Source organism: Dryobates pubescens, chromosome 12 (assembly GCF_014839835.1).
Source record: "Dryobates pubescens isolate bDryPub1 chromosome 12, bDryPub1.pri, whole genome shotgun sequence".
NCBI classification, from domain to species: Eukaryota; Metazoa; Chordata; class Aves; order Piciformes; family Picidae; genus Dryobates; species Dryobates pubescens.
This window is the reverse complement of record NC_071623.1, coordinates 4,412,819-4,685,358: the sequence shown is the minus strand read 5'-3', so window position 1 is coordinate 4,685,358 and position 272,540 is coordinate 4,412,819. Positions and strand designations below refer to the sequence as shown.

The 272,540-nt window shown below is 59.5% G+C and overlaps 5 protein-coding genes across 7 annotated transcripts; 4 read left to right on the top strand and 1 right to left on the bottom strand.

Annotated features, from left to right (window-relative positions):
* The first annotated feature begins 42,264 nt into the window (after nt 1–42,264).
* On the top strand, nt 42,265–75,270 carry AP1S2 (adaptor related protein complex 1 subunit sigma 2). 3 transcript variants are annotated; one of them, XM_054165799.1, is made up of 5 exons: nt 42,265–42,386; nt 43,871–44,049; nt 54,740–54,848; nt 56,414–56,551; nt 75,136–75,270. In XM_054165799.1, exons 2-5 carry the CDS (start codon nt 43,871–43,873, stop codon nt 75,181–75,183), a joined length of 474 nt encoding a protein of 157 aa, XP_054021774.1. In that variant the 5' UTR covers nt 42,265–42,386; the 3' UTR covers nt 75,184–75,270. The 3 variants fall into 3 exon arrangements, with proteins under 3 accessions (XP_054021774.1, XP_054021776.1, XP_054021775.1); XM_054165801.1 differs by lacking the exon at nt 75,136–75,270 and adding an exon at nt 71,382–71,635; XM_054165800.1 differs by lacking the exon at nt 75,136–75,270 and adding an exon at nt 64,721–64,819.
* Nucleotides 75,271–85,591: 10,321 nt separating this feature from the next.
* On the bottom strand, nt 85,592–105,916 carry ZRSR2 (zinc finger CCCH-type, RNA binding motif and serine/arginine rich 2). The gene is made up of 11 exons (XM_054165803.1): nt 105,852–105,916; nt 102,776–102,855; nt 100,898–100,994; nt 100,529–100,637; nt 98,825–98,911; nt 97,652–97,690; nt 96,184–96,299; nt 92,807–93,020; nt 87,989–88,044; nt 87,761–87,870; nt 85,592–86,596 (listed from the first exon to the last, which is right to left on the bottom strand). The coding sequence occupies exons 1-11, from the start codon at nt 105,896–105,898 to the stop codon at nt 86,127–86,129; spliced, it is 1,425 nt and encodes a 474-aa protein (XP_054021778.1). The 5' UTR covers nt 105,899–105,916; the 3' UTR covers nt 85,592–86,126.
* Nucleotides 105,917–115,069: 9,153 nt separating this feature from the next.
* Nucleotides 115,070–145,158, top strand: CLTRN (collectrin, amino acid transport regulator). Its single transcript, XM_054166147.1, has 6 exons — nt 115,070–115,136; nt 115,464–115,522; nt 119,541–119,626; nt 133,595–133,711; nt 139,409–139,603; nt 144,987–145,158. Exons 1-6 carry the CDS (start codon nt 115,070–115,072, stop codon nt 145,135–145,137), a joined length of 675 nt encoding a protein of 224 aa, XP_054022122.1. The 3' UTR covers nt 145,138–145,158.
* Nucleotides 145,159–159,373: 14,215 nt separating this feature from the next.
* ACE2 (angiotensin converting enzyme 2) lies at nt 159,374–199,247 on the top strand. The gene is made up of 18 exons (XM_054165934.1): nt 159,374–159,556; nt 164,216–164,374; nt 165,997–166,090; nt 168,277–168,420; nt 169,328–169,440; nt 170,598–170,706; nt 171,399–171,496; nt 174,391–174,560; nt 179,847–180,073; nt 181,530–181,674; nt 184,383–184,481; nt 185,835–185,957; nt 186,309–186,481; nt 188,528–188,586; nt 191,791–191,891; nt 193,686–193,802; nt 195,588–195,782; nt 199,127–199,247. Exons 1-18 carry the CDS (start codon nt 159,374–159,376, stop codon nt 199,245–199,247), a joined length of 2,430 nt encoding a protein of 809 aa, XP_054021909.1.
* Nucleotides 199,248–236,420: 37,173 nt separating this feature from the next.
* On the top strand, nt 236,421–270,217 carry VEGFD (vascular endothelial growth factor D). The gene is made up of 7 exons (XM_054165904.1): nt 236,421–236,901; nt 254,718–254,928; nt 260,814–261,004; nt 263,131–263,279; nt 265,433–265,530; nt 269,122–269,317; nt 269,588–270,217. Exons 1-7 carry the CDS (start codon nt 236,812–236,814, stop codon nt 269,712–269,714), a joined length of 1,062 nt encoding a protein of 353 aa, XP_054021879.1. The 5' UTR covers nt 236,421–236,811; the 3' UTR covers nt 269,715–270,217.
* The last annotated feature ends 2,323 nt before the right edge of the window (nt 270,218–272,540 follow it).

Genomic DNA, 272,540 nt, shown 5'->3' with positions numbered 1-272,540 from the left:
GCTCAGCCAGCCCCAAGCCCCCTGCCATGGCCAGGGACACCTCACACTGCAGCAGGTTGCTCACAGCCACAGCCAGCCTGGCTGCAAACACCTCCAGGCAGGAGGCTTCCACCACCTCCCTGGGCAACCTCTGCCAGGCTCTCACCACCCTCCTGGGCAACAACTTCTTCCTCACATCCAATCTCAATCTCCTCACTTCTAGTTCTGCTCCATCCCCCCCCAGTCCTATCACTCTCTGACCCCCTCAAAAGTCCCTCCCCAGCTTTCTTGCAGCCCCCTTCAGACCCTGGAAGGCCACCAGAAGGTCTCCTGGGAGCCTTCTCCTCTCCAGCCTGCACAACCCCAACTCCCTCAGTCTGTCCTCACAGCAGAGCAGCTCCAGCTCTTGGAGCATCTTTGTGACCCTGCTTGGGAGCAGCCACGGTGTGCTGGAGGGGTGCTCTAGAGCCACTTGGCAAATGCAGTCAGCAGTGTGAGGGCTGTGCAAGGCCAAGCCAGGCTCTGAGGCTCAGTTTGATTTATTGCTGGCAGCACACACATATCCTGTGCCTGTTCTGTGTTGTGAGGAATTCCTGTCACAAGTTGTTTTGCAACAAACAGGGAGAAATCATCAGCCTGCACAGACTCATGGCAGAGCCTTCATCCTGCAGCACTCTGTCCAGGTCTGGAGCTCCTATTGCAGGCAGGATCTGGAGGTGCTGGAAGGTGTCCAGAGAAGGGCCACGAGGATGAGCAGAGGGCTGGAGCTGCTCTGCTGTGAGGACAGACTGAGGGAGTTGGGGTTGTGCAGGCTGGAGAGGAGAAGGCTCCCAGGAGACCTTCTGGTGGCCTTCCAGGATCTGCAGGGGGCTCCAAGAAATCTGGGGAGGGACTTTTGAGGGGGTCAGGGAGGGATAGGACTGGGGGGGATGGAGCACAACTAGAAGTGGGGAGATTGAGGTTGGATGTGAGGAAGAAGTTGTTGCCCATGAGGGTGGTGAGAGGCTGGCAGAGGTTGCCCAGGGAGGTGGTGGAAGCCTCCTGCCTGGAGGTGTTTGCAGCCAGGCTGGCTGTGGCTGTGGACAACCTGCTGCAGTGTGAGGTGTCCCTGGCCATGGCAGGGGGGTTGGGACTGGCTGAGCCTTGAGGTCCCTCCCAACCCTGACAGTTCTGTGACTCTATGATCCCTCTCTTTCTGTTGGTCAATACAATTAAGCCCAGATACAGACCTTGCCCACAAAGCCCTCAACCTGCAAACAGGGAGGTAAGACACAAATAAGTCAGTGGAAGGTTAGGTGATCTCTACAAGGACAGTGGCCCAGGGCACAGGAAGGGAAACTAGGAGCATCCCTTCACCTCCTTTGCTCAGCACACCTCCCCAGGGCCAGCCCATGCCAAAACTCTGTGCCTTTGCCAAACCAGCAGGGCTGAGCAGCAGCAGGTTGCCCCTTGCTGCCTTTGCCTTCCAATAACTGCAGTGCTGAGAGTGCTCTGGGTAGCACCACTTCATAGAATCATAGAATCAACAAGGCTGGAAGAGACCTCAGAGATCATCCAGTCCAACCTGTCACCACAGACCTCATGACTAAACCATGGCACCAAGTGCCACATCCAATCCCCTATTGAACACCTCCAGGGATGGGGACTCCACCACCTCCCTGGGCAGCACATTCTCATGTCCAATCTCTCTTGCTGGGAAGAACTTCTTCACCTCCAAGCTAAACCTCCCCTGGCACAGCTTGAGGCTGTGTCCTCTTGTTCTGGTGCTGGTTGCCTGGGAGATGAGACCAATGTTGTTTTCCAAGTAGTAGCAGTGCTGTGAGCAACCTGCTGCAGTGTGAGGTGTCCCTGTCCATGGCAGGGGGGTTGGGACTGGCTGCTCCTTGAGGTCCCTCCCAGCCCTGACAATTCTGTGATGCTATGATCTCAGTGCCAGGCTCTGCTCAGAATGAGACCTTTGGATAGCAACACCCTGCAAAGGCAGCAGTGCTTCTGATGCTCCCAGCCACCACCACCACCAGCAGCAGCAGTCCTCCTGACAGTGTCTCCCCCAGCATCTGAACCATCTTGAGTAAACCAGGCACCAGGCCATGGCCAGGCAGGGAACAGCACCAGTGGGCTCCCATGCTGCCTGTTTCTCTCCCTCCCTAGTGCCTTCAGCATCCCCTTCAGCTCCAAGTGTGCAGCTTAACCTCCCCCTCTCCTGATGGGATGATCTGCAGCAATTTCTCTGAAGGTTATGCAGGTAACTGCTTAACAGAGAGGGGAAAATGCAAGCAGCATCTGAGCCTGGAACCTGCTCTTCTTTCCACAGCCCTCAATCAATTGCTTCTGCTCTTTCAACACCTTAGAGAGCCCTTTGTTGCCTTAGAAAGAAAGAGAAGATCTCCACTGGAGCTTGGTGAGCTGCTGAGGCTGCTGCTGCTCTCCCCCCACCCTGTGTGCAGGGCTGGAAGGTGTTCATTTGCAGCAAAGGCTGTCACAGGCTTTAACAGCTGTGGGTAAATCATTGCAGGCAAGACACTCACAAGCCTCTAATCAGATTGAACTGCTTGGGAGGAAGGGGATTGGATTCAGCAGATGATGCAGCAGAAGCCTGGGGTCAGGATTCAAGGGTTTAAATAACACAGCAGAGGTGTCTTGAAGAGGGGCTTGCCAGCTTCCAGCATGCTGGAGAGCCAGAGGATGGCTTGGGTTGCAAAGGATCCTAAAGCTCATCCAGTTCCAACCCCCCTGGGTGGGCAGGGACACCTCCCACCAGCACAGGGTGCTCAAGGTCTCAGCCTGGCCTTCAACACCCCCAGGCAGGAGGCAGCCACAGCCTCCCTGGGCAGCCTGTGCCAGAGTCTCACCACCCTCACTCTGAAGAACTTCCTAGGAGGCCTTCCAACCCAAACCATGCTAGGATTCTGTGCCTGCCAAGCCTGTCACATCCAGCACTGATTTAACACAGGATCACAGAGTGCCAGGGGCTGGAAGGGAGCTCCAGAGAGCAGCCAGCCCCAGCCCCCTGCCAGAGCAGGAGCCCCCAGGGCAGCTCCCACAGCAACACATCCAGCTGGCTTTGCAATGCCTCCACACAAGGAGACTCCACAGCCTCTCTGGCCAGCCTGCTCCAGCCCTCTGCCACCCTCCCAGCCAAAAAGCTTTCCCTCCTCTTCCCCTGCCACCTCCTCTGCTCCAGCTGCCACCCAGTGCCCCTTGGGCTGCCCTTGCACAGCCCTGAGCAGAGCCTGGCTGCCTCCTCCCCACACTGCCCTGCACATCTTCAGCCCCAGCACTGAGGGCAGCCCTCAGGCTCCTCTGCTCCAAGCTCCAAGCCCCAGCTCCCTCAAGCCTGGGAAGTGCCAGGCTGGCTCCTGCAGCTCAGCCCAGCAGCTCAGCTGGCTGTCAGCAGCCAGCTCCGTGCCAGGGCTGCCCGAGTGCCACTGCTCCACATTTCAGGGCTGCCTCCTTTGGCATTCAAGGAACTATTTGCAAGTTCTTTTGTCTTCTGCTGCTCTGATGCTGTGTGTCACATAAAAACCCATTCCAGAGCAGATCCCAAGGCCTGGAATGCTGGCCAGGGGCACTTTGAAGCACACACTCCCTGTAATACTCTCTGGTGGTTGTTTCAGTCCTGCTCTTTTCCCAGGCCCTTCACACTTGGGCACAACAAGGTCATTCTGCTGGCAGGCTGTGCTCCCAGCTGTGCTGCAAAGCAGGACCAGGACCTTTACAAAGGGTAAACAGCAGCAGAGCAAGAGCTGCCAGCAGCCCAGCAGTGCTCTCCCTGCAGCACGACCTGCAGTGCTCCTTCAGGGTGCTGGAGATGGAGAGCTGTCTCCATGCTTGGGCTGCTCAAGAACAGCAATTACTTTCACATCTTCCAAGGGAGCTGTCCCCGAAGCCAAGCTGCTCCCTGCCTTCCCTGGCTGGGAGGAAGCCTGCTTGGGGCCAGCTGGGGTTGTCCTGTGGCAAAGGAGGGCTTGGAGCAAGCAAAGGGTGAGTGCAGAGCATAGAATCAATAAGGTTGGAAGAGACCTCAGGGATCATCAAGTCCAAGCTGTCACCAACACCTCATGACTAGACCATGGCTCCAAGTGCCACATCCAATCCCCTCTTGAACACCTCCAGGGATGGGGACTCCATCACCTCCCTGGGCAGCACATTCCCATGGCCAATCTCTCTTGCTGGGAAGAGCCTTCTCCTCACCTCCAGCCTGAACCTCCCCTGGCACAGCTTGAGACTGTGTCCTCTTGTTCTGGGGCTGGCTGCCTGGGAGAAGAGACCAACCCCCACCTGGCTCCAACCTCCCTTCAGGGAGTTGCAGAGAGCAAGAAGGTCTCCCCTGAGCCTCCTCTTCTGCAGGCTAAGCAACCCCAGCTCCCTCAGCCTCTTCTCCCAGGGCTGTGCTCCAGACCCCTCCCCAGCTTTGTTGCCCTTCTCTGGACACCTTCCAGCAGCTCAACATCTTTCCTAACCTGAGGGGCCCAGAACTGGACACAGGACTCAAGGGGTGGCCTAAGCAGTGCTGAGCACAGGGCACAAGGACTTCCCTGCTCCTGCTGGCCACACTCTTCCTGATGCAGGCCAGGATGCCCTTGGCCTTCTTGGCCCCCTGGGCACACTGCTGGCTCATGTTCAGCCTACTCTCACCCAGTCCCCCCAGGTCCCTCTCTGCCTGGCTGCTCTCAGCCACTCTGACCCCAGCCTGCAGCACTGCCTGGGGTTGCTGTGGCCAATGTGCAGCACCTGGCACTTGGATGTGTTCAATCTCCTGCCCTTGGCCTCTGCCCATCTGCCCAGCCTGGCAAGGTCCCTCTGCAGAGCTCTCCTGCCCTCTAACAGATCAACTCCTGCCCCCAGCTTGCTGTCAGCTGCAAACTTACTGCTGATGGACTCCATCCCCTCCTCCAGCTCATCAATCAAGATAGTGACCAGGCTGGGGCCCAGCACTGATCCCAAGGAAGGGTTAGGGCAGCAAGCTTTGTGCTGTTGATTTGCAGAGCTGGCATCTGTGTGGCCTGAGGGGAAAGGGACAGCTGCTTTAATCCTTGAAATGGGCCAGGCATTCAAGGGGACAAGTTGCTGGCACTTGACAGATGTGCCAGGTCTGCCACCACCATCAGGGGAGTGCAGAAGGAATTAATCCAGCCCCACACAGGACACCAGGTTTAGTGCCAGCTGATACATATCATCTCTCCACTAATCAATCACCATCTGAGCTAAGGCAGGCTGAGGATGAAGACTGTGGCCAAGAAGCTCTTCTGTTTCTAGAATGCTTCCTCAAGATGATATCATCTGGGGGTGGGGGGTGGAGAAGCTGCCCTGGTTTGGGAAGGCTGTCCTGGGCTTTAGCTCTAAGGGTGGTTATAGAACCATAGGGTGGGTTGGGTTGGAAGGGAGCTCCAAAACTCATCCATTCCAAGCCCCTGCACTCAGCAGGGACATCCTCCACCAGAGCAGGCTGCCCAGAGCCCTGTCCAGCCTCCCCTTGAACATCTGCAGGGAAGGAGCCACAACCACCTCCTTGGGCAACCTGTTGCAGTGTCTCATCATAGAATGGTTTGGGTTGGAATGGAGCTCCAAAGCTCATCCATTCCACACCCCCTGCACTCAGCAGGGACATCCTCCACCAGAGCAGGCTGCCCAGAGCCCTGCTGAGCCTCCCCTTGAACATCTCCAGGGATGAGGCCATAACCACCTCCTTGGGCAACCTGTTGCAGTGTCTCATCATAGAATGGTTTGGGTTGGAAGGGAGCTCCAAAACTCATCCTTTCCACACCCCCTGCACCCAGCAGGGACATCCTCCACCAGAGCAGGTTGCTCACAGCCTTCTCCAGCCTCACCTTCAATATCTCCAGGGATGAGGCCACAACCACCTCCCTGGGCAACCTGTTGCAGTGTCTCATCATAGAATCACAGAATGGTTTGGGTTGGAAGGGAGCTCCAGAGGGCATCCAGACCAAGCCCCTGCACTCAGCAGGGACATCCTCCACCAGAGCAGGCTGCCCAGAGCCCTGCTGAGCCTCACCTTGAATATCTGCAGGGCTGAGGCCTCAACCCCTTCCCTGGGCAACCTGTTGCAGTGTTCCACTCCCCTCTGGTTAAAGAAATAAATCATAGGCTCATAGAATCAAGGAGGTTGGAACAGACCTCAGGGATCATCAAGTCCAAGCTGTCACCCAACACCTCAGGACTGACTAAGCCATGGCTCCAAGTGCCACATCCAGTCCCCTCTTGAACACCTCCAGTCAGAAAGTTGGCAAACAAGAGGCTCAGTGCAGGAAAAGCCTGGAGGAGGTGAAGCAAAGGCAGGAGAAAGGCAAGCACCATTTCCACCCCACTCCTAGGGTTTGCTGTCTTGAGGAGGAAGCAGCAAGGGGAGGGTTTGTGTCCCTGGAAGAAAGAAGCAATGCCTCAGATGGAAGAAGTCTGGCTCCCTGCTCAGCAGATTGAGTCCTCCTTGGACTGAGGGAGGTGCCTACATCTCCCCCAGGCTGGCTGTGGCTGTGAGCAACCTGCTGTAGTGTGAGGTGCCCCTGGCCATGGCAGGGGGTTGGGACTGGCTGCTCCTTGAGGTCCCTCCCAGCCCTGTCAGTGCTGTGATGCTATGATCTCAGTGCCAGGCTCTGCTCAGAACGAGACCTTTGGCTAGCAACACCCTGCAAAGGCAGCAGTGCTTCTGATGCTCCCAGCACCCACCACCACCAGCAGCAGCAGCAGCAGTCCTCCTGACAGCATCTGAGCCATCTCAAACAGGCATGGAGCTGTGCAAGGGTTCAAGGTGCAGAGCCTGAGCCCCAGAGAGGCTTTTCCTGCACAGAAGACTCTAGCTCAGCTTGCATGAGCCCACCACAGCTAACTCTGCCACATGCAAGCCTTCAGCTGAGGGGATTTGGCAGCAGGGGAAGTACCCAAGGAAGATATTGGCTGAGCCAGATGTTGGTGGGCCCCCAATAGGTCACTTCTCTGTGTCTTGCCCACCCTCAGCATTGCCCTGCTATTGCTGGTGGGGGAAATGGATCCTGGATGGAAAAGGGAAAGCATGGAAGCTCCAGCCCAGGCTGCCCTGCCTCTGATCAGCTGCTGCTCCACAGCTGGAAAAGCAGCACAGCAGTGGGAGAAGCTCTGCCCATGAGACAAGAGAGAAGGGCACACACTGTGCTGGCTCTCCTGGCTCTGGGTAGAGCTGGCTTGACCCATGTGGAATCAGACTGCACAGAGTCACAGACCCACGGAGTGGCAGGGGCTGGAAGGGAGCTCCAGAGAGCAGGCAGCCCCAGCCCCCTGCCAGAGCAGCAGCCCCCAGGGCAGCTCCCACAGCAACACATCCAGCTGGCTTTGCAATGCCTCCACACAAGGAGACTCCACAGCCTCTCTGGCCAGCCTGCTCCAGCCCTCTGCCACCCTCCCAGCCAAAAAGCTTTCCCTCCTCTTCCCCTGCCACCTCCTCTGCTCCAGCTGCCACCCAGTGCCCCTTGGGCTGGCCTTGCACAGCCCTCAGCAGAGCCTGGCTGCCTCCTCCCCACACTGCCCTGCACATCTTCAGCCCCAGCACTGAGGGCAGCCCTCAGGCTCCTCTGCTCCAAGCTCCAAGCCCCAGCTCTCTCTGGGCAGTACCTGTGGCAGGGTTACCAGCTGCTCACAGGGCAAGAGCCCAGGATCCCACTCCATCAGCAGGACACCTGGAGCTGTGCATTGACCTTGTAGTGTGTTGGGCATGTCCCACCCAGAGGCTGCCAGGAGGAGAGGCAAGGAAGGGCTCTTGGTGCTTTCCACGACACTCTCCATCTCCCTTTCAACACCCCATCCCCTGAACCCCAGCTCTTGCAGCAGGTCTGGAGGCAGGGCTTTGCTCTGCAAGCGTCGCAGCTGCCCCTGAAGCTTCCCAGCTGCCAGGGCTTCGCAGGGAGGCGCAGGAGCCCAGCGGCAGTGGCACTGCCAGGGCTCGGTGGCCCTCTCCTGGCCACACTTGTGCCGCGCAGCCGCGCTGGGACACAGCCGGCAGCCGGCAGCTCAGCTCCTGCCCAACTGCGCCGCTCTGCTGAGCCCACAGCTGCAGCTCTGGGGCCAGCTCTGGAGCCTCTGTGCCAGGAAGGCTCTGGAGGGGCTGGAAGGCGTCCAGAGAAGGGCCCCGAGGATGAGCAGAGGGCTGGAGCTGCTCTGCTGTGAGGACAGACTGAGGGAGTTGGGGTTGTGCAGGCTGGAGAGGAGAAGGCTCCCAGGAGACCTTCTGGTGGCCTTCCAGGGTCTGAAGGGGGCTCCAAGAAAGCTGGGGAGGGACTTTTGAGGGGGTCAGGGAGGGATAGGACTGAGGGGGATGGAACAAAGCTAGAAGTGGGGAGATTGAGCTTGGCTGTGAGGAAGAAGTTGTTGCCCATGAGGGTGGTGAGAGCCTGGCAGAGGTTGCCCAGGGAGGTGGTGGAAGCCTCCTGCCTGGAGGTGTTTGCAGCCAGGCTGGCTGTGGCTGTGAGCAACCTGCTGCAGTGTGAGGTGTCCCTGGAGGTGTCCAAGAGGGGATTGGATGTGGCACTTGGTGCCATTGTTTAGTTAGTCCTGAGGTGTTGGGTGGCAGGTTGGACTTGATGATCTTTGAGGTCTTTTCCAACCTTATTGATTCTGTGACTCTATGTCCCTGCCCATGGCAGGGGGGTTGGAACTGGCTGAGCCTTGAGGTCCCTTCCAGCCCTGACAACTCCACGGTTCTGTGTTGCTTGCTTTGTTATTCCTGAGATGCTGCTGCTGCTGCTGAGGGGCTGCAGCCATGGGTAGGCTCAGTGCTGTAGGAGCTGCCTGGGGTGCAGTGCAGACTTTTGAGGGGGTCAGGGAGTGATAGGACTGGGGAAGGGATGGAGCAAAACTAGAAGTGGAGAGATTGAGCTTGGATGTGAGGAAGAAGTTGTTGCCCATGAGGGTGGTGAGAGCCTGGCAGAGGTTGCCCAGGGAGGTGGTGGAAGCCTCCTGCCTGGAGGTGTTTGCAGCCAGGCTGGCTGTGGCTGTGAGCAACCTGCTGTAGTGTGAGGTGTCCCTGGCCATGGCAGGGGGGTTGGGACTGGCTGAGCCTTGAGGTCCCTTCCAGCCCTGATTCCATAATGAGATGCAAAAGGAAGCAGGAAGCTGAGCAGATCTCTCCTTGGGGCTCAAGGGGATGCCTTGGAGCTTCCCATCCTGCCATTCCCCCAGGGCCATGCTAAGGAACACCAATACAAGGCACTCATAAGTATTTAGAGGCATGGTGAGCATAACAGACAGGGTCTGCCTCACCCAGCTTTGGTCCCTCAGCTCTTCTGACACCCAACCTCTGTTAGCCTCCCTCACAGTTATCAGTTTGGCCTCTTTTGGGTGGCAATGAAAGGCTGTCTCAGGGTGCCCATTCCTCTCCACCTCTGGGGCAGGCTGATCACTGCCCCCCAGCACAATACAGCCACTTAGCTTCCTCCCCTCCTGGCTGTCCTCTCATCTTCTTTAGGGTGGAAAACAACTGATCCCCTGCAGTCCATCCCATTGCCTGTGGAACATGGTGGAGATAAAAGCTGAACTGAGCCCCAGAGCTCTTAAAGAATGAAGGGCATCTTTGCCACTGCTCTCTCCTTTCTTCTCTCTCCTCTCTTCTCTCTCCTTTCTTCTCCTTTATCTTCATGTCCCTCCTCTGGAGCCTCTCCATCAGGTCCAGGTCCTTCCTGTGCTGAGGGCTCCAGAGCCCTGCAGCTGAGGTCTCCCCAGAGCAGAGCAGAGGGGCAGGATCCTCTCTCTCCAGCTCTGGCCACCCTGCTTTGGATGCAGCCCAGGCTGCCCTTGGCCTCCTGTGCTGCCAGTGCCCCTTGCTGCCTCCTGCCCAGCTTCTCCCCCCACCAGCACCCCCAAGCACATCCTCAGCCCAGCTCATAAAAGAGGAGGAGGAAGAGGAAGCAGAAGAGGCCAGGAGCTGTGGGAGACACACAAGGTGTGAGGGCACAGAGCCAGCTGTGCCCTCCAGCACCTGCTGCACTGAGGTGCTGGGGCTGGGCTGGGAGGGATGCAGCAGCTGCCTGCCAGCAGTGTGCAGGGCTGCAGGGCTGCACTCCCACAGGCAGCCTGCATGGACTCACAGGCTGCAGACAGGAGCCAGGCAGTGCTCTGTGCTCTTACTCAGGGCAAACACAAAGCTAGGAAGGTTCTGCCCAGCCAGTAAAGGCAGCAGGGTGAGCCTCAGGAGGGCCAAGGCACCAGGGGGAATGTGAAGCTGGCCTCACAGCAGAGGCTCTCCAGCCCCTGATCATCTTTGTGTCCCTCCTCTGGAGCCTCTCCATCAGGTCCATGTCCTTGCTGTGCTGAGGGCTCCAGAGCTGGCCCCAGCCCTGCAGCTGAGGTCTCCCCAGAGCAGAGCAGAGCAGAGGGGCAGGATCCTCTCTCTCCAGCTCTGGCCACACTGCTGTGGATGCAGCCCAGGCTGCCCTTGGCCTCCTGGGCCAATGTAATGATCTGCCAGGAGTGGGGGGAGAAATCAACAACATTTTTACTGAAATCAGAAGATAAATGACATGCCTGGGGCAGGGGAGGGGGGGAAAGGAGCTATAAAGGCATAGAGGAACATCCTTCAGTGGAACTGTTGCAAGCTTGGAGGCATCCAAGAGCTCCAAGCAGCCTTTCTGGAGCATCTCAGGAGTGTGTGCTGCCAGCCCCTCAGTAACCTGCCTCTGAAAATCTCACCCTTGCAGTCAGCTGTGAATACATACCAGGAAAAGTGGGCAGCTGATGTAAAGCTTTGGTAGCAGAGCAATCACTCAGGCAGCCTGGCACAGGAGAGGGCTCGGTGCCCCTTAACCAGCTGGATCCATCGCTGGCAGGGAGGCACAGCAAGGGGATGGCTGAAGGGAGCAGACCTGCACCTGAGCCACGGCAAAGCCCCCAGGCCAGGCTTCAAACAGGCAGCTCTGTGCAACCTGTCAGCCCCTGGCTTGGGCAGCAGCTCTCTGAGCTGGGTTAGGAACTGGCTGGAGGCTGAGCCCAGAGAGTGGTGGTGAATGGTGCCACAGCCAGCTGGCAGCCAGGCACCAGTGGTGTGCCCCAGGGAGCAGTGCTGGGCCCCAGCCTGGTCAATATCTTGATTGATGATCTGGAGGAGGGGATGGAGTCCATCAGCAGTGAGTTTGCAGCTGACAGCAAGCTGGGGGCAGGAGTTGATCTGTTAGAGGGCAGGAGAGCTCTGCAGAGGGACCTTGCCAGGCTGGGCAGATGGGCAGAGGCCAAGGGCAGGAGATTGAACACATCCAAGTGCCAGGTTCTGCACATTGGCCACAGCAACCCCAAGCAGTGCTGCAGGCTGGGGTCAGAGTGGCTGAGAGCAGCCAGGCAGAGAGGGACCTGAGGGGAGTGGTTGAGAGTAGGCTGAACATGAGCCTGCAGTGTGCCCAGGGGGCCAAGAAGGCCAAGGGCATCCTGGCCTGCATCAGGAAGAGTGTGGCCAGCGGGAGCAGGGAAGTCCTTGTGCCCTGTGCTCAGCACTGCTGAGGCCACCCCTTGAGTCCTGTGTCCAGTTCTGGGCCCCTCAGGGCAGGAAAGATGTTGAGCTGCTGGAAGGTGTCCAGAGAAGGGCAACAAAGCTGGGGAGGGGTCTGGAGCACAGCCCTGGGAGGAGAGGCTGAGGGAGCTGGGGTTGCTTAGCCTGCAGAAGAGGAGGCTCAGGGGAGACCTTCTTGCTCTCTGCAACTCCCTGAAGGGAGGTTGGAGCCAGGTGGGGGTTGGTCTCTTCTGCCAGGCACCCAGCAGCAGAACAAGAGGACACAGTCTCAAGCTGTGCCAGGGGAGGTTTAGGCTGGAGGTGAGGAAGAAGTTCTTCATAGAAAGAGAGATTGGCCATGGGAATGTGCTGCCCAGGGAGGTGGTGGAGTCCCCATCCCTGGAGGTGTTTAGGAAGAGCCTGGCTGAGGCACTTGGTGCCATGGTTGAGTTGATGAGATGGTGCTGGGTGATAGGTTGGACTTGATGATCTCTGAGGTCTTTTCCAACCTGATTGATTCTATGATTCTATGACAGGCAGCTCAGGACTCCCCCCCTGCAGGCAGCACTGCTCAGCTGCTGGGCTGTCCCAGGCTGAGCATAACAGCAGGGATTCACAGGCTCACAGACTGCATTGGGTTGGAAGGGAGCCTCCAAGGGCATCCTGTCCAACCCCCTGCAGGCAGCAGGGACAGCTCCAGCCAGAGCAGGCTGCCCAGGGACACAGCCAGGCTGAGCTTGAATGGCTCCAGGGATGGAGCCTCAAGCACTCCCTGGGCAGCCTGCTCCAGTGTCTCCCCAGCCTCCCTGTGCAGAGCTTCCTCCTGATGTCCAACCTCACTCTGCCCTGCTCCAGTTCCAATCCATTGCCTCTGGTCCTATCCCCACAGCCCCTCCTGGACAGTCCCTCCCCAGCCTGCCTGCAGGTCCCCTGCAGACACTGAAATGCAGCTCTAAGCCCTCCCTGGAGCCTCCAGGCTGGTCAGCCCCATCTCTCCCAGCCTGTCCCATGCCTGCTACAGCTCTTGGCTGCAGCAGGGCAGCACAGTGAAGTCACAGCAGCTCTCAGCACACTGAAATGACTCAGCAGCATTCTGCAGCCCTGCAGTAACAGCAGCAGGCTGCCTGCTGATGGCTGGAGCCTGGAGGAAGCTGCTTTGGTGTCCAGTTTGGAGCACTCTGTTGTCAACATTTACTAGTGCCCTGCTGAGGCCACAGCTGGAATCTTGTGTCCAGGTCTGGGTCCCTCAGGTCAGAAGGAGCTGAGGGAAGTGCTGGAGAGAGTCGATGGCAGAGCCCCCAGGCTGCTGCAGGCAGTGGAAGATGTCCCTGTGAGGCCAGGCTGAGGCAGCTGGGGCTTGGAGCTTGGAGCAGAGGAGCCTGAGGGCTGCCCCCAGTGCTGGGGCAGAAGATGTGCAGGGCAGTGTGGGGAGGAGGCAGCCAGGCTCTGCTGAGGGCTGTGCAAGGCCAGCCCAAGGGGCACTGGGTGGCAGCTGGAGCAGAGGAGGTGGCAGGGGAAGAGGAGGGAAAGCTTTTTGGCTGGGAGGGTGGCAGAGGGCTGGAGCAGGCTGGCCAGAGAGGCTGTGGAGTCTCCTTGTGTGGAGGCATTGCAAAGCCAGCTGGATGTGTTGCTGTGGGAGCTGCCCTGGGGGCTGCTGCTCTGGCAGGGGGCTGGGGCTGCCTGCTCTCTGAGCTCCCTTCCAGCCCCTGGCACTCTCTTTTCCCATGGTCCTGCATCTGTTCACAGTGCTGGGGGAGGTGTCTGTGTTTCCTGTCTCACTCTGTCCAGGTTTCCCTTTCCTCAGCTCCCCACACTCAGGCTGTGAGGCTGGGGGGCAGCTCTGTGTCCTGCTGGAGAGGTTGGGACCTGAGTGCCCTGACACCTGGGGCCATGCCCATTCCTCTTGAGCTATGAAGTCACCTCACCTCTGGAGCTTTGGTTCTAACCTTGATGCCAGGCTCCAAAATAGAAGCCCTTGGCCTTCTTGGTCCCCTGGGCACACTGCTGGCTCCTATTCAGCCTCCTCTCACCCAGTCCCCCCCAGGTCCCTCTCTGCCTGGCTGCTCTCAGCCTCTCTGAGCCCAGCCTGTAGTTATGAGCCATTTGCTGGCAGTGCCAATGGTGCCTGAGGGGAAAGCCAGGCTTGAGGCTCATCCCTGGCAGGGCTGTGTTTGGTTGGTGAGAGATGAGGCTGCCCACAGAGGAAGCTCTGGCAGGCTGCAGCTCTGGGGCTGTCCCTCTGAGGGGATGCTCTGCACAGACAGACTCCAGAGCTGGTGGGGGATGGGGCTGGGGGGGAAGCCAAAGAAACTTCTGCCTGTTTTCTCTCAGTGGGCTGCTCCCAGCAGCAGAGCTGGAGTCAAGGGTATCTCCTCCAGTATTCATTGCTCCACTACATCATCAAATGAATGGTTTAGATAAGAAAGGAGAGCAATCCAGCAGAGAGGCAGCAAATGTAGCATTGCATTTATCAGCTCTGCAGATAATGTCTCTGTTCATCTTTCCCCACCCCCTATGACATTACAAGTGATTAAACCCTTCCAGCAGGACCTGTCTCCTTCCCCTGGAGCCACAAACACACTCAGGACAGGGGTAGGTTCCCACAGCTCTGGGGCCACTCAGCCTGTGGGGGATAGCAGTTCCTACACCAAGCAGCAGCAGCTCCAACAGTGATGGGTTCTGGGAGGGCAGGTTTGGACTGGGGATGAGGGAGGAATTCTTTCCAGTGAGGCTGGGGAGACTCTGGAACAGGTTGCCCAGGGAGGCTGTGGCTGCCTTGAGCCACTGCAGGCAGCTGTTTCTAGCCCCCAGACAAGAGCTTTTGTTCCCCCTGAATTGTGCTCTGCTCTGCTCAGCCCCCACCTGCAGCACTGCCTCCAGCTCTGGGGCCCCCAGCACAGGGAGGGGATTCTGCCCCTCTGCTCTGCTCTGCTCAGCCCCCACCTGCAGCACTGCCTCCAGCTCTGGGGCCCCCAGTACAGGGAGGGGATTCTGCCCCTCTGCTCTGCTCTGCTCAGCCCCCACCTGCAGCACTGCCTCCAGCTCTGGGGCCCCCAGCACAGGGAGGGGATTCTGCCCCTCTGCTCTGCTCTGCTCAGCCCCCACCTGCAGCACTGCCTCCAGCTCTGGGGCCCCCAGCACAGGGAGGGGATTCTGCCCCTCTGCTCTGCTCTGCTCAGCCCCCACCTGCAGCACTGCCTCCAGGAGAGGCTCCAGAGGAGGCCACCAAGGTGCTCAGAGGGCATCAGTGATTCAGTTCACTCCATCAGACTCTGCCAGTAAGACATGATCCCTTCTGGAGGGATCCATCCTGGGAGGAGGCAAAGGAGCACACACTGGCAAGGTGAAGAAGTGCAGCAGAGATCCTTCAGGAAGCAGCTTTGGTGCCTGTGTTCCTAGAGCACAGCTCCAGCAGTGTGCTGCAGTGGAGCTGACTCAGACAACTGCTCAGCCCCCACCTGCAGCACTGCCTCCAGCTCTGGGGCCCCCAGCACAAGAGGGACCTGGAGCTGCTGGAGAGGCTCCAGTGGAGGCCACCAAGATGCTCAGAGGGCTGCAGAACATCCCCTATGAGGACAGGCTGAGAGAGTTGGGGCTGTGCAGCCTGGAGAGACAAGGCTCCAGGGAGACCTCAGAGCAGCCTCCCAGTACCTGAAGGGGGCTACAAGAAAGCCAGGAAGGGACTTTTGCCAAGGGCTGGGAGTGATAGGATGAGAGGGAATGGATTGGAGCTTGAGGAGGGCAGATGGAGACTGGAGAGGAGGAAGAAATTCTTCCCAGTGAGGCTGGGGAGACTCTGGCACAGGTTGCCCAGGGAGGCTGTGGCTGCCTCCTGCCTGGGGGTGTTCAGCACCAGGCTGGATGAGGCCTTGAGCAAGCTGGGCTGGTGGGAGGTGTCCCTGCCCATGGCAGGGGGTTGGAACTGGATGATCTTCAAGGTCCCTTCCAACCCAAAGCATTCCATGGGTGAATCTAGGCAATCCCTCTGCTGATTGCCACACACTTCCAGAGCACCTTGCAGAGGGGGGATGAAAATGCATCACAATCATCTCTCCAGATGGCTCTTACAAGACCTTTATCCACCAATGGGTGCTGCACAGCCCAGAAGGAGTGTGTGCAAAGGGGGGTTGGATGTGGTGCTTGGGGCTGTGGTTTAGGGGTGAAGCTTGTGGAGCAGGGTTAATGGTTGGGCTTGGGGACCCTGAGGGTCTGCTCCAAGCTGAATGGTTCTGTGAATAAGAAACTGCAGAGCACACTGGAAATACAGGAGCCAGCAGTGTGCCCAGGGGGCCAAGAAGGCCAAGGGCATCCTGGCCTGCAGCAGGAAGAGTGTGGCCAGCAGGAGCAGGGAAGTCCTTGTGCCCTGTGCTCAGCACTGCTCAGGCCACACCTTGAGTCCTGTGTCCAGTTCTGGGCCCCTCAGGTCAGGAAAGATGTTGAGCTGCTGGAAGGTGTCCAGAGAAGGGCAACAAAGCTGGGGAGGGGTCTGGAGCACAGCCCTGTGAGGAGAGGCTGAGGGAGCTGGGGTTGCTTAGCCTGGAGAGGAGGAGGCTCAGGGGAGACCTTCTTGCTCTCTGCAACTCCCTGAAGGGAGGTTGGAGCCAGGTGGGGGTTGGTCTCTTCTGCCAGGCAACCAACAGCAGAACAAGAGGACACAGTCTCAAGCTGTGCCAGGGGAGGTTTAGGCTGGAGGTGAGGAGAAAGTTCTTCCCAGAGATAGTTGTTAGCCATGGGAATGTGCTGCCCAGGGAGGTGGTGGAGTCCCCATCCCTGGAGGTGTTTAGGAAGAGCCTGGCTGAGGCACTTGGTGCCATGGTTGAGTTGATCAGATGGTGCTGGGTGATAGGTTGGACTTGGTGATCTCTGAGGTCTCTTCCAACCTGGTTAATTCTATTCTATTCCTATTCTATTCTATTCTATTCTATTCTATTCTATTCTATTCTATTCTATTCTATTCTATTCCATTCCATTCCATTCCACTCCATTCCACTCCATTCCACTCCATTCCACTCCATTCCACTCCACTCCATTCCACTCCACTCCACGTGGCTTCCTTTGCCACCCTTCTGCTTTGCCATGGGAGTGAGCTCCTGAGATCAGCAGGCATCTGGTTCACTACCCCCAGAGGAGCAGAGGAGTGCTGAGGAGCAGGGCAGGAGCTGGGCTGTGCTGCAGAGGGGAGGGAGCTGAGCCATGTGGAATTGATGGGCAAAGCTTTTAGCAGCACCACCTGCTCCAGGGAGCTCTGCTGCTCTCACAAGCTGCCCAGAGCAAAACCCTGCAGCTGAATTATTCACCGAGGGCAGAGCCAATTCTTTCCCTCCCTGGAGAGCTGATTTGCTGACTCCTCCCAAGGATGTGCACTCTCTGCTCACAGCACTCTGCTCTGTGCCAGATGAGATTGGGTTGATGCTCTGCAGCCACTGCCTTCCCTGCTGAATCTTACCAGCACCAGGCTGTCAGTCTGAGGGCAACTCATTTAACAGCTGCTATCATTCATGGGTTCATAGAATGGTTTAGGGGCTGGAAGGGAGCTCCAGAGAGCAGCCAGGCCCCAGCCCCCTGCCAGAGCAGGAGCCCCCAGGGCAGCTCCCACAGCAACACATCCAGCTGGCTTTGCAATGCCTCCACACAAGGAGACTCCACAGCCTCTCTGGCCAGCCTGCTCCAGCCCTCTGCCACCCTCCCAGCCAAAAAGCTTTCCCTCCTCTTCCCCTGGCACCTCCTCTGCTCCAGCTGCCACCCAGTGCCCCTTGGGCTGGCTTTGCACAGCCCTGAGCAGAGCCTGGCTGCCTCCTCCCCACACTGCCCTGCACATCTTCAGCCCCAGCACTGAGGGCAGCCCTCAGGCTCCTCTGCTCCCAGCTCCAAGCCCCAGCTGCCTCAGCCTGGCCTCACAGGGACATCTTCCACTGCCTGCAGCAGCCTGGGGGCTCTGGGATCCACTCTCCCAAGCAGTTCCCTGAACACAGGACTGATCTAAAACACCAGGACAGAGCAGCACACAGCAGAAAAGATCCAGCAGCAACTGCAGAGTTGTCAGGGGCTGGAAGGGAGCTGCAGAGAGCAGCCAGGCCAAGCCCCCTGCCAGAGCAGCAGCCCCCAGGGCAGCTCCCACAGCAACACATCCAGCTGGCTTTGCAATGCCTCCACACAAGGAGACTCCACAGCCTCTCTGGCCAGCCTGCTCCAGGGCTCCAGCAGCCTCACCATGCACAAGTGTCTCCTCCTCTCGAGGTGGCACCTCCTGGGCTCCAGCTTCTCCCTGCTGCTCCTTGGCCTGGCACTGGGCACCACCAACCCATCCCTGGAGGTGTTTAGGAAGAGCCTGGCTGAGGCACTTGGTGCCATGGTTGAGTTGATCAGATGGTGCTGGGTGATAGGTTGGACTGGATGATCTCTGAGGTCTCTTCCAACCTGGTCCATTCCATTCCATTCCATTCCATTCCATTCCATTCCATTCCATTCCATTCCATTCCATTCCATTCCATTCCATTCCATCCTGACCCCCAGCCCTCAGCTATTGATAGACATTGATGAGATCCCTCTCATCCTTCTCCTTTACAGACTAAACAGCCCCAGGGCTCTCAGTCTCTCTTCACAGCATCATCTCCTTCCTTCACAGGAGCTCATCTCCTCCAAGCTCCCCACCATGCCCAGGGACACCTCTCAGCTAGACTCAGCTGCTCAAGGCCTCATCCAGCCTGCACTTGAGCACCCCCAGGCAGGAGGACTGAGAAGGAGGAGGGCTGAGCAGTGGCTGGATCAGTAGAACAGCCCAGGTAAAGGAGGAGGAGGAGGAGGAGGGTTCTGTATTGCCTGGAGCTGAGCTGGCACAAGCAGGAGCAGGGCAGGCTGCTGTGGGGCACAGCAGAGTGCAGCCCAGCACTGGGGAAAGCTGAACAGCACCTGGGTGAACTGCTGGGAGTCTGTGGGCATAGGATTCTCCTGCCAGCCTGGCAAGGAGCTCTGACCTACTTGCAGACCACCTTTACCACATCACCCTCCCCTCCCTTATGTACCCAGTCAGGCTTTGAGGCCAAGCCAGGTGAAGCCAATGTGCATCAGGCACCACACCCAGAGCAGTGCCAGCTGACTGCCAGCTGTGCAGAGGGTGCCCAGTCAGGGCAGGTGGCATTGCTCATTAGCCCTCTCTGGCCCCAGCATCCATCCATAGAATCACAGAGCTGTCAGGGCTGGAAGGGAGCTCAAGGCTCAGCCAGCCCCAACCCCCCTGCCATGGCCAGGGACACCTCACACTGCAGCAGGTTGCTCACAGCCACATCCAGCCTGGCTGCAAACACCTCCAGGCAGGAGGCTTCCACCACCTCCCTGGGCAACCTCTGCCAGGCTCTCACCACCCTCCTGGGCAACAACTTCTTCCTCACATCCAAGCTCAATCTCCCCACTTCTGGTTTTGCTCCATCCCCCCCAGTCCTATCCCTCCCTGACCCCCTCAAAAGTCCCTCCCGACCTTTCTTGGAGCCCCCTGCAGATCCTGGAAGGCCACCAGAAGGTCTCCTGGGAGCCTTCTCCTCTCCAGCCTGCACAACCCCAACTCCCTCAGTCTGTCCTCACAGCAGAGCAGCTCCAGCCCTCTGCTCCTCCTCATGGCCCTTCTCTGGACACCTTCCAGCACCTCCAGCTCCTTCCTGGCACAGAGGCTCCAGAGCTGGCCCCAGAGCTGCAGCTGTGGTCTCAGCAGAGTGGCCATTGGGATGTGCTGCCCAGGGAGGTGGTGGAGTCCCCATCCCTGGAGGTGTTTAGGAACAGCCTGGCTGAGGCCCTTGGTGCCATGGTTGAATTGATCAGATGGTGCTGGGTGATAGCTTGGACTGGATGACCTCAGAGTTCTTTTCCAACCTGGTTAATTCTACCCTAGCCTATCCTACCCTATCCTATCCTATCCTATCCTATCCTATCCTATCCTATCCTATCCTATCCTATCCTATTCTATTCTATTCTATTCTATTCTATTCTATTCTATTCTATTCTATTCTATTCTATTCTATTCTATTCTATTCTATTCTATCCTATCCCATCCTACCCTACCCTACCCTACCCTACCCTACCCTACCCTACCCTACCCTACCCTACCCTATCCTGTTCCAAGGCAGAAGGTCCTTTCCCCTCCAGACACACTCTGTGAGGGCCACACCTGGCCTTCATAGATCCTTTGGCTCCTGCTGACTCTGCAGCACTCTGTGCTCCTGCTCTGCCCCCAGGCAGATGTGGTGCTGCTCTGGTTGCCACTTGGCAGAGCTGGCAGGCCCAGGCAGGAGGGCAGTGGATCTTCAGTCAGTGCAGAAGAGAGCAGGGAGGAAAGGAAGCAACACCCAGCAGGGAGATTCACAGCTGTCTGCTGGGCTTTCCACAGCACTCCTGTGGCTGGGGAGAAATTCTGCCTGGGCAGGCAGAAGGAGCCTGCAGGAACAGCTCACTCAGACCCCCCTCACCACCCCCAGCAGTCTGCATTGCATAGGCCACAGAATCCCTCAGGCTGGAAGGGAGCTCAGAGCTCAGCTCCCCCAAGCTCCCCCACCATGCCCAGGGACACCTCTCAGGTCCACTCAGCTGCTCAAGGCCTCAGCCAGCCTGGCCTTCAACACCCCCAGGCAGGAGGCAGCCACAGCCTCCCTGGGCAGCCTGTGCCACACTCTCACCAGCCTCACCCTCAACAACTTCTGCCTCAGCTCCACTCTGCCCCTGCTCTGCCTCAGCTCCAAACCATTCCCCCTGGGCCTGGCTCCAGCCCCCCTCAGCCAAAGTCTCTCTGCAGCCTTCCTGCAGGATGCCTTCAGCTCCTGGCAGGCAGCTCTGAGGTGCCCCTGGAGCCTTCTCTCCTGCAGGCTGCACAGCCCCAGCTCCCTCAGCCTGTGCTCACAGCAGAGCTGCTCCAGCCCTGGCAGCATCTTGGTGGCCTCCTCTGGCCTCCCTCCAGCAGCTCTGTGTCCTTCTCCTGCTGGGGACCCCAGAGCTGGAGGCAGGATTGGAGGTGAGGTCTGAGCAGAGCAGAGCCCAGGGGCAGGATCCCCTCTGCTGCCCTGCTGCCCACACTCCTCTGGCTGCAGCTTGGCACACAGCTGCCTGCTGGGCTGCAGGAGGGCACTGCTGGCTCCTGGGGAGCTGCTCAGCACCCAGCACCCCCAAGGCTCTCCCTTCAGGGCTCTCAACCCACTCTGCACCCAGGCTGGGTCTGTGCCTGGGACTGGCCCAGCCCAGCTGCAGGACCTTGCTCTGTGGACCTGCTGCCCCTCCTGCAGCTGGCACTGGCTCATTCCTCAAGCCCTCCTGTTTCCAGCCAGTGCTGGGGGCACAAGCCCAGGGCTGCCCCAGCAGCAGCAGAAGGTAGTCAGCCACTCACACTGCCAAAGTACTTGTCCAGGAGCTCCCCTGCCCTGCTGCCCACACTCCTCTGGCTGCAGCCCAGCACACAGCCCTTGGATCATCCCTGTGGCCTCCCCTGGCCTGGCTCCACAGCTCTGTGTCCTTCTCCTGCTGGGCACAGCAGCCCTGCTCTCAAATCTCCAGGCTCTGCCTGTTGGCATGTTGATCCAGTCAGCTTTGTGCTTGAAGTCGAGGAGCAGAGAGAGATGTGGCCAGAGGTGAGGCAGCCCTCAGAGCTGTTTCCATCAGCCTAAATTATGGAAGATCAGCTTGCTCCTGATGAGTGCTTGCAGGACCTTTCTTCCAGGCAGCTGCACACATCCAGCACACTTTGCAACCTTAATGTTTGCTTGACTTAGTGGGGGGAGGAGAGGGGGGGATAAAAAAATCCACTGCACAGCTCAGCACTTCGGGAGGAGAACTGGAAACAAACCCAAACACCCAAGAGAGGGTTAGCTGCAGATGCCAGCTCCTAGGCTGTGATCAGCAGCAGACAATTCTACCTTGAAACTGGCCACTTCTCACTGGAGAAGCCTCCAGGTGAAGGACTTGAGTGGAAAAGGACATCTGAAAGTGCTGGTGGAGGGATTCAGCATCCCCTCTGCTCTGCCCTGGGGAGGCCACAGCTGGAGTCTTGGGTCCAGGTCTGGGCCCCTCAGGTCAAGAAGGAGCTGAGGGAAGGGCTGGAGAGAGTCGATGGCAGAGCCCCCAGGCTGCTGCAGGCAGTGGAAGATGTCCCTGTGAGGCCAGGCTGAGGCAGCTGGGGCTTGGAGCTGGGAGCAGAGGAGCCTGAGGGCTGCCCTCAGTGCTGGGGCTGAAGATGTGCAGGGCAGTGTGGGGAGGAGGCAGCCAGGCTCTGCTGAGGGCTGTGCAAGGCCAGCCCAAGGGGCAATGGGTGGCAGCTGGAGCAGAGGAGGTGGCAGGGGAAGAGGAGGGAAAGCTTTTTGGCTGGGAGGGTGGCAGAGGGCTGGAGCAGGCTGGCCAGAGAGGCTGTGGAGTCTCCTTGTGTGGAGGCATTGCAAAGCCAGCTGGATGTGTTGCTGTGGGAGCTGCCCTGGGGGCTGCTGCTCTGGCAGGGGGATTCCCAAGGCAGGACACCTACCCTAGGGCATCCTTTCAGCCCCCCTGCAGCTGCACATCCCCACATCAGGCCAGCAGGATGCTCTGCCCCCCCAGGCACCTCACATTTCCCCTGCCAGGGGGCTTGGCCTGGCTGCTCTCTGGAGCTCCCCTCCAGCCCCTGGCACTCTGCGACTCTGTGATTCTGTGAAGCTGGGGGGGGGATAACTCAGCTGGTTTCTGGGCAAAGCAAGCTGAGGGCTTGTGAGGTGAAAATCCAACCACGAGATGGCATCTGGCTCTCACAGGAACCTTCAGGGACGAGCAGGAAGGTTTCTGCCAAGACAATGAAGCCGGGATGGGGATTTCGGTAACCCTTGTTTGAGGCAGGGCTCTCACCCGCAGCGCTGCCTGGCATGGAGCAGCCAAGCAGGGAGCAAGCAGCAGCTCTCCCTCTCAGCCTGCCCAGGCTGGGCTCTCCTCCACCCGGGGCTCACAAGGAAAACATTGATCTGACGGCTGGTAATTGCTGTCATTGCAAACAAAGACATCAGGAGAAGTTCTGACTCCACCACGAGCAGAATGCAGGCACCTGGAGGGTCCTAGGGGGAAGAGTGATCGTTGGGGAACCTTCTGCTTGGGATTGCTCCAGTGGGCAATCTGCAGCTGACTGTGATGCAGCAAAATACTTTGGCATTGTCAACAGAGGCTGAGGGGTGAGGAGATTGAGAGCAGCCCTGCAGAGAAGGACCTGGGGGTGCTGGCTCCTGGCAGATCATTACATTGGCCCAGGAGGCCAAGGGCAGCCTGGGCTGCATCCAAAGCAGTGTGGCCAGAGCTGGAGAGAGAGGATCCTGCCCTTCTGCTCTGCTCTGGGGAGACCTCAGCTGCAGGGCTGGGGCCAGCTCTGGAGCCCTCAGCACAGCAAGGACATGGACCTGATGGAGAGGCTCCAGAGGAGGGACACAAAGATGATCAGGGGCTGGAGAGCCTCTGCTGTGAGGCCAGCCTCACATTCCCCCTGGTGCCTTGGCCCTCCTGAGGCTCACCCTGCTGCCTTTACTGGCTGGGCAGAACCTTCCTAGCTTTGTGTTTGCCCTGAGTAAGAGCACAGAGCACTGCCTGGCTCCTGTCTGCAGCCTGTGAGTCCATGCAGGCTGCCTGTGGGAGTGCAGCCCTGCAGCCCTGCACACTGCTGGCAGGCAGCTGCTGCATCCCTCCCAGCCCAGCCCCAGCACCTCAGTGCAGCAGGTGCTGGAGGGCACAGCTGGCTCTGTGCCCTCACACCTTGTGTGTCTCCCACAGCTCCTGGCCTCTTCTGCTTCCTCTTCCTCCTCCTCTTTTATGAGCTGGGCTGAGGATGTGCTTGGGGGTGCTGGTGGGGGGAGAAGCTGGGCAGGAGGCAGCAAGGGGCACTGGCAGCACAGGAGGCCAAGGGCAGCCTGGGCTGCATCCAAAGCAGTGTGGCCAGAGCTGGAGAGAGAGGATCCTGCCCCTCTGCTCTGCTCTGGGGAGACCTCAGCTGCAGGGCTGGGGCCAGCTCTGGAGCCCTCAGCACAGCAAGGACATGGACCTGATGGAGAGGCTCCAGAGGAGGGACATGAAGATAAAGGAGAAGAAAGGAGAGAGAAGAGAGAAGAGAGAAGAAAGGAGAGAGCAGTGGCAAAGATCCCCTGGGCTCATCAGGGAGACAAGAGCCATGGTCCCCAGGAAAATACTGAGCAGGGGGAGGAACTGAGCTGCTGAGCCCTGCATGTTGACACTTCTGCTGTCCCCAGCAGGAGAAGGACACAGAGCTGCTGGAGGGAGCCCAGAGGAGGCCCCCAAGATGCTCCCAGGGCTGGAGCAGCTCTGCTGTGAGCACAGGCTGAGGGAGCTGGGGCTGTGCAGCCTGCAGAAGAGAAGGCTCCAGGGGCAGCTCAGAGCTGCCTGCCAGGAGCTGAAGGCATCCTGCAGGAAGGCTGCAGAGAGACTTTGGCTGAGGGGGGCTGGAGCCAGGCCCAGGGGGAATGGTTTGGAGCTGAGGCAGAGCAGGGGCAGAGTGGAGCTGAGGCAGAAGTTGTTGAGGGTGAGGGTGGTGAGAGTGTGGCACAGGCTGCCCAGGGAGGCTGTGGCTGCCTCCTGCCTGGGGGTGCTGAAGGCCAGGCTGGATGAGGCCCTGAGCAGCTGAGTGGAGCTGAGAGGTGTCCCTGGGCATGGTGGGGGAGCTTGGGGGAGCTGAGCTCTGAGCTCCCTTCCAGCCTGAGCCATTCGGTGGCTCCTGCAGCACGTTGAAGGCTTTCACTCCTGCCTTGCACCGCGTCCTGGGGCAATTAGCATCTGAAATCTAAGCCACAAAAGCAGAGCTCTCTCCAGCTGTGGCTTGGACAAAGGCCATATCAAAGTCATCCTAAGCTCTGCCTGTTTCTCGTTTGAGCTGTGTGAGAGCCTCCTTGTTCCACAACACTCAGCGACTGCCTCGGTGCTACTCCCATCTTTATTAGTGGGGGGCAACACCCCCCAGAGCCTTCCCTGCCCTTCAGCTGCAAGAACCGTGCACTGAAAAGCCCAACAGGAAGCCACAGGGTTATGAGAAGCGTTCAGAAAACATCAGGGAAGGTGTAATTGAAATTGTCCCTTCCTGTCACACGCTGACTCCTGTGGCAGCTTTATCCAGAGCCTGTTTGGAGATGGCTCTGCTCTGTTTGCAGTGGGAAAACAACGGTGGAGGGGATTCATCCAGAGCAGGCACTGCTCTGTACACAGAGGGCTGCAGCACAGCCTCTGCCTGCCCTTGGCAATGAGCTCTGCACCGTGCTGGAGCACTGCAGTGGGACTGTGCCCCAAGGCCTGCAGGGACAGCAGCAGGGGCAAGGGTTTGAAAGGAGAGCAGAGCAGATGGAGATTGGCTGTGAGGAACAAGTTCTGCCCCAGGAGGCTGCTGCCACACTGCCACAGGCTGCCCAGGGAGGGAGCTGAGGCTCCATGGCTGGAGCTGTTGAAGGTGAGGCTGGAGAAGGCTGTGAGCAGCCTGCTCTGGTGGAGGATGTCCCTGCTGGGGGCAGGGGGTTGGATGGAGGCCCTTTGGGGGTCCCTTCCAACCCAACCCATTGCATGATTCTATGCTTGGCCTTGTCTCACCTTTCAGGGAGTCTCCTTTCAGCCCCATCCAGTATGCCAAGGGCTAACAGCCACTCAGGCTGGAGCTCCAGGCTGCTCTTGCCCTGCCAAGGTGTTCTCAGCACAGCCTGTCCTGGGCTCTTGCAGAGGTGCTGCAGCTGCAGCCCTGCCTTGTGGTCACTCTGCAGGGCAGCCTCCTGTCACAGCATGAGTGTGCAAGGTGTGAGGGCTCAGGGGTGACAGGACCTGAGGGGCCTGGGCCAGCCTGAGGGAGTGAGAGCCCTTGCAGCAGTGCCTTGAGGCAGCAGGCACAGCACTGCACTGTGCTCCACTGTGGCACTGCAGCAGGGACCTGAAGGGGCTGCAGGAAGGCTGCAGAGGGACTGTGCCCAAAGGCCTGCAGGGACAGCAGCAGGGGCAAGGGTTTGAAAGGAGAGCAGAGCAGATGGAGATTGGCTGTGAGGAACAAGTTCTGCCCCAGGAGGCTGCTGCCACACTGCCACAGGCTGCCCAGGGAGGGAGCTGAGGCTCCATGGCTGGAGCTGTTGAAGGTGAGGCTGGAGAAGGCTGTGAGCAAGCTGCTCTGCTGGAGGATGTCCCTGCTGGGGGCAGGGGGCTGGATGGAGGCTCTCTGGAGCTGCCTCCCAACCCAACCCCTTCTATGGCTCCATGTCCAAAGGCAAAGGTTCATTGTGCTGCTGCTCAAACACAAAGAGCAAAGCTCCATCCCTGGCAGCTCTGGGCCAAGGCCTTGCCTACAGCTCCCTGTGCAGCAAGGGCCAACAGAGAGAACTCCTCCAGGCTGCTGCAGTCTGGAGCCTGCAGCACTCAGCCAGGGGCTGGGGCAGCAACAGGCACCAAGGCAGAGCTCCTCAGCACAAGTGAGCGCAGGGGGTTGGACTGGGTGAGCTTGGAGGTCCCTTCCAAGCCAACCCATTGCATGGCTCCATGACCATGGGAGCTCAAGGATGCTGTCACACAGCAGCACACACCTCGTGCCACACTCCTGACACTCCAGTCCCCCCTCACCACCTGCAGAAAACCCCTCAGGACACAGCTCAGGGCCGAGAGCCTCTCGCAAGGGCTTCCCCAAGTTAAAGCCCAGACTCCAGAGGCCTTTTTTTTCGTTGAATCCAAGCCATTTGTCCTCAGGATTATGAAGACTGTGTTTGTACTCCTGTGGCTCAGTGCCAGCTTTCCTCCTCAGCAGCTGCTGCAGATCACTTCCCCTGGACCCTTCTCTTTTCCCTGTGGAAGAGGGAAAGTGAGCAGCAGGCTGCCAGTAACAGAGCTTACAGCGCAGGGCTGCAATTTCTCTGTCATGTCTACAGCAGGCCATTAAGGAGATGAAAGGATGCCAACACACCCCTGCAGATGGAAATGGAGGGGATTTGCATTACACTTCCAGCTGCCCCTGCCAGGGCTCAGTTTCTGTGTTACAGAGTGCAGGTCTAAGCTGGAGGTGCAGATGCAGCTCCGGAGCGCTGCTGAGGATGCCACGGGTGAGGCTCAAGGGCTCATGGACTCAGGGAAGGGCTTAGGTTGGGAATGTGAAGCTCATCCAGTTCCAACCTCTGCCATGGGCAGGGACACCTCCAGCATAGGTTGCTCAAGGCCTCATCCAGCCTGGTGTTGAACACCCCCAGGCAGGAGGCAGCCACAGCCTCCCTGGGCAACCTGTGCCAGAGTCTCCCCAGCCTCACTGGGGAGAATTTCTTCCTCCTCTCCAGTCTCAATCTGCCCTCCTCAAGCTCCAATCCATTCCCTCTCATCCTGTCACTCCCAGCCCTTGGCAAAAGTCCCTTCCTGGCTTTCTTGCAGCCTCCTTCAGGTATTGGGAGGCTGCTCTGAGGTCTCCCTGCAGCCTTCTCTTCTCCAGGCTGAACAGCCCCAACTCTCTCAGCCTGTCCCCACAGGGGAGGTTCTGCAGCCCTCTGATCACCTTGGTGGCCTCCTCTGGAGCCTCTCCAGCAGCTCCAGGTCCCTCTTGTGCCCCAGACCTGGATGGGAGCACTGAGAGCAACTTGTGTGCAGAGCTCTGCCCTCAGCCCCCTGAGCCATTCCCTGGCTCTAGGACAGCTCCATTTCAGTGCTGGGAAGCTTCCCTGGGTCTGAAGCAAAATGACCTAATGCAAACCTCCAGAGAGGTTTTTGGCCCTGTGGCTCAGCAGAGGTTTGTCACAGAGAAGCATGGAATCAATAAGGGTGGAAAAGACCTCAGAGATCATCAGGTCCAAGCTGTCACCCAGCACCTCAGGACTGCTAAACCATGGCTCCAAGTGCCACATCCAATCCCCTCTTGAACACCTCCAGGGGTGGGGACTCCACCACCTCCCTGGGCAGCACATTCCCATGGCCAATCTCTCTTGCTGGGAAGAACTTTCTCCTCACCTCCAGCCTAAACCTCCCCTGGCACAGCTTGAGACTGTGTCCTCTTGTTCTGGGGCTGGGTGCCTGGCAGAAAAGCCCAACCCCCACCTGGCTCCAACCTCCCTTCAGGGAGCTGCAGAGAGCAAGAAGGTCTCCCCTGAGCCTCCTCTTCCCCAGGCTAAGCAACCCCAGCTTCCTCAGCCTCTCCTCCCAGGGCTTGTGCTCAAGGCCTGCCCTGCTATTGGTGCATTTCTGAGGCAGAATTGAGGAAACAGAGTGAGAGAAAGGATCCCAGGTGGGATAAATGATATCCCTGAGCCAGGAGGGCTGCTTGGAGCTGTGGCAGTGCTGCTGGCTAGGCTGCAGCCAGCTCTGACCCAAAGGCTCTGGCTGCAGCAGCTGCTGTTCCACTGAGCACATGCCAGAGGGAGGCAGCTGTCAGGGCCTCAAAAAGTCATTTCCTCAGGCAGCAAAAGGCTCAAACCAATCATTTGATAACCACAATCCTTTGCCCCAGGCAGATTTCCATAACCCTAATGGAGAAATGTGAAGTGAAGGCGCTTTGGTGGCAGGATCTGTCAGGAAGTCTCAGCTTGGAAGGAGCAGATGGTGCCAAAACCCCAAAGCCTGACCCAGGCTAAGAGCACTCTCAGGCTCCCCACTCCCAAGCCCCTTCTGCCTGCACACATTTGTGAGGGAAGCAGTGCACCCCACAGCCCTTTGACCCTGGCCCAGCCAGCTGGCATCGACAGGAGACTGTCCCCAGTGCCAAGGCTCACAGGTTGCAGGCAGCTTCCTCCTGCTTTGTGACAAAGGCTTTGAATCACAAATTAAAGGCTCAGACAGACCTGCCAGGGCTGCCCATTTGTACCTCCCTGCAGTGTGCCCAGGGGGCCAAGGAGGCCAAGGGCATCCTGCCCTGCAGCAGGAAGAGTGTGGCCAGCAGGAGCAGGGAAGTCCTTGTGCCCTGTGCTCAGCACTGCTCAGGCCACCCCTTGAGTCCTGTGTCCAGTTCTGGGCCCCTCAGGTTAGGAAAGAGGTTGAGCTGCTGGAAGGTGTCCAGAGAAGGGCAACAAAGCTGGGGAGGGGTCTGGAGCACAGCCCTGGGAGGAGAGGCTGAGGGAGCTGGGGTTGCTTAGCCTGGAGAGGAGGAGGCTCAGGGGAGACCTCATTGCTCTCTACAGCTCCCTGAAGGGAGGTTGTAGCCAGGTGGGGGTTGGTCTCTTCTGCCAGGCACCCAGCCCCAGAACAAGAGGACACAGTCTCAAGCTGTGCCAGGGGAGGTTCAGGCTGGATGGTAGGAAGAAATTCTTCCCAGAGAGAGAGATTGGCCATGGGAATGTGCTGCCCAGGGAGGTGGTGGAGTCACCATCCCTGGAACTGTTCAGGAAGAGCCTGGCTGAGGCACTTGGTGCCATGGTTTAGTTGCTCAGATGGTGCTGGGTGATAGGTTGGACTGGATGATCTCAAAGGTCTCTTCCAACCTGGTTTATTCCATTCCATTCCATTCCATTCCATTCCATTCCATTCCATTCCATTCCATTCCATTCCACTCCACTCCATTCTATTCCATTCCATTCCCTTCCATTCCATTCCATTCCCTTCCCTTCCCTTCCTTTCCATTCCACTCCATTCCATTCCCTGCTGGAAGGGAGGATGCAGGGATTTGCACAGCACAAGGATCCAAGGGCACACCTCCAGGGGGCTGTGCTGGGGCCACTGCTGCTCAACACCATTGTCAGTGCCATGGGCAGTGGCACTGTGGCAGCCCCAGCAGGTCTGCTGGTGACTCCAAGCTGTGTGTGCCACAGACTCACCTGAAGGCAGAGATCCATCCAAAAGGATCTTGACAGGCTTCAAAAGTGAGCCAGTGCCAGCTGCAGGAGGTGCAGCAAGGCACAGTGCAGGACCTGCAGCTGAGCCAGGCCCACCCCAGGCATCAATCCAGGCTGGGTGCAGAGTGGGTTGAGAGCAGCCCTCAAGAGAGAGCCTTGGGGGTGCTGGGTGCTGAGCAGCTCCCCAGGAGCCAGCAGTGCCCTCCTGCAGCCCAGCAGGCAGCTGTGTGCCAAGCTGCAGCCAGAGGAGTGTGGGCAGCAGGGCAGCAGAGGGGATTCTGCCCCTGGGCTCTGCTCTGCTCAGACCTCACCTCCAATCCTGCCTCCAGCTCTGGGGTCCCCAGCAGGAGAAAGCTTTTTCCCTGTGAGGGTGGCAGAGCCCTGAAGGGGGGTTGTGGAGCCTCCTTGTGTGGAGGCATTGCAAAGCCAGCTGGATGTGTTGCTGTGGGAGCTGCCCTGGGGGCTGCTGCTCTGGCAGGGGGCTTGGCCTGGCTGCTCCCTGGAGCTCCCTTCCAGCCCCTCACATTCTGTGACCCTGTGGCAGGTATCTCCTCTGTCCAGCCCCTTTGACCTGCCAGTCATCACTGCACCTGAGCCAGCCTGGGGGCTGCAGGAACAAGAGGAAGAAAAATAACCCTAAGAAAAGCCACTGAGTGGAAGCAGCAGAGCAGCTGTGTGCTAAATATGTTGTGTCAGAAGAGAGCAGCGAGATGAGTGGTGCCAATCTAGCAGCTAAGGTGGCATCTGAAGCCTCTGCAGGCTTTAATAACCAAGGTACACTCTGTACTCAGCAGAGGAAAAAGCCTTCTGCAGATGCTGCTCTGTGCACAGCAGCATCCCCCGAGGCTGGCAGCCCTGCTGGGGAAGCACTGCTCAGGGGCTGTGGGCAGCCAGGCTGCTCCCTGCCTCTGCACTTCAGCTCTTCCCTGCATTGGGGTCCTGAGCTGCCTGGGGAATTGCAATGGGGGCTGCTGAGGGGAACCCAGGAGGAGAGGGGTAAGGGGGAGGCTGTGATCTCCACGTGGATTGTGCTGATTGTTAAAGCTGCTAGGTTGTGAGGAGAGGGATGGCAGGTTGGTGACCATCTCCAGCACACAGCCAGAGGGTGAGATGTTGGTGACCCTCTCCAGCACACAGCCAGAGGGTGAGATGTTGGTGACCATCTCCAGCACACAGCCAGAGGGTGAGATGCTGGTGACCATCTCCAGCACACAGCCAGAGGGTGAGATGTTGGTGACCATCTCCACCATACAGCCAGAGGCATGGGATGCTGGTGACCATCTCCAGCACACAGCCAGAGGGTGAGATGCTGGTGACCATCTCCAGCACACAGCCAGAGGGTGAGATGTTGGTGACCATCTCCAGCACACAGCCAGAGGGTGAGATGTTGGTGACCATCTCCAGCACACAGCCAGAGGGTGAGATGCTGGTGACCATCTCCAGCACACAGCCAGAGGGTGAGATGCTGGTGACCATCTCCAGCACACAGCCAGAGGCATGGGATGTTGGTGCCCATCTCCAGCACACAGCCAGAGGGTGAGATGCTGGTGACCATCACCACCACACAGCCAGAGGGTGAGATGCTGGTGACCATCTCCACCACACAGCCAGAGGGTGAGATGCTGGTGACCATCTCCAGCACACAGCCAGAGGGTGAGATGCTGGTGACCATCTCCACCACACAGCCAGAGGGTGAGATGCTGGTGACCATCACCACCACACAGCCAGAGGGTGAGATGCTGGTGACCATCTCCAGCACACAGCCAGAGGGTGAGATGTTGGTGACCATCTCCAGCACACAGCCAGAGGGTGAGATGCTGGTGACCATCTCCAGCACACAGCCAGAGGGATGGGATGCTGGTGACCATCTCCAGCACACAGCCAGAGGCATGGGATGCTGGTGACCATCTCCAGCACACAGCCAGAGGGTGAGATGTTGGTGACCATCTCCAGCACACAGCCAGAGGGATGGCAGGTTGGTGACCATCTCCAGCACACAGCCAGAGGGATGGGATGCTGATGCCCATCTCCAGCACACAGCCAGAGGGTGAGATGCTGGTGACCATCTCCAGCACACAGCCAGAGGGTGAGATGCTGGTGACCATCTCCAGCACACAGCCAGAGGCATGGGATGCTGGTGACCATCTCCAGCACACAGCCAGAGGGATGGCAGGTTGGTGACCATCTCCAGCACACAGCCAGAGGGATGGCAGATTGGTGACCATCTCTCTTTTGCTTCCCCCAGCAGCTGCTTAGTGGTAACATGTCAGGGAGATGGTAGCAGACATCAGCTGTTGGGTCCTTCTTCAAGCAGCTCCCAGAATCAGTACCACAGTATCACAGAATCACAGAATCACCAAGGTTGGAAGAGACCTCAAAGATCATTGAATCCAACCTGTCACCACAGACCTCATGACTAAACCATGGCACCAAGTGCCACATCCAATCCCCTCTTGAACATCTCCAGCATTGGGGACTCCACCACCTCCCTGGGCAGCACATTCCAATGATGAACGACTCTCTCCATGAAGAACTTTCTCCTCACCTCCAGCCTAAACCTCCCCTGGCACAGCTTGAGACTGTGTCCCCTTGTTCTGGTGCTGGTTGCTAGAGAGAAGAGACCAACTCCCTCCTGGCTACAACCACCTTTCAGGTAGATGTAGAGAGCAAGAAGGTCTCCCCTGAGCCTCCTCTTCTCCAGGCTAAACAACCCCAGCTCCCTCAGCCTCTCCTCCCAGGGCTGTGCTCAAGGCCTCTCCCCAGCCTTGTTGCCCTTCTCTGGACACATTCAAGTCTCTCAATGTCCTTCCTAACCTGAGGGGCCCAGAACTGGACACAGGACTCAAGGTGTGGCCTAAGCAGTGCTGAGCACAGGGCACAAGGACTTCCCTGCTCCTGCTGGCCACACTCTGCCTGATGCAGGCCAGGATGCCCTTGGCCTTCTTGGCCACCTGGGCACACTGCTGGCTCATGTTCAGCCTACTCTCAACCAGTACTCCCAGGGCCCTTTCTGCCTGGCTGCTCTCAGCCACTCTGACCCCAGCCTGTAGCTCTGCATGGGGTTGCTGTGGCCAAAGTGCAGCCCCTGGCACTTGGATGTGTTGAATGCCATCCCATTGGACTCTGCCCATCTGTCCAGTCGGTCAAGGTCCCTCTGCAGAGCCCTTCTGCCTTCTAACTGACCAACATCTGCTCCTAACTTGGTGTCATCTGCAAACTCACTGATGAATGACTCAATCCCCTCCTCCAGATCATCAATCAAGATATTGATCAGGCTGGGGCCCAGCACTGATCCCTGGGGCACACCACTGGTGCCTGGCTGCCAGCTGGCTGTGGCACCATTCACCACCACTCTCTGGGCTCAGCCTCCAGCCAGTTCCTAACCCAGCTCAGAGAGCTGCTGCCCAAGCCAGGGGCTGACAGCTTGGCCAGGAATTTGCTGTGGGGGATGGTGGCAAAGGCCTTGCTGAGGCCCAGGCAGACCACATCCACAGCCTGCCCCACATCCACCAGGCAGTCACCTGGGCATAGAAGGAGATCAGGTTGGAGAGGCAGGACCTGCCCTTCCTAAATCCATGCTGGCTGGGCCTGAGCCCTTGGCCACCCTTCAGGTGCAGTTATTGCCCCCAGGATAATCTGCTCCATCACTCTCCCTGGCACTGAGGTCAGGCTGCCAGCCCTGGAGCTTCCAGGCTCCTCCATCCGACCCTTCCTGTGGATGGGCACCACACTGGCAGTGCTGCCAGCTGAGGGTTGCTCTCGTATTGCACCACAGCACGCCAGGGCAGCACAAGCTGCCCACCCTCAGGCCTGAGTCCTTCTCTGGCAGCAACAGCCAGTGCCTCTAAGTCGAAGGTGCTGGGAGAGCAGCTCACCTTCGAGGGCCAGCGCTCAAAACCCAGCAAGGAGCTGCCAGGAGGGGTCTGGGGGGCCAGGCTGCGCTGCCGCAGCGCTGCCTGCCGGCGGCTCGGCTCCACCAGATGACTTTGTAGCTCCACCAACACGGCGAGGGCTGCACACTGGAGACATCATTCTCCCCTCCCTCCCCCTCCTTTTGTGGCTGCTCTGCATTGAGTTGTTACCTCTTATTGAACATGACTCCTGAACAGATTGGGGAGCTGCAATCCAGCAGGAACAGCTCCTGATTATTGGTTTTGTTTAAGGTCCAAGTGCTCCTCTCCCACTGGAGAGCTAAACCCAACAGGAGCATGGCTGCTGGTGTTCTGCACAAACCAATGACCTCTCTCTCTCTCTCTTTTTTGCTTCCAGATGACTGCAGTGCTTATGAAAGCTGTCAGGATGCATTACAATCATCCATGAGTTGGCAGTCAGGGTCGTAGGTTCCACAGGGCAGGCACTGTGCAGCAGAATGGACTCCCTGCCAAAGGATTCCTCCCTGCTAACAGCACACTCTGCACCCCTGAAGCCTTGGCCTTCTGACTGCAGCAAGCAGCTCAGTCTTCTGCTGGCCTTCTGCCACTAATGACCCACTGGAATAGGGTAGAACCCTGAAGCCAAGGAGCAAATGAGGTCTGCTTGCCACTGATGATGCACAGGAATAGGGTAGAACCCTAAAGCCAAAGAGCAAATGAGGTCTGCTTGCCACTATTGATCCACTGGAACAGGGTAGAACCCTAAAGCCAAGGAGCAAATGAGGTCTGCTTGCCACTGATGATCCACTGGAACAGGGTAGAACCCTAAAGCCAAGGAGCAAATGAGGTCTGCTTGCCACTGATGATCCACTGGAATAGGGTAGAACCCTAAAGCCAAGGAGCAAATGAGGTCTGCTTGCCACTGATGATGCACTGGAATAGGGTAGAACCCTAAAGCCAAGGAGCAAATGAGGTCTGCTTGCCACTGATGATGCACTGGAATAGGGTAGAACCCTAAAGCCAAGGAGCAAATGAGGTCTGCTTGCCACTGATGATCCACTGGAATAGGGTAGAACCCTGAAGCCAATGAAATTGCAGCAGGGGAGGTTTAGGTTGGATATTAGGAGAATTTCCTTTCTCACAGGCATTGGACCAGGCTGGGCTGGTGGGAGGTGTCCCTGCCTGGGGCAGGGGGGTTGGTACTGGATGACCTTCAGAAGGTCCCTTCCAGCCCAAGCCATTCTCTGAAGTGTTCAGAGAGATTTTGCTCATAACAGCACACTCCTCACCCATCACATCTCCTGGGGTGCTTTCCCACACTCCTTCCCTGTGCTCCTTAGCTCTTCAGAAACCCCTCAAACCCTAGAGACCCCAGGCACAGGCTCCATCAGCTGAGGCTCACATCCCCCTGGCAAATGTTTGCTGCAATTGCTGTGTAGCAGCTCCAGGCTAGGATGAGGCTGGCTCTGCAACGATTTGCTTTACAGAGTGATGGCCAGAGAGGGAGTGTAGGCAGGCCACAAGGGAAACCTCTTCTCACATGTGGATACAGCCAGCATGAAACCTCTGCATCATTTCAGCTCTCCTCTAGCCCTTCAAATCAGGGGGGACATGGTTACAGGCCTTTGGCTGCCCCAGTTTCATCTTCTTCTGGACAGGATGGAGAGCTGGGAGAAGAAGAATCACAGCATCACAGAGTGCCAGGGGCTGGAAGGGAGCTCCAGAGAGCAGCCAGGCCAAGCCCCCTGCCAGAGCAGGAGCCCCCAGGGCAGCTCCCACAGGAACTCCATGAGATTCAGTAAGTGTAGACTCCTGCACCTGGGCAGGAACAGCCCCAGGCACCAGGACAGACTGGAGGTCATCCTGCTGGAAAGCAGCTCCCTGGAGAAAGACCTTGGAGTGCTGGTGGGCAGCAAGTTCTGCATGGGACAGCAATGTGTCCTAGGGGCCAAGAAGGCTAAGGGCATCCTGGGCTGCAGCAAGCAAAGTGTGGCCAGCAGGGCTGGGGAGGTTCTGCTGCCCCTCTGCTCTGCCCTGCTGAGACCACTCCTGCAAGGCTGTGTCCAGTTTGGGGCTCCCCAGGTCAAGAGAGACAGAGACCTGCTGGAGAGAGGCCAACAGAGGCTATGAGGATGATGAAGGGATTGGAACATCTCTGCTGTGGAGAGAGGCTGAGAGCCCTGGGGCTGTGTAGAGAGGAGAAGGCTGAGAGGGGATCTGATCAATGTCTGTCAATAGCTGAGGGCTGGGGGTCAGGAGGCAGGGGCCAGGCTCTGCTTGGTGGTGCCCAGTGCCAGGCCAAGGAGCAGCAGGGAGAAGCTGGAGCCCAGGAGGTGCCACCTCAAGAGGAGGAGACACTTGTGCCTGGTGAGGGTGCCTGAGCCCTGGAGCAGAGAGGCTGTGGAGTCTCCTTGTGTGGAGGCATTGCAAAGCCAGCTGGATGTGTTGCTGTGGGAGCTGCCCTGGGGGCTCCTGCTCTGGCAGGGGGCTTGGCCTGGCTGCTCTCTGGAGCTCCCTTCCAGCCCCTGGCACTGTGTGGTTCAGCCAAACAGAGAGTGACCTGACAGACCATGGTGTCCTTAGCTGGCAGTGGCAAGACCTGGGCAGATCTGGTAAGGTATTTTCTTTCAAATAACAGAGGAAGCTTTGTTGAGTTTTCCAGAGGCATTTGAAAGGAAAGCTTAGTGTAATACTGAGGGATTAGTGTGGAAGCTTGGGAGATTTAGGAGTCTGATTATAACATGGAACATTGCAGTTGCAGGTCAGCATCTCTGCCTCCACCCAGCTGCCATGAACTTTCTGGCTGCTGGGAATGAGGAGACATGCTTTGGCAGGTCCTGGTGACACAAACAGCACAGCAGGCCTGGCAAGTCAGCAGCTGGAAGCTGCATTATCTCCATGGTGCAAGAGGCAGCACCTCCTGAGCTATGGTAGGGCAGGCTTCATAGATTCATAGGAGGGGGGTGGCTGGAAGGGAATTTAAAGATCCTGTACCTGGGCCAGAGCAATCTTCATGAGCAATCCAGGCTGGGGGATGAGGAGATGGAGAGCAGCCCTGCAGAGCAGGACCTGGGGGTGCTGGTGGGGGAGAAGCTGGGCAGGAGGCAGCAATGGGCACTGGCAGCACAGAAGGCCAAGGGCAGCCTGGGCTGCATCCAAAGCAGGGTGGCCAGAGCTGGAGAGAGAGGATCCTGCCCCTCTGCTCTGCTCTGGGGAGACCTCAGCTGCAGGGCTGGGGCCAGCTCTGGAGCCCTCAGCACAGGAAGGATATGGACCTGATGGAGAGGCTCCAGAGGAGGAACACAAAAGTGATCCAAGGGCTGCAGCAGCTCTGCTGTGAGCACAGGCTGAGGGAGCTGGGGGTGTGCAGCCTGCGGAAGAGGAGGCTCCAGGCAGACCTCACAGCAGCCTGCCAGGACCTGAAGGGGCTCCAAGAAGGCTGCAGAGGGACTGTGCCCAAAGGCCTGCAGGGACAGCAGCAGGGGCAAGGGTTTGAAAGGAGAGCAGAGCAGATGGAGATTGGCTGTGAGGAACAAGTTCTGCCCCAGGAGGCTGCTGCCACACTGCCACAGGTTGCCCAGGGAGGGAGCTGAGGCTCCATGGCTGGAGCTGTTGAAGGTGAGGCTGGAGAAGGCTGTGAGCAAGCTGCTCTGGTGGAGGATGTCCCTGCTGGGGGCAGGGGATTGGATGGAGGCCCTTTGGAGCTCCCTCCCAACCCAAAGCATTCCATGGTTCTATGGAACCAGGCCTCCATACTGCACTACAAAGTGGCTCATCAAGAGACCAAGCTCCACATAAAAGACAGGAGCACAGCAATGAAAACTTCCTTTTATGGCCTGCTGTGGACTTCCTTGGGCTCCACTGAGATCAGTTGTGGTGCCTGAATCATAATGGAGCACTGAGAGCTTGGCCAACACTCAGACAGTCCATCAGGGCAGGGAATTGCCTGTAATAGCACAGCATCCTGTTTGGGGACTTAAGAGGCAGGAATGCAGCAGTAATCACTTCCAAGGCTACTAACTCAGTTCTTATTGCCTTCCTAATGACTCCACAGTTATTCAGTCAATGGAAATGGACTCTGATATTGAGCATCAAGAAGATAAATTAGCAATACATCCCCTGCCTGCTTTCGTGGAGGTCTGCAAAGAAACAGCATCCAGAGACTCAGAGAATGGGTTGGGATGGAAGGGACCCCAATGATCAGCCAGTTCCAACCCCCCTGCCATGGGCAGGGACACCTCCCACCAGCCCAGCTTGCTCAAGGCCTCATCCAGCCTGGTGCTGAACACCTCCAGGCAGGAGGCAGCCACAGCCTCCCTGGGCAACCTGTGCCAGAGTCTCGCCAGCCTCACTGGGAAGAATTTCTTCCTCCTCTCCAGTCTCAATCTGCCCTCCTCAAGCTTCAATCCATTGCCCCTGACCCTGTGCACTTTGGAAGGATGCTGCCCTCCTCTTTCAGGTGCTGAGATGGATGAAAGGCAGGCAGGAACAAAGCCTCTCTTTACTAACTACTGGGCTGCTTTCCTGAACAAAAAAGAGCTCAAAAAAAGCTGCTTAAAAGTAGTCAGATTTGCTTTCCATTGGAATTAACCAGTAGCTCATGTTGTAAAGGCCTTTTGGCTCACCCAGCAGCTTGCCTAAGAGTGAAAACACCACAACATGTTTGTTAGGGGCTTCAGATTTGCATGCCAGGATGTTTGCCTTCTTACTTCTAGGATAAGCCCCTACCTAGCTACATACTCGAGGTGGCAGATCTCCCTGTGAGGCCAGGCTGAGGCAGCTGGGGCTTGGAGCTGGGAGCAGAGGAGCCTGAGGGCTGCCCTCAGTGCTGGGGCTGAAGATGTGCAGGGCAGTGTGGGGAGGAGGCAGCCAGGCTCTGCTCAGGGCTGTGCAAGGCCAGCCCAAGGGGCACTGGGTGGCAGCTGGAGCAGAGGAGGTGGCAGGGGAAGAGGAGGGAAAGCTTTTTGGCTGGGAGGGTGGCAGAGGGCTGGAGCAGGCTGGCCAGAGAGGCTGTGGAGTCTCCTTGTCTGCAGGTGCTGTGTGATTGCACTCAGGATTTTCCCCTCAGTGTCTGGGAAATTTCCTCTCCTTCAAAGGAACTTGGCATCAATGTGCTCTGAAGTCTCTCCTGCCTGCCTGCCTGCCTGAGGCACTGCAGTTATTATTTCCTTCCTTGCAGTGCCTTACAGCACTGTACACCACCATGAACTCCCCAGCACCCTGCTGCCTTCCTTGGGCCATCAGAGCAGCATCTGGCCACTGTGGTTTGAAGTGCCAGCAATCAGCTCCTCCCTTGAGCAACAAAACATCTTCTGTGCCACTTCCATGCATTGAAAACCCCAACCCAAACCCTAATTAGCAACAAATGATACTTCAGATGGTGAAGATACAACAGCAAAGGGCTACAGAGATGGTGAGGGGCCTGGAACATTGTGGCCAAGAGGGCAAACAGCATCTTGGAGTGTGGCCAGCAGGGCTAGGGAGGTTCTGCTGCCCCTCTGCTCTGCCCTGCTGAGACCACTCCTGCAATGCTGTGTCCAGATTTGGGCTCCCCAAATCAAGAGAGACAGAGACCTGAGGGAGAGAGGCCAACAGAGAGCCATGAGGATGATGAAGGGATTGGAACATCTCTGCTGTGCAGAAAGGCTGAGAGCCCTGGGGCTGTGTAGAGAGGAGAAGGCTGAGAGGGGATCTGATCAATGTCTATCAATAGCTGAGGGCTGGGGGTCAGGAGGCAGGGGCCAGGCTCTGCTTGGTGGTGCCCAGTGCCAGGCCAAGGAGCAGCAGGGAGAAGCTGGAGCCCAGGAGGTGTCACCTCAAGAGGAGGAGACACTTGTGTGTGGTGAGGCTGCTGGAGCCCTGGAGCAGAGAGGCTGTGGAGTCTCCTTCCAAAGCCAGCTGGATGTGTTGCTGTGGGAGCTGCCCTGGGGGCTGCTGCTCTGGCAGGGGGCTTGGCCTGGCTGCTCTCTGGAGCTCCCTTCCAGCCCCTCACAGGGTCTGTGATGCTGTGTGATTCTGCACTGCCAAAAAGCAAGCAAGCAACCAGACACAGCAGCCAATCAAACAAAGTCCCTTGAGAAATGACAGAAGTCACAGCAGGTAAATCCATGCAAATTTAATCTCAGTTGATGCAGGCTTCATCCCTCCCACCCTGCCTCTCTGCTCAGCTCCAGGCAGCAACCTTGCACACCTCAAGTCCTGCTGGATATAACCTAGGGTGCAAACTCTTGCCTGGGGGTGCCAAGTGCCTTATGCTCACTGGATATACCTTGATTTACACCCAAAAAGGAGTTGGCAAACATCGGATTGAAACCAATCCCTCCCTAACCAACTAAGCAGTCGTCATTCGTGGCTGAGAAGCCCAAACACTGAGCCCATTCCTAGAAGTCCATCCTGTGAGAGCTGAAAGACAATAAACAAAGGCTTCTGGTGAACAGAAGACTCTCTGTGTGGTGCCTAAAATTAGGCTGGATGCCATCTGCATTGTCAGGGCAGGGTGGAATGCTCAGAGGCCAGCATTCTATTGTTTTCAGCCTGGTATTTATCTTATCAGTGTGATGACTAAAGCCAGTTCAGTGTATTGCTGGTTCTGGGTGGGGGGGAGAAGTGGCTAATTTCTTTACAGGCACAAACCAGGCCAGAGCCAAGACAAAGAAGGGCAATTAGCACACATTGCAGAGGGGACAAAGCCAAACGGCAGCGAGGCTGCTGAAGGGCAAGCAGAAAGGGCTTCCCCTGCCCTCCTGACCGAGGTACTCAGGCCTGAAACCCACCCAGCTGCTCATTGGGATAGGATAGGATAGGATAGGATAGGATAGGATAGGATAGGATAGGATAGGATAGGATAGGATAGGATAGGATAGGATAGGATAGGATAGGATAGGATAGGATAGGATAGGATAGGATAAGGGTAGGATAGGGTAGGATAGAAATAGGGTAGAAGTAGGATAGGATAGGGTAGGGTAGGATAGGATGGAATGGAATGGAATGGAATGGAATTAACCAGGTTGGAAAAGACCTCAGGGATCATCCAGCCCAACCTGTCACCCAACACCATCTGATCAACTAAACCATGGCACCAAGGGCCTCATCCAAGCTCTTCTTAAACACCTCCAGGGATGGGGACTCCACCACCTCCCTGGGCAGCACATCCCCATGGCCAATCTCTCTTGCTGGGAAGAACTTTCTCCTCCCCTCCAGCCTAAACTTCCCCTGGCACAGCTTGAGACTGTGTCCTCTTGTTCTGGGGCTGGGTGCCTGGCAGAAGAGACCAACCCCCACCTGGCTCCAACCTCCCTTCAGGGAGTTGCAGAGAGCAAGAAGGTCTCCCCTGAGCCTCCTCTTCTGCAGGCTAAGCAACCCCAGCTCCCTCAGCCTCTCCTCCCAGGGCTGTGCTCCAGACCCCTCCCCAGCTTTGTTGCCCTTCTCTGGACACCTTCCAGCAGCTCAACCTCTTTCCTAACCTGAGGGGCCCAGAACTGGACACAGGACTCCAGGTGTGGCCTACCCAGTGCTGAGTACAGGGGGAGAATGACCTCCCTGCTCCTGCATTGTAGCAGCAGCATCACCTGCACAGCCTAAAGCAGCCTCCTTGGCACTGCCCTGCTTGAAGCTCAAGCGCAGCCCAGGAGAAGAGATGGGAACACAGAGCTGGGAATGGGAGGACTGGAGGAAGCTGGGGAAACTGCCATGGGCTTGCATCCTCCCCTGGTGGTCTAGGGGTCAGGGTGATAGGTTGGACTTGATGATCATGGAATCATAGGTGTGATTGCTCATCAGCCCTCCATGCCCTGGCCCCAGCATCACAGAATTGTCAGGGTTGGGAGGGACCTCAAGGCTCATCCAGTTCCAACCCCCCTGTCATGGGCAGGGACAGCTCACACTACAGCATGATGCTCAGAAACACACCCAGCCTGGCTGCAAAAACCTCCAGGGACCTCTTGGAGGTCTCTTCCAACCTGGTCGATTCTGTGATTGCTTGTAAGAAGAGAAGTGAGTTTAAAACTGAGCACATGAATGGCAATCCGGGCAGGCTGGAGAAAACTCTATCCCCTGGCTGGAACCATGAGGAGGAGGCAGGAACAGGGTGGAGAGGGCAGAAAGCTTCACCCGCCAAGGCACTGCTCCCACCATGCCTCACCCCCCGGGTGATCTCTCACGCCTTAGACCATCTAAAACCGCTTGTGGCAAGGTGGTTCCGACCCGGAGCTTTCCAGGTTAAAGCCTGAAGAAACCCAGCCAAGTAACAGAAAGCAAACCCAGCGGAACAAAGCCTCTCTTTGACTGGATGAAACCATAAAGAGATGAGCACAGAAAGCCTCTTGGCTTGCACAACACAACACCGATTGCGAGCGGCGATTAGATTCGCAGCCTAAGCCGCCAAAAGGCGGCTTAGGCTGCGAATCTAATCGCCGCTCGCAATCAAGGTGAAGCGGAAAGCAGCTTCCCGGCTCCCCGCATGCCCTACCCCAGCGCCCCGCAAGCCGCAGCCAACGGCGGCCCCGGGCGGGGCCCCCACGTGCTGGAGGGAAACACGGCGCTGCGCAGGCGCACTCCGCCCGCCCCGCCCCCTCCGGGCGCCCCTCTTTGACTGAGGTCATTTCCCCGGCTCCGTGCCGCGCCACCCCATTGGCCGCCCCGCGGACCGCTACCTGCGCCGCGCTCTCTGGTTGGTTGTTGCCGAGCCGGCTGCTGCCCTATCCTAACTCGGGCCACGCGGATTGGGGGCTTTAACCCCGCCTACCGCCCCGGCCCCTCCTTCGCCGCCTTTCCCTCCCTCTCATTGGCCAACGCCGCCGCGCTGAGCTCGCCGATTGGTTGGCTGAGATCTCCCTCCGTTTTCCCCCCTCCGACGCCTCTCCGCACTGCGCATGCGCCCATCCCAAAACCCCACCGGCAACACTATGGCGGCTGCTTCTCCCCCCCCCCCCCCCCCCCCGACTCCCCCCCGCCGCCGTGAGCTAATAAAGTTTGGTTAGGAGGGGAAGGAGGAGGGCTGGCAGGAGAAACGGCAGCGCCACCGGCTCGCACCTCCGGGCCTGCCTCCTTCTCTCTGCTTAGCGGTGTCCACGACCCCGGTGCTGCCCCGCCCTGCCCGGGCGGAGAGGGTGGGGGGAGGAAGGCTGGCGGGGGGGGGGGGGGTGGCCGCTGAGGAGCGGCCGCTGAGGAGCGCGCGCGCGCGCTCACGTCGGTGCCGAGCCGGCGGCCGCTGCCCTCCTCTCAGTCCTGCTCGGCAGCAGCAACAACAGCCTGGGTAGCGGTACTGCTGCTGCCGCTTTCTCCTCTTCCTCCTCCGCTTCGTTCTTCCCCTCCCGGGGCACGGTGAGCACAGCACCCTGGGGGACGGGGCTCGCCTCGCTCGCCGCGCCGGGACGCGGAGCCTGCCGTGAGGCGTGCCGGGACGTGGCGGGGTCTCTCCCTGCGCCGGGATTGCAGGACCCCTCCTCTCCAGCCTGCCCTGGTAGCAGCCGAGGGAGGGAGGAAAGAAGGAAGGGAGAGGGGCTGCCAGCCGGCGGCTGTCCCGCTTGCCATCACCCTCCAACGTCCGGACGGGCTGCGGAGAGCTGGGCGCAGCTCCGGAGGCAGCGCTGCCCCCCGCGCTGGGACAGGCGGCGGCCGCCCCTGGCTGGGCGAGAGGGAGCGGGCGCCGCTCTCCGCCCGGCTCGGGCTGGCGGCTCTGCGGCCGCCCTTCGGCGGTGCGGGCCGTGGCGCGGTGAGGGGAGACCGCTGCCGCCCGGGGAGGAGTCGCTCGGGGCCGCCGCTCGGCGGGGAGCCGGTGGTGTTGTGGCGGCCCTGGCTGGCTGCGGGCTCAGAGGGGGTCGGTACCGCTGGGCTGCGGAGCCGCCGCCGCTGCTCGTTGGGAGTTGACACCCAGGGCAGGGCAGGGCTGGGCTCGCTTGCCCGTTTTCACGTCGGTCATATCGCTTGGGGAAACTTCCTCGCTCAAGCCCGATGCAACTTTGAGCGAAAAAAAGGTAGAAGAACGAAGAAACGAACAAAAATAAAGGGGGGAGGAGGGGGAGGGGGCACAGAAGCCGTTTCCTTTCGCGTTAGAGCAGGCGGAGAGCGGAGCCCGCAAGTTCCTCTGAAAGCATAATTGCAGCATCACTGGCTGGGAGGAAGCGAGCCCTGGGTGAGAGGAGCGCAGGGACAGCGCTGGAGCCGCGCTCCTTTTGTGTGTGAAGGGAGGGAGCGATAGAGCAGGGCAGGCTCCGCTGCGCCGTGCGGCTCTCCGCCGGCGGGGTTGATGCCCTCGGAACTGTCCTGTGACGCTCTGCAGGGGGATCTGAAGCGCAAACTGCGCCTGCCGTGTAAGGCTGCGCTCCGCCGATCCGGGGATGAGTTTGGCTGTTGGGAGGAGGCGGCTGCTGTGCTTTAGCGGGTTGGGTTTTTTGTTGCTGTCGTTGATTCCTCCTCTTTTTTTTTTTTTGGGGGGGGGGGGTGGGGGGTCGTTTTCTATCGTAGGCGCAACCGCGAACGGAGCGGTGCTGGCCGCAGCGGTCGGGCGCCTGTGTGCCTCCAGCCTGGGGGTTGTTTCTGACAGAGGTGTCTGAAACTTGTGCGCTGCTCCCAGCTGTTTCGTTTTGCTGTGTTCTGCCAGCCCTTGTTGACCGGAATCCTTTGTGTCGCTGCTTCCATCCCTGGCGTGCCATCTACCACCACCGTGGAGTTGGGGCTTTGGGTTAGGGGTTTGCTTGGGTTTTCTTCTCACGGATTTCCCTCTCCCCTTTCTTTTAGAACTGAGAGACTGAGTTTATTTTCTGCTCGGTTTTGGGTTTGACTCCCCTTTTCTCCGAACTTAACAGATGCAGTTCATGCTGCTTTTCAGTCGCCAGGGGAAGCTGAGACTCCAGAAGTGGTATGTCCCATTATCCGACAAAGAGAAGAAGAAGATCACAAGGGAGCTCGTTCAGACCGTGCTGGCTCGCAAGCCCAAAATGTGCAGCTTCCTGGAGTGGAGAGACCTGAAGATCGTCTACAAAAGGTTGTTCTGTCTCGCTTAACTCCCTAAGTGGCCATCCATCACCCACGCCCCAACGAGCGGCGAGGAAACAACGCGGGGTGATTCGGTTGGGGCTTTGCTGTATTGTTGCTGAGGGTTCGCTGTCTTGTGGCTGGCGGGGGGTTTGTTTTATCGTGGCTGGGGGTTTGTTTGGGTGGTTTCTTGGCCTTTTTTTTTCCCCCGCCCCCCTTCCCCTCTGCTGGTGTTGCAGCGGACTAGACTGACTTTTGTTCGGTGTTTCCCTTCCCCTCCCTTGCATCTCGGTTGATAAGCAAGCAGGGCATCGGCGGTGTGTGGGGGAAATCACTCGCTGGAGAAAAGAAAGGAGGGCTTTCCCCTCGGGCTTTCCTAAGGAGTGGGAGGGAGCTCTGGGTTTACACAGCACCTAAGGGTGGACACAGATGAGGGTTCACAGTATCCACAGTATAACTAAGGTTGGAAGAGACCCCAAGGATCATCGAGTCCAACCTGTCTCGATAGACCTCATGACTTGACCATGGCTCCAAGTGCCACGTCCAATCTCCTCTTGAACACCTCCAGGGATGGTGACTCCACCACCTCCCTGGGCAGCACATTCCAACAGCTAACAACTCTCTCATTGAAGAACTTTCTCCTCACCTCAAACCTAAACCTCCCCTGGCGCAGCTTGAGGCTGTGTCCCCTTGTTCTGGTGCTGGTTGCCTGGGAGAAGAGACCAACCCCTTCCTGGCTACAAACACCCTTCAGGGAGTTGTAGAGGGCAATGAGGTCACCCCTGAGCCTCCTCTTCTCCAGGCTAAGCAACCCCAGCTCCCTCAGCCTCTCCTCACAGGGCTGTGCTCAAGGCCTCTCCCCAGCCTTGTTGCCCTTCTCTGGACACCTTCAAGTCTCTCAATGTCCTTCTTAAACTGAGGGGCCCAGAACTGGACACAGGACTCAAGGTGTGGCCTAACCAGTGCAGAGTACAGGGGCACAAGGACTTCCCTGCTCCTGCTGGCCACACTATTCCTGCTGCAGGCCAGGATGCCCTTGGCCTTCTTGGCCCCCTGGGCACACTGCTGGCTCCAGCTGTCAATCAGCACCCCCAGGTCCCTCTCTGTTTGGCAGCTCTCAGCCACTCTGACCCCAGCCTGTAGCTCTGCCTGGGGTTGCTGTGGCCAAAGTGCAGCCCCTGGCACTTGGACTTGTTAAATGCCATCCCACTAGACTCTGCCCATCTGTCCAGTCAGTCAAGGTCCCTCTGCAGAGCCCTTCTGCCCTCTTACTGACCAACATCTGCTCCCAGCTTGGTGTCATCTGCAAACTTGCTGATGACTGACTCAACCCCCTCATCCAGACCATCAGTGAAGACGTTAAAGAGGATGGGGCCCAGTACTGATCCCTGGGGCACACCACTGGTGCCTGGCTGCCAGCTGGCTGTGGCACCATTCCCCACCACTCTCTGGGCTCAGCCTCCAGCCAGTTCCTAACCCAGCTCAGAGTGCTGCTGTCCAAGCCAGGGGCTGACAGCTTAGCCAGCAGTTTGCTGTGGGGGATGGTGGCAAAGGCCTTGCTGAGGTCCAGGTAGACTACATCCACAGCCTGCCCCACATCCACCAGGCAGTCACCTGATCATAGAAGGAGATCAGGTTGGAGAGGCAGGACCTGCCCTTCCTAAATCCATGCTGGCTGGGCCTGAGCCCTTGGCCACCCTTCAGGTGCAGTTATTGCCCCCAGGATAATCTGCTCCATCAGATTTGATGGGGGAGAGGTCAAACAACTCAACGGTGCAAGCGTTGGCTCCAGAAATCAGCCTTAAAATCGAACTTGCTTTTAAAAGCTCAAAGAAGTAAGGAAGTTTTTCTTCCCCCCTCCCCCTTATTTTTGTTTCAGTGATTTTAATAATCCTTTTTTTTGGGGCTATGAATACCTGAAGGCATCTCTCCTAATGGCAGTTGGAGCTTTACCTGTTCCTGGGAGCACTTTTTCTTTATGATAGTTTAATGTCTCACTTGTCCCCTGTCCTTTATCTTTGTCTTTCTAGGAGGATAATTTGCTTTGTAATGGTTCCATTTCTCAGCATTCCCTCATTTTTCTAGGAGCATTATTGTTCTTTGCAGTGATATTCCCCCCTCACTTGCTCCTCAGTTTTCCTAGGGGTAGAACTTCCTTTCCAATCCCTCAGTTTCTCAGTTCTCCCCCAGTTCTTCCAGGAGCATCCTTTCCTCTACCACAATTTCACTTCTCACTTGCTCCTTCCTTTTCCTAGGGGTACAACTTCCTTTGCAATCCCTCAGTTCCTCAGTTCTCCCCCAGTTTTTCCTGGAGCTTCCTTTTCTTCCCTACAATTTCACTTCTCACTTGCTCCTTCCTTTTCCTAGGGGCATAACTTCCTTTGCAGCCCTTCCATGTCTCAGTTCTCCCCCAGTTCTTCCAGGAGCATCCTTTCCTCTACCACAATTTCACTTCTCACTTGCTCCTTCCTTTTCCTAGGAGCATAACTTCCTTTCCAACCCTTCCATGTCTCAGTTCTCCCCCAGTTTTTCCAGGAGCTTCCATTCCTTCCCCACAATTTCACTTCTCACTTGCTCCTTCCTTTTCCTAGGGACAGAACTTCCTTTCTAATCCCTCAATTTCTCAGTTCTCTCCCAATTCTTCCAGGAGCATTAATTTCTTCCCCACAATTTCACTTCTCACTTGCTCCTTCCTTTTCCTAGGGGCATAACTTCCTTTGCAGCCCTTCCATGTCTCAGTTCTCCCCCAGTTCTTCCAGAAGCATCCTTTTCTCTACCACAATTTCACCTCTCACTTGCTCCTTCCTTTTCCTAGGAGTAGAACTTCCTTTGCAACCCTTCCATTTCTCAGTTCTCTCCCAGCTTTTCCAGGAGCTTCCTTTCCTTTCCCACAATTTCACTTCTCTCTTGCTCCTTCATTTTCCTAGGGGTAGAACTTCCTTTGCAGTCCTTCCATTCCTCAGTTCTCCCCCAGTTCTTCCAGGAGCATTAATTTCTTCACCACAATTTCACTTCTCACTTGCTCCTTCCTTTTCCTAGGGGTAGAACATCCTTTGCAATCCCTCAGTTCCTCAGTTCTCCCCCAGTTTTTCCTGGAGCTTCCTTTCCTTCCCCACAATTTCACTTCTCACTTGCTCCTTCCTTTTCCTAGGGGCATAACTTCCTTTGCAGCCCTTCCATGTCTCAGTTCTCCCCCAGTTCTTCCAGAAGCATCCTTTTCTCTACCACAATTTCACCTCTCACTTGCTCCTTCCTTTTCCTAGGAGTAGAACTTCCTTTGCAACCCTTCCATTTCTCAGTTCTCTCCCAGCTTTTCCAGGAGCTTCCTTTCCTTTCCCACAATTTCACTTCTCTCTTGCTCCTTCATTTTCCTAGGGGTAGAACTTCCTTTGCAGTCCTTCCATTCCTCAGTGCTCCCCCAGTTCTTCCAGGAGCATTAATTTCTTCACCACAATTTCACTTCTCACTTGCTCCTTCCTTTTCCTAGGGGCATAACTTCCTTTGCAATCCCTCAGTTCCTCAGTTCTCCCCCAGTTTTTCCAGGAGCTTCCTTTCCTTCCCCACAATTTCACTTCTCTCTTGCTCCTTCATTTTCCTAGGGGCATAACTTCCTTTGCAGCCCTTCCATGTCTCAGTTCTCCCCCAGTTCTTCCAGGAGCATTAATTTCTTCACCACAATTTCACTTCTCACTTGCTCCTTCCTTTTCCTAGGGGTAGAACATCCTTTGCAATCCCTCAGTTCCTCAGTTCTCCCTCAGTTTTTCCAGGAGCTTCCTTTTCTTCCCCACAATTTCACTTCTCACTTGCTCCTTCCTTTTCCTAGGGACAGAACTTCCTTTCCAGTTCCTCAGTTCTCCCCCAGTTCTTCCAGGAGCAACCTTTTCTCTGGCACAATTTCACTTCTCACTTGCTCCTTCCTTTTCCTAGGGGCATAACTTCCTTTGCAGCCCTTCCATGTCTCAGTTCTCCCCCAGTTCTTCCAGAAGCATCCTTTTCTCTACCACAATTTCACCTCTCACTTGCTCCTTCCTTTTCCTAGGGGCATAACTTCCTTTCCAACCCTTCCATGTCTCAGTTCTCCCCCAGTTTTTCCTGGAGCTTCCTTTCCTTCCCTACAATTTCACTTCTCACTTGCTCCTTCATTTTCCTAGGGACAGAACTTCCTTTCTAATCCCTCAGTTTCTCAGTTCTCCCCCAGTTCTTCCAGGAGCATTAATTTCTTCACCACAATTTCACTTCTCACTTGCTCATTCCTTTTCCTAGGGGTAGAACATCCTTTGCAATCCCTCAGTTCCTCAGTTCTCCCCCAGTTTTTCCTGGAGCTTCCTTTTCTTCCCCACAATTTCACTTCTCACTTGCTCCTTCCTTTTCCTAGGGGCATAACTTCCTTTGCAACCCTTCCATGTCTCAGTTCTCCCCCAGTTCTTCCAGGAGCAACCTTTTCTCTGGCACAACTTCACTTCTCACTTGCTCCTTCCTTTTTGTTTTGCCTTTGTCCCAATCTAGGAGTGTGTTTTATCCTTGTGATGCTCTTCAGCATACATTGCAGGGTAGTGGGGTGAGCAGAATTTCCCACCCCCACCCCCAAAGAGCAGTGGAAATCCTCACCCTGATTTGGTAGGCTGCATCACTTCCAGGGAAAGCAACTGCTGTGGAGCTTCTGAGTTCTCCCCCTCCTTCCCTAGGGAGTTCTAAACTCCAGGTTTGAGCTTTTCTTCTGCTATGAAACTTTGAGTTCTCTTCCTTCCCTAGGGAGTTGTAAACCCCTTTTTTTTCCCCTCTTTGAGAGGGTAAATAATTTCTGCCTTACCCTAGGGGCTGTTGCAGTCTCCCTGTAGACAGGAGTGGAGATGAAATGAAGAGTTTTAACCTAGTTTTCCTCCCCCCCCCCACCCTCCCTGTACCAACTACAACCCAAAAGACTGAGATGCTTTAAGCTCTTCCTATCTTAACCAGGGTGCATGGAATGCTGCCAGCCCACCTGATGCAAGTTGTTGTTCTAGGGCAAGGAAGGGGAAGGAGGAGGAGGAGGAGGAGGAGCAGCAGTGCATAAACTCTGCTTGAAGAACATCCATTTGCCCTTCTGCTTCTCAGTCTCCTCACAAAACCTGTTGGGCATAGATGCAGGCAGGCTTGGCCCAATGCTTTGTGTGCTCCCTTCAGCAGTAATGCCTGCAAATGATTGAATGGCTTTTCAGCAGGCAGCTGTGTGCCAAGCTGCAGCCAGAGGAGTGTGGGCAGCAGGGCAGCAGAGGGGATTCTGCCCCTGGGCTCTGCTCTGCTCGGACCTCACCTCCAATCCTGCCTCCAGCTCTGGGGTCCCCAGCAGGAGGAGGACACAGAGCTGCTGGAGGGAGGCCAGAGGAGGCCACCAAGATGCTCCCAGGGCTGGAGCAGCTCTGCTGTGAGCACAGGCTGAGGGAGCTGGGGCTGTGCAGCCTGCAGAAGAGAAGGCTCCAGGGGCAGCTCAGAGCTGCCTGCCAGGAGCTGAAGGCATCCTGCAGGAAGGCTGCAGAGAGACTTTGGCTGAGGGGGGCTGGAGCCAGGCCCAGGGGGAATGGTTTGGAGCTGAGGCAGAGCAGGGGCAGAGTGGAGCTGAGGCAGAAGTTGTTGAGGGTGAGGCTGGTGAGAGTGTGGCACAGGCTGCCCAGGGAGGCTGTGGCTGCCTCCTGCCTGGGGGTGTTGAAGGCCAGGCTGGATGAGGCCTTGAGCAGCTGAGTGGAGCTGAGAGGTGTCCCTGGGCATGGTGGGGAGCTTGGGGGAGGCTGAGCTCTGAGCTCCCTTCCAGCCTGAGCCAGGAGTGTGCTCTTTTGTGCCTGGGGGACTGGTGGAGTTTGGACACAGCTGAGCTGCTGACAGCTGTGGTGGTGACCTGTGTCAGTGGTGTGATGTGGGTCCTGTGGCCAAGGAGAGTGAAGGAACTTGCTGGGAGAAGAACCTGGGACCCTTGGGGGCTGGCTGTAGGCTGCAGTCCATCTGCTTGACTGCTGTGCACAGCTGGCTGCAGGCTCTTGTCCCACTGCACACCAGCCTGGCCCAGTCAGCCTATGAAATCCTGCTGAAGATGCTCAAGAGAAGGAACATCTCAGCTCCTGGTTTGCTCTTGTGGGTTGCTTGTATTTTTCTTGGCCTGTTCTGTTAGGGTAAAACATCCCTGGAGCACTGAGTGCAAGAGGTGAGAGCTTAAATTCCTGTCCTCAGGAGCAGCTTCCAGGTTTGTGGGACTGCTTCCAGGCATCACAGGAGGAAAAAAAGTATATCTGAGGTGCCCCTGGAGCCTTCTGCAGGCTGCACACCCCCAGCTCCCTCAGCCTGTGCTCACAGCAGAGCTGCTCCAGCCCTGGGAGCATCTTTGGGGCCTCCATTGGCCTCACTCCAGCAGCTCTGTGTCCTTCTCCTGGAATGAGTCTGGAGCACAGCCCTGGGAGGAGAGGCTGAGGGAGCTGGGGTTGCTTAGCCTGCAGAAGAGGAGGCTCAGGGGAGACCTTCTTGCTCTCTGCAACTCCCTGAAGGGAGGTTGGAGCCAGGTGGGGGTTGGTCTCTTCTGCCAGGCACCCAGCCCCAGAACAAGAGGACACAGTCCGAAGCTGCGCCAGGGGAGATTTAGGCTGGATGTTGTGAGGAAGCTCTACACAGAGAGAGAGATTGGCCATGGGAATGTGCTGCCCAGGGAGGTGGTGGAGTCCCCATCCCTGGAGGTGTTTAGCAAGAGCCTGGCTGAGGCCCTTGGTGCCATGGTTGAGTTGATCAGATGGTGCTGGGTGATAGGTTGGACTGGATGATCTCTGAGGTCTTTTCCAGCCTGGTTAACTCCATTCTAATCAACAGCTTCCAGGTTTGTGGGGCTCCTTCCAGCCATCACACCACCATCAGAGGTGATGAATGCCCACTGTTGTGATCCCTTTGGAAAGGGAGCTCTGTTACAGCTCAAAAGTGGGTGAGCCCAAGGCAGGCAGCCCTCAGGGTCAGAGCCTAAGCCTTGCTGAGAGGGAGGGTGGCTGAAAGCAGCACCTGGGGGAGCTTTGTGTGGCCTGTGGAAACTGCAAAGGGTGCTTTGGTGTCAAGAGGCTTTGGAGCATCTGAGCTGGGCAGAGCTGCTCGTGGGAAGAGCCTGAGGCTGCTGCTGCAGCAGCTCCAGGAGTGTGTGCAGAGTGCTGCTGTGAGTGCTGCCAGCAGTCTGGGAGTGATGTGCTGCTCTTGTGTTGCAGAGTGCCTCTACTGTCAACATGTAAGGGAGGGCTGACCTAGATACTGCAGCTCCAGAAAGGTTGGCACTCTGAGCAGCACACTCAGGGGGCTCTGGTGTACCTTTCCTGTAAGAGCAGAGTGGACTCCAATGCAGCCCTGGCAAGCCAGTGGCTTTTGCTGCCCTCTGATGCCTCTGAGGAGAGCAGGCTGCTTGGGTCAGCCTCCTCAGCTCTTGTGGCTGGGCAGGAAAAGAGAAGAGAGTGTGTTTAAAAGCCATCACAGTGGCTGGCTTACTGCTTCTGGTAGCACTGGAAATGGTTGGGAAATAGAATCCTGGAGTGGCTCAGGCTGGAAGCTCAGAGCTCATCCCCCAAACCCACACACCTGGAAGCTGCTCCTGAGGACAGGAATTTAAGCTCTCACCTCTTGCACTCAGTGCTCCAGGGCTGTTTTACCCTAACAGAACAGGCCAAGAAAAATACAAGCAACCCACAAGAGCAAACCAGGAGCTGAGATGTTCCTTCTCTTGAGCATCTTCAGCAGGCTTTCATAGGCTGACTGGGCCAGGCTGGTGTGCAGTGGGACAAGAGCCTGCAGCCAGCTGTGCACAGCAGTCAAGCAGATGGACTGCAGCCTACAGCCAGCCCCAGAGGGTCCCAGGTTCTTCTCCCAGCAAGTTCCTTCACTCTCCTTGGCCACAGGACCCACATCACACCACTGACACAGGTCACCACCACAGCTGTCAGCAGCTCAGCTGTGTCCAAACTCCACCAGTCCCCCAGGCACAAAAGAGCACACTCCTGGCTCAGGCTGGAAGGGAGCTCAGAGCTCAGCTCCCCCAAGCTCCCCACCATGCCCAGGGACACCTCTCAGCTCCACTCAGCTGCTCAAGGCCTGAACACCCCCAGCTCATAGCTGACCCCTGAAAATCCAAGGCTAATTTGGGAGATCACATAGACAGAGTTAAGAGATTTCTACAAGGAAGATCCCAGAGCTGGGTAGTGAGCTGCTAAGTCTGACAGTTACAGCAGGACAGGGGATGACAGAGGGGCTGAGGCTGGAAGTGAGCTCAGAGCTCAGCTCCCCCAAGCTCCCCACCGTGCCCAGGGACACCTCTCAGCTCCACTCAGCTGCTCAAGGCTTCATCCAGCCTGGCCTTCAGCACCCCCAGGCAGGAGGCAGCCACAGCCTCCCTGGGCAGCCTGTGCCACACTCTCACCAGCCTCACCCTCAACAACTTCTGCCTCAGCTCCACTCTGCCCCTGCTCTGCCTCAGCTCCAAACCATTCCCCCTGGGCCTGGCTCCAGCCCCCCTCAGCCAAAGTCTCTCTGCAGCCTTCCTGCAGGATGCCTTCATCTCCTGGCAGGCAGCTCTGAGCTGCCCCTGGAGCCTTCTCTTCTGCAGGCTGCACAGCCCCAGCTCCCTCAGCCTGTGCTCACAGCAGAGCTGCTCCAGCCCTGGGAGCATCTTTGGGGCCCTCCTCTGGAGCTGCTCCATCAGGTCCAGGTCCTTCCTGTGCTGGGGGCTCCAGAGCTGGGAGCAGTGCTGCAGGTGAGGTCTGAGCAGAGCCCAGGGGCAGAATCCCCTCTCAGTGTTTGTTGATGCAGCCCAGGGTGTGATGTACCTCTTAGCTGCCAGCTGTCTGGTGGAAGGGTTCCTGTGGTGTTGATGGAGTGGCTCTGTCACAGTGGTTGAATGTGGTGCTTGCACTCAATTAGGGCCTTGGGGTGGTGGTTTTAGCTTGCTCAGCACTCTCTCTGCTGGTTTTGGCTTCCCCTGGCACCAGGAGCACCTCAGGAGCAGGAGGCAGAAGTCTTTCCTGAGCATGGCCATAGGTCATCTTGAGTGCAATCACACAGCACCTAGAGGATGGCCAAGGGCTCAGGCCCAGCCAGCATGGGTTTAGGAAGGGCAGCTCCTGCCTGACCAACCTGATCTTCTTCTGTAATCAGGTGGCTGCCTGCTGGATGTGTGGCAGGCTGTGGATGGAGTCTGCCTGCACTGCAGCAGGGCCTTTGCCACCAGCCCCCACAGCAAACTCCTGGCCAAGCTGTCAGCCCCTGGCTTGGGCAGCAGCTCTCTGAGCTGGGTTAGGAACTGGCTGGAGGCTGAGCCCAGAGAGTGGTGGTGAATGGTGCCACAGCCAGCTGGCAGCCAGGCACCAGTGGTGTGCCCCAGGGATCAGTGCTGGGCCCCAGCCTGGTAAATATCTTGATTGATGATCTGGATGAGGGGACTGAGTCAGTCATCAGCAAGTTTGCAGATGACACCAAGCTGGGGGCAGATGTTGGTCAGTTAGAGGGCAGAAGGGCTCTGCAGAGGGACCTCGACCGACTGGACAGATGGGCAAAGGCCAACAGGATGGCATTCAACAAGTCCAAGTGCCAGGGGCTGCACTTTGGCCACAGCAACCCCAGGCAGAGCTACAGGCTGGGGTCAGAGTGGCTGAGAGCAGCCAGGCAGAGAGGGACCTGGGGGTGCTGATTGACAGCTGCCTGAACATGAGCCAGCAGTGTGCCCAGGGGGCCAAGAGGGCCAATGGCATCCTGGCCTGCATTAGGAATAGTGTGGCCAGCAGGAGCAGGGAGGTCATTGTGCCCCTGGACTCTGCATTGGTTAGGCCACACCTTGAGTCCTGTGTCCAGTTCTGGGCCCCTCAGTTTAAGAAGGACATTGAGACACTTGAAGGTGTCACTTGAAGGGGACACAGTCTCAAGCTGTGCCAGGGGAGGTTTAGACTCGAGGTGAGGAAAAAGTTCTTCACTGAGCGAGTCGTTCGTCATTGGGATGTGCTGCCCAGGGAGGTGGTGGAGTCCCCATCTCTGGAGGTGTTCAAGAGGGGATTGGATGTGGCACTTGGTGCCATGGTCTAGTTGTGAGGTCTGTTGGAACAGGTTGGACTTGATGATCCTTGGGGTCTCTTCCAACCTTAGTTACTGTGATACTGTGTCCAGAGAAGGGCAACAAGGCTGGGGAGAGGCCTTGAGCACAGCCCTGTGAGGAGAGGCTGAGGGAGCTGGGGTTGCTTAGCCTGGAGAAGAGGAGGCTCAGGGGAGACCTTCTTGCTCTCTGCAACTCCCTGAAGGGAGGTTGGAGCCAGGTGGGGGTTGGTCTCTTCTCCCAGGCAACCAGCACCAGAACAAGGGGACACAGTCTCAAGCTGTGCCAGGGGAGGTTTAGACTCGAGGTGAGGAGAAAGTTCTTCACTGAGCGAGTCGTTCGTCATTGGGATGTGCTGCCCAGGGAGGTGGTGGAGTCACCGTCCCTGGCGGTGTTCAAGAGGGGATTGGATGTGGCACTTGGTGCCATGGTGTAGCCATGAGGTCTGTGGTGACAGGTTGGACTTGATGATCCTTGGGGTCTCTTCCAACCTCAGTGATACTGAGTGATACTCTGTGACTTAGCATTCGGCTTGAGCCTGAAGGACCTGGGGGTGGGACACACATCATCCTGCACCTCCAGGTGTGCTCCTGCTGCTGTGCTGACCTGGGCACTGACTTTGTTGTTGCAGATATGCAAGCCTCTACTTCTGCTGTGCCATAGAAGATCAGGACAATGAGCTGATCACGCTGGAGATCATCCATCGCTACGTGGAGCTCCTGGACAAGTACTTTGGCAGTGTGAGTGGCTGACTGCCTTCTGCTGCTGCTGGGGCAGCCCTGGGCTTGTGCCCCCAGCACTGGCTGGAAACAGGAGGGCTTGAGGAATGAGCCAGTGCCAGCTGCTGGACGGGCAGCAGGTCCACAGAGCAAGGTCCTGCAGCTGGGTAGGACCAGTCCCAGGCACAGACCCAGGCTGGGTGCAGAGTGGCTTGAGAGCAGCCCTCGAGAGAGAGCCTTGGGGGTGCTGGGTGCTGAGCAGCTCCCCAGGAGCCAGCAGTGCCCTCCTGCAGCCCAGCAGGCAGCTGTGTGCCAAGCTGCAGCCAGAGGAGTGTGGGCAGCAGGGCAGCAGAGGGGATTCTGCCCCTGGGCTCTGCTCTGCTCAGACCTCACCTCCAATCCTGCCTCCAGCTCTGGGGTCCCCAGCAGGAGAAGGACACAGAGCTGCTGGAGGGAGGCCAGAGGAGGCCACCAAGATGCTCCCAGGGCTGGAGCAGCTCTGCTGTGAGCACAGGCTGAGGGAGCTGGGGCTGTGCAGCCTGCAGGAGAGCAGCTCTGGATCTGATGGCAGTTGCCTGTGTTTACTGCATGCTGTTAACAGTTTCTCTTGAGGGCAGATCAAATATTATCCTGAGCCTTCTGTCTAGGCCCCCAGTTTCCCTGCTGCCTGGCACAGCTCATGGTGTGAGGAGCAGGTGTGAGGAGGAGGCAGTTGGCTGTGGGGAGCAGGAGCTGTGAGGAGGCAGCAGCCAGACGTCTGCTGGTGTAGGATCCACTGACACCCTCAGAGGAGCTGCTGCTCAGCTTCCTGCCTGAGTGCTGCACAGGATGAACAACAAATGTCAGGGCAGGCTTTTTACATCTCTCTCTGTCAGGTTCTGGGCTGCAGCAAGAGAAGTGTGGCCAGCAGGGCCAGGGAGGGGATTCTGCCCCTCTGCTCCACTCTGCTGAGACCACAGCTGGAGCTCTGGGGCCAGGGCTGGAGCCTCTGTGCCAGGAAGGATCTGGAGGTGCTGGAAGGTGTCCAGAGAAGGGCCACGAGGATGAGCAGAGGGCTGGAGCTGCTCTGCTGTGAGGACAGACTGAGGGAGTTGGGGTTGTGCAGGCTGGAGAGGAGAAGGCTCCCAGGAGACCTTCTGGTGGCCTTCCAGGGTCTGAAGGGGGCTCCAAGAAAGCTGGGGAGGGACTTTTGAGGGGGTCAGGGAGGGATAGGACTGGGGGGGATGGAGCAGAACTAGAAGTGGGGAGATTGAGCTTGGATGTGAGGAAGAAGTTGTTGCCCATGAGGGTGGTGAGAGCCTGGCAGAGGTTGCCCAGGGAGGTGGTGGCAGCCTCCTGCCTGGAGGTGTTTGCAGCCAGGCTGGCTGTGGCTGTGAGCAACCTGCTGCAGTGTGAGGTGTCCCTGGCCATGGCAGGGGGGTTGGGGCTGGCTGAGGTCCCTCCCAGCCCTGCTGGTTCCCTGGCTCCTGAGGCTGGCAGCTGGCTGCTGGTGGCTGCTGGTGCCGCTGCCGGCCGGTTGGGTGAGGGGCCGGCACCCTGGCTGCTGCTCTCCCAGGTGGCAGCAATGCTTTTGCTGCTCTCCCCAGGTCTGTGAGCTGGACATCATCTTCAATTTTGAGAAGGCCTACTTCATTCTGGATGAGTTCCTGCTGGGAGGGGAAGTCCAGGAGACCTCCAAGAAGAACGTCCTCAAAGCCATCGAGCAGGCGGACCTTCTGCAGGAGGTGAGCCCAGCCTGGGGGGGTGGTGGGCACAGCTCCCTGCAGGGGGGGGAGCTCCTGGAAGGTGCTTCTGCAGCATGCTGAGCAGCCTGCCAGGCCCTTGGTGAGCTGCCCTGGCTGGGGGCAGTGTGCTGGCTGTCCCTGCTCTGCTGTCTTGGTGTTGTGTCTGCCTGTGGCCTGCCCCTGGGGCTGGTGTTCGTCGCACAGCTCTGCCTTGGGGCTGGGGGGGGGGTTCCAGTCCCTGCTGCCCTCCCTCAGCTTTGCTCATGCCTCTCTTCATGCCCCCCTCTCTGCTCAGCCATGGATGGTGTTGCTCTCCTCATCTCTGATGCATGTTTCCTTTTGCTCTGTCACTGCTGCCCTCCAGAAGCTCGCCTCTCTCCTCTGAGCCTCGCCCAGGTACAGTTCCTGCCCTGCAGAGCTGCCTCTCCGCTGGGGGCTGCTCCCTCTGCAGCTGTGCTGTGTGCTGAGGTGGCAAAGCAGTGACAGTAGTGCCCTAGGAGCCTAGAGAATGAGGCATTGAACCCTTCTGTTCCTTTGCTTGGGGTGCTTCTGCTCTTGGTTGCTGGCTCTTGGGGAGAGCCCTGCAGCTCCGGCAGGGATTGGATGGAGGCTGGGCTCAGGGCCACAGAGAGCCCTCAGTGTCATGGCCTCACCTTTCTCCATCCTCTGCTGGCTTTTGGGGGGGGAGGGTTGGGGTTTTGACTGAGCTGCTGTGGCCATGGGGTCAGCCCTGAGGTCCTCAGGTGTCTGAACAAGCCTCTGGTGGTGCTGGGGTCGGGCTTGGGTGCAAGGCAGGGCAGCAGGGAGCTGCCAGGGCTGGGCAGCCTTCACCTCCCCAGGCCTGGGGCTCCCTGACAGGCAGGGGGAGCTTCTCTGCCTTGCTTGGCTTGGGTTTTTCATCTCCCCCCACCTCCTGTGAACCCTCAGGCTGTTTTCTTCACCCTGCAAGCTAATTGCTGACTCCTCCTGCCAGGATCCTGTGTCCCACTTCGTGCTGAAGCTGGCCTTAAGAGGAGAGGGAAGGCAAATGCTCTTAGCCCTCCTGCTGGTGTCAGTGATGCCTCCAGGGCACAGGCAGAGCCACAGCACATTGAAGTCCTTTGCTGGCAACAGGTAGTGCCATGCCCAAGGCCAGCTGCTAGCCACAGACTGGCTAACAGGAACACTGCTCCAGGAAGGGCATCCAGGAACATCTTCCCTGCTGCTCTTCCTTCCCTTCTGTAGCCTTAGAAGGAGTTAGCTGGGACAGAAATCCTCTTGCAGCCTACAGAGAGGGTGGGGGGGGGTGAAATCTTTATCCTGTTGGGAAGCTGTTGCTGCTTTTCATGAGGGAGGAGGGAGGGAGGGAGGGGAGCAGGTAGGGAGGGAAGGAGCAGGGAGGGAGCAGGTAGGGAAGGAGTAGGGAGGGAGCAGGGAGGGAGGGAGCAGGCAGGGAGGGAAGGAACAGGCAGAGATGGAGCAGGGAGGGAAGGAGCAGGTAGAGAGGGAGTAGTGAGGGAGCAGGGAGGGAGGGAGCAGGCAGGGAGCAGGTAGGAGCAGGGCTGGAGGGAGCAGGTAGGAGCAGGGCTGGAGGGAGCAGGTAGGAGCAGGGAGGGAGGGAGGGAGCAGGCAGGCAGGGAGGGAAGGAGCAGGCAGGGAGGGAGCAGTTGTCCATTCCAGCTTACCTGCCTCAAGTGCTCCTCCCTCAGAGGTCTCCTTCCCTCCTTCCTTATATATAGAACAGAATTAAGGTTTGTTTTCCCCTCCTTCTCTCTACTTTGGGATTCTCTTTTCACTGTTTTCCTGGGGCTCTACTGAACACCCTCCTGGCACAGGTTCTCTAGACAAAAAAGGATCATTCTCTCTATTTTCTTCCCTCCCCCCTCCCCCCATACAGTATAGTTCAGAGTGGAGAGTGTGGAGCCCAAAGAATGATCCCTTTCTCCAGGAGAGGCTTTTTTCCCTTCCCCACATGGCTTGACCCTGCTTGGCCTTTATATCCTCATCTCTGAGACCTTCCCTTCTGTCAGGGTTTATTCATAGCATCCCAGAGTGGCTCAGCCTGGGAGGGAGCTCAGAGCTCATCCCCACCATGCCCAGGGACACCTCTCAGCTCCACTCAGCTGCTCAAGGCCTCAGCCAGCCTGGCCTTCAGCACCCCCAGGCAGGAGGCAGCCACAGCCTCCCTGGGCAGCCTGTGCCACACTCTCACCAGCCTCACCCTCAACAACTTCTGCCTCAGCTCCACTCTGCCCCTGCTCTGCCTCAGCTCCAAACCATTCCCCCTGGGCCTGGCTCCAGCCCCCCTCAGCCAAAGTCTCTCTGCAGCCTTCCTGCAGGATGCCTTCAGCTCCTGGCAGGCAGCTCTGAGCTGCCCCTGGAGCCTTCTCTTCTGCAGGCTGCACAGCCCCAGCTCCCTCAGCAGAGCTGAGGTGCCCCTGGAGCCTTTCCTGATCCAGTTGGAATGTGAGCTGATCACAGCACCTCTGTGGCCTTCTCTTGGGTCTTTGCTCCTCGTTTTTGCTGTGATCCAGTGCAGAACTCCCCCCCCAACCCCCCCTCTGTCTGATTTGTAGCTTCCAACCCCTCTCAAAGCCTTGAGCTTGTGTTTAAGCCAAGCCTCCCACTGTGGAGGTTTGGGTTTTGCACCAGCTGCTCCTCAGTGCCTGCTGGGTTGGATGAAGAGGGTTGTTAAGGTAATGGTTTGCCTCAACTGGAGGCAACTTGGTGCTTCCCCTTGGATTTCTGCTCCTCACAGCACCTCAGAGGTGCTGCAGTGAGATGTGGGCTGACTCCAAACCAACCACTTGTGGGCAGGGCAGGGTCTCACTCAGTGTGGCACAAGGGACAGTTGGCCCTGGGCACTGCTGGTGCTGACTGAGGGATTGTCAGTGAGTGTGGAATGCTCCTTAGCAGTGAGGAGCACTGCATGGAGCAGCTGCAGCACTCACTGCTGCCCAGGAATCATGGCAGGTGCAGCAAGTGGCTGTGAAAGAAGGGAAGGCTCCAGGGGCAGCTCAGAGCTGCCTGCCAGGAGCTGAAGGCATCCTGCAGGGAGGCTGCAGAGAGACTTTGGCTGAGGGGGGCTGGAGCCAGGCCAAGGGGGAATGGTCACCCAGGTCACCACATGGTTTGGTGGCCATGGCAGCTGGGTTAGGCTTGGACTCAGTGATCTGCAAGGTCTTTGCCAGCCTTGGGGGCATCATAGGAGGAGCAGCTGAGGGAGCTGGGGGGGTGCAGTGTGGAGAAGGCTGAGGGCAGAGCTTATTGCTCCCTGCAGCTCCCTGAAAGGAGGCTGGAGTGAGGCTGGGGTTGGCCTCTTCTCCCACACACCCAGGGACAGGAGGAGAGGCAATGAGGTGAAGCTGTGCCAGGGGAGGGTCAGGTTGGGCATGAGGAGAAACTCCTTGAGTGAAGGATGGGGAGGGGCTGGAACAGGCTGCCCAGGGAGGAGGTGGAGTCCCCATGGTTGGAGGTGCTCAGGAAGCTGCAGCTGTGGTGCTCCAGGACATGGTCTGGTGGCCATGGCAGCTGGCTTAGGCTTGGACTCAGTGATCTGCAAGGTCTTTGCCAGCCTTGGTGAGTGTGTGCTTCTGTGGCAGTCAGTGCTCTGTCAGTGAAACATTTCCTCTGCTGCTTCAAGGCCTTTCCTCATCCTCTGTCCAGAAGGGAGCTTGAGCTGTGGCTGCCAGCTGAGTTCTGCTGGCTGCTTAGGGCTGCAGTGAGAGCTGAGAGCTCAGGAGGAGCTTTTACTGGAGAGGAGGACTGGGGGAGCTCTGTGCATGTGTCATGGAAGTCACAGAGTGCCAGGGGCTGGGAGGAAGCTGCAGAGAGCAGCCAGGCCAAGCCCCCTGCCAGAGCAGGAGCCCCCAGGGCAGCTCCCACAGCAACACATCCAGCTGGCTTTGCAATGCCTCCACACAAGGAGACTCCACAGCCTCTCTGGCCAGCCTGCTCCAGCCCTCTGCCACCCTCCCAGCCAAAAAGCTTTCCCTCCTCTTCCCCTGCCACCTCCTCTGCTCCAGCTGCCACCCAGTGCCCCTTGGGCTGGCCTTGCACAGCCCTGAGCAGAGCCTGGCTGCCTCCTCCCCACACTGCCCTGCACATCTTCAGCCCCAGCACTGAGGGCAGCCCTCAGGCTCCTCTGCTCCAAGCTCCAAGCCCCAGCTGCCTCAGCCTGGCCTCACAGGGACATCTTCCACTGCCTGCAGCAGCCTGGGGGCTCTGCCATCGACTCTCAGCTGTGCTCTGCACTCTCCCCAGACTCTCACTCTGGCAAGGGTGTCTCAGTCATCTGCACACTGAACTCATCATGTGCTCTTTCTCCAGAGCTCCTCTTCCCTTGCTCTCTCTGGGAGCTCTGCCCCAGGTGATGGGAGGAAAATGGGAGCAGCTCTGCACATGCCAGGAGCTGTTGGCAGGAGCTGAGTTGTGCACTTCTGGCCCAGGAGCAGTCCATGAAATGACCAATGGCAGAGGAGTGCTTGTCAGTGAGGAGGATCTTATCTTCCAGAGGAGCTGCTCTCTCTGAAGGAGCTTCCTCATCTGCATTTTAATAGGGCATGTTCCCTCAGCCTGGCTGCATGCTGAGGAGGGCAGCCTGAACCTTTGGACCTTGAGAGAGTGAGGAGAAAGCCAACAAACCTCCTTGGGTTTGATTTCCTCTGGTGGCTAAGAAATGTCTGAAGGGCCTGGAGCTGCTGGAGGGGGGGCCAGAGGAGGCCACCAAGGTGATCAGAGGGCTGGAGACAGGGGACAAGGCTGTGAGAGCTGGGGCTGTGCAGCCTGGAGAGGAGAAGGCTCCAGGGAGACCTCAGAGCAGCCTCCCAGTACCTGGAGCGGGCTGCAGGAAAGCCAGGAAGGGCTGGGAGTGATAGGATGAGAGGGAATGGATTGGAGCTTGAGGAGGGCAGATTAAGACTGGAGAGGAGGAAGAAATTCCTCCCAGTGAGGCTGGGGAGACTCTGGCACAGGTTGCCCAGGGAGGCTGTGGCTGCCTCCTGCCTGGAGGTGTTCAGCACCAGGCTGGATGAGGCCCTGAGCAAGCTGGGCTGGTGGGAGGTGTCACCACCCCTGGAGGTGTTCAAGAGGGGATTGGATGTGGCACTTGGAGCCATGGTTTAGCAGTCCTGAGGTGCTGGGTGGCAGCTTGGACCTGATGATCCCTGAGGTCTTTTCCACCCTTATTGATTCCATGCTTCTCTGTGACCAACCTCTGCTGAGCCACAGGGCCAAAAACCTCTCTGGAGGTTTGCATTAGGTCATTTTGCTTCAGACCCAGGGAAGCTTCCCAGCACTGAAATGGAGCTGTCCTAGAGCCAGGGAATGGCTCAGGGGGCTGAGGGCAGAGCTCTGCACACAAGTTGCTCTCAGTGCTCCCATCCAGGTCTGGGGCACAAGAGGGACCTGGAGCTGCTGGAGAGGCTCCAGAGGAAGCTACCAAGGTGATCAGAGGGCTGGAGACAGGGGACAGGCTGAGAGAGTTGGGGCTGTGCAGCCTGGAGAAGAGAAGGCTCCAGGGAGACCTCAGAGCAGCCTCCCAGTACCTGAAGGAGCCTCCAAGGAAGCCAGGAAGGGACTTTTGGCAAGGGCTGGGAGTGATAGGATGAGAGGGAATGGATTGGAGCTTGAGGAGGGCAGATTGAGACTGGAGAGGAGGAAGAAATTCCTCCCAGTGAGGCTGGGGAGACTCTGGCACAGGTTGCCCAGGGAGGCTGTGGCTGCCTCCTGCCTGGGGGTGTTCAGCACCAGGCTGGATGAGGCCTTGAGCAGCCTGGGCTGGTGGGAGGTGTCCCTGCCCATGGCAGGGGGGCTGGAACTGGCTGGCCTTCCAGGTCCTTCCCAACCCAGAGCATTCCCTGCTGCCAGGAGCTGTTGTCCCACGTTTCAGTACCTGGCCTGAGGTGCTCAGTGCCGGTGGAGAAGGTTCCACAGCAGCATGGAGCAGGGAGTGAGCAGCAGCTGCACGTCCCCAGGGGGCAGCTCCCCCTGCCTGGGCTTTGGGGTCTCATTCCCCTGTGGCTGTGTACAGATGCCAGGCCCCTTGCTGCTGTGTGTTCTGGGGCTGTCTCTTGGTGCCTTCAAAGGCAAGCTGATGTGTGTTTGGTGGCAGGCTGTGCAGCAGCAGGGGCAGTGGTGGTGCTTGGCTGCATCCCCAGTGTGTGTTTCGTATCTGAAGCTGAGATGGGGACACCCCAGGCCCTTGAGGAGGCTCTTGGCTGCCATGTGCTGGGGAAGCCCCCAGGAGGTTTGCTGCAGGGGTGGCTCACAGTGTGAAGGGTGAAAGGGCTTTGCAGCAGGGGCAGTGCTGCAGGCAAATGGCTGCCTTTGGGCCACACAGCTCAGCAGTGCTGCCTCAGTAGCAGAGCCACTTCCAGGGCTCCTGAGCTAAACTGCTGGGATTATGGCAGAGCTGGGCAGGGGCAGCAGCTGGGGGGCAACCTATTTTCCTGCCAGGGGTGTGTGTGGGGGGAAATGAATCTCATCTGGCTGTCTACAGCTCCCTGAAGGAAGAGTGTGGCCAGCAGGAGCAGGGAAGTCCTTGTGCACTGTGCTCAGCACTGCTCAGGCCACCCCTGGAGTCCTGTGTCCAGCTCTGGGCCCCTCAGGTTAGGAAAGATGTTGAGCTGCTGGAAGGTGTCCAGAGAAGGGCAACAAAGCTGGGGAGGGGTCTGGAGCACAGCCCTGTGAGGAGAGGCTGAGGGAGCTGGGGTTGCTTAGCCTGCAGAAGAGGAGGCTCAGGGGAGACCTTCTTGCTCTCTGCAACTCCCTGAAGGGAGGTTGTAGCCAGGTGGGGGTTGGTCTCTTCTCCCAGGCACCCAGCCCCAGAACAAGAGGACACAGTCTCAAGCTGTGCCAGGGGAGGTTCAGGCTGGATGTTAGTAAGAAGTTCTTCCCAGCAAGAGAGATTGGCCATGGGGATGTGCTGCTCAGGGAGGTGGTGGAGTCCCCATCCCTGGAGGTGTTCAGGAAGAGCCTGGCTGAGGCCCTTGGTGCCATGGTTGAGTTGATCAGATGGTGCTGGGTGAGAGGTTGCACTGGATGATCTCTGAGGTCCCTTCCACCCTGGCTCATGCTGTTCAGAGGGCTGCTCTGCAGCAGTCCCTGTGCTGCCTGGGCAGAGCTGCTGCAGTTGGTCCCTGCAGGGTGAGGTTCAGTGCTGTGGGGCAGAGATGTGGTTCCTGGGCCTGGCCAGCTCCTGCAAAGCTTCCAGCATCTTCCTCTTGTGCTTTTGTTGTGTCAGGGGAGGTGAGTTTGAACCTGCAGCAGCTGAAATGCCTGGAGAGGCTCAGAGGCAGCTGCTTAGAAGCCAGGGGAGGCCTGTGGGCTGTGCTGGAAGGCTGCTGTGGCTCTGGGGGTGGGGTACAGAGCCTGACCCAGGGCAGAGGGGCACTGCCACTCTGATGGGTGTTGTCCCAGCAAGAGAGATTGGCCATGGGGATGTGCTGCCCAGGGAGGTGGTGGAGTCCCCATCCCTGGAGGTGTTTAGGAAGAGCCTGGCTGAGGCCCTTGGTGCCATGGTTGAGTTGCTCAGATGGTGCTGGGTGGTAAGTTGGACTGGATGATCCCAAAGCTCTTTTCCAACCTGGTTAATTCCATTCTGTTCAGCCTCCATGTGTGACTTCAGCAGCTCTCAGGCTCAGTCCCATCCCATCCTGTTGCACCCTCAGCTGCAGCATCTGAGCTGAAATCCTCTCTCCCTGCAGCGAAACCAAGCCCCACTTTGACTTATGAATCCCCCAGGCACCAGTGAAGCTTTCCAAACTCTCTGAGGGCTTCTTCTGAGGTCATGACATCCTCTGTGCTGTCCAGAAATGGGAACTCAAGAGCTGTTCTCCTCTTGCTGCAGCTGCTTGGAGCCTTTGGGTTTGGTTTGGGTTTCCCCTCCCCCTTGCTGCTCTTCGGTTTCTGAGCAGTGGACTCACAGCAGGACCTCGTGGAAGTGGCTTAACTTAACTAATGCTAGCTGGAATGTGAGTGGGAGTGACTGCCTTGCCTTCTGCCTAGGGCTCAGGCTGGGCTTTGGGGTGGAGTTTAGGCTCTCTCCTAAGCCCTGCTGGAAGCAGAGGCGGGAGGGCGCTGGGGGCCTGGGGAGGGAGGGGAGGGGAGGTTGCTCTGCTCGCTGTGGACTTAAGGAGTGGGTCTCTTCCTTTTTGCTTGTTTTCACTGCTGCCTGGTTTTTGTTTGTAGAGCCAGACTGAAGACTGGGGAGGTTTGTCTGAGGATATCTTATGATTAAGAGCAATCTAAAGGCATTAGCCCTGGGTGAGCCCCCAGCCGAGCGATTGGTAACTACCCCAGGGCACCATCTCGGTGGCATGGATGGAGTGGGTGCTATGCACAGACTGCTGCACGTGGGGCTGAGCCCTTGCCAAGGGGCCAGAGGGGTGGGGAGGGGGGAGAAAACCTACCCAGGGTGATGGGCTTAACCTCCCTGCAACACCTGCATGATGGTCTTGGAGGAAGCGCTTGGAGTGCCTCCCTTCCTCTTTGCCTTCCCCCCCTACTAACCGCATCCACGGCGAGCCTCCGACTCCGTCTGCTGGCGGTTCAAGGGGAGGGGGCAGGGCAAGGTAGGGGCCTGGGGAGCACAGCTAACAGCTCAGCAGGTGTTTGGCTTCCTTTACTGACCACCCAGCTGGGCTGCCCCCACCCTGGGGCAGCGAGCAGTTGGCAGAGCGCTGCGCCGAGCAAGGCTGAGCGCCGCCGGGCAGCGCCGGGTGCTGCATGACGCCCCCCCCCCCCAAGCTGCCTTGCATGCCCAGTGCATTGCAACAGGTTCTGCTGCCCACAGCCTGAGTGGAATCCCTTGAGGCAGTCCTGCTGTGGAAAGGTAAGAGCTTGTTGTCCAGCAGGGCAAGCAGGCACAGCAGCGTGCGGCTGCTGGAGGGGGAAGGCAGGCGGCCGCCGAGGGGAGCGCCCGAGGCAGGAGGAGCTCAGCAGGGAGCTGGGCAGAGCTGGGACTGCAAGGGAAGGGAGAGCTGAGCTCAGCTGCAGCTCTGGCAGGGCTGGGCTTCCAGGCACAAGGAAGTCCTTCCCCCTAGGCAAAAAGTGGTTTGTGGCCTGTGGAAAAGCAAGAGCACTGCTGGTGTCTGGGGGGGGGCAGCACACAGGGGCTGCCAGGGGGCTGAGAGAGGCCAAGGGCAGCGCGGCCTGGGTCAGGAGGAGTGTGGCCAGCAGCAGCAGGGAGGTCATCCTGCCCTCTGCTCAGCACTGCTCAGGCCACCCCTGGAGTCCTGTGTCCAGCTCTGGGCCCCTCAGGTTAGGAAAGATGTTGAGCTGCTGGAAGGTGTCCAGAGAAGGGCAACAAAGCTGGGGAGGGGTCTGGAGCACAGCCCTGGGAGGAGAGGCTGAGGGAGCTGGGGTTGCTTAGCCTGGAGAAGAGGAGGCTCAGGGGAGACCTTCTTGCTCTCTGCAACTCCCTGAAGGGAAGTTGGAGCCAGGTGGGGGTTGGTCTCTTCTCCCAGGCAGCCAGCACCAGAAGAAGAGGACACAGCCTCAAGCTGTGCCAGGGGAGGTTTAGGCTGGATGCTAGGAAGAAATTCTTCCCAGCAAGAGAGATTGGCCATTGGGATGTGCTGCCCAGGGAGGTGGTGGAGTCCCCATCCCTGGAGGTGTTCAAGAGGGGATTGGATGTGGCACTTGGTGCCATGGTTTAGCAGTCATGAGCTGTTGGGTGACAGCTTGGACTTGATGATCCCTGAGGTCTTTTCCAACCTTACTGATTCTATGCTCTGTGTGAGGCAGTGGGGAGGAGCTAGCAGCTGATTGCTGAACAGAGCTGTGGGGTTGATCACAAATCATACAACCATGGAAGGGCTCAGGCTGGAAGGCAGCTCAGAGCTCAGCTCCCCCAAGCTCCCCACCATGCCCAGGGACACCTCTCAGCTCCACTCAGCTGCTCAAGGCCTCAGCCAGCCTGGCCTTCAGCACCCCCAGCAAGGAGGCAGCCACAGCCTCCCTGGGCAGCCTGTGCCACACTCTCACCAGCCTCACCCTCACCAACTTCTGCCTCAGCTCCACTCTGCCCCTGCTCTGCCTCAGCTCCAAACCATTCCCCCTGGGCCTGGCTCCAGCCCCCCTCAGCCAAAGTCTCTCTGCAGCCTTCCTGCAGGATGCCTTCAGCTCCTGGCAGGCAGCTCTGAGCTGCCCCTGGAGCCTTCTCCTTAAAGCTGTTGTGCTCCCAGGCTCCCTGGGCAGCCTGTTCCAAAGCAGCCAACCATCCCTGTGCCAAAGCAGAGCTCCTTGCCTGCCTTTGGGCATCATCTGCAGTGAGAGAGCCTCAGTGCTGCAGCTTGATCCCTGCTTTGGTTCCTGCCCCTCTGTCAGCAGGGTCACTGCTGCTGCTTGCCCTCCCCTGCATGGTCCATGAGCAGCAGCCCATGGCTGCAGGGGCAGTGCCTAGGTGCCAAGTGGCAGCCACAGCCTGTGGGCTCCCCTGAGAGGCAGCCCAGTGCTTTGCCAGGGGCTGGGAGCCAGCTTCCCCACCCCCCAGGAGCTGTGCTTCATGCAGGGGTGCTGCTGAGCTGGGGACAGCCCCCAGGCCCAGGCTGGGAGTTCTGCAGTGCTGGCTGCTGCTGGGCAGCAGCACCTCCCAGAGGGTGACCACCTCTGCTCCAGCAGAGCAAAGGAGCAGCTGAGGGGCAGGGAGCAGCCCCTGGCCCCCATCCACTTCCAGCCCAGGAGGCTGCCACTGATGCCCTTGGAGCTGCTCTGGAGGGGGAGGCAGGCAGGCAGGGCTGATCTCCTGCCAGCTCCTCTGCCTCTGCTCTCTGGAGGGCTGCTGTGGAGCCACAGGGTGTGCTTGTGCTGGGCTGTGGTGCTGAGGAGCTCTGCCTTGGTGCCTGTTGCTGCCCCAGCCCCTGGCTGAGTGCTGCAGGCTCCAGCCTGCAGCAGCCTGGAGGAGTTCTCTCTGTTGGCCCTTGCTGCACAGGGAGCTGTAGGCAAGGCCTTGGCCCAGAGCTGCCAGGGATGGAGCTTTGCTCTTTGTGTTTGAGCAGCAGCACAATGAACCTTTGCCTTTGGACATGGAGCCATAGACTGGGTTGGGTTGGGAGGCAGCTCCAGAGGGCCTCCATCCAACCCCCTGCACCCAGCAGGGACATCCTCCACCAGAGCAGGTTGCTCACAGCCTTCTCCAGCCTCACCTTCAACAGCTCCAGCCATGGAGCCTCAGCTCCCTCCCTGGGCAACCTGTGGCAGTGTGGCAGCAGCCTCCTGGGGCAGAACTTGTTCCTCACAGCCAATCTCCATCTGCTCTGCTCTCCTTTCAAACCCTTGCCCCTGCTGCTGTCCCTGCAGGCCTTTGGGCACAGTCCCTCTGCAGCCTTCTTGCAGCCCCTTCAGCTCCTGGCAGGCTGCTGTGAGGTCTGCCTGGAGCCTTCTCTCCTGCAGGCTGCACACCCCCAGCTCCCTCAGCCTGTGCTCACAGCAGAGCTGCTCCAGCCCTGGGATCATCTCTGTGGCCCTCCTGGCCTCCCTCCAGCAGCTCTGTGCCCATGCAGTTCCTTCTCCAGTCAGGGCTATGCCTCAGCACTTTGTTTTCAGTGTAGGCTGCCTTCAGGGCTAAGCAATGAGAGCAGTGTGGAGGTTCAAGTGCCCCTTTGTGCTTCTCTATTCAATCACCAAATGTTTGGAGCTGTAGCAGGAATGCCAGCAGCCCAGGTGCAGATGGCAGCAAGCTGGCTGAGCCCAGAGAGTGGTGGTGAATGGTGCCACAGCCAGCTGGCAGCCAGGCACCAGTGGTGTGCCCCAGGGAGCAGTGCTGGGCCCCAGCCTGCTCAATATCTTGATTGATGATCTGGAGGAGGGGATGGAGTCCATCAGCAGTAAGTTTGCAGCTGACAGCAAGCTGGGGGCAGGAGTTGATCTGTTAGAGGGCAGGAGAGCTCTGCAGAGGGACCTTGCCAGGCTGGGCAGATGGGCAGAGGCCAAGGGCAGGAGATTGAACACATCCAAGTGCCAGGTGCTGCACATTGGCCACAGCAACCCCAGGCAGTGCTACAGGCTGGTGTCAGAGGGGCTGAGAGCAGCCAGGCAGAGAGGCACCTGGGGGGACTGGGTGAGAGTAGGCTGAACATGAGCCTGCAGTGTGCCCAGGGGGCCAAGAAGGCCAAGGGCTGAGGGAGCTGGGGTTGTTTAGCATGGAAAAGAGAAGGTTCAGGGGTGACCTCATTGCCCTCTACAACTCCCTGAAGGGAGGTTGGAGCCAGGTAGGGGTTGGTCTCTTCTGCCAGGCACCCAGCCCCAGAACAAGAGGACACAGTCTCAAGCTGTGCCAGGGGTGGTTCAGGCTGGAGGTGAGGAAGAAATTCTTCCCAGCAAGAGAGATTGGCCATGGGAATGTGCTGCCCAGGGAGGTGGTGGAGTCCCCATCCCTGGAGGTGTTCAGGAAGAGCCTGGCTGAGGCACTTGGTGCCATGGTTGAGTTGATCAGATGGTGCTGGGTGAGAGGCTGCACTGGATGATCTCTGAGGTCCCTTCCACCCTGGCTCATGCTGTTCAGAGGGCTGCTCTGCAGCAGTCCCTGTGCTGCCTGGGCAGAGCTGCTGCAGTTGGTCCCTGCAGGGTGAGGTTCAGTGCTGTGGGGCAGAGATGTGGTTCCTGGGCCTGGCCAGCTCCTGCAAAGCTTCCAGCATCTTCCTCTTGTGCTTTTGTTGTGTCAGGGGAGGTGAGAGTTTGAACCTGCAGCAGCTGAAATGCCTGGAGAGGCTCAGAGGCAGCTGCTTAGAAGCCAGGGGAGGCCTGTGGGCTGTGCTGGAAGGCTGCTGTGGCTCTGGGGGTGGGGTACAGAGCCTGACCCAGGGCAGAGGGGCACTGCCACCCTGATGTGGCTTTTGCCCTGCCAGGAGGTGTGTGCTGGGGCTGTGTGGGGCTGGGGCCCCTCTGAAGCACTGCTGCTGCCCTGAGCATGCCCTCAGCCCTCTGCAGGCCACTGCTGCTCGGGCAAGCAGAGCTCCCTGCTGCCTTCCCAGCTCACCCCTCAGCGGCCTGGGGGCTGAGGCTCCTGCCAAGGGGGGCTGCAGGGCAGCAGCACTCAGCAGCAGGGCAGCACAGGGCTGCTGGAGAGGCCTCAGGCTCTCCCTGGGCTCCCTGCAGCCACTCTGAGCAGCTTGGCTGTTGCTGCACTGCCCCAGCATGCAGGGCACAGGGCAGAGGAGAGCTGCAGGGCAGCAGAGGGCTGCTGTGGGCCCCAGCATGCAGGGCACAGGGCAGCTGCAGGGCAGCACAGGGCTGCTGTGGGCCCCAGCATGCAGGGCAGCACAGGGCAGCTGCAGGGCAGCACAGGGCTGCTGTGGGCCCCAGCATGCAGGGCACAGGGCACAGGGGAGCTGCAGGGCAGCACAGGGCTGCTGTGGGCCCCAGCATGCAGGGCACAGGGGAGCTGCAGGGCAGCACAGGGCTGCTGTGGGCTCCAGCATGCAGGGCACAGGGCAGCTGCAGGGCAGCACAGGGCAGCTGCAGGGCAGCACAGGGCAGCTGCAGGGCAGCACAGGGCTGCTGTGGGCTCCAGCATGCAGGGCACAGGGCAGCTGCAGGGCAGCACAGGGCAGCTGTGGGCTCCAGCATGCAGGGCACAGGGCAGCTGCAGGGCAGCACAGGGCTGCTGTGGGCCCCAGCATGCAGGGCACAGGGGAGCTGCAGGGCAGCACAGGGCTGCTGTGGGCCCCAGCATGCAGGGCACAGGGCACAGGGCAGCTGCAGGGCAGCACAGGGCTGCTGTGGGCTCCAGCATGCAGGGCAGCACAGGGCAGCTGCAGGGCAGCACAGGGCAGCTGCAGGGCAGCACAGGGCAGCTGCAGGGCAGCACAGGGCAGCTGTGGGCCCCTGCATGCAGGGCACAGGGCAGCTGCAGGGCAGCACAGGGCTGCTGTGGGCCCCAGCATGCAGGGCACAGGGCAGCTGCAGGGCAGCACAGGGCAGCTGCAGGGCAGCACAGGGCTGCTGTGGGCCCCAGCATGCAGGGCCCAGGGCAGCTGCAGGGCAGCACAGGGCTGCTGTGGGCCCCAGCATGCAGGGCACAGGGCAGCTGCAGGGCAGCACAGGGCAGCTGCAGGGCAGCACAGGGCTGCTGTGGGCCCCAGCACGCAGGGCACAGGGCAGCTGCAGGGCAGCACAGGGCTGCTGTGGGCCCCAGCATGCAGGGCACAGGGGAGCTGCAGGGCAGCACAGGGCAGCTGTGGGCCCCAGCATGCAGGGCACAGGGGAGCTGCAGGGCAGCACAGGGCAGCTGCAGGGCAGCACAGGGCTGCTGTGGGCCCCAGCATGCAGGGCACAGGGGAGCTGCAGGGCAGCACAGGGCAGCTGTGGGCCCCAGCATGCAGGGCACAGGGCAGCTGCAGGGCAGCTGCAGGGCAGCACAGGGCTGCTGTGGGCCCCAGCATGCAGGGCACAGGGCAGCTGCAGGGCAGCACAGGGCAGCTGTGGGCCCCAGCATGCAGGGCACAGGGCAGCTGCAGGGCAGCTGCAGGGCAGCACAGGGCTGCTGTGGGCCCCAGCATGCAGGGCACAGGGCAGCTGCAGGGCAGCACAGGGCTGCTGTGGGCCCCAGCATGCAGGGCACAGGGCACAGGGCAGCTGCAGGGCAGCACAGGGCTGCTGTGGGCCCCAGCATGCAGGGCACAGGGCAGCTGCAGGGCAGCACAGGGCAGCTGTGGGCCCCAGCACGCAGGGCACAGGGGAGCTGCTGCTGGGCCCTGGGGTGCTGTGGTGGTGCTCTGCCCCTTGCCCTCTGCAGGCTGTGCTGCAGGCAGGCCTGGGGCAGCGTGGGGGAGGCAGGGCAGCAGCTGGGGGGGCTGTGTGCTGCCTGCCCAGTGTGTGCTGTGTGTAAGCTGTGTGCTTTCTCTCCTAGCCACGCCATGAGTACTTTAATGTGCCAGTGTACTAAATGCCTCCCTCCAGCATGCATGCAGAGCTGCAGAGGAGACAGAGCTGTGCCTGCCTCATCACCACATTGCCATCAGCTTGCTGAAGCCACTCATCTCTCCAGCCTAACAGCCTGCCACGCACCATCCCCCTGCTGCTGGGCTGCCCTCTCCCCTCCCCTGCTGGAGTCTCTGTGTCTTGCCCTGCCTCTCAGTTTCGCTCTGCTGTTGTCTGCCAGGCTCAGAGCCCCCAGCTGGGCTGCTCCAGCTGGGCCCTGCAGCCTTGCTTGAGCTGGTGTCTCGCTGTCAGGGGGGCTGTGGCATCACCCCAGGCGCTGCCGGCCCGGGCCCCCGCTGCAGGGGCAGCAGCCTGTGCCAGGCTGTGTGCCAGGGGCAGTGCTGTGGGCACTGCCTGCACCCACTCGAGGGTGCACACAGCAGAGAGGGCAGAGAGAGCAGAAGCCCCAGCAGTGCTGTGGCAGCCACCAGCTTGAGTGCTTTGGGCTGGGGCTGGGCCTTCAGACCCCTCTGAGATGTGGCTCCTCCAGCTGGGAGTGCAGCCCGCCCTGCCTGGCAGAGAGCTGTCCCCAGCAGGAGGAGGAGGAGGAGGATGATCCCCAGTGCCTTGTGGGCAGAGGCAGAGCAGTTTGTAAGCTGAAGCAGTGCTGCTCTGGCTGGCAGGGGAGGCTCTGCCTCAGCCCCTGGCCGGCTGGCAGAGCAGGGGGCAGCTAGGGGGGGGGCTCAGCCCCCAGCCTGGGCCTGCTCCTGCTGCAGCACTGAGGCTTCCCAGGGAAGCCAGCTGGCCTGCAGTGGGGCTCCAGTGCCAGCTTTGCCTCCTTTTGTGCCTGTGAGCCGTCCCCCAGGGTGCCTGTGAGCAGCTGCCCTGCCTGGGGGCTTGCCCTGCCCGGGGGCTTGCCCTGCTGTGCCCTGAGCTGGGGCTGGGGCTGCTCCCCGGGGCCAGCTGCCTGCCAAGGCCAGGAGCCAGCTCTCTGCTGCCATGTCTCCAATAAAGCACTGCATGCACTTGTGGCTCATGTGGATTCCTTTCCCTCCCCTCCCTCTCCTCCCTGTCCTGTCCCTCCTCTGCCTTCTTTGCCGTTGCTGAGTGTGAGCTGCAGGCAGGCAGGGCTGCTGCAAGGGGCTGGGTTTGACCCTTCCTGGGGCACAGCACCTCAGCCAAACACCACAGAGCTGGCTCCCAGGCCTGCCACAAGGGAGGGCTTGACTCCTCCAGCGGCCCCCAGCTGCCTCTGGGGTGCTCCTCTGGTGCTGATGGGCAGGCAGGAGGCAGGGGCTGCCCCCAGGGCGCTGCTCTGGGCAGGCAGGAGGCAGGGGCTGCCCCCAGGGCACTGCTCTGGCCAGGCAGAAGTCAGCCCTCCCTGGGTGGTGCTGGTGCTGATGTGCAGGCAGGAGGCACTGGCTGCCCCTAGGGCACTGCTCTGGGCAGGCAGGAGGCAGGGGCTGCCCCCAGGGCACTGCTCTGGGCAGGCAGGAGGCAGGGGCTGCCCCCAGGGTGCTGCTCTGGGCAGGCAGGAGGCAGGGGCTGCCCCCAGGGCGCTGCTCTGGGCAGGCAGGAGGCAGGGGCTGCCCCCAGGGCGCTGCTCTGGCCAGGCAGGAGGCAGGGGCTGCCCCCAGGGCGCTGCTCTGGGCAGGCAGGAGGCAGGGGCTGCCCCCAGGGTACTGCTCTGGGCAGGCAGGAGGCAGGGGCTGCCCCCAGGGTGCTGCTCTGGGCAGGCAGGAGGCAGGGGCTGCCCCCAGGGCGCTGCTCTGGGCAGGCAGGAGGCAGGGGCTGCCCCCAGGGTGCTGCTCTGGGCAGGCAGGAGGCAGGGGCTGCCCCCAGGGTGCTGCTCTGGGCAGGCAGGAGGCACTGGCTGCCCCTAGGGTGCTGCTCTGGGCAGGCAGGAGGCAGGGGCTGCCCCCAGGGCACTGCTCTGGCCCTGCAGAAGTCAGCCCTCCCTGGGTGGTGCTGCTGGCAAGGTGGCTCAGGGCCTGGGGCTGCTCTGCTCTGTGCTCCTCCTTAGCCAGAGGCCCTGAGGGAGCTGATCTGTGTGTGAGCATTGCCTGAGCCTCTGAGCTGCTCCAGAAGCAGCAGCAGCAGGGCCCTGCTGCTCTTCCTCAGAGCTCCTGGGCACCTTTTCCCCCCCAGGGGAGGTAGCCTGTACCTTGTTTCACCCCCTCCAGGCCCCTGCCCACTGCTGCCTCTGCCAAGCTTGGCCATGGCAGATGTTTTTGAGCCCCTGAAGTGCTGGAGAAGTGAGCTCCTGTTGGAGCCCTGGGAGCTCTCCTGCTGTAGGGAAGGGTGTAGGAGGGTTTTGGGGTGGTGGGGGGGATAGGCTTGGTGTCCTCTCAAGCTGTGCATGCAGTGTGAGGCTCTACCCCAAGGTGCTGCAGAGCCTTCCCTTCTCCCCCTGGGTGTTCAGCCAGCCAGGCCTCCCCTCCTGCCTTCACCCAGGGGCTTTGCAGTCCTGGGCAGTTAGGTTTTTACCTCAGAGGGAGCAGGTTTAGAGCAGGCTCTAAATCAGCCCAGTGCCAGGGTTCCAGTTCTCACTTGCCTCTCTCCTGCCATTCCTCATGTGCTGCTGGGAGGCCTCTGAGCTGCCTTGCTCCAAGCACTGCCCTGGCTCCCAGGTCCCTCCAGCGCTCCATCACCTCAGCCCTGAGCTGAAGGCAGCTTGTGAGCTGGCCCCAAGGGTGCCAGAGCCAACGTGCTGCTGTTAGGTGCAGGCTTTCAGGGGTCTGATGCTGGCTGTTTGGAGAAGCTCATGTAGAAAGCAACTGGAGAACAGTTTGTGTCTGCTGCCTTAACTCTTCTCTGCCTTTTTTTTTCCCCTCCCTGCTCCATGCCCTGGCTTGGTGTAGGATGCTAAAGTAAGTCTGTTCTTCATCTGGGTACCTGCAGGGGGCTAACCTCTCCCTCGGGACGCAGCATCCCTCTGGCCCTGGCGCCGTGGTGCTGCTCACCGTGGCCCAGGGCAGCCTGGTGGTGCTGGTGAGGCACCTCCCCCTGAACGGAGCTGCTGGAGGCTAGGGTGAGCCTGAGGCTGCTGGGGGCCACCACACTCGCAGCCCTCACCCTTCCTTGGCCGCTGCAGGGGGCAGTTTGTTGCAGAATCAGGGAGGTGTCTGGGGTGGGAGAGACCTCTGAGGGGTCCAACCAGCAGCACCAGGGCCACCAAGCCCTGCCCCCGGGTGCCAGGGCCAGAGGTTCCTGCAGGGATGGGGACTGCAGCACCTCCCTGGGCAGCCTGGTAGTGAAGGCCAGAGGCAAGGAAGGGGCTTGGCTGGCGGAGGAGCTGCCAAAGCAGCCTGCTCTTGGGAAGCAGGGCTTGGCCGGGCTGAGCCCACGGGAGGCTGCAGCCGCACGGCCTGGCTGTGGCAGCCGAGCCGGGGGGGCGGGGGGCAGCGTGGAGACCCCCGGGGGGGATGCTGTGTCCTGCTCCCATCGCCCATTTCCCGCAGCCGCCGCTTTGTGCTGCCCTAGCAGGCTGTTCTCAGCCCCTCCAGCAGGCCGCTCCCTGCCGGGGGCTGGTCCAGCTCCGGTGCCTCGCCGGTGCCGCCGGGGAGCCCGGCACGGAGCCGGCGGCTCTGGGGCCCTGCAGCTCAGCCCACCCCCGCTGCCAGCTGCCCCGCTGGGGTGCTTGGATGCCTTTGAGCCTCCCCCAGCCCCTGCACCGTCCCCCCCCGAGCCCTGCTCAGCAGCAGCGGGGCCGTTCACCGCTGTCTCCGCTTTTCCCTCCCCAGGAAGCAGAGACCCCTCGTAGTGTACTTGAAGAGATTGGACTGACCTAAACCTTCCGTGCAGCTGCTGCCGCCCCCCCGTGTCCCACTGCCTCCACTCTCCTCTCTAGCTAACGGTGTCAGGTGCTGGCTGGCTGTCTGTCTGTCTGTCTTGTCTGTCTGTCGTTCCTGTCCTGCTAAGCTGCTTCCTTCAGGCCTACCAGAGAGAAAACTCCTCGGAGCAACCAACCCCCCCCCCGCCAAAAGGGACCCAGAGCTGGCAGCTGAGGAGGCAGAGGGGCTGGAGAGCCTCCCCTGGCTGCCTGGCAGGGCAGCTGTGCTTGGCCGCCCCCACTGCACTGGGGGGCTTGATACAGCCAGCTGTGCCCCAGGCTGGCACAGTGCAGCTGCCCCTGGCTGGCACAGCTGCCCCAGCCTGGCACAGCTGCCCCTGGCTGGCAGGGCACAGCTGCCCCAGGCTGGCAGGGCACAGCTGCCCCCTGGCTGGCACAGCACAGCTGCCCCAGGCTGGCAGGGCACAGCTGCCCCTGGCTGGCACAGCTGCCCCAGGCTGGCCAGGCACAGCTGTCCCCTGGCTGGCACAGCGCAGCTGCCCCAGGCTGGCAGGGCACAGCTGCCCCAGGCTGGCAGAGCACAGCTGCCCCTGGCTGGCAGAGCTGCCCCAGGCTGGCACAGCTGCCCCTGGCTGGCAGGGCACAGCTGCCCCAGGCTGGCACAGCTGCCCCAGGTCGGCAGAGCTGCCCCAGCCTGGCACAGCTGCCCCAGGCTGGCAGGGCACAGCTGCCCCAGGCCGGCAGAGCTGCCCCAGCCTGGCACAGCTGCCCCTGGCCGGCAGGGCACAGCTGCCCCAGGCCGGCAGAGCTGCCCCAGGCTGGCACAGCTGCCCCTGGCTGGCAGGGCACAGCTGCCCCAGGCCGGCAGAGCTGCCCCAGGCTGGCACAGCTGCCCCTGGCTGGCAGGGCACAGCTGCCCCAGGCCGGCAGAGCTGCCCCAGGCTGGCACAGCTGCCCCTGGCTGGCAGGGCACAGCTGCCCCAGGCCGGCAGGGCACAGCTGCCCCAGGCCGGCAGAGCTGCCCCAGGCTGGCACAGCTGCCCCTGGCTGGCAGGGCACAGCTGCCCCTAGCCGGCAGAGCACAGCTGCCCCAGGCCGGCAGAGCTGCCCCAGGCTGGCACAGCTGCCCCTGGCTGGCAGGGCACAGCTGCCCCTGGCCGGCAGAGCTGCCCCAGGCTGGCACAGCTGCCCCAGGCCGGCAGAGCTGCCCCAGGCTGGCACAGCTGCCCCTGGCTGGCAGGGCACAGCTGCCCCAGGCCGGCAGAGCTGCCCCAGGCTGGCAGGGCACAGCTGCCCCAGCCTGGCACAGCTGCCCCAGCCTGGCACAGCTGCCCCAGGCTGGCAGGGCACAGCTGCCCCAGGCTGGCAGGGCACAGCTGCCCCCTGGCTGGCACAGCACAGCTGCCCCAGGCTGGCAGGGCACAGCTGCCCCTGGCTGGCACAGCTGCCCCTGTCCGGCAGGGCACAGCTTCCCCAGGCTGGCACAGCTGCCCCAGGCCGGCAGAGCTGCCCCTGGCTGGCACAGCTGCCCCTGGCCGGCAGGGCACAGCTGCCCCAGGCCGGCAGAGCTGCCCCAGCCTGGCACAGCTGCCCCTGGCTGGCAGGGCACAGCTGCCCCAGGCCGGCAGAGCTGCCCCAGGCTGGCACAGCTGCCCCTGGCTGGCAGGGCACAGCTGCCCCCTGGCTGGCACAGCACAGCTGCCCCAGGCTGGCAGGGCACAGCTGCCCCTGGCTGGCACAGCTGCCCCTGTCCGGCAGGGCACAGCTTCCCCAGGCTGGCACAGCTGCCCCAGGCCAGCAGAGCTGCCCCTGGCTGGCACAGCTGCCCCTGGCCGGCAGGGCACAGCTGCCCCAGGCCGGCAGAGCTGCCCCAGCCTGGCACAGCTGCCCCTGGCTGGCAGGGCACAGCTGCCCCAGGCCAGCAGAGCTGCTCCAGCCTGGCACAGCTGCCCCTGGCTGGCAGGGCACAGCTGCCCCAGGCCAGCAGAGCTGCCCCAGCCTGGCACAGCTGCCCCAGGCTGGCAGGGCACAGCTGCCCCAGGCCGGCAGAGCTGCCCCAGGAGGAGCTGCAGGCCCGGGCCAGCCCCCAGCCGTGATGCCGTGCACCTTGTTCCTGCAACCAAAGACTTCCCCTCGCTGTCGCCCCCCCCGGCCCGAGAGCTGTGCCGGCTGCAGCCCCTGCAGCACGCTGGACCTGGCCTTTCCTTGGGGGCTTTGTGGTTCTTGTCTGTTTTGCCACCGCATTGATCATGATACCAAAGAGTCCTGCGGGCACCCCCGGAGCCCTGGGCAGCGCTGGCAAGGAGGTGAGGCTGCGAGCGGGCGGCAGGCCGGGCAGCACGCTGGGGGCAGCTGCAGCTCCCCGGAGCGGAGCTCTGCAGCCCTGCTGGGGGGGTGCAGGCAGCTGGCAACCAAACCCAGCCAGGAAGAAAGGGAAGTCCTGCTAGATCTGGGAGTGCTGGGAGCAGAAAGGATCCCACAGCGGGGTTCTGGGGTTCCATGCTCCATGCTGCATCTCTGGCTCTGTGCTCCATGCTGCATCTCTGGGGCTGTTCTTCATGGTTCATCTCTGGCTCTGTGCTCCATGCTGCATCTCTGGGGCTGTTCTTCATGGTTCATCTCTGGCTCTGTGCTCCATGATGCATCTCTGGTTCTGTGCTCCATGCTGCATCTCTGGCTCTGTGCTCCATGCTGCATCTCTGGGGCTGTGCTCCATGCTGCATCTCTGGGGCTGTTCTTCATGGTTCATCTCTGGCTCTGTGCTCCATGCTGCATCTCTGGGGCTGTGCTCCATGCTGCATCTCTGGGGCTGTTCTTCATGGTTCATCTCTGGCTCTGTGCTCCATGATGCATCTCTGGGGCTGTGCTCCATGCTGCATCTCTGGGGCTGTTCTTCATGCTGCATCTCTGGTTCTATGCTCCATGATGCATCTCTGGTTCTGTTCTTCATGATGCACCTCTGGTTCTAAGCTCCATGCTGCATCTCTGGCTCTGTGCTCCATGCTGCATCTCTGGCTCTGTGCTCCATGCTGCATCTCTGGTTCTATGCTCCATGCTGCATCTCTGGTTCTGTGCTCCATGCTGCATCTCTGGCTCTGTGCTCCATGCTGCATCTCTGGTTCTATGCTCCATGATGCATCTCTGGTTCTGTTCTTCATGATGCACCTCTGGTTCTAAGCTCCATGCTGCATCTCTGGCTCTGTGCTCCATGCTGCATCTCTGGTTCTGTTCTTCATGCTGCATCTCTGGCTCTATGCTCCATGATGCATCTCTGGTTCTGTGCTCCATGATGCATCTCTGGCTCTGTGCTTCATGCTGCATCTCTGGCTCTGTGCTCCATGATGCATCTCTGGGTCTGTTCTTCATGATGCATCTCTGGCTCTATGCTCCATGCTGCATCTCTGGTTCTGTGCTCCATGCTGCATCTCTGGTTCTATGCTCCATGCTGCATCTCTGGTTCTATGCTCCATGCTGCATCTCTGGTTCTATGCTCCATGATGCATCTCTGGTTCTATGCTCCATGCTGCATCTCTGGTTCTATGCTCCATGCTGCATCTCTGGCTCTGTGCTCCATGATGCATCTCTGGCTCTATGCTCCATGCTGCATCTCTGGTTCTATGCTCCATGCTGCATCTCTGGCTCTATGCTCCATGATGCATCTCTGGCTCTGTGCTCCATGATGCATCTCTGGCTCTGTTCTCCATGCTGCATCTCTGGCTCTATGCTCCATGCTGCATCTCTGGCTCTGTGCTCCATGATGCATCTCTGGCTCTATGCTCCATGATGCATCTCTGGCTCTATGCTCCATGATGCATCTCTGGCTCTGTGCTCCATGATGCATCTCTGGCTCTATGCTCCATGATGCATCTCTGGCTCTGTGCTCCATGCTGCATCTCTGGCTCTATGCTCCATGCTGCATCTCTGGTTCTGTGCTCCATGCTGCATCTCTGGTTCTATGCTCCATGCTGCATCTCTGGCTCTATGCTCCATGATGCATCTCTGGCTCTGTGCTCCATGATGCATCTCTGGCTCTATGCTCCATGCTGCATCTCTGGCTCTATGCTCCATGCTGCATCTCTGGCTCTGTTCTTCATGATGCATCTCTGGTTCTATGCTCCATGCTGCATCTCTGGCTCTATGCTCCATGATGCATCTCTGGCTCTGTTCTTCATGATGCATCTCTGGTTCTGTGCTCCATGCTGCATCTCTTGCTCTGTTCTTCATGATGCATCTCTGGTTCTAAGCTTCATGATGCATCTCTGGCTCTATGCTCCATGATGCATCTCTGGTTCTGTTCTTCATGCTGCACCTCTGGTTCTAAGCTCCATGATGCCCCTTGCCTCCCACACCCCCGTGCGAGGTGCAGCCTTCCCAGGTGGCTTGCAGCGAGAGCTGTTCCCTGCCAGCTTTGTTCAGTGGAGCCACTGCCAGCCCTGTGGCGTGGAGCAGCCTTTGGGAGGCTGAGCAGAGAGGTGTTTTTTTAGCCATTCTAAGCCCAGCCAGTGGCACTCCAGGAGGTCCATCTCTACCCTTTGAAGTGCCACACTTTGTGCTGTGTGCCTGCGTGGCCCCCGAGGAGGCGAGACTGTTCCCCTCCCTCTCCCCCCCCTGCTGGCTTCACTCTAGGAGCCAAGGGCTTGGCTTGCTAGGGATCAGCAGTGCCCCCTCCCAACAGCTCCCTTGGGGGTGGTGCTAGAAGCCTTTAGCCATCTGGGGAGCTGGGCTGGGGTAGGGCCGGCTGTGAGCTTGGCTCCATGGAACCCCCCCCCCCAGGAAAGGCTCAGTGCTGCCACTTGCAGGCCTCCCCCCCGCCCCCCCCTCCATTCAGCCCCCGGTGTCCCTGTGTGTGGCAACAGCAGGGGTGGGCTGCACCCTCCCGTGGCGGTGCCCGAGAGCTCACAGGGTCGGGATCCGCCTGCCCGTGGCGCTGCTGGGATTCAAACAGGGCGCTGGGGACTGCTGCTGGCCCAGGGCTCAAGCAGCAGGGCTGGAGGAGGAGGAGGAAGGGGCAGCAGAACGCCCCCGCGGGGCAGCGCCCTCCAGCCCAGCCCAAAGCAGCCTCCTCTGCAGTCCCGCTGCCCCCACGCTGCCCCCGTCCCTCCCGTCTGCTTGGCTGGCTGGAGCCGTGTCGTGGTCGTGACAACCTCCCTGCCCCCCGTCCGTGTCCCGTCCCCCCCTCCCCCCCCCCGGTTCACTTGTAATAATAAACGTCCATTTTTACACCCCTGCCGTGTCTGGAAGCCCTCGGTCCCGCTGAGCAAAGAAGAGACCACCCAGGGCTGGCTTTAGAAAAGAAGAGGGCAGGTTTATTACAGCGCTGGGGCTGCCCCGGAGCATCGCCGCGTCCCCAAGGGCCGGGGCTGCCCCCGGAGCATCGCCGCGTCCCCAAGGGCCGGGGCTGCTCTGGAGCACCGCCGCGTCCCCAAGGGCCGGGGCTGCCCCCGGAGCATCGCCGCGTCCCCAAGGGCCGGGGCTGCCCCCGGAGCACCGCCGCGTCCCCAAGGGCCGGGGCTGCCCCCGGAGCATCGCCGCGTCCCCAAGGGCCGGGGCTGCCCCCGGAGCATCGCCGCGTCCCCAAGGGCCGGGGCTGCTCTGGAGCATCGCCGCGTCCCCAAGGGCCGGGGCTGCCCCGGAGCATCGCCGCGTCCCCAAGGGCCGGGGCTGCCCCCGGAGCACCGCCGCGTCCCCAAGGGCCGGGGCTGCCCCGGAGCATCGCCGCGTCCCCAAGGGCCGGGGCTGCCCCCGGAGCACCGCCGCGTCCCCAAGGGCCGGGGCTGCTCTGGAGCACCGCCGCGTCCCCAAGGGCCGGGGCTGCTCTGGAGCATCGCCGCGTCCCCAAGGGCCGGGGCTGCTCTGGAGCATCGCCGCGTCCCCAAGGGCCGGGGCTGCTCTGGAGCATCGCCGCGTCCCCAAGGGCCGGGGCTGCTGTGGAGCATCGCCGCGCCCAAGGGCCGGGGCTGCTGTGGAGCATCGCCGCGCCCAAGGGCCGGGGCTGCCCCGGAGCATCGCCGCGTCCCCAAGGGCCGGGGCTGCCCCCGGAGCATCGCCGCGTCCCCAAGGGCCGGGGCTGCCCCCGGAGCATCGCCGCGTCCCCAAGGGCCGGGGCTGCCCCCGGAGCACCGCCGCGTCCCCAAGGGCCGGGGCTGCCCCCGGAGCATCGCCGCGTCCCCAAGGGCCGGGGCTGCTCTGGAGCATCGCCGCGCCCAAGGGCCGGGGCTGCCCCGGAGCATCGCCGCGTCCCCAAGGGCCGGGGCTGCCGTGGAGCATCGCCGCGCCCAAGGGCCGGGGCTGCCCCGGAGCATCGCCGCGTCCCCAAGGGCCGGGGCTGCCCCCGGAGCATCGCCGCGTCCCCAAGGGCCGGGGCAGCCCCGGAGCATCGCCGCGTCCCCAAGGGCCGGGGCTGCCCCGGAGCATCGCCGCGTCCCCAAGGGCCGGGGCTGCCCCCGGAGCACCGCCGCGTCCCCAAGGGCCGGGGCTGCCCCGGAGCATCGCCGCGTCCCCAAGGGCCGGGGCTGCCCCGGAGCATCGCCGCGCCCAAGGGCCGGGGCTGCCCCCGGAGCACCGCCGCGTCCCCAAGGGCCGGGGCTGCTCTGGAGCATCGCCGCGTCCCCAAGGGCCGGGGCTGCCCTGGAGCATCCCCGCGTCCCCAAGGGCCGGGGCTGCCCCCGGAGCACCGCCGCGTCCCCAAGGGCCGGGGCTGCTCTGGAGCATCGCCGCGTCCCCAAGGGCCGGGGCTGCCCCGGAGCATCGCCGCGCCCAAGGGCCGGGGCTGCCCTGGAGCATCGCCGCGTCCCCAAGGGCCGGGGCTGCCCCCGGAGCACCGCCGCGTCCCCAAGGGCCGGGGCTGCCCCGGAGCATCGCCGCGTCCCCAAGGGCCGGGGCTGCCCCCGGAGCATCGCCGCGTCCCCAAGGGCCGGGGCTGCTCTGGAGCATCGCCGCGTCCCCAAGGGCCGGGGCTGCCCCCGGAGCACCGCCGCGTCCCCAAGGGCCGGGGCTGCCCCGGAGCATCGCCGCGTCCCCAAGGGCCGGGGCTGCCCCCGGAGCATCGCCGCGTCCCCAAGGGCCGGGGCTGCTCTGGAGCATCGCCGCGTCCCCAAGGGCCGGGGCTGCCCTGGAGCATCGCCGCGTCCCCAAGGGCCGGGGCTGCCCCCGGAGCATCGCCGCGTCCCCAAGGGCCGGGGCTGCCCCGGAGCATCGCTGCGTCCCCAAGGGCCGGGGCTGCCCCGGAGCACCGCCGCGTCCCCAAGGGCCGGGGCTGCCCCGGAGCACCGCCGCGTCCCCAAGGGCCGGGGCTGCCCCCGGAGCACCGCCGCGTCCCCAAGGGCCAGGGCGGCCGGGGCCAGCGGCAGCTGCTCACAGCCACCGGGAGGGCACAGAGAGCAATAAATTAGCAGGGCCGGGGAGGGCCTGGCACAGCCACCCGGGGGGGCTGGCAGGGGAGAGGGTGAGGGGGCAGTGCCACTGCACCTGGAGATGCACACAGAGCCTCAACGGTCAGCTCCTCCCCTGCAGCTGGCAGCCAGGCCCGGCAGGGGCTCCCCCCCGGCAGGGGCTCCGCTGGATCTGGTCTCCAGCTCTCCACCCAAGCTGAACCGGCTGCTGTTCTCCGGCAAGGCCTGGGGCTGGCTGGACCCTCCCTGCCGGGGGGAGGCTGAGCAGGCAGAGCTGGGGGCTGTGAGGCAAGGGAGCGGCGGCTGCTGGAGTGTCTGCACCTCCCTCACCTCTCCTGCTCTGCAAGAGGCACTTCCTCACCCCCTGCTGCTCCCTGGCAGGCTGCTGCTCGCTGGCCCTGTGAGGTGCCCCCGGCCCTGGGCTGTGCTGGGTGCCCTGGCTGCTGTGGGGAGCTGGCAGTGGTGCTGGGCCTCGGGGTGGCTTCACCCAGAGCCTGAGTGAGTGCAGCTGGCAGCAGAGTGCTGGAGAGCTGCGGCACGACAGGAGGGGACTGCAACCGCAGCAGACTTGAGGGAAAGCACAAAGCAGCTTCCCTCCTTGGGTGAGGTGAGGAAGACAGTGAAGCTCTGCAGTTGTCTGGCTCAGCCTTGAGGGTGCTGGGGGAAGCACTGAGCCAGGGCAGGCAGCAGCAGCAGCTGGCAGCAGGCTCTGCCTCACTTCAGAGCACAGCAGGCCCTGGTAAGCTTCAGGGCAGCTGCTGGTAGCCTGAGCACAGCCTTGCAGCACTGCAGCTGACAGCTGTAGAGGCAGCTGGGCTGCACCTCAGACCCTCTGTCCCTGAGCACAGGGCAGGGCCAGAGGGCAGCCAAGGCCTGGGCACCGGTGCTTGCTGCCCCTCTCTAACAGATTCCAGCCTGGCACTCAGCACCGGGGCTGCTGCACCTGGGGTGGTGCTTAGCTGCCCTGGGAAGTGCCAGGGAAGCAGCTGCCAGGCAGCCACGCTGCTGGGAGAGGCCAGGCCTGGTTCCCTGGCACCCAACCGCTGCTGGGCAGCGATGCTGCCTGCACCTCCAGCTGTGCCCAGCATCCTTCCCCCTTTGCTGCTGCAGACACAGCCTGGCTGCCCAGCTCAGCTGTGTTCCTCCTGCCAGGGCAGCAGGGTGGGCAGAGTGCCCCAGCCAACACCTTGCAGCTGTGGGTGAAGGACTCCTGCAGAATCCAGATGGGACAAGGAGAAGTTTAAGAGCCACTGCTCGTGGGCAGGCAGCAGAACCAGACCCTGGCCAGCAGCTCCTTGGCTGTGGCAGATGCAGAGCACCAGCAGCCACAGCAGCCTGGTCCTGGCCACTGCAGATCCCTTCTGGGGCTCCAGAAAGAAGAACTAAGCCACCTGCAGCCTCTGCAGCTCGAGGCTGCAGGCTCTGAAGCAGTACTGAGAGCTCTCAGCCTCATGCAGGCCCTGCAGAGTGTCAGCCCCACAGCACTCAGTGGCCAAGTGCCTGCTCAGGACAGCCAGCAGCCCTGCTCTGCACAGCTCCCAGGCTCCAGAGCTGAAGCCACAGCCAGGAAAAGCCTTTCAGTCTTTCCATGCACCTCTCAGCAAGGCTTTCTCTGCCTCATTAGGAGAGCTCTGTAGAGCAGCTCAGCTCCCCAGCTCCCCCCACAAAGCCCTGGGGACAAGCAGCCTAATTCCCTGGGGAATGCTCTCCTGGCTCCTGGGCAGCTCTTGGTCCCTAATCCTGCTTTGCTCACTTCACTCAGCTGCTCACAGGTCCCCACACTGCTGAGCTCCCTCACCTCCTGCTGACTGACAGCCTGGCACAGCAGCCACAGTGGCCTCAGCCAGCTCCCCCTCAGCAGGCTGCTTCCCCAGCACCAGGCAGTGCCAGGCAGCTGGGGCTGGGCTGCTGGTGGTGGCAGCAGGCTGGAAGTGCCAGCCCCAGGGTCCTCAACCAGAGCTCTGCACAAGCAACCCAACAGGCCAAGGGAGCAGCTGAGAAAGCTCAGGGCAAAGCTGGCTCTGAGGTCAGGAAAACAAAGGTGGTGAGGAAGGTGGTCACAAAGGGCTCAGCCAGAGCAGGGAATGCTGCCTGGCCCTGGAAACACAGCCTGCAAAGAGAGCTCTCAGTGCCCAGTGAGGCAGAGACCCCCAGCTCCTGCATCTGCCAACAGCCCAACAGGAACTAAGCTGCACTCTGCCCCAGGCTGCAGCTCCCTCAGCCCCTCCTGCCCGTGGGGTGCTGGCTGCAGACTGCACAAGAGCTGCTCAGGAGAGCAGGGAAGGGAAGCAGCAGCATGCTGGCTGCAGGCTGCATTCAGGAAAGCAAAGCCCATCTCTGCTCCAGCCAGAAGCACAGGACACTGGCCCTCAGCTGGCCAGGGGGACAAACCTCCTGGCTGTGAGGGATGCTGTGCACACCCAGACCTGCTGATGGACTCTGGGCAGCGGTGCTGGGCTCAAGGAACTGCCTGGGGGCACTTCAGGCCTGCTTTAGGCTTCCAGCTGGGGTGGTCTGAGTTGTGTTCTGAAGGCAAGAGCCCCAAGCTCTCTGGAGAGGGAGAGAGGTCTGCAGACCCTCCAGGGCACCTGCAGTGCCCCAGCCTGCTCCCCCCAAGCCCCTAAGGGCACCCAGGTGCCCGAGGGAATGGCTGGGGTTCAGCAGCTGAGCAGAGACCCTCTGACAGCACCAGCAGCTGCCACTCCAAAAGGCTTCTGCCCTGGTAACTTCATTTCTGTGGCCCCTGCTCTCCACCTTGACCACAGGGCAACCAGGCAGCAGGATGCCTTCAGCTGCAAAAGCAGCCTGGGAGGCCTTGCAGTCCACTCCTCCTCTGCCCAAAGCCCACAGCACTCTCTCAGGGTAGAGACCCTCTGGTTTCTTCAGCCCCCCTGCAAGCTTCTCCAGCCACATCTTCAGTGCCAGGTGCAGACCTTTCCAGAGCTCCCTCACAAGCTGGTGTGCAGCCAGGAGGCACTGCCCAGCCTCCCTGGAGGCCTACAAGTTCCTGGCCTTGGGGAGGAAGGGACTGAGCAAGGTGATTGTTCTCCTGTGGGCTTTTAGCCTACTGCAGGCCCCAAGCTCAGGGGAGGGAGGGCAACCTGCGAGCACAAAGCTCCTCCTGGGCAAGCACTGTGCAGTCCAACAGCTCCAGATGCCTTCTCTCCAGCTCAGAGCAGCAGCAGAGTTGCTTGGTGGTGGAAGAGGCTTCCCCTGGCTGCAGGCCACCCGGGGCAGCCCTCTCCTGGGCCGGGGCAGGGAGCACCGAGCACAGCCAGCACGGCAAGGAGCCTCCCCCGGGCAGGCTGCGCTTCTCCTGCTGCTCAGCCCCGGGAGGCGTCCTGCTGCAGAGAGCTGAGAGGGAGGGAGGAGCTGAGTCGTTCACACCCGGGACAGGGCTTCCACCGGCATTCTCTGAAGCTTAGCACACAACCAGCCGGGTTCCTGGGCAGGGAGCAACATCTGCTGGGCAAGGACTCTTTATTCGGGCCGGGGGTTAGCTGCTGCCCCGCCGGCAAGGCGTCGGCTCCGGCTGGGACCTCCCGGGCCCTCACTTGGCTTTGGGGGTGTCGCCGCTTCTCCCTCTGCTGCTCGACCTCTTCTTGCCCCTGCTCCGGGATCGGGAGGAGCTCCTGCTCCGGCTCCGGCTGCGGGTGGCGCTGCGGCTGCGGCCCCTCCGCCTGCGGCCGCCGCTGCGGGACCTGCGCCGCTCCCTGCTGCGGGAGCGGCCGGAGCGGTGCCGCCTGCCGCCGCGCCGCCGGCTCCTCCTGCGCTCCGCTTCGCCGTTCCTGCGCTGCGAGCGCTCGGGGCTGGGGCTGCCCCTGCGGCGGGCCCTGCCGCCCTGCTCCTCGCGGTGGCCCGCCCTGCTCCTCCTCTCAGAGTTCTTAGCCGGCTGCCCAGTCCGCTCGGGAGAGGCTCGGATGTCCCTGTTGGCCTCCCAGAACTCGTTGTTGGGGTTCTTGAACACGTGAAGAAAGTTGCAGTGCTTCCCCCTCGGGCACTTCTGCCGCTCGAACAAGCCTGCGGCGGACGAGGAGGGGGCTGCGTTAGGAGCCACACCCGGCCCAGCCCTGCCGGCACCAGCCGCGGACTGCAAAGCAGCTGAGGCAGCCCAGCTGCCCCAGGGTAGGGACAGAGCTGCTGCAGCGAGGCCAGAGGCGGCCACAGAGATGAGCCAAGGGCTGGAGCAGCTCTGCTGGGAGCACAGCCTGAGGGAGCTGGGGCTGTGCAGCCTGCAGAAGGCTCTGGGGGGGGATCTCTCTCAGCTAGGCTGAGCTGCTCAAGGCTTCATCCAGCCTGGCCTTCAACACCCCCAGCAAGGAGGCAGCCACAGCCTCCCTGGGCAGCCTGTGCCACACTCTCACCACCCTCACCCTCACCAACTTCTGCCTCAGCTCCAAACCATTCCCCCTGGGCCTGGCTCCAGCCCCCCTCAGCCAAAGTCTCTCTGCAGCCTTCCTGCAGGATGCCTTCAGCTCCTGGCAGGCAGCTCTGAGCTGCCCCTGGAGCCTTCTCTCCTGCAGGCTGCACAGCCCCAGCTCCCTCAGCCTGTGCTCACAGCAGAGCTGCTCCAGCCCTGGGAGCATCTCTGGGGCCTCCTCTGGCCTCCCTCCAGCAGCTCTGTGTCCTTCTCCTGGGGACCCCAGAGCTGGAGGCAGGATTGGAGGTGACATTTGAGCAGAGACCTCACCTCTGTGGTTCTGAGGATCCTTGGTTTGGGGGTGGAAGCTGCCAGGTGAAGAGCATTGGCAGGCAGCTCAGGGAGGGGCAGCTGCAGCTTTGTACTGAAGAAGGAGGCTGGAGCCTCATCCCTGCCCCAGGATTGGAGGTGAGGTCTGAGCAGAGCAGAGCCCAGGGGCAGAATCCCCTCTGCTGCCCTGCTGCCCACACTCCTCTGGCTGCAGCATCACAGAATCACCAAGGTTGGAAGAGACCTCAAAGATCACCAAGTCCAACCTGTCACCCAACACCTCATGACAACTAAACCATGGCCCCAAGTGCCACATCCAATCCCCTCTTGAACACCTCCAGGGATGGGGACTCCACCACCTCCCCGGGCAGCACATCCCATGGCCAACCACTCTCTCAGGGAAGAACTCTCTCCTCACCTGGAGCTGCCTGCTGGGCTGCATGAGGGCACAGCCACAGGCCCTGCCCCAGTGCCCCCCTGCAGCTCTCACTCACCACAGATGGCAGTCTTCCACCTGGTGACAGGACAGAACTCGCAGTGGAGCTGCCGGCCGGCGTACCACCGCCCGCTGAACAGAGCCAGGGCCGCCTGGCAGTCCTTCTCCCTGCACAGAGGGCACAGCATTACAGTCACACAGCCCCTGGAGGGGTCACTCACCCACTCCAGGCTCCCGTGGGGGGGGCTGGGTGGGAGCCCAGAGCCCCCTCCCCGGGGGTACTTACGACTGGTACTGCACGTAGACGTTGCCGCGCAGGTGGGGCTCGTAGTTGCAGCTGACCTGAGGGGAAGCAGACAGGGAGCGAGCTGCAGGGGGGCTCTGTGCTGAGCAGCAGCTCCTGCTCCCCCAGCTGGCAGCCGCTGGCTGCTCCCTGACAGCTGCCCAGGCCGAGCCTGCACAGCGCCGCCTGGTGTCACAGAGTCACCAAGGCTGGAAGAGACCTCGGGGATCATCAAGTCCAAGCTGTCACCAACACCTCATGGCTGCTAAACCATGGCTCCAAGTGCCACGTCCAATCCCCTCTTGAACACCTCCAGGGATGGGGACTCCACCACCTCCCTGGGCAGCACATCCCAATGGCTAACAACTCTCTCTGGGAGGAACTTTCTCCTCAACTCCAGCCTAAACCTCCCCTGGCACAGCTTGAGACTGTGTCCTCTTGTTCTGGGGCTGGCTGCCTGGCAGAAGAGACCAACCCCCACCTGGCTCCAACCTCCCTTCGGGGAGTTGCAGACAGCAAGAAGGTCTCCCATGAGCCTCCTCTTCTGCAGGCTAAGCAACCCCAGCTCCCTCAGCCTCTCCTCCCAGGGCTGTGCTCCAGACCCCTCCCCAGCTTTGTTGCCCTTCTCTGGACACCTTCCAGCAGCTCAACATCTTTCCTAACCTGAGGGGCCCAGAACTGGACACAGGACTCAAGGGGTGGCCTAAGCAGTGCTGAGCACAGGGCACAAGGACTTCCCTGCTCCTGCTGGCCACACTCTGCCTGCTGCAGGCCAGGATGCCCTTGGCCTTCTTGGCCCCCTGGGCACACTGCTGGCTCCTGTTCAGCCTACTCTCACCCAGTCCCCCCAGGTCCCTTTCTGCCTGGCTGCTCTCAGCCACTCTGCCCCCAGCCTGCAGCACTGCCTGGGGTTGCTGTGGCCAATGTGCAGCCCCTGGCACTTGGATGTGTTCAATCTCCTGCCCTTGGCCTCTGCCCATCTGCCCAGCCTGGCAAGGTCCCTCTGCAGAGCTCTCCTGCCCTCTAACAGATCAACTCCTGCCCCCAGCTTGCTGTCAGCTGCAAACTCACTGCTGATGGACTCCATCCCCTCCTCCAGATCATCAATCAAGATATTGACCAGGCTGGGGCCCAGCACTGCTCCCTGGGGCACACCACTGGTGCCTGGCTGCCAGCTGGCTGTGGCACCATTCACCACCACTCTCTGGGCTCAGCCTCCAGCCAGTTCCTACCCCAGCTCAGAGAGCTGCTGCCCAAGCCAGGGGCTGACAGCTTGGCCAGGAGTTTGCTGTGGGGGCTGGTGGCAAAGGCCCTGCTGCAGTGCAGGCAGACTCCATCCACAGCCTGCCCCACAGCCACCTGTAGCCCTGCCTGGGGTTGCTGTGCCCAGGCTTCAGGGTGGCAGGCAGCCCAGCCCAGAGCTTCTGCTCAGCTCTGAGTGTTTGCTCCACCTGGGCCACCCTGCTGTGCACCACCCAGCTCTGAAAGCACCCAGCAGTGCCCTGAGGTGGCTGCAGGGTGCTGAGAGCAGCCTGACTGAGAGCAACTTACTGTGCAGCAGCTCCCCTGGGAGGCGAGGCAGGAAAGCTGCAGGCTTTGGCTGCAGCCCTCTGGAAGGTCCTCTTCTCACCCTGATCTGGCAGCCAGGGCACACCCAGAGCTCTCCAAGAGACACGACTGAACTTGCAAGGGTCAGAGTGGGGCAGGCCCAAGCAGGCCAGCAGGCAGCTCTCCAGGGCAGCAGCCTGAGCCCAGCCCCCTCTGCCCCTGGGGCCTCTCCTGCCAGCTGCAGCAGAGGAGGCTGCCTTGGGGAGGGAGCCCTGGCTGGCCCCGAGGGCACCTCCCTGTGTGCTGCTCTAGGCAGGGCCTTCAGGTGCAGCAACGAAGCAGCTGGGCAATGGAAGGTGACAGGAGGAGCAGGCAAACCTCTTGAGGTAAGGACAAGCCAGAGAGAGCCTGCCAAGGAGGGGTTTTATGAGGGGGGAATCGGGATCCTGTGTTTCAGGACCTGCCAGATGCTGGAGCAGCCTCCCAGGGACAACAGCAGTGAACTCTTGGGCTGCTGGCAGGGGGGAGTGCAGCAGGGGCTCAGCTCACTCACAGCTCAGATCCCTGCAGCCAACAGCCAGTCTCTGACCACCCCTGGGGACCCTGTTGCAGTGGCACCACTGCTTCAGAAGCTGGGGACTGCCAGGCTCACCAGGCTGCTGCCAAGGGGTGTGCAGCTCAGCACTGCTGCATGCAGCACCACTGCAGACCCTGGGGGGATGGCAGCACAGCACTGCAAGCCATGGGAACCTGCATCCTCTCCTCCAGCATGGAACAGACTGCTAACATCCCTCCAGTCACAGGATCACAGCCTCACAGAGTGCCAGGGGTTGGAAGGGAGCTGCAGAGAGCAGCCAGCCCCAGCCCCCTGCCAGAGCAGGAGCCCCCAGGGCAGCTCCCACAGCAACACATCCAGCTGGCTTTGCAATGCCTCCACACAAGGAGACTCCACAGCCTCTCTGGCCAGCCTGCTCCAGCCCTCTGCCACCCTCCCAGCCAAAAAGCTTTCCCTCCTCTTCCCCTGGCACCTCCTCTGCTCCAGCTGCCACCCAGTGCCCCTTGGGCTGGCCTTGCACATCCCTGAGCAGAGCCTGGCTGCCTCCTCCCCACACTGCCCTGCACATCTTCAGCCCCAGCACTGAGGGCAGCCCTCAGGCTCCTCTGCTCCAAGCTCCAAGCCCCAGCTGCCTCAGCCTGGCCTCACAGGGACATCTTCCACTGCCTGCAGCAGCCTGGGGGCTCTGCCATCGACTCTCTCCAGCCCTTCCCTCAGCTCCTTCTTGACCTGAGGGGCCCAGACCTGGCCACAGGATTCCAGCTGTGGCCTCCCCAGGGCAGAGCAGAGGGGCAGCAGAACCTCTCTTGGCCTTCTACCATCAGCCCAGCACAGAGCATTTCCATGCCCCAGTGTGGAACCTCCTTGCTCCTATAGCTGCTGCTGTGTGGTGAAGCTTGGAGCCAGCAGCTCGCTGTTCCACTGCCTCCTGCAGGCTCTCCCCTCTGTAGCTCATCATCCAACCACTGCAGGTTCCCTTTCCCTCTGGCAGGAGCTGGCAGCACAGCCTCAGCTCTGTTAGCAGCTGGAGGCCCAAGCAGGGCAGGCTCTGAGTGCCTCCTGCTCAGCAGTGGAGAGCACAAAGGGATGCTGAGGGAGATTGTGCTCCAAGGAGATTTCACCACCCAAGCTGCCTGGTTTGGGGCACCATGGGACTGCTGCCACCCATCACTCACCTCCCAGCTCTGCACTCACAGGTCCCTCAGTTCCCCACCCAAGAAATCCTGCAAGGGAATGATCCAGTGGAGGGCATTCAGCACAGCAAACACAAACTGAGGCCAACCTTCACCACCCCCATAAGCTTAGCTTCCTGTAAGGACAGAGCCAGGCTCTGCTCAGGGATGTGCAAGGCCAGCCCAAGGGGCACTGGGTGGCAGCTGGAGCAGAGGAGGTGCAGGGGAAGAGGAGGGAAAGCTTTTTGGCTGGGAGGGTGGCAGAGGGCTGGAGCAGGCTGGCCAGAGAGGCTGTGGAGTCTCCTTGTGTGGAGGCATTGCAAAGCCAGCTGGATGTGTTGCTGTGGGAGCTGCCCTGGGGGCTGCTGCTCTGGCAGGGGGCTTGGCCTGGCTGCTCTCTGGAGCTCCCTTCCAGCCCCTGGCACTCTGTGACTTCCATGACACATGCACAGAGCTCCCCCAGGCCTCCTCTCCAGTAAAAGCTCCTCCTGAGCTCTCAGCTCTCACTGCAGCCCTAAGCAGCCAGCAGAACTCAGCTGGCAGCCACAGCTCAAGCTCCCTTCTGGACAGAGGATGAGGAAAGGCCTTGAAGCAGCAGAGGAAATGTTTCACTGACAGAGCACTGACTGCCACAGAAGCACACACTCACCAAGGCTGGCAAAGACCTTGCAGATCACTGAGTCCAAGCCTAAGCCAGCTGCCATGGCCACCAGACCATGTCCTGGAGCACCACAGCTGCAGCTTCCTGAGCACCTCCAGCCATGGGGACTCCACCTCCTCCCTGGGCAGCCTGTTCCAACCCCTCCCCATCCTTCACTCAAGGAGTTTCTCCTCATGCCCAACCTCACCCTCCCCTGGCACAGCTTCACCTCATTGCCTCTCCTCCTGTCCCTGGGTGCTTGGGAGAAGAGGCCAACCCCAGCCTCACTCCAGCCTCCTTTCAGGGAGCTGCAGGGAGCAATAAGCTCTGCCCTCAGCCTTCTCCACACTGCACCCGCCCAGCTCCCTCAGCTGCTCCTCCTATGATGCCTCCAGCCCCCTCCCCAGCCTGGTTGCCCTTCTCTGGCCACTCTCCAGCCCCTCAATGTCTTTCCTGTGCTGTGGTGCCCAGAACTGAACCCAGTGCTCAAGCTGTGGCCTCCCCAGGGCTGAGTCCAGAGGCAGCAGCACTGCCCTGCTCCTGCTGCCCACTGGTTTGATGCAGGCCAGGATGCCCTTGGCCTTCTTGGCCACCTGGGCACACTGCTGGCTCCTGTTCAGCCACCTGTCCACCAGCCTCACTCCAGCCTCCTTTCAGGGAGCTGTAGAAAGCAGTAAGCTCTCAGCTCCCTGAGCACCTCCAGCCATGGGGACTCCACCACCTCCCTGGGCAGCCTGTTCCAGCCCCTCACCACTCTCTCTCTGAGGAAGTCCTTCCTCCCGTCCCTCGTCTGCCGTGCACACCGGGCCCGGCTGGGGGCGCCGCCGGCCAGAGCCCTGCCCGGGGCCCCGGCAGCGCGGCTCCCCCCCCGGCCTGCCCCTGCCGGCGCCCCGGGGGCTGCCTACCTTGAACTGCACCACCTTGCCCACGTTCTGGAACTCGGGCAGCACGTCCTCGTAGAACTCCAGGAACTGCTGGTAGGTCTCCTCGTCGCTGTACTCCAGGCTGGCGTCCGTGTCGTAGTCGTCCCTGCGGCACTGCTCCATGCCGAAGGTCAGGAACATGCCGCGCACCAGCAGCGTCTTGCTGGACGTGGGGTAGTTGTGCTTGCGAGAGCACCTGGGCAGGGCAGGGACACGCACCCGGGCTGGCAGCGCGGCTCTGGGGCACCGCAGGCACTGCCAGGGGCAGCCGCGGCAGGGGAAGCCCAGCTCGGGAGCGGCGACAGCCCGCGGGGGGGCGCCACAGCCCCGCGGGGGGGCGCCACAGCCCCGCGGGGGGGCGCCACAGCCCCGCGGGGGGGCGCCACAGCCCCGCGGGGGGGCGCCACAGCCCCGCGGGGGGGCGCCACAGCCAGGCTGTCGGCAGCGGCACACGGCGCGGGGCCGGGACTGCCCCTGCTGCCTCCCGGCTGGGGCTGCCCCTGCTCCCTCCCTGCCGGGACTGCTCCCTCCTGGGACCGCTCCTGCTCCCTCCCGGCCGGGACTGCTCCCTCCTGGGACCGCTCCTGCTCCCTCCCGGCCGGGACTGCTCCCTCCTGGGACCGCTCCTGCTCCCTCCCGGCCGGGACTGCTCCCTCCTGGGACCGCTCCTGCTCCCTCCCTGCTGGGACTGCTCCCTCCTGGGACCGCTCCTGCTCCCTCCCTGCCGGGACTGCTCCCTCCTGGGACCGCTCCTGCTCCCTCCCTGCTGGGACTGCTCCCTCCTGGGACCGCTCCTGCTCCCTCCCGGCCGGGACTGCTCCCCCCTGGGACCGCTCCCTGCTCCCTCCCGGCCGGGACTGCTCCCCCCTGGGACCGCTCCTGCTCCCTCCCTGCTAGGACTGCTCCCCCCTGGGACCGCTCCTGCTCCCTCCCGGCCGGGACTGCTCCCCCCGGGACCGCTCCCTGCTCCCTCCCTGCTGGGACTGCTCCCTCCTGGGACCGCTCCTGCTCCCTCCTGGGACCGCTCCTGCTCCCTCCCTGCCGGGACTGCTCCCCCCTGGGACCGCTCCTGCTCCCTCCCTGCCGGGACTGCTCCCTCCTGGGACCGCTCCTGCTCCCTCCCTGCCGGGACTGCTCCCTCCTGGGACCGCTCCTGCTCCCTCTCGGCCGGGACTGCTCCCCCCGGGACCACTCCTGCTCCCTCCCGGCCGGGACCGCTCCCTGCTCCCTCCCTGCCGGGACTGCTCCCCCCTGGGACCGCTCCCTGCTCCCTCCCTGCCGGGACTGCTCCCTCCTGGGACCGCTCCTGCTCCCTCCCTGCCGGGACTGCTCCCTCCTGGGACCGCTCCTGCTCCCTCCCTGCCGGGACTGCTCCCTCCTGGGACCGCTCCTGCTCCCTCCCTGCCGGGACTGCTCCCCCCTGGGACCGCTCCTGCTCCCTCCCTGCCGGGACTGCTCCCCCCGGGACCGCTCCTGCTCCCTCCCTGCTGGGACTGCTCCCTCCTGGGACCGCTCCTGCTCCCTCCCTGCCGGGACTGCTCCCTCCTGGGACGGCTCCTGCTCCCTCCTGGGACGGCTCCTGCTCCCTCCTGGGACCGCTCCTGCTCCCTCCCTGCCGGGACTGCTCCCTCCCGGCCGGGACTGCTCCCTCCTGGGACCGCTCCTGCTCCCTCCCTGCCGGGACTGCTCCCCCCTGGGACCGCTCCTGCTCCCTCTCGGCCGGGACTGCTCCCCCCTGGGACCGCTCCTGCTCCCTCCCTGCCGGGACTGCTCCCCCCTGGGACCGCTCCTGCTCCCTCCCTGCCGGGACTGCTCCCCCCTGGGACCGCTCCTGCTCCCTCTCGGCCGGGACTGCTCCCCCCGGGACCACTCCTGCTCCCTCCCGGCCGGGACCGCTCCCTGCTCCCTCCAGGCCGGGACTGCTCCCTCCTGGGACCGCTCCCTGCTCCCTCCCTGCCGGGACTGCTCCCTCCTGGGACCGCTCCTGCTCCCTCCCTGCCGGGACTGCTCCCCCCGGGACCGCTCCTGCTCCCTCCCGGCCGGGACTGCTCCCTCCCGGCCGGGACTGCTCCCTCCCGGCCGGGACTGCTCCCTCTTGGGACCGCTCCTGCTCCCTCCGGGCCGGGACTGCTCCTGCTCCCTCCTGGGACTCCTCCCTCCTGGGACCGCTCCTGCTCCCTCCCGGGACCGCTCTCTGCTCCCTCTCGGCCGGGCCTGCTCCCTGCCAGGCATGAGCCCAGCCTGGCTCCCAAAGCATGCCTGCAGAAGCTGCAGGCACCAGCAACAGCCTCAGGGAGTTCTTCTAATCACTTCTTGGAAGAGATGGAAAGGACCTCAAAGCTCATCCAGTTCCAACCCCCCTGCCATGGGCAGGGACACCTCCCACCAGCCCAGCTTGCTCAAGGCCTCATCCAGCCTGGCCTTCAACCCTCCAGGGAGGAGGCAGCCACAGCCTGCCCAGGCAGCCTGTGCCAGTGTCTCACCACTGGAGCTGTTAACCCAGGGGTGGAGATGCTGTCCCTAGTGCCACTGAGCAGCAAAGAACTGCCCCAGCTGTGCTGGATGTGAGCACCCTGAATGTCTACCACATTTTCACCCAGAGGGCAAGGATTTTTTCCTCCCCTCCTTGTCTCTCATGAGAGTTTCTGGGGAGCCTGCAGCAGTGAGCAGCCAGTAAGCTGGAGCTGCCCTGCTGCACAGCCCTTGTGTCACAGTATCACCAAGGTTGGAAGAGACCCCAAGGATCATCAAGTCCAACCTGTCCCAACAGACCTCACAGCTAGACCATGGCACCAAGTGCCACTGCCTGGTAAGCAGTGCACAGACAGGAGAATCCTGCAGGCTCCACACCAGCTCTGCAGGTGGACCCCAGCTTGCTTCCAGACCACCTGAGGTTGGATTTTTTTCCTTCAGATGCTGCAGCAAATGCACATTAGAGAAGGGGGAAAAAAAACCACCCCAAGCCCACAGCATCTGAGAGCTCAGGCCTGCCCTCAGCAGAGAAATCCCATCTGCCCTGCCTGCAGCCTTCTGTGCAGGTGAGCACCAGAGCCAGGCTGAGGCATCCATAATGTGCCAGGGGAAGATCAATAGCTCCCTCCCAGCCAGGGGGCACTTCTCTGCTCTCAGCCCCTGGGTTGCACCATGAGGAACTGCAGCACATTCACCCAGCTGACAGCACCTGAGGGGGGCAACTTGTCCTCTCTTTGCTTGTGGCCCAGGGAAGCTGCCCTCCCCTCCCAGCCCCTTTCTGGGCATTCTTTCCCAAATCAATTCTTCCCTGATGAAAAAAAGAGCAATGGATTGCATCAAAGGGGAAGCAAACCCCCAACCAACAAGCTGTGGATTGGATGGATTACCTGTCTCCAAACCTGCAGGAGCCTGTTTTAATATAGAAGGGACAATTGGCTCTGTCCTTCTCGGTGCCTATGTTCTCTGGGGGCTCTGGGTTGTGCCAGCTCACACCATTCTCCAGCTGGGGAGAAGGGGAAGGGGAGAGAAAAAACAAAACAACCCCAACCCAACAGCATTAAAAGCCACAGAATGAGAGGAGGATAAATCAAGTAACAAAGCCAAGCCAAAACCCACCAGGGAGACCCAGGTGCAACGTGAGGGCTGGGGGACTGCAGGCGAGCTCAGCCCAGCCGCAGCGCTGCCTGCCAAAGCTGCCCTGGGGCTCTGCTCGCCCCAGAGGCCTTTGCTCCTGATGGTCACAGAACACCTCAGAGCTCAGCTGCCCCCAAGCTCCCCACCATGCCCAGGGACACCTCTCAGCTCCACTCAGCTGCCCAAGGCCTCAGCCAGCCTGGCCTTCCACACCCCCAAGCACAGCCTCCCTGGGCAGCCTGTGCCACACTCTCACCAGCCTCACCCTCACCAACTTCTTCCTCAGCTCCACTCTGCCCCTGCTTTGCCTCAGCTTCAAATCATTGGACACACCTGGAGTCCTGTGTCCAGTTCTGGGCCCCTCAGGTTAGGAAAGATGTTGAGCTGCTGGAAGGTGTCCAGAGAAGGGCAACAAAGCTGGGGAGGGGTCTGGAGCACAGCCCTGGGAGGAGAGGCTGAGGGAGCTGGGGTTGCTTAGCCTGCAGAAGAGGAGGCTCAGGGGAGACCTTCTTGCTCTCTGCAACTCCCTGAAGGGAGGCTGTAGCCAGGTGGGGGTTGGGCTCTTCTCCCAGGCACCCAGCCCCAGAACAAGAGGACACAGTCTCAAGCTGTGCCAGGGGAGGTTTAGGCTGGAGGTGAGGAGAAAGTTCTTCCCAGCAAGAGAGATTGGCCATGGGAATGTGCTGCCCAGGGAGGTGGTGGAGTCCCCATCCCTGGAGGTGTTTAGGAAGAGCCTGGCTGAGGCCCTTGGTGCCATGGTTGAGTTGATCAGATGGTGCTGGGTGAGAGGTTGGACTGGATGATATGAAAGTTCTTTTCCAACATGGTTAATTCCTCTCCTCTCCTATTGATTCCCCCTTGGCCTGGCTCCAGCCCCCCTCAGCCAAAGTCTCTCTGCAGCCTTCCTGCAGGATGCCTTCAGCTCCTGGCAGGCAGCTCTGAGCTGCCCCTGGAGCCTTCTCTTCTGCAGGCTGCACAGCCCCAGCTCCCTCAGCCTGTGCTCACAGCAGAGCTGCTCCAGCCCTGGGAGCATCTCTGGGGCCTCCTCTGGCCTCCCTCCAGCAGCTCTGTGTCCTTCATTATGTTCCACCCAGCAAACAATAGCTCCCAGCTCCACACACTCCACTTATTGAGGCCACTGTGCTGCAGTGTGCCAGGAGGCAAACCCAGGATGGCAACTCCCTTACTTTCATCTCTTGGTCAAAAGGCTCTGAGCATTACCTGGCTCTCAGCTTGATCCAGCATCCTCTGCACAGCTGCCTGGAAATGGAGCAAAGAGAGGAGCAGTGAAACCCCTAAGGGCCCCCAGAACATCTGCTGCCTTTAGTGAGGAGCACTCAGGGCTGCTGCCTCACAAGGGTTTGATGGGCTCTGCCCTTCTGGCTCTGGAGCTGAAGCACCAGACAGACAAAAAAGAGCCCAAACAAGCAGCTTCCATCTAATTCAGGGAACCAAAGCAGTCCCCTGAGGGCTTGAGTAGACACCAGGAGAGGGAAGGAAGGAACAGAATGCTTCTGTTGCCACAGCTAAACTCTCCTGGACTGTACCTCAGCCTCAGAGCAAGGCCATGAGCATCACTTTTGTCACTGCACTGTGCAAGGGACACTGAACACCAGAGGAAGCAAGGCAGCAAGCACAGCAGCTGCTGCTCTGTTTCATTCCCATGCAAGTGTCCCACCAGCAGGGACACCCAGCTGTGGCCCTCCTCCTGCTGTGGCCCCCAGGCAGAGCAGCAAGCTGCCTCCCACTGCACTGCCTGCAGCCTTTGGTGGAGAGGCTGCTAGGAGCAGAGCCTGAAGAGCTGCAATCAGCCTGCAGTGGCAGGAGCCTGGGTGTCTGCCCAGGGCAGCTCAGCCCCAGGGCAGGCAGCTGCCAAGGCTCCAGCAGAGGGCATGGCCAACAGAAATGCTGTCAGGCACCAGGACCTGCAAGGGGGTTTAGTCCTCCAGCCAAGGAGCTCTGACTAAAAGCTTGGTCCTGGTGGCTGAGGCAGCCCAGAAGAGCTGGAACACACCTCTGGGTTGAGCACTGTGCTTAAGGAACAGCAGCAATCCAATTCCCTGTGCCACTGGGCAGCTTCTGAGCACTGTGCTCAGCTGGGGCACTGCCCAAGGGTTACCTCCAGCTCATGGTGCAGCAGTGGCACTGCCAGCATGCCTCTGTACTTACAGGATGGCAAGAAGGGCACACTGTTAAGGACCCTGCTGGCTAGATGGACTCCATGGGTCCTCTTCCACAGTGAGTGACAGCTCCAGGGAGAGCCAGGAGGCAGGGAAGCAGTACCCAAGGCACTTAATGTGGAGAGGAACACCTCTCTGCAACAGGCAGAGACTGCTGCAGCTGAGGGTGAAGAGGAGCTGGAAGATGGGCATCCCCCCACTGCCAAGGAATCACCTCTCTCTCTCTCTTCTCCTGCTGCTTCTGCTGGGCTGCTTCTCTCTCCTTCCTTTGCTGCTCTTCCCATTCTTCTTTGATCTTCCTCTGTGTCACACAAAACAAACCCAAACAACAGTCACTGAAGGCACCAGGTGCTTTATCAGCAGGCAAAGCCAGAGCTACCCTGCTGGCCTGCAGCTCCTGCAGCACTGTCTGCAGGGAGGATCCAGGGGAGGCCACAAGGCTGCCTGGGGGAATGGGAAGCCTGCCAGCTGAGGAGAGGCTGAGAGGACTGGGCCAGTGCAGCCTTGAGATAAGAAGGCTTAGGGAAGGCCTTATCAGCACCTCCCAGGATTCAGAGGGTGGCTAGGGAGTAGATGGAGAGGCTCTGTTCACAAGGATGCCATGGGAAGAGAAGGGGAGCTGGGGCCAAGGCAGTGCTGGGGAGGTCTCAGCTGGGCACAAGAGGGAAACTTTCCCCATGACCAATTAGCTCCTGGAATGATCTCCCCAGGGAGGGGCTGGAGGCCCCTGCACTGCACACCTGGAAGCTTCAGCTGGACACTGGGGACACTGCTTTTGCCAGCAGAGCTTGGGCTGAATGACCCTTGAAGCCCCTCCCAAGCTGGCATTCTCTGCTTCCATGACTAGTGACCATCCAGGTTCAGCCAGCCACAGGCAACTGAAGCTCTGGACCCAGACTCCTTTTATTTGCCATTAGAATTCTGCTCCTCTGCAATGGAAGAGGAGTTCTTGCTCCAAACAGACCAACAGCAGAAGAGCAGGGGCCAGAACAGAACAGTGAAAGATCACAGCCTCACAGAGTGCCAGGGGCTGGGAGGGAGCTCCAGAGAGCAGCCAGCCCCAGCCCCCTGCCAGAGCAGCAGCCCCCAGGGCAGCTCCCACAGCAACACATCCAGCTGGCTTTGCAATGCCTCCACACAAGGAGACTCCACAGCCTCTCTGGCCAGCCTGCTCCAGCCCTCTGCCACCCTCCCAGCCAAAAAGCTTTCCCTCCTCTTCCCCTGCCACCTCCTCTGCTCCAGCTGCCACCCAGTGCCCCTTGGGCTGGCCTTGCACAGCCCTGAGCAGAGCCTGGCTGCCTCCTCCCCACACTGCCCTGCACATCTTCAGCCCCAGCACTGAGGGCAGCCCTCAGGCTCCTCTGCTCCCAGCTCCAAGCCCCAGCTGCCTCAGCCTGGCCTCACAGGGACATCTTCCACTGCCTGCAGCAGCCTGGGGGCTCTGCCATCGACTCTCTCCAGCCCTTCCCTCAGCTCCTTCTTGACCTGAGGGGCCCAGACCTGGACACAAGATTCCAGCTGTGGCCTCCCCAGGGCAGAGCAGAGGGGCAGGAGAACCTCTCTGACCTCCTGCCCACAGCCCTTCTGATGCAGCCCAGGCTGCCCTTGGCCTTCTTGGCCAGCAGGGCACCTTGCTGGCTCAGGGGCATCCTCCTGCCCACCAGCACCCCCAGCTCCCTTTCCCCTGTGCTGCTCTCCAGCAGCTCAGCCCCCAGCCCATCCTGCTCCATGGGGTTGCTCTTTCCCAGCTGCAAGGACTCTACCCTGGATTGGATTCCATTTCTCCCCACCCAGCTCTGCAGCCTGTCCAGGCCTGGCAGGAGGGCAGCACAGCCTGGGGGGCAGTCACCACTGCTCCAGTGCCCTCTAAGCTGCCAGCCCAAGGCTGCCTGACTGCCACACTCAGTTTGTTCATCACCTCCTCTTCTTCTTGACGCTTCCTTGCAGCCTCTTCCTTTTCCTTCTTGAGCTTGAACTCCTCTTGGGCCTTCTCCTCTCTCAGCAGCCACTGCTCATGCAGCTTTTGCCTACCCAGGAGAAGAGAAGCACTCAGAAACAACTCAGTGACTGCCCACAGCTGGGGCAGCTGCCAAGCAGACAGCTCCAGTGGATCAGTCCAGCTGCCCTCAGCTGCTTTCAAAGGGAAGATTCCTTCAGCCTCCCTGAGGTTGCTCAGCCAGGCCCAGGCCTCTCTTTTCCAGCACACATTGCACCCAGGCCCCAGCAGCCCCCTGCAGCTGCCTGCAGCCACACTCACTGCAGAGGTGCCACTTGCTGCACTCTCTACCTTTCTGCCTCCAGCTTTTTCTCTTCTTCATCTTCATCCTCTTCCTCCAGGTCCTCCTCTTCTTCCTCAGACACTGATTCATCTTTTTCTGTAGCCTCTGAGGAGAAACACAAAAGAGGACACAGAGCTGGGGGAGCAAGCTCACAGCAGGCCACAGAGATGAGCCCAGGGCTCTGCTGTGAGCACAGGCTGAGGGAGCTGGGGGTGTGCAGCCTGCAGAAGAGAAGGCTCCAGGGGCACCTCAGAGCTGCCTGCCAGGACCTGAAGGGGCTCCAAGAAGGCTGCAGAGGGACTGTGCCCAAAGGCCTGCAGGGACAGCAGCAGGGGCAAGGGTTTGAAAGGAGAGCAGAGCAGATGCAGATTGGCTGTGAGGAACAAGTTCTGCCCCAGGAGGCTGCTGCCACACTGCCACAGGTTGCCCAGGGAGGGAGCTGAGGCTCCATGGCTGGAGCTGTTGAAGGTGAGGCTGGAGAAGGCTGTGAGCAAGCTGCTCTGGTGGAGGATGTCCCTGCTGGGGGCAGGGGGCTGGATGGAGGCCCTCTGGAGCTGCCTCCCAACCCAACCCAGTCTATGGCTCCATGTCCAAAGGCAAAGGTTCATTGTGCTGCTGCTCAAACACAAAGAGCAAAGCTCCATCCCTGGCAGCTCTGGGCCAAGGCCTTGCCTACAGCTCCCTGTGCAGCAAGGGCCAACAGAGAGAACTCCTCCAGGCTGCTGCAGTCTGGAGCCTGCAGCACTCAGCCAGGGGCTGGGGCAGCAACAGGCACCAAGGCAGAGCTCCTCAGCACCACAGCCCAGCACAAGCACACCCTGTGGCTCCACAGCAGCCCTCCAGAGAGCAGAGGCAGAGGAGCTGGCAGGAGATCAGCCCTGCCTGCCTGCCTCCCCCTCCAGAGCAGCTCCAAGGGCATCAGTGGCAGCCTCCTGGGCTGGAAGTGGATGGGGGCCAGGGGCTGCTCCCTGCCCCTCAGCTGCTCCTTTGCTCTGCTGGAGCAGAGGTGGTCACCCTCTGGGAGGTGCTGCTGCCCAGCAGCAGCCAGCAGTGCAGAACTCCCAGCCTGGGCCTGGGGGCTGTCCCCAGCTCAGCAGCACCCCTGCATGAAGCAAAGCTCCTGGGGGGTGGGGAAGCTGGCTCCCAGCCCCTGGCAAAGCACTGGGCTGCCTCTCAGGGGAGCCCACAGGCTGTGGCTGCCACTTGGCACCTAGGCACTGCCCCTGCAGCCATGGGCTGCTGCTGATGGACCATGCAGGGGAGGGCAAGCAGCAGCAGTGACCCTGCTGACAGAGGGGCAGGAACCAAAGCAGGGATCAAGCTGCAGCACTGAGGCTCTCTCACTGCAGAGGATGCCCAAAGGCAGGCAAGGAGCTCTGCTTTGGCACAGGGATGGTTGGCTGCTTTGGAACAGGCTGCCCAGGGAGGCTGGGAGCACAACAGCTTTAAGGAGAAGGCTCCAGGGGCAGCTCAGAGCTGCCTGCCAGGAGCTGAAGGCATCCTGCAGGAAGGCTGCAGAGAGACTTTGGCTGAGGGGGGCTGGAGCCAGGCCCAGGGGGAATGGTTTGGAGCTGAGGCAGAGCAGGGTTAGAGTGGAGCTGAGGCAGAAGTTGTTGAGGGTGAGGGTGGTGAGAGTGTGGCACAGGCTGCCCAGGGAGGCTGTGGCTGCCTCCTGCCTGGGGGTGCTGAAGGCCAGGCTGGCTGAGGCCTTGAGCAGCTGAGTGGAGCTGAGAGGTGTCCCTGGGCACGGTGGGGAGCTTGGGGGAGCTGAGCTCTGAGCTGCCTTCCAGCCTGGCCATGGCAGGCAGCAGAGGCACACCAACTGGCAGCCTTTCCAAGGCCCACCCCCAGGGGCTGCTGGCCCCCTGCCCAAGCTCAGCACTTACCTGAGTCTCTGAGCCTGGCCAGGGCCTGCCGCTTCTTTTTCCTCTTCTCCTTCTTCAGGATGGCTCTGTACTGCTGGTGGCTGCAGGGACACAGGCACTGGGGTTGGCACAGCCAGGGGAACAGCTGCCCTCTCACCACTGCAGAGGCAACCCACAGCAGCAGCACAGACCCCTGTGCCCCCCAGCTGCAAGCCCTCAGCTCTCCACAACGCTGGGCAGAGACATCTGCCAGGGACTGCTGCAGCGACCCTGCCCGAGAGAGCCAGGGGGCAAGGGAGCCCCAGAGGGCATCCAGGCCAGGCACAGAGTGCCAGGGAGCCCCAGAGGGCATCCAGGCCAGGCACAGAGTGCCAGGGAGCCCCAGAGGGCATCCAGGCCAAGCACAGAGTGCCAGGGAGCCCCAGAGGGCATCCAGGCCAGGCACAGAGTGCCAGGGAGCCCCAGAGGGCATCCAGGCCAGGCACAGAGTGCCAGGGAGCCCCAGAGGGCATCCAGGCCAGGCACAGAGTGCCAGGGAGCCCCAGAGGGCATCCAGGCCAGGCACAGAGTGCCAGGGGGGGCAAGGGAGCCCCAGAGGGCATCCAGGCCAAGCACAGAGTGCCAGGGAGCTCCAGAGGGCATCCAGGCCAAGCACAGAGTGCCAGGGAGCCCCAGAGGGCATCCAGGCCAGGCACAGAGTGCCAGGGAGCTCCAGAGGGCATCCAGGCCAGGCACAGAGTGCCAGGGAGGTCCAGAGGGCATCCAGGCCAAGCACAGAGTGCCAGGGAGCTCCAGAGAGCATCCAGGCCAAGCACAGAGTGCCAGGGGGTGAAGGGAGCTCCAGAGAGCATCCAGGCCAAGCACAGAGTGCCAGGGGGTGAAGGGAGCTCCAGAGGGCATCCAGGCCAAGCACAGAGTGCCAGGGGGGAAGGGAGCCCCAGAGGGCATCCAGGCCAAGCACAGAGTGCCAGGGAGCTCCAGAGGGCATCCAGGCCAAGCACAGAGTGCCAGGGAGCTCCAGAGGGCATCCAGGCCAAGCACAGAGTGCCAGGGAGGAAGGTTGCTCCAGAGAGCATCCAATGCAACCACAGAATGCCAAACAGCACCAGGCTCTCCCTGTGGAGCACCTGAAAGCCTTTCCCTCTCAGCCCCTTTCCTGCCATCTTTCACCCCACCTCTCATCTTCCTAAGCAGTTGGCAATAGAACCACTGGAGGCAGTGATGATCTTCAGCTCCTGTCCTTCTGCCATGGCAAACACTGACAGGCCAGGCAGAGAGGGACCTGGGGGGAGTGGTTGAGAGTAGGCTGAACAGGAGGCAGCAGTGTGCCCAGGGAGCCAAGAAGGCCAAGGGCATCCTGGCCTGCATCAGGAAGAGTGTGGCCAGCAGGAGCAGGGAAGTCCTTGTGCCCTGTGCTCAGCACTGCTGAGGCCACCCCTTGAGTCCTGTGTCCAGTTCTGGGCCCCTCAGGTTAGGAAAGATGTTGAGCTGCTGGAAGGTGTCCAGAGAAGGGCAACAAAGCTGGGGAGGGGTCTGGAGCACAGCCCTGGGAGGGGAGGCTGAGGGAGCTGGGGTTGCTTAGCCTGCAGAAGAGGAGGCTCAGGGGAGACCTTCTTGCTCTCTGCAACTCCCTGCAGGGAGGTTGGAGCCAGGTGGGGGTTGGGCTCTTCTGCCAGGCAGCCAGCAGCAGAACAAGAGGACACAGCCTCAAGCTGTGCCAGGGGAGGTTTAGGCTGGAGGTGAGGAAGAAGTTCTTCCCAGCAAGAGAGATTGGCCATGGGAATGTGCTGCCCAGGGAGGTGGTGGAGTCCCCATCCCTGGAGGTGTTCAAGAGGAGATTGGATGTGGCACTTGGTGCCATGGTCTAGTTGATGAGATGGTGTTGGGGGATAGGTTGGACTGGATTACCTGCAAGGTCTTTTCCAACCTGGTTAATTCTATTCTATTCCATTCCATTCCATGTTCCAAGTAGGGGATTTGAAACGAGCCCACAGGCAGGCAAACCCTCACCTGCACCTCCAAGCCTTCCACTGAGGGTTCCTCACCCCCTCCCCATCTGCACCCCAATAACACCCTGCTGCTTACCCTGCCGGCAGAGTGCTTGCTCTAAAAGGCCAGGGTCTGACTGTAGGCAGTGCCCACACCTGAGCCTTCTGCCTCTGCTCACAAGCCCAGTGGCTCCTCCTGCACTGCCACCTGCCCGCAACGACTCTGCTCAGCAGGTGCCCGGGGCTGACAGCTGAGGACACCTCCCTCCCTCCCTGCCAGCTCCCTGGGCTTCCCTGGATGCTGTAGAACAACTCTCTTCGCACCGAGGCCGCAGCAGCACTAAGGCGGTGGGCACACAACTGAGGCGCAGGGAGCAGCAGCGCCTCGGCCGACTCAGCGCTGGGGCTCCCCTGCAAACACAGGGCGCCGGGCAGCACGGCTACGCCGGCAGGCGCGGAGCGCCGGTGCCCGCCAAGGCCGGGAGGCCTGGCCCGGGAACCCTCTCATCGGCGGAGAGGGCCGGCGGCCGCTCACGCCGGCAGGCACAGCCGCACACGGCAGCTGCTTCACCGAGCCTCACGCAGCCCCGCGGCCTCCGCTCCGCCCGGGCGCGGGGCGCTGAGCCCCGGCTGCAGCCCGGCAGCGCCCTGCCCCTCGGCAGCGCCGTGCCCCTGCGCAGCCAGCCCGACCGGCTGGGCCCGAGCCCGGGCTGGGCCCGAGCCCCGGCGGCGCCGCGACCCCCGGCCCGCCGCCACCAGGCTCCGCCCGCTTCCGGCGCCGCCCCTCGGAGCCCCCCGCGACCCCGCCCGCCGCTCCCCGGGGTCAGGCCGACGCTCCCCATCCCTCCCCCCCGCCCCCCCCCCCGCAACGGGCGCCGCTTCGCCGCGCTCCCGCCCCGCGCGCGGCGGCCGGTGGGCCGCGGGCACCGCCGCGGCTGGCTGCGCCACTCCCGGGCCCGGCCGCCAGGCGGCCTCAGCCGCGGCCACCGTGCGGCGGGGCGGCCTCCGCACCGGCCGGGCCGCGACCCTCCTCGGGGGGTGCCGGGGCCCTTCCCCTTCCCGCTGGAGGCGGCGGGGAGGCTCAAACCCGACGGCGGCCCGGGCCTCACCTCAACTTCCCCAGCGGGGACTCGGGCAGCAACATGGGCGCCGCCATCTTGCGTTGCCAAGGGGATGTCACGTGACGCCGCGGCGGAAGGGCGCGCGGAGCCCTTCCGGCGCCCGCGCCCAGGAGCCCCGCGCGCCCCTGCGCCTGCACCTGCGCGCGGGGGGCGGCCGCGGCGGGGCCGGGCTCACGAGATGCTCCGCGGGGGGCGGCGCTGCCCCGCCCCGCCCCGCCCCGCCCTGCCCTATCCTATCCTGCCCCGCCCTGCTCCGCCCTACCCTACCCTATCCTACCCTATCCTATCCTACCCTATCCTATCCTACCCTATCCTATCCTATCCTATCCCATCCTACCCTATCCTACCCTATCCTATCCTACCCTATCCTATCCTACCCTATCCTATCCTATCCTATCCCATCCTACCCTATCCTACCCTATCCTATCCTACCCTATCCTATCCTACCCTATCCTATCCTATCCTATCCTATCCCATCCTACCCTATCCTACCCTATCCTACCCTATCCTATCCTATCCTATCCTACCCTACCCTACCCTATCCTATCCTATCCTACCCTGCCTTGCCCTGCCCTGCCTGCCCTATCCTGCCCTGCCCTGTCCTATCCTATTCTGCCCTGCCCTGCCTGCCCTGCCCTATTCTGCCCTGCCCTGTCCTATTCTGCCCTGCCTGCCCTGCCCTATCCTGCCCTGCCCTATCCTATTCTGCCCTGCCCTGCCTGCCCTGCCCTGCCCTATCCTATTCTGCCCTGCCTGCCCTGCCTTATCCTGCCCTGCCCTATCCTATCCTGCCTTGCCCTGCCTTGCCCCGCCCTGCCCTGCCCGCCTTGCCCTGCCCTATCCTGCCCTGCCCTGCCCACCTTGTCCTGCCCTATCCTATCCTGCCCTGCCTACCTTGCCCTGCCTGCCTTGCCCTGCCCTATTCTATCCTGCCCTGCCCTGCCCCACCTTGCCTTGCCCTGCTCTATCCTATCCTGCCTTGCCCTGCCTGCCTTGCCCTGCCCTATTCTATCCTGCCCTGCCCTGCCCCACCCTGCCTTGCTCTGCCCTATTCTATCCTGCCCTGCCCTGCCCCACCCTGCCTTGCTCTGCCCTATTCTATCCTGCCCTGCCCTGCCCCACCCTGCCTTGCCCTGCCCTATCCTATCCTGCCTTGCCCTGCCTGCCTTGCTCTGCCCTATTCTATCCTGCCCTGCCCTGCCGCACCCTGCCTTGCTCTGCCTTATTCTATCCTGCCCTGCCCTGCCCCACCCTGCCTTGCTCTGCCCTATTCTATCCTGCCCTGCCCTGCCCCACCCTGCCTTGCCCTGCCCTATCCTATCCTGCCTTGCCCTGCCTGCCTTGCCCTGCCCTATCCTATCCTGCCCTGCCCTATCCTATCCTGCCTTGCCCTGCCTGCCTTGCCCTGCCCTATCCTATCCTGCCCTGCCCTATCCTATCCTGCCCTGCCGTGTCCTCAGCTGGGCTGCGGTCGCCGCTGGCTGCGGGTGGGGTCGTGGCGGAGCTGGGCGGGACCAGGCTGTGCCGGGCTGGGCTGTGGCGCCGCCTGTCCTGCCCCCTACTTGCAGAGCCTGGCCGCTGAAGAGAGGCGTGAGAGCTGCTGGGGAGCTGCTCAGCAGCCGACACCGGCAGGGCTCTGCGGAGCTGCGCTGCTCTCCACCCGCTCAGCACACAGCCTGCTCTGGTGCCCGGGGTTAGCCCAGCCCGGCTGCAGCATGGTGAGGGCATGCCACAAGGCCAAGTGCAGGGTGCTGCACTTTGGCCACAGCAACCCCAGGCAGTGCTGCAGGCTGGGGGCAGAGTGGCTGAGAGCAGCCAGGCAGAGAGGGACCTGGGGGTGCTGGTTGAGAGTAGGCTGAACATGAGCCAGCAGTGTGGCCAGGGGGCCAAGAAGGCCAAGGGCATCCTGGCCTGCATCAGGAAGAGTGTGGCCAGCAGGAGCAGGGAAGTCCTTGTGCCCTGTGCTCAGCACTGCTGAGGCCACCCCTTGAGTCCTGTGTCCAGTTCTGGGCCCCTCAGGTTAGGAAAGAGGTTGAGCTGCTGGAAGGTGTCCAGAGAAGGGCAACAAAGCTGGGGAGGGGTCTGGAGCACAGCCCTGGGAGGAGAGGCTGAGGGAGCTGGGGTTGCTTAGCCTGGAGAAGAGGAGGCTCAGGGGAGACCTTCTTGCTCTCTGCAACTCCCTGCAGGGAGGTTGTAGCCAGGTGGGGATTGGTCTCTGCTCCCAGGCACCCAGCACCAGAACAAGAGGACACAGTCTCAAGCTGTGCCAGGGGAGGTTTAGGCTGGAGGTGAGGAGAAAGTTCTTCCCAGCAAGAGAGATTGGCCATGGGAATGTGCTGCCCAGGGAGGTGGTGGAGTCCCCATCCCTGGAGGTGTTCAAGAGGGGATTGGATGTGGCATTGGAGCCATGGTTTAGTTAGTCATGAGGTGTTGGGTGGTAGGTTGGACTGGATGATCTCTCAGGTCTGTTCAACCTTACTGATTCTATGATTCTAGGACCCTGCCCTGCAGCTTTTGATGCAGCTCTGGCAGCTGGCACCAGCTCACCTCTCAAGCCTGGCAAGGTCCTTCTGGATGGATCCCTGCCCTCCATGGCCACACAGCTTGGTGTGGGCAGCAGCAGAGCAGCCCAGGTTCCTCAGTTCTGCTGCCCAGGTCCCTGCCAGAGATGCTGAACACCACTGAACCCAGCACAGAGCCCTGAGCAGCTCGACACAAGGCTGCACCTGGACACTGAGGCAGATGAGCAGATGAGATGGAGTTTTTGTTGTTCCTCCTGTCAGAAGCACTCAGGATGCAGTGAGTGCAGGGAGCAGCAGCATTTTAACTTCAGGTCACTGAAGCCTCCTCAAAGGCTGGAGCAGACCCAGCCCTGTGCCAGCTGAACCCTGTGCCATGGTTCTCCCAGCCCTGCTGGGGGAGGCAGTGCCCAGGACAGGAGGCAGCCTTGGTGTGTGGCAGTCTAACCCTGCTCTGCCTCAGCTCCAAACCATTCCCCCTTGGCCTGGCTCCAGCCCCCCTCAGCCAAAGTCTCTCTGCAGCCTTCCTGCAGGATGCCTTCAGCTCCTGGCAGGCAGCTCTGAGGTGCCCCTGGAGCCTTCTCCTCTGCAGGCTGCACAGCCCCAGCTCCCTCAGCCTGTGCTCACAGCAGAGCTGCTCCAGCCCTGGGAGCATCCTTGTGGCCCTCCCTGTTTGGAGACCCCTGGATGGGGACAGCTTTACCTCTTTTTCAGATGGTAGAGGACTTCCTCCTGAGGAACTTGGGGACTGCCTTGGAGGCAGAACTGTGAACTCCTCTGGGACTTCTCAGTTCCTTGGGGGTTGTGTAGGCAACTGAGGGACAGCTCTGCAGGGATCTGGCACCACTTAGTAGACAATAGGCCAAGGAGTTTCCTATCCAGGGATCCTTCCCAAATCTGAAAGGACCTCAGAATCGCTGGTCAGGGATGGAGAGCTGGGTGAACCTCCCAGTGCACCCCCAGCAACCTGGTAGGTGTGAGCAGGGAAGCTGGGAGAGCCTCCATGCTGTTAGACATCCTGGGCATGGTGCCCTCCTTCGTGCTGGCAGCTGGGAGGCAGCACAGGGTACAGAGGAAGGCCAGGCTGGATGAGGTCTTGAGCAGCTGAGTCGAGTTGAGAGGGGTCCCCCCCAGAGTCTGCTCCTCTCCAGGCTGCACAGCCCCAGCTCCCTCAGCCTGTGCTCACAGCAGAGCTGCTCCAGCCCTTGCAGCATCTCTGTGGCTTCCTCCGGCCTCACCCCAGCAGCTCTGTGTCCTTCTCCTGCTGGGGACAGCAGAATACATCCCAGAATATAGCCCAGGGGTAGTATTTTGCATCAGCAGCGTGGGCTGCTGCCAGTGAAGCACACCAGAGTGGGCTTTGTCAGGGTCAGGAGCAATTAACTGTGCTGTTCATTAGCAGCATTGTGAGTGTCCTCTCCTTCATTCCGAAGCTCAGTGGCTGCTGCAGAGCAAGCAGGGTGGATGCTGCAGTCAGCAGCTGCTGTGTGGAGCTGCCCACGGAGGCCATCCCCCCTCTGCTGGCACTTAGCCTCCTCTCTCCCAGCCCCTGGGTTGCCTGCTGCAATGAAGGCCGTGACATCGCTCTGGCTCTTGGAGCCCCTGGAGGGAGGGAAGCAAGGCAGCAGTGCTGCTGCTGGGGTGCAGGAGGTGGCAGTGTTGTGTGCTCTACGAGAGCTGACTCGCAGGAGAGCCCTGGCTGAGCGCAGCGCAGCTCCTGGAGCACGGCTCGCTGCGCTGAGGAGCCTCAGCCTCCCCCCAGCAGAGGCAGTGCTCTAAGCGACCTCCCTTTGAACTGCCTGCGAGGAAAAGCTGACAGCCCCAGGCGGTTCTCTCAGCTAGGCTCAGCTGCTCCTCCAGCCTGGCCTTCAGCACCCCCAGGCAGGAGGCAGCCACAGCCTCCCTGGGCAGCCTGTGCCACACTCTCACCACCCTCACACTGAACAACTTCTTCCTCAGCTCCAGTCTCAATCTGTCCTCTCCCAGCTCAAAGCCATTCCCTCTCATCCTGGCACTCCCAGCCCTTGCCAAAAATCCCTTCCCAGCTCTCCTGGAGCTCTTTCAGGTACTGGGAGGCTGCTCTGAGGTCTGCCTGGAGCCTTCTCTTCTCCAGGCTGAACAGCCCCAACTCTCTCAGCCTGTCCCCACAAGGGAGCTTCTGCAGCCCTCTGATCACCTTTGTGCCCTCCTCTGGAGCCTCTCCAGCAGCTCCAGGTCCCTCTTGTGCTGGGGGCCCCAGAGCTGGAGGCAGTGCTGCAGGTGGGGGCTGAGCAGAGCAGAGGGGCAGAATCCCCTCCCTGTGCTGCTGCTCTCCCTGCTCTGGCTGCAGCTCAGCACACAGCTGCCTGCTGGGCTGCCAGGGACCACTGCTGGCTCCTGGGGAGTTTGGCACCACCTGACACCCCCAAGGCCTTCCACCTGCAGGTCTCCAGGTACATTTTCACGAGGAGCACGTTGGCTTCTTCCTCCCAAGGGCTGGACACAACTCCTTGGGACTTAAAGATTAACTCTGGCCGTGTTTGGGGACAGTTAATTTGTCCAGGGTGAAAACTGCAGTGAAGTTTGGCCACAGCTTGTAACTAACTCCCCTGACAGCTATCAATATTTTACTTTCCTGGGATTTTCCATTTCAAAGACATGGAAGGAAGGAGCAAAGTAGCTTGCTGCTCCCCCTGGGGAGATGCAAGGGCTTGGCTGCTTGGTTTGTCCTGCCAAGTCATATGCTGGCTTCAAACTGCAGCCCTCTCCTGAGTTGTTTGGCAGGCCAAGGTCCTGGGCACCCTTAAGTACAGACAAAGCAGGAGCTTCTGGAGGTCACAGGCACTGGGGAAAGGGTGAGAGGCTCTTGCTGGCAGCCTGCAGGCAAATTCATGTGGTGCAAGGAGAGGGAAAGGTCTGCAGGAGGGCTGTACGAATTCAATACAGTCGCCAGCTGAGGGCACAGAGGGCACTGCCAGCAGGTTTGCTGCTGGCATCAAACTGGGAGCAGTGGTGACAGCCCCCAGGCTGTGCTGCCCTCCAGCCAGACCTGGCCAGGCTGCAGAGCTGGGTGGGGAGAAATGGAATCCAGTCCAGGGTAGAGTCCTTGCAGCTGGGAAATAGCAACCCCATGGAGCAGGATGGGTTGGGGGCTGAGCTGCTGGAGAGCAGCACAGGGGAAAGGGAGCTGGGGGTGCTGGGGGGCAGGAGGATGCCCCTGAGCCAGCAAGGTACCCTGCTGGCCAAGCAGGCCAAGGGCATCCTGGGCTGCATTACAAGGGCTGTGGGCAGGAGGTCAGAGAGGTTCTCCTGCCCCTCTGCTCTGCCCTGGGGAGGCCACAGCTGGAATCTTGTGGCCAGGTCTGGGCCCTTCAGGTCAAGAAGGAGCTGAGGGAAGGGCTGGAGAGAGTCGATGGCAGAGCCCCCAGGCTGCTGCAGGCAGTGGAAGATGTCCCTGTGAGGCCAGGCTGAGGCAGCTGGGGCTTGGAGCTTGGAGCAGAGGAGCCTGAGGGCTGCCCTCAGTGCTGGGGCTGAAGATGTGCAGTCTAACAAACTCATAGTTCTGGTTTCTCTGTTGTGCTCAGGTTACCACAGAGTCACAGGGTGGCTCAGGCTGGAAGGGAGCTCAGAGCTCATCCCCTCCAAGCTCCCCACCATGCCCAGGGACCCCTCTCAGCTCCACTCAGCTGCTCAAGGCCTCATTGGCCTATTCTATTTCATATTTATTTATAAAACCTACACTCATTTCATTGTCCTATTCTAATGCATCACTCACTGGGGAGAATTTCTTCCCCCTCTCCAGTCTCAGTCTGCCCTCCTCAAGCTCCAATCCATTCCCTCTCATCCTATCACTCCCAGCCCTGGGTAGAAGTCCCTTCCTGGCTTTCTTGTAGCCTCCTTCAGGTACTGGGAGGCTGCTCTGAGGTCTCCCTGCAGCCTTCTCTTCTCCAGGCTGAACAGCCCGAACTCTCTCAGCCTGTCCCCACAGGGGAGGTCCTGTAGCCCTCTGATCACCTTGGTGGCCTCCTCTGGAGCCTCTCCAGCAGCTCCAGGTCCCTCTTGTGCTGGGGGCCCCAGAGCTGGAGGCAGTGCTGCAGGTGGGGTCTCCAGTGTTTCCCCCAAAGGTGCCCAGATGCTCTTCATGGAAGCAGTGCAGGAGTTGTGCAGGAAGCAGCCATCCTTGCCCTTGTCAGATTTGTTTCTTTAAATTAGAGATCTGATCCCAAACTGGCAGTCTTTCATGCATCTGCTCACCCTCTGGTGCTCTCCTTGTGATGCAGGCACACACAGGGTCACAGGATGACAATGGCAGAATCACAGACCATTAGGGGTGGGAAGGGAGCTCCAGAGAGCAGCCAGGCCAAGCCCCCTGCCAGAGCAGCAGCCCCCATGGCAGCTCCCACAGCAGCACATCCAGCTGGCTTTGCAATGCCTCCACACAAGGAGACTCCACAGCCTCTCTGGCCAGCCTGCTCCAGCCCTCTGCCACCCTCCCAGCCAAAAAGCTTTCCCTCCTCTTCCCCTGCCACCTCCTCTGCTCCAGCTGCCACCCAGTGCCCCTTGGGCTGGCCTTGCACAGCCCTGAGCTTAAACAAATCTCACAGGATCGCAGAATCAGGTTAGGAAAGATGTTGAGCTGCTGGAAGGTGTCCAGAGAAGGGCAAGGAGGCTGGGGAGGGGTCTGGAGCACAGCCCTGGGAGGAGAGGCTGAGGGAGCTGGGGTTGCTTAGCCTGCAGAAGAGGAGGCTCAGGGGAGACCTTCTTGCTCTCTGCAACTCCCTGAAGGGAGGTTGGAGCCAGGTGGGGGTTGGTCTCTTCTGCCAGGCACCCAGCCCCAGAACAAGAGGACACAGTCTCAAGCTGTGCCAGGGGAGGTTTAGGCTGGAGATTAGGATAAATTCTTCCCAGCCAGAGAGATTGGCCATGGGAATGTGCTGCCCAGGGAGGTGGTGGAGTCCCCATCCCTGGAGGTGTTTAGGAAGTGCCTGGCTGAGGCACTTGGTGCCATGGTTTAGTTGATGAGGTGGTGTTGGGTGATAGGTTGGACTGGATGATCTCAAAGGTCTCTTCCAACCTGGTCTGGTCTATTCCATTCCATTCCATTCCATTCCATTCCATTCCATTCCATTCCATTCCATTCCATATGTCAGGGGTTTGAAGGGGACCCCAGAGAGCAGCCAGGCCAAGCCCCCTGCCAGAGCAGGACCCCCCATGCAGCTCCCACAGCAACACATCCAGCTGGCTTTGCAATGCCTCCACACAAGGAGACTCCACAGCCTCTCTGGCCAGCCTGCTCCAGGCCTCTGCAGGCTGTTCACAGAAGCTGCCATTAGGAATCAATCCATCACCTTGGTGTGTTCACAGGCACAGAGTGGACACCTCAGCAGGTAATAATGCACTCAATAGTTTTCTACTCAGAAGTGGTTGCCTAGAGGGGGTTGAGGAGGTGCCCAGGGCTCAGCTTGATGGAGTGACTTTTAAAGCTGGGCTCTCAGGTCCTGTTCCAGTGGCTTCTCTGAGCAAGGGTTAACTGAGTGAAGCAGGGAGGCTAAACTCCAGCTGGCTTAGCTGCAAAGTGCTGGTGGTTGCTCTTGCCCAGCAGTCCCACCCCACTTCTAAGCAGCATTTTCTCCCTGGCAGTCATTCCTGGGGGGATCCTTGGCTTTGCAGGCTCCAGACACACTTCCCAGTGCTGCAGCCACTTGGAAGGGATGCTCAGTGTGGGAGCTAAGCATCGATCAGAGTGGCTACAGGGGCAGCACAGCAGCAGAGTGGAATGCAGCCACCCAGGCTTGCTGCCCAGGCTGCTAAAGGCTCTTCAGGCCCTTGTGATGCATTTCACCTTCTGAATGCCTTCTCCTCTGCTTTTCTGTGCTTGTCTTGGCAGCTGATGCAGGATGCACCATCAGCACATTCCCACACCTCTACTGGGGGTGCACAGTGTGTCACATCTGGCCTTCCCCTGACAGCCAGGAGGGATTTCTCCACCTTCATAGCTGTTCCTGACATGCAAAGCAGTGCCTCAGGTGTGTGTGTGTGGGGCTGTGCAGAACAAAGCTTTTGCTCTGCTGGGGTCAGAGAAGCTCCAGAGCCAGGACACCGGAGTGGGGCTGGGGCCACCAGCCCAGCCCTGCCAAGAGGGTGAAGGCAAACGAGGGAGAAACCTAGAGGGCTGGTTTTAGGGGCCAAGGCTTCTGTGCTCCTCAGGTATTTCTTCTGGAGGGATGAAAAGGGAGCTCAGTCTTCCTTTATCTCCAAGGTCCCTCCGTGGGGGGGCAGCCAGGCAGCAGCTTCCTTTGGGATCTGGTGGCAGGTTGAGCTGCTGCAGGTGACAGCAGGGCACAGGGGCACGCTGCAGCTGCTGCCTGCTCCCTTGTGACATCCCTTGTGTGCCTGGCTGGCATCCCATCGAGGGGCACAAAAGGGCTGGCCTGGAGCACTCTGTGATGGTTTGTAGCAGGACAACTCTGAACTGGTTCCAGGTTTGGGTTTGGGTTTGGTTGAGCCCAGAGGAAGGTGGTGAATGACTAACAGGAGACAGTTGATTCTGCTGCCCCTTGTAGCTGGAGTGAGGGGGAGGTTAATCATTAAACCTTGTACTTGGCTGCTCAGTCCTGCTGCTGCTTTAATCCTGGGTCACAGAAAGCTTCAGAGCGCTTTGGGAGGGAGGCTCACTTCAGTTTGCCTCAGGCTCTCCCTGCCGCCGGCATGCTCCGGCTGCTGCTGCTGGCTGCCGCCGCGGCTGCCGCCGCTCCCGCCCAGCTCTGCAAGCCCGGTGAGTCCTGAGCTGCTCCCCATCCTTTCCCAGCTGGCTCTAGCTGTGAGTTGGTGCCTGCAGGGCCGGCAGCTTCTGCAGGGTTTTGCTGTGACCGTCTCCAGCCCCGAGCCTGTGCTTCCCCAGTGAGCCGGCAAACTGCCCAAGCTGGGCTCCTTTGGAGAGGTCCCGGTGAGCCCCCCTGGAACTGCAGCTGCTCTCCCGCTGGGAACTTCTGCCCTCCTACCCAGGCCACCTTTTAAGGCACAGTTTGGGAGATGATTAGAGAAGGGAAGGGTCTGAGGTCCTCTCTTGGCTGATGTGTTTGCTCTCCTCCCTTCGTGGCAGATGCCCAGAACGCTTTCAAAGTGCGGCTCAGCCTCAAGACGGCGCTGGGAGAGAACGCAGTAAGTAGAACACCTTTCCCCCTGCCCTTCCCGGCAGAGCAGCTGCCAGGAGAGCACAGAAAGCTGCAGGGCTCCTGGAGGCAGCACAAGCAGCTTGTGGGGAGGTGCTGACCGCAATAGCTGGCTCGGGGCTGAGCTGGGCATCCCCGCCGCGGCGTGTGGCTAGGCTGCATCCCTCAGCTGCCCTCCTGGGAGAGGATTCCAGGGCTTGCCTGGGCAGAAAGGGAATTTCCCCTCCAGGAGTTTGTTTGGGGTTTCCCCCACCCCCTGCTTCATGCACGAGAAGTGCTGCAGGAATCTGGGTTTCTGGTTTGAGAGCAGGACTTCTGCTGGAGGGTGCTGACTGGGGAGTCAGAAGGGCCTGGGGTGGGAAGCAGGAGCAGCTTCTTAGGGCTTGATGAAGTGGGATTTCCTGGCAGGCTCTCAGGCAAGCATCAGCTGCAGGCAGCACTCAGGTGTCTCCCAGTTCCCTGAGGGGTCTGGAGGTTGGCCTTTCCTCTCTGCCTGTGGTGCACAGCCTTGGTCTGTGAGCTGTAAGGGACTGGGGGTGCCAGAGGAGTGAATGGTCCCTGCTGACCACAGCGCTGGGAGCTGTGGCAGAGGGCAGGACCCTGCAGTTTGGAGTGCCTGGAGCAAAGCAGCTGTGTGTTTGTGGGCTCAGCATGAAGGTCTCTCTGGAGTACTTTGGGCAGTCACCTCCACTGGAAGCCTGGGGAAACAAAAGGCAGCAGGTTCCATGTTGGAAGAGGATGGGGATAAGAGAACCTCCCTTCTGAAACTGCCCTGATATATCAAGAGGTTTGACAGTAGCAGGAACCTGACTCCAGTGCTGACTCCATAAGCCAGAGAACTGGGAAGAAGAAGGGCAGCAGAGGGGATTCTGCCCCTGGGCTCTGCTCTGCTCAGACCTCACCTCCAATCCTGCCTCCAGCTCTGGGGTCCCCAGCAGGAGGAGGACACAGAGCTGCTGGAGGGAGGCCAGAGGAGGCCACAGAGATGCTCCCAGGGCTGGAGCAGCTCTGCTGTGAGCACAGGCTGAGGGAGCTGGGGCTGTGCAGCCTGCAGAAGAGAAGGCTCCAGGGGCAGCTCAGAGCTGCCTGCCAGGAGCTGAAGGCATCCTGCAGGAAGGCTGCAGAGAGACTTTGGCTGAGGGGGGCTGGAGCCAGGCCCAGGGGGAAGGGTTTGGAGCTGAGGCAGAGCAGGGGCAGAGTGGAGCTGAGGCAGAAGTTGTTGAGGGTGAGGCTGGTGAGAGTGTGGCACAGGCTGCCCAGGGAGGCTGTGGCTGCCTCCTGCCTGGGGGTGTTGAAGGCCAGGCTGGATGAGGCCTTGAGCAGCTGAGTGGAGCTGAGAGGTGTCCCTGGGCATGGGGGGGTTGGAACTGGCTGATCTCCAAGGTCCCTTCCAAGCTAACACATTCCATGAATCTGTGATTCCATGGATTTGAAAAGCTGAACCCCAGCCCTGCTCAGCTGAGCAGCTGAGTGGAGCTGAGAGGTGTCCCTGGGCACGGTGGGGAGGTTGGAGGAGATGAGCTCTGAGCTCCCTTCCAGCTCAAGCCAGAATCACTTCTCTTACCCTGCTGGCCCCAGTCCAGCCCTGATACTGTGAGCATTTTGCTGTGGGGCTGGCAGTGCCCACTCAGGAGCCCAGGAAACAGATCAGTGCTGTTGTCCCCATGGTTTGGTGCACGCTGCCCACTCTGAGCGAGGCTGCTAAGGACAGGACAGGAGTTTAGAAGTGCAGGCAGCAGCTGGAGGCAGGCAGTGCCATGTAGTGTGTTTGTACAGTGGTTATCAGAGGGCAGCAGCTGGGATACAGCAAGTGGTGAGCTGCCAGCACTTTGTTTGCACATCAGGGCTGTACTTGACAGAGAGTGTTTGCTGAGGAGGGAGCCTGCTGTCTGTGAGCCCTGATGGAGAGAAGGTGGTTTATGAGTCTCTCTCAGGATGGTCTTCACTTCATCAGTGGCTGTTTAGTCTGGGGAGGAGAAGGCTGAGAGGGGATCTGATCAATGTCTATCAACAGATGAGGGCTGGGGGTCAGGAGGGAGGGGACAGGGACAGGCTCTGCTCAGCTGCACCCTGGGACAGGCCAAGGGGCAATGGCTACAAACTGCAGCACAGGAGGTTCCAGCTCAACAGGAGGAGGAACTTCTTCCCTGTGAGGCTCCCAGAGCCCTGGAGCAGGCTGCCCAGAGAGGTTGTGGAGTCTCCTTCTCTGGAGCCTTTCCAGCCCTGTCTGGATGTGCTCCTGTGTGACCTGTGCTGGATTCTCTGCTCCTGCTCTGGCAGAGGGGGGTTGGACTGGATGATCTGCAGAGGTCCCTTCCAGCGCCTAACAGCCTGTGAGTAGCTGCTGGTCACCAGTTGCATCCTGCTCATAGACTTAGCAGAGTGGTAAAGAATGAATTCAAAAGGGCCCAAAGACAGCTTGGGAGTGGGAGCAGAAGTGATGTGCACTGAGAAGTCTGTGCAGCTGGCACCTCCAGGAGCCAAGGAGCTGCCAGCTCAGGGGCTGCAGGCAGGTGAAGGGGAAGGGGTGCTTCCCTTCTGGGGCCAGGCTGTGGGGGATGAAGGGGAGGAAGGCTGATGTGCAGCTGGCACCTCCCCACCAAGCAGGACCCAGCAGCCATGCTGCAGTCTTGAGTGGCTGGCTGGGGGCTCTGGGAAGGGAAGGGCCTTGGGAAGGGCCCTAGCCCCCTGCTGCTCCAAGCCAGGGCAACACTTAGATCAGGTCACACCGATCAGGGCAATCTCAGCATGCTGTGGTCTTGCTCTGCAAGCTCAGCCTGTGCCTCCTGTCGAGCACTACCACAGCACTTCACCCCTCAGCAGCCTGTGCTCAGCATCTCTCACCCAGTGCCTCACCCCCAGGCTTTGAAGAGTGGCTTTGGCAGTCAGCTGGGGCTGATGCTGCTCCTCCTCAGCCTGCAAAGGTGCAGCTGAGCCAGGGTCTTGGTGCTTGCTCCTCTGGGGAGCAGAGGAGATGGTGCTGGCTGTGGCCCCCTCCTGCACGGTTCTGTTGAGGGCACAACCCCTGCTGCCCCATGGAGGGGGAAACCACCTCCTGAGCAGAGAGGGCAGTGCTCACCATGGGGCTGGAGTGAGCTGAGAGCACCTTGGGGGCTGGGGAAGGTGCTGCACCTACTGCAGGCACTGCCTGGAGCACTTCCCTCTGAGGGCAACCAGAGAAGCTCCTCCTCAGCCCTGCACAGCCCTGAGCCTCTGCCTCCAGGCTGAGACACCAGCCTGCAGCACACACTGGCAGCCTTGGCCTCTCAGACAGGCAAGGACAGGCTGCAAATGCAGCCCCTGCCAGCCTCTGAGGGCAATCAGAGAAGCTTCTCCTCCTCAGCCCTGCACAGCCCTGAGCCTCTGCCTCCAGGCTGAGCCACCAGCCTGCAGTACACACTGGCAGCCTTGGCCTCTCAGACAGGCAAAGACAGGCTGCAAATGCAGCCCCTGCCAGCCTCTGCCAGCCCAGCTTCTGCCAGCCTCTGAGGGCAATCAGAGAAGCTTCTCCTTCTCAGCCCTGCACAGCCCTGAGCCTCTGCCTCCAGGCTGAGCCACAAGCCTGCAGCACTGAGTGAGTGTGGAGCTTGGGAGAGAGGAGTCCTGAGCTCCCTTCCCTTCTAGTCTTAGGCTGTGCCTCAACGTTTTCCACAGCAGCCCAGAGCTGGATGCAATATTCCAGGGGAGGTCTCAGCAGGGCAGAGCAGAGAGGGAGCAGAACCTCCCTGGCTCTGCTGGCCACACTCCTCTGAATGCATTCCAGGGCCCCCTTGGCCTTCTTGGCCTCCAGGGCACCTTGCTGTCCCATGCAGAGCTTGCTGCCCCCCAGCACTCCCAGGCCCTTCTCCTTGGGGCTGCTCTCCAGCAGGTCCCCTCCCAGTCATGGGCAGGGATTTACTTTTGCAGCCTAATTGGTTAACTTCCTGGCTCAGGAAGCATTTGGGGGGCAGGGGATTGCATTCCCTTTCTGCCCTGCTGGAACTGATTCTCTGCCCCTTCCTTTGCAGTATGCCTGGGATGCCCAGGAGGAGTTCCTCTTCAAGGCCATGGTGGCTTTTGCCATGAGAAGATACTCCAGCAGGAGCACCACTCAGTAAGCACCAGCTCCCCTTTGCCCCAAGCCTGCTGCCAGGGCTGTGGGCTGAGCTCCCTCCTGCAGCAGGCTCATCCTGTGCCCCCTGCAAGCACGGACTGTGACTGTGTGCCCCTCTGTCACTGCAGGCAGCACAGTGCTGGGCTGCTGCCAGGCCAAATGGGTTTTTCAGACCTTAGCACTGATTCCCTTCTTACCTCCAGTGGGGATTTATTTGCAGTCTATCACTTTCTGCTCAAGATCTTGGTGGACACAGCTGTGTCTCAATGGGGCTGTGCCAACAGCTATGTGAGCCTCTGAGGGGTGGGAGTCAGGGTGCAGGTGCCAGGCTTTGCTTGGTGGTGCCCAGTGCCAGGCCAAGGAGCAGCAGGGAGAAGCTGGAGCCCAGGAGGTGCCACCTCAAGAGGAGGAGACACTTGTGTATGGTGAGGGTGCTGGAGCCCTGGAGCAGGCTGCCCAGAGAGGTTGTGGAGTCTCCTTGTGTGGAGGCATTGCAAAGCCAGCTGGATGTGTTGCTGTGGGAGCTGCCCTGGGGGCTCCTGCTCTGGCAGGGGGCTTGGCCTGGCTCTCTCTGGAGCTCCCTTCCAGCCACTGGCACTCTGTGATTCAGTTCACTCCATCAGACTCTGCCAGTAAGACATGATCCCTTCTGGAGGGATCCATCCTGGGAGGAGGCAAAGGAGCACACACTGGCAAGGTGAAGAAGTGCAGCAGAGATCCTTCAGGAAGCAGCTTTGGTGCCTGTGTTCCTAGAGCACAGCTCCAGCAGTGTGCTGCAGTGGAGCTGACTCAGACAACTGCTCAGCCCCCACCTGCAGCACTGCCTCCAGCTCTGGGGCCCCCAGCAAAAGAGGGACCTGGAGCTGCTGGAGAGGCTCCAGAGGAGGCCACCAAGATGCTCAGAGGAGAACCTCCCCTGTGGGGACAGGTTGAGAGAATTGGGGCTGTTGAGCCTGGAGAAGAGAAGGCTCCAGGGAGACCTCAGAGCAGCCTGCTAGGACCTGAAGGGGCTACAAAAACAGCTGGGAAGGGACATTTGGAAAGGGTTGGGCGTGATAGGATGAGAGGGAATGGATTGAAGCTTGAGGAGGGCAGATTGAGACTGGAGAGGAGGAAGAAATTCTTCCCAGTGAGGCTGGGGAGACTCTGGCACAGGTTGCCCAGGGAGGCTGTGGCTGCCTCCTGCCTGGAGGTGTTCAGCACCAGGCTGGATGAGGCCTTGAGCAAGCTGGGCTGGTGAGAGGTGTCCCTGCCCATGGCATTGGGGTTGGAACTGGATGATATTCAAGATCTCTTCCAACCTAAGTCCTTGTGTGGCTCTGTGAGGCTGTGCGGCGCTGTGCGGCGCTGTGCGGCGCTGTGCAGTGCTGTGCAGTGCTGTGCGGAGCTGTGCGGGGCTGTGCGGTGCTGTGCGTATCTGTGCAGTGCTGTGTGGGGCTGTGCGGGGCTATGCAGTGCTGTGCGGGGCTGTGCGGGGCTGTGCGGGGCTGTGCGGGGCTGTGCAGTGCTGTGTGGAGCTGTGCGTATCTGTGTGGAGCTGTGCGTATCTGTGCGGGGCTGTGCGGCGCTGTGCATATCTGTGCGGTATTGTGCGGGGCTGTGTGGAGCTGTGCGTATCTGTGCAGTGCTGTGCGTATCTGTGCGGGGCTGTGCGGTGCTGTGCGTATCTGTGCAGTGCTGTGCGTATCTGTGCGGGGCTGTGCGGAGCTGTGCGGGGCTGTCCGGAGCTGTGCGTATCTGTGTGGAGCTGTGTGTATCTGTGCAGTGCTGTGCGTATCTGTGCGGGGCTGTGCGGCGCTGTGCGGGGCTGTCCGGAGCTGTGCGTATCTGTGTGGAGCTGTGTGTATCTGTGCAGTGCTGTGCGTATCTGTGCGGGGCTGTGCGGCGCTGTGCGGGGCTGTCCGGAGCTGTGCGTATCTGTGTGGAGCTGTGTGTATCTGTGCAGTGCTGTGCGGGGCTGTGCGTATCTGTGTGGAGCTGTGTGTATCTGTGCAGTGCTGTGCGGGGCTGTGCGGGGCTGTGCGGCGCTGTGCGGGGCTGTCCGGAGCTGTGCGTATCTGTGTGGAGCTGTGTGTATCTGTGCAGTGCTGTGCGGGGCTGTGCGGGGCTGTGCGGCGCTGTGCATATCTGTGCGGTATTGTGCGGGGCTGTGTGTATCTGTGCGGTGCTGTGTGTATTTGTGCGGGGCTGTGCGGTGCTGTGTGTATCTGTGCGGGGCTGTGCGGGGCTGTGCGGTGCTGTGTGTATCTGTGCGGTGCTGTGCGGTATTGTGTGGTGCTGTGCGGGGCTGTGTGGTGCTGTGCGGAGCTGTGTGGTGCTGTGCGGAGCTGTGTGTATCTGTGCAGTGCTGTGCGGTATTATGCGGGGCTGTGTGGGGCTGTGTGGGGCTGTGCGGGGCTGTGCGGGGCTGTGCGGCGCTGTGCATATCTGTGCGGTATTGTGCGGGGCTGTGTGTATCTGTGCGGTGCTGTGTGTATTTGTGCGGGGCTGTGCGGTGCTGTGTGTATCTGTGCGGGGCTGTGCGGGGCTGTGCGGTGCTGTGTGTATCTGTGCGGTGCTGTGCGGTATTGTGTGGTGCTGTGCGGGGCTGTGTGGTGCTGTGCGGAGCTGTGTGGTGCTGTGCGGAGCTGTGTGTATCTGTGCAGTGCTGTGCGGTATTATGCGGGGCTGTGTGGGGCTGTGTGGGGCTGTGTGGGGCTGTGCGGGGCTGTGCGGGGCTGTGCGGCGCTGTGCATATCTGTGCGGTATTGTGCGGGGCTGTGTGTATCTGTGCGGTGCTGTGTGTATTTGTGCGGGGCTGTGCGGTGCTGTGTGTATCTGTGCGGGGCTGTGCGGGGCTGTGCGGTGCTGTGTGTATCTGTGCGGTGCTGTGCGGTATTGTGTGGTGCTGTGCGGGGCTGTGTGGTGCTGTGCGGAGCTGTGTGGTGCTGTGCGGAGCTGTGTGTATCTGTGCAGTGCTGTGCGGTATTATGCGGGGCTGTGTGGGGCTGTGTGGGGCTGTGTGGGGCTGTGCGGGGCTGTGCGGTATTGTGCGGGGCTGTGCGGTGCTGTGCGGTGCGTATCTGTGCAGTGCTGTGCGGGACTGTGCGGGGCTGTGCGGGGCTGTGCGGGGCTGTGCGGTGCTGCGCTGTGCGGATCTGTGCGGGGCTGTGCGGAGCTGTGCCGCGCTGCGCGGCACTGTGCGGAGCTGTGCGGTGCTGTGCGGAGCTGAGCTGTGCGGGGCTGCGCTGTGTGGCGCTGTGCTGTGCAGTGCTGTGCAGTGCTGTGCGGAGCTGTGCAGTGGTGGGCTGTGCTGGGCTGTGACCTCAGAATCGCTGGTCAGGGATGGAGAGCTGGGTGAACCTCCCAGTGCACCCCCAACAACCTGGTAGGTGTGAGCAGGGAAGCTGGGAGAGCCTCCATGCTGTTAGACATCCTGGGCATGGTGCCCTCCTTCGTGCTGGCAGCTGGGAGGCAGCACAGGGTACAGAGGCAGGGCTGCAGCTCAGCTCCATGCCCCCTGCAGTGGCTCTGAAGCTGGGGGGCAGCAGTGTGCTGTGCACACAGGGCTGAAAGCCTCCCATGGCTGTGCAGGGCAGTGGCTGCAGCCTGCAGTGTGCTGCAGGGGGGAGCAGGAGCCAGAGCTTGGGGCACATAAATGACATCCCAGGGGCTGTGAGAGCTGAACAGCAGCAGGGGATCCTCAGGAGCTGCAGAAGCCCTGGGGAAAGGACAAGCAAAGTGCTGGGGGCTGCATTCTGCTGGCAGCTAACTTTGCCCACATTTTGCACCTGCTGATCAAAGGCTTTGGTCAGAGCAAAGCCTCCTGGGGAACCCAGCACCCTCCTACCTGAACTCCTGTGCCAGAGGAGCAGCTCTGCGCAGAGCTGTCCCCAAGGTGTGGCAAACCTCCCCTCTGGCATCCCATGGCCTGCAGGAGCCTCCAGGCACAGCCCAGAGCTGTCCCCAGCATGTGACAAACCTCCCTTCTGGCATCCCATGGCCTGCAGGAGCCTCCAGGCACAGCCCAGAGCTGTCCCCAAGGTGTGACAAACCTCCCCTCTGGCATCCCATGTCCTGCAGGAGCCTCCAGGCACAGCCCAGAGCTGTCCCCAGCATGTGACAAACCTCCCCTCTGGCATCCCATGGCCTGCAGGAGCCTCCAGGCACAGCCCAGAGCTGTCCCCAGGATGTGACAAACCTCCCCTCTGGCATCCCATGGCCTGCAGGAGCCTCCAGGCACAGCCCAGAGCTGTCCCCAAGGTGTGACAAACCTCCCCTCTGGCATCCCATGGCCTGCAGGAGCCTCCAGGCACAGCCCAGAGCTGTCCCCAGGGTGTGACAAACCTCCCCTCTGGCATCCCATGGCCTGCAGGAGCCTCCAGGCACAGCCCAGAGCTGTCCCCAGGGTGTGACAAACCTCCCCTCTGGCATCCCATGGCCTGCAGGAGCCTCCAGGCACAGCCCAGAGCTGTCCCCAGGGTGTGACAAACCTCCCCTCTGGCATCCCATGGCCTGCAGGAGCCTCCAGCTCCCACCCCACCCCTGGGGCCATTCACTTCAGCCAGCTGGACCCAGCCCCAGAATCATTTCATGGGATCATGGAATAGTTTGGGTTGGAAGGGAGCTCCAAAGCTCATCCAGACCAACCCCCTGCACTCAGCAGGGACATCCTCCACCAGAGCAGGCTGCCCAGAGCCCTGCTGAGCCTCACCTTGAGTATATCCAGGGCTGGGGCCTCAACCCCCTCCCTGGGCAAGTTCTGGTGGCCCAGCATTAGCCTTGGCTGCAGCCTGTCCCTTCCTCTTTGAGAGCCAGAGTCCCCTCCACGTTAGGTTCCTGAGGCTGGGTGCAATGCCAAGCACTTGAGTGTGCTGCTGGCAGCAGCAGGGGCTGCTCCTGCTGGCCCTTGTGCAGGCACTGAGTGACACAGCTCAGGACAGCCAGGGCTGCACATCACATCTGCAGTGCCCTGCAGTTAATGCCTAAGCTCAGCTTTAATGACTGCTGGAGCTGTGTTTAATGTTTGAAAGGCTCAGCCCATCTCCAGGCTTGTGTGGGACAGAGGCAGCCCCAGCTGCTCAGGAACCATTCACACAGAGGAAGGCCACAGCTCCTTCCCAGGGGGAGAAATCCTCCCCCTTGTTTCCTGCTGGATAAATGCATTGCAGGCCAATGGAATGGAATGGAATGGAATAGAACAGAAGTAACCAGGTTGGAAAAGACCTTAGAGATCATGGAGTCCAACCTATCACCCAGCACCATCTGATCAACTCAACCATGGCACCAAGTGCCTCAGCCAGGCTCTTCCTAAGCACCTCCAGGGATGGGGACTCCACCACCTCCCTGGGCAGCACATTCCCATGGCCAATCTCTCTTGCTGGGAAGAACTTCTTCCTCACCTCCAGCCTAAACCTCCCCTGGCACAGCTTGAGACTGTGTCCTCTTGTTCTGGGGCTGGGTGCCTGGAAGAAGAGACCAACCCCCACCTGGCTCCAACCTCCCTTCAGGGAGTTGCAGAGAGCAAGAAGGTCTCCCCTGAGCCTCCTCTTCTCCAGGCTAAGCAACCCCAGCTCCCTCAGCCTCTCCCCACAGGGCTGTGCTCCAGACCCCTCCCCAGCTTTGTTGCCCTTCTCTGGACACCTTCCAGCAGCTCAACATCTTTCCTGCCCTGAGGGGCCCAGAACTGGACACAGGACTCAAGGGGTGGCCTGAGCAGTGCTGAGCACAGGGCACAAGGACTTCCCTGCTCCTGCTGGCCACACTCTTCCTGATGCAGGCCAGGATGCTCTTGGCCTTCTTGGCCCCCTGGGCACACTGCTGGCTCCTGTTCAGCCTACTCTCAACCACTACCCCCACGTCCCTCTCTGCCTGGCTGCTCTCAGCCACTCTGACCCCAGCCTGTAGCACTGCCTGGGGTTGCTGTGGCCAATGTGCAGAACCTGGCACTTGGATGTGTTCAATCTCCTGCCCTTGGCCTCTGCCCATCTGCCCAGCCTGGCAAGGTCCCTCTGCAGAGCTCTCCTGCCCTCTAACAGATCAACTCCTGCCCCCAGCTTGCTGTCAGCTGCAAACTTACTGCTGATGGACTCCATCCCCTCCTGCAGATCATCAATAAAGATATTGTACAGGCTGGGGCCCAGCACTGATCCCTGGGGCACACCACCAGCCAAGCCTCCACACACGCAGTCAGGAGCTTCCTGAGCCAACCTTTGCTCTCTGCATGGCACAAAACTCTCATCTGCAGCCTGTGGCAGGGGCTGTGCTCTCTCATCTGTGACTCACTGCCAATCAAAGGCATCTCTGCTGGGCCCAGCAGTGGTTAATCTTTACAGCAGCAAGAATGTCACCAGGCTTCACTTCCACTCAACCATCAGAATCTGCTTTTGTGCATCTCGCCCCTCTTGGCAGGCAACAAACCCCCAAACAAAGAGAATCTGCAGTTTCCCTCCTGAGGTGACCAGGAGGAAAGGTCCTCAGCACTGCCCATCCTCCTCAGACAGGCTGTGCTGGTAGGAAGGCTCTTGTGGCCATGCAGGACAGCAAAAGCAGCTGCTGGAGTTAAGGCTGTGCCTGTCAGGGTGATGCCAGTGCTGCTGTGCAGGGAAGGGCAGGGATTTGCTTTGCAGGAGCAGCACTGGGCTGGAGGGGGCCTGGCTGGTGCTTGTGGGAGAGCTGGGGATAGGCAGCTGGGGACTGTGGTTCTCCCACAAGCTCACAGCCACTGCAGGCAGCTGTTTCTAGCCCCCAGACAAGAGCTTTTGTTCCCCCTGAATTGTGCTCTGCTCTGCTCAGCCCCCACCTGCAGCACTGCCTCCAGCTCTGGGGCCCCCAGCACAGGGAGGGGATTCTGCCCCTCTGCTCTGCTCTGCTCAGCCCCCACCTGCAGCACTGCCTCCAGCTCTGGGGCCCCCAGCACAGGGAGGGGATTCTGCCCCTCTGCTCTGCTCTGCTCAGCCCCCACCTGCAGCACTGCCTCCAGCTCAAGAGGGTCCTGAGGCTGCTGGAGAGGCTCCAGAGGAGGCCACCAAGGTGCTCAGAGGGCATCAGTGATTCAGTTCACTCCATCAGACTCTGCCAGTAAGACATGATCCCTTCTGGAGGGATCCATCCTGGGAGGAGGCAAAGGAGCACACACTGGCAAGGTGAAGAAGTGCAGCAGAGATCCTTCAGGAAGCAGCTTTGGTGCCTGTGTTCCTAGAGCACAGCTCCAGCAGTGTGCTGCAGTGGAGCTGACTCAGACAACTGCTCAGCCCCCACCTGCAGCACTGCCTCCAGCTCTGGGGCCCCCAGCACAAGAGGGACCTGGAGCTGCTGGAGAGGCTCCAGTGGAGGCCACCAAGATGCTCAGAGGGCTGCAGAACCTCCCCTATGAGGACAGGCTGAGAGAGTTGGGGCTGTTGAGCCTGGAGAAGAGAAGGCTCCAGGGAGACCTCAGAGCAGCCTCCCAGTACCTGAAGGGGCTCCAGAAGTGCTGGGAAGGGGCTTTAGACAAGGGCTGGGAGTGACAGGATGAGAGGGAATGGATTGGAGCTTGAGGAGGGCAGATTGAGACTGGAGAGGGGGAAGAGGCTGGGGAGACTCTGGCACAGGTTGCCCAGGGAGGCTGTGGCTGCCTCCTGCCTGGAGGTGTTCAGCACCAGGCTGGATGAGGCCTTGAGCAAGCTGGGCTGGTGGGAGGTGTCCCTGCCCATGGCAGTGGGGTTGGAGCTGAATGAGCTTTGAGGTCCCTTCCAACACAAACCCCTCTGTGAATCCTCTGTCTCCACATCAGCAGTGCTGGTGCTGGTGTTTCAGGGCAAGCAACCATCAGGGTTTCCTACCCTGCTTCTATTAAAGGAGAGGCACTGCAAGAGCTCTGCCACAGTGCCCAAAGGCAGAAGCAGGCTCCTGTCACTTTGATGCTCAGTCCCTTCTGATGCCCATGAGCAAAGCCAATCAGCTGCTAAGGCAGCAAGGTACACACAAGCCAGAGGGATTTGCAGGGGCACAGCCTGGCAAGGTCCCTCTGCAGAGCTCTCCTATCCTCTAACAGATCAAGTCCTGCCCCCAGCTTGCTGTCAGCTGCAAACTTACTGCTGATGGACTTTCAGCAGCACAGTGTCCAGAGGAGGCAGGCTGTGGAAAGGCAGAGCCCTGCACTGCTCCTGCAGGCTGTGAACCAGGGGAGACCTTCTTGCTCTCTCCAACTCCCTGAAGGGAGGTGGTAGGCAGGTGGGGGTTGGGCTCTTCTCCCAGGCACCCAGCAGCAGAACAAGAGGACACAGTCTCAAGCTGTGCCAAGGGAGGTTTAGGCTGAAGGTTAGGAAGAAGTTCTCCCCAGACAGAGAGAGAAGCAGGGAAGTCCTTGTGCCCTGTGCTCAGCACTGCTCAGGCCACCCCTTGAGTCCTGTGTCCAGTTCTGGGCCCCTCAGGTTAGGAAAGATGTTGAGCTGCTGGAAGGTGTCCAGAGAAGGGCAACAAAGCTGGGGAGGGGTCTGGAGCACAGCCCTGGGAGGAGAGGCTGAGGGAGCTGGGGTTGCTTAGCCTGCAGAAGAGGAGGCTCAGGGGAGACCTTCTTGCTCTCTGCAACTCCCTGAAGGGAGGTTGGAGCCAGGTGGGGGTTGGTCTCTTCTGCCAGGCACCCAGCCCCAGATCAAGAGGACACAGTCTCAAGCTGTGCCAGGGGAGGTTTAGGCTGGAGGTGAGGAGAAAGTTCTTCCCAGAGAGAGTTGTTAGTCATTGGAATGTGCTGCCCAGGGAGGTGGTGGAGTCCCCATCCCTGGAGGTGTTCAAGAGGGGATTGGATGTGGCACTTGGTGCCATGGTTTAGTAGTCAGGAGGTGTTGGGTGATAGGTTGGACTTGTCTGAGGTCTTTTCCAACCTCCTTGATTCTGTGCTTCTATGAAACCAGCCTGTGTGCAGGCAGCAAAGAGGCAGGCACAGGGCTGAGCTGCTGCAGGGACACTGCCTGGCTGCTGCTGGCTCAGCCCCTTGGCCTCGCTGCTCCCTCAATCCCCTCCGGGCTTCTCGTGAGCAGTATTACTCTGTGGGGAGCCTGGGAGGATTTACAGCTTTCAGGTCCTGCTGATGAGAAAGCAGCAGCAGTGCAGCCAGGCTTTGGGAGCTTTTAATTGGATTTTAGCACCCAGCAGGGAACAGAAAGTGAGGGAGATTTCCTTGTGCCCCTCTGAGCCTTGCTGCCCTGCTGATTCTGTGCTGCTGGTTCTGGAGAGAGAGAGATGCTGCCCCCAAGCACAGAATCAGCCCCAGAATCCATCTGCTTAGAAGAGGCCTCCAGGGTCATCCAGCCCAACCTTCAGCCCAGCACTGGAGGGGCAGAACTAAGCACTGATGATGTCTCACTGCCCTCTCCCATGCTGAAAGCCCTGTAGGGCAGGAGCCAGGCTGAAGAGGTCTGGAGGCTCTGAAGGAGAGGGTTCTTACCCCATGGAGCTTTCACCCTGGGGCCCCAGCTGCCCTCCCCTACCCTATGTCAGGGGCAGCTGAAGAGGTCTCCTGGAGGCTCTGAAGGAGAAGGTCCTTACCCCATGGAGCTTTCACCCTGGGGCCCCTGCTGCCCTCCCCTACCCTATGTCAGGGGCAGCTGAAGAGGTCTCCTGGAGGCTTTGAAGGATAAGGTCCTTACCCCATGGAGCTTTCACCCTGGGGCCCCAGCTGCCCTCTCCTACCCCATGTCAGGGGCAGCTGAAGAGGTCTCCTGGAGGCTTTGAAGGATAAGGTCCTTACCCCATGGAGCTTTCACCCTGGGGCCCCAGCTGCCCTCCCCTACCCCATGTCAGGGGCAGCTGAAGAGGTCTCCTGGAGGCTCTGAAGGAGAAGGTCCTTACCCCATGGAGCTTTCACCCTGGGGCCCCAGCTGCCCTCCCCTACCCTATGTCAGGGGCAGCTGAAGAGGTCTCCTGGAGGCTCTGAAGGATAAGGTCCTTACCCCATGGAGCTTTCACCCTGGGGCCCCAGCTGCCCTCCCCTACCCCATGTCAGGGGCAGCTGAAGAGGTCTCCTGGAGGCTCTGAAGGATAAGGTCCTTACCCCATGGAGCTTTCACCCTGGGGCCCCAGCTGCCCTCCCCTACCCCATGTCAGGGGCAGCTGAAGAGGTCTCCTGGAGGCTCTGAAGGAGAAGGTCCTTACCCCATGGAGCTTTCACCCTGGGGCCCCAGCTTCCCTCTCCTACCCCATGTCAGGGGCAGCTGAAGAGGTCTCCTGGAGGCTTTGAAGGATAAGGTCCTTACCCCATGGAGCTTTCACCCTGGGGACCCAGCTGCCCTCTCCTACCCCATCTCAGGGGCAGCTGTAGGGCAGCATGAGCCCAGATTTTCCACCTGGGCCAGCCTGTGGTTGTGCCACAGGCATGGGAGCTTTAAGAGCTGCAGCAGCACCAAGCTCCAGGTCCTGCTGGTGGGAGGCTTCCTCTGCAGAGTCACTTTCAGGCCCTCTGGGAGGTCAGCAGGAGCTTGCCAGCCACCAGCCAAAAGCAGGCTTGCCTCCTCCCTTACTCCTGCAGATGTTGTGTTGGGCTTTGGTTTTGGGGTGGACAAATCTGCTTCCATCTGCTGACTGCTGCCAGCACCCTGCTGTGGACATCCTCTGGCATTCCAGGGGGTTTGCTCCACAGGAATCCTCTGTGGGTGCACAGCTGGGCAGAGGGGCACCAGTGGGTGTCTGGCTGTGCAAAGCCCCTGCCTGTCCCCTGCTTGGGTAGCTCTGTGGGGCATGCAGCTAACCTGCCCTGCAGAGCACAAGGCTGCACTCCCAAGGCCACCACCCAAAGGAGCTTTTCCACTTCTGCAAGCAAAACAGTGCTGCAAAAGAGCCAGAACGGCCTCCTGTGCCTCACCCAGGGCCTCTCCTGCCCCACAAGCCAGCTCAACTCCTCTCTGGCTCACACAACAACAGAGTGAGGGGCTGGAAGGGAGCTCCAGAGAGCAGCCAGGCCAAGCCCCCTGCCAGAGCAGGAGCCCCCAGGGCAGCTCCCACAGCAACACATCCAGCTGGCTTAGCAATGCCTCCACACAAGGAGACTCCACAGCCTCTCTGGATGGAGTGCAGACATTCTGCAGCAATTCCTGCCCCAGCTGCCTGCTCCCCAGGCCACTGCAGGAGGTGTTTGTAGTCACCCAGCAGGTGGCAAAGAGCTGGGGAGGCTGCTGCCTGCACCGGGGGTTTGCCAGAGTCACAGCTTCAAAGCCTGCACTGGGATGGAAGAGAGCCTCCAAGGGCATCCTGTCCAACCCCCTGCAGGCAGCAGGGACAGCTCCAGCCAGAGCAGGCTGCCCAGGGACACATCCAGGCTGAGCTTGAATGGCTCCAGGGATGGAAGGGAGCCTCCAAGGGCATCCTGTCCAACCCCCTGCAGGCAGCAGGGACAGCTCCAGCCAGAGCAGGCTGCACAGGGACACAGCCAGGCTGAGCCTGAATGGCTCCAGGGATGGAGCTCAAGCACTCCCTGGGCAGCCTGCTCCAGTGTCTCCCCAGCCTCCCTGTGCAGAGCTTCCTCCTGATGTCCAACCTCACTCTGCCCTGCTCCAGTTCCAAACTGTGGTAGCGAGAAAAGCTCAACTCCCCCTCCACACAACCCACAGCTAAGTCAGTCAGAGGAGCACATGGAAGAGGCTGTGTTTCCCCAGCAGGATGAAAGGCAATGGATGTAGAGACACTGTACAGGACCTACAGGGCACACATCAAATACACAGGGAAGAATGCAACACAGAAACCCCCTCCGGAGGAGGGTTCCCCCCACAACCCCTTTCCTCCCTCCCTCCCCTTTTCCCAGGAAGGATTAAAGAGAGAAAAGGGATATGAAGGGAAACTTTGTTAGTTCAAAGGGGCTGCTAAGGGCAAACAAACAATGAATTAGTTTTCTCAGCTCATTGGTCCAAGGTCAGCACCAGGCAAGAAGAGAAGAGGGAGAGCAGCTGCACCGACAGCCCCAGCTGAGCAGGCTGAGCTCAGACTAAAATCCTTGAAGGTGTAGACTCATAGACTCAGTCAGGATTGGAAGGGACCACAAGGATCATCTAGTTCCAACCCCCCTGCCATGGGCAGGGACACCCCACACTAGATCAGGCTGCCCAGAGCCTCATCCAGCCTGGGCTTAAACACCTCCAGGGCTGGGGCCTCAACCACCTCCCTGGACAACCCATTCCAGGGCTTCACCACTCTCATGGGGAAGAACTTCCTCCTCACCTCCAGCCTGAATCTCCCCACCTCCAGCTTCATTCCATTCCCCCTAGTCCTATCACTACCTGAGATCCTGAGCAGTCCCTCCCCAGCCTTCCTGGGGCCCCCTTCAGACCCTGGAAGGCCACCAGAAGGTCTCCTGGGAGCCTTCTCCTCTCCAGCCTTCACAACCCCAACTCCCTCAGTCTGTCCTCACAGCAGAGCAGCTCCAGCCCTCTGCTCATCCTCGTGGCCCTGCTCTGGACGCCTTCCAGCACCTCCAGATCCCTCTTGCAATACATTCCCACTGATCTAGCCATGAAATTCGTTTGGAATCATCTTTGTGTTCCTTTTTACACCACAACGTTCAGCTGGAGTGTTTCAGTAGCTGTCCTTTCCTTAAAGGCACAGCCTGCAACTGTCACACAAGCCCTGGACTCTTGTCCTAACGCTCCAAGCCCTTCTGCAGCCTTCCTGCAGGATGCCTTCAGCTCCTGGCAGGCAGCTCTGAGCTGCCCCTGGAGCCTTCTCTTCTGCAGGCTGCACAGCCCCAGCTCCCTCAGCCTGTGCTCACAGCAGAGCTGCTCCAGCCCTGGGAGCATCTTGGTGGCCTCCTCTGGCCTCCCTCCAGCAGCTCTGTGTCCTTCTCCTGCTGGGGACCCCAGAGCTGGAGGCAGGATTGGAGGTGAGGTCTGAGCAGAGCAGAGCCCAGGGGCAGAATCCCTTCTGCTGCCCTGCTGCCCACACTCCTCTGGCTGCAGCCCAGGGCACAGCTGCCTCTGGCTCTGCATGAACAGCCTTTCCACCATTTCTTAGTGCTAGTGATGGAAAACAAATCTGTGAGAACGTGAATAAAGGCCTCCTGGAGCCCTTGCACACCCTCTGCACCTCGTGTGCCAGGAGGAGCTGTGTGCTTGGGCTCTTTGAAAGAGATAAACCTCTGTCATAGCAGAAGGGAAAGGCCAGAGGGCAGTGCCAGGGGAAGGGCTGGATTCAGCCTGCTGCCTCCACTCCCTGCCTGAGGCTGTGAGCAAAGATGTCAGGCAGAAAGGCATCAAGCTCCCTGCTCTTCCCTCCCCCAAAGGCATCCTACCCAAGGGCTCTGCTGGCAGCTGGGGGCTCCCCCATGCCTGCTCTGTGGGACATGAGGTGTCAGCCCTCTGGGCTCACCAGTGCCTTTCCCACCTCCTGGGGCCTTCCTTCAGCACCCACTGCTCCTGTCGTTACACAGAGGACATTCTCCCTTGGATGAAAGCAGTGCTTTAGGAAAATCCAGGACATTGAGACTCTGGAAGGTGTCCAGAGAAGGGCAATGAGGCTGGGGAGGGGTCTGGAGCACAGCCCTGGGAGGAGAGGCTGAGGGAGCTGGGGTTGCTTAGCCTGGAGAAGAGGAGGCTCAGGGGAGACCTCATTGCTGTCTACAACTCCCTGAAGGGAGGTTGTAGCCAGGAGGAGGTTGGGCTCTTCTCCCAGGCACCCAGCCCCAGAACAAGAGGACACAGTCTCAAGCTGTGCCAGGGGAGGTTTAGGCTGGAGGTGAGCAGAAAGTTCTTCCCAGAGAGAGTTGTTAGCCATTGGGATGTGCTGCCCAGGGAGGTGGTGGAGTCCCCATCCGTGGAGGTGTTCAAGAGGAGATTGAATGTGGCACTTGGAGCCATGGTGTAGTAGCCCTGAGGTGTTGGGTGACAGGTTGGACTTGATGATCTCTGAGGTCTTTGCCACCCTCACTGATTCTGGAAGTCTGTGATTTCATTCCATGCTCTATTGCCTGTTTGATCCAATCCCTTCTGTGCTTCCTTAATGCTGCTGTTTGCTCTCCCCCTGCAGGACTGCCAACGTGCTGCTCTGCAACGTGACAGACAGAGTGTCCTTCTGGTTTGTGGTCACAGATCCCTCCAGAAACCTGACAACTGTTCCTGGAAGGGAGGTGGAGGCAGCCATCAGGTACAGCCACTGCTTCTGCAGCCTTTTCTCCCCTGCTGCCTGTAGGATGGATGCTTGCTGCCCCCTGGGGAGGAGAGCTGTGCCTCCTCAAGGATGAACTCCACACAATCACAGAACACAAGCCCTGTGAGCACAGCCCTGTGAGGAGAGGCTGAGGGAGCTGGGGCTGCTTAGCCTGGAGAAGAGGAGGCTCAGGGGAGACCTTCTTGCTCTCTGCAACTCCCTGAAGGGAGGTTGGAGCCAGGTGGGGGTTGGTCTCTTGTGCCAGGCAGCCACCCCCAGAACAAGAGGACACAGTCTCAAGCTGTGCCAGGGGAGGTTTAGGCTGGAGGTGAGGAAGAAGTTCTTCCCAGCAAGAGAGATTGGCCATGGGATGTGCTGCCCAGGGAGGTGGTGGAGTCACTGTGCCTGGAGGTGCTCAACAAAGGCTGGGATGTGGCACTTGTCAGGAGGTGTTAGGTGATAAGTTGGACTTGATGATCTCTGAGGTCTTTTCCACCTGGGTGATTCTGTGATTAGGGGCTGGAAGGGAGCTCCAGAGAGCAGCCAGGCCAAGCCCCCTGCCAGAGCAGGAGCCCCCAGGGCAGCTCCCACAGCAACACATCCAGCTGGCTTTTCAGTGCCTCCACACAAGGAGACTCCACAGCCTGGTAGTTGAAGCCCCATGGGGTCAGGGGTCCTCCATTGTGGTGGGTTGAAAATTCCCCCCCCAGCATGTGAGAGGAGAGGGTTTTCCACAACACACAGACTGCAGAGGATGTGAGCCTTGGGGTTGTGACTTTGGAAGGGGTCACAGAATGGTTTGGGTTGGAAGAGACCTTGAGGCTCAAGTGCAGGCATCAGCAGCAGGTGTCAGTCAGAGAGACAGGACACTGCCTGGACTTACTGCAAGCATTTCTTCAGCTCATTTGCCCACATCAAGATGTGAACTTCCTCTGTGCCTCCCACAGAGCAGCACAGCTCAATTTCCAGTGTGTTCAAGCCCCAACTTTATCAAGATCATGGAACCATGGAATGGGTTGGGCTGGAAGGGAGCTCCAGAGGGCCTCCATCCAACCCCCTGCACCCAGCAGGGACATCCTCCACCAGAGCAGCTTGCTCACAGCCTTCTCCAGCCTCACCTTCAACAGCTCCAGCCATGGAGCCTCAGCTCCCTCCCTGGGCAACCTGTGGCAGTGTGGCAGCAGCCTCCTGGGGCAGAACTTGTTCCTCACAGCCAATCTCCATCTGCTCTGCTCTCCTTTCAAACCCTTGCCCCTGGTGCTGTCCCTGCAGGCCTTTGGGCACAGGCCCTCTGCAGCCTTCTTGGAGCCCCTTCAGGTCCTGGCAGGCTGCTGTGAGGTCTGCCTGGAGCATTCTGCTCCTCAGCAAGCCCAGCACCCCCTCCAGACCTGAGGGCATCTTCATGCAGTGCTCTGGAGCAGTAGTGGAAAGCATGGCACAGCTCTGAGGCGAGGGAGCAGGCAGCAGAGCACGACTGGAATGCTAAAGCTATTGGAGTTTAGAGGGATCTGGATCACTTTTTGGATCACTTAGATGTCCAAACCCCAGTGCTGGAGCCTCAGAAGGAATCCAGTCCTCCTCCAGAGCCCCCTCTGAGTGTGCTGTGCAGCGTGTGGCACAGACACCCCTCTCGCCCAGCTGCTGCACTGCCCAGCCACAGAGCCTGGTCCCTCAGCTGATGAGCTGCAGCTTTCTGGGTGGGATTTAGGCTATTGAGCCTTCACTGCATGCACATCTACCCCTGGGCTGCTGAGCACAGCTCCTTCTCAAGTACTGACTGCACTGATGTCAGCTTTCACCCGAGAGGAGCTGCTGGGTGCTCCTCAGGGGAGAGCTGCCTGTGTCCCAGCCTAAACAACCTTCCCCTCCCATTCTTTTGCTAGCAGCTGCCTCTAGCTTGCCCCTCTGGCTGGCTGAGCACTGCTTGTGCAAAGGGCCATGTGCCCCAGAGTAGTTTGCTGTAGCCAGGGAGAGCAGGGCTGTGGGGCTGCAGAGTGCAAAGGGAACGCTGGCTCTGGCTGAGGGCTCTGCAGGCATTGCCTCCATGCCAGCAGCACCATTGCCATCTGCTCCCCAGGCAGCACAGGACAGGACAGGACAGGACAGGACAGGACAGAATAGAATAGAATAGAATAGAATAGAATAGGATAGGATAGGATAGGATAGGATAGGATAGGATAGGATAGGGTAGGATAGGGTAGGATAGAATAGAATAGGATAGGATAGGATAGGATAGAATAGAATAGAATAGGATAGGATAGGATAGGATAGGATAGGATAGGATAGGATAGGATAGGATAGAATAGAATAGAATAGGATAGGATAGGATAGGATAGGATAGGATAGGATAGGATAGGATAGGATAGGATAGGATAGAATAGAATAGAATAGAATAGAATAGGATAGGATAGGATAGGATAGGATAGGATAGGATAGGATAGAATAAGAATAGACTAGACTAGACTAGACTAGACTAGAATAGAATAGAATTCACCAGGTTGGAAGAGACCTTTGAGATCAAGTCCAACCTATCACCCAACACCTCATGACTAACTCAACCATGGCACCAAGTGCCTCAGCCAGGCTCTTCCTAAACACCTCCAGGGATGGGTACTCCACCAACTCCCTGGGCAGCACATTCCCATGGCCAATCTCTATGGCTGGGAAGAACTTCTTCCTCACCTCCAGCCTGAACCTCCCCTGGCACAGCTTGAGACTGTCCTCTTGTTCTGGTGCTGGGTGCCTGGCAGAAGAGACCAACCCCCACCTGGCTCCAACCTCCCTTCAGGGAGTTGCAGAGAGCAAGGTCTCCCCTGAGCCTCCTCTTCTGCAGGCTAAGCAACCCCAGCTCCCTCAGCCTCTCCTCCCAGGGCTGTGCTCCAGACCCCTCCCCAGCTTTGTTGCCCTTCTCTGGACACCTTCCAGCAGCTCAACATCTTTCCTAACCTGAGGAGCCCAGAACTGGACACAGGACTCAAGGGGTGGCCTCAGCAGTGCTGAGCACAGGGCACAAGGACTTCCCTGCTCCTGCTGGCCACACTCTTCCTGATGCAGGCCAGGATGCCCCTTGGCCCCCTGGGCACACTGCTGGCAGGGGGCAGAAAGCAGCCCCCTCGGTGTCCTTTGTGAGGAGCATGGCTGCTGTCTCTCAGGAGGTGCAATGCCTAAGCCCTGCTGAATGAGGCTGTGTTCTTTGGAGGGCTTAAGTGCTAAGCTCCTGAGCAGCTCAGAGTGTTTCCTCCAGAGGCAGCAAACAAAGGCCTGCTGGCATTAGCTGGGGGGGCAGCAGATTACTCCCTCCCTGCAGCCCCCTGTGAGGGTGCTGGAATGCAGGGCTTTGGCATTTCTCTTCCTCTTTGATACCTTCAGCAGCATAAGCTTCTTTGTTTAAGCCTGGTGTGTGCCCTGCTTGCCAGAGAAACTGGATGCTGCTGGAGAAGGTCTGGGGTTTAACAGGCTTGGTTCTTTTCAGCTGCTCCTCCATAACAGGAATCTCTCACACTAGTTTGACCCAGCTGAAAACCATCCCAGCATGTCTCAGTGTGAAAGGGTGGAGGTCCTACTTTCAAACAAGAGGGAGGCTCCTCCAGTACCTGAAGGGGCCCTCCCCAGCCTTCCTCTAGGTCCCTTCCAGATGCTGAAATGCAGCTCTAAGGTCTCCCTGGAGCCTTCTCATCTCCAGGCTGTCACAGCCTGTCCCCACAGGGGAGGTTCTGCAGCCCTCTGATCCCCTTGGTGGCCTCCTCTGGCCCCTCTGCAGCAGCTCCAGGTGCCCCCTGGCTGCATCCTGCAGGGAAGGCTGTGTTGGCAGCAGAGCTGGATTCTTCTGGAGCAGTTTGCATCCTGTGCCTCATGGCCCTAAGAAAATCTCCAGCAGCAGGAGTAGATGTAGAATGGAATGGAGTGGAATGGAGTGGAATGGAATGGAATGGAATGGAATGGAATGGAATGGAATGGAATAGAATAGAATAGAATAGAATAGAATAGAATAGAATAGAATAGAATAGAATTAAGCAGGTTGGAAAAGAGCTTTGAGATCATCCAGTCCAACCTATCACCCAGCACCATCTGATCAACCAAACCATGGCACCAAGGGCCTCATCCAGGCTCTTCCTAAACACCTCCAGGGATGGGGACTCCACCACCTCCCTGGGCAGCACATCCCAAGGGCCAATCTCTCTTGCTGGGAAGAACTTCTTCCTAACATCCAGCCTAAACCTCCCCTGGCACAGCTTGAGACTGTGTCCTCTTGTTCTGCTGCTGGGTGACTGGGAGAAGAGACCAACCCCCACCTGGCTACAACCTCCCTTCAGGGAGTTGGAGAGAGCAAGAAGGTCACCCCTGGTTCACAGTCTGCAGGAGCAGTGCAGAACTCTGCCTTTCCACAGCCTGCCTCCTCTGGACACTGTGCTGCTGAAAGTCCATCAGCAGTAAGTTTGCAGCTGACAGCAAGCTGGGGGCAGGAGTTGATCTGTTAGAGGGCAGGAGAGCTCTGCAGAGGGACCTTGCCAGGCTGGGCAGATGGGCAGAGGCCAAGGGCAGGAGATTGAACACATCCAAGTTCCAGGTTCTGCACATTGGCCACAGCAACCCCAGGCAGTGCTGCAGGCTGGGGGCAGAGGGGCTGAGAGCAGCCAGGCAGAAAGGGACCTGGGGGGAGTGGTTGAGAGTAGGCTGAACAGGAGCCAGCAGTGTGCCCAGGGGGCCAAGAAGGCCAAGGGCATCCTGGCCTGCAGCAGGAAGAGTGTGGCCAGCAGGAGCAGGGAAGTCCTTGTGCCCTGTGCTCAGCACTGCTCAGGCCACCCCTTGAGTCCTGTGTCCAGTTCTGGGCCCCTCAGGTTAGGAAAGATGTTGAGCTGCTGGAAGGTGTCCAGAGAAGGGCAACAAAGCTGGGGAGGGGTCTGGAGCACAGCCCTGGGAGGAGAGGCTGAGGGAGCTGGGGTTGCTTAGCCTGGAGAAGAGGAGGCTCAGGGGAGACCTTCTTGCTCTCTCCAACTCCCTGAAGGGAGGCTGTAGCCAGGTGGGGGTTGGTCTCTTGTGCCAGGCACCCAGCCCCAGAACAAGAGGACACAGTCTCAAGCTGTGCCAGGGGAGGTTTAGGCTGGATGTTAGGAAGAAGTTCTTCCCAGCAAGAGAGATTGGCCATTGGGATGTGCTGCCCAGGGAGGTGGTGGAGTCCCCATCCCTGGAGGTGTTTAGGAAGAGCCTGGCTGAGGCACTTGGTGCCATGGTTGAGTTGATCAGATGGTGCTGGGTGATAGGTTGCACTGGATAATCTCAAAGGTCTTTTCCAACCTGGTTAATTCTATTCCATTCCATTCCATTCCATTCCATCCTATCCTAACCAACCCTACCCTACCCTACCCTACCCTACCCTACCCTACCCTACCCTACCCTACCCTACCCTATCCTATCCTATCCTATCCTATCCCATCCTACCCTATCCTATCCTACCCTATCCTATCCTATCCTATCCTACCCTATCCTATCCTATCCCATCCTATCCTATCCCATCCTATCCTATCCCATCCCATCCCATCCCATCCCATCCCATCCCATCCTATCCTGCCACCAGCACCATGCTGGACCCCATGGGGCCTTGCAGGCCATGCAGGGAAGTCCTCCTCTTGTCCTTCTCTCTCTGTCTCGGCTGTCCCCAGCTGGTTAAGAGCTGTGCTTGGTGCCTCCCTGCAGGATGAACCGGCACCGAATCAACAGTGCCTTCCTGCTGAGTGACAGAACACTGCAGTTCCTGAAGATAACCTCAACCCTGGCCCCCCCTCTGGAGCCCTCCACCCCTGTCTGGCTCATCGTGTTTGGGGTTGTCCTCTGCCTGACCCTGGCTGGAATTGTTTTCCTCATCGCCGGAGGCATTCGGCAGCGCAGGAGGTGAGCAGCTGGGCTGGGCTTGGCCTTCCCTTCACTGACCACAGCCATGGCAGGCAGCTCCAGAGAGCCTCCATCCAACCCCCTGCCCCCAGCAGGGACATCCTCCACCAGAGCAGGTTGCTCACAGCCTTCTCCAGCCTCACCTTCAACAGCTCCAGCCATGGAGCCTCAGCTCCCTCCCTGGGCAACCTGTGGCAGTGTGGCAGCAGCCTCCTGGGGCAGAACTTGTTCCTCACAGCCAATCTCCATCTGCTCTGCTCTCCTTTCAAACCCTTGCCCCTGCTGCTGTCCCTGCAGGCCTTGGGGCACAGTCCCTCTGCAGCCTTCCTGCAGCCCCTTCAGGTCCCTGCTGCAGTGCCACAGTGGAGCACAGTGCAGTGCTGTGCCTGCTGCCTCAAGGCACTGCTGCAAGGGCTCTCACTCCCTCAGGCTGGCCCAGGCCCCTCAGGTCCTGTCACTCCTGAGCCCTCACACCTTGCACACTCATGCTGTGACAGGAGGCTGCCCTGCAGAGTGACCACAAGGCAGGGCTGCCGCTGCAGCACCTCTGCAAGAGCCCAGGACAGGCTGTGCTGAGAACACCTTGGCAGGGCAAGAGCAGCCTGGAGCTCCAGCCTGAGTGGCTGTTAGCCCTTGGCATACTGGATGGGGCTGAAAGGAGACTCCCTGAAAGGTGAGACAAGGCCAAGCATAGAATCATGCAATGGGTTGGGTTGGAAGGGAGCTCCAAAGGGCCTCCATCCAACCCCCTGCACTCAGCAGGGACATCCTCCACCAGAGCAGCTTGCTCACAGCCTTCTCCAGCCTCACCTTCAACAGCTCCAGCCATGGAGCCTCAGCTCCCTCCCTGGGCAACCTGTGGCAGTGTGGCAGCAGCCTCCTGGGGCAGAACTTGTTCCTCACAGCCAATCTCCATCTGCTCTGCTCTCCTTTCAAACCCTTGCCCCTGCTGCTGTCCCTGCAGGCCTTTGGGCACAGTCCCTCTGCAGCCTTCCTGCAGGATGCCTTCAGCTCCTGGCAGGCAGCTCTGAAGGTGCCCCTGGAGCCTTCTCTTCTGCAGGCTGCACAGCCCCAGCTCCCTCAGCCTGTGCTCACAGCAGAGCTGCTCCAGCCCTTTGTGGCCTCCTCAGGACTCTCTCCAACAGCTTTGTTTCAAGGTTTAGTGTGCCACAGGTGAAGATCCTCTCACAGCCCACCCAAAGGTCTCCCAAGAGGGGCAGGCTGGCAGTGAGTGTGGCCCTTCCAGGGCAGTAGTGTCAAAAGCTAACAAAACTGAGCTGAAAAAGGAGCTCATTCAAGGTGTGCTGCTGCTGCCTGAGAAGCCTCAGGAGGGGACTCCCTGGAGGTGTTCAGGCAGTGTGGCACACAGGGACCTGGTTCAGTGCTGGGTCAAGGGCTGGGCTGGAGGTTCCTGGAGGCCCCTTCCAAGCAGATCTGTCCTGTGGCTCTGTGGCTGTGTGCTCATGGTTCATGCCCTGCTGAAGAGGAGGTGCTCAGTGGAGCAGCAAGTGGTGTCCCCTCCCACCCATCACCTTGCCCTTCCTGAGCAGAGCTCCTCATCAGCCTACTGCTTGCTGTTTGGCAGCAGCCCAGGAGAGACTTCCTCTCTTGTCCTCTCAGCTTGTGCCCTGTGGTGGCACTGGTGGAACAGGTAAGGCTCTGCCTGCCTGCCTGCCTAGTGTGAGCATGCTGGAGCCAGCCAGAGGGCAGGGGGAGTTTGGGTGGTGCCAGCTCTGTTGGCTCAGAGCTGGGCATAAGGGATGGATTCTGCCACAGAGGTTCAGCTTCTTCCCTGCTGTAGGCTGCCACGAAGGTTAGGCTAACACCAAGCCATGGCCTCAGCAGCAGGGTCCCACAGGAGCAGCAGAAGTGCCACAGGGTGGATGTCTGCTGCCAGCTGGGGGGTGTGGAGCTGACTGCCTGATGCACAGAGCACAGCAAAGCATTCATGGCTGAAAAGTGCTGTGGTGCAGAGACTCTTCCTCCCTGCCCCCTTATCACCCTGAAAAGCAATGCTGGAAGGCCTCAGGAGAAAACAGCTCCTGAGAAGGAGGAGTGGTGTCCCAGAGAGCCCTCAGCACTGCACCCCAAGCCCTCATCCCAGGCTGCACTCAGAGCTGCAGGCTTTGAGAACCTCCCAGTTCAAGGTCAGAACAGATCTGGAGCTGAAGGAACACCAGAGCACTGTGTCCAGGTCTGGGCCCCTCAGGGAACTGCTTCAGAGAGTCCACTCCAGAGCCCCCAAGCTGCTGCAGGCAGTGGAAGATGTCCCTGTGAGGCCAGGCTGAGGCAGCTGGGGCTTGGAGCTTGGAGCAGAGGAGCCTGAGGGCTGCCCTCAGTGCTGGGGCTGAAGATGTGCAGGGCAGTGTGGGGAGGAGGCAGCCAGGCTCTGCTCAGGGCTGTGCAAGGCCAGCCCAAGGGGCACTGGGTGGCAGCTGGAGCAGAGGAGGTGGCAGGGGAAGAGGAGGGAAAGCTTTTTGGCTGGGAGGGTGGCAGAGGGCTGGAGCAGGCTGGCCAGAGAGGCTGTGGAGTCTCCTTGTCTCCTTGTGGAGCTGACTGCCTGGTGCAGTGCATCCCCAAAGAGAGCACAGCGAAGCATTCATGGCTGAAAAGTGCTGTGGTGCAGAGACTCTTCCTCCCTGCCCCCTTATCACCCTGAAAAGCAATGCTGGAAGGCCTCAGGAGGAGTGGTGTCCCAGAGAGCCCTCAGCACTGCACCCCAAGCCCTCATCCCAGGCTGCACTCAGAGCTGCAGGCTTTGGGAACCTCCTTCTCAGATTTCAAAGCACAGAACTCAACAAACAAGAGATGAGAGATGCTGCTGGAAAGAGTCTGGGCAGGTGCTTGGCACCTGTGCATAATTTAAGCCCTCTCACAACCTTGAACAGAATGTAAGGGGCTGGAAGGGAGCTCCAGAGAGCAGCCAGGCCAAGCCCCCTGCCAGAGCAGCAGCCCCCAGGGCAGCTCCCACAGCAACACATCCAGCTGGCTTTGCAATGCCTCCACACAAGGAGACTCCACAGCCTCTCTGGCCAGCCTGCTCCAGCCCTCTGCCACCCTCACCATGCACAAGTGTCTCCAAAGAAGAGCCAGGCTTCAGAGGAGGGAATTCAGCAGTGCTCATCTCTTTTGCAGACACCCAAGTATGTGACCAGGCTGTCAAGGATCTCAGCATCTCCACTGATCCATCTTCTTGGAGAGCTAGCTGAAGGGCAGCTCTGTTGCCTAGCAGACTGTGGGATCTGGCCCCAGGGATGCTGCTGACTTCTCAGGGAAGTCCTTGTGCCCTGTGCTCAGCACTGCTGAGGCCACCCCTTGAGTCCTGTGTCCAGTTCTGGGCCCCTCAGGTTAGGAAAGATGTTGAGCTGCTGGAAGGTGTCCAGAGAAGGGCAACAAAGCTGGGGAGGGGTCTGGAGCACAGCCCTGTGAGGAGAGGCTGAGGGAGCTGGGGTTGCTTAGCCTGCAGAAGAGGAGGCTCAGGGGAGACCTTCTTGCTGTCTGCAACTCCCTGAAGGGAGGTTGTAGCCAGGTGGGGGTTGGTCTCTTCTGCCTGGCAGCCAGCCCCAGAACAAGAGGACACAGTCTCAAGCTGTGCCAGGGGAGGTTTAGGCTGGATGTTAGTAAGAAGTTCTTCCCAGCAAGAGAGATTGGCCATGGGAATGTGCTGCCCAGGGAGGTGGTGGAGTCCCCATCCCTGGAGGTGTTTAGGAGGAGACTGGATGAGGTGTTTGGTGCCATGGTTTAGTTGATGAGATGGTGTTGAGTGATAGGTTGGACTGGATGATCTCAAAGGTCTTTTCTAACCTGGTTAATTCTCTTCTCTTCTCTTCTCTTCTCTTCTCTTCTCTTCTCTTCTCTTCTCTTCTCTTCTCTTCTCTTCTCTTCTCTTCTCTTCTCTTCTCTTCTCTTCTCTTCTCTTCTCTTCTCTTCTCTTCTCTATCCTATCCTATCCTATCCTATCCTATCCTATCCTATCCTATCCTATCCTATCCTATCCTATCCTATCCTATCTTATCCTCTCCTCTCCTCTCCTCTCCTCAACAACCCCCTGCCCTGTGCAGAGTGCAGGCACAGTGAGCACCCACAGTGCTCCCTCTGCTGCTCTCCAGTGCAGCTGGGACCTTGCTGAGCTGGATTTGGCCTCCCTGTGTTGGTTTGTTTTCCCTCTCCTCCACTCACAGAGATGTTTAGCTTCTCTGAATCCCTGTGGCAACGAGTTCCACACATCTCTTCCTCCTCTCATTTCTTCTGAACCTGCTTCTTTGTGTCTTCCTCCATGCTCTGCCCCCACAGTTTGGGCACTGAGGAGCACTCCTCCCCCCGCTGCAGAGCAGCCAGAGCTCAGAGGTCTCCACTGCTACCCCCTGTGTTTATTTTTAGCAAGTCTGCTATGCCAAGGATCTGCCAAAGGCCACTCAGATGTGATGAGTGCTGATAGTGCTGTTAATAGCAGCCAGGCTGCCAGGACTGCCTGACTCAGATGCTTACAGTGCCTGTGGTGGGGCAGGAGAAGCAGTGGAGCTGACCTTTGAGTTTCTTATCCTCTGGAGGTGCTGATGCTGCAGGCTGTAGAGTACAGCAGGTTCTCCACCTGTGAACTGGAGGAGTTCAAGGTCAGAATAGATCTGGAGCTGAAGGAACACCAGAGCACTGTGTCCAGGTCTGGGCCCCTCAGGGAACTGCTTCAGAGAGTCCACTCCAGAGCCCCCAGGCTGCTGCAGGCAGTGGAAGATGTCCCTGTGAGGCCAGGCTGAGGCAGCTGGGGCTTGGAGCTGGGAGCAGAGGAGCCTGAGGGCTGCCCTCAGTGCTGGGGCTGAAGATGTGCAGGGCAGTGTGGGGAGGAGGCAGCCAGGCTCTGCTGAGGGCTGTGCAAGGCCAGCCCAAGGGGCACTGGGTGGCAGCTGGAGCAGAGGAGGTGGCAGGGGAAGAGGAGGGAAAGCTTTTTGGCTGGGAGGGTGGCAGAGGGCTGGAGCAGGCTGGCCAGAGAGGCTGTGGAGTCTCCTTGTGTGGAGGCATTGCAAAGCCAGCTGGATGTGTTGCTGTGGGAGCTGCCCTGGGGGCTCCTGCTCTGGCAGGGGGCTTGGCCTGGCTGCTCTCTGGAGCTCCCTCCCAGCCCCTGGCACTCTGTGACTCTGTGCTGTATCACAGAACATGATCACTCGAGGTTTTCTGATGCCCATTCCTGGCCTCAAAGCACTCACCCAAGGCTCCCAACCCTCCCTTGTGCCGAGGTCTGTTGCCAGCGGCAGAGGGATGCCCAGAGGACGCCTCTCAGGACGTGCCCCCTGCTAAGCCACGGGGGAACGAGCAGCTGTGTCTGTGGCATGCTGGTGGAGTGCTGCAGGTCAGCAGAGTGAGATGATTTCCTCTCTCTTGTTCGCAGAAGGAGGAAGGAGCCCCGGCAGGCCGAGGCAGCGGAGGAGAAGGCTGAGGTGGCGGTGGAGAACGGGATCCCCTGCGAGGCGCTGGAGGGGAAGGGCGGCCGCCTGAACGGGGGCTTCGCGGCGGAGGAGGAGCGCTTCACACCCCTCTGAGAGCTGCCAGCGCTGCCTGCTGCCGCCCCTGCCTTCTCACTGCTCCTGGCCCTCGAACCCGAAGAGAAGAAGCCTGTCCTTCCACCGCCTGTCCCTGGAGAGAGCCTCCCGCCGCCAGCACGCCCGAAGCTCCGGCGCGAAGCTCCCGCCGGGGGGCAAAGCCACCGAGAAGAGCTCGGGGGGTACCCCTTGGAGAGCTGCAGAAGATGTGCGGCAGAAGGAGGGCTGAAGCCTGCCCCGGTGCCAGGCACTCGGTTTGCAGTGCTGATTTCAGTGTGCCCAGTGCTGGTTGTGCCCTGGCAGGAGTGTGGGAAGTGCCTGCCTGCGGAGTGCCCAGCAGGGAGTGGCATCAGCTCTTTGCCACATGCCAAAGGTCCCCCGTGAAATGACCTCTGTTTGCTGATGATCAATACCTCTCGGGGTGGGAGAGTGATCAGTGCATGGAAATTGTCATTCCTGAGGGGGAAGAGAAGCCAGCTCCCACTCCCCACAGCTGGGAGAGCAGGGGGGAAGCAGCTGCAGGGCTAGCAAAGGTCTGGTGTCAGTCCTGCACTGGGCAGTCAGAGTCACAGATGGCATGGCCTGGAAACCAGGAGCTGTGGAAGTCTGAGATCTGGTGCAGTGAAAAGTGGCAGCCCAGAGCAAACCTTCCCCAGGTGCAGCCTGTGGCTGGCAGCCCAGCTCTCAGCAGAGCCAGGAGGGCACTCTCCAGCTCCTTGCCCAGAACAAACACATCCTTCCTTCTGGGTGTTAATAGTGAGTGTAAGTAGGGGTCCAAGACACAGCCAGCCTGAGGCCAGCTGAACCTCCAGCAGCTGGACAGCTTTAGGAGAGCTTCAGTGCCACACACAGCAACTGCTGGCCTGGGTGCCCCCAGTCTGCAGGACAACCTATGGGTGGTGCACACACCACAGCCCAGCCAGAGCTCTGTGTGTGGCTGGCAGCTGAGGCCATGGTGGCAGAGCCCATCCAGAGCTCTGTGTGTGACTGGGAGCTGAGGCCATGGTGGCAGAGCCCAGCCAGAGCTCTGTGTGTGGCTGGGAGCTGAGGCCATGGTGGCAGAGCCCAGCCAGAGCTCTGTGTGTGGCTGGGAGCTGAGGCCATGGTGGCAGAGCCCAGCCAGAGCTCTGTGTGTGGCTGGGAGCTGAGGCCATGGTGGCAGAGCCCAGCCAGAGCTCTGTGTGTGGCTGGGAGCTGAGGCCATGGTGCCAGAGCCCAGCCAGAGCTCTGTGTGTGGCTGGGACCTGAGGCCATGGTGGCAGAGCCCAGCCAGAGCTCTGTGTGTGGCTGGGAGCTGAGGCCATGGTGGCAGAGCCCAGCCAGAGCTCTGTGTGTGGCTGGGAGCTGAGGCCATGGTGGCAGAGCCCAGCCAGCGCTCTGTGTGTGGCTGGGAGCTGAGGCCATGGTGGCAGAGCCCATCCAGAGCTCTGTGTGTGGCTGGGAGCTGAGGCCATGGTGGCAGAGCCCAGCCAGAGCTCTGTGTGTGGCTGGGAGCTGAGGCCATGGTGGCAGAGCCCATCCAGAGCTCTGTGTGTGGCTGGGAGCTGAGGCCATGGTGGCAGAGCCCAGCCAGAGCTCTGTGTGTGGCTGGGAGCTGAGGCCATGGTGGCAGAGCCCAGCCAGAGCTCTGTGTGTGGCTGGGAGCTGAGGCCATGGTGGCAGAGCCCAGCCAGAGCTCTGTGTGTGGCTGGGAGCTGAGGCCATGGTGGCAGAGCCCAGCCAGAGCTCTGTGTGTGGCTGGGAGCTGAGGCCATGGTGGCAGAGCCCATCCAGAGCTCTCTGTGTGGCTGGGAGCTGAGGCCATGGTGGCAGAGCCCAGCCAGAGCTCTGTGTGTGGCTGGGAGCTGAGGCCATGGTGGCAGAGCCCAGCCAGAGCTCTGTGTGTGGCTGGGAGCTGAGGCCATGGTGGCAGAGCCCAGCCAGAGCTCTGTGTGTGGCTGGGAGCTGAGGCCATGGTGCCAGAGCCCAGCCAGAGCTCTGTGTGTGGCTGGGAGCTGAGGCCATGGTGGCAGAGCCCAGAGTGCACTGTTGAAGCAGTTTGCAGCCATCCATCCATCCCATCTGTGCCATCTGTGCCCTGCTCCATCCCCATTTACCCCATGAATAAAGTCCTGGCTGGTTCCTGGGGGCTGGGCCCCTGCAGGAGGGACTTGCTTGTGTCTGGAGCTGCAGTGAAGCCAAGCCTGGGGTCTGCAGTCCCCCCTAGCTGCCCCTGCACTGCAGACAGCAGCTGAGCATCAGCCCTCCCATTCCCAAGGGCATGTGTGGAGGCAGTCACTGCTCAGGGAGGCTCCATCAGACTCCTCACCAGCAGGGGCAGGGGAGAAGCTGCCTGTGAAGCCACATCCAGTGTCCTGCAGGGGACAGAGGTGGCTTTTTCCTCCCAGGGTACACCTCCTTCAGCACTTCTGCTGTATTGAGCACCTTTGCCTGTCCTGGTTATTCTGTTCCATTCCATTCCATTCCATTCCATCCCATCCCATTCTATTCTATTCTATTCTCATGCTGTGACAGGAGGCTGCCCTGCAGAGTGACCACAAGGCAGCTGCAGCACCTCTGCAAGAGCCCAGGACAGGCTGTGCTGAGAACACCTTGGCAGGGCAAGAGCAGCCTGGAGCTCCAGCCTGAGTGGCTGTTAGCTCTTGGCATACTGGATAGGGCTGAAAGGAGGCTCCCTGAAAGGTGAGACAAGGCCAAGCATAGAATCATGCAATGGGTTGGGTTGGAAGGGAGCTCCAAAGGGCCTCCATCCAACCCCCTGCCCCCAGCAGGGACATCCTCCAGCAGAGCAGGTTGCTCACAGCCTTCTCCAGCCTCACCTTCAACAGCTCCAGCCATGGAGCCTCAGCTCCCTCCCTGGGCAACCTGTGGCAGTGTGGCAGCAGCCTCCTGGGGCAGAACTTGTTCCTCACAGCCAATCTCCATCTGCTCTGCTCTCCTTTCAAACCCTTGCCCCTGCTGCTGTCCCTGCAGGCCTTTAGGCACAGTCCCTCTGCAGCCTTCCTGCAGGATGCCTTCAGCTCCTGGCAGGCAGCTCTGAGGTCTGCCTGGAGCCTTCTCTTCTGCAGGCTGCACAGCCCCAGCTCCCTCAGCCTGTCCTCACAGCAGAGGTTCTCCATCCCCTGATCATCTTCATGGCCTCCTCTGGACCTGCTCCATCAGGTCCATGTCCTTCCTGTGCTGAGGGCTCCAGAGCCTTTAGGGGCTGATCATAGTCCATACCTACTCCACACATACTCCACAGTATGGCCATACCTGCTCACACTTCATACACACTCCAGGGGCTGACCATATCTGATCCTCTTTCACCATGGAATCAATAAGGTTGGAAAAGACCTCAGAGATCATCAAGTTCAACCTGCCACCTCATGACTACTAAACCAGATCCTGTTTGATCCTATCTGATCCTGTGTGCTCACACCCCTCCATACACACTCCAGAGGCCTGACCTCTCAAGGCCCAAGGGAAGGTTCAATTCAACCCCTGGCACTGGGCAGCAGTTTGCAAACAGAGGGAAAGCCTCTGAAGGAACCCTGGTGTGACATGGGCTGGGTCTGGTGGGAAGCATTCAGCCACTGCCTTCCCCCCAGCTTAACCATCAGCTGCATAATGCCTTCACAGCTCTCTGACAGCATTTCCTGCCCCTGGTGGTGTGGGGTTCACCCACAGCATGCACCTTGCTGACAGAAAGTGCCTGGGGGGAAGCAAATGCTGCCTGAGCAGGCAAGCATCACCCCCAGCAGGGGCTGTGCAGGCAGCACTGGGGTTAGGCTCAGCTCTCCCTCGGCAGCAGGGGCTGTGCAGTCAGCACTGGGGTTAGGCTCAGCTCTCCCTCGGCAGCAGGGGCTGTGCAGGCAGCACTGGGGTTAGGCTCAGCTCTCCCTCGGCAGCAGGGGCTGTGCAGGCAGCACTGGGGTTAGGCTCAGCTCTCCCTCGGCAGCAGGGGCTGTGCAGGCAGCACTGGGGTTAGGCTCAGCTCTCCCTCGGCAGCAGGGGCTGTGCAGGCAGCACTGGGGTTAGGCTCAGCTCTCCCTCGGCAGCAGGGGCTGTGCAGGCAGCACTGGGGTTAGGCTCAGCTCTCCCTCGGCAGCAGGGGCTGTGCAGGCAGCACTGGGGTTAGGCTCAGCTCTCCCTCGGCAGCAGGGGCCACAGCCCAGGGCTCACAGAGGGCACAGTGCCACAGCAGGCAGGAATCTGTTCCCCAGCCTCTGTGTGCAGCAGCATCCTGTTAGAAAACAAAGAGCACCTGGGTCTGATAAAGCCTCCCCTCCAGAGCCTGCACACTGTACCCCCACAGCTTTTAGCCCCTGGGGAGCTGCTGGAGATGTTTCCTGGACCTCTTGCTGCTTTCTTGCTCCGAACCATCTGCCACCAGACAAGCTGATAATAAACAGGGAAGTGAGAAACAAGCAGTGCAGGCTGCACCTCCTCCTCAATCCATCAGCAGGGGCTGCCTGCAGGTACATTTGTGCCGTGGCAGTGACAAAGGAACACAGGGTGCCCCACACTCGGCTGCCTCCTCTTGGAGAGCTGTGCTGGAGAAAAGAGAGGAGGAGAGAAAATTCAATTACACAGTGTCACAGTACATTTAGGGGCTGGAAGGGACCTCCAGAGATCATCCATCCAGCCCCCTGCCAGGACTGGGAGCCTTGGTTTAGTGGTTTGAAGTCAGGATTTGGGCATCAGCAAACCTCGAGTGAACATGTTCTGTGAGACAGCACAGAGTCAGAATGGGAGGGGTTGGAACGAGCTCCAGAGAGCAGCCAGCCCCAGCCCCCTGCCAGAGCAGGAGCCCCCAGGGCAGCTCCCACAGCAACACATCCAGCTGGCTTTGCAATGCCTCCACACAAGGAGACTCCACAGCCTCTCTGGCCAGCCTGCTCCAGGGCTCCAGCAGCCTCACCACACACAAGTGTCTCCTCCTCTTGAGGTGGCACTTCCTGGGCTCCAGCTTCTCCCTGCTGCTCCTTGGCCTGGCACTGGGCACCACCAAGCAGAGCCTGGCAGCTGCCTCCTGACCCCCAGCCCTCAGCTATTGGTAGACATTGATCAGATCCCCTCTCAGCCTTCTCCTCTCCACACAGCCCCAGGGCTCTCCACCTTTCTTCCCAACAGAGATGTTCCAGGCCCCCCCCCCTCCAGTCATCCTCATAGCTCTCTGCTGGACTCTCTCCAGCCTACTTCAGAGAAGGAACTGATGTCTGGGCTGCAGTGAGCAGGACTCATGCATCAGCTGTTTGCACTGTCAGTCATTAGCTCCACACTAAGAGTGCTGCAGGCTGTGGGCACTCTGCCCTGCTCTTCTTCAGCTGGGGCTGCATTGGTCATGGCAGAGCCCTCAGCATTGTACCAGCCCCAGGCTGGGGCTGCTGATGAAATCAGGAGCTCTCATTTACAGCCTTAGTTTAAGGAAGGCTACAAACTGTGGGCAGCTGCTGAAGCCCTTGCTCAAGCTCTTCTGGCACTTGCTTTAAGGAAAGCTAACCACTTCAAGCTGCTGCTCACTCTGTGCTGGAGGCTGCTGCCACACTGCAACAGGTTGCCCAGGGAGGGAGCTGAGGTCTCGTCCCTGGAGACCTTCAAGGTGAGGCTGGAGAAGGCTGTGAGCAACCTGCTCTGGTGGAGGATGTCCCTGCTGGGTGCAGGGGGTTGGAATGGAGGAGCTTTGGAGCTCCCTTCCAACCCAAACCATTCTGTGATCCCTGGAGCTGTTCGAGGTGAGGCTGGAGAAGGCTGTGAGCAACCTGCTCTGGTGGAGGATGTCCCTGCTGGGTGCAGGGGGTTGGAATGGAGGAGCTTTGGAGCTCCCTTCCAAGCCAACCCATTCAGTGATCCCCTGGTGTGGGCAGTGCTGCCAGCACAGAGGTGTTCCTGTGCTCACTGCTGTGTTCAGCACTGTGCCTGCCCTTAGCACGATGCATTTGCTCTTTCCCTGGATATTGCTCCTTGCTAGCACAGATTCAGCTCTGTCTTCAGTCAGCTTGGCTTAAGGAACTGAGTTTGGCTTAAGATTAGGAAAAAAAAGGAAAGTTTGATGTTGCTGCTGTGCCCTCCCCCTGGCTGCTGGGTTGCCCTTTCCCTTAGCAGTGGCTGTCTGAAGCTGTGGAGGCATCTGCTTAGCTGCAGCAGTGGCTAAATAGAAGGCACCGTGCCCAGCAGCTTGGAGTGCCCTGGCATCAGCTCTTATCAGCTTCTGCCTCTCTCCTGCCCTTTAGATTCTGATTGCTACCTATTACAGCCTGTGGCTTTTATCAGCTGTGGGCCAGCAGGAATGTCAGACTTTGGACTAATGCTCCCTGTGATAGTGTAGCTAAAGGGCACTGCAGATGCTGAAGTGTAGGTGCTGGAAACCAAAGTGGGACCCTCAGTGCCACCTGTGATGGGAAGCAGAGGCTGCCTGGGTGAGGGGCTGTGTGCCACAGGGGCAGTGCCTTCTCCTTCCCTGCTGGGGCAGGGAGCAAAGTGTAAGGACTACAGAATGTCACCAAGTGGTTCCCTCTCCTCCTCCTTCCCTCTTTGTCTTGACGTTGCTGTGGCCATCAGCAAGGACACTTCGTGGTGCTCTCACTCAATCGAGCTGCCAATTTGCACTCTCATCTGCCTGCCTCAGGCACCACTCAGCTTCAGAGCTTTCCCTGGAACCTTGCAAACCCACTTTGGTTTCCAGATGCTTCGGGCAATGGACAGCATCCTTACACATCCCCTGATCTCTGGGGCTTGCCCCTGCCCCTGGGGCACTTGCCCCTTGGCAGTGCCAAGCAGTGCTTCGAATGGAGAAGCAGGCAGCAGCCTGGGCACGCCTTGGAGCAAGAAGCAGCTGTGCAGAGGCAGCAGCTATGAAATCCAGGGAGCACAGCAGCCTGTCTCAGGACAGCAGGGCTACACATCAGTTGTCCAAGGCACTGCCCCCACCTTCCAGCCATGGCTGTGCAAACCTCTCCCTGCTCTGGGAGGTTGCTGGGACGTGGCTGAGAGGCTGAGCTGGGTGCAAGCCACCTCCCCCCTCGCCCTTGCTTCTTTCCCTCTGAGACAGAGGTCCTGAGTGGGAGGCAGTGGGTAGGGAGCCCATGCTGGGCACCTGCTGCCTATATCCACTGGGTAATGGGAATGAATCTGCCAGACACCTGCCCTGCCTCCTCCCTGCCGAGGAAGAGCAGCGAAGCCCCCACTGCTGCAGCTCCAGCCGAGGCTGGCTGCTGGTTCTGCCTTGGGCTCGGGAGCTGCTGCCAGGCTCCTCAGAGGTGGAGCAGCACAGGCTGTGTGCCCCCTGCCCAGGAGTAGGCACAGCCTCTTCGTCCTGCCTGCCACCAGCAGCTGTGTGCCCGCTCAGAGAGAGCAGAGCAGCCCTCTGGGGCGGCAGGGCAGTGCCTCTGTGCCCAAAGCCCCTCTGGGGCGGCAGGGCAGTGCCTCTGTGCCCAAAGCCCCTCTGGGGCGGCAGGGCAGCGCCGCGGTGCCCAAAGCCCCTCTGTGGCGGCAGGGCAGCGCCGCGGTGCCCAAAGCCCCTCTGGGGCGGCAGGGCAGTGCCTCTGTGCCCAAAGCCCCTCTGGGGCAGCAGGGCAGTGCCTCTGTGCCCAAAGCCCCTCTGGGGCGGCAGGGCAGCGCCGCCGTGCCCAAAGCCCCTCTGGGGCGGCAGGGCAGTGCCTCTGTGCCCAAAGCCCCTCTGGGGCGGCAGGGCAGAGCCGCCGTGCCCAAAGCCCCTCTGTGGCGGCAGGGCAGTGCCTCTGTGCCCAAAGCCCCTCTGGGGCGGCAGGGCAGCGCCGCGGTGCCCAAAGCCCCTCTGTGGCGGCAGGGCAGTGCCTCTGTGCCCAAAGCCCCTCTCTGGCGGCAGGGCAGCGCCTCTGTGCCCAAAGCCCCTCTGGGGCGGCAGGGCAGCGCCTCTGTGCCCAAAGCCCCTCTGGGGCGGCAGGGCAGTGCCTCTGTGCTCAAAGCCCCTCTGTGGCAGCAGGGCAGAGCCGCCGTGCCCAAAGCCCCTCTGTGGCGGCAGGGTAGAGCCTCTGTGCCCAAAGCCCCTCTGTGGCGGCAGGGCAGTGCCTCTGTGCCCAAAGCCCCTCTGTGGCGGCAGGGCAGTGCCTCTGTGCCCAAAGCCCCTCTGTGGCGGCAGGGCAGTGCCGCCGTGCCCAAAGCCCCTCTGTGGCGGCAGGGCAGCGCCGCCGTGCCCAAAGCCCCTCTGTGGCGGCAGGGCAGTGCCTCTGTGCCCAAAGCCCCTCTGTGGCGGCAGGGCAGCGCCGCCGTGCCCAAAGCCCCTCTGTGGCGGCAGGGCAGTGCCTCTGTGCCCAAAGCCCCTCTGTGGCGGCAGGGCAGCGCCGCCGTGCCCAAAGCCCCTCTGGGGCGGCAGGGCAGTGCCTCTGTGCCCAAAGCCCCTCTGTGGCGGCAGGGCAGTGCCTCTGTGCCCAAAGCCCCTCTGGGGCGGCAGGGCAGTGCCTCTGTGCCCAAAGCCCCTCTGTGGCGGCAGGGCAGTGCCTCTGTGCCCAAAGCCCCTCTGTGGCGGCAGGGCAGTGCCTCTGTGCCCAAAGCCCCTCTGTGGCGGCAGGGCAGAGCCGCCGTGCCCAAAGCCCCTCTGGGGCGGCAGGGCAGTGCCTCTGTGCCCAAAGCCCCTCTGGGGCGGCAGGGCAGTGCCTCTGTGCCCAAAGCCCCTCTGTGGCGGCAGGGCAGTGCCTCTGTGCCCAAAGCCCCTCTGTGGCGGCAGGGCAGAGCCGCCGTGCCCAAAGCCCCTCTGTGGCGGCAGGGCAGTGCCGCCGTGCCCAAAGCCCCTCTGTGGCGGCAGGGCAGTGCCTCTGTGCCCAAAGCCCCTCTGTGGCGGCAGGGCAGTGCCTCTGTGCCCAAAGCCCCTCTGTGGCGGCAGGGCAGTGCCTCTGTGCCCAAAGCCCCTCTGTGGCGGCAGGGCAGCGCCGCGGTGCCCAAAGCCCCTCTGGGGCGGCAGGGCAGCGCCTCTGTGCCCAAAGCCCCTCTGGGGCGGCAGGGCAGCGCCGCGGTGCCCAAAGCCCCTCTGGGGCGGCAGGGCAGCGCCGCCGTGCCCAAAGCCCCTCTGTGGCGGCAGGGCAGTGCCTCTGTGCCCAAAGCCCCTCTGGGGCGGCAGGGCAGTGCCGCGGTGCCCAAAGCCCCTCTGGGGCGGCAGGGCAGTGCCTCTGTGCCCAAAGCCCCTCTGGGGCGGCAGGGCAGTGCCGCGGTGCCCAAAGCCCCTCTGGGGCGGCAGGGCAGCGCCGCCGTGCCCAAAGCCCCTCTGTGGCGGCAGGGCAGTGCCTCTGTGCCCAAAGCCCCTCTGGGGCGGTAGGGCAGAGCCGCCGTGCCCAAAGCCCCTCTCTGGCAGCAGGGCAGAGCCGCCGTGCCCAAAGCCCCTCTGGGGCGGCAGGGCAGCGCCGCTGGTACAAGGTCCGGGCGCCGCGGCGGGGGCAGCGCGGGCAGGAGGGCTCCCAGGGCGGCAAAGGCGATGTCATGCGTGCACAGGAGTCAGTCATGTGGGAGAAAGGCTACTCGGGGGATTACGAGGCCTTTGTACCCAGCCCCCCGTTGGAGGCACCAGGAAGCGGATCGGGGCTTGCCCCCGGCGGTGCCCATGTGCGGCAGCGCTGCCCGGGCGCCGCCGCCCCGCCGGGGCCATGCGCGCCGGGGCTGAAGTCCACCCCCGGGCCGGCCGCTGCCTCCTCAAAGCCGCTTTACGGAGCCCTCCGAGCGAGGATTTCCAGGTATTTAACTGCTGCCGGCCGCTCCTCGGGCAGCCAGCGGGGGCCGCAGCCCTGCGCAGGCAGTGGGCTGGCCGCGGCCGCTCCGCCCCGGGCAGCCCTGCAGGAGCGCTCCCTGCAGCCCGGGCACCCTGTGCCTGGCTCTGATGCGCTGGGCAGAGTGATGAAGTGCGGCAGAGAGCCCCAGCAGCGCTCCTGCCCGGAAGGATGCCCCAGTCATGGTGCTCGGGGCCGGGTTTAGGCTGTGTGGTGCCCAGCAGGCAGCACAGTGCTTGCCAGTTCAGGCATGCCCTAAATGCGGTTCTCTGTTGTTGCAGCCCCTGGTTTCACAGCGCAGCTCAGCCAGTAACGTGAGTGATGAGGCTCTGGAAGAGCTGAAGGTTGGCAGGCAGCTGCTTAGGTTGGTGCTAGGTAACCTGGGCCCTGGGGACTGCCAGAGTGGGAGCATGGAGCAGGAGCCACAGCTCAGGCTGAAGGCCCGAGGGGAGGAGTGGCACACTGGAAGAGATCAAGCCTGTGCTAGCACATCAGCTTGCCTGCAGCCTTTCTGCTGCCTCAGTGGCAAACTGAAGTTGTTGTCTTTGCTTCAAGCCAGGCAGGCTGGCTGCCAGCACACCAACAACATCTGACTGAGAGCAGGTTTTAACTCTTCCTCTGTCACCCAAACCCAAAGGCTTTCTTCCTGCCCTCCACGGAGCCTTGGATTGCCTGCAATGGATTTCCCTGTTTCAGATGTCTGCATTTCCCTGGCTGAGCTGTCTGCTGCTTCCTTTTTCAGCTGGGGCACAAACTGTCTTCACTCTCTTGCCAACCTTCCAGACCATCCTGGTGCATGGTGCCACATCCAGCTGGCAGCCAGACACTAGTGGTGTGCCCCAGGGAGCAGTGCTGGGCCCCAGCCTGGTCAATATCTTGATTGATGATCTGGAGGAGGGGATGGAGTCCATCAGCAGTAAGTTTGCAGATGACAGCAAGCTGGGGGCAGGAGTTGATCTGTTAGAGGGCAGGAGAGCTCTGCAGAGGGACCTTGCCAGGCTGGACAGATGGGCAGAGGCCAAGGGCAGGAGACTGAACACATCCAAGTGCCAGGTGCTGCACATTGGCCACAGCAACCCCAGGCAGTGCTGCAGGCTGGGGTCAGAGTGGCTGAGAGCAGCCAGGCAGAGAGGGACCTGGGGGGACTGGTGGACAGAAGCTGAACATGAGCCAGCAGTGTGCCCAGGGGGCCAAGAAGGCCAAGGGCATCCTGGCCTGCATCAGGAAGAGTGTGGCCAGCAGGAGCAGGGAAGTCCTTGTGCCCTGTGCTCAGCACTGCTCAGGCCACACCTGGAGTCCTGTGTCCAGTTCTGGGCCCCTCAGGTTAGGAAAGATGTTGAGCTGCTGGAAGGTGTCCAGAGAAGGGCAACAAAGCTGGGGAGGGGTCTGGAGCACAGCCCTGTGAGGAGAGGCTGAGGGAGCTGGGGTTGCTTAGCCTGGAGAAGAGGAGGCTCAGGGGAGACCTTCTTGCTCTCTGCAACTCCCTGAAGGGAGGTTGGAGCCAGGTGGGGGTTGGTCTCTTCTCCCAGGCACCCAGCCCCAGAACAAGAGGACACAGTCTCAAGCTGTGCCAGGGGAGGTTCAGGCTGAATGTTAGGAAGAAGTTCTTCCCAGCAAGAGAGATTGGCCATGGGATGTGCTGCCCAGGGAGGTGGTGGAGTCCCCATCCCTGGAGGTGTTTAGGAGGAGCCTGGGTGAGGCACTTGGTGCCATGGTTTAGTTGATCAGATGGTGCTGGATGATAGGTTGGACTGGATGATCTCAAAGGTCTTTTCCAACCTGGTCAATTCAATTCAATTCAATTCAATTCAATTCAATTCTATTCTATTCTATTCAGGTAGATGCAGGACAGGGCTGTCAGAAGGTACTGGAGGTCACCTGTGCCCAGGACAGGGTTGTCAGAAGGTACTGGAGGTCACCTGTGCCCAGGACAGGGTTGTCAGAAGGTACTGGAGGTCACCTGTGCCCAGGACAGGGTTGTCAGAAGGTACTGGAGGTCACTTGTGCCCAGGACAGGGCTGTCAGAAGGTACTGGAGGTCACCTGTGCCCAGGACAGGGCTGTCAGAAGGTACTGGAGGTCACTTGTGCTCAGGACAGGGTTGTCAGAAGGTACTGGAGGTCACTTGTGCTCAGGACAGGGCTGTCAGAAGGTACTGGAGGTCACTTGTGCCCAGGACAGGGTTGTCAGAAGGTACTGGAGGTCACTTGTGCTCAGGACAGGGCTGTCAGAAGGTACTGGAGGTCACTTGTGCCCAGGACAGGGTTGTCAGAAGGTACTGGATCAAGATGTTTCCTCAAGCTGCCTGTTCCTGTCCATGCTGGCTGGCAGTGCCCCTTGCTGGCAGCCCTGCCAAGGCTGTGCTTTGTGCTGCCCATCTCAGAGGAGAGGGCTGCAGCTCCTTTCTTGGGTTTTGGCAATCCAGGGGCTTTTGGCTGCTGCTGCTCCCACTGAGGAAGACTCAGAGCGGTTCTGAAGCAGCTCTGCTGGTGCTGAGCACCAGCCCCCTGTGTGTGGCTGCAGAGCTGCCTCTCCAAAAGCCTCCCCCTGCAAGAAACAAAGAAAGGCCAAGCAGCCAAGGGATGATGGGCAGCAGCAGGCTGACTTGAGAAGCCCTGAGGCACTGCCTGCTCCATACCACTCAGCCCAAGCTGCCTCTCCAGAGCTAATTCCTGCATTGATTGTCTCCCTGGATGTGCAGTGAGTGCTGGGCTCCCAGCTGGCTTGCCAAAGGTATTGAGGGATTAACCTGGAGTCATTGTAGTGATCGCCTGAGCACTCAGATGCAGTTGGTTTGTAGCTCAGATTAGGTCTCTCTGCCAGCTGCTGTGGCCCCACAAGGTCTCTTGCTACTTTTTGACCTTTCCATGAGGACATTGAAATAATCTGGCTTGGTGCATCCCTGAGGCTTTGGAAAGGCCTTCTGCTCTCCAGATCCCTGCATCACTGTGGCCAGCTCCAGAGCACTCAGCACAGGAAGGACATGGACCTGATGGAGCTGCTCCAGTGGAGGGAGACAAAGATGATCAGGGGCTTCAGCATGTCCCCTGTGGAGACAGGCTGAGGGAGCTGGGGGTGTGCAGCCTGCAGAAGAGAAGGCTCCAGGCAGACCTCACAGCAGCCTGCCAGGACCTGAAGGGGCTCCAAGAAGGCTGCAGAGGGACTGTGCCCAAAGGCCTGCAGGGACAGCACCAGGGGCAAGGGTTTGAAAGGAGAGCAGAGCAGATTAATACTTGAATGTGTCCAGAGAAGGGCAACAAAGCTGGGGAGGGGTCTGGAGCACAGCCCTGTGAGGAGAGGCTGAGGGAGCTGGGGTTGCTTAGCCTGGAGAAGAGGAGGCTCAGGGGAGACCTTCTTGCTCTCTGCAACTCCCTGAAGGGAGGCTGTAGCCAGGTGGGGGTTGGTCTCTTCTGCCAGGCAAGCAGCACCAGAACAAGAGGACACAGCCTCAAGCTGTGCCAGGGGAAGGGTGGAGGTGAGCAGAAAGTTCTTTCCAGCAAGAGAGATTGGCCACTGGAATGTGCTGCCCAGGGAAGTGGTGGAGTCCCTGTGCCTGGAGGTGCTCAACAAAGGCTTGGATGTGGCACTTGGAGCCATGGTTTAGTTGTCAGGAGGTGGTGGGTGTTAGGTCATAGGTTGGACTTGATGATGTCTGAGGTCTTTTCCAACCTGGCTGATTCTGTGAGATTGGCTGTGAGGAACAAGTTCTGCCCCAGGAGGCTGCTGCTACACTGCCACAGGTTGCCCAGGGAGGGAGCTGAGGCTCCATGGCTGGAGCTGTTGAAGGTGAGGCTGGAGAAGGCTGTGAGCAACCTACTCTGGTGGAGGATGTCCCTGCTGGGTGCAGGGGGGTTGGACTGGCTGCCCTTTGGGGGTCCCTTCCAACCCAGCCCATCCCATGGTGCTAATGTCTTTGCAGAGCCTTTTGAGAGGTGGCCCTAAGCCTTCACCCAAATCCTGTGCCAGGCTCCCTGGGCTTCCTTCACCCAAATCCTGTGCCAGGCTCCCTGGGCTTCCTTCACCCAAATCCTGTGCCAGGCTCCCTGGGCTTCCTTCACCCAAATCCTGTGCCAGGCTCCCTGGGCTTCCTTCCTGCCCGGCAGCTGCGCTTCCTGCCTTGGTGTTTCAGTGAAGCCCCTGAGTCTTCCTCCGGCTTATCAGCGACCTGCTAAAGGATTCTGAGGCTGGGAGCTGTCCCTGGCTGAGGTGGCTCAGCTGTGTCATCGACAGCTCCTTTGGGAAACATTAACCCAAAGGCCAAGCCTTTCAGAAGGAGGCCATAAAGTGGCAGCAGCGATTGTGTTTCCCCCCCAGTTAATAATTGACTTTTGTTTGTTTGGCTCCTCCTGAAAACAACTTTTCCCCTTCTCTCCCCCACGATGGGTGACAGCTATAAAAGGGCCTGGCAGCGGGGTGCAGCCTCCCTGCTTCACCCCAGCCATGCTGGAGGGCTGACCCCGCAGAGCCCAGCCACAGAAGCAAACCCTGCTCCGCCGGGAGGTTCTCGGCCCAGGCATGAAGATGTTGGTCCGCTTCTGGCTCCTGTGCGCTCTGGGCGCCGCTGTGGCCCCTCAGGATGTCACAGAACAAGCCAGACTCTTTCTAGAAGACTTCAGCAGGAGGGCAGAGGAGCTCAGCTACGAGAACTCCCTTGCCTCCTGGAGCTACAACACCAACATCACCGAGGAGACTGCCCAGCGAATGGTGAGTGCTGCACCCTGTCAGGTGAAGGTCATCTCCGGTGCTGTGCCATTCAGGGGTCCCTGGCAGTGGAGTACAGGCTGGCCAGGGGGCTTGGTGCTTGCTCCCTGAAACAGTCAGAGGCTCCCTCTGATGGCTGTGCAGGTCTTGGTATGGATTTTAAACTGCATGGAACACCACTGCTCTCTGCAGCTCCCTGAAGGGAGGTTGTAGCCAGGTGGGGGTTGGTCTCTTCTCCCAGGCAAGCAGCACCAGAACAAGAGGACACAGTCTCAAGCTGTGCCAGGGGAGGTTTAGGCTGGAGGTGAGGAAGAAGTTCTTCCCAGCAAGAGAGATTGGCCATTGGAATGTGCTGCCCAGGGAGGTGGTGGAGTCCCCATCCCTGGAGGTGTTTAGGAAGAGCCTGGGTGAGGCACTTGGTGCCATGGTTTAGCTGATTAGATGGTGTTGGGTGATAGGTTGGACTGGATGATCTCTGAGGTCTTTTTCACCCTGGTGGAGTCCCCATCCCTGGAGGTGTTCAAAAGGGGATTGGATGTGGCACTTGGTGCCATGGCTTGGTTAGTCATGAGGTGCTGGGTGACAGGTTGGACTTGATGATCTCTGAGGTCTTTTCCAACCTTATTCATTCTATGGTTTTATCCTGGGGCTTATGCTGCTGGAGGATTCTGGCAGCTGCTTCCTGGCTTCCTTTGGCTCCACAGATGTGGTCTGAAGCTGGAGTGCTGCTGCTTTGTAGTCGTGCCTGAGTCTCAGGAGGTTCCACCTCAACTGGGAGTCTCCTGAAGCCCTGGAGCAGGCTGCCCAGAGAGGTTGTGGAGTCTCCTTCTCTGGAGCCTTTCCAGCCCTGTCTGGATGTGTTCCTGTGGGACCTGTGCTGGATTCTATGGTCCTGTTCTGGCAGGGGGTTGGACTCAAAGACCTTCAGAGGTCCCTTCCTACCCCTAACCTCCTGTGGTGCTAGGTGGAGGAGCTTGCTGTAAGACACTGGTGGCTCTCCAGAGATATCTGGGCCACCACCACTTTCTATAGCCCAAGCTTGGTGCCTGGGCTGCCCTCACACTACAAAAGGAGTGATGGATGGAGGCCAGCCCTTACCTTGATCCACCCTGGGGACTGGAGGGGAGTGGAGGGGAAGGGCAAGGCAAAAAAGGGAAGAGCCACCAAATCTGAGCTGGATGGAGAGGGACACTGCCTTTGGCTCGAGGTCCTCCACCTCCAGTGCCTGCCACTGTGGTGCTTCTGCTGCAGAGGGCACAGCCCAGGGCATGGCCTTTTCCCAAGGCCTGGGCTGGGTGCTTCCCTGCACACCAGGGAGTGGGAAGCAAACCTTGGCCCAGGTGAGGTCAGGTCTCCCATTTTCTGTAAGGCTGAGCCAACACTGGGCTGTTACTGGCACAGGCAGTGTGCTCTCTCCTCTGCTGCTGGAGCTGCTGCACCTCTCCCTGGAGGTGCAAGCACTTGCTGGAGGCAGGCAGTCTGTTAGATGCTTGCTCATGGGTTTAGGTCATGGTCCACAGCCTCTCCCCAGTGCAGGACTTTTCCCTCTTCTGCCTCCCATCACTCCTCTCACAGTCAGGGCTGTTGGTGAACTGCCTGGAGTGGGAAGAAGTGGGAGAGGTGAAGTGAGAGCAGGGATCTGCAAATGCCAGCAGCGTTCTGGGACCTATCCAGCTCCCATCTGCAGGGAAGACCACAGCACAGCCCTGTGAGGAGAGGCTGAGGGAGCTGGGGTTGCTTAGCCTGCAGAAGAGGAGGCTCAGGGGAGACCTTCTTGCTCTCTGCAACTCCCTGAAGGGAGGTTGTAGCCAGGAAGGGGTTGGTCTCTTCTCCCAGGCAACCAGCACCAGAACAAGAGGACACAGTCTCAAGCTGTGCCAGGGGAGGTTCAGGCTGGATGTTAGGAAGAAGTTCTTCCCAGCAAGAGAGATTGGCCATGGGAATGTGCTGCCCAGGGAGGTGGTGGAGTCCCCATCCCTGGAGGTGTTTAGGAAGAGCCTGGATGAGGCACTTGGTGCCATGGTTTAGTTGATCAGATGGTGCTGGGTGCTAGGTTGGACTTGGTGATCTCAAAGGTCTCTTCCAACCTGGTTAATTCTACTCTACTCTATTCTACCTCTCTTCTCCTCTCTTCTCCTCTCTTCTCCTCTCTTCTCCTCTCTTCTCCTCTCTTCTCCTCTCTTCTCCTCTCTTCTCCTCTCTTCTCCTCTCTTCTCCTCTCTTCTCCTCTCTTCTCCTCTCTTCTCCTCTCTTCTCCTCTCTTCTCCTCTCTTCTCCTCTCTTCTCCTCTCTTCTCCTCTCTTCTCCTCTCTTCTCCTCTCTTCTCCTCTCTTCTCCTCTCTTCTCCTCTCTTCTCCTCTCTTCTCCTCTCTTCTCCTCTCTTCTCTCTCTCCTGCTCTATTCCATGCTATGCTCTGCTATGCTATTTGTGCTTGCACTGTCCTGCAGCACAGCTCTCCCTGCTTCCCAGCCCCCAGCCCAGGCTGTCCCAGCCAGCAGGGTCTCCAGGCAAGAGCTGTGTGCACCCAGAGCAGCCAGCCATGCCCTGGCTGGTGACTGCTGCTGCCCTGCCTCAGCCCAGCCTCTCACAGCCTTGGAGCCTTTCAGAGGGCACCAAAGCAGCTCCAAGTGTGCAGCTCTGAGGGTCTGAGAGTGAACTCAGCCTTCAGAGGACAAATAATAGGGAGCATCAAGGACATCAAGCATCAGGGGAGCAACCCAGAATGTCCTGCCTCTACTTCTGCCCTGTGCTGGAAGTCTTCCACTTGGTGGCCTTACAGCTTAATTAAGTCATGATGGCAGTCCTTCATTAAAGCAAGGTTGATTAAGGACTAGCTGCTGGAAGAGATCTGGAGGAGCAGTGACTGTCAGTCTGGAGTGCTCCCTGAGGCAGCAGGGACTTCAGCTGTGACGTCTCCAAGGCCTGTGCAGTACCTCCAGCATCAGTGAGGTGACTCCAGGGGGAGAGAGCAGCGAGAGGACCCAATCAGCCCAGCACTCAGAGAGGAGGTTTCCTCTTGCCTGCTCTCCCAGCAGCAGTGGCAGTAAAGCCACCCCCTCCCCTCCTGCCTTCCTGCTAGAGGAGCAAGGTTAATTAGTGCTGTCCCTCCTGGCTCCTGCCCATCCATCCTCCTTGTAAACTGAGCCACAGAGGTTGTAACTGTTCCTCTGCCTGCCCAGACACTTCCTCTAGTCAGGGAAAAATCAGGCAGCAAGAGGGCTCCTTTCCCCTGGCTTTTGTAGCCCCAGAGCCTCATCTTCTGCTCTGCTGCTCCTAAGACACTTCCCCATCCCTGCTCAGGACAAGAGTCCAGGAGCAGATTTACACAGAGCTGGGTGTTCAGCAGACTCTTGCCTGTTGAGTAGCAGCAGGAGCAGCAGGGCTGATTGCTCCTGTGAGAGGGAGAGGTTGGAAAGCCTCCCTCAGAGGGGCTGCATGGGCAGGGGGAGATGCAGGGATGGGGCTGCCTTGTGTCTGCCACTGTCCCTCTCCAGCAGAGCCTAAAGCAGGGGGGGTGGCTCTGTCCCACACGGGGCTGGGCAGCCCAGGCACAGCCCTGGATCAAGTGTCAGGCTTGGCACGGGGTGGCACAGGGCTGAAGTGCTCCTGAGAGAGCTCTGCAGGCGCCAGATGACATCTGTGGCCTCGGCAGGGAGGGGGTTTGAGTGCCCTCTCCACAAGCCACGGAGCTCTGGCCTGAGCACGACCGAGGAGCCAGGTTGAGGAGCACTGTTGCTGCTGCAAAGGGGATGGGTGCTGCTCTGCTGAGCTGTGTCCAAACACACTGAAGAGGAGAAGGAGAGGATCTCACATCCAGGTGTTGTTGCTGCTGTGGGGCTGCCTTGTGCACTGCACTCTGTGTGCGAGTTCCTTGTGCCAGGGTAACTGCAGCAGAGCAGAGAGCAAGAGCAAGCAAGACCCTGGAGAGTGTGGGCACCTGCCTGAGCCTCCTGTGCCCAAATGCTTTATTTGCCATAGATGGAGGAGAAAATGCTCTTTGCATAGGGAAAAGCCCCAGCAGCAGCACCTTGGCTGCTGTCTGTCACTGCCACGGGAGCAGAAGTGTGCCCTGGCTTGTGTCTGGTTGCTGCTAGGCACAGGTGGACCACAGAATGGTCAGGGTTGGGAGGGACCTCAAGGCTCAGCCAGCCCCAACCCCCCTGCCATGGCCAGGGACACCTCACACTACAGCAGGTTGCTCACAGCCACCTCCAGCCTGGCTGCAAACACCTCCAGGCAGGAGGCTTCCACCACCTCCCTGGGCAACCTCTGCCAGGCTCTCACCACCCTCATGGGCAACAACTTCTCCCTCACATCCAATCTCAATCTCCCCCCTTCTAGTTGTGCTCCATCCCCCCCAGTCCTATCACTCCCTGACCCCCTCAGAAGTCCCTCCCCAGCTTTCTTGGTGCCCCCTTCAGACCCTGGAAGGCCACCAGAAGGTCTCCTGGGAGTCCTTGGATGAAGAGGAGCAGTAGGGGAGGATGATGTGGTGATCCAGAGCGGCAGGGCACACAGCCAGGGCATGAGAGCTGGATCCTAGCAAGCACAGTGTGAGGAGGCAGCCCTGGGAGGCACCCAGGCTCTCCCTGGAAGGGAGGCTTTTGCCCCCTGGCTGAGCCAGGCTCCTGCACTTCCCTTTGCTTGTGTGAACCTTTCAGAACCAGGCTGCTGCCAGGTGGGCAGCGTTTTACAGCGAGGCCTCCAGCAATGCCAGCAGCTTCCCACTGCCCAGCATCCAGGATGCTCTCATCAGGCTCCAGATCCAGGCTCTCCAGGACAGAGGATCATCAGTGCTCTCAGCAGAAAAGTACAGCAGAGTAAGTAGCTGAATGCAGCTCATTCCTGCCAGGGGAGAGCAGCTGCCTCCCAGCCCAGCCCCGGGCACGGCGCCCGCGGCATCCCGCCCGGCCTGGGCTGTCCCCTGGCATCAGGATGGAGCCTGTGCCTGCACCTCCTGGTGCTGCTCTCAGCAGCAGAGGAGAGCTGCCCTGGCACAGGGAGCTGCTTCTCACTCAAGGCAGCAGCTTTGCCACGCAACCCCTGCCAGGAATGGGAAGCAGCCACACCTCAGAGCTGGCCTTGCAGGGGTGGCACAAGAGGGCCTGTGCTAAGTGCTTGGCTAAGCCCAAGCCTAGGGCAGTGACCTGGGAGAGGCAGGTGAAAGGGCCCTGGGTGAGTCAGGCAAGTGGCAGAAGTCTTTGTCAGCACCTGCTGCATTGTCACCCTGGGACAGGAAGGGACAGCTCTGTGCAGCTGGGCAGGCTTGGTGGCTTCCTCCCTCAGCAAGCTGCTGAAGGCTGTAGCAAGGGTCAGAGTGGGGTCTGCCATTCCCCCTGCCAGGCTCCTGGCATGGAAAATGGCTCTGGGGGGCTGCTGCAGGCAGCAGCTCTGCAGACTCAGGAGGGATTCACAGCCAAGCAGCCAAGGGTTAGGTCAGATTCCCTTTGCTGGAGCCCCACGTGAAGCTCAGCACTGAGTCAAGGGCATCCTCCAGCCCTGGCTCCAGAAGGATCCTGAGGCTCCTTTGCAAAGGTCAGGTAAGCAAAGGGCTGCCTGGCTCCCCTCTCTGACCCCCATCAGAGGTCTTTCTGGAGAGGCAGGCTGTGCCTTTGGGGGAATGCTGAGGGTTCCTACAGCCCTTCACCCTGAGGCAGGGCAGTGCCCTGCTGGCGATGCTGTCTCTGGCTCCTTCAGTGCCCTCCCTGCCTAGGCACTGGCAGTTTCCTGGTGAACAGCCTCTGGGGCTGAAGGAGAGGTTTGCTCCCTGGGCAGTCAGGTGCTGCACAGGCTGAGGGCAGCCCACAGCAACACTTAGATGTTCTTCCCTGATACAGAAATGTTCCTGGGTGCCCACTTAACTCTAATGCTGGCCGAGACCAGGTTAGAGCTGGTCATTAACTGCCTCTTCCACTGACAGACCTACACAGTTCTGATGTGAAGCAGTGTGCCCAGGTGGCCAGCAAGGCCAAGGGCATCCTGGCCTGCATCAAACCAGAGTGGGCAGCAGGAGCAGGGCAGTGCTGCTGCCTCTCGACTCAGCCCTGGGGAGGCCACAGCTTGAGCACTGGGTTCAGTTCTGGGCACCACAGCACAGGAAAGACATTGAGGGGCTGGAGAGTGGCCAGAGAAGAGCAACCAGGCTGGGGAGGGGGCTGGAGGCATCATAGGAGGAGCAGCTGAGGGAGCTGGGGGGGTGAAGTGTGGAGAAGGCTGAGGGCAGAGCTTATTGCTCCCTGCAGCTCCCTGAAAGGAGGCTGGAGTGAGGCTGGGGTTGGACTCTTCTCCCAAGCACCCAGGGACAGGAGGAGAGGCAATGAGGTGAAGCTGTGCCAGGGGAGGGTCAGGTTGGGCATGAGGGAAAACTCCTTGAGTGAAGGATGGTGAGGGGCTGGAACAGGCTGCCCAGGGAGGTTTCTAATGCCTCACCTCTCCCCTGCAGCTGGGCACCGTGCTCAACACCATGAGCACCATCTACAGCACCGGCACCGTCTGCAGGGGCAGCACCACCTCCGAGTGCCTGCTGCTGGAGCCAGGTAGGCTGCCAGCCCCTGCCTGCCCCAGCCTGGGCACAGCCTCACAGACACATGGCTCAAGGCTGGCTGCTGGCTGCCTGCCCCTGCCTGCCCCAGCCTGGGCACAGCCTCACATACACACGGCCCAAGGCTGGCTGCTGGCTGCCATCCCCTGCCTGCCCCAGCCTGGGCACAGCCTCACATACACACGGCCCAAGGCTGGCTGCTGGCTGCCAGCCCCTGCCTGCCCCAGCCTGGGCACAGCCTCACAGACACACGGCCCAAGGCTGGCTGCTGGCTGCCAGCCCCTGCCTGCCCCAGCCTGGGCACAGCCTCACAGACACACGGCCCAAGACTGGCTGCTGGCTGCCAGCCCCTGCCTGCCCCAGCCTGGGCACAGCCTCACAGACACATGGCCCAAGGCTGGCTGCTGGCTGCCATCCCCTGCCTGCCCCAGCCTGGGCACAGCCTCACAGACACACGGCCCAAGGCTGGCTGCTGGCTGCAGGCTGCCAGCCCCTGCCTGCCCCAGCCTGGGCACAGCCTCACAGACACATGGCCCAAGGCTGGCTGCTGGCTGCCATCCCCTGCCTGCCCCAGCCTGGGCACAGCCTCACAGACACATGGCCCAAGGCTGGCTGCAGGCTGCCATCCCCTGCCTGCCCCAGCCTGGGCACAGCCTCACAGACACATGGCCCAAGGCTGGCTGCTGGCTACCATCCCCTGCCTGCCCCAGCCTGGGCACAGCCTCACAGACACATGGCCCAAGGCTGGCTGCAGGCTGCCATCCCCTGCCTGCCCCAGCCTGGGCACAGCCTCACAGACACATGGCCCAAGGCTGGCTGCTGGCTGCCATCCCCTGCCTGCCCCAGCCTGGGCACAGCCTCACAGACACATGGCCCAAGGCTGGCTGCAGGCTGCCATCCCCTGCCTGCCCCAGCCTGGGCACAGCCTCACAGACACATGGCCCAAGGCTGGCTGCTGGCTACCATCCCCTGCCTGCCCCAGCCTGGGCACAGCCTCACAGACACATGGCCCAAGGCTGGCTGCAGGCTGCCATCCCCTGCCTGCCCCAGCCTGGGCACAGCCTCACAGACACATGGCCCAAGGCTGGCTGCAGGCTGCACGAGGGCAGGCAGCAGCTTCCCTCTGGGCATCCTCCTGGCCAGATCTTAGCCACGGCACAACTGCGCCCTGATGGCCAGGGGCCTCCAGCCAGCTGCTGTCTGCCACCTGGAGAGCACAAAGCTCCAACAGGGCTGCTCAGCTTGGGTGCCAGCCTGCCTGGCCCCTGGGCTTCACTCACCTCACACTGCTCAGCTTGGGTGCCAGCCTGCCTGGCCCCTGGGCTTCACCCACCTCACACTGCTCAGCTTGGGTGCCAGCCTGCCTGGCCCCTGGGCTTCACCCACCTCACACTGCTCAGCTTGGGTGCCAGCCTGCCTGGCCCCTGGGCTTCACCCACCTCACACTGCTCAGCTTGGGTGCCAGCCTGCCTGGCCCCTGGGCTTCACCCACCTCACACTGCTCAGCTTGGGTGCCAGCCTGCCTGGCCCCTGGGCTTCACCCACCTCACACTGCTCAGCTTGGGTGCCAGCCTGCCTGGCCCCTGGGCTTCACCCACCTCACACTGCTCAGCTTGGGTGCCAGCCTGCCTGGCCCCTGGGCTTCACCCACCTCACACTGCTCAGCTTGGGTGCCAGCCTGCCTGGCCCCTGGGCTTCACCCACCTCACACTGCTCAGCTTGGGTGCCAGCCTGCCTGGCCCCTGGACTTCACCCACCTCACACTGCTCAGCTTGGGTGCCAGCCTGCCTGGCCCCTGGGCTTCACCCACCTCACACTGCTCAGCTTGGGTGCCAGCCTGCCTGGCACCTCACACAGAGCCTGGCTGTTGCCCCTGCCCCTCAGTCTTGTTGGCCTCAGTGCTGTGTTGAGGCCAGTCCCAGGAAAGCTACCAGCTGAAGGGATGCTGCTGCAGGGAGACCCTTTGAGGGCCTGTGATCTGCTCCATGTCTCTTAAAGAGCAGAAGGGAAGCCCCTGAATCAGGAAGGGGTGCAATACAATTATGGGATGCTTGAGCTGAGCAAAGGCAAAGGGTTTTATTTCCTTAGTTGCTGCCAGTCTCCCCCTGGCTCAACTGCCTGCAGCCACAGGCAAATGGAGAGATTCTGCTTGCTCCAGGCCTCCTGGTTTTGTTCTGGCAGGGCTGGACAGGATCATGGCTGAGAGCTGGGACTACCATGAGAGGCTGTGGGCCTGGGAAGGCTGGAGAGCTGAGGTGGGCAGGATGATGAGACCCTTGTATGAGGAGTATGTTGAACTGGAGAATGAGGCTGCCAAGCTCAATGGTAAGTCAGAGCTTTCTTTCCTCTTCTCTAGCTGGGGCACTGAGCACACATGCCAGGGGCTGGCACAGCTGGCACAGCAGCTCAGCCTTCCTACACAGCAAGGAGCAGTGTTTTGCACCTCCCTGGGCAACCTGTGGCAGTGTGGCAGCAGCCTCCTGGGGCAGAACTTGTTCCTCACAGCCAATCTCCATCTGCTCTGCTCTCCTTTCAAACCCTTGCCCCTGGTGCAAGGTTGGTCTCTTCTCCCAGGCAAGCAGCACCAGAACAAGAGGACACAGTCTCAAGCTGTGCCAAGGGAGGTTCAGGCTGGATGTTAGGAAGAAATTCTTCCCAGCAAGAGAGACTGGCCATGGGAATGTGCTGCCCAGGGAGGTGGTGGAGTCACCATCCCTGGAGGTGTTTAGGAAGAGCCTGGCTGAGGCACTTGGTGCCATGGTTTAGCTGATTAGATGATGTTGGGTGATAAGTTAGTCCTGATGATCTCTGAGGTCTTTTCCACCCTGGTTCATTCTAATTCTAGTTCTAATTCTAATTCTAATTCTAATTCTAGTTCTAATTCTAATTCTAGTTCTAATTCTAGTTCTAGTTCTGTTCTGACTCTACCCCTGCTGGCCCTGCCTGCCGCTGGGACAGAGCTCCGGGGCAGCTCTGTGCTGCTCCCCGGACCCAGAGCGCTCTGCGCTGCGCCGCCGCAGGCTGCCGGTCCGCAGGGCTGCCGGTCCGCAGGCTGCCGCAGGGCTGCCGGTCCGCAGGGCTGCCGGTCCGCAGGCTGCCGCAGGGCTGCCGGTCCGCCGGGCTGCCGGTCCGCCGGGCTGCCGGCCCGCAGGGCTGCCGGCAGGGAGCTGCCCTGCTGCTGCCGCCCGCAGCGCTGCCCCCCGCCCTGCCCTGCCCCTCCTCTGCTTGCCAGGCTACTCGGACTATGGGGATTACTGGAGAGCCAACTACGAGGTGGAGTACCCAGAGCAGTACAGGTACAGCCGTGACCAGCTGATGGAAGACGTGGAGAGGACGTTTGAGCAGGTAGGGGCAGGGGCAAGCTCCCCCCCCTGGGCCCCAGGGGTGGGTTTGGTGGTGCTGGGCATCACATGTTGGTGTTGCCAGGGGAAAAGAGGCTCTGAACCCCAACCTGGCTGATCTCAGGTCCCCCAGGGCTAACAGACAGGGGGAGACACACAGAACATTTTGAGCTCTGCAGCTCGGTCTCCCCTGAGCCTCCTCTTCTGCAGGCTAAGCAACCCCAGCTCCCTCAGCCTCTCCTCCCAGGGCTGTGCTCCAGACCCCTCCCCAGCTTTGTTGCCCTTCTCTGGACACCTTCCAGCAGCTCAACATCTTTCCTAACCTGAGGGGCCCAGAACTGGACACAGGACTCAAGGTGTGGCCTGAGCAGTGCTGAGCACAGGGCACAATGACCTCCCTGCTCCTGCTGGCCACACTGTTCCTGCTGCAGGCCAGGATGCCCTTGGCCTTCTTGGCCCTCTGGGCACACTGCTGGCTCCTGTTCAGCCTACTCTCAACCAGTCCCCCCAGGTCCCTCTCTGCCTGGCTGCTCTCAGCCACTCTGACCCCAGCCTGCAGCACTGCCTGGGGTTGCTGTGGCCAATGTGCAGAACCTGGCACTTGGCTGTGTTCAATCTCCTGCCCTTGGCCTCTGCCCATCTGCCCAGCCTGGCAAGGTCCCTCTGCAGAGCTCTCCTGCCCTCTAACAGATCAACTCCTGCTCCCAGCTTGCTGTCATCTGCAAACCTACTGCTGATGGACTCCATCCCCTCCTCCAGATCATCAATCAAGATATTGAGCAGGCTGGGGCCCAGCACTGATCTCTGCAGTGCCCTTGGGCGGCACTGTGCCAGGGGCTGGGGCAGAGGGAGCCCTGCAGCTCCATGCCTCTCCTCTAGGCAGGGCCCAGGGCTGCTCCCCACGGGGTGTGTGGCAGCCTGGAGACTCTGCACCTCCTGCTGGCACTGCTCCCTGCCTCGCAGCTGAGCAGCACTCGTGGGGCTGGGGTTTGGACTCGAGCCCTGGGGAGCTCAGCTGCAGGTCTGAGGCTGCCTTCACCTGCTGCTGGGAGGATGTGGTTGGAGACACCCTGGGGGCTCTGTGTTGAGGGAGGGGGGAAGGGGGCAGTGGTGCAGAGCAAAGAGAAAATGATTAGCTTGCTTGTCCTCCTCTGCCTGCAGATCAAGCCTCTGTACCAGCAGCTCCATGCCTACGTCAGGCACCGGCTGGGGCAGCTCTACGGCCCAGACCTCATCAGCTCCACAGGCTGCATCCCTGCTCACCTCCTGGGTATGGCCATGTGGCCAGGGCACACCAGCCTGGCCTTGCACAGGGCACAGTCCCCTTCAGGGCACACGGGGACAGAGCCATCTGCCTCTTCAGGCAGGGTGTTAACAACCAGGTTACAGAGCAGAGGGCAAATGCAGAGCTGTGCTGGCAGGGGTGGCAGAGGTGCTGGGCAGCAGGGGCAGGTACAGAGGGCAGATGTCCTCACTGGGGCTGCCAGCACCCAGCCTAAAGCTCCAGCAGTGGGCTGGGACACTTCCCTCCCCTCTGCAGCCCTTCTCCTCCTTAGCATGGGTGTTTCAGAGGGACCTGAGGTTTTCCCTGTAAGCCCTCCTGCCCCCCTCCCACAGCGTGCTGTCAAAGCCTGCAGGCTCAGTCTGCCATGGCTGTGATGTGGCTGAACATGGCAGTGGCATCCACACCAAGGGGTGCTGAGCTGTGAATGGCCCTGACCACCATCAGTGCTGGGGCAGTTTGGTACATAAGGGCTGATCTTGGGGAGCAAAAGGATCCTTGACCTGAGCCTGACCTGTGCTTGCCTTGCTAGAGCCGCTGCCCTCCACGTGTGGCTCAGAGCAGGTGCCATGCCCAGGGGTCCCTCTGTGTGCCACTGCCCAGTGGCAGACAGTCCTGACCCCGTGGAAAGCCCTGGGCAAGCATTTCAAACCCTCCTCTGTTGCTCTCTTTCTTTGCAGGGGATATGTGGGGCAGGTTCTGGACCAATCTGTATCCCCTGACCGTTCCCTACCCATCCAAACCCAACATTGATGTGACCTCTGCCATGCTGGAGAAGGTAAGGGCTGCCCTCCTGCAGAGGGCATGGTGCCACACACCTGCCTGACCCCAAGGAGGGCACCCCACAGGGCCAGCTGCTCTATGGAGAACCACAGTGCCCTTACCCAAAGGCTTTGCTTTCTGCATCCTTCCTCTGCCCTCCACCTCCTGGGCCCCAGCCTGGTCAATATCTTGATTGATGATCTGGAGGAGGGGATGGAGTCCATCAGCAGTAAGTTTGCAGCTGACAGCAAGCTGGGGGCAGGAGTTGATCTGTTAGAGGGCAGGAGAGCTCTGCAGAGGGACCTTGCCAGGCTGGGCAGATGAGCAGAGGCCAAGGGCAGGAGATTGAACACATCCAAGTGCCAGGTGCTGCACATTGGCCACAGCAACCCCAGGCAGTGCTACAGGCTGGGGGCAGAGTGGCTGAGAGCAGCCAGACAGAGAGGGACCTGGGGGGACTGGGTGAGAGTAGGCTGAACAGGAGCCAGCAGTGTGCCCAGGGGGCCAAGAAGGCCAAGGGCATCCTGGCCTGCATCAGGAAGAGTGTGGCCAGCAGGAGCAGGGAAGTCCTTGTGCCCTGTGCTCAGCACTGCTTAGGCCACCCCTTGAGTCCTGTGTCCAGTTCTGGGCCCCTCAGGTTAGGAAAGATGTTGAGCTGCTGGAAGGTGTCCAGAGAAGGGCAACAAAGCTGGGGAGGGGTCTGGAGCACAGCCCTGGGAGGAGAGGCTGAGGGAGCTGGGGTTGCTTAGCCTGGAGAAGAGGAGGCTCAGGGGAGACCTTCTTGCTCTCTGCAATTCCCTGAAGGGAGGCTGTAGCCAGGTGGGGGTTGGCCTCTGCTCCCAGGCACCCAGCCCCAGAACAAGAGGACACAGTCTCAAGCTGTGCCAGGGGAGGTTTAGGCTGGAGGTGAGCAGAAAGATCTTCCCAGCAAGAGAGATTGGCCATGGGATGTGCTGCCCAGGGAGGTGGTGGAGTCCCCATCCCTGGAGGTGTTCAAGAGGGGACTGGATGTGGCACTTGGTGCCATGGTTTAGTCATGAGGTGCTGGGTGACAGGTTGGGCTTGATGATCCCTGAGGTCTTTTCCAACCTGATTGATTCTGTGATTCTCTGATCTGGGCCAGGCAGCAGAGCCTTATTGACTCTGTGACTCCATGACTCTGGGAGTGTGTTCAGGCATTCTCCACTCTGCCTTTTCCCTTGGCTGTTCTCCTCTCCTGCTCTGTTCCTCTCCACCCTCTCTGCCTGGCTTCCCCTTGGCTCCAGGTCTGTTTTCCTCAGGGACACTCAATCCATTAAGAGATCCCTTTCAGACATGTAAATACTGCAGGGCTCCTGGAGCTGGCTGCTATCAGATGTGACCTTTGGCAGCCATCTCCATAAGCCAATAGCTTCTACATCACAGCTTGGTGTTGTGGCACCACTCCTGTCTGTGTGGAAGCAGCTGGGGCCCTGCAGCGCTGCCTCTTCTCTTCTGCTGAGGGCATGGCACCCTCAGGGCTGTGCTGCAGCACCTCTGTGAGACAGAGAGCAGGAGAGGGGATGGCTCTCTGTCCTCTGGGCTGAGCTTCCCTCCTGCTGTGCAATGAGAGGTGATCACTGGAATTTGATTTCTGAGATGTGATTCTTCACCTCAAGGGCACCCTCCTCCCCCAGGGAGCACTCCAGGCAAGCTTCACCCTGGCCAGAGGAGGAGCTCAGTTTGGCTCAGAAGCAGTTTGCACAGCTCTGCATTAATCACAGAATGGCTCAGGCTGGAAGAGATCCATCCCTGGAGGGCTTTAAGGCCAGGCAGAATGTGGCTGTGAGCAACCTGATGTAGTGTGAGGTGTCCCTGCCCATGGCAGGGGGGGTTGGAACTGATCCCTGAGGTCCCTTCCAACCCTGATGATTCTGTTATTCCATGAGCTCAGAGCTCAGCTCCCCCAAGCTCCCCACCGTGCCCAGGGACACCTCTCAGCTCCACTCAGCTGCTCAGGGCCTCATCCAGCCTGGCCTTCAACACCCCCAGCAAGGAGGCAGCCACAGCCTCCCTGGGCAGCCTGTGCCACACTCTCACCACCCTCACCCTCAACAACTTCTTCCTCAGCTCCCCTCTGCCCCTGCTCTGCCTCAGCTCCAAACCATTCCCCCTTGGCCTGGCTCATGAGAAGTCCCTCTGCAGCCCTCCTGCAGGATCTGCTCAGCTGCTGGAGGGCACAGGGCTCCTTGTGGTGCTGTGTGCACTGCAGTGGTGCTGTGCAGAGGGAAGTTGTACCCAGAGCCTTGGGGCACAGGCTGGACTCAGCTGTGCAGGGGCAGGGGCTGGTGCTGGTGCCTGTGCAGGGGCAGGGGCTGGTGCTGGTCCCTGTGCAGGGGCTGGTGCTGGTGCTGGTGCCTGTGCAGGGGCAGGGGCTGGTGCTGGTCCCTGTGCAGGGGCTGGGGCTGGTGCTGGTGCCTGTGCAGGGGCAGGGGCTGGTGCCTGTGCAGGGGCTGGTGCTGGTGCCTGTGCAGGGGCTGGTGCTGGTGCCTGTGCAGGGGCTGGTGCTGGTGCCTGTGCAGGGGCAGGGGCTGGTGCTGGTGCCTGTGCAGGGGCTGGTGCTGGTGCCTGTGCAGGGGCAGGGGCTGGTGCTGGTGCCTGTGCAGGGGCTGGTGCTGGTGCCTGTGCAGGGGCTGGTGCTGGTGCCTGTGCAGGGGCTGGTGCTGGTGCCTGTGCAGGGACTGGTGCTGGTGCCTGTGCAGGGGCAGGGGCTGGTGCTGGTGCCTGTGCAGGGGCAGGGGCTGGTGCTGGTGCCTGTGCAGGGGCTGGTGCTGGTGCCTGTGCAGGGGCAGGGGCTGGTGCTGGTGCCTGTGCAGGGGCAGGGGCTGGTCCCTGGGCAGGGGCTGGTGCCTGTGCAGGGGCAGGGGCTGGTGCTGGTGTTTCCTCTTGCAGAAATGGGATGCAATGAGAATGTTCAGAGCTGCTGAATCCTTCTTCACCTCCATTGGGCTCTATGCCATGACTGAGGGCTTCTGGACCAACTCGATGCTGACAGAGCCCACGGACGGCAGGAAGGTCGTCTGCCACCCCACGGCCTGGGACATGGGCAAGGGGGACTACAGGTGCAGCCATCCCTGGCACCCTCTTACCCTGTCTCCCACAACATCCCTAGGGGCACTGAAGGGGCACCAGGCTGCTTGAGTCCTCCCTTCTCATGGTTTTAGTTCTGACCCAGAAGAATCACAGAATCAGCAGGGCTGGAAGGGACCTCAAGGCTCAGCCAGTGCCAACCCCCCTGCCATGGCCAGGGACACCTCACACTGCAGCAGGTTGCTCACAGCCACAGCCAGCCTGGCTGCAAACACCTCCAGGCAGGAGGCTGCCACCACCTCCCTGGGCAGCCTCTGCCAGGCTCTCACCACCCTCCTGGGCAACAACTTCTTCCTCACATCCAAGCTCAATCTCCCCACTTCTAGTTCTGCTCCATCCCCCTCAGTCCTATCCCTCCCTGACCCCCTCAAAAGTCCCTCCCCAGCTTTCTTGGAGCCCCCTTCAGATCCTGGAAGGCCACCAGAAGGTCTCCTGGGAGCCTTCTCCTCTCCAGCCTGCACAACCCCAACTCCCTCAGTCTGTTCTCACAGCAGAGCAGCTCCAGCCCTCTGCTCCTCCTCCTGGCCCTTCTCTGGACACCTTCCAGCACCTCCAGACCCTTCCTGGCACAGAGGCTCCAGAGCTGGCCCCAGAGCTCCAGCTGTGGTCTCAGCAGAGTGGAGCAGAGGGGCAGAATCCCCTCCCTGGCCCTGCTGGCCACACTTCTCTTGCTGCAGCCCAGGCTCTGCTTGGCTCTCTGGGCTGCAAGTGCTCCCTGCTGGCTCCTGTGGAGCTTCTCCTCCCCCAGCACCCCCAAGGCCTTTCCTTCAGGGAAGGAAGGGAGCAGGGATGCTGTGGTGCTGCAGACCTTCCTCTGTACCTTTTTATCCAAGGGCTGCTCTCAGGTGTGAGCAGGGAAGCTCCTCCTGCTCTTAGCATGGATCAGGGAAATGATGCCCAGCTATAGGGCTTAGAGGGCAAGCAGAGCTGCAGGTGGGTCCCACTGAGAGCTGTGGGCACCTCTGTGTCCTGCAGCAATGGGCAGCAAGTGGCAAGCTGCTGAGAGCCTCCCATCTGCCTGCAGCAGCTGTGTCCAGGGTCAGGAAAGGGAGGAAAAGGGAAAGGGAAAGGGAGGGGGCAGCAAGTTCCCACTCAGTGAAGTCACCTGGGGCAAATCCTGTCCCACAGACAGCTGGGGCAAGAGGCTGGACCCTAGCAAAGCCTTGGTGAAAGCTGTCAGCAGGCTGGGGAAGGTGAATGGAAACCCTCTCTTGCTGATGAGCAGCCACAGAGGGGTGAAGCAGAGGAGTCACTGGCAGGCAGGGCTCTGGCTGCTCCCTCCAGCACCCAGCTTTGGCACCAGGCTGCAGAGGGCTTCTCCCAAACCTGCAGCTCTCTCTTACACCCTCTGCAACCCCCAAGGTGCTGAGCTCCCCTCCAGGCCTTGCTGTCCCAGCAGGAACTGCATCCCAGTCTCAAGCTGTGCCAGGGGAGGTTTGGGCTGGAGGTGAGGAGAAAGTTCTTCCCAGAGAGAGTCATTAGCCATTGGAATGTGGCTGGCTGCCTTTCCCCCCTGCCTCTTAACTACCCCAGCCCTTGGGCACTTACAGCTCAGTAGCCCCCACTGAAAACCTTCCCAAGCCCTGAGGGGATGTGGAGCTGAAGGCTTTGGTACATCTCCAGCCTCAAGGGGTACTGCTCAGAGGAGCCACAGAGCAGCACCACAATGAAGGTGCCCTACAGGATCCACTCCCCAGGCACCTCCCTCAGGGCTTCAGTCTCATGTGGGCTGCTCCACACAGCCCTCAGCAGAGACATGGATGAAGTCAGGCCACAGAAACTGCAGAGGCTGCTGGAAGCTCATCCAGATGAGCTGTGCAGCCTTGGGGATGAGTTGTTCAGTACAAGGAAGCTGGGAAGGGACTTTTGCCAAGGGATGGCAGTGATAGGATGAGAGGGAATGGATTGGAGCTTGAGGAGGGCAGATTGAGACTGGAGAGGAGGAAGAAATTCTTTGCAGGGAGGCTGGGGAGACTCTGGCACAGGTTGCCCAGGGAGGCTGTGGCTGCCTCCTGCCTGGGGGTGCTCAGCACCAGGCTGGATGAGGCCTTGAGCAGCCTGGGCTGGTGGGAGGTGTCCAGCAGTGCCCTCGATGCAGGCTGGGAACACAGCAGTGTGGCTGCTGTGAGCAGGGTGAGAGTTTTGCAGCCTCTCAGGTGCCTTTGCAGACACAATCCCCTGCCACAAGCCAGGGCCAAAGCAAAGCATCTTCACTTCAAGCAGAAGGCCAAGGGCATCCTGGCCTGCATCAGGAAGAGTGTGGCCAGCAGGAGCAGGGAAGTCCTTGTGCCCTGTGCTCAGCACTGCTCAGGCCACCCCTTGAGTCCTGTGTCCAGCTCTGGGCCCCTCAGGTCAGGAAAGATGTTGAGCTGCTGGAAGGTGTCCAGAGAAGGGCAAAAAAGCTGGGGAGGGGTCTGGAGCACAGCCCTGGGAGGAGAGGCTGAGGGAGCTGGGGTTGCTTAGCCTGGAGAAGAGGAGGCTCAGGGGAGACCTTCTTGCTCTCTGCAACTCCCTGAAGGGAGGCTGTAGCCAGGTGGGGGTTGGGCTCTTCTGCCAGGCACCCAGCCCCAGAACAAGAGGACACAGCCTCAAGCTGTGCCAGTGAGGTTCAGGTTGGATGGTAGGAAGAAATTCTTCCCAGAAAGAGATTTTGGCCATGGGAATGTGCTGCCCAGGGAGGTGGTGGAGTCCCCATCCCTGGAGGTGTTCAAGAGGGGATTGGATGAGGCACTTGGAGCCATGGTCTAGTTGTCAGGAGGTGTTGGTGACAGCTCGGACTTGCTGATCGTTGAGGTCTCTTGCAGCCTTGGTGATTCTGTGGGTGGTGGGTGCCAGGGGTCTGGGTGGTGCCGGGGGCCTGGGTGGTGCTGGGGGTCCGGGTGGTGCCAGGGGGCCTGGGTGGTGCCAGGGGGCCTGGGTGGTGCCAGGGGTCTGGATGGTGCCGGGGGCTTGGGCGGTGCCAGGGGTCTGGGTGGTGCCGGGGGTCTGGGTGGTGCCAGGGGTCTGGATGGTGCCGGGGGTCTGGGTGGTGCCAGGGGTCTGGGTGGTGCCGGGGGTCTGGGTGGTGCCAGGGGCCTGGGTGGTGCCGGGGGTCTGGGTGGTGCCAGGGGTCTGGGTGGTGCCGGGGGTCTGGGTGGTGCCAGGGGTCTGGATGGTGCCAGGGGCTTGGGTGGTGCCGGGGGTCTGGGTGGTGCCGGGGGCTTGGGAGGTGCCAGGGGGCTTGGGTGGTGCCAGGGGTCTGGGTGGTGCCAGGGGTCTGGGTGGTGCCAGGGGTCTGGATGGTGCCGGGGGTCTGGGTGGTGCCAGGGGTCTGGGTGGTGCCAGGGGTCTGGATGGTGCCGGGGGTCTGGGTGGTGCCAGGGGTCTGGGTGGTGCCAGGGGTCTGGATGGTGCCGGGGGTCTGGGTGGTGCCAGGGGTCTGGGTGGTGCCGGGGGCTTGGGTGGTGCCGGGGGCTTGGGAGGTGCCAGGGGGCTTGGGTGGTGCCAGGGGCTTGGGTGGTGCCAGGGGGCCTGCCTGGGTGGTGCCAGGGGGCCTGGGTGGTGCCAGGGGGCCTGGGTGGTGCCGGGGGGCCTGCCTGGGTGGTGCCAGGGGGCCTGGGTAGTGCCAGGGGCTTGGGTGGTGCCAGGGGGCCTGCCTGGGTGGTGCCAGGGGGCCTGGGTGGTGCCGGGGGCCTGGGTGGCGCCAGGGGGCTTGGGTGGTGCCAGGGGCTTGGGTGGTGCCAGGGGCCTTGGATGGTGCCAGGGGCCTTGGGTGGTGCCGCGGGCTTGGGTGGTGCCAGGGGGCTTGGGTGGTGCCGGGGGTCTGGATGGTGCCAGGGGCTTGGGTGGTGCCAGGGGGCCTGGGTGGTGCCAGGGGCTTGGGTGGTGCCAGGGGCTTGGGTGGTGCCGGGGGCTTGGGTGGTGCCAGGGGTCTGGGTGGTGCCAGGGGTCTGGGTGGTGCCAGGGGCTTGGGTGGTGCCGGGGGTCTGGATGGTGCCAGGGGCTTGGGTGGTGCCAGGGGGCCTGGGTGGTGCCAGGGGCTTGGGTGGTGCCAGGGGCTTGGGTGGTGCCGGGGGCTTGGGTGGTGCCAGGGGTCTGGGTGGTGCCAGGGGTCTGGGTGGTGCCAGGGGCTTGGGTGGTGCCGGGGGTCTGGGTGGTGCCGGGGGCTTGGGCGGTGCCAGGGGGCTTGGGAGGTGCCAGGGGGTCTGGGTGGTGCCAGGGGTCTGGGTGGTGCCGGGGGCCTGGGTGGTGCCAGGGGCCTGGGTGGTGCCAGGGGTCTGGGTGGTGCCGGGGGTCTGGGTGGCGCCAGGGGTCTGGGTGGCGCCAGGGGGTTTGGGTGGTGCCAGGGGCCTGGGTGGTGCCGGGGGCTTGGGAGGTGCCAGGGGGCTTGGGTGGTGCCAGGGGTCTGGGTGGTGCCAGGGGTCTGGGTGGTGCCGGGGGTCTGGGTGGCGCCAGGGGTCTGGGTGGCGCCAGGGGGTTTGGGTGGCGCCGGGGGCTTGGGTGGCGCCGGGGGCTTGGGTGGTGCCAGGGGACTTGGGTGGTGCCAGGGGTCTGGGTGGTGCCAGGGGGCTTGGGTGGTGCCGGGGGCTTGGGTGGTGCCAGGGGGCTTGGGTGGTGCCAGGGGTCTGGGTGGCGCCGGGGGTCTGGGTGGTGCCAGGGGGCTTGGGTGGTGCCGGGGGCTTGGGTGGTGCCAGGGGTCTGGGTGGTGCCAGGGGGCCTGCCTGGGTGGTGCCAGGGGGCCTGGGTGGTGCCAGGGGTCTGGGTGGTGCCAGGGGGCTTGGGTGGTGCCGGGGGGCTTGGGTGGTGCCGGGGGCCTGGGTGGTGCCAGGGGTCTGGGTGGCGCCGGGGGTCTGGGTGGCGCCGGGGGTCTGGGTGGTGCCAGGGGGCCTGGGTGGTGCCAGGGGTCTGGGTGGTGCCAGGGGGCTTGGGTGGTGCCGGGGGGCTTGGGTGGTGCCGGGGGTCTGGGTGGTGCCAGGGGGCTTGGGTGGTGCCAGGGGCCTGGGTGGTGCCGGGGGGCCTGCCTGGGTGGTGCCAGGGGGCCTGGGTGGTGCCAGGTGTCTGGGTGGTGCCAGGGGGCCTGCCTGGGTGGTGCCAGGTGTCTGGGTGGTGCCAGGGGGCCTGCCTGGGTGGTGCCAGGGGGCCTGCCTGGGTGGTGCCAGGGGTCTGGGTGGCACCGGGAGCCCGGGTGAGCTCCTCAGGGGCGCTTTGCCCTGCGGCCGGGCGGCAGCGGGGGCGGCCAGCCGCCGCCTGAGCGCTGGCACGGTGCTGCGGGTGCGCAGGATCAAGATGTGCACCAAGGTGGGCATGGAGGACCTGCTGACGGCTCACCACGAGATGGGACACGTCGAGTACGACATGGCCTACGCCGCGCAGCCCTACCTGCTGCGCTCCGGCGCCAACGAGGGCTTCCACGAGGCCGTGGGGGAGATCATGGCCCTCTCTGCGGCCACCCCCCGGCACCTCAAAGCCCTGCAGCTCCTGGAGCCAGCCTTCCAAGAGGATGCAGGTACTGCAGCGCGTGGAGGGGAGCTGGGCTGGGGGGTTTCTGCACAGAAGAGTACTGTCATGCCATTAAGAGGGTAGGGTAGGGTAGGATAAGAGGATAGGATGGTATAGGATAGGATAGGGTAGGGTAGGGGAGGATAGGGTAGGGTAGGGGAGGATAGGGTAGGGTATGGTAGGATAGGATATGTTAGGGTAGGGTAGGATAAGAGGATAGGATAGGGTAGGATAAGAGGATAGGATAGGATAGGATAGGGTAGGATAGGATATGTTAGGGTAGGGTAGGATAAGAGGATAGGATAGGATAGGGTAGGGTAGGATAGGATAGGATATGGTAGGGTAGGGTAGGATAGGGTATGGTAGGATAGGGTAGGTTAAGAGGATAGGATAGGATAAGATAGGATAGGATAGGATAGGATAGGAGGATAGGATAGGATAGGGTAGGGTAGGATAGGATAGGATAGGGTATGGTAGGATAGGGTAGGATAGGATAGGATAGGGTAGGATAAGAGGATAGGATAGGATAGGATAGGGTAGGATAGGATAGGATAGGGTAGTGTAGGGTAGGATAAGATAGGATAGGATAGGATAGGATAGGGTAGGATAGGATAGGATAGGGTAGGGTAGTGTAGGGTAGGATAAGATAGGATAGGATAGGATAGGATAGGACAGGACAGGATAGGATAGGACACCTCCCACCAGCCCAGGCTGCTCAAGGCCTCATCCAGCCTGGTGCTGAGCACCTCCAGGCAGGAGGCAGCCACAGCCTCCCTGGGCAACCTGTGCCAGAGTCTCCCCAGCCTCCCTGCAAAGAATTTCTTCCTCCTCTCCAGTCCCAGTCTGCCCTCCTCAAGCTCCAATCCATTCCCTCTCATCCTATCACTGCCATCCCTTGGCAAAAGTCCCTTCCCAGCTTCCTTGTACTGAACAACTCATCCCCAAGGCTGCACAGCTCGTCTGGATGAGCTTCCAGCAGCCTCTGCAGTTTCTGTGGCCTGACTTCATCCATGTCTCTGCTGAGGGCTGTGTGGAGCAGCCCACATGAGACTTCCATCTCCCAGGGAGGTGCCTGGGGAGTGGATCCTGTAGGGCACCTTCATTGTGGTGCTGCTCTGTGGCTCCTCTGAGCAGTACCCCTTGAGGCTGGAGATGTACCAAAGCCTTCAGCTCCACATCCCCCAGGGCTTGGGAAGGTTTTCAGTGGGGGCTACTGAGCTGTAAGTGCCCAAGGGCTGGGGTAGTTAAGAGGCAGGGGGGAAAGACAGCCAGCCAGAGCTGCATGCACTACCTGGGGGGGTGTCTGCTCCCATGGTTTGCTCCCTCAGCAGTGTTCCTGCTTCCACAGTTTGCTCTCTGCACATCAGTGACTCAAACCTGAGCTGCAAGGGGAAGCAGCTTCGGCTGCCTAATCAGATGCCAGTGGCTGCCATAACCGTTCCCTCCACTGCCTCTCTCCTCAGAAACTGAGATCAACTTCCTGCTGAAGCAAGCCCTGACGATTGTGGGGACCATGCCCTTCACCTACATGCTGGAGAAGTGGAGGTGGCTGGTGTTCAGCGGGCAGATCCCCAAGCAGGAGTGGACCAGGCGCTGGTGGGAGATGAAGTAAGGCTGAGAAACGACAAAGTGGATCCCCTTCTTAGGCTGACTCAACCAAACCTTTCTGGTCACCCCCCCACTGCAGTGCCTCTGCCCCATAGGGCAGGGTCTGGCTCTGAGGGTGTTCTGGAGTGGCAGCTAGGAACAGCCAGCCTGGTGCAAACAGCATCTTGCAAGCCAGGAGTGTCTGCTAGCCCAGCCTGGGCACTCTGCCTTGCCTTGGGCAGACCTCCTTCTCCTTGCTGCCTTCAGCTTCTCTGATAAAGGCAGCCCAGAGCATCAGGCCCCAGGAGCAGCACTGCCTTTCCCCTAATGCATGCCCCACAGCAGCTTGGTTGCAGCCTTTCCCTAAGTCTCCTTGGGCATTATGCCACCTCCTTAAGGAAGGGTGGAAGGTGAACTTCAGCATAGTTGCCAGATCTCAGTCTACCCAATACCTGCCCATACTCCTCTGCTTTGCATTTTCTACCCATCCTAGAGTGGGGTTTTTTTGCCCCAAAGGCTCCAGAGTGATTCAGTCCTCTTTTATACATTAAAATACAACCTGTCCTGGTCAAGAAATTACACTGCCCTTGGCAAGTCACATCCAGAGGAGCCTTTTAGGTTCTGCTCAGGACCCAGCCTGTTGTTACCTCGAGGTTAAAAAGCAGTTTGAAGCAGACTGGAGTCTGCCTCTCCCTGGGTTGGTTGAAATGGGGGCAGCAAAATGCAGAGGAAGTAGGCAAGCCCATGCTGAAAGTGGAGTCTGCACTCCACCAGGAGCACAAACAGTGGTCAGCAAACAGGATCTATCAGAAGGCTTGACCTGAGTAACCCTCCTGAGCCACTGGAGAAAGCAGCCAGGTCCCATTTGTTTGGGTGGCAGAGGAGTCAGGGAAGCTTTAGCACAGCTTAGCTTTGGGAGCTGCAGGCTGCTGGAGCCAGCCCTTCACACACAGCTCTATGGAGAACACTTCCATGGAAGCTTATTACCACTCCCAGCATGGAGCACAGGGGCTGCTTTCCACACGGCTGCTGAGGAAGCAAAGGGAAGAGCAGCTTCACCTGCACCCAGGTGGCCACAACAACCCCAGGCAGTTCTACAGGCTGGGGGCAGAGTGGCTGAGAGCAGCCAGGCAGAGAGGGACCTGGGGGTGCTGGTTGAGAGTAGGCTGAACAGGAGCCAGCAGTGTGCCCAGGGGGCCAAGAAGGCCAAGGGCATCCTGGCCTGCATCAGGAAGAGTGTGGCCAGCAGGAGCAGGGAGGTCCTTGTGCCCTGTGCTCAGCACTGGTTAGGCCACAGCTTGAGTCCTGTGTCCAGTTCTGGTTCTGGGCCCCTCAGGTTAGGAAAGATGTTGAGCTGCTGGAAGGTGTCCAGAGAAGGGCAACAAAGCTGGGGAGGGGTCTGGAGCACAGCCCTGGGAGGAGAGGCTGAGGGAGCTGGGGTTGCTTAGCCTGGAGAAGAGGAGGCTCAGGGGAGACCTTCTTGCTCTCTGCAACTCCCTGAAGGGAGGTTGTAGCCAGGTGGGGGTTGGTCTCTTCTGCCAGGCAGCCAGCCCCAGAACAAGAGGACACAGTCTCAAGCTGTGCCAGGGGAGGTTCAGGCTGGATGTGAATTCTTCCCAGCAAGAGAGATTGGCCATGGGGATGTGCTGCCCAGGGAGGTGGTGGAGTCCCCATCCCTGGAGGTGTTTAGCAAGAGCCTGGCTGAGGCTCTTGGTGCCATGGTTGAGTTGATCAGATGGTGTTGGGTGATAGGTTGGACTCAATGATCTCTGTGGTCTTTTCCAACCTGGTTAATTCCATTCCATTCAGGGACACAGCAGGCCTGGCACCTTTTGGGTCACTCAGGCTCTGCATGCATTTACCCTGCAGCAGCAAACAGCAGGAGTTAAGTCTCTGTGGTGGGTTGAGAGCTGCCCCCAACATCAAACTGCCAGAGCAGCTCAGCTGGGAGCGAGGGGAGCTGTGTTTCCCTGCAATCTGCACTATGGGATGCAGTGAATGTGCACCAAATGTGCAATACTTACATACATTTACCACTTATAAACAACAGAAGACCCCCCCTGCACAAACTAGGGCACTACTAACAGCTTTCCCTTCCCTGCTCCCTTCCCTCTCCCCCTGCACATGGGAGAGGAGAGAGAGCAGAGAGTTGTCTGTTAATACTCAGCCACACAAAGCGATGCAGCCAAGGTCAGCAGAGCCAGCAGCAGCCAGGGCTGCTGTCTGCTGGGGCACAGGGAGTGAAGAGAGAGAGACTTAGTACACACAGCTGGCTTTTGTGTTGGTTATCTGTCCAACAGGAGTAGTTAGACCTTATCCTTACTTTCCTCTTCACATCCAACCCTGTGATTTATTTACATCCTGCTGCCTTCTGTTCAAGACCCTTGGAAAACCTCCAAGGCACAGCCTAAAGCTGCCACAGTCTCCAGAGTGGGGAATGGGCCAGGCCATGAGGGGGTGTGTGTGAAGCTCAAGTCTTGTGGATGGGTTCATGTCACTGATTTCCCCCTGCTGGCATTCAGGTCCCTGCCTTGCACAATGATGCCCAAAGCAGCTTCTCCTCTGCGCCCTCCACCTGTGGAGCAGTGCTCCCTTGGACCGCTGCAGCTGGGAAGGGAGGGAGGGAGGGAGGGATGTGCCCATACATCTCACACAACACAGAGCAAGGGCAGCCAGGTGGTTTTTCCTCATCCTCTGTCAACAGCTCTGTGCTTTCCCTTCCTCCCCAGGAGGGACATAGTTGGTGTTGTTGAACCAGTCCCTCACGACGAGACCTACTGCGACCCCGCGGTGCTCTTCCACGTGGCCAACGATTACTCATTCATAAGGTAGTTCAGTGCTTAACTAATGACTGACATCTCCTGTGCAGAGCAGGCCCCTGCCACCTGAAACATCTGCTGCTGGGCACTCTCAGGGCACCACCTCCTTTTGGTTAAGCTGCTGGCTGAAGATCACTGAGGTTTCTCTCTGGACGCCAGTGGCTGCTCCGTAGCGACCTCAGAGCAGGGAGGAGGCTGCTGAGCTTCTGGCAGAGCAGAGGAGCTTTGTGCTGCCACTGAACCAGCAGCAGCAGCACATCTGTGTGAGCTGCTTGCCTCTTGGGGGGCAGTGTGTGCCCTGTCCCACTGCCCCCTGGGCCATGCACATGGAGCCCTGAGGCAGCTAACTGGATGTTCTCCTGCGTGCACCCAGCTCGTTTCAGAGGGCTCAGCCAGAGCCAAGAGTTGGGCCTTAAAACCTGGACCCACTCCTGGCTTGTGTGGCAGCAAACAGCCTTGGGAGCCTTCTGCTGCCTTTGACCTTGGCATTTGGCTGAGCCAGAGTTAGTGTGGCCTGTTTGAGTTGATGAACATAAGCAGCACCCAGCTAATTTTCAGCCCCCTGTAGTGAAGCAGTTTCCTTTGCAGAGCAAGCTTGGCTCTGTGCACCCTGTGGGAGAGAACAGCTCAGCATCCACTGTGAGACCTCAGCAGGCAGGAACATTTCCTCCCTTTTTAAACAACTCCTAACCAGTTACACTTCTCCTTGGGGCTTTTGGGGAGTGTAAAGAAAAGTCACCACCTGGACAAAAAACCCCAACAAACCCCAAGCCCCTTAAGTGACTCCATTTGGAATGCTTCCCTTTCCCTCTAGCACTTTGTGCTGCTCAGAGGCTTTCAGGGACCTAAGGCCCTCATTCCTGAAGGTGGTAAAACAGCTCTAGGAGCTCCTAGAGAGCTTCCCCATCTGAAACCCATCTCAGATCTGAGGCTTTAGACAAGCCATAGGTGTAGACCTGAGGAAGGGAGTGAGGGAGGAGAGCATCCCCCGGGGGTGTTTCATTATGTTGGTGCTTTTCACTCAGGCTGCCCAGGGAGGGGGTGGGGTCACCATTAAAATAACAAAGCTGTGGTGCTCTGGGCCACGGTTGAGTGGTGCTGGAGGTGTTGGGTAGAAGGTTGGGCTGGATGGCCTGAGAGGTCTTTTCCAAGCTCAATGGTTCTGTGATTCCAAGCACCAGCTGGCCTGGCTCAGTGCAGCGCAGCCTCCCAGGCGGGAGCAGGAGCTGCAGCTGGCACAGCAGAGCTCCCCCAGGCCAGTGGCTTGTGGCTGCCTGGTTAAACCCTGTGCCTTCCTTGATCCTTGAGGTCTCTTCCAACCTTGGTGATTCTGTGATCCCTCCTGCCCCCGCCCTGCTGCAGGTATTACACCCGGACCATCTACCAGTTCCAGTTTCAGGAGGCGCTGTGCAAGGCAGCGAACCACAGTGGCCCTCTTCACACCTGTGACATCACCAACTCCACTGCAGCTGGCCAGAAGCTGAGGTGAAAAAAACACCCCCAAATCTCCTATTTCTAATATAAAGCAGAGCCTAAGTCCTTTGGGAAAGCTTCTGCAGGCAGTGATGCTGCAGCAAGAGCGAACCCAGCGTGAAACTTCGGCTCGTACCTGCCCAGGGGGTTTTGGCAAGCTGGCTACACTTATAGCCATTAAACAGCAAAGATTTAGCTGCCTGCTAATGAGGAAAGGATTGATTTTTACTAATGGGAATGATGAGAGGAAGGAGGGAGTTGAGAAGCAGGCCTGGAAGCAATGCTCCAGTTGCAGCTTGTTTGGCCAGGGCTCTTGATGGAATACAGCAAGGACTTACACCAGCTCTCTTCCCCCCCTCACAGGCAGCTGCTTGAGCCAGGCAGATCCAAGCCCTGGACTCAGGCCCTGGAGAGTGTAACAGGAGAGAAACAGATGAATGCAACCCCCCTGCTCCACTACTTTGAGCCTTTGTACAAGTGGCTGCAAGAAGCCAACTCTGCCAGATACGTTGGCTGGAAGACAGATTGGACTCCATGTAGGTACACCTCGGGGGCCCCATAGCCCTCAGACAGCAAACTCCCTCCCTCTGGCAGCTGCTGGAGGCTTTTCCCTGGGGAAACACAGCTCTGGGAAGTACAGACTGAGCAGCAAGACTTGTACCTGAGCAGGCAGACTGGCTGCAGCATGGCCACAGCTGCAGCAGGCAGCACACGGGGGGCTGCTCACAGCCCCACTTGGTTTGATTTGCTTAGCAGTGGCAGCACTCACAGTGTGGGAGAGGAGAGAGGGAGCAGAGAGCTGCAGGAGAGCAGTGTGGCTGTGCTGCAGGTGCTGCAGGAGAGCAGTGTGGCTGTGCTGCAGGGCTGCAGGAGAGCAGTGTGGCTGTGCTGCAGGTGCTGCAGGAGAGCAGTGTGGCTGTGCTGCAGGTGCTGCAGGAGAGCAGTGTGGCTGTGCTGCAGGGGCTGCAGGAGAGCAGTGTGGCTGTGCTGCAGGGGCTGCAGGAGAGCAGTGTGGCTGTGCTGCAGGGGCTGCAGGAGAGCAGTGTGGCTATGCTGCAGGGCTGCAGGAGAGCAGTGTGGCTGTGCAGCAGGGGCTGCATGAGAGCAGTATGGCTGTGCTGCAGGGGCTGCATGAGAGCAGTGTGGCTGTGCTGCAGGGGCTGCAGGAGAGCAGTGTGGCTGTGCTGCAGGGGCTGCAGGAGAGCAGTGTGGCTGTGCTGCAGGGGCTGCATGAGAGCAGTATGGCTGTGCTGCAGGGGCTGCATGAGAGCAGTGTGGCTGTGCTGCAGGACTGCATGAGAGCAGTGTGGCTGTGCTGCAGGGGCTGCATGAGAGCAGTGTGGCTGTGCTGCAGGACTGCATGAGAGCAGTGTGGCTGTGCTGCAGGTGCTGCAGGAGAGCAGTGTGGCTGTGCTGCAGGACTGCATGAGAGCAGTGTGGCTGTGCTGCAGGGGCTGCATGAGAGCAGTGTGGCTGTGCTGCAGGGGCTGCAGGAGAGCAGTGTGGCTGTGCTGCAGGGGCTGCAGGAGAGCAGTGTGGCTGTGCTGCAGGGGCTGCAGGAGAGCAGTGTGGCTGTGCTGCAGGACTGCATGAGAGCAGTGTGGCTGTGCTGCAGGGGCTGCAGGAGAGCAGTGTGGCTGTGCTGCAGGGGCTGCAGGAGAGCAGTGTGGCTGTGCTGCAGGGGCTGCAGGAGTGCCCCTCAGGAGATGTCTGGGTGCCCCTCAGGAGATGGTGTCTGGGTGCCCCTCAGGAGATGGTGTATGTGTGCCCCTCAGGAGATATCTGTGTGCCCCTCAGGAGATGTCTGGGTGCCCCTGAGGAGATGTCTGGGTGCCCCTCAGGAGATGGTGTCTGGGTGCCCCTCAGGAGGTGTTTGGGTGCCCCTCAGGACATGTCTGAGTGCCCCTGAGGAGATGGTGTCTGGGTGCCCCTCAGGAGATGGTGTATGTGTGCCCCTCAGGAGATATCTGTGTGCCCCTCAGGAGATGTCTGGGTGCCCCTGAGGAGATGTCTGGGTGCCCCTCAGGAGGTGTCTGGGTGCCCCTCAGGAGGTGTCTGTGTGCCTCTCAGGAGATGGTGTCTGTGTGCCCCTCAGGAGGTGTCTGGGTGCCCCTCCGGAGGTGTCTGGGTGCCCCTCAGGAGATGGTGTCTGTGTGCCCCTCAGGAGGTGTCTGTGTGCCCCACAGGAGATGTCTGGGTGCCCCTGAGGAGATGTCTGTGTGCCCCTCAGGAGGTGGTGTCTGTGTGCCCCTCAGGAGATGTCTGGGTGCCCCTGAGGAGATGTCTGTGTGCCCCTCAGGAGGTGTCTGTGTGCCCCTCAGGAGGTGTCTGGGTGCCCCTCAGGAGGTGTCTGGGTGCCCCCCGGGGGATGCAGGGCTGTGCTGTGTCTGCTCCGCAGAGCCAGCCGCGGGTGGCTGCCAGCCTAGCCGTGGGTGCCCGCAGCAGAGCCGGCTGGAGGGGAAACAAGCTCAGTGCCACCGAGCTGGCCGGGGCCAGCTGAGGAAGCTGTGAGGGGCCTCCAGGCAGGGCCAGCCCTGCTGTCAGTGCAGCTCTGACCCCAGCCTTGTCTCTCCCGTGCCCAGATGCCGCCAACGCCATCAAGGTGCGCATCAGCCTGAGGTCGGCGCTGGGCGAGCAGGCGGTGAGTGAGCGCCTGGGGGGCTCTGCTCCAAGGGGCTGCTGCTGCTCCTCAGGACACGAGGCAGGGGCTGGCTGCTCTCTGGCGGCTCAGGGGAAGGGCTGCTGCATAAAGGAGTCACAGATCCAGAGCATGGTTCAGGTTGGAAGGTGCCTTGGACATCATCCAGTGCCAATCCCCTGCCATGGGCAGGGACGCCTCCCACCAGCCCAGCTTGCTCAGGGCCTCATCCAGCCTGGTGCTGAACAGCCTCAGCCTTCCTGGGCAACCTGTGCCAGAGTCTCCCCACCTTCACTGAAAGAATTTCTTCCTCCTCTCCAGTCTCAATCTGCCCTCCTCAAGCTTCAGTCCATTCCCTCTCATCCTATCGCTCCCAGCCCTTGGCAAAGGTCCCCTCCCGGCTCTCCTGTGCCCCTTCAGGTACTGGCAGGCAGCTCCAGAGTCTCCCTTCAGATGTCTGATGTGAGTTTGTCATCAGGACTCTCTCCACCATGAAGGGAGGGACTCTTCCATGCATGTTAAGGGCACCTTGGCCTGGTGGCTGGAGCTAGGCTGGGGAGGTGCCAGTCCATCTTCTCCTGCTGCAGGGCAGGCCTGGAGGGCTGGCACAGGGGGCACCTCTGCACTGGCAGGGGCTGCTTTGCTCCCAGCTGTGCTGATGTGCCTAAATAAGGCCTCCACACAACTACTTCTGCTTTCCCCTTGTGGTGGCTTCACCCAGAGCTCATTCTTAGAGCAGCCACTCATGTTTTGAACGTGGGGCTAAGGCAGAGGGGTTCAGTCCCACTCTCTGTTCCCAAATGCCCTCCATTTCACACCCAAACTCTCCTGTCCTCTGTGGATGTGCATTTGCCTGTTGGCTGTAATCCTCCCAGGTCCTGACCCAGCAGGCAGCCCTCCTGCCCCCCAGCCCTGATGCAGAGAGCTTTGGTGTTAGGACTGAGGGGAAGCTGTGGCTGCTTCTGCTCCAGACAAGGAGAATCACTTAGTATCACAGCATCAGTCAGGGCTGGAAGGGATCACAAGGATCATCTAGTTCCAACCCCCCTGCCATGGGCAGGGACACCCCACACTAGATCAGGCTGCCCAGAGCCTCAGCCAGCCTGGGCTTAAACACCTCCAGGGCTGGGGCCTCAACCACCTCCCTGGACAACCCATTCCAGGGCTTCACCACTCTCATGGGGAAGAACTTCCTCCTCACCTCCAGCCTGAATCTCCCCACCTCCAGCTTCATTCCATTCCCCCTAGTCCTATCACTCCCTGAGATCCTGAGCAGTCCCTCCCCAGCCTTCTTGGAGCCCCCTTCAGAGACTTCCAAGAGCTTTCCTGCCTTGTCCCAGCTGCAGCAGCAAAATGCATTGGCAGCAGCTGACAAACCTCATCCAAGCCCAAAGGTTTTAAACAGAGCATGGGCTCAGGCCAGGCTGAAAACCTGCTCCTTACTCTAGGCTGGACCTCTTGCTGCTAGCCTGGCAGAGGCAGCCTGGAAGCTGCAGTGCAGACCCACCCGTGGCTGCTGATCTCCACTCGCCCCTTGCAGGACATGAGTGATCTCCTGTCCCCAAGCAGGGGGATGAGCCCTGCACGCTGCAGCCTGCTGAGCTGCCCAGGACACAGCCCCAGGGGCTCCTTTCTCCCGGGGACTGCTGCCCTCATTGCAGCCCTCTCTGGCCGCAGCTTTCTTGCTGGGTGGAGCGAGGTGCGGCCCCAGGGGACGGCACTGCCGCGGGCAGGCTCCACATTACAGCACATTTATTAGCCATTAGGGTTAATGGTTAGCTTAATGCCCTTCTCATGCCTGCCTGGTGCCAGCAGAGGCTTTTGGTGTGCAACTGAGCAGCTCTGCAGCAACCTCCTGCAGATTGCTCCCTCCCAGTGGCTGGCTGGGTGGTAGGTTCCCAGCCTCTGGGGAGCAAGCCATGCATTTGCCTCTCAGAACTGCTCCACATCACCAGCTTGGGAGGAACCTGTTCCATTTGCCTGCTTCCTGCCCCCCCCCAGATGTCCCTGAGGCTGAGCTGCTGGGGACGTGGCTCTGCCTGCTGGCATGGCGGCAGTGGGCACTGCTGTGGGCACAAACTGGCACAGAGGAGAGGGAGGGGGAGCTTGGGGCAGGACTCTCAGCCCAGCCACACAGAGCAATGCCCTGGCTGCTTTGTGTGGCTCACAGTGCACAGAAACTGGGAGCCCTGTGGAGCTGGTTCAGAGGAGGCCACAAAGCTGAGTCCACAGAGATGCTCCCAGGGCTGGAGCAGCTGTGCTGGGTGCTGAGCAGCTCCCCAGGAGCCAGCAGTGCCCTCCTGCAGCCCAGCAGGCAGCTGTGTGCCAAGCTGCAGCCAGAGGAGTGTGGGCAGCAGGGCAGCAGAGGGGATTCTGCCCCTGGGCTCTGCTCTGCTCAGACCTCACCTCCAATCCTGCCTCCAGCTCTGGGGTCCCCAGCAGGAGAAGGACACAGAGCTGCTGGAGGGAGGCCAGAGGAGGCCCCAGAGATGCTCCCAGGGCTGGAGCAGCTCTGCTGTGAGCACAGGCTGAGGGAGCTGGGGCTGTGCAGCCTGCAGGAGAGAAGGCTCCAGGGGCAGCTCAGAGCTGCCTGCCAGGAGCTGAAGGCATCCTGCAGGAAGGCTGCAGAGAGACTTTGGCTGAGGGGGGCTGGAGCCAGGCCAAGGGGGAATGGTTTGGAGCTGAGGCAGAGCAGGGGCAGAGTGGAGCTGAGGCAGAAGTTGTTGAGGGTGAGGCTGGTGAGAGTGTGGCACAGGCTGCCCAGGGAGGCTGTGGCTGCCTCCTGCCTGGGGGTGCTGAAGGCCAGGCTGGCTGAGGCCTTGAGCAGCTGAGTGGAGCTGAGAGGTGTCCCTGGGCATGGTGGGGAGCTTGGGGGAGCTGAGCTCTGAGCTCCCTTCCAGCCTGAGGCACTGCAGGATGTGATGATCTCCAGCAGCCCATGTGAAGGTACCAGAATGCTGCAGGGGGGCTGCCTGCTTGGTTCCTGCCCAGCAGAGTGCCCAGCAGAGTGCCCAGCAGAGTGCCCAGCAGAGTGCCCAGCTTAGCAGAGCTCAGAGGTTTGAGCAGGTTCCTGCAGTGCTGCCATGGCCCACGGAGCCCACCCTGACCTGCCTGCCAAGCATCACATCTGCTGCCCCTCTTCAGGGCACTTCTCAGAGCCAGAGGATTTGCCATCCCTGCTGAGTGTCTCTTGTGGTGTTTCTGCAGTATGAATGGAATGGAAATGAGCTCTTCCTGTTCAAGTCAGCCATTGCCTATGCCATGAGGAAATACTTTGCAGAGGTGAAGCACCAGGAGGTTGACTTCCAGTAAGTGCCTTGCTTCATTGTGCCTGCTCAGTCTCAAGCTGTGCCAGGGGAGGTTTAGGCTGGAGGTGAGGAGAAAGTTCTTCCCAGAGAGAGTAATTGGGATGTGCTGCCCAGGGAGGTGGTGGAGTCCCCATCCCTGGAGGTGTTCAAGAGGGGATTGGATGTGGCATTTGGAGCCATGGTTTAGTTAGTCAGGAGGTGTTGGGTGACAGGTTGGACTTGGTGATCTCTGAGGTCTTTTCCAACCTCATTGAGTCTATGATTCTGGCTGGCCAGCAGCATGAACTGGGGGAATTCACTGTGCCTCCTGTGTCATGTTTGGGGCAGCAGCAAACCGTGCCAGGAGGCAGCTGGGTGCAGAAGGCAAGGTGCCAGCTTGGTGCCAGGCTGACTTTCCCCTGCCTTCAGGAGCCTGAGCTGAGGTGTAAGATGCTGAGGTTAGGTCCCTTCAGTGCTTGCAGAAGGCTTTGTCTCCCCTGGCTCCCCAGTGCTGGAAGTGAGCCTGGAGAACTGGTGCCTGCCCCCTGTGTGGGACCCCAGGGGAGGTGAATTTGGTTGGAAGGCCAAGGGCATCCTGGCCTGCATCAGGAAGAGTGTGGCCAGCAGGAGCAGGGAAGTCCTTGTGCCCTGTGCTCAGCACTGCTCAGGCCACCCCTTGAGTCCTGTGTCCAGTTCTGGGCCCCTCAGGTTAGGAAAGATGTTGAGCTGCTGGAAGGTGTCCAGAGAAGGGCAACAAAGCTGGGGAGGGCTCTGGAGCACAGCCCTGGGAGGAGAGGCTGAGGGAGCTGGGGTTGCTTAGCCTGCAGAAGAGGAGGCTCAGGGGAGACCTTCTTGCTCTCTCCAACTCCCTGAAGGGAGGTTGGAGCCAGGTGGGGGTTGGTCTCTTCTGCCAGGCACCCAGCAGCAGAACAAGAGGACACAGTCTCAAGCTGCACCAGGGGAGGTTTAGGCTGGATGCTAGGAAGAAATTCTTCCCAGCAAGAGAGATTGGCCATGGGAATGTGCTGCCCAGGGAGGTGGTGGAGTCCCCATCCCTGGAGGTGTTCAGGAAGAGCCTGGCTGAGGCACTTGGTGCCATGGTTGAGTTGATCAGATGGTGCTGGGTGATAGGTTGGACTGGATGATCTCCAAGGTCTTTTCCAACCTGGTCTAGTCTAATCTAGTCAAGTCTAGCCTAGTCTATTCTGGCAGTGCAGGGGTGTGATGCTGCACAGCCAGGGGTTGTGGGGCTGAGGAGAGAGCCCCTGTGGAGCACTGGAGCTCTGTGCAGCCTCCCTGGCCTGCTCTGTGCTCCCTTGCAAAGAGGAACTCTGTCACCTAGGCCTGGTTTGGGTAAGCAAAGCAACACTTCTGGTTAGGTATCCTCACAGGCTTGGGGAGCTCTCTCCCTGAGCTACCTGCTGGTACTTCCCTCTTACACCTGGGAGCTGCTCCCAGCACAGTATAAAGGGGAAGGACTTTTTGTTGTTTCACTTGGCTCCTTATCCTGCAGCTCCTTCAGGGCTCCTTATCCTGCAGCTCCTTCAGGAGACCTGCCCCTGGCACTCCCTCTTCTGCAGCTGTGCTTGGGAAAATGCCACCCAGGAGGGCCTTAGGTCCAGGGTAGCTAAAGCTGGGACTTGGCACACAGAAGCTCTGCCTGGAGAATTGATTTCATTCCCCAGCTGAGGACACCAGGAGGCACAGCCCAATCCCCTGGCAATGCTGAGCAAAGGCAACTCTTCACTTGCCCAGAGGTGAAGCCACCTGAAGAGCTCAGGAACCCAAAGCCATTCTCTTCTCTCTCTTGCCCAGGCTTGCAGACATCCATGTTGGGCAGGAGACACAGAGGATCTCCTTCTACCTTACTGTCAGCATGCCAGGGAACATCAGTGACATCGTGCCCAAAGCTGAGGTGGAAGATGCCATCAGGTAAGAGTCTGCTCCCTGAGAGCAACAGAGGGCTGGGGGGGAGAGCAGTGCTCAGGCAGCTCAGGCAGAAGGAGAAGCAGGAAGTCAGATCTGCACTCAGCATGGAAAGAGTGGGAGGGGAGGAACTCTTCAGGGGGCTTCTGAAGCTGCCATCACACACTGGGCTGCAGCACCCTGCCAGGAAGTATTATCATGGAATCATAGAGTGCCAGGGGCTGGAAGGCAGCTCCAGAGAGCAGCCAGGCCAAGCCCCCTGCCAGAGCAGGAGCCCCCAGGGCAGCTCCCACAGCAGCACATCCAGCTGGCTTTGCAATGCCTCCACAAAGGCACATTGCTGGCTCAGGGGCATCCTTCTGTGCACCAGGACACCCTGGTCCCTTGGCCCTGTGCTGCTCTCATTATTGCTCAAGCAGAGTCTCAGGGGGCAAAGCAAGGCACAGATAATACACCATGGACATCCCCAGCCTGATCAATATCTTGATTGATGATCTGGAGGAGGGGATGGAGTCCATCAGCAGTAAGTTTGCAGCTGACAGCAAGCTGGGGGCAGGAGTTGATCTGTTAGAGGGCAGGAGAGCTCTGCAGAGGGACCTTGCCAGGCTGGGCAGATGGGCAGAGGCCAAGGGCAGGAGATTGAACACATCCAAGTGCCAGGTTCTGCACATTGGTCACAGCAACCCCAGGCAGTGCTGCAGGCTGGGGTCAGAGTGGCTGAGAGCAGCCAGGCAGAGAGGGACCTGGGGGGACTGGGTGAGAGTAGGCTGAACATGAGCCAGCAGTGTGCCCAGGGGGCCAAGAAGGCCAAGGGCATCCTGGCCTGCATCAGGAAGAGTGTGGCCAGCAGGAGCAGGGAAGTCCTTGTGCCCTGTACTCAGCACTGCTGAGGCCACCCCTTGAGTCCTGTGTCCAGTTCTGGGCCCCTCAGGTTAGGAAAGATGTTGAGCTGCTGGAAGGTGTCCAGAGAAGGGCAACAAAGCTGGGGAGGGGTCTGGAGCACAGGCCTGGGAGGAGAGGCTGAGGGAGCTGGGGTTGCTTAGCCTGCAGAAGAGGAGGCTCAGGGGAGACCTTCTTGCTCTCTGCAACTCCCTGAAGGGAGGTTGGAGCCAGGTGGGGGTTGGTCTCTTCTGCCAGGCACCCAGCAGCAGAACAAGAGGACACAGTCTCAAGCTGTGCCAGGGGAGGTTCAGGCTGGAGGTGAGGAGAAAATTCCTCCCAGCCATAGAGATTGGCCATGGGGATGTGCTGCCCAGGGAGGTGGTGGAGTCCCCATCCCTGGAGGTGTTTAGGAAGAGCCTGGCTGAGGCCCTTGGTGCCATGGTTGAGTTGATCAGATGGTGCTGGGTGATAGGTTGGACTGGATGATCTCTGAGGTCTCTTCCAACCTGGTTAATTCTATTCTATTCTATTCTATTCTATTCTATTCTATTCTATTCTATTCTATTCTATTCTATCCTATCCTATTCTATTCCATTCCATCCTATCCTATTCTATCCCATTCCATTCTATTCCATTCCCTTCCATGCCATTCCCTTCCCAAAGCTGCCAGGGCACTGAGGGCAGTGAGCAGCACTGCCTTGTTTTGACAGCTGTCAGGAGAGCGCTCAGGAGCTCCTGCCGCGCCTGGGCATGTCCCCGGGACTGGCAGGGGCTGCTGCGGCTGTCCCTGCCCAGCCCAGGGCCGGGGGAGCAGCGCTGAGCGGGGCAGGGCAGCCTGGCACGCCGCGGCGGTACCCGGCCGCCGGCAGCCCCGGCCCCCAGGCTGCCTCACCCCTGCCCTCCCTGCAGGCTGTCTCGGGGCCGCATCAACGAAGCCTTCCGGCTGGACGACAACTCGCTGGAGTTTGAGGGCATCCCCCCGACCCTGGCCCCGCCGTACCAGCCGCCAGTCACCATCTGGCTGATTGTGTTCGGCGTGGTGATCGGCATGGTCGTCGTCGGGGTCGTCGTCCTGATCATCACCGGGCAGAGAGATCGCAGGAGGTGAGAGATCAGTGCTCCTGCTGCTGCCCCGTGGGGGGCATCCCCCGGGCTGGGCAGCAGGGGGCTGGGCAGCAGGGGGCTGGGCAGCAGGGGGCTGGGCAGCAGGGGGCTGGGCAGCAGGGGACGGGCAGCGGGGGGATGGGCAGCGGGGGGACGGGCAGCGGGGGGACGGGCAGCAGGGGATGGGCAGCGGGGGGATGGGCAGCGGGGGGATGGGCAGCGGGGGATGGGCAGCAGGGGGACGGGCAGCGGGGGGACGGGCAGCAGGGGGATGGGGTTCAGAGCCCTGGGCTGGGCTTCTGTGTCTCCCTCTCTCTAAGAACACTGCAGGTTTGCTGCAGTTCTGCTGATGCTCAGCACAGTTCCTCTCCCATCCACGTCCCCAGCCCAGCACAGTTCCTCTCCCATCCACGTCCCCAGCCCAGCACAGTTCCTCTCCCATCCACCTCCCCAGCCCAGCACAGCTCCTCTCCCATCCCTCTCCCCAGCCCAGCACAGCTCCTCTCCCATCCACCTCCCCAGCCCAGCACAGCTCCTCTCCCATCCACCTCCCCAGCCCAGCACAGCTCCTCTCCCATCCACCTCCCCAGCCCAGCACAGTTCCTCTCCCATCCACCTCCCCAGCCCAGCACAGCTCCTCTCCCATCCACCTCCCCAGCCCAGCAGAGCTCCTCTCCCATCCACCTCCCCAGCCCAGCACAGTTCCTCTCCCATCCACCTCCCCAGCCCAGCACAGCTCCTCTCCCATCCACCTCCCCAGCCCAGCACAGCTCCTCTCCCATCCCTCTCCCCAGCCCAGCACAGCTCCTCTCCCATCCACCTCCCCAGCCCAGCACAGTTCCTCTCCCATCCACCTCCCCAGCCCAGCACAGTTCCTCTCTCATCCACCTCCCCAGCCCAGCAGAGCTCCTCTCCCATCCACCTCCCCAGCCCAGCACAGCTCCTCTCCCATCCACCTCCCCAGCACAGCTCCTCTCCCATCCACCTCCCCAGCCCAGCACAGTTCCTCTCCCATCCCTCTCCCCAGCCCAGCACAGCTCCTCTCCCATCCACCTCCCCAGCCCAGCACAGCTCCTCTCCCATCCACCTCCCCAGCCCAGCACAGCTCCTCTCCCATCCACCTCCCCAGCCCAGCACAGCTCCTCTCCCATCCACCTCCCCAGCCCAGCACAGCTCCTCTCCCATCCACCTCCCCAGCCCAGCACAGCTCCTCTCCCATCCACCTCCCCAGCACAGCACAGTTCCTCTCCCATCCACCTCCCCAGCCCAGCACAGCTCCTCTCCCATCCACCTCCCCAGCCCAGCACAGTTCCTCTCCCATCCACCTCCCCAGCCCAGCACAGTTCCTCTCCCATCCACCTCCCCAGCCCAGCACAGCTCCTCTCCCATCCACTTCCCCAGCACAGTTCCTCTCCCATCCACCTCCCCAGCCCAGCACAGCTCCTCTCCCATCCACTTCCCCAGCACAGTTCCTCTCCCATCCACCTCCCCAGCCCAGCACAGCTCCTCTCCCATCCACCTCCCCAGCCCAGCACAGCTCCTCTCCCATCCACCTCCCCAGCCCAGCACAGCTCCTCTCCCATCCACCTCCCCAGCCCAGCACAGTTCCTCTCCCATCCACCTCCCCAGCCCAGCACAGTTCCTCTCCCATCCACCTCCCCAGCCCAGCACAGCTCCTCTCCCATCCACTTCCCCAGCACAGTTCCTCTCCCATCCACCTCCCCAGCCCAGCACAGCTCCTCTCCCATCCACTTCCCCAGCACAGTTCCTCTCCCATCCACCTCCCCAGCCCAGCACAGCTCCTCTCCCATCCACCTCCCCAGCCCAGCACAGCTCCTCTCCCATCCACCTCCCCAGCCCAGCACAGTTCCTCTCCCATCCACCTCCCCAGCCCAGCACAGCTCCTCTCCCATCCACCTCCCCAGCCCAGCACAATTCCTCTCCCATCCACCTCCCCAGCACAGTTCCTCTCCCATCCCTCTCCCCAGCCCAGCACAGTTCCTCTCTCATCCACCTCCCCAGCCCAGCACAGCTCCTCTCCCATCCCTCTCCCCAGCCCAGCACAGCTCCTCTCCCATCCCTCTCCCCAGCCCAGCACAGTTCCTCTCCCATCCACCTCCCCAGCCCAGCAGAGCTCCTCTCCCATCCACCTCCCCAGCCCAGCAGAGCTCCTCTCCCATCCACCTCCCCAGCCCAGCACAGCTCCTCTCCCATCCACCTCCCCAGCCCAGCACAGCTCCTCTCCCATCCACCTCCCCAGCCCAGCAGAGCTCCTCTCCCATCCACCTCCCCAGCCCAGCACAGTTCCTCTCCCATCCCTCTCCCCAGCCCAGCACAGTTCCTCTCCCATCCACCTCCCCAGCCCAGTTCCTCTCCCATCCACCTCCCCAGCCCAGCACAGCTCCTCTCCCATCCACCTCCCCAGCCCAGTTCCTCTCCCATCCCTCTCCCCAGCCCAGCACAGTTCCTCTCCCATCCACCTCCCCAGCCCAGCACAGTTCCTCTCCCATCCACCTCCCCAGCCCAGCACAGTTCCTCTCCCATCCACCTCCCCAGCCCAGCACAGTTCCTCTCCCATCCACCTCCCCAGCCCAGCACAGCTCCTCTCCCATCCACCTCCCCAGCCCAGCACAGTTCCTCTCCCATCCACCTCCCCAGCCCAGCACAGTTCCTCTCCCATCCACCTCCCCAGCCCAGCACAGTTCCTCTCCCATCCACCTCCCCAGCCCAGCACAGCTCCTCTCCCATCCACTTCCCCAGCACAGTTCCTCTCCCATCCACCTCCCCAGCCCAGCACAGTTCCTCATCCATCCACCTCCCCAGCCCAGCACAGTTCCTCTCCCATCCACCTCCCCAGCCCAGCACAGTTCCTCATCCATCCACCTCCCCAGCCCAGCACAGTTCCTCTCCCATCCAGCTCCCCAGCACAGTTCCTCTCCCATCCCTCTCCCCAGCCCAGCACAGTTCCTCTCTCATCCACCTCCCCAGCCCAGCACAGCTCCTCTCCCATCCCTCTCCCCAGCCCAGCACAGTTCCTCTCCCATCCACCTCCCCAGCACAGCTCCTCTCCCATCCACCTCCCCAGCCCAGCACAGTTCCTCTCCCATCCCTCTCCCCAGCCCAGCACAGTTCCTCTCTCATCCACCTCCCCAGCCCAGCAGAGCTCCTCTCCCATCCACCTCCCCAGCCCAGCACAGCTCCTCTCCCATCCACCTCCCCAGCCCAGCACAGCTCCTCTCCCATCCACCTCCCCAGCCCAGCATCATTTACAGCCAGGGGGGTGGGCAGCTGGGAGGGCTGGAGCAGAGCAGCAGCCTCTCATGTGAGCTCAATCTGCCTTCCAGGAGAGCAAGAGAGAGCAGGAGTGAGGCAGGAGCAGGCCGTGGGGAGGTGAACCCTTACGAGGACGTGGGGCAGACCAACCCAGGCTTTCAGACTGCTGATGAGACACAGACTGCATTCTAGAAGGCTTGGCCCCACTGCAGGCCTCTGGGCTTTGTTTGCCTGCAACTTTCAAGCAGCCAAGCCCTGTGGATGCCAGCAAGCACAGTGCCACCTGCCTGACCCTTCAGCTGCTGGCTCAGGGGTGGCAGCAACTCAAGCTGCTGCTTGTGTGCTCAGTAGGGAGCCTGCAAGGAAGAGCTCTGTGTGCTGTGGCATCCCTGTGGGTGCTGTGCATCACCTTGCCCCCTGCTTGTGCTGCTTCCCAGCAGTGTGCTGCACTGACCTCTCCTGCTCCCTCCCTAATGAGATGCCAAAGCTTGGAAGCACACAGCTGTGTCCAGCTCAAGACAGACATAAGAACCATCCACATGCTCCTGACACCCACAGGGAGCATCTTGATCTTTGCCAGATGGGAGACCTCACAACTGCATCTAACAGAGAGTGTGGGGGGGGGGGGGGAACACAAGCAGCTGACCACCAGCCGGACCTTAGTGATGAGGAACTCCATCTCACATGAAGCAGCTGCAATTCCTGCACCTTCAGCACATCTGTGCCCCTGGGAAGTGGAGTCTGGGTTGAAGACTAAGCAGCCCTGCAGCTCTGGGAGGGAGATGCAACAGAAGTTATTCCTCTAACTGTGTGCTTGAGAAGGGCTGCAGAGAGCCAGGCTCTCCCCCCTCCCCCAAATAAAAGCAGTGCAAGGAGCCCTAGGAGGTCTCTGTGTCACAGTGGCATCTGCATCTAGGACACACTGCCTGAACAGCAGAGGGCAAAGCCTTCCCCACCCAGCTGCCTCAGCCCTGGCCTCAGCTGCCACACATGCTGAGTGCTCACTGAGGCTTCAGAGCTCCAGGCTGCACCTGAGAAACAGAGGCTGTGCACAAGCAGGGCAGAGGGAGGCTGTGCACAAGCAGGGCAGGGGGAGGCTGTGCACAAGCAGGGCAGGGGGAGGCTGTGCACAAGCAGGGCAGGGGGAGGCTGTGCACAAGCAGGGCAGAGGGAGGCTGTGCACAAGCAGGGCAGGGGGAAGCTGTGCACAAGCAGGGCAGGGGGAGGCTGTGCACAAGCAGGGCAGTGCAGTGCTGGAACAGGTTGCTTCTTCCATATTCTGGCTGTGAGATCTTCACCTTTAGAAGCCCAGGGAACTGCTTGAGACAGTCCAGCACAGAGCCACCAAGCTGCCTCCATCCCCCTGCCCTCCCTAGCTCCTTGCTCCTGCCCTCCCCAGCTCCATCCTCCTGCCTTCCCCAGCTCCTTCCTCCTGCCCTCCCCAGCTCCATCCTCCTGCCCTCCCCAGCTTCTTCCTCCTGCCTTCCCCAGCTCCATGCTCTTGCCCTCCCCAGCTCCATCCTCCTGCCTTCCCCAGCTCCTTCCTCCTGCCCTCCCCAGCTCCATCCTCCTGCCCTCCCCAGCTTCTTCCTCCTGCCTTCCCCAGCTCCATGCTCTTGCCCTCCCCAGCTCCTTCCTCCTGCCCTCCCCAGCTCCTTCCTCCTGCCCTCCCCAGCTCCTTCCTCCTGCCCTCCCCAGCTCCTTCCTCCTGCCCTCCCCAGCTCCTTCCTCCTGCCCTCCCCAGCTCCTTCCTCCTGCCCTCCCCAGCTCCATCCTCCTGCCCTCCCCAGCTCCTTCCTCCTGCCCTCCCCAGCTCCATGCCCTTGCCCTCCCCAGCTCCTTCCTCCTGCCCTCCCCAGCTCCATGCTCTTGCCCTCCCCAGCTCCTTCCTCCTGCCCTCCCCAGCTCCATCCTCCTGCCCTCCCCAGCTCCTTCCTCCTCCCCTCCCCAGCTCCTTCCTCCTCCCCTCCCCAGCTCCTTCCTCCTGCCCTCCCCAGCTCCATGCTCTTGCCCTCCCCAGCTCCATGCTCTTGCCCTCCCCAGCTCCATGCTCTTGCCCTCCCCAGCACCTTCCTCCTGCCCTCCCCAGCTCCATCCTGCTGCCCTCCCCAGCTCCTTCCTCATGCACTGTCCAGAGGCCTTGTGCATTCTAAGATCCCATCTGGGGAAGAGGTCTCCCTGCCACACTCAGGTGCTGTACATAGTGCAGCAGCCTGGGGGATGTTGTGTGGCCAAACTGTGCCTGAATTCCTGAGCACACCTCCACTGCACTCCCCTGCCTCTGGCCCGTTTCTGGTCTTCCCGTGGCGCTGCACTCCTGACTCGCTCTGTGCACCGTCACTTCGGTTGCTGCTTTCCAGCCCCCTGTAGCGCTCCAGGCAGCTGAAGAGCATCAGCAGCCTCTAGCTGCACAGCGAGGCACAGGCAGCAGGCCCAGCAGCTTTCCATGCTGGGTGCTGAAGGACAGGTAGGGGCTGCTGCTGGGGCAGCCGCTCAGGCTGGGCACTGGGGGCATTGCCAGCACAGCAGCAGCAAATCCAGGGCTGAGCTTGTTGCTTACAGGCTGGTTTCTGCAGGAGGTACCACAGACAGGTCCCTCTTGAGCTGAGGGGCTCAGAACCAACACTCTATTCATAGAAGCATAGAATCATAGAATCAATAAGGTTAGAAGAGACCTCAGAGATCATCAAGTCCAAGCTGTCACCCAACACCTCAGGACTAACTAAACCATGGCACCAAGTGCCACATCCAATCCTCTCTTGAACACCTCCAGGGATGGGGACTCCACCACCTCCCTGGGCAGCACATCCCAATGACCAAGTTCTTTGTGAATAACTTTCTCCTCACCTCCAGCCTAAGCCTCTGCTGGCACAGCTTGAGACTGTGTCCTCTTGTTCTGGGGCTGGGTGCCTGGCAGAAGAGCCCAACCCCCACCTGGCTCCAACCTCCCTTCAGGGAGTTGCAGAGAGCAAGAAGGTCTCCCCTGAGCCTCCTCTTCTGCAGGCTAAGCAACCCCAGCTCCCTCAGCCTCTCCTCCCAGGGCTGTGCTCCAGACCCCTCCCCAGCTTTGTTGCCCTTCTCTGGACACCTTCCAGCAGCTCAACATCTTTCCTAACCTGAGGAGCCCAGAACTGGACACAGGACTCAAGGGGTGGCTTCAGCAGTGCTGAGCACAGGGCACAAGGACTTCCCTGCTCCTGCTGGCCACACTCTTCCTGATGCAAGCCAGGATGCCCTTGGCCTTCTTGGCCCCCTGTGCACACTGCTGGCTCATGTTCAGCCAGCTGTCATCAGCACCCCCAGGTCCTTCTCTGCCTGGCTGCTCTCAGCCACTCTGACCCCAGCCTGTAGCACTGCCTGGGGTTGCTGTGGCCACCTGGGTGCAGGTGAAGCTGCTCTTCCCTTTGCTTCCTCAGCAGCAGTGTGGAAAGCAGCCCCTGTGCTCCATGCTGGGAGTGGTAATAAGCTTCCATGGAAGTGTTCTCCATAGAGCTGTGTGTGAAGGGCTGGCTCCAGCAGCCTGCAGCTCCCAAAGCTAAGCTGTGCTGTCCCTTGCTGCCTGGCTGCTCTCCAGCCACATGTGGCCTCATCAGGGCAGAGCAGAGTGGGGAGGAGAACCTCTCTCAACCCAGAAAGATAGGTCTGGTACATCACTTGGACAGACCTGGATCCCCTTTAGCCCTCTGCAGGACTCTGCACAGAGATTCAAAGGTGTGGCAGTGCTCCTTCCATGCTGAAATCAGCCTCCTGCCTGGGGGTGAGGCCTTGAGCAGCTGAGTGGAGCTGAGAGGTGTCCCTGGGCATGGTGGGGAGGGTGGAGCAGCTGAGCTCTGAGGTCCCTTGCAGCCTGAGCCATGCTAGGGGGCTGTGATGGAAGGGAGTGGCAAAACCATAATGGTTTAAGTGGCTCCAGGGCTTGCAGCTGGTGGTTTCTGCAGGAATGTCTGAGGCAAGCAGACAAAGCACCTCTGGTTCTGTCCCTTGCAGAAAGCCTTATGCTTACTGCTCAGGAAGGTGTTCAGAAGGAATCCTCCTGCAGCAGTCCTGCCTGATCCCTGCTCAGGTGGTGAGGAAAACACTGCAGCAGTGCAGGGCTGCGTGTTGGCCCCGGAGATGTTCAAGGCTGGGCAGGGCTCTGGGCAGCCTGATCTAGAGGAGGATGTCCCTGCTGAGTGCAGGGGGGTTGGACTGGAGGAGCTTTGGAGCTCTCTTCCAACCCAGACTGTTCTCTGATTCTATGGTCCTATGATTCTGTGACTTTGATTCTCTGATGCTGTGATTCTGTGACTCTGATTCTGTGACTCTGATTCTGTGCTTCTATGGTTCAATGATTCTATGCCTCTGTGGTTTGTGGTTCTCTGGCTGAGTCACCAGCATTCAGAGAGCACTTCCTCAAGGAAGGTCTTGCTACCCCACCTTCATTCCTGCACAGTGAGCAGCTCCCAGTTCAGCTCTCCTGCACGACTGCATCTTGCGTCTGCTCTCCTGAAGGTGGCAAAGGGATCCCATCAGAGAGGCACTTCTGAGGGTGCTCCTGGTTGAAGCATTCCCTGCTCTTGCTCCCCACTTAGGAAAAGACAGAAGCCATTTGGTTTAGCAGGCTGCATTCCAAGGAGGTACTTTGTTCCCTGGTCATGGGAATGGGTCTTCCTCAGGGACTGCCTTCCTCCTGTGGAAGAGAGGAGCAGCTGCTTGGCAGTTCCACTTGCTGTGCTGAAGGGTGCCAGTGGCTGATGGGTGCCAGCAGAGCACCCAAGGGCAAGTGCAGAATGTCAGTAGGCTGAGCACCATGCCAGCTTCAACAAGGAAGCTGAGCTGAGTGGGTGTGGGCAGCTGAGCCACCCCCTAGAGCAGAGGGCAAGGGGGCACCACGCACCTAAGCTACGGGGGCAGCAGGCAGTGAGGGGTGGGCTGTGTGCTGTGTCCCCCAGCTCAGTAGCCAGGGGGAATAAATGGGGCCTTGGGGTATGGATGGACACAGACAGGAAGAGCTTCGTTGGCAGGGACCTCAGCAGAGCCAGGAGAGCACTGAGGGTGGAGCAGGTAAGTCCTGGGGGGTGCTGCTGCTGTACCCAGGAGGAGCAGAGCTTCACAAGGTCTCATTGTGCTGTCTGTGACTCGCAGATCCCTACCCCATCAACGCTGCAGGGCTCTCAGTTTCCCGAGGCAAGGAACAAGCTGTCCCTGCCCCCCCCCCCTTCCCTTGGCACCTCTGCTCCTTCATTCATCTCACAGCTCTGTGCTGAGGCTCTGCAAGCAGAGCTGCCTGCCCTGGCACAGCCAGCAGCAGCCTAGGGAGGGCATTTCAAAGCAGGTCTCATCTGGCTGATTTATCACTGGCTCTGAGCTGCCAGGGCTGTGTGCTGCTGGCTTCCTCCAGAGCACTGTGCCAAGCCTCTGGGTTACACAATGCAGGCACTTTGCCTTCAGCCAGGCTTGATTTATTTCTTGGGCTTCTACAAGTGGTGAACTTCATCAGTGCATGAGGAGCAGACCAAGCAGCTTCATTCTGTTGCAGACCAGGCTGGGCTCAGACATTCTTCCCTTCCACATCTCTATCACATCCACACAATCAAGCTCAGCTAGCATCCATCATGAGGCAGGCAAGGAGCCTTTATCTCTTCCAGACAGCTCCTGTTTGTGGCGCTGCCCTTGTCTCCTGTGTGCTCCCAAAGCTGTTTGGCAGTTAATAACTTGGGCAGAGATGCTCTTTTCTGCCCCAGCTGGCTGTTCATGACAAATCCCTGACTGGGGGCTGCTGAAGGGGATTCCTCCAGCTGTAAACCTCAAAGGCAATAATTAAACCCTCTGCAGGCTGAGGGTGCTCTGGTTCTGAGGAAAGGCATTGCCAAAGCTGGGGAGAGACTGGAGTGATTTGTGCCTCAGCAGCTCCTGCTGCTCTCCTGCTAGCACACAATCATGGGATGGGTTGGGCTGGAAGGGAGCTCCAGAGGGCATCCAGTCCAAGCCCCTGCACTCAGCAGGGACATCCTCCACCAGAGCAGGTTGCTCACAGCCTTCTCCAGCCTCACCTTCAACAGCTCCAGCCATGGAGCCTCAGCTCCCTCCTTGGGCAACCTGTGGCAGTGTAGCAGCAGCCTCCTGGGGCAGAACTTGTTCCTCACAGCCAATCTCACAGAATCAGCCAGGTTGGAAAAGACCTCAGAGATCATCAAGTCCAACCTATGACTTAATACCTAATACCTCCTGACAACTAAACCATGGCTCCAAGTGCCACATCCAAGCCTTTTCTGGACACCTCCAGGGTTGCCCAGGAATGGGTCCTGTGGCAGAGCTGCAGCCGTACTGCAGGGCTGGAGGCATGCCTGGTGCATGGAGATGTGCATGCACTCACTGGGCTGCACTGCTGCTCTGACCCCCACAAACCATTTCCCCTTGCAGAGGCAGGTGCCAGGCACCAGCAGAGCTGGAAGTGCCTCTGGCAAGAAGCTGCTGCTGCTATCAAAGCACAGGAGAGGTCCCCACTGGCTCCCAGGCAGGCACCTCTGTGCTCACTGCTCCTTGTGAGGGCATCACTCCTCAGGAGCCAGCTCCTCTGTGGGAGGCTGGAGATGGGATGCTGAGTGGCTGCCTCCTGCCTGGGGGTGCTGAAGGCCAGGCTGGATGAGGCCTTGAGCAGCTGAGTGGAGCTGAGAGGTGTCCCTGGGCATGGTGGGGAGCTTGGGGGAGCTGAGCTCTGAGCTCCCTTCCAGCCTGAGCCATTCTCCTTTCAAAGCCATGCAGCCGTCCTGGCAAAGCAGAGCCTGCTCTCTGCACAAGGGAACCACCTGGAGCTCATTACAGCAGCAAAGAGAACAACAATAGAAGGAGAAACCTCTTCCATAGAGAGAGCAGAACAGCAGGGCTGGTGCTGATGGCTGTGCTCCCTCAGCTGGAACTTTCCCCTTGCTGTCTCCCAGCTGAACCCAAAGCATGTCCAATGGAGCAGTGAGGTGTGGCAAAGATCAGAGTGAAGATGCTCTGGCACTGCTCAGATGTGCATCTTTAAGCAGTTAGAGGGATTTGTTTTCTTAGCCTTGCCAAGGGTGCAGGAGAAAAAGCCAAGCAGGATGAGTGCCATCAGATTTCTACGAGTTCAGCCTGGGTTCAGGTTATCTTACCCCAGATGTGAAGGAAGTGAGTCAGGTCCTTGGCCCCCTGTGCTCTGGAGCTGCCAAGGGAAGTGTGCTGAGCAGCTCCCTGCCCTGTGCCCCTGTTGCCCACAAAGAGCCCAGCAGGAGCAGAATGTGCATGGTGCTTGTCACAGGATCATCAGGGCTGGAAGGGACCTCAAGCAGCAGCCAGTCCCAACCCCCCTGCCATGGCCAGGGACACCTCACACTGCAGCAGGTTGCTCACAGCCACAGCCAGCCTGGCTGCAAACACCTCCAGGCAGGAGGCTTCCACCACCTCCCTGGGCAACCCCTGCCAGGCTCTCACCACCCTCATGGGCAACAACTTCTTCCTCACATCCAGGCTCAATCTCCCCACTTCTAGTTTTGCTCCATCCTCCCCAGTCCTATCCCTCCCTGACACCCTCAAAAGTCCCTCCCCAGCTTGCTTGGAGCCCCCTGCAGACCCTGGAAGGCCACAAGAAGGTCTTGGTCTGTCCACTGGATCCTCCCCACACCCTGAGTGTAGCAACTACCTCACAGGCAAAGGAAAGACAGCTTCTCTTTTTCTTGACAGGATCTTGCTTTGCTTCCTTACTTTGGGAAGCTTCCAACCCACCCTGGCTCTGGTGCACAAAGGTCCCTACGTGGGGGCTCAGCCTTCTTTGTGAGCCACACCAGGTGTAGCCTGCAGTGGCTTTGCTCTGGGCTCTCAGTGGTCACAGCATCTGCACAGTGAGAGCAGTGAGACACTGGCACAGGCTGCCCAGGGATGAGGTTGAGCCTCCATCCCTGCAGACATTCACCAGCAGCCTGGATGTGACCCTGGCAGCCTGCTCTGGTTGGAGTTGTCCCTGCTGCCTGCAGGGGGGTTGGACAAGGTGAGTTTTGAGGGTCCCATCTGTGGGACCCAGTGCCATCTGTGGATGGGTTCCTGACCCTGATGCAGTGGCAGCTTCATGCTTGAGTGGGACCTGCACAAAGATGCACAGTGACAGGAAAGGTGTCACAGGCAAGGAGCCACAAGCAAGGTGCCTTGGGAAGTTCTGCCTGGATAGTCAAGACTCAGTTGGACACACCCAGGGCCATCCTTTCCCACACTGGCTTTAGAAGCAGCTGGACATGAGCCAGCAGAGTGCCCAGGGGGCCAAGAAAGCCAAAGGCAGCCTGGCTGGGATCAGCAATGCTGTATCCAGCAGGAGCAGGGAGGGGATTGTCCCCTGGGACTCAGCTCTGGAGAGGCCACACCTGGAGTGCTGTGCCCAGTTTTGGGCACCTCAGCACAAGAGAGTTGTGGAGGTGCTGGAGCCAGGGCAGAGCAGGGCAAGGAAGCTGTGGAGGGCCTGGAGAAGAAATCTGATGGAGAGAGACTGAAGGAGCTGGGGATGGTCAGTGTGAAACAGAGGAGGCTGAGGGGAGAGAGACCTCCTGGCTGTCTGCAGCTACCTGAAGGGAGGCTGTAGCCAGGTGGGGGTTGGTCTCTTCTCCCAGGCACCCAGCCCCAGAACAAGAGGACACAGTCTCAAGCTGTGCCAGGGGAGGTTTAGGCTGGAGGTGAGCAGAAAGTTCTTCACAGAAAGAGTAATTTGCCATTGGGTTGTGCAGCCCAGGAGTCCCCATCCCTGGAGGTGTTCAAGAGGGGATTGGATGTGGCACTTGGAGCCACATGAGGTGTTGGGTGACAGCTTGGACTTGGTGATCTTTGAGGTCTTTTCCAACCTTCTTGATTCTATGATTCTAACTACTTGAAAGGAGGCTGTGGAGAGGCTGCTGCTGGTCTCTTCTCACAGGTCATTAGTGCCAGAACAAGAGGGAATGGCCTCAAGCTGTGGCTGGGTAGGGTTAGGCTGGGCAGTAGGGACCATTTCTCCCAGCAAGAGTGGTCAGGGACTGGAATGTGCTGCCCAGGGAGGTGGGGGAGTCCCCAAGCCTGGCTGTGTTTCAAGGCGGTTTGGATGTGGTGCTTGGGGCTGTGGTTTAGGGGTGACCCTTGCAGAGCAGGGCTCTGGGTTGGGCTTGGTGCCCCTGAGGCTCTGCTCCAACCTGAATGTTTCCGTGGCTCTGGGAGGTGCCCTTGCAGGAGCGGAGCGCTGCGGCGCGGAGCTCGCAGCAGTTTGCACTTCCGCGGGGAGCCAGCAGGGGGCGCGGTCCGGCCGCGGTGGCCGCGCAGCGGTGAGCCCGCAGCGGGCTGCCTGCTGGCACCGGCAGCTGCAGCCTGGCACCGGCAGCTGCAGCCTGGCACCGGCAGCTGCAGCCTGGCACCCGGAGCTGCAGCCTGGCACCGGCAGCTGCAGCCTGGCACCCGGAGCTGCAGCCTGGCACCGGCAGCTGCAGCCTGGCACCCGGAGCTGCAGCCTGGTACCGGCAGCTGCAGCCTGGCACCGGCAGCTGCAGCCTGGCACCCGGAGCTGCAGCCTGGCACCGGCAGCTGCAGCCTGGCACCCGGAGCTGCAGCCTGGCATGGGGAGATGCAGTGGAGTGCCTGCAGCACGCTTGGGGTAGTGTGTGAGTGCTGGGCTTGAGGGGCAACAGCACTGCAGTGCTGTGCATACAGGGCACAGACAGAGCTGAACATGAGCCAGCAATGGGCACTGGCAGCCCAGAGGCCAGTGAAAGTGTGGCCAGAGGTGGGGAGAGGGCATCCTGCCCCTCTGCTCTGGGGAGACCTCACCTGCAGGGCTGGGTCCAGATCTGGGGTCTTCAACACAAGAAAGACATGGACCTGATGGAGCAGCTCCAGAGGAGGCTATGACTATGATCCAAGGGCTGCAGCAGCTCTGCTGTGAGCACAGGCTGAGGGAGCTGGGGCTGTGCAGCCTGCAGAAGAGAAGGCTCCAGGCAGACCTCACAGCAGCCTGCCAGGACCTGAAAGGGCTGCATGAAGGCTGCAGAGGGACTGTGCCCAAAGGCCTGCAGGGACAGCAGCAGGGGCAAGGGTTTGAAAGGAGAGCAGAGCAGATGGAGATTGGCTGTGAGGAACAAGTTCTGCCCCAGGAGGCTGCTGCCACACTGCCACAGGTTGCCCAGGGAGGGAGCTGAGGCTCCATGGCTGGAGCTGTTGAAGGTGAGGCTGGAGAAGGCTGTGAGCAACCTGCTCTGCTGGAGGATGTCCCTGCTGGGTGCAGGGGGTTGGATGGAGGCCCTCTGGAGCTCCCTTCCAACCCAACCCCCTCTGTGATTGTGTGATCTAAAGTGAGCAGTTTGAAGGTGCTGGACATGGGGAAGCAGCAGCCATGGTTGTACAAACGCTTGAGGGGGGGAACTGAGCAGTGGCATTTGACTGAGTGCTGGTGGCAGTGAGGTGACTCTGATGAGTCTTGTTTAAGATACACTCAGAAACAGCATTCCAAGTGCCAGCCCTGGCAGCCCACCCTCATAACACAGTGGTCAGAGTGTCCTGAAGAGTGGGAGGAAATGCAGCACCTTCCCTTGGGTCATTTCTCTGCCAGCTTTGGGGGGGGGGGGGGAGGAATTTGAAGCCTGGCCCTTTGTTTTGCTGCAGGGGACCCAGAGTGGTTTCTTCTGGCCTTTGAAGCTGCTCTTCTGAAATGTGTCCTGGATTAAGGGCTGAAACCAAACCCTCTCCAAAGGGGCTGTTAATCATCGTGGCAGCGCTCTGTGGCCAGCAGCTGCCTGGGTCCAGTGCCCAGTGCACAAGGATGAATGGGATGGCTCTCACAGAATCATAGAATCACTGAATCCATAAGGTTGGAAGAGACCTCAAGGATCATCCAGTCCAAGCTGTCACCCAACACCTCAGGACTAACTAAACCATGGCTCCAAGTGCCACATCCAATCCCCTCTTGAACACCTCCAGGGATGGGGACTCCACCACCTCCCTGGGCAGCACATCCCAATGGCTGACAACTCTCTCTGAGAAGAACTTCCTCCTCACCTCCAGCCTAAACCTCCCCTGGCACAGCTTGAGACTGTGTCCTCTTGTTCTGGTGCTGGCTGCCTGGGAGAAGAGACCAACCCCCTCCTGGCTACAACCTCCCTCCTCTGCTGAGGCCAGAAGACAAAGATTTGGTTCAGACCTGCTCGGTGAAGCAGAGAGGAAGAGCTGCACTCTGCTGCAGAGGTGTTGAGACTGTGCTATGGAGGGCATGAGGGGGCTCTGGGGGCTGGTCCTCCACCCCTCTGAGTTCAGCCCTACCTGTTATGAAATGCCTGCAGCTGGGAGGGGGTTAATGGTATCCCTTTTTAAATGGCATTTTTGCCAAGCATTTTTTGTTCTCCAAGGTTTTGAGTGAACAGAAATGAATTTGAGTTGGGCTTCAGCCACAAATCCAAGGATCTTGGGTCCTGGAAGGGGTGTAACTGCAGTGGGTGCCAGCTGGAGCACAGGAGGTGCCAGGGGAAGAGGAGGGAGAACTTCTTCCCTGGAGCAGGCTGGCCAGAGAGGCTGTGGAGTCTCCTTGTGTGGAGGCATTGCAAAGCCAGCTGGATGTGTTGCTGTGGGAGCTGCCCTGGGGGCTGCTGCTCTGGCAGGGGGCTTGGCCTGGCTGCTCTCTGCAGCTCCCTTCCAGCCCCTGGCACTCTGTGCTCCTCAGCAAGGCTAATTAGCCCCCATGGAGTGTGGCTCTGATGTAATTAAATTGCTGCTGGCTCTAGAGCTCACCTGAGCCAGTCTGAGGGTCCCTGTGCCACCTCCCTCCGTGCAGTGCAAAGGTGCCTCAGCCATCTTCACGTCTTCCTTATGTCTTGCTCATGCTTTCACTTGGGGGAGGGGGGAAAAAGGCCTCCCTGCCCCCCTTCCTTTGAGCAATTAGCACTGACTGGATTCGGCAGAGGAGGTGGAGCTTCACAGCTCAGACAGTCAAAGGAGCTAGTGGAAATTCACAGCAGCAGAGCTGGCCTGGGGGCCAGACACAAAGGCCAGGTGGAGAAGGACAGAACGTTTCCTAGCACCATCAGGTGGGCAGAGCCTGCTGGGTCACTTCGAAGCATCACTTAGGGAACCTCTTTGCCCTGGGAGTGTTGGAATTTGGGGAGGTTGGTTTGTTGTCAGCCTGGGCAGGTCAGAGCCCTGTCACTAGGATCCAGCCACAGCAAAGGGTGGTGCAGAGCAGCAGGTGGTGGCTGTCAGCCTCAGCTCCCTGCACTGCAGCAAAAATGCAGCAAAGGAGGTCCCAGAGTGGAGACAGCAAAGAGGAGAGTGAGGAGATGGGATACAGCCCCAGGAAGGTGATGTGGTGCACAGCAACCCTCCCTGTGGATGCATGCCCATGCATGTGGGTGCATGGCTGGTGTCCATCCCTCTGTCCTCACCTGGCTGGCACTGCATGTGCACAGCAAAGCACTTCCTGGAAGGAGGCCACAGGGATGATCCCAGGGCTGGAGCAGCTCTGCTGTGAGCACAGGCTGAGGGAGCTGGGGCTGTGCAGCCTGCAGAAGAGAAGGCTCCAGGCAGACCTCACAGCAGCCTGCCAGGAGCTGAAGGGGCTCCAAGGAGGCTGCAGAGGGACTGTGCCCAAAGGCCTGCAGGGACAGCAGCAGGGGCAAGGGTTTGAAATGAAGGGAAGGCTCCAGGGGGGACCTCAGAGCTGCCTTCCAGTAGCTGAAGGGATCCTGCAGGAAGTGATTTCCTTTTACCTGAGGATATTTCTCACTTAGGACATGCAAACAAGAGTCTGTGGAGGAGAAGAGCCTTTGGTAGTGGCTGATCCTGCTGCACAGCGCTCCTCAGAGCAGCTACAGCATTGGGGGAGGTGGGGGAGTAGCCTTCATTGTAGCTTCTGAAGGACTTCAACACTCCCTGGGACCTGAAATGCTTTGTGGTTTCCAGCAAATGGTGGTTTCAAAGGGGAATTGTACTGATGGTTAAGCCAGAGGGTCTTGAGGAAGGTGCTACTTGATTAGGCAGGCTTGGGCTGGAGGTGAGGAGAAAGTTCTTCCCAGAGAGAGCTGTTGGCCATTGGGATGTGCTGCCCAGGGAGGTGGTGGAGTCCCCATCCCTGGAGGTGTTCAAGAGGGGATTGGATGTGGCACTTGGTGCCATGGTCTAGTCATGAGGTGTTGAGTGACAGGTTGCACTTGATGATCCTTGAGGTCTCTTCCAACCTGGTTGATTCTATGATTCTATGATCAGTTGGACTTGGTGATCTTGGAGCTCTCCTCCAACCTGGTTGATTCTATGATCCTGTTCTATTCTATGATTCTATGATCAGTTGGACTTGGTGATCTTGGAGCTCTCTTCCAGCCTTGTTGATTCTATGATCCTGTTCTATTCTATGATCAGTTGGACTTGGTGATCTTGGAGCTCTCCTCCAACCTGGCTGATTCTGTGGTCCTGTGCTGATCAGTTTGCAGCCCCTGGAGCTGGGGTCTCACTCCTTTCCTGTTCCCACCCCATCCTCAAAGATCTGCATCCTGCTGCAGCTTGGTCTCTGTGAGACTGCTGCTCCTGGAGGAGACACCCTGAGACCTGGGCAGCACACAAGAGACATTTGCTTGCCCTCAGAGTGCAGATCAAGGTGCTGAACTCCAGCAGGTTGGGAAGGCTGGGCTGGTCATCCCTAAGCCCTCGGTGGGCTCACACAGCTGAGAAGCAGCTCTGTGTGGGATGAGCTGCAGCCAGCTCTGCAGAGCACAGGGCTGTGCAATCCCAGCTGGAGAGCCTTGCAGCCTGCAGTAGCTCACTGCTGAGCCTCCAATTAGCATGTAACTGGCTTTTGGTTAGCTACAGGAAGCTCAGACCTCAGGAAAACAGCAACAAGTCTGGCCAGGAGTGGCTGAAGTCCATGAAGATGAAGAGGAAAAACACTGCCTGTAACAGCACATCTGTTCTGCAGCAGTCCTGGTTACACACAGGAAGCTTAGGGAGAGGAGAGAATGATGCAAGGCACCTCAGACTGCTCTGAGGAGGCTGGTGGCTGGTGGCTCACCTTGCACCGAGCTGATTTGCCTCCCTAGATCAGCAGAAACGTCCTGGCTGTGCATTGCCTAAGCTGCTGTGCCTCAGGGACAGTGCCAGATGAGAGCAGGGAGAATGCAGCTGAGCAGAGCAAGCTCTGGTGGGGGCTCACCAGGTGTCATGAAGCTGCTTCACCCAGGGTGCTGGAGCAGAGCATGGCAAGTGAGCTATCAGGCTTGATTGGTATGGTTGATCTTTCCATCCTGCCTAGCAGAGGATAGAGCCAATGACCTCTGGCTCCGTTCTGCCCTCTTTTGCTTTGCTTTGAGTGTGCCTAGGAAGAGAAAAGCACTTCTGGGACAGCTTCAGGATCTTCCAGAAGGGGCTATGAGAAAGCTGGGAAGGGACTTTTGCCAAGGGCTGGGAGTGATAGGATGAGAGGGAATGGATTGGAGCTTGAGGAGGGCAGATTGAGACTGGAGAGGAGGAAGAAATTCTTCCCAGTGAGGCTGGGGAGACTCTGGCACAGGCTGCCCAGGGAGGATGTGGCTGCCTCCTGCCTGGAGGTGCTCAGCACCAGGCTGGATGAGGCCTTGAGCAAGCTGGGCTGGTGGGAGGTGTCCCTGCCCATGGCAGGGGGCTTGGAGCTGGATGATCTTTGGGGTCCCTTCCAACCCAACCTGTTCCTTGACTCTGAGCTGCACTGCAAACAGAGAGCAGCAACCTTGTGTCCTGCCTAGGCAGATGCAGCTGGAGCACTGCAGATGCTGAGCCTGCTGTCCAGGAGTCACTCCAGGAAGACACAAACCCAGGCCATTAGCAGAGGACTGATTCCATGCAGCTCTCTTCCTTCTAGAGGTGTTGAGCCAGCAGGGCTCACGGTGCCAGAGTTGTCTTTTCCAGGTTTGCTTTTAATGTAGGGGGATTTGTATTGAGTCCAGAGCAGAAGGGCTACTGGAGAGCAGCTTGGGTTGTGCAACTGACACTGCTATGGTCTCAGGACCATACAGAGAGGGAGCAGATGTGCTGGGATGAGGCCTGGGGAATCCTCCTGGAGAGCCAGGGGGCTGGCTGGAGCTGGCTGAGCTCCCAGGAGGGTGCTCTGCAGTGTGCTTTCTTTGGATACAAGAGGTTCTTGCCCTTTCTCATCCCCTGGCTGCTCCTTCCCGTGCCTGAAGCCCTCTCAGTTGTGCTAACACAACTGCTTGTGATCTTTGCCAGGAGCTCACTGCTCTGTGCTACAAGAGAGCATTTTCCTGGTGAGAGCTGGCAATGGTGATGCAAGGTTTAGGAAGGGCAGGAGACAGGACCTTTGCATTGCCCCTAGGGAAAGCCTTGTCCTTGGCAGGAAGCAGTCCCAAGGAAGCCAGGAGCAGAGTACTGAAAGAGAGAAGGTGCAGCCGGGCTCAAGGTGTGCAGCCCCAGGAAGTCAGAGGTGCTGCCTGCAGCTGAGGCTCCCACTCAGCTGGGTGCAGGAGGGGCTTGCTTTTGCCTCTGGTCTAACTGCTCTGGCTCTGTGTGAACCACTGCAGCTGGGCCAGAGCAGCCAGGAGGGATCTGTGGCTCCCTGTGCCAGCTGGAGCAGGGCTGTGCTGTTTACAGCAGGGTGGAACTGGGGTTGCAGGGCTGGGTGTTCCGTGGGACTGCCCTGGGCTTCGTGCTGCCTGACAAGGGGGGGTGGAAAGGCAGAGGGTGGAACTGCTCCATCGGATTCCAAAGGTCTCACTGGAGAGGATAAGGATTTAGCTGTTGTTTAGAGCCCTTGTTTAGCCCAGGCTGGACCAGGCCTCTCGACCTCAGGGAGAAGCTCAGGTGCGGATGTCTGCAGCTCAGGCAGCCACTTCTGATCAGAGGCAAAGGCTTCCTGATGGTAGTAGAGAAGAGGAGCTTTAGTTGTTTGCTTCACTCCATGCTCTGCCAGGAGAGAGGAGAGGAGGGCTCTCATTTGCTGTGCCCAAGACACCTTGCTCCAGGCCCCTTCCACGTCAGGCAGAGCTCTGGGTGGTGCCACAGAGGCTGCCTCAGGGCATTGCCTGTGCCGGGAAGCGGTGCAGGAACTAAGAGGCTGCTGGTGCTGCTGCCAGCTCCTCCTGCAGCTGTGAGTGTGGCATAAAGCTGGCAGCCTGTTTCCTCACACCCTTTCCCAGGCCCAGCACTGGAGCTGCTGCTGCCACCGTGATGCACACAATTAAAACCGTCTCCCCCGAGGGTGGCCGAGTTGGCAGGTGACGCCTGGGAGCCCCCTGCTCTGCAGGGGTTCCTTCAACACCTTTGGAAATGGCTTGAAAAGAAGCCCCTTGACCTTCTCCTTCCTCAGGGTGAGCTTCTGCAGCTCCTTCCCTTCTGCAGCTCCTTCCCTTCTGCAAGCAGCGCTGCCAGCTCCTGCAGGCTGCGTGCAAGGGCGTAGACCGCTTCAGCTTCCATCCGAAGCCAAACCTCTGATGCCGTTTTGTCCATCCAAAACAACCTCACTGCTCCCTGGCTGCTGTGCCAGCATTCTGGGGGCCACAGAGACTCATCCTGCAGCTTACAAACAGCTCAGCAAACCAAGATAAGAGTCAGCTACTTGTTACTGACAGAGAAGAGCCAGATCTGCCGTGCGAGGGCCGCGGGAGGCTCTCTCTGCCAGAAGAGCTTTGCTGCTCTGCCTTGGTTTCTGCAAGTGGATGTGGCCTGCTGCACTTCTCCTGGGGAAGGCCATTGCAGTGGGAGGGCTGAATTGGTGTTTGTTAACTACTCCTCACCAGTCCACAACTGCCTAGACTGGAGCCTGGCTTTGCCTCTGGCGTGAGCTCGCTGTGAGAGCCTTGCTGCAGCACAAGGCAGCCATGTGCAGCTCCTTCCTTTTCCTGCCCCCCTTTCTCTCTCTCTCTTCTGCCAAGGTAAGGAGCTCTGTGGGGTTGTTGTCTTTGTTAAGCATAGCACTGCTGGGAGACAGAGCAGATGACTGCATCCTGCAGTAGCCTTTCTGTGGCTGTTGCTAACAGGAGAAGCCTTTCAGCTCCTCATGGCTTTCTCTTAGCTATGATTGTCAAGTGCAAACTCCTTGTCCTGCAGCTGGGACACTTCCCCTTGCAGGGTAAAGGCCTCTTGACCTTCTTGTTTGGCTGGCAGCACATTTCCAGCTGGGTGATTCATGAATTCATAGAATGGTTTAGGTTGGAAGGTCATCCAGTTCTAGACACCTGCCATGGGGTTAGGGACACCTCCCACCAGCCCAGCTTGCTCAGGGCCTCAGCCAGCCTGGTGCTGAACACCTCCAGGCAGGAGGCAGCCACAGCCTCCCTGGGCAGCCTGTGCACCCTCCTGGGAGCTCAGCCAGCTCCAGCCAGCCCCCTGGCTCTCCAGGAGGATTCCCCAGGCCTCATCCCAGCACATCTGCTCCCTCTCTGTATGGTCTTCTCACAGAACAAGAGGGAATGGCCTCAAGCTGTGACTGGGTAGGGTTAGACTGGGCAGTAGGAAACCTTTTTCCCAGCAAGAGTGGGATTGGAATGTGCTGCCCAGGGAGGTGATTGAGTCCCCAAGCCTGGATGAGGAGAGGCTGAGGGAGCTGGGGTTGCTTAGCCTGCAGAAGAGGAGGCTCAGGGGAGACCTTCTTGCTCTCTGCAACTCCCTGAAGGGAGGTTGGAGCCAGGTGGGGGTTGGTCTCTTCTCCCAGGCATCCAGCAGCAGAACAAGAGGACACAGTCTCAAGCTGTGCCAGGGGAGGTTCAGGCTGGAGGTGAGGAAGAAGTTCTTCCCAGCAAGAGAGATTGGCCATGGGAATGTGCTGCCCAGGGAGGTGGTGGAGTCCCCATCCCTGGAGGTGTTTGGGAAGAGCCTGGCTGAGGCCCTTGGTGCCATGGTTTAGTTGATCAGATGGTGCTGGGTGATAGGTTGGACTGGATGATCTCCAAGGACTTTTCCAACCTGGTTAATTCTATTCTGTTCTAAAGGTGGTTTGGATGTGGTGCTTGGGGCTATGGTTTAGGGGTGGCCCTGGCAGAGCAGGGTCAGTGGTTGGACTTGATGACCCTGAGAGCCTGTTCTAACCTGAATGTTTCTGTGCTTCTGGCTTTGGAATTCCATCAGGGGACAGTGCCTGTTTGCAGCCCCAGCATGCTGAGCTCCTTGGGGCTGCCTCCTTTACCTGTCTCCTACTAGATCTTTTGTTTTGACTTGGAGGAAAACCCTTTTGGCTGCCTACCTCTCAGGTGGTTGTGGTCCATGGACCTTCATCCATAGCACTTTGTTATAACATAGACCAAGAGCAGGACTTGCACCAAGCTCTGCTGCAGGTGAGTTTTCCCTGCCTTGCTCCACAGCATCTTGGATGTTGAGTGAGGTATAGCTAAGGCACAGAGTGTGAGGGGTCTGGTAAATGTTCAGAGTGCTTCAGACAGCATCAGCTGCAGGCAGATGCAGAGGAGTGTCCTCTCCAAGCAGCAGGAGCAGCTCTCATGAGGGACTACTGATGGGGCTGTGACAAACCTTCAGCAAAGGTATCAACCACTCACTAGATGAAGGCTGCTGCCAGCTGCTTTGCCACTGCTTTCAAGGCTGGACCTGATGATCTCAAGGGTCTTTTCCAACCTGAGTGACTCCATCACAGAATCAGAGTGCCAGGGGCTGGAAGGGAGCTCCAGAGAGCAGCCAGCCCCAGCCCCCTGCCAGAGCAGGAGCCCCCAGGGCAGCTCCCACAGCAACACATCCAGCTGGCTTTGCAATGCCTCCACACAAGGAGACTCCACAGCCTCTCTGGCCAGCCTGCTCCAGCCCTCTGCCACCCTCCCAGCCAAAAAGCTTTCCCTCCTCTTCCCCTGCCACCTCCTCTGCTCCAGCTGCCACCCAGTGCCCCTTGGGCTGGCCTTGCACAGCCCTCAGCAGAGCCTGGCTGCCTCCTCCCCACACTGCCCTGCACATCTTCAGCCCCAGCACTGAGGGCAGCCCTCAGGCTCCTCTGCTCCAAGCTCCAAGCCCCAGCTGCCTCAGCCTGGCCTCACAGGGACATCTTCCACTGCCTCCAGCAGCCTGGGGTCTCTGCCATCGACTCTCTCCAGCCTTTCCCTCAGCTCCTTCTTGACCTGAGGGGCCCAGACCTGGACCCAAGATTCCAGCTGTGTCCTCCCCAGCCCTGCACCCTCAGATGCCCATGCAGGCAGTGCCGAGCACAGCAGCCAGCAGCAGCTGTGCTCGCATCCAGAGCTGCATTCCCGGGGCGGATTTGCCGTCTGGGGCAGAGCCCAGGAGGATTTGCAGACACATTGTCCAAACCCTCCCGGAGCCGGGGCCGATCAGACTGTTGACATTCCATGTCCCTGCCTCCTCTCCAGGGCCAGAGGCTTATCCTCCAGGGGTGCCTTTGAACCGGAGCGAGGCGAGCGGCAGCTGCCCAGCCTGCCAGCGGAGCCTGAGCCGGGGGTGGCCCTGCTCACCTCCGAGCTGTCACAGCCGGGCTGGGGGGCTGTGTTTGCTCGGCGGGCTCGCTCTCGGGGGGGTGGAAGGCATAAAGGAGAGCAAACAAAGAGTGGGGCAGGCTGTGCGTTTTTCTGGGGTGAGCTCATCCTTGGGGGGGAGCAGGCAGGCTCCGATCAAAGCCGCAGGGCTGCTTCCCTCGGGGGAGGCGCGGGGCTCCGGCAGGCAGCAGCCGGGAGTGATTTAGGAGACTGGCCCCGGAGGCAGGCGGCAGAAGGGAAGGGGCTAGCAGTGCCGGGGGGCTTTATGGAGCTGGGTTCGAGGGGGCTCGTTTGCAGAGCAGGAAACGGGCCGCAGCGGCGACGCTTGCTGCCCTCAGGCAACAGCGTGGGGGGTCCAGGTGGCAGGGCTGCTCTCTCCGTGGGGCTTTGGGGTTGGGTTTCTCTCCCCACCCCCCCTTATAATAGAGGGAGGAAACTTCTCTTTTTGCCTTGTTGGGTTTTCACATCCTTGGTAGTAGGGGAAAAGTGTTACAAAACAGGGAGGAAATGACCCTCCAGCAGGCAGGAGACTGTTAAGAGAATCAGAAGGTTTGGGGCTGGAAGGAACCTTTGAAGGTGTCCTAGTCCGAGCTCCCTGCACTGAGCAGGGACACCTTAGAATCATAGGGTAGGACAGGACAGGATAGGGTAGGATAGGATAGGGTAGGGTAGGATAGGGTAGGATAGGATAGGATAGGATAGGATGGGATGGGATGGGATAGGATAGGATAGGATAGGACAGGACAGGACAGGACACGATAGGATAGGATAGGGTAGGACAGGACAGGACACGATAGGATAGGATAGGATAGGACAGGATAGGATAGGACAGGATAGGACAGGATGGGATAGGATAGGATAGGACAGGACAGGACGGGATAGGATAGGATAGGATAGGATAGGATAGGATAGGATAGGATAGGATAGGATAGGATAGGATAGAATGAACCAGGTTGGAAAAGACCTCAGAGGTCATCCAGTCCAACCTATCACCCAGCACCATCTGATCAACTAAACCATGGCACCAAGTGCCTCAGCCAGGCTCTTCCTAAACACCTCCAGGGATGGGGACTCCACCACCTCCCTGGGCAGCACATTCCCATGGCCAATCTCTCTCTCTGTGAAGAACTTCTTCCTAACATCCAGCCTGAACCTCCCCTGGCACAGCTTGGGACTGTGTCCTCTTGTTCTGGTGCTGGGTGCCTGGGAGAAGAGACCAACCCCCAGCTGGCTCCAACCTCCCTTCAGGGAGTTGGAGAGAGCAAGAAGGTCTCCCCTGAGCCTCCTCTTCTCCAGGCTAAGCAACCCCAGCTCCCTCAGCCTCTCCTCATCCAGGGCAGGGGCAGAGTGGAGCTGAGGCAGAAGTTGTTGAGGGTGAGGGTAGTGAGAGTGTGGCACAGGCTGCCCAGGGAGGCTGTGGCTGCCTCCTGCCTGGGGGTGCTGAAGGCCAGGCTGGCTGAGGCCTTGAGCAGCTGAGTGGAGCTGAGAGGTGTCCCTGGGCACGGTGGGGAGCTTGGGGGAGCTGAGCTCTGAGCTCCCTTCCAGCCTGAGCCATTCTGTGAGGCTCAAACTAATGATGAGCTAATTAACCATAATTACTGAGTCATATTAAATGGTTAACTATAATGAGAAAGAACACTCCCTGAGATAATTACTTTTTCTCTTTCCCCCTCCCTGTGTCAGTGGCTAGCAGCAGGGTGGTTGTGCAGCACATGGCTCCCAGAGCCACTGCTCTGGAGTGAACCCTCCAGGAAGTTCAGCATGTATGGACTGGAGCACAGTGTGTCTGTGGGGGATGACATACACCCTGCAGTGAGGAGTGTGCACCCCACAGTGCAGACATACCAGCTCTGGTATGCTGGCTGTAAGGCAGAGTAACCCCTGGGCTTTAGAGGCTGCTGGAAGGAGGGCAGTGCCTCTCTGAGCACAGTGAGGGTGGTGCTCCCTGCACTCTGCAGCCTGTGCCAGCCCTGTCGGTGCTGGGCTGGCAACCTGAGCTCAGCAGCCACACAGCCTCTGTGCCACCCCCCCCCAGGGCATCTGCCACCCCCCTCCCAGGGCATCTGCCACCCCCCTCCCAGGGCATCTGCCACCCCCCTTCCAGGGCAGCTGCCACCCCTCAGGGCATCTGCCACCCCCCCGGGCAGCTGCCACCCACAGTATCACAGTATAACCAAGGTTGGAAGAGACCCCAAGGATCATCAAGTCCAACCTGTCCCAACAGACCCCACAACTAGACCCCCCTCCCAGGGCAGCTGCCACCCTGCCAGGTCATCTGCCCCCCCCCTCCCAGGGCAGCTGCCACCCCCTCCCAGGGCATCTGCCACCCCCCTAGGGCAGCCATGGGTGTATTTGGCACAGGACTAACCTTTCCCCCTTTGGGGTGGTCTCTTCAGGAGGAACAGGGATCTGCTGGGGAGAGTCCAAGGGAGAGCTACCAGGATGCTGGAGGGACTGCAGCACTGCCCTATGGGGAAAGGCTGAGAGCCCTGGGGGTGGTTAGTGTGGAGAGGAGAAGGCTGAGAGGGGATCTGATCAATGTCTATCAATAGCTGAGGGCTGGGGGTCAGGAGGGAGGGGACAGGGACAGGCTCTGCTCAGCTGCACCCTGGGATAGGCCAAGGGGCAATGGCTACAAACTGCAGCACAGGAGGTTCCAGCTCAACAGGAGGAGGAACTTCTTCCCTGTGAGGCTCCCAGAGCCCTGGAGCAGGCTGCCCAGAGAGGTTGTGGAGTCTCCTTCTCTGGAGCCTTTCCAGCCCTGTCTGGCTGTGCTCCTGTGTGACCTGTGCTGGATTCTCTGCTCCTGCTCTGGCAGGGGGTTGGACTCAATGATCTCTGGAGGTCCCTTCCACCCCCTAACATCCTGTGAGCTGTGATCAGAGGCAGTTTGTAAGTGGATTAGCCTGGTGGTGGGGGTGGTGGGGGAGTTCCTTTGCTGGCACTTTCCCCCAGCAGCACATTGTGACCATTCCAGCAGCAGCAGTGGGGTTGTCCATCTGTCTCAGTGGGAGCTTTGTCCTGGTGTCCCCTGGAGCCAAGGTTTGCTGCTGCATGCATCCCCTCGGTGCCCAGTGACATCATGTGAATGTGACTAATGGAGAGCAGGATCCTAATGGTGCTTTGTGCACTAATGGCCAAGGACTTGGCTATTTCCTGGCAGTTAATGGCCATCTGGAGGAGATCTTAGTCTCCCTGCTCATTAACTGCCAGGAAATGATTTGCTTGGAGGTTGTTATGGCTCTTAAAAATGAAACAGATCTCTCTTTTTCTCCTCCTTCTCCTTGTGCTCAGGGCACTGCCTTGCACTCTGTGAGCACTGCCTCCAGCCTCAATTTGTCCCCTAACTGCTGAAGCCTTTTTAGCTGTCAGAAGTGTTTTCTGCCCTCCACAGGCTCACTCAGCTCTGCCCCTTGCCGGTGCCAGGCTATAATCTGAGGCTGCTGTGTTTTGGTTTCTGCCCCTGGCTTGGGCAGCAGCTCTCTGAGCTGGGTTAGGAACTGGCTGGAGGCTGAGCCCAGAGAGTGGTGGTGAATGGTGCCACAGCCAGCTGGCAGCCAGGCACCAGTGCTGTGCCCCAGGGATCAGTGCTGGGCCCCATGCTCTTTAACATCTTCATTGATGAGCTGGAGGAGGGGATGGAGTCCATCAGCAGTAAGTTTGCAGCTGACAGCAAGCTGGGGGCAGGAGTTGATCTGTTAGAGGGCAGGAGAGCTCTGCAGAGGGACCTTGCCAGGCTGGGCAGATGGGCAGAGGCCAAGGGCAGGAGATTGAACACATCCAAGTGCCAGGTTCTGCACATTGGCCACAGCAACCCCAGGCAGTGCTGCAGGCTGGGGGCAGAGTGGCTGAGAGCAGCCAGGCAGAGAGGGACCTGGGGGGACTGGTTGAGAGTAGGCTGAACAGGAGCCAGCATTGTGCCCAGGTGGCCAAGAAGGCCAAGGGCATCCTGGCCTGCATCAGGCAGAGTGTGGCCAGCAGGAGCAGGGAAGTCCTTGTGCCCTGTGCTCAGCACTGCTGAGGCCACCCCTTGAGTCCTGTGTCCAATTCTGGGCCCCTCAGGTTAGGAAAGATGTTGAGCTGCTGGAAGGTGTCCAGAGAAGGGCAACAAAGCTGGGGAGGGGTCTGGAGCACAGCCCTGGGAGGGGAGGCTGAGGGAGCTGGGGTTGCTTAGCCTGCAGAAGAGGAGGCTCAGGGGAGACCTTCTTGCTCTCTGCAACTCCCTGAAGGGAGGCTGTAGCCAGGTGGGGGTTGGTCAATTTGTTTCCTGATTGCTGAAGCCTTTATAGCTGTCAGAATGTTTTCTGCCCTCCACAGGCTCACTCAGCTCTGCCCCTTGCCAGTGTCAGGCTATAATCTGAGGCTGCCATGTTTTGGGTTCTGCCTACACAGGCAGGAATCTGAGCTGACAGGAGGCTGTGGTTAGCTGAAGGCAGCTCCTCTTTCAAAGGCTGCTTTTAACCTTCCAGGTGCAAGGGGCAGGCTGTGATCTGCAGCTCCATGACCTTGGCAGAAGGGATATCCATTGCAAGGGCAGAGAGCAGAAAGCAAGAGGAGAGTGGCATCAAAGAGTGGGTACAATGATCTACCTTAAGGACCTGGCTAAAAGTCTATGGCCTTGGCCATCTCTCTCCTCACCCCACACACATTCCTTCCTCTGCCTGCTGCCTGCTCAGATGCATTCCAGTGCAGCACCTGCCCTCTGGCTGGCTTTGTTCTGGCAGCTTTTGGGGGCAGCTGCCCTTCTAAACCTGGAGGTCCCTTCCAGCCTGGACCATTCTGTGGTTCATTCTGTGATCTTTGATGTTAGCTGCTACTTGCTTAGGAGGTTTGCAGCTCCCCCACGACCCACCTGGAGCCAGAGTGCTCTGTGACCTCTTCTTTTCCAACACCAAGGGGCACCCAGGGGTTGGCCAGCAGGGCAAAGGCTGTGGTGCATCTGTGGGTTCGCTCCCCAAAAGGAGGAGCAGCAATCAGGCTTTGAATGCTTGTGCTGCAGCTGAGCTGCTCTGGCCTGTGTGGCTCATGGACTGGGAATAGCTGCCTAATGCTCAGCACTAGGCAGGGCAGCAGAGCCAGGGGGGACTGAGTACAGTAGCCAAGGACAGTCATGCTCTGGGCAAAGCTTGCAATGAGAAATGCAGGGCTGCTGCACGTGTTCAGGCAGCCTAACCCAAGCACATGGTCAGGAGAGCTGTGTGCACTGAGCCCTGGGGACCTGGCCAGCATTCTTGGCCCAGGTTAGCAATGGAAAACATTTCTTATCTGATTGGCTCTCTTTCTGAGGGACACATCCCCAAGACAGGGCTTGGCCACTGCAGCTTTTCTGCCCTGCAAAAAAAGATCAGCTTTGCAAAGTACCAGGGGGAAAAATGGCCTGGGAGCAGCTCTGGGGCTGCCTCTGATGCTAAACTGCAGCTCCTCTGTAAGGAATGGGTTCTGCACAGGGACTGCAGCTCCAGGCAGTGTGTGCAGGAACAGCAATGGGTTCTGCACAGGGACTGCAGCTCCAGGCAGTGTGTGCAGGCACAGCAATGGGTTCTGCACAGGGACTGCAGCTCCAGGCAGTGTGTGCAGGCACAGCAATGGGTTCTGCACAGGGACTGCAGCTCCAGGCAGTCTGTGCAGGAACAGCAATGGGTTCTGCACAGGGACTGCAGCTCCAGGCAGTGTGTGCAGGCACAGCAATGGGTTCTGCACAGGGACTGCAGCTCCAGGCAGTGTGTGCAGGAACAGCAATGGGTTCTGCACAGGGACTGCAGCTCCAGGCAGTGTGTGCAGGCACAGCAATGGGTTCTGCACAGGGACTGCAGCTCCAGGCAGTGTGTGCAGGAACAGCAATGGGTTCTGCACAGGGACTGCAGCTCCAGGCAGTGTGTGCAGGCACAGCAATGGGTTCTGCACAGGGACTGCAGCTCCAGGCAGTGTGTGCAGGCACAGCAATGGGTTCTGCACAGGGACTGCAGCTCCAGGCAGTGTGTGCAGGCACAGCAATGGGTTCTGCACAGGGACTGCAGCTCCAGGCAGTGTGTGCAGGCACAGCAATGGGTTCTGCACAGGGACTGCAGCTCCAGGCAGTGTTTGCAGGCACAGCAATGGGTTCTGCACAGGGACTGCAGCTCCAGGCAGTCTGTGCAGGCACAGCAATGGGTTCTGCACAGGGACTGCAGCTCCAGGCAGTGTGTGCAGGAACAGCAATGGGTTCTGCACAGGGACTGCAGCTCCAGGCAGTGTGTGCAGGCACAGCAATGGGTTCTGCACAGGGACTGCAGCTCCAGGCAGTGTGTGCAGGAACAGCAATGGGTTCTGCACAGGGACTGCAGCTCCAGGCAGTCTGTGCAGGCACAGCAATGGGTTCTGCACAGGGACTGCAGCTCCAGGCAGTGTGTGCAGGAACAGCAATGGGTTCTGCACAGGGACTGCAGCTCCAGGCAGTGTGTGCAGGCACAGCAATGGGTTCTGCACAGGGACTGCAGCTCCAGGCAGTGTGTGCAGGCACAGCAATGGGTTCTGCACAGGGACTGCAGCTCCAGGCAGTGTGTGCAGGCACACAATGGGTTCTGCACAGGGACTGCAGCTCCAGGCAGTCTGTGCAGGAACAGCAATGGGTTCTGCACAGGGACTGCAGCTCCAGGCAGTGTGTGCAGGCACAGCAATGGGTTCTGCACAGGGACTGCAGCTCCAGGCAGTGTGTGCAGGCACAGCAATGGGTTCTGCACAGGGACTGCAGCTCCAGGCAGTGTTTGCAGGCACACAATGGGTTCTGCACAGGGACTGCAGCTCCAGGCAGTCTGTGCAGGCACAGCAATGGGTTCTGCACAGGGACTGCAGCTCCGTGGAGCTTGTCAGCCCCTGGCTTGGGCAGCAGCTCTCTGAGCTGGGTTAGGAACTGGCTGGAGGCTGAGCCCAGAGAGTGGTGGTGAATGGTGCCACAGCCAGCTGGCAGCCAGGCACCAGTGGTGTGCCCCAGGGATCAGTGCTGGGCCCCAGCCTGGTCAATATCTTGATTGATGATCTGGAGGAGGGGATGGAGTCCATCAGCAGTAAGTTTGCAGCTGACAGCAAGCTGGGGGCAGGAGTTGATCTGTTAGAGGGCAGGAGAGCTCTGCAGAGGGACCTTGCCAGGCTGGGCAGATGGGCAGAGGCCAAGAGCAGGAGATTGAACACAGCCAAGTGCCAGGTTCTGCACATTGGCCACAGCAACCCCAGGCAGTGCTGCAGGCTGGGGGCAGAGTGGCTGAGAGCAGCCAGGCAGAGAGGGACCTGGGGGGACTGGGTGAGAGTAGGCTGAACAGGAGCCTGCAGTGTGGCCAGGGGGCCAAGAAGGCCAAGGGCATCCTGGCCTGCATCAGGAAGAGTGTGGCCAGCAGGAGCAGGGAAGTCCTTGTGCCCTGTGCTCAGCACTGCTCAGGCCACCCCTTGAGTCCTGTGTCCAGTTCTGGGCCCCTCAGTTTAGGAAAGATGTTGAGCTGCTGGAAGGTGTCCAGAGAAGGGCAACAAAGCTGGGGAGGGGTCTGGAGCACAGCCCTGGGAGGAGAGGCTGAGGGAGCTGGGGTTGCTTAGCCTGCAGAAGAGGAGGCTCAGGGGAGGCCTTCTTGCTCTCTGCAACTCCCTGAAGGGAGGTTGTAGCCAGGTGGGGGTTGGCCTCTTCTGCCAGGCACCCAGCCCCAGAACAAGAGGACACAGTCTCAAGCTGCACCAGGGGAGGTTCAGCTCCCCTGGTTAGGAAGAAGTTCTTCCCAGCAAGAGAGATTGGCCATGGGAATGTGCTGCCCAGGGAGGTGGTGGAGTCCCCATCCCTGGAGGTGTTTAGGAAGAGCCTGGCTGAGGCACTTGGTGCCATGGTTGAGTTGATCAGATGGTGCTGGGTGATAGGTTGGACTGGATGATCTCAAAGGTCTTTTCCAACCTGGTTAATTCTATTCTATTCTATTCTATTCTATTCTATTCTATTCTATTCTATTCTATTCTATTCTATTCCATTCCATTCCATTCCATTCCATTCCATTCCATTCTCTCTGGGGGGACAGAACAGCCACCCCAAGCTGCTATGAATCTGCATCACTGTGGCACCCTCTCATCCTGTGTCTCATCTGATCTTTTGCTGTGCTCTGCTTCCCCTCCTGCAGAGTGCTCTTTGTTGTGCTCAGAACAATGGTGGGTGGGGTGGGTGGGGTGGGTGGGGTGCATGCCAGAGGAATGTTCTTACTGTGAAGCCCCAAAAGGCAGCAAGATCCCTGACCATCTGTTGAGATGTGCTGGCTGGAGTAGCTGTTTCCCTCAAGAGCAGCAGGTGACTACACTGAGGGCAGTTCATGCTGCCTGATCAAAGGCCCCAGGAGCAGCAGGTCTGCATGTCTAAACATCCCTCCCAGCACGCATTTTGGGAGCCCCAGGCCATCCCTTGGACTCTCTGGGTACAGCTGAGTAACAGAGGGACAAATCCACTCCCTGAGGTCAGGAGCCTCAGCCCCAGATCGTTTCAGGCCAATCCATGAGGTCAGCCTTTGTGAGCAGGCTGGCAGAACCCGGGCTGTGCAGCCTTTGGTCTGGACACCTCCTCTCAGCTCCCTGTGATGTTCCTGTGGCTGTGAGCAGTAATTACCCCGTGGTAAGACTTTGTAAATATCATTATCCTTAATGGCTTAATTGCTGGATCATAATGCTGCATGGAGCATGTCTTGAGGCATGGCAGGAAGACACTGGTGTGTGTTTGAAGATGAAAAACCTGCTTGGGAGAGTACCATAAAGCTATGGTACCAGGGAATCCCCTTGCTGGGACCTTCTTCACTGATGAAGAGATTGCTGGAGTGAGCTCTTGCCCAAACCACACCTGGAGACTGCCTCAGAGGGAGCTGACTAGGGTGGTCCAAACCAGGGCCAGGGAGCAAAGCAACTGTGAATTAGGGTGGGGGAGCACAGAACCCAGGCTGGATGAGGCTGAGTGTGGCTGAGAGGTGTCCCTGGGCACGGTGGGGAGCTTGGAGGGGATGAGCTCTGAGCTCCCTTCCAGCCTGAGCCATGCTCTGTGACTTCCCTTCACAGAGGTTTCTGCTTTGCTCTTTTCACTACAGGGTTAGAAGGGAAACTGAAATCTCCACCAGCCTCTGTAAGAGCTCTGCAGCTGAAATGCTGCTGGCAGTTGCAAACATTGCAGGGTTCTGTGCTCACAGGAGCAGGAGCTGCAGGTGTGGGCACAGGTCATGACTTTTACTGCAGTGTTTTCAAACTGGCTGCAAAGTCAGCATTAGTTACCTGCTGCCTTCCAACTGCCACAGCAGGGAGCTGTGCCCAGGAGATCCTCAGCTCTCTGAGGGTTACTTCACAGAATCAACAAGGTTGGAAGAGAGCTCCAAGATCACCAAGTCAAATTGTTCATAGAATCATAGAATAGAATCATAGAATCAAGAAGGTTGGAAGAGAGCTCCAAGATCACCAAGTCAAACTGTTCATAGAATCATAGAATAGAATAGAATCATAAAATCAAGAAGGTTGGAAGAGAGCTCAAAGATCATCGAGTCCAACCTGTCACTCAACACCTCATGACTAACTAAACCATGGCACCAAGTGCCACATCCAATCCCCTCTTGAACACCTCCAGGGATGGGGACTCCACCACCTCCCTGGGCAGCACATTCCAATGGCAAACAACTCTCCCTGGGAAGAACTTTCTCCTCACCTCCAGCCTAAACCTCCCCTGGCACTGCTTGAGACTGTGCCCTCTTGTTCTGGTGCTGGGTGCCTGGGAGAAGAGACCAACCCCCACCTGGCTACAACCTCCCTTCAGGGAGGTGTAGACAGCAAGAAGGTCTCCCCTGAGCCTCCTCTTCCTCAGGCTTCTGTCTGCCTGCTTGCTGTGTGCTTTGCTTTGTCCTTCCAACAAGCTGTTGTTGGTTCAGCATCTGAGCAGCGTTCCCTTTTTATAATGTCAGTGAATTCCTCTAGCAAATGTCCTCACTTTTTATAATGTCAGTCCTTCTCTCACATTTCCTCCCACTCTATTTCCAGACCAACCCAGCAGCTGACACAAGCTTAAGAATGTCTCCTTGTGTTGCTTGCTTCTTGCCTGTTCCCTTTTCTTTTAGACAGCACAGGTTTGCTTCTTCCCTGGCTGCCTTCCTGATCCTGGGGGATTTGTCACGAAGGCTCTGGTCAGGCACTTGAACCTCTCTCACTTTTTAGCTCAGGAGTTGTTTTAAGTACAGTGGCTGTGATTAAAATGTCCAGGAACAGACCAAAGGCTAAGTTGTGCTTTAGGTGAATGAGTCTGGTTTGGCTGTGCTCCTGTTGTGATAAACTAAGTCATGCCCACAGTTCTACCAGCTGCTTGTGTTGGAGCCTCCTGGCCTGGTGTCTGCAGTGCAGAGATGCAGCTGCCCACTGCACACTGCCATCCCACAGCCTGCCTGCACCAGAGAAGTCTCCTGATGTGATTTGGGTGAAGCTCTCCAGGAGCACCTGAAGGTCATCCTGTGGTAAGGAACACTTCAGAAAGTGCCTGTGCATTAATTCACCTTCTGTGGGCCAGGCCATTTGATTTTTAGACCTCTGGGCCCAGCTCTGGGGCCCCCAGCATGAGAGAGAGATGGAGCTGCTGGAGCAGGTCCAGAGGAGCCTACCAACATCATCAAGGGCTGGAGCACCTCTGCTCCAGGGCCAGGCTGGGATCGTTGGGGTTGTTCACTTTGGGCAAGAGAAGGCTTCAGCAAGACCTTAGAGCAGCCTTCCAGTACCTGGAGTGGGCTACAAGGAAGCTGGGGAGGGACTGTTCAGAAGGGGCTGTGGGGACAGGACCAGAGGCAATGGTTTGGAACTGGAGCAGGGCAGAGTGAGGTTGGACATCAGGAGGAAGCTCTGCACAGGGAGGCTGGGGAGACACTGGAGCAGGCTGCCCAGGGAGTGCTTGAGGCTCCATCCCTGGAGCCATTCAGGCTCAGCCTGGCTGTGTCCCTGGGCAGCCTGCTGTGGCTGGAGCTGTCCCTGCTGCCTGCAGGGGGGTTGGACAGGATGCCCTTGGAGAGTCCCTTCCATCCCTGGAGCCATTCAAGCTCAGCCTGGATGTGTCCCTGGGCAGCCTGCTCTGGCTGGAGCTGTCCCTTCTGCCTGCAGGGGGTTGGACAGGATGCCCTTGGAGAGTCCCTTCCATCCCTGACCTCGTGAGCTCTTTCAGAGACCTGACTTGAGCAGGAGTGATCCTCAGGTCACTCAGGAGCCAGCCAGTGCTCTGCAGGCAGTCTGGAGGCCAGAACCTTGCTACAGCAACAGAAGTGAAGGATGGCATCTGAGACCTGGTCAGAGTTCCCCCCCTCCCTCCTCTCCTTCTCCTTTTCCCTCTCTCCTCCCTCCCTGTTTTGTTTTTTACTTTCTCCTCCTTAGCTGTGAGACCTCTTTTAACTTACTGTTCAAGCTTGCCTCATTTCTCTGTGGAAAGAAGTGGGAACTTCTCAAAGTCAGGAGTGAAAGAAACCCTTTGGGTGCAATTACGTGCCTCTGTAATTAAAATTTGATTAGCCTTCCAGTTGTGCCCTCATTAAGGGCTCTGCAAACACAGATGGAGCTGAAGACAAGCAGGCACAGGGCTCTCACTGTGGCAGACAAGCAGGAATCCAGGGGAAGGTCTTGCTCCCTGCCTCAGGCTCCTTGGGGTTTGGAGTTGGACAGACAGAGGCAGAGGAAGCACTGCCACCGAACCCCAGTTGCACCCTGGGGCTAGCTGCAGCTGGGGCTCAGCACAGCAGCCACCCCCCTGGGGCTTTTCCACCTTCCCAGGCATGAGGTGTTGCAAATATGATCTAGAGAATGAGAAGGGCTGGAAGGGAGCTCCAGAGAGCAGCCAGGCCAAGCCCCCTGCCAGAGCAGGAGCCCCCAGGGCAGCTCCCACAGCAACACATCCAGCTGGCTTTGGAAGGAGACTCCACAGCCTCTCTGCTCCAGGGCTCCAGCAGCCTCACCACACACAAGTGTCTCCTCCTCTTGAGGTGGCACCTCCTGGGCTCCAGCTTCTCCCTGCTGCTCCTTGGCCTGGCACTGGGCACCACCAAGCAGAGCCTGGCAGCTGCCTCCTGACCCCCAGCCCTCAGCTATTGATAGACATTGATCAGATCCCCTCTCAGCCTTCTCCTCCCCATGCTAAACAGCCCCAGGGCTCTCAGTCTCTCTTCACAGCAGAGATGTTCAAGTCCCACAGTCATCCTGGTAGCCTCTGTTGGCCTCTCTCCATCTGTTTGGTGAAAAGTTATCCTCTCCTTGGGAAACCTCCTCCTTTACAGTGTGAGGCACAGAGTGCCAGGGGCTGGAAGGGACTTCCAGAGAGCAGCCAGTCCCAGCCCCCTGCCAGAGCAGGAGCACCCAGGGCAGCTCCCACAACAACACATCCAGCTGGCTTTGCAATGCCTCCACACAAGGAGACTCCACAGCCTCTCTGGCCAGCCTGCTCCAGGGCTCCAGCACCCTCACCACACACAAGTGTCTCCTCCTCTTGAGGTGGCACCTCCTGGGCTCCAGCTTCTCCCTGCTGCTCCTTGGCCTGGCACTGGGCACCACCAAGCAGAGCCCGGCACCTGCACCCTGACCCCCAGCCCTCAGAGACTGATAGATGCTGATCACATCCTCTCTCAGCCTTCTCTCCAGCAGAAGGGTAGCAAGGCAGCTGTGCTCTCCGGGGGCTGGGGCAGAGCCTTTCACACAGAGCACTTCCAAGGTGTGCTCATCTCCCCCAGGTTCAACCACACGCCTTTGGCCGCGATTTTTCTCTCCCCTACCCGAGCTGGGCTGCAGCCCGGCGTGCCTGGGGGCTGCCCCGGGGAGCAGCGGGCTGCATGCTCGCTAGAGCCGTGAGCATGCCTGCCCTGCAGCCGGGCTGCGGCGCGGCGGACCTCCCCCAGCCGGCGCGCAGCTGGCTGGATCCAGCTGTGCACAGCAGCTCAGCCCCGCAGCACTGCACCGCTGGCAGCGCCCAGCTGCCTCCCCAGGCAGCTCCTGCAGCCGGCGCTGAGCTCTCTCTGCTGCAGCAAGCTGGCAGCTGCCTGATTGGCCCTAAAGGGTAACCTCGTGAGGTGGAGTTGGTGAGGGTGGTGAGAGTGCGGCACAGGCTGCCCAGGGAGGCTGGGAGCACAACAGCTTTAAGGAGAAGGCTCCAGGGGCACCTCAGAGCTGCCTGCCAGGAGCTGAAGGCATCCTGCAGGGAGGCTGCAGAGAGACTTTGGCTGAGGGGGGCTGGAGCCAGGCCCAGGGGGAATGGTTTGGAGCTGAGGCAGAGCAGGGGCAGAGTGGAGCTGAGGAAGAAGTTGGTGATGGTGAGGCTGGTGAGAGTGTGGCACAGGCTGCCCAGGGAGGCTGTGGCTGCCTCCTGCCTGGGGGTGTTGAAGGCCAGGCTGGATGAGGCCTTGAGCAGCTGAGTGGAGCTGAGAGGTGTCCCTGGGCATGGTGGGGAGCTGGGAGGGGATGAGCTCTGAGCTGCCATGCTAGGGTTGTGTGAGATGAAGCAGCTGGCATGAGGGCTGGCTCTGGGGGTGTGTGACTGGTACTGACCCCATCCCTCCACCAGCAGGGCTGCAGCAGAGTCCTGCTCTGCATCTGTGCTTCTGCAGATTGGCTGTAGCAGGTTCCTCCAGCTCCCAGTGGCACCTGCCAAGCATTCTGCCTTGTGACTGAAATTTCAGGTGCCTGTAGCCCCTGTACCAAACACCTCCTCGAGTTCAAAGGACATTTTTAATTAAACTGGTAACTAATTGGATGTGTACTAAAGCCTTCTCAGATAGAATAGAATGGAATTAACCAGGCTGGCAAAGACTTTCAACATCATCAAGTCCAACCTATCACCCAGCACCATCTCATCAACTAAACCCTGGCACCAAGTGCCTCATCCAGGCTCTTCTTAAACACCTCCAGGGATGGGGACTCCACCACCTCCCTGGGCAGCACATTCCCATGGCCAATCTCTCTTGCTGGGAACAACTTCTTCCTAACATCCAGCCTGAACCTCCCCTGGCACAGCTTGAGACTGTGTCCTCTTGTTCTGCGGCTGGCTGCCTGGCACAAGAGACCAACCCCCACCTGGCTCCAACCTCCCTTCAGGGAGCTGTAGACAGCAAGAAGGTCTCCCCTGAGCCTCGTCTTCTCCAGGCTAAGCAACCCCAGCTCCCTCAGCCTCTCCTCCCAGGGCTGTGCTCCAGACCCCTCCCCAGCTTTGTTGCCCTTCTCTGGACACCTTCCAGCAGCTCAACATCTTTCCTAACCTGAGGGGCCCAGAACTGGACACAGGACTCAAGGGGTGGCCTCAGCAGTGCTGAGCACAGGGCACAAGGACTTCCCTGCTCCTGCTGGCCACACTCTTCCTGATGCAGGCCAGGATGCCCTTGGCCTTCTTGGCCACCTGGGCACACTGCTGGCTCCTGTTCAGCCTACTCTCAACCAGTCCCCCCAGGTCCCTCTCTGCCTGGCTGCTCTCAGCCCCTCTGACCCCAGCCTGTGGCACTGCCTGGGGTTGCTGTGGCCAATGTGCAGAACCTGGCACTTGGATGTGTTCAATCTCCTGCCCCTGGCCTCTGCCCATCTGCCCAGCCTGGCAAGGTCCCTCTGCAGAGCTCTCCTGCCCTCTAACAGATCAACTCCTGCCCCCATTGCTGTCTTGCTGCTGTGTCTCGATGGATCCAAGCTGGATTCCTGTTTGCAATACTTGAGATAACTGACCCCATTTTCCTGTGTAATTTTCCAGACAACAGAGGTTCCTCTGTGCATGGATTCCTTCGAGGGCATGGACAGAGCTGCTCACAGAGTCATCCTACAAAGACCTTCACTGGGAGCTCCCTTATTTGCCTGAACACTGCACCGTGCTGGAACTTGACATGCTGCAGAGTTCTCAAGTGCAAAGCAGCTGTTGAAACCAGACTTTATTGGAGGTAAAGCTGACAGTCTGCCTTCATTGAGCTCCACTTTTGCCCTTGCAGTCTGAGCCTGGTCAGTTTAATTGGAGTTTATTTAGGGCAGCCACAGCCTCCCTGGACAACCTGTGCCGGTGTCTCACCAGCCACACTCTAAAGACTTTCTTCCTCATCTCCAGTCTTAATCTGCCCTCCTCAAGCTTCAGTCCATTGCCTCTCATCCTATCACTCCCAGCCCTCCTCAAAAGTTCTGTCCTAGTTCTCCTGTAGCCCCTTTCAGGTATTGGAAAGCAGCTTTCATCCAGCCTGGCCTTCAACACCCCCAGGCAGGAGGCAGCCACAGCCTCCCTGGGCAGCCTGTGCCACACTCTCACCAGCCTCACCCTCAACAACTTCTGCCTCAGCTCCACTCTGCCCCTGCTCTGCCTCAGCTCCAAACCATTCCCCCTGGGCCTGGCTCCAGCCCCCCTCAGCCAAAGTCTCTCTGCAGCCTTCCTGCAGGATGCCTTCAGCTCCTGGCAGGCAGCTCTGAGCTGCCCCTGGAGCCTTCTCTCCTGCAGGCTGCACAGCCCCAGCTCCCTCAGCCTGTGCTCACAGCAGAGCTGCTCCAGCCCTGGGAGCATCTTGGTGGCCTCCTCTGGCCTCCCTCCAGCAGCTCTGTGTCCTTCTCCTGCTGGGGACCCCAGAGCTGGAGGCAGGATTGGAGGTGAGGTCTGAGCAGAGCAGAGCCCAGGGGCAGAATCCCCTCTGCTGCCCTGCTGCCCACACTCCTCTGGCTGCAGCCCAGGATGTGCATGAATCAGGGTGGACTTGATGAAGTGGGGGGAAGCCAAATGATGAGAAATTAGATTGTGTGCAGAAAACAAAGCTAAAAAAAACCAACCCCAAACCAACACAATTTTGTATGAAAACCTTTTACAATATTTATAATCAAAACAATGTTTCCAAATGTTTGTTTGGGTTTTGTAAAAGGAGGATGACTCAGTTACAGAATCATCACAGAATTAGTGAGGCTGGAATAGACCTCTGAGCTCATCAAGTGCAGCCTGTGGCTGTTGTCAGTTAACTGGCAGCAGCTGGAAGGGCTGAATTCACAGAATCACACAGAATCCCCAAGGTTGGAAGAGACCTCAAGGATCTTCAAGTCCAACCTGGCACCACAGACCTCATGGCTGAACCATGGCACCAAGTGCCACGTCCAGTCCCCTCTTGAACACCTCCAGGGATGGGGACTCCACCACCTCCCTGGGCAGCACATTCCCATGGCCAATCTCTCTTGCTGGGAAGAACTTTCTCCTCACCTCCGGCCTAAACCTCCCCTGGCACAGCTTGAGACTGTGTCCTCTTGTTCTGGTGCTGCTTGCCTGGGAGAAGAGACCAACCCCCACCTGGCTACAACCTCCCTTCAGGGAGTTGCAGAGAGCAAGAAGGTCTCCCCTGAGCCTCCTCTTCTACAGGCTAAGCAACCCCAGCTCCCTCAGCCTCTCCTCCCAGGGCTGTGCTCCAGACCCCTCCCCAGCTTTGTTGCCCTTCTCTGGACACCTTCCAGCAGCTCAACCTCTTTCCTAACCTGAGTGGCCCAGAACTGGACACAGGACTCCAGGTGTGGCCTGAGCAGTGCAGAGCACAGGGCACAAGGACTTCCCTGCTCCTGCTGGCCACACTCCTCCTGATGCAGGCCAGGATGCCCTTGGCCTTCTTGGCCCCCTGTGCACACTGCTGGCTCATGTTCAGCCAGCTGTCATCAGCACCCCCAGGTCCCTTTCTGTTTGGCACTATCTCTGCAATCTTTCTTCGTGGTGACTGCTTCAGGAGCAATGATGCCAGGCTGACGGCAGTGACAGAAGTTTGACTTGTGCTTGGGTGTCAGAGGGAGGCAAGCAGTGCTCTCAAATGTTGGGGGCTGTGACTGGTTTGTGTTAACAGAATGGCAGAGTCCAGTTCTGCAGACCCCAAGCCATGTGAGAGTGCAGCTCCTGTGCTCCTTGGACTTGATGATCTTTGAGGTCTCTTCCAACCTTGGTGATTCTCTGTGATTCTATGGGGGATCAGCAGCCTGGCTTTAACCTGCTCACTGTCAGAGCCACAGCCTGCAATGTTGCATCTCTGCTCTGGGTCTAGGCTGGAGATGCACAGAGAGCAGGCATGTGTATTCTGGGGCAGAAACAGGGACTGTCCTTGGCTGCAATGAAAGCAGAACATTGCTTCCCTTTGTCACTTGTAGTTTGATGACATTCCATCAAAAAATACAGAAATCACAGAATCACCAAGGTTGGAAGAGACCTCAGGAATCACCATTTTGTTGTCACAGGTAAGTGAAAAACCACCTGTGAGAACAGACAAGACTTTCAGGGTGTCAGGGAGTGGTAGGACTGGGGGGGATGGAGCAAAACTAGAAGTGGGGAGATTGAGCTTGGATGTGAGGAAGAAGTTGTTGCCCAGGAGGGCGGTGAGAGCCTGGCAGAGGTTGCCCAGGGAGGTGGTGGAAGCCTCCTGCCTGGAGGTGTTTGCAGCCAGGCTGGCTGTGGCTGTGAGCAACCTGCTGCAGGATGAGGTGTCCCTGGCCATGGCAGGGGGGTTGGGACTGGCTGAGCCTTGAGCTCCCTTCCAGCCCTGCCAGCTCTGTGATTCTATGATTTTGATTCTTTTTTTCCCCCTCTTACTCTGTTCAGAAAACCCTCGGGCTCCCCAGGCAGGGCACGCTGAAGCAAGGCTTTTCCTCTCCCTCCCTCTCCTTTTTCACCAAGAAGTCAACTTTCCACATGTGTGCTGCTGGGGGACGTGTGCTGCAGTCTCACGTTTCAGGTGAGCTGCTTCCCAATAATGGGCGTCCAGATTGCATCAGTTCGTTTAACAGCTGCTCTGCTATTGGCAGGGACAGAGTGGGCCTGGAGCCAACCTTTGGCTGTGCTGCTGCCAGAGCCTGTATCAGATTTAAGACACATGCTGCTGCAAGCTTCCAGGGAGGCTGAGGGGGGAAAAAAAAGCCTTGCTCCAGGGTTGGATTACAGCGCCGCGGCTCCAAACTTCGGCCACCGCACCGCCACCCCAGCAGCCTGCCCGAGCACCCGGCACAGCAGGTTTCTGTCCTCTTCTGGACCGCTGATGGGTTTTGAATGCCTCTCTGTGCCTGGATGGGCGAGAAATGAACTGTAGCTGGAATGCAGCCGTGCCCCCCGTGAGCGTGCAGATGCACAGGGGCAGCCGGGCAGCTGCTTAAGCCCTCAGAATGAGCTGCTCGCAAGCGCATCTGGAGGCTGCCGGGGGAAACCGCATCCTCTAGGCGAACTTGCAAGTGCCTTGAGCAGCGGAGAGCCAGACATTGACTGCTGGATGCTGGAATCCTTTGTGAGTTCATAGGAGAAGGTTTCCTGCTCTGCCCTGCTGCGAGAGAAATGCCTTTTGCAAGGGACGCCTCCCGCCGCAGCACTCCGACCGCCTAGCGACCTGTGGATCCCAGAGCTCAGGATGTGCAGACCCTGGGCAGCTGTGAACGTCTTCATGGTTTCCTTCCTGCATCTGCTGCAAGGATCTGACTACGAGAATGGCTCTGTGAAGGTAGGGGAGCCTCGCTCGCTGCCGTCCTTGATAACCCAGAGCGCCAGGGCTGCACACATGCAAGGGGTTTGGTGATGGGTTGCTTGAACAAACCTTTAGCAGCCACAGAGGGAGGGGGAAGGAAAAAAACCCCACAACAGCCAAAGGATTTAAAGCCAGATTTGCTCCTTAATATTTTATGTCCTTCTCCTGATTATTATTAATTACTCCTGTTTATTATTAATTAGTCCTGCTCTTTATCCTTCAGTTCAATCTTTAGTGTCAGTCATGCAAAATATAACCAAAAGAAGAAGAAGAGGGGGGAAATAATCATCTAAAGGATTTAAAGCCAGATTTGCTGCTTAATATTTTATGTCCTTCTCTTGATTATTATTAATTACTCCTGTTTATTATTAATTAGTCCTGTTCCTCATCCTTCAGTTCAATCTTTAGTGTCAGTCATGCAAAATAAAAGCAAAATGTGACCAAAAACAAAGGAAAGGAAAGAAATACCCAAAGACTCTAAAGGCAGATTTGCTCTCTCCAAGGGGACAAACGTGGCTGAGGGACTCAGAGCAGTCAGAGTCAAGCTGGAGGTGAAATTCAGAGCAAAAGGAATAGAGGAGAAAATAAACTCTTCCCCCACACCCCCCCAAAAAATAGAAGCCAAGACAACAGAGCTGTGGGAGAGAGGCCACAGGCTGGACTTGAGGATCTTTGAGGTCTTTTCCAACCTTATTGATTCTATCTATGATTCTCTTTGGTGCTTTATGTCTTTCTCCTGTTTATGATTAATTACTCCTACTCTTTGTTCTTCAGTTCAATCTTTAGTGTCACTCAGGCAAAATAGAAGCAAAATGTAAGCAAAACACCAGCCAGTCAGGGCAGCTGGCATGCTTGCTAATGAGCCCTTGTGCTTCAGGTACTTGTGGCTGCAGGGTCGGTGTGCTGGTGCTGAGAATTTCCCCTCTAACCACACGTGTTCGGCACTTGTTCCCTTGCTTGCTAGAAAGCAGAGAGCTGGTTCCCTCTTGCTTGGTGAGGAGATGTTATCCAGCACATCCAAACAAGCAGTGGCTGCTAGTGACAGAGCACGCTGCCTGGGAATTGACCTTTCTGCTGGGTATAAAACAAAACTCCAGCTGAAACCTCACCTCCAGAGTAGGGCTGCTCAGGACTGACTTCCTGAGGCAGCGTGAGAACATCCAAGACAATCACTGAGAAGAGTCAGGACAAAAGCTGGAACAAGTTCCTACAGGAGCAGTGCATCCAGAGGGATGAGGGCGGTGTGTGGTCCGGGGCAGGCAGCTTTGTGTTCCAGCAACACAGCCAAACAAGCTGAGGCTTTTTCTGCGCCTCAGAGGGAGCCACACGGCAGGCTGTGAGCTGTCCCCCGTGCTGACCTGCGTGCTGCAGCAGCAATGCTAAGGTAGGAGCTGGGCTGCAGGCTGCCGCTGCCAGCAGAGGCATCGGAAGCAGCGAGAGATGTGCTGTAGGCTGCCTGATGCTGAGCCCTGCGCCTGCTCTCCTGCACTGCTGCAGCACTCAGTGCTTTGAGGCACTGGGACCAGAGTCATCTGCCTTGTGCAGCCGGGTCAGGCCAGCCCCAGGCACAAACCCTGGGTTGAAAGCAGCTCTGAAGAGAGATCCTTAGGGGTGTTGGGTGCTGAGCCAGCAGTGCCCTCCTGCATCCCAGCAGGCAGCTGTGTGCCAAGCTGCAGCCAGAGGAGCGTTGGCAGCAGGGCAGGAGAGGGGATTCTGCCCCTGGGCTCTCTTCTGCTCAGACCTCACCTCCAATCCTGCTTCCAGTTCTGGTGTCCCCAGCAGAAGAAGGTGAGGGTGGTGAGAGTCTGGCGCAGGCTGCCCAGGGAGGCTGTGGCTGCCTCCTGCCTGGGGGTGTTGGATGAGGCCTTGAGCAGCTGAGTCTAGCTGAGATGTGTCCCTGGGCATGGTGGGGAGGTTGGAGGAGATAAGCCTCCCTGGGCAGCCTGTGCCAGACTCTCACTACCCTCACACTCAACAACTTCTTCCTCAGCTCCACTCTAACCCTGCTCTGCCTCAGCTCCAAACCATTCCCCCTTGGCCTGTTGCTGACAACCCCATGGACAGTCCCTCTGCAGCCTTCCTGCTGGCTCCCTCTGTGTAGGCAGACGTGATGGTGACTTTTCTTCCCCTGTTTTGCCCAGTGTGTGGATTTCTGGGTTGTTTTAGCACGTGTGACCTGCAGGCTTTGGTGTGTGTGGATGTGCCCTACCAGAAGTCTTTCCTGGCGCAGTGTTCAGTGGCACACAGGATTAGCCTGCTCTGACTGACCCTCGGGCTGAATTTGCAGGACAGAGCAATGCCCTGACTGTTCTTCAGCTCTTTAAGGTCAGCAGTGGTGCTGGCTGGGTAAAACCACAAGCTCAGGGTGCAGATAGTGCACAGTTACTGAGACCCAAGAAGGATTCACCACCTGCAACCTGCTCTCCCTCAGCTACAGGAGTTCAAGCAGCTGAGTTCTCCCCTGGACACCTGAAGCTTTAAACCTGTGGATGGTTTCACCGCTCAGGTGGTGTCAGAGTGGTCACTTCCAATGGAGTTTGGGAGGGCTAAAGATTTAAATGCTCCCCTAGGACCCTTCCCCCAGTGCCTTAATGCTGTAAGCATTTCAAAGCTCAGGTATGAGCTGTGGTGATTCAGCAGTGTCTGCCTCATGCTTGGGTTCTCCCAGCCCCTCAGAGGTGCCATCCTCTTCTGGGCACAGGAGTCCTTTTACCCTCCATGTGCACACCAAGGCCATCTGTCCCCTGACCACCAGGCCCAGCTCTCCTTTCTCTCTCCATTCCTAGCCTGTTCCAGTCCCAGCATCCAACCTGTGTCCCCTCACCTGCAGGATTCAGGGTGTTGCCTCCTGTGCTCTCTGCATGCCACCCTCTTTTGCTCCCCCTGTTCATGTCTGACCATGGTCCTCCCTTCCATCCTCTATCTTTAGCTTCGTATCTGTGGTCACAACCACCCAGATTTCCACCCCCCAGTTTCTAGTCCTGGTCTCCTTGAATGCCATCGGCCTCCTGAGCCAGATCTTGCCCTCTTCCATCACTGCTCATCTCCTCACCTTCCACAGGCAACTCCAGCAGCTTCCCTTCCCTGGCTGCCCGAGCCCTGTGGCCTGAGGGAAAGAGAGGGCAGATCCTCTGCTCTCACCCACACAGGCTGGACCTGCAGTGGTCTGCACCCATGTTGTGCTTCACTCCTGAGCGGTGTGGGGCTCAGCACAGACCCCAGGTGCTGAGCCCTGGCAGGTCTCCGCTGTTGCTCTTGGATGGGTTCAGATTTGGGTGGATTTCTGCAGAGAGAGCAGGAGACACGTGTGGGCCAGCAAAGGCTCTGCAGGTGTCAGGACCTCACACCTGCGATCCAGGGCAGGGCGAGGCCAGATGTCTGCGAGGGTGAGAGTGCCAGAAGCCTCTGCTGCACAGATGGAGAGGGAGCTGCGTCTCCAGCTGCAGGCAGGCCGCTGTGACGGAGAAAACAAAACCATGAACCGCGCTGGGAGGCCGACAGCCGGCACGGGAAGGGTCAGCACGAGCAGCCAAGCCCCGGCAGTGCGCTGCAGAAATGGACACCAGGCTGCGGGGGGATGTGCTGCGCAGCCGCAGCAGGGCCAGTGCAGCCGCAGGCAGCCCTCAGCCAGGCCTCGGCCACTGCTGCCAGACAGGTGCCAGGCAGGTCTCGGCCAGTGCCACCAGGCAGGTCTCGGCCAGTGCCACCAGGCAGGTCTCGGCCAGTGCCACCAGGCAGGTCTCGGCCAGGTCTCGGCCAGTGGCACCAGGCAGGTCTCGGCCAGTGCCACCAGGCAGGTCTCAGCCAGGTCTCGGCCAGTGGCACCAGGCAGGTCTCGGCCAGTGCCACCAGGCAGGTCTCGGCCAGGTCTCGGCCAGTGCCACCAGGCAGGTCTCAGCCAGGTCTCGGCCAGGTCTCAGCCAGTAGCACCAGGCAGGTCTCAGCCAGGTCTCGGCCAGGTCTCGGCCAGTGCCACCAGGCAGGTCTCAGTGAGGTCTCGGCCAGGTCTCAGCTAGTGCCACCAGGCAGGTCTCAGCTAGGTCTCGGCCAGGTCTCAGCTAGTGCCACCAGGCAGGTCTCAGCCAGGTCTTGGCCAGGTCTCAGCTAGTGCCACCAGGCAGGTCTCAGCTAGGTCTCGGCCAGGTCTCAGCTAGTGCCACCAGGCAGGTCTCGGCCAGGTCTCGGCCAGTGGCACCAGGCAGGTCTCAGCTAGTGCCACCAGGCAGGTCTCAGCCAGGTCTCGGCCAGGTCTCAGCCAGTGCCACCAGGCAGGTCTCAGCCAGGTCTTGGCCAGGTCTCAGCTAGTGCCACCAGGCAGGTCTCAGCCAGGTCTCGGCCAGTGACACCAGGCAGGTCTCAGCTAGTGCCACCAGGCAGGTCTCAGCCAGGTCTTGGCCAGGTCTCAGCTAGTGCCACCAGGCAGGTCTCAGCTAGGTCTCGGCCAGGTCTCAGCTAGTGCCACCAGGCAGGTCTCAGCCAGGTCTTGGCCAGGTCTCAGCTAGTGCCACCAGGCAGGTCTCAGCTAGGTCTCGGCCAGGTCTCAGCTAGTGCCACCAGGCAGGTCTCAGCCAGGTCTCGGCCAGTGGCACCAGGCAGGTCTCAGCTAGTGCCACCAGGCAGGTCTCAGCCAGGTCTCGGCCAGTGACACCAGGCAGGTCTCAGCTAGTGCCACCAGGCAGGTCTCAGCCAGGTCTCGGCCAGGTCTCAGCTAGTGCCACCAGGCAGGTCTCAGCTAGGTCTCGGCCAGGTCTCAGCTAGTGCCACCAGGCAGGTCTCAGCCAGGTCTCGGCCAGTGGCACCAGGCAGGTCTCAGCTAGTGCCACCAGGCAGGTCTCAGCGAGGTCTCGGCCAGGTCTCAGCTAGTGCCACCAGGCAGGTCTCAGCTAGGTCTCGGCCAGGTCTCAGCTAGTGCCACCAGGCAGGTCTCAGCCAGGTCTCGGCCAGTGGCACCAGGCAGGTCTCAGCTAGTGCCACCAGGCAGGTCTCAGCCAGGTCTTGGCCAGGTCTCAGCTAGTGCCACCAGGCAGGTCTCAGCTAGGTCTCGGCCAGGTCTCAGCTAGTGCCACCAGGCAGGTCTCAGCTAGGTCTCGGCCAGGTCTCAGCTAGTGCCACCAGGCAGGTCTCAGCCAGGTCTCGGCCAGTGGCACCAGGCAGGTCTCAGCTAGTGCCACCAGGCAGGTCTCAGCCAGGTCTCGGCCAGTGCCACCAGGCAGGTCTCAGCTAGTGCCACCAGGCAGGTCTCAGCCAGGTCTCGGCCAGTGGCACCAGGCAGGTCTCGGCCAGTGGCACCAGGCAGGTCTCGGCCAGGTCTCAGCTAGTGCCACCAGGCAGGTCTCAGCTAGTGCCACCAGCCAGGTCTCAGCTAGTGCCACCAGCCAGGTCTCGGCCAGGTCTCAGCCAGAGCCACCGGCCAGGTCTGGGCCAGGTCTCGGCCAGCACCACCAGCCAGGTCTCAGCCAGGTCTCAGATGGTGGCACTAGCCAGGTCTCAGCCAGGCCTCAGCCTTGCACACCAGGCAGCAGCCTCAGGTTGTCAGATGAAGCTTTCCCTCAGGACATGTTTAATGAAGTCCCTGCTGGAGCTGGGTGCTGCAGGTGTCCTGCTTTGGGCTGCTTCAGCTGGCGGAGTGCAGGCGGCACTGCCTCTTGCCCTGCCTCTCCCCCTGCCTCTCCCCCTGCGTTTTTCCTCTCCTAGAGCATTGTCAGACACAGTCTGCTTTCCCCAGAATGTCCAAATTAGCTGCAAAAAAGCTCTGGCCTGTGTTCATCAGAGCTGAGGAGCATTTTTTGCCAAGGAAAGACAGACAGAGCTGGTTCTGCTTTCTAGCACTAAAGCAGCTTCTCTAATAAGGCTTCAGGGTCTGAGAATTGGAGTTGCATCCCTCCCTGCCCTGTTCTGCCCTTAGACTATCAGTAACCTGTTAAGGGGAACACAGGAGGAAGGGACAACTGGCAGTGCCCAAGTTATGACAGACTGGTCTTCATGCAGAGGTCTTCTCCCCATGGGGAACCCTCCTGGGGTTGATTAGAACCCACAGCTGCTAAGCCTGCAGGGCATCACTGAACTAGAACTCTGCTGTCTGGTAAAAGACTGAGGGGTTAGATGTGCTTAGCCTGGGAGGCAAGCTGCTCCCTGGTACCTGCAGTCCTTTTCCACAGCTCAACCTTTGTTTCTGTGCTAAACATTGCTGCAGCCTTGAGTGGCCATTTTTGCTCCTAGAGGATTCCACAATCTCTTGCTGCCACTATGAGCTGGCTGGAGGTGCAAGCCCTGCTGGTGCATGGTCCTTGTCCATTGGTGAGGGTACAACAGCACTTCCTTATGATTCTCAGGTCCTGTACCAGCCAAGGAGAGAATCCTTCCCTTTGGGAAGGCTTGGCAATACTGGAGAGCTATCACACCATGAGCAGAAGGAGTTGTGGAGTTCTTTGCGTCTCTCCCCAAACTCCAGCTGCGGTTTGTCTGTGCAACCCAAGCAGAGCTCTCCACGGGACCCTGAGCAGCAGAGCTGGGTGTGAGCTATTGTCTCTGTAATGACCACTGGCATGCTCTGCAGACAGATCTGCACAGGCTCCTGATGACTGCTTGAAAATGTTGCTCAGCTGCTCGACAAGAAAGCTTCCAGCAGCAGCAGATCTTCTCTCACCTGGGTTACCTTCCTCCGAGGCAGCTGCTGGAGGCACAGCAAGCTGCTCAGCAGCTAGAGCAAAACACAGTTCTGAAGGCTGTTGGGAAGAATGTCTCTGTTGGGAGGCTTCTCTTCTGCTCCTGGCATCCAGCTTCCTTCCCAAGTGAGCAAACTCCTTTGAATGAAGATTCTAGACCTGTAGGAGTAGGGAAACGGTCAGAATGGTAGCTGTGCAAGGATCTTGTTGCCCCAGCCTCCCTCCTGCTGTGATTACCATCTCTGACAGGCAGGATGAGCCAAACCCATGCATTCCTGGGGAGAGGATTGTGCTTTGCTTCAGCAGGGGGAAGCTCTCAGGGGGGTGGGTGAGGAAAGCCAATTTGTTCTGCCATATCTGTTAGAGCCTTGACAAGCTCCAGGGGAGGATAAGAGAACAATTCCGTTGCCCTGCCATACTCCATCTGCCCTTGGCCCTTATCAGTCAGAAAGGGAACTCCTAACACACTGCTGCTTTATCAACAGCACTTCTCACTCCTGAGAAGCAGTCAGCAAATCCTAGCTGCTGCTCACGTTGCAGTGGAGCCACTTGCTGCTGATTTGTGGCCAAAGGCACCGGCTTGGGCTCAGTGAGCGCCGCTGCCTGCAGCCTGCTCTGCTTGCTGCGCCGCAGGCACCGCTGCTCTTCTAAGCACTGATGTGCTGTGGCTGCAGGCTCCTGCAGGAGGCAAACAGACAAACAGTCTGCTTGCAAATGGAGCAAAAGCCCCAGCTGCTGCAAGCTCCAGCTGGTCAGACCTCTGCCATGGTGCCTGCAAGGTTTGTTCTGAGCAGTTCTGAGCTCCAGCCCAGGTCTGAGCAAGGCTTATCTCCTGTGGGTACTGTTGGTAAGTGAGGTACAGCAATGCTCTGACTGCTCCAGCCTAGGTCTGAGCAAGGCTTATCTCCTGTGGGTACTGTTGGTAAGTGAGGTGCAGCAATGCTGTGCCTGCTCCAGCCTAGGTCTGAGCAAGGCTTATCTCCTGTGGGCACTGTTGGTGAGGTACAGCAATGCTGTGCCTGCTCCAGCCTAGGTCTGAGCAAGGCTTATCTCCTGTGGGCACTGTTGGTAAGTGAGGTGCAGCAATGCTGTGCCTGCTCCAGCCTAGGTCTGAGCAAGGCTTATCTCCTGTGGGCACTGTTGGTGAGGTACAGCAATGCTGTGCCTGCTCCAGCCCAGGTCTGAGCAAGGCTTATCTCCTGTGGGTACTGTTGGTAAGTGAGGTACAGCAATGCTGTGCCTGCTCCAGCCTAGGTCTGAGCAAGGCTTATCTCCTGTGGGCACTGTTGGTGAGGTACAGCAATGCTGTGCCTGCTCCAGCCTAGGTCTGAGCAAGGCTTATCTCCTGTGGGCACTGTTGGTAAGTGAGGTGCAGCAATGCTGTGCCTGCTCCAGCCTAGGTCTGAGCAAGGCTTATCTCCTGTGGGCACTGTTGGTGAGGTACAGCAATGCTGTGCCTGCTCCAGCCCAGGTCTGAGCAAGGCTTATCTCCTGTGGGTACTGTTGGTAAGTGAGGTACAGCAATGCTGTGCCTGCTCCAGCCTAGGTCTGAGCAAGGCTTATCTCCTGTGGGCACTGTTGGTGAGGTACAGCAATGCTGTGCCTGCTCCAGCCTAGGTCTGAGCAAGGCTTATCTCCTGTGGGTACTGTTGGTGAGGTGCAGCAGTGCTGTGCCTGCTCCAGCCTAGGTCTGAGCAAGGCTTATCTCCTGTGGGCACTGTTGGTGAGGTACAGCAATGCTGTGCCTGCTCCAGCCTAGGTCTGAGCAAGGCTTACCTCCTGTGGGCACTGTTGGTGAGGTGCAGCAATGCTGTGCCTGCTCCAGCCTAGGTCTGAGCAAGGCTTACCTCCTGTGGGCACTGTTGGTGAGGTACAGCAATGCTGTGCCTGCTCCAGCCTAGGTCTGAGCAAGGCTTATCTCCTGTGGGCACTGTTGGTGAGGTACAGCAATGCTGTGCCTGCTCCAGCCTAGGTCTGAGCAAGGCTTATCTCCTGTGGGCACTGTTGGTGAGGTACAGCAATGCTGTGCCTGCTCCAGCCTAGGTCTGAGCAAGGCTTACCTCCTGTGGGCACTGTTGGTGAGGTATAGCAATGCTGTGCCTGCTCCAGCCTAGGTCTGAGCAAGGCTTATCTCCTGTGGGCACTGTTGGTAAGTGAGGTATAGCAATGCTGTGCCTGCTCCAGCCTAGGTCTGAGCAAGGCTTATCTCCTGTGGGCACTGTTGGTAAGTGAGGTACAGCAATGCTGTGCCTGCTCCAGCCTAGGTCTGAGCAAGGCTTACCTCCTGTGGGCACTGTTGGTGAGGTATAGCAATGCTGTGCCTGCTCCAGCCTAGGTCTGAGCAAGGCTTATCTCCTGTGGGCACTGTTGGTAAGTGAGGTGCAGCAATGCTGTGCCTGCTCCAGCCTAGGTCTGAGCAAGGCTTATCTCCTGTGGGCACTGTTGGTGAGGTACAGCAATGCTGTGCCTGCTCCAGCCTAGGTCTGAGCAAGGCTTGTCTCCTGTGGGCACTGTTGGTGAGGTATAGCAATGCTGTGCCTGCTCCAGCCTAGGTCTGAGCAAGGCTTATCTCCTGTGGGCACTGTTGGTGAGGTGCAGCAATGCTGTGCCTGCTCCAGCCTAGGTCTGAGCAAGGCTTATCTCCTGTGGGCACTGTTGGTAAGTGAGGTGCAGCAATGCTGTGCCTGCTCCAGCCTAGGTCTGAGCAAGGCTTATCTCCTGTGGGCACTGTTGGTGAGGTGCAGCAATGCTGTGCCTGCTCCAGCCTAGGTCTGAGCAAGGCTTACCTCCTGTGGGCACTGTTGGTAAGTGAGGTGCAGCAATGCTGTGCCTGCTCCAGCCTAGGTCTGAGCAAGGCTTATCTCCTGTGGGCACTGTTGGTGAGGTATAGCAATGCTGTGCCTGCTCCAGCCTAGGTCTGAGCAAGGCTTATCTCCTGTGGGCACTGTTGGTGAGGTACAGCAATGCTGTGCCTGCTCCAGCCTAGGTCTGAGCAAGGCTTATCTCCTGTGGGCACTGTTGGTGAGGTACAGCAATGCTGTGCCTGCTCCAGCCTAGGTCTGAGCAAGGCTTACCTCCTGTGGGCACTGTTGGTGAGGTATAGCAATGCTGTGCCTGCTCCAGCCTAGGTCTGAGCAAGGCTTATCTCCTGTGGGCACTGTTGGTGAGGTGCAGCAATGCTGTGCCTGCTCCAGCCTAGGTCTGAGCAAGGCTTACCTCCTGTGGGCACTGTTGGTGAGGTACAGCAATGCTGTGCCTGCTCCAGCCTAGGTCTGAGCAAGGCTTATCTCCTGTGGGCACTGTTGGTAAGTGAGGTGCAGCAATGCTGTGCCTGCTCCAGACCAGGGCTTCCTTGTGTCTCCCCTCCTGTGGGCACTGCTGGTGAGGCAGAGCTGTAGGTGCTCTCATTCATTCCTGTTGCCATTAAACCCCTTGCACAACAGCTTTAGAGTTACCTCTGGGTGTCTGGCGCCTTTGCTGCTTTTAAACCTTGCTCTCAGGCCAGGTAAGGCCACTGCTGTGTCTTGGGCTTGGATTTGAGCCCCAGTGACTGCATTGCTCAGCAGTGCTAGGGGACAGCAGGAGCTGAGAGCTTTTGCTGCAGGGGAGTACACCTGATGTGATCCCTTTCCCACAGAAATTGCCCTTCCTTAGGAGCTCCTCATTCCCCTCAGTGCCTGCCAGGCCCTTGTCTGCTCCACCTCTTCCCTACCTCCCCAGCAGGTTTTGCAAACCTGTGTGATCCTCAGCAGGATGTGAGGAACAGAGACAAAGCTCTGTGCCCCCATGGTGTTTGCAGAGAGCCCCACTGCCCCTGGCCAAGAAGAGTTTGCTCTTTCTGTCCCTCAGAAGGAGTTGGCTCTGTATGTGCCCGTCTGCCACAGACCAGCAGGACAGCTCAGCAGGGTGGTTCAGTTTCTTGCACTAACAGAGATTCAGTTTTCTGAAGGACATCTGCATGCTTCTCCTGTTCCCCTCCCATAGATGACTCAGGGTAAGGCCACTCAGGAAGTGGGGGAACACCAAGGAGGTCACTGCTGCTTCAGCAGGATCAGACTGAGGGCAAAAGGGATTTGGGCAACCCAGGGTGGGTGCCACAGATATTTGAGAAGGGCTGACTGAAGCCAGAGTGTGGGCAGCAGGGCAGCAGAGGGGATCCTGCCCCTGGGCTCTGCTCTGCTCAGACCTCACTTCCAATCCTGCCTCCAGCTCTGGGGTCCCCAGCAGGAGAAGGACACAGAGCTGCTGGAGGGAGGCCAGAGGAGGCCACCAAGATGCTCCCAGGGCTGGAGCAGCTCTGCTGTGAGCACAGGCTGAGGGAGCTGGGGCTGTGCAGCCTGCAGAAGAGAAGGCTCCAGGGGCAGCTCAGAGCTGCCTGCCAGGAGCTGAAGGCATCCTGCAGGAAGGCTGCAGAGAGACTTTGGCTGAGGGGGGCTGGAGCCAGGCCCAGGGGGAATGGTTTGGAGCTGAGGCAGAGCAGGGGCAGAGTGGAGCTGAGGCAGAAGTTGTTGAGGGTGAGGCTGGTGAGAGTGTGGCACAGGCTGCCCAGGGAGGCTGTGGCTGCCTCCTGCCTGGGGGTGGTCAGGGCCTTGAGCAGCTGAGTGGAGCTGAGAGGTGTCCCTGGGCATGGTGGAGGAGATGAGCTCTGAGGTCCCTCCTACCTGAAGCCATTCTATGGCTGCTCTCCTGGTCCTGAGGCTGCCAGGACAGGGTGGTCTGAGCACGATGGCAGCTTGCTGAGGGAGTTTGGAGGATGCAGAGTGACAGCTGGGGAGGGAACTGTGAGTGTCAGAGGGAGCTGCACAGAGGTTCCCCATGGTGCTGGTGTGTTGCAGGTGGAGAAGGTGCCACACTCAGAGGCACTTCTTCTCCCTGGCTTAGCAGTGTGAGGAGGAGCCCAGGCTGGGAGACTCTCCTGAGCTGACAGGGGAATGTCAGTGAAGGAAAATTACAGTTCCAGGAAAATGAGTGCATGTGCTTGGGGTAACCTGAGTTCATCCAGGGCTGGCAGTGGCTTTGCTTTGGGAAAGGACATTTTGAAACCTGGCCCACAGATCAGCCTGGCACTCTCCCAGGCGTTTATGAAAGTGTCTTGGGGCAAACCCAGAAACCAGGGGAAGCAGGAGCTGGAGGGACCTGCACAGGAAAGTGTTTTCAGCTATTAAAATAATACCCAGGCCTCTGAGTCCATTCAGCTCTCTGCTGCTGACCCTTCCAAAGCCCCAAAGCAAAGTGTCTGGGTGGAAGTGCTGGGCTGAAAGTTGGACTGCATGGTCTTGGAGGTCTCCAAGCAGAAGAGGAGGCTCAGGGGGAGACCTTCTTGCTGTCTACAACTCCCTGAAGGGAGGTTGTAGCCAGGTGGGGGTTGGTCTCTTCTGCCGGGCACCCAGCACCAGAACAAGAGGACACAGTCTCAAGCTGTGCCAGGAGAAGTTTAGGCTGGAGGTGAGGAGAAAGTTCTTCACTGAAGAACTTGTTAGCCTTTGGAATGGGCTGCCCAGGGAGGTGGTGGAGTCACCATCCCTGGAGGTGTTCAAGAGGGGATTGGATGTGGCACTTGGTGCCATGGTTTAGTTAGTCATGAGGTGTTGGGTGACAGGTTGGACTTGGTGATCTCTGAGGTCTTTTCCAACCTTATTGATTCTATGATCTTCTGTGATTCTGCGACTGCAGTCTGGGCATAGAATCCCAGACTGACTCAGGCTGGAAGGGACCTCAGAACTCATCTGCTCCAACCTCCCCACCACGGGCAGGGAGGCCTCTCAGCCAGACTCAGCTGCTTTAGGACACAGGTAATTAAGGCTCCTGTCTTCAGTGAAAGCCAAGAAGACAGACTCCTAAGGCAGGGAGTCTGGAGGGAAACTTTTATCACACAAATCAGAGGTGGAGCAGTCTAGAAGCTGCTTCTCCTCCAGGTTTGGGTCTTGCTCAGATGCTGTGATGCTTAAGAGACTTTTTGGCCAAAAGAGTCAGCAGCCTCCTTGCTGTGTTTCTCTGTGTTCACCTCCAGAGGTGGTGATGCCTCTGGAGAAGATGCACTCAGAGATTCATGGAATGGGTTGGGTTGGTAGAGACCTCAAACATCATCCAGTTCCAAGCTCCCCACCATGCCCAGGGACATCTCTCAGCTCCACTCAGCTGCTCAAGGCCTCAGCCAGCCTGGCCTTCAGCACCCCCAGGCAGGAGGCAGCCACAGCCTCCCTGGGCAGCCTGTGCCACACTCTCACCAGCCTCACCCTCAACAACTTCTGCCTCAGCTCCACTCTGCCCCTGCTCTGCCTCAGCTCCAAACCATTCCCCCTGGGCCTGGCTCCAGCCCCCCTCAGCCAAAGTCTCTCTGCAGCCTTCCTGCAGGATGCCTTCAGCTCCTGGCAGGCAGCTCTGAGGTGCCCCTGGAGCCTTCTCTCCTGCAGGCTGCACAGCCCCAGCTCCCTCAGCCTGTGCTCACAGCAGAGCTGCTCCAGCCCTGGGAGCATCTCTGGGGCCTCCTCTGGACTTGTTCTTTGTCCTTCTTGTGCTGGGGCAGCAGAACTGGACACCTTCAAACAGCACTGAAATGAAGGAGTTCAACTTCTGGTTTCATCAAGTCTTTGCCTCCTCCATGGCATCTCTTGCTCTGAGTGCAGGAGCTTCTGCTGCATCAAGCACACAACACCCACAGAAAGGTTCAGGCTGTCCTCACATGCTGCCAGCACTCTGTTGATGTCCAAGTGCCCTCACCTTGCAGTGCCACTTCACCCTCCCAGACTGGCTCATTTGGGAAGCTGTAGTCTAAACTTAGCCATGTGTGGCCCTCTTTGTTCTGCCATGGCATCAAGAGAATCATCACTCTGTGTCATGCAGCCACAGCCTGCTTCCCTGGCAAGCCACAGCTGGTGCCCTCTTTGTATTGCTTAACCTCTGACAGGATGAAGCATGATGAGTGCAAGGTTGTGAGAGGCCTCTTGACCATCACTCCTGGCTTAGGCACAGTGCTGGGGTTGAGCATTTGTGTTTCTGCAGCACTTGGGCTCTGTGACCCTGGCTGAGAAGAGCTTTGCTGTGCAGAAGAGCTCTGAGATGGTTAGCTGGAAGCAGAGGCTGCTGTCCCACTGGGGCCATCCCCAGTGTGGCTGTGAGGCTGGGGGCAAGCCCCATCTGTGCCAGAGCAGGAGCCCCCAGGGCAGCTCCCACAGCAACACATCCAGCTGGCTTTGCAATGCCTCCACACAAGGAGACTCCACAGCCTCTCTGGCCAGCCTGCTCCAGCCCTCTGCCACCCTCCCAGCCAAAAAGCTTTCCCTCCTCTTCCCCTGGCACCTCCTCTGCTCCAGCTGCCACCCAGTGCCCCTTGGGCTGGCCTTGCACAGACCTGAGCAGAGCCTGGCTGCCTCCTCCCCACACTGCCCTGCACATCTTCAGCCCCAGCACTGAGGGCAGCCCTCCTCTGCTCCAAGCTCCAAGCCCCAGCTGCCTCAGCCTGGCCTCACAGGGACATCTTCCACTGCCTGCAGCAACTTGGGGGCTCTGCCATCGACTCTCTCCAGCCCTTCCCTCAGCTCCTCCTTGAAGTGAGGAGCCTAGAAGTGGTTCTGCAAGCATGGCTTCTTCTGAGCCCCTCAGCCATCACTTTGCACAGGGTTGGGTATTTGTCTGGGAGCTTGTCAAGCAAGGAGAAAAGCTGCAGGCTGCTGAGTTGCAGCATCTGACAGGAGATTGTCCACACTAACTCTCCAGAAGCAGCGTGGTTTGAAGAGTGCAGGCTCTGTGTGGGACCTGCTGCAGAAGCCAAGTGTTTGCACAGCATAAATTGTGGGGCAGTGAACTCGGGGTCTGATTCACACCAGTGCCCGAGGGGCAGAGGCCACTGGAGGCACCCCTGCTTCTTTTGTTCTTTTCCAATGCTAACTAATTGTAGGCTTGTTCTGGAACCTGAGCTTGCCAGGAAGGAGAGGACAAGCCCATGATGGTTTGTTTTGGAAGCAGAGGGGCTGGAAGCCTCCAAGAATCACAATGCTAACCCACTTAGCGTTTCCTGATGGCAGTGGTGCAGCTCACAGCTCAAGCAAAGGAGAACAGACACTGAGCTGGGGAGCAGAGGGGTCAGTGCTGTGAAAAGCATCCAGCTTCGCTTCAGGAGGACTCTGACTTTGTTTCTGAGTGTCTGGTCTTAGGATCATTAGGAAATTGTATTAAGAGCAGCAGGAAGGTGAAGAGCTAAGAATGAAGCACTGAAACCTGCCACCCCGATGCGTTGTGCAAAGCACAGCCTGAGGAGAAGTCCCTCTGCAGCTCTCCTGGAGGATCCCTTCAGGTGTTAGAAGGCAGCTCTGTGGTGCCTCAGAGCCTTCTCTTCTCCAGGGGCTCTTCTACAAGAAGTGCAGGGCTGTGTCTTGTCTTTCACAGACTCCTCCCATCTCACCTTACAGCCTCTCTGCAGATCCAGGCTAGTTTGGCAGCCCTGGATGCTGACCCAGAGAGAGAGAGAGCAGAGGCTTTGTGGCTGGTTAGAAGCTGCCCTGCCAGTGCTGGCCCCACACTCATGTTCTGCAAAGTCAGAGGCAGTTCTTGAGCAGGAGGGAACTTCTCTGTGGCTCTTCAAGCAAATCAGCATTGACACATTGACCTCCAGCTGCATTTCAGCCTCCCTGGATCAGCAGAATCCAGAGTGGCTTGTTTGTCAAACCATCCTGAGAGCCAGCCACTGGTGCTAAGTGTTGACATTCCTTGGGAGCCATTTGTCCTTCAGTGCTGAGAGAAGGCTCCCCAGGCTGCACCGGACAGGAAAAGCCTGGCAGCTCCTTCAGCTCCGGGCAGCAGCCTGCTGCAGCACCAGGTAACCACAGGCTCACAGGAGGTTTAGGGCTGGAAAGGACCTCTGGAGGTCTTTGAGTCCAAGCCCCTGCCAGAGCAGGGCCAGAGAATCCAGCACAGGTCCCACAGGAACACATCCAGACAGGGCTGGAAAGGCTCCAAGGAAGGAGACTCCACAACCTCTCTGGGCAGCCTGCTCCAGGGCTCTGGGAGCCTCCCAGTGCAGAGGTTCCTCCTCGTGTTGGAGGATGGGCATGGGAGCAGAACAAATAACTCCTTCTGAGGGAACTGCACCGGGAATTCTGGGTCAGGGGAAGGTAATTACCCCAAAAGGAACTTGGCCCCTGTGTAAAGGCTCACATCTGTGTCGTTGCAAAATAAATGCCGCAGATGTTTGGTTAACAAATAACAGCTGCTCCCGGGGGCTGCCTTCCAGAGCTCATCTACAGACCTCCTCCTGGAGCTGACCCTTTGCTTCCCCAGCCCTGTACACAGTGCTTTGCTGCTGCTGCTGCAGCCTGCTGTGCACCCCGTGGCCAGCTCCCTGTGCACCCCCTGGTCAGCTGCTTGTGCAGCCCATGGCCAGTCCCCTGTGCACCCCCTGGTCAGCTGCTTGTGCAGCCCATGGCCAGTCCCCTGTGCACCCCCTGGTCAGCTCCCTGTGCACCCCGTGACCAGCTCCCTGTGCACCCCATGGCTAGCTCCCCATGAACCCCATGGCCAGCTCATTCTGCACCCCACAACCAGCTCCCTGTGCTCCCCATGGCCAGCTCCCTGTGCACCCCATGGCCAGCTCCCTGTGCAACCCCTGGACAGCTCCCTGTGCAGCCCATAGCCAGCTCCCCATGAACCCCCTGGCCAGTTCCCTGTGCTCCCCCTGGCCAGTTCCCTGTGCTCCCCCTGGCCAGTTCCCTGTGCCTCAGCTTTGCTTTCCAGAGGTGGTGATTTATTAGTGGCAGCTGGCACTGCAGCCCTGCGTTTGCAAGTCAAAAAGGAGAGTCAGCTGCATGGGCAGAGTGCAGCTGAGAGTGCAGCACTGGCACTGGGGCTGCACTGGCACTGGGGCTGCAGGAGCTGCTCTCAGCCCAGGGCAGCTGAGCCCCTTGCAGAGAGCTCCAGGCACTGGGGTTGCACTGGCACTGGGGCTGCACTGGCACTGGGGCTGCAGGAGCTGCTCTCAGCCCAGGGCAGCTGAGCCCCTTGAAGAGAGCTCCAGGCACTGGGGCTGCACTGGCACTGGGGCTGCACTGGCACTGGGGCTGCAGGAGCTGCTCTCAGCCCAGGGCAGCTGAGCCCCTTGCAGAGAGATCCTGGCACTGGGGCTGCAGGAGCAGCTCTCAGCCCTGGTGAGTCAGTGGAAACAAACATTCAGTGCCTGGACAGAGGGAGGCAGAAAGACTGCTGGCAGAGAGCAGCAGGCAGAGCAGGGAGCACTGCTGGGGGTGTTGTGCAAGGTTAGGTTTCTGTTAAACAGGTATGGTCAAGGTGATGAACAACTTCAGCCATGGGGCAGGACGTTCCAGGGAGGCTTTTCCAGGGGGAATGCACAGGTGGGGAATGCACAGGTGGAGAATGCAGTGGCTGCTAGTGCTGGGCTGAGGCTGCACTTGGCTTCTGTGGCTGGCACAGGACCCAGGATGGGCAGTGGCAGCTACAGCCTGTGCTTTGCAGCACACTGCATGTCCTGTGCATGGGCCCTCGTGCCCAGGGCAGCTTCCAGCTGTGCCACCTGGCCCTGCAGCGGTGTCTCACGCCTGACACAAGGCTTTGGCACCTGAGGTGGCTTGCTGCAAAGGCAGGAGGGCTGTACTCACCTGCTGCTCACTCAGGCTGTCTGTAGGGGTGATGGGATTCATGCTGGCCAGCTCAGGCACAGCAGCCACAGGGCTTCCACTTCCCAGCTTATATGGGCACAAAGCAGCAGATCAGAGCTGCTGGGACATCCCTGTGTGCTCCTGGTCTCCCAGGGACTCAGGGCTGCCTCTGTGTACACACAGAACTGTCAGGGCTGGAAGGGAGCTCAAGGCTCAGCCAGTGCCAACCATCCTGCCATGGCCAGGGACACCTCACACTGCAGCAGGTTGCTCACAGCCACAGCCAGCCTGGCTGCAAACACCTCCAGGCAGGAGGCTTCCACCACCTCCCTGGGCAACCTCTGCCAGGCTCTCCCCACCCTCCTGGGCAACAACTTCTTCCTCACATCCAAGCTCATTCTCCCCACTTCTAGTTTTGCTCCATCCCCCCCAGTCCTATCCCTCCCTGACCTGCTCCCTGTGCTGCTCTGGGCACAGGCTGTAGAGGTGCTGGCTGCCTGACTTCTGCTCCCCCTTGCAGAGGACATCCCTGTCAGCACTGGAGCAGTCAGAACAGCAGATCAGGAGAGCATCCAGCCTGGAGGAGCTGCTGAGGATCACCCACTCAGAGGACTGGAAGCTGTGGAAGTGCAGGCTGAAGCTGAAGGGCCTGGCCAGCCTGGACTCCAGGGCTGCATCCCACCGCTCCACCAGATTCGCTGCTGCCTTCTACGACATTGACACACTGAAAGGTAGGGGCAGAGCCTCAGCTCTGCTGCAGCACCTCTGACCCTGAGCAGGAAAGCCTCAAGTACCAGGGGCTTGCTACAGCCCCAGAGCTGGGACACAAAGATGATCCCAGGGCTGTTTCCATCTCTTTAAGAAGCTCTTCCTGGGCTCCTAAGGCTGGAGGCTGGCATGGAAAGAGCAGCTGGCACAACATAACACCAGCTACCTCAGGAACAGATAGGCTGCACCAGGAGAGATGATGGAGTCAGGGAGCAGGCAGGGAGTGAGGAACATCTTCCTGGAAATGCCCAAAGATGCCCAAATCCCTGCCCCTGCTGGGGACTGAAGCAGGCCAACAGTTCAGAGGCAGGCACAAACCCAGCCTGGGGGCAGAGTGGGTTGAGAAAAGCCCTGAAGAGAGAGCCTTGGGGGTGCTGTGTGCTGAGCAGCTCCCCAGCAGCCAGCAGTGCCCTCCTGCAGCCCAGCAGGCAGCTGTGTGCCAAGCTGCAGCCAGAGGAGTGTGGGCAGCAGGGCAGCAGAGGGGATCCTGCCCCTGGGCTCTGCTCTGCTCAGACCTCACCTCCAATCCTGCCTCCAGCCCTGGGGTCCCCAGCAGGAGAAGGACACAGAGCTGCTGGAGGGAGGCCAGAGGAGGCCACCAAGATGCTGCCAGGGCTGGAGCAGCTCTGCTGTGAGCACAGGCTGAGGGAGCTGGGGGTGTGCAGCCTGCAGAAGAGAAGGCTCCAGGGGCAGCTCAGAGCTGCCAGCCAGGAGCTGAAGGCATCCTGCAGGAAGGCTGCAGAGAGACTTTGGCTGAGGGGGGCTGGAGCCAGGCCCAGGGGGAATGGTTTGGAGCTGAGGCAGAGCAGGGGCAGAGTGGAGCTGAGGAAGAAGTTGTGGAGGGTGAGGCTGGTGAGAGTGTGGCACAGGCTGCCTGGGGGTGTTCAGGGCCAGGCTGGATGAGGAGCAGTTGAATCTAGTTGAGAGGTGTCCCTGGGCATAGTGGGGAGCTTGGAGGAGCTCAGCTCTGAGCTCCCTTCCAGCCTGAGCCATGCCATGCTTCTCTGCACCACCCACACTGAAACAACAGAGCATGCATGGGAGGTGACTTTGCAGGGGGAAATGCCAGGCAGCAGCTGCAGCAGGGCTCCCTGCTGGGTGACCAAGCCAGGCCTGCTGTGCTGTGTGCTTGCAAAGGGGAGCTGTGCTTGGTAGGGATTTGTCACCCCACTGAAAGGAGGGGAAGTCAACCTGCAAGGAACAGGGCAGGCAAGGGGGCAGCCAGCTGCTGGAGCTCAGCATTTGCTCACAGGCAGACACAGAGGGGCTTTGCTGCCAGCAGGGCAGCCCCTTCTGTGAGTAGCTGTACCCTGATCTAAAGCAGTACAGCAGCAGCAGTGTCTGGGTGGGAATTGCAGAGCAGGGAGCTGGTACCCTAACTGCAAGCTCCTTGTGCTTGTGCAGAGAGAAGTCAGCTCACCACCCCATCTCCCCCTGAGAGACCCTGCCTCTGTGGTGTGCTGGGCACATCTGACCAGTCCCTAACTCTGCCAAGGCTGGGGCTAAGCCATAGCCCTCAGCACCACATCTCTGCCTCTTGGAAAGACCTCCAGGGATGGGGATTCAGCCACCTCCCTGACAGCCTGTGCCAGGCTCTGAGAACCCCTTCAGTGAAGAAGTTCTTTCTAATACCCAACCTAAACTTCCTCTAGGCACAGCCCCCCCTGGGCAGCTCAGCTCCCCTGGGGCTGCAGAGAGTCTGTGTCAGAGGCACATTTCACAGAATCGCAGAACCAGCAAGGCTGGAAGAGACCTCAAAGATCATCAAGTCCAACCTGTCACCCAACACCTCACGACTAGACCATGGCACCAAGTGCCACATCCAATCCCCTCTTGAACACCTCCAGGGACGGTGACTCCACCACCTCCCTGGGCAGCACATTCCAATGGCTAACAACTCTCTCTGGGAAGAACTTTTTCCTCACCTCCAGCCTAAATCTCCCCTGTCAGAGCTTGAGACTGTGTCCTCTTGTTCTGGGGCTGGGTGCCTGGCAGAAGAGACCAACCCCCACCTGGCTACAGCCTCCCTTCAGGGAGTTGCAGAGAGCAAGAAGGTCTCCCCTGAGCCTCCTCTTCTCCAGGCTAAGCAACCCCAGCTCCCTCAGCCTCTCCTCCCAGGGCTGTGCTCCAGACCCCTCCCCAGCTTTGTTGCCCTTCTCTGGACACCTTCCAGCAGCTCAACATCTTTCCTAACCTGAGGGGCCCAGAACTGGACACAGGACTCAAGGGGTGGCCTAAGCAGTGCTGAGCACAGGGCACAAGGACTTCCCTGCTCCTGCTGGCCACACTCTTCCTGATGCAGGCCAGGATGCCCTTGGCCTTCTTGGCCCCCTGGGCACACTGCTGGCTCCTGTTCAGCCTCCTCTCACCCACTTCCCCCAGGTCCCTTTCTGCCTGGCTGCTCTCAGCCACTCTGCCCCCAGCCTGCAGCACTGCCTGGGGTTGCTGTGACCAATGTGCAGAACCTGGCACTTGGCTGTGTTCAATCTCCTGCCCTTGGCCTCTGCCCATCTGCCCAGCCTGGCAAGGTCCCTCTGCAGAGCTCTCCTGCCCTCTAACAGATCAACTCCTGCCCCCAGCTTGCTGTCAGCTGCACATTTACTGCTGATGGACTCAATGCCCTCCTCCAGACCATCAATAAAGATATTGAACAGGCTGGGGCCCAGCACTGCTCCCTGGGGCACACCACTGGTGCCTGGCTGCCAGCTGGCTGTGGCACCATTCACCACCACTCTCTGGGCTCAGCCTCCAGCCAGTTCCTAACCCAGTGCTCCCAGTTCCTTTCCCAGCAGCTGCCCTGTGCTTGCTCACAGGACAGATCAGGCAGCTGCTGCTGCACAGAATGTGCCACCCACTTCTCTCCCTGCCCCTTCCCACAGCAGCCCCTCTGCTAAAGCAGAGCAAGTAAGCAAGTGAGGATGAGTGCAGCTGGAAAGGTCAGCACTGCTGGCACCCAGGGAAGTGCCACTGAGCTGGCTGCATGCCACAGCTCCCTGAGTTTGGCAAACACCTGAGCTGCTATTTCAGGGCCTGGCATTAGGTTGCTGTTTGGATGGACCAACAGTAATCTGGAAAGTCCTACTGGTTTTGGTGAGGCTTCTCTTCATTTATGCTGGGAAATCAGAGTCTGGGCCCCCAGGTCTTGTGCTCAATGCCTGGCTGTGAAGTGGAGTGAATCAACCCTGGAGAAGGGCTTTGCAGGGCTGAAAACAGGAGTTGAAGACACACAGTCAGGTGAAGAAAGAGTTAACGAGAATGAAAGGCAGGGCAAGCAGGAAGGAGAAAGAAAAGGCTGCGCTGGAGACAAAGTGAGGCTGCAGACGAACAAGGCTCCATCAGTGTGGAGTTTTGCTTCCCAGAGGATCCCTGCAGCCCTAGGCACTGCCTGCACAGCAGCAGAGGTGAGCTACACTGGAAGGCAGAGCAGAGCTCTCAGTCACTTTTGATCTCTCAGCAGCCTGTTGGAGGGGGGCAAACATTTGACTGCTTTGTCATGATTTGAACCAAGAACTCAAGTGTGAGCAGTGATGGCTCTTGAGCAATTCTCTCTAAGCAGGTAAGCAAGAGCCAAGAAAAAAGGAGCAGAGCCACCTCTTAAAAGAGAGCTGAGATCAAATCCTAGCCAGGCTCAGGCTGGAAGGGCCCTCAGAGGTCCTCCACTCCTCACTGCAGGGTGTATGTCATCCCCCACAGACACACTGTGCTCCAGTCCATACATGCTGAACTTTCTGGAGGGTTCACTCCAGAGCAGTGGCTCTGGGAGCCATGTGCTGCACAACCACCCTGCTGCTAGCCACTGACACAGGGAGGGGGAAAGAGAAAGAGTAATTATCTCAGGGAGTGTTCTTTCTCATTATAGTTAACCATTTAATATGACTCAATAATTATGGTTAATTAGCTCATCATTAGTTTGAGCCTCACAGAATGGCTCAGGCTGGAAGGCAGCTCAGAGCTCAGCTCCCCCAAGCTCCCCACCGTGCCCAGGGACACCTCTCAGCTCCACTCAGCTGCTCAAGGCCTCAGCCAGCCTGGCCTTCAGCACCCCCAGGCAGGAGGCAGCCACAGCCTCCCTGGGCAGCCTGTGCCACACTCTCACCAGCCTCACCCTCAACAACTTCTGCCTCAGCTCCACTCTGCCCCTGCTCTGCCTCAGCTCCAAACCATTCCCCCTGGGCCTGGCTCCAGCCCCCCTCAGCCAAAGTCTCTCTGCAGCCTTCCTGCAGGATGCCTTCAGCTCCTGGCAGGCAGCTCTGAGCTGCCCCTGGAGCCTTCTCTTCTGCAGGCTGCACAGCCCCAGCTCCCTCAGCCTGTGCTCACAGCAGAGCTGCTCCAGCCCTGGGAGCATCTTGGTGGCCTCCTCTGGCCTCCCTCCAGCAGCTCTGTGTCCTTCTCCTGCTGGGAACCCCAGATCTGGAGGCAGGATTCCTGTGCTGGCAGTGTCAGAGCTCTCTCCCCATAGGTTAGTCAGTTCTTGCATTCCCCCAGCCAGACTGGGACAGATTGCTCTAACCAAATCCCTGGTCAGCAACAGCTGAGTGCTTGAAGGCTGCCCCAGTGTTCTGAAGGGGTAAATCATGCCTCAATTCATGTTCCTCTTCTTTAACTGGAACCCCCTGATGGTGCTGAGGTGTGAGGCTGTTTGTGTTGGATTTCATTAGACACTTTGGAAGCAGTGCTCCCTGGCTGGCATCCAGGAGGAGCATTAATACCTCTGACCAGAATCTGGTAATCATCAATGTGCCTTTGCAGTCAGGCTCAGCCTCTACTCAGTCTGCAGTGGGGTGCACCCAGGGTAAGGGTAAAATGACCCAAGGAAGGTGTGGAGCACAGCAGGGCAGGTTGTGGGTCAGCTCTGTTAGACTCCCAGCTAGGGGAAATCAGAGCAGCTCTGCTGAACCCACTGGAATCAGCAGAGACTTTGGGCATCCCCACTGCAAGCTGAAACAGAGCAGTGCAGGCACCTCTGCCAGGGCAGCTGCTCCCAGCTACTGGCATCACTTTGCACTCAGGCTCTCTGTGGGCCTTACACTGATGCCAGTCAGTGCAGGTGGAGCCCAGTCAGTGCAAGGGGATGGAGCCCAGTCAGTGCAGACGGATTCCAGCGAGTGCAGATGGATCCCAATGAGTGCAAATGGATCCCAGTGGGTGCAGCTGGATCCCAGTGGCTGCAACTGGATGGATTCCAGTGAGTGCAAATGGATCCTAGTGAGTGTAATGGATCCCAGTGGGTGCAGATGGATGGATCTCAGTGAGTGTAGATGGATCCCAGTGGCTGCAGATGGATGGATCCCAGAGGGTGCAGCTGGGTCCCAGTGGGTGCAGCTGGATCCCAGTGGGTGTAGATAGTTCCCAGTGGGTGCAGCTGGATCCCAGTGAGTGCAAATGGATCCTAGTGAGTGCAGATAGATCCCGGTGGGTGCAGATGGATGGATTGCAGTGAGTGCAGATGGATCCTAGTGAATGCAGATAGATCCTAATGGGTGCAGCTGGATCCTAGTGGGTGCAGATAGATCCTAGTGGGTGCATCTGGATCCCAGTGGGTACAGCTGGATCCCAGTGGGTGCAGCTGGATCCTAGTGGATGCAGATAGATCCCAGTGGGTGCATCTGGATCCCAGTGGGTGCAAATGGATCCCAGTGGGTGCAAATGGATCCCAGTGGGTGCAGATGGATCTCGGTGGGTGCAGATGGATCCTGGTGGGTGCAACTGGATCCCAGTGGGTGCATCTGGATCCCAGTGGGTGCAGGTGGCTGCCAGCACTTCCTTTTCATTGCCGATCTGCTCCTCCCTGCCCAGCCAGGGGCTTGGCTTTGCTGCGCTGGCTCCCCAAACCTCCTGTCTCCCGCAGTGATAGACGAGGAGTGGCAGAAGACTCAGTGTGTGCCGAGGGAAACCTGCGTGGAAGTGGCCAAGGAGCTGGGCACCACCACCAACAAGTTTTTCAAGCCCCCCTGCGTGACCGTGTTCCGGTGCGGGGGCTGCTGCAACGAGGAGAGCCTGAGCTGCGTCAACACCAGCACCACCTACGTCTCCAAGACGGTAACCGAGGCGGCCCTCTGCCTTCTCCGGGCCCTGGCCGGCCGAGGAGGGAGGGGCAGGAGGGTGTCTGGGTTCTGAGATCCTGTTATGCCAGCTCTGTCTGCGCTGCCATAACAAACAGAGGCGCTGCTTGCTCGCACAGGCAGAGGGACGGCGGGCAGCAGCCACGGGAGCCCTCGCCTGCACGCTGCCCCATTCAAAACGGATCTGCAGGGGCAGAGCTGGGAAACCAGGCCCTGGGGAGGCGACTGCAGGCTCACGCTTTGCCAAGCACTTTGACCCTTCTTTAATGTCCTGTCTCTTGGGCTTGGAGCCTCTTGAGAGCCTTGGCTCCTCTGCACCAAAGGGAGACTCCAGGAAGGGTTGCAGTGTGAGGCCAGGCATCCGGGAGCTGCACTTCCAAACTGCCGTGGGTGCCAGAAGGGCTGGGTAGCAATCCTAGAGGTGAGCTGTTTCCAGTAGGAGACACCAGATGTTCTCCCTGTGAATGCCTCAGGATGTGACTGTCTGGAATCACAGGTCACTTGGAAAAGAAAGGCTTAGACCAGTAGTCAATTAGAGCTTAGGTGCAGCAGGAGGCAGTGAGCAGAGCTGGAGTGAGCAGTGCCAGAACAAAGGCAGCAGCCAGAGAGCCTCTTCCTGCAGACTCCCTCTAGTGCCTATGCACAGAGAGGTTCTGCCCAGCGTGGAGTGCTTGCAGTGGACAAAACCATCTCTGTTGATAGCTACAGAAGGAGCACTGCAACCTGCTCCTGGCTCCCCCCTCAGCTTGTGCATCCCTCCTTGGAGCTGCTCACGCTCTTGCACTCCGAGTAAAGCATTGGATGCTGCCTAAGCAAAAGGCTTTGCTCTGAGTGAGCACAAACAGGGGAGGCAGCTGTTCCAAAAAGGAAACTGAACTCCTCCTGGGGAGTAGGTTCAGCTCCCCTTCTGTCTTTGTTTCAGGTCTGTTGGAGTGTGAGTCCAGTGGGTCTGGCTGTGCTGGAATATAGCTGGAGTGAAATAAGTCAGGGCCCGTCCCGCTTGCGTCAATGGTCATTAATTGCTTTCATTCCACAGCAGAAGGAGGAAGGAGTTAGGAGCTGCTGGCCACACACAAAAGACATCTGATCAGCACAGGGAGCTAGGTCAGCCTAAGAAGTGTTTGTTTGTGGGTGGCTTTGGAGCTGCAGCCCATCAGTGTGTTGGAAAGCTGCAGCTGTGCAGAGGGTAAGGTTCCCTCAGCATCCCTCAAGTGAACCGCTTCCTCCAAAGCCCCCAGCTGCCTTCCACCCCTGGGTCCACCACCATCAGCCCAGATCTGCTCCTCCCAAGGAGTGGGATGGCTCCCACCTCAGTGAGAGCCTCTGGATTCCTTCTTAGAAAGTATGTGCTCCCACCACCTGCAGCCAGCCGCTGCGACACCCCAGGCTCCCTGGCCAGCTCCCTGCCTCGGGAATGCTTCTCAGCCCCTGCCCTGGTTGTGTCACTCAGCCAAGGCATCCTGGCACAGGGACAGGTGCCCTATGCCTTGGCTTCCATGGGAAGGAAGCTGGCTTAGTGGGGCAGGGGGTGTGGGGTGTCCAGAGGGCTGCTCACCCTAAGCAACCTGGAGGCACGGCAGGGCTGTTTGGCTCCCTGGGCTTCTGCTAGAGGTACTTCCAGGTGATCCCCTGCAGGAGCCCAGCTGAAGCAGAACAAACTCAGCTCTAGCTACTGCTATTTCTTCCCTTCCTGAGGAGGCTGTGGAGGTTAAATTGGGCTCCTAAGGATGTGTGCTTTGATTACAGCCTAGCACAGCTGTCTTCTCAAGTGGCTGAGGTTCAGCTGAGAATGGAACTGGGAACTGAGCTCCTGGCACCTGTATCTTTTCCATTTGGCCCTAGCATGCAGAAGAGGCTTTTGAGTGTGTTTGCAAATGATTCTGAGTGGTCTTGGGTGTGTAATAACTGCTGGCACAGCACTGGGAACAGCAAGCTCCTGCCTTGGTGGGCACTGCTTGCTCTTCTCTTCCCCTGCTCATTTGCACCTACAGTAACGGTCTCCAGAAGAAAAAGGTGGCAAAGGATAGGAAGCTTGGATTGAAAGCCCTCAGTGTTAACTGCATGATGGGAAAACAAAACTGTTCTTCTTTCACCTCTCCCCAGCTGTTTGAGATCTCAGTCCCCCTGACAAGTGTTCCTGAGCCTGTGCCCATCAAAGTTGCCAACCACACAGGCTGCAAGTGCCTGTCGAACACCCAGCGCCATCAGTACACCATCATACGGAGGTCTGTCCAGGACCCAGAAGAGGATGGGTGAGTTCCCTCCTTTGCAGACTCCCACTCCCAGGCTGTGCATCCCCAGGGTGCCAGTCAAGTTCTGATCTGGGCATGACAAAGGGCCCTGCCCTTGCTGGTATCCCAGCAGTTCTGCCAAGTGACTTAGCTCAGGGTTCGGATGCTTCAGCTGCCCCTGGGGCGCTGGAGGCAGTGGGCACCAGAATCCAAGAAGCACCTGGCTAGTGAAGCACCTGGCTAGTTCAGCTCCTTCTGGAGTTATGAGGGCACTGAGGTGCCTCAGAGTGCCCATACCAGCAGTGTGTTCTGCTGGAACTCTCAGGGTGTGCCTGCTTGCATCTTGCCAGTGTGACACGAGCCCCTGCACTGTTTAGCCAGGGTGCCCAAAGTGCTGTGCCCAAGCCAAAGCCTTCTGCCATGTCCCATGACACAGTGGGTCAGAACCAGTGTGAGCCATGGCTTTGCACTTGCCAGGCCAGTTCTGGTTTGCAGCAGTCTGGCTCACTGGCTGGAAAGTGATCTGACATCTGCCTGCAAGATATAGTATGAAATACCTGCAGTCCTGCTGAGCCCAGGCTGTGTTCATTGAACACAGACTTTAGGAACTCCCTGGAGGTCAGCTCAGATGCCTCTGTCCAGCTCTGCATGCAGGCTTGCTCACATAGCTGCCCTTCAGTCAGGCATCCAGGCTGGGGGAGAGGTGGCACTCCAGCAGAGCTCTCAGGCAGCCTGCTGGCCACTCTGAATCCTCTTCCTACACAAATACAGAAGAACCTGCTGACTGCAGGGGGGTTGAACTGGATGGCCTTCAGGGGTCCCTTCCAACCCAATCCATTCCAGGATTCTGTAATCTCAGCCTTCTCCCAGTCTGTGAGCTCCCTCCCAGAGCCAAGTGCCCAGAAGTCCTACTGACCCCTCTGACCCTGCCTTAGGCATGGGCAGGTTAGGCCTGGAGCTGCACTCTCTGGTAGTAGGGCAAGGTTAGTACAGTTGCAGGGCAGGAACACTGTACCCTGGGTGGGGTACAGCTGTTTTATGGCACATTGGAGCCCTGAGATCTTGGCTGCCTCCTAGGATGTGGTCTGCCATGTGAGCTGTGCCTGCTCCATCAGCTGCTGGGAGCCAAGGCAGCTCAGTCCTGCCAGTGCAGCCCTGCAGCGCAGCCCTGCAGCTCAGCCCTGCCAGCTCAGCCCTGCCAGCTCAGCCCTGCAGCTCAGCCCTGCCAGCTCAGTCCTGCCAGCTCAGTCCTGCCAGCTCAGCCCTGCAGCTCAGCCCTGCCAGCTCAGCCCTGCCAGCTCAGCCCTGCCAGCTCAGCCCTGCCAGCTCAGCCCTGCAGCTCAGCCCTGCCAGCTCAGCCCTGCCAGCTCAGCCCTGCAGCTCAGCCCTGCAGCTCAGTCCTGCCAGCTCAGCCCTGCCAGCTCAGTCCTGCCAGCTCAGCCCTGCCAGCTCAGCCCTGCCAGCTCAGCCCTGCCAGCTCAGCCCTGCCAGCTCAGCCCTGCAGCTCAGCCCTGCCAGCTCAGCCCTGCCAGCTCAGCCCTGCAGCTCAGCCCTGCAGCTCAGTCCTGCAGCTCAGCCCTGCCAGCTCAGCCCTGCCAGCTCAGCCCTGCAGCTCAGCCCTGCAGCTCAGCCCTGCCAGCTCAGCCCTGCAGCTCAGTCCTGCCAGCTCAGCCCTGCCAGCTCAGCCCTGCCAGCTCAGCCCTGCCAGCTCAGTCCTGCAGCTCAGCCCTGCCAGCTCAGCCCTGCAGCTCAGTCCTGCCAGCTCAGCCCTGCCAGCTCAGCCCTGCCAGCTCAGCCCTGCAGCTCAGTGATGCCAGCTCAGCCCTGCCAGCTCAGCCCTGCCAGCTCAGCCCTGCCAGCTCAGCCCTGCCAGCTCAGTCCTGCAGCTCAGCCCTGCCAGCTCAGCCCTGCAGCTCAGTCCTGCCAGCTCAGCCCTGCCAGCTCAGCCCTGCCAGCTCAGCCCTGCAGCTCAGTGATGCCAGCTCAGCCCTGCCAGCTCATCCCTGCCAGCTCAGCCCTGCCAGCTCAGGCTGCCTGCAGCACCAGCACAGACAGAGGCTGCTCCTGCACCCAAGCGTCAGAGGTGGCAGAGCAGCAGGCTGGTTTTGCCCAGTGGCTGCACTCATGCTCCTGGGTTTTAAAGTCCTCTTTTCTTCTCTTTCCCTTTCTTCCAGGTGCCCCTTCAGCAACAAACTGTGCCACAATGGATGGGTGTGGGACAGTGACAGATGTGAATGTGTGGTAGATGCACAGCACGTCAGCAGACGAGAAGGTAAAGGTGGAACGGCCAAGGGACCATTCTGCTGCCTCTTTCCAGGCTGCTTGGCTTGCACTTGGGGTTTGGCCCCTTTATTTCCATTGAGAGAGGGAGAGTTTGGACTCCACACCCCTAGGCAGACTTGGCAATGGTGTAGGACAGCACAGGAGGTTCCAGCTCAACATGAGGAGGAACTTCTTCCCTGTGAGGCTCACAGAGGCCTGGAGCAGGCTGCCCAGAGAGGTTGTGGAGTCTCCTGCTCTGGAGATATTCCAAAGCCATCTGGATGTGTTCCTCTGTGACCTGTGCTGCATGCTCTGGTCCTGCTCTGGCAGGGGGTTGGACTGGATGATCTCAGAGGTCCCTTCCAGCTCCTAACATCCTGTGAGCCTGTGAGCTCACCTGCAAACAAATCCCCCTGTCTGCTTATCCCCACCTCCTGTTTTTGTGCTTGGACATTTTACTTCTGCTGCCTTGAGCAACCTGGGCTGGTGGGAGGAGTCCCTGCCCATGGCAGGGGCCCTGGAACTAGGTCAGCCTAAGAAGTGTTTATTGATGGATGGGTTTGGAGCTGCAGTGTGTGAGTTTGTTGGAAAGCTGCAGTTGTGCAGAGTGCAAGGTTCCCTCAGAATCCCTCAAATGAAACACTGCCTCCAAAGCTCCCAGCTGCCTCCCACATTCCATGGCAGGGGAGCTGGAACTAGATGATCTTTAAGGTCTCTTCCAGCCCAACCCATTCTGTGGTCCTATTAACAACCTGACCAGGACAGTGCTACAATGAGGGCAGTAGGCAGGCTGGGTACATTTTCATCTTACATGGCTCCTAAACTGTGTGCTGGGCACTGGGGAAAACCTTTGGACTGCAGACAGTAAAATATTCTCTGGAAGGTACTGCATGGGGAAGGTGCTGAGCATTTATTGAGGGAGATGAATAGAATAGAATAGAATAGAATAGAATAGAATAGAATAGAATAGAATAGAATAGAATAGAATAGAATAGAATAGAATAGAATAGACCAGATTGGGAGAGACCTCAAAGATCATCAAGTCCAACCTATCACCCAGCACTATCTGATCAACTAAACCATGGCACCAAGTGCCTCAGCCAGGCTCTTCCTAAACACCTCCAGGGATGGGGACTCCACCACCTCCCTGGGCAGCACATTCCATGGCCAATCTCTCTTGCTGGGAAGAACTTCTCCCTCACCTCCAGCCTAAACCTCCCCTGGCACAGCCTGAGATTGTGTCCTCTTGTTCTGGGGCTGGCTGCCTGGCAGAAGAGACCAACCCCCACCTGGCTACAGCCTCCCTTCAGGGAGTTGCAGAGAGCAAGAAGGTCTCCCCTGAGCCTCCTCTTCTCCGGGCTAAGCAACCCCAGCTCCCTCAGCCTCTCCTCCCAGGGCTGTGCTCCAGACCCCTCCCCAGCTTTGTTGCCCTTCTCTGGACACCTTCCAGCAGCTCAACATCTTTCCTAACCTGAGGGGCCCAGAACTGGACACAGGACTCAAGGGGTGGCCTAAGCAGTGCTGAGCACAGGGCACAAGGACTTCCCTGCTCCTGCTGGCCACACTCTTCCTGATGCAGGCCAGGATGCCCTTGGCCTTCTTGGCCACCTGGCCACACTGCTGGCTCATGTTCAGCCTACTCTCAACCAGTCCCCCCCAGGTCCCTCTCTGCCTGGCTGCTCTCAGCCACTCTGCCCCCAGCCTGCAGCACTGCCTGGGGTTGCTGTGGCCAATGTGCAGAACCTGGCACTTGGATGTGTTCAATCTCCTGCCCTTGGCCTCTGCCCATCTGCCCAGCCTGGCAAGGTCCCTCTGCAGAGCTCTCCTGCCCTCTAACAGACCAACTCCTGCCCCCAGCTTGCTGCCATCTGCAAACTTACTGCTGATGGACTCCATCCCCTCCTCCAGATCATCAATGAAGACATTAAAGATTCTTAAGAGCAGGCTTAATTAGGAACAAACTAAGTAAAATCAGCAGCTGAGTGGAGCTAAGAGGTGTCCCTGCCCCTGGCAGGGTTTTGGAACTGGATGCTCTTCGGGGTCCCTTCCAACCCAATCTATCCATAGATGAGATCATCTGCTCTCCATCTTAGGTAGTCAAGCTCAGGTTAGGCTTTTTGTCTGCAGAGCATTCTCTGTCTTTCAGAGCAGACCCAGAGGACTGTGAGTAGCCAGAGTCCTCCTACCTCTTAGCTGTTTGAACAGCAGCTTGGAGCTTTACAGCCTGTGGTTTGTTGAGTGACAGCTTTTGCTGACAGGCACTCAGCATTCTCTCAGGTACAATGCCCTCTCTGGAGCACTCTGTGTTTGGCACTGGCTGGAACAGAAGCACTTAAAACCTGTGGTGGAGACAAAGTGAGAGGGAAGCACTCGACACCACTTCACACACCCTAGCCAAGAATGTGGGGCTGATTCCTCCCTCCCCTCCCCATAAGGCTGGGGTCGTTCTGCCTGGAGATTGGTTTTCCAGCATGAAGTAAGTAAGAATGAAGGTTTCTTTCCAGTGCTGGGCAAACCTTCCCTGGCCCCTGAGAGCTGGGGCTGCAGGGGTCAGGGCTGCAGCTTACATTCCACATTCCCTAGGGTGGATCCAAGAGCTAATTGGCAAAGCTGCAGGAAATGACCTTCCCATGACACATTCTGTGCTGTGCCCTTTAACCCAGGATGTGCTGCTAGCATTTTACCAAAGCTCTCACCAAAGGGGCTGCCTTTCTGCCAGGCTTAGTCTCACACTGTCCTCCAGGTGTGTGTTTTGAGGGCAGGTAGATGAGGGAGGTGGCAGTGAGCTCCCCTGCCTGAGGTCTTGCTTCTGAAGCCCAGGAGTCTCTCCTTCATTTCCCTGACCAGGGTGCATCTGCTCCTTGTGGAAGCACTCCATCAGCTCACACCTTACTGGGCTTAGTATTACTGTTGTAAACACTCCCACAGGAGGTGGATAATGAAGTGCACTGAGCAGGGAGTGTGACAGCTTGTGGGGATGTGCACTTTTGCCTCTCCTTTGTGAGATGTTCTTTTTAAACCCTGCTGCCCAGTAAAGGTTTGTGCCTCCCAGAACCTGACACCAGGCTGTTCTCACATCCAGCACCCAGCATTTGCACAGTCCACAAGAAACAGCAGCATTGGAGTAAGGGAAATGATCAGCCCAGTCCCCTCAAGGGCTTTTCTGCACTGTGAATTACAACAGAAACTCCTGAAGGCTAGAGCAGGGCAGAGATGTGTGCGAGCCCTGGTGACTGCCAAGCAAGAGCAGCCCCCCTCAGAAGCAGCACTCAGGCATGCAGAGCTGGGAGGGGGCTGAGGAGACTCTCAGGAGGCTCAATAAGGCAAAGGGCAGGGTCCTGCACCTAGGTCTGGGCAACCCTTGATGTCAATCCGGGCTGGGGGTGGGGGTGAAGAGATTGAGAGCAGCCCTGCGGAAAAGGGCTTGGAGGTGCTGGTGGGGGACAGGAGCCAGCACAGAAGGACATGGACCTGATGGAGAGGGTCCAGAGGAGGGCCACAAAAATGATGAGGAGGGTGAGCAGCTCTGCTGTGAGGGCAGGCTGAGGAAGCTGGGGCTGTTCCCTTCCACGCCAAACCCTTCTGTGGTTCTCTGTTGCAGAGCTCCCACCCCTTGCTGAGCTGGCTATGTGTGGACAGCACATGGAGTTTGATGAAGAAAATTGTGAATGTGTCTGCAGGCAGAAGTGCCCCACGGATTTCCTTCAGAGTAAAGAGAACTGCAGCTGCTATTTGTGCAGGGAGAGCCAGGAGAGCTGCGCTCTCAAACACAAGATATTTCACCCTGAGACCTGCAGGTAAGTGCCCTTCCTCGGGGGCTCTGCTGCAGTACCTGAGGCAGCTCGCAGAGGTGCTGGGCTAGCCAAGAGGTCCACTTGGAATCAAATCATTGCTGGAGGTAGGAAGAGGCAGCAAAGTCTTGGCTCCCTGTCTGGTGGGCTGCTGACGCTCTGCCAAGCAGGGCAGAGAACCGCGGAGCTCAGGGGTGAGAGAAGCTGAGCGGTGTGGCAGTGAAGAGCTGCTGTGTTGCAGTGCCTCTTGTAACTGTGCTCTCCTTTGTCAAACAGCTGTGAGGACAAATGTCCCTCACAACCCAGAATGTGCCCAACGGCCAAACCAGTGTGCCCCAGGCACTGCCGCTGCCCGAAGGAGAAGAGAGGTCCTCACGGGTCCCAGAGCAGAGAAACTCCCTGACTGAGCTCCCCCAGCCTTCCAATTCCACTGCTTTGCAAAGTAGCTGTCACTGACTCTCAACTGTAGCCAGCAGGAGCCTCTTCCACAGCGAGAGCAGCAGAATGAGTCCAGCCTGCACTTATTTATTACTCACTAACTGCAGGGGAATCCTCTGGGACACTGCTAATTGTTCTCTGGGAGGCACCGACCACTCACAGCTGCTGGAGGCAAGAGTGGGAAGAGCCAGCCCAGCGGCCTGGAAGATGAAGGTGGCACCTTGGTGATAGCCACAGCCCCCAGAAGGCCTATCAGAGACCGGCAGTAGCTGACCTCAGCCACCCAGTCCTTAGCTAAAGCAGCTCCTGGGTGAAGCTTCCCTCAGAGAGGCAGTGCAGAGGGTCAGGGGCTTCTAGCAGGGTCAGCACAGAGTCCTCTGAGCTGCTCTCCAGCTTCTCCATGACCACCTGGAGTGTCTTGCACAACTGCTGTCAGATGTGCCCATATTTAAGTGTATATAAGAAAATAAAGACATCAGTTATTCAAGTGCCTTTCCTTTTCCTCTCTTACTGTAAAGCTCTGCCCAGCAAAAAGGAAATGAGCAAAGCCCCAAAGCCACTGGGACTGGCTTCTGCCCAAGCCCAGGTCCAAACCAGGTCCCTTGCTCCACCAGTTGGGGCACAGGTGAATTTTCTTCCCCACACCTGCTCCACAGCCACGTGTCACTGATTTCTGTGTTGCTGCTGCAGAGTGCTCCTCTCCCTCAGGGGATGGCAGCCACACAGCTGCTCACTCCTCAGGGCACTCTTCACCACAAGAGGCTGCTCCTTCAGCCCAGCAGCTTTGCCCTGCGGCTCCTCTCAGCAGCTTGAGGGCTCAGCACCAGTGTGAGACCCAACCCAAGCAAAAGGACAGTGTCATGCTCTGAGCCAGGCCAGAGAAAGTGTGGGGAGCCCAAGCCTCAGCTGGAAGTGGCAGCCCTGCTGGCTGGCTGCTCTTGTCTCCTTGGTTGCATTCTCCAGTTCCCCACTGCACTGTGAACCAAGGGAATGGAGCAGACAAAACTACTGCTGCAAGGACTGCCTGGGAGGACAACACAGAGAGGTGGGTGCTGGGCTCTTCTCACAGCTGATGGGTGACAGGACAAGGGGATGTGGCCTCAAGCTGCACCAGGGGAGGGCCAGGCTGGCCATTAGGACATCTCTTCTTCACTGAAAGGGTTGTCAGGCATTGGCACAGGCTGCCCAGGGAGCCAGTGGGGACACCATGCCTGGAGGGGTTTACAGGTCCTTTAGGTGTGGTACTGCCCAGTACAGTTTGGTAGTGAACTTGGCAGAGTAGGGTTAATGGTTGGACCTGATGGTCTCAAGGGTCTGAGAGTGCAAGAGCTGAAGGGCTTGACACAATGCAGGGAAGAGAAAGTGGCTTTTGGCTGTGCACCTGAGATTCTTCATGCTTTAACAGGAGAAACCCAGATTGCTTTAAAAGGAATCAGAGGCAGGTCTCATCAGCTGGGCTGAATCCTGGGGCAAAGCAGCAGACAATGCCTGGGTAAGGCCTTTAGGATGTGACCCTGGCTGGCTGCCCCAAGCTTTTCCTAGGCTGCCTGTGGTCCAGATCTGTGCAAACCCTCTGGCAGGCTGTCCCTGTGACCTGTGCTGGGGACACCTCACCAAAGAGCACAGCCTGACCTGGGTGGAAGCCCTGCAGCAGGGCTGCTGCTGGTCTGCACTGGGCTCCCCTGCTGAGGACAAGGAGGGGAATGTGACCATGGCACGAAACCAGCTGAAGCAGCTCGGCAGCACCAGCACAGCCTCGCAGTTCCCTTGCTCCTGCAAGAGGCTCTACAGACACACACAGACATGTGGTGGCTGTGGCTGCCTCCTCCTTGGGGCTGTTCCCAGGCTGGATGAGGCCTTGAGCAGCTGAATCTAGCTGAGAGGTGTCCCTGGGCATGGTGGGGAGCTTGGAGGAGATGAGCTCCAAGGTCCTTTCCCACTTGAAGCCGTTCTAGGATTCTATGCTTCCTATTTTCCAGCTCCCCAAAAGTCTGTGATTCTGCTTGTTGGTTTTGTTGTTTGTTTTGCTGTGCCACTGTAAGGCAGGAGTGCTGCTGTCAACCAGAGGTTATGTTGCTTTACAGTAGTGTAAAAGAAAACCAAACTGAAAGCCTGGAAACCACCCCCCCAAAATATGTGTGGCAGCTCTTGGAGTGGTCAGCTTCCTTTGGGCTCCCTGAAGAACTGTCACAAGGCTTTCAACTTTAAAGGATCAAAGAGGTTGTCACCTCCTAATTTTTGACTCCTGGCACGAATTGGTCTCTCTGGAGCCACAAGAGGTTTGCCAGGACAAGGAATCTATATTCTCATTTATTACAGTCCACATCCCAAAGCAAACAAGCCAGGGGTTACAAATGATGTCCTGCCATTAATTTCCTTCCTGTCAGACTCCTCCATCAGCAGTTACTCACAGCCTTCACTGGGAATGTTCCACTGGGGAGGAGAAAGCCTGCTTTAAATTAAGTTAAAAGGAAACTGCTCCTTCAGGCAGTAAAGCAAACTGAGCACATGAGAGGAGCCAGCTGCAGGACCTTGCCCCTGCGACTTGCTGAGCCTCAGGCAGTGGCCCACAGCTGAAGCCTTGTCCGGCTCCCTGCCCCCAGCTTGAAGGAACCCTGCTTTCCTGTGATGGATTTTCAAGCGTTGCTGCAATGAATGGCTCCTGCTTTGCAGTTTCAGGCTGGCTGCCCGTCTAAAGCTGGAGCTGAGTGGTTCCTGTTCAGGGTGGGTAAGCAGCCCAGCTTGCATCCAAACAGCAGACAGGAGGCAGCTCCCCGCTGACGGGCACCGT

Excerpts from the sequence above, each read along its gene's own strand:
- AP1S2 (XM_054165799.1), top strand. The coding sequence starts at position 43,871 with ATGCAGTTCATGCTGCTTTTCAGTCGCCAGGGGAAGCTGAGACTCCAG. Across the intron at positions 44,050-54,739 it reads CTGAAGATCGTCTACAAAAG|ATATGCAAGCCTCTACTTCT; the intron begins GTTGTTCTGTCT and ends TTGTTGTTGCAG. Across the intron at positions 56,552-75,135 it reads AGGCGGACCTTCTGCAGGAG|GAAGCAGAGACCCCTCGTAG; the intron begins GTGAGCCCAGCC and ends TTCCCTCCCCAG.
- ZRSR2 (XM_054165803.1), bottom strand. The coding sequence starts at position 105,898 with ATGGCGGCGCCCATGTTGCTGCCCGAGTCCCCGCTGGGGAAGTTGAG. Across the intron at positions 88,045-92,806 it reads GCAAGGTGGTGCAGTTCAAG|GTCAGCTGCAACTACGAGCC; the intron begins GTAGGCAGCCCC and ends GCTTCCCCTCAG. Across the intron at positions 86,597-87,760 it reads GTGGAAGACTGCCATCTGTG|GCTTGTTCGAGCGGCAGAAG; the intron begins GTGAGTGAGAGC and ends CGTCCGCCGCAG.
- CLTRN (XM_054166147.1), top strand. The coding sequence starts at position 115,070 with ATGCTCCGGCTGCTGCTGCTGGCTGCCGCCGCGGCTGCCGCCGCTCCC. Across the intron at positions 115,137-115,463 it reads CGCCCAGCTCTGCAAGCCCG|ATGCCCAGAACGCTTTCAAA; the intron begins GTGAGTCCTGAG and ends CCTTCGTGGCAG. Across the intron at positions 119,627-133,594 it reads TCCAGCAGGAGCACCACTCA|GACTGCCAACGTGCTGCTCT; the intron begins GTAAGCACCAGC and ends CTCCCCCTGCAG.
- VEGFD (XM_054165904.1), top strand. The coding sequence starts at position 236,812 with ATGTGCAGACCCTGGGCAGCTGTGAACGTCTTCATGGTTTCCTTCCTG. Across the intron at positions 261,005-263,130 it reads CCACCTACGTCTCCAAGACG|CTGTTTGAGATCTCAGTCCC; the intron begins GTAACCGAGGCG and ends ACCTCTCCCCAG. Across the intron at positions 263,280-265,432 it reads CAGGACCCAGAAGAGGATGG|GTGCCCCTTCAGCAACAAAC; the intron begins GTGAGTTCCCTC and ends CCTTTCTTCCAG.
- ACE2 (XM_054165934.1), top strand. The coding sequence starts at position 159,374 with ATGTTGGTCCGCTTCTGGCTCCTGTGCGCTCTGGGCGCCGCTGTGGCC. Across the intron at positions 171,497-174,390 it reads CCTCTGCCATGCTGGAGAAG|AAATGGGATGCAATGAGAAT; the intron begins GTAAGGGCTGCC and ends TTCCTCTTGCAG. Across the intron at positions 195,783-199,126 it reads GGGCAGAGAGATCGCAGGAG|GAGAGCAAGAGAGAGCAGGA; the intron begins GTGAGAGATCAG and ends TCTGCCTTCCAG.